Source organism: Zootoca vivipara, chromosome 3 (genome assembly GCF_963506605.1).
Source record: "Zootoca vivipara chromosome 3, rZooViv1.1, whole genome shotgun sequence".
NCBI classification, from domain to species: Eukaryota; Metazoa; Chordata; class Lepidosauria; order Squamata; family Lacertidae; genus Zootoca; species Zootoca vivipara.
The window spans coordinates 19,867,581-20,153,758 of record NC_083278.1 but is presented as its reverse complement, the minus strand read 5'-3'; the positions used below and the strand labels follow the sequence as shown (position 1 = coordinate 20,153,758).

The following is a 286,178-nucleotide window of genomic DNA, read 5'->3' as shown; positions in this document are numbered from 1 at the left end:
ATTTCTAAGCAGTTGCGCGATATAAGCCATAACCCGAAAATAAGACATAGTGATAGACCCTTCCCCCCTCCCGCCAGCCAACTCTCCCCCATAAAAATCTCTCCCCATTTTACTGTCGCTCCAAAGACACGCATTTCTTTTAAAAGCTTGTAAAAATGCACCGTAGAGCCGTTCCTGCAGCCTCGTGATTCCCCCTCCTGTTTCTGTAAGCATTTTTTAAAATACCTGTAAAAGGATTCCAAAATATTTTTTTTTAGCTAGGCTGTGTGAGCTCTGCTTGCTTGGTGAAGAGGAGAAAAGTGGCATTTGCGGTGGGGAGAAGATGAAAGCACGAGGGAAAAAAGAGGGGCGATTGAAGACGCTGCCTTCCCCTTTAGGGAGAGACTCTGTGTGCGCGTCTCTCTCTCTCTCCCCCCCCCCCCCCGCCTCTCTCTCTCTCTCTCTCTCACACACACACACACACAGCCCACCTCTCGCTTCCCCCCACCTTTCCCCCTTTTAATAGCCTTTTAAAAAGTGAGGATTCTTTTTTCTTTCCATTGCTTGTCTGTAGAGCTTCCCCTTTAAGGATTTGTACCGGTACCGGGATCGCTGCCGGTGGCGCAGTCCTTGCCTTGGGGATTAAGGACTTTCCCCTTCTCGCTGTTTAGGAGCTGCTAAACACTGCCCTACACCCTACACAAAAGTTAACATTTTGTGGGTAAGAGAAACACGGACTGGTTGTTAGGACCAGCAGATTATCTCACCCCGCTTTCTGCTGGCTCAATTGCTACTTAATTGCTACCATTTACCATCTTAATTGCTGCTCAGCTGGCTGCTTTGTTTTCTACAGTATCTCAGCCGGTAGCCTCTTTGCTATCAGTGCTACAAAGTGCTACATTGTTGGAACTTTCGCTCTTAAGTCTTGGGCAGTTGGCTGGCTGGTAGAGATCCTTATTTGCTTTAGTATAGGCTACTGCTACGACTGCATCACACAGATAGATTCCATTATACTGTACTGGTTTAAATTTAAGAAGCTCCAGTGTAGCAGATTGCTATTAAGTGAGTCCCCACCTGTGAGGGGAGAGAGAGAGAGCAGCCCTTCGGAGGAGCTCCTTCCCTCCCTCACGAACATCCCAGGGCCAGGGAGAGAGGGCTGGGCCAGCGATGCACACACCTCCCTTCCCTCAGACTCCCTCTCATGGAGCTTGGTGGTGGCTGTTGCCCGTCATTTTCTTTCAGTCAAGAGTCCTGCCCCGCAGGGAGACAGGGAGCAAGAGGGGCACTGCTCCTGATGTAATAAAAATACCGGTAAGACATTCCCTGAAAATAAGCCACCCAGTGTTTTTTTGAGGAAAAAAAGTGATAAGACGGTGTCTTAAAATGTGGGAAAGACGGTATTTTGAAAGTATGTAAACAGCAAAAATTCCTCAATTGACTCATCACAAAATGAGTTCATTACTTTCTGTTTTCTGCATAATTTTGTTACTGTGAATGATCCTTGCTGGGATAAGTCAATTACATTAAAATGTTGCTCAGATTTTTCTGGCTAACTCTTGAGACATCTATAGCGGTACAAACCTACATCCGTTTCCACGTAACAGTGTTGAAAAGTGAAAGGCCCATTCAATATACAGTCATACCTCAGTTTAAGTACGCCTCGGTTTGAGTATTTTCAGTTTAAGTACTCCCCGGACCTGTCTGGAACGGATTGATCCACTTTCCATTACTTTCAATGGGAAAGTTCGCTTCAGGTTAAGTATGCTTCAGGTTAAGTACGGACTTCCGGAACCAATTACACTCATACTTCGGGTTACGTACGCTTCAGGTTGAGTACTCCGCGGACCCGTCTGGAACAGATTAATCCACTTTCCATTACTTTCAATAGGAAAGTTTGCTTCAGGTTAAGTACGCTTCAGTTTAAGTACTCCATGGACTGTCTGGAACGGATTAATCCACTTTCCATTACTTTCAATGGGAAAGTTCACTTCAGGTTACGTACGCTTCAGGTTAAGTACAGACTTCCGGAACCAATTGTGTTTGTAAACCGAGGTACCACTGTAATGAAATAATTAAGAATTCCCTTATCGCATAGCTATTTAAAATGCCCAGTCATTGCAATTTATAATCGATAGTGCTTATCCAGCACATTTCAAGCATTTAAAAGAGCAGATACTATCTCAGTAATCCTTACAGCAGCCTTATAATTGATTTCACATTTCAGAGGGAGAGCTAAATGTAAGGAAATTTGGACTTTCAAAAAACCCCAGAGTAGATTCGTGACAAATAGAAACCAAACCATGAGTTTCCTTGTTCACATTCTTTGTTGCAAAGCTAGTTTACTAGTTTAAAGGGGAAAACCTTGTCAGGTGTCCAATGATGATGACCCCTGATCTTGAACCTGAACATGCAATCATACCCATTAAAAATGGGTCCTACTGAGGATCACTAGTTTAGAACATAATGCATCTCTAGAGCACAGAGAATAGAATAAGGTGTGTCAGACCAACAACTAGCAGGTCTTCGAATAAAGTCACTCATTGCTCCACAGAGCTTATGCACAGGAACAGAAAGAAGTGCCTTGGTGAGATAATTCCACACTGGCTGTGCGAGTCCAATCTTACAGATCGGCTTCCCCCTCCTTGTCTTGCAACAGCTCGTTTTAATTGTACACAAAGATTGTCAGTTGCAGAGCTGGAGGGCAAAATGCTTCTGCTTTTATGGCGGAGGATTTATATTTTCTCTGACATTGCCCAGGCAACACACACCCAATTACAAGAAAAATCAGAGTCTGGGAAGCAACGATGTTGTTTTGTTCCCAGTAAATTCCATATCTTATTTACAGTCTTTCTTTCTTTTTTTTAATGGTGTTTCAGATATTTTGATATCCAGTGTAAAAAGTATCACAATGCTTGATGACAGAAAGTAAGGCAATTGGACTTTCAGAAGGGAAAACTCTTTAGAGTACCCCCGATAAAGTTCGTTTACACAGGTCCCTTCCACAGAAATAGCACTAGTGATATTTTTCTACGTTGGTCATACATAGTCCAGAAAAGTAAGCCAAGGGCACTCTCCCATTCATTGAGCTATGAAAGCTAGGAGCTAAATGGAACCTTAAACCTAGGTTATGGGCGCAACTACGGAATGTCTAGGGGCACTTTTTTTTTAATGACAATAATACAAAGCTGAAAATGAACGAACTGCAGCTAAAATATTATGTTCATTTTTCACATGGTCTAGTCTTTCCCCTGCTCACCCCTCTCATATTCTTAAGATGGCCTCTTCTCCAGTCTTCAGAGAGTAGGTGGAAGTGAGGAGGCAGAAAATGGCCCTCCTTTCCTTCCACTCTGCCATTTTAATCTGAAATCTTAGGCATGGTACTGCGCCCAGAGCTCAGGAACTGCTTGCACTAATGAAATGCCCTGTCGCAAAATGCGCCCAGTACAATGGGAGTTTTGAACACTGATGTGTAACTGGATGTGTGAACTGAGTCCTGAAAACACTTTGGGTGATATGAAAATGGTGGCAGTGGTGTTAGATCTGTGATAGCGTATTCACACATGAAAGACCCCACCTGGTGCTGAAGATAAATTACTAAACATGCCTCAGTTTTGCACTACCAGTGGTACTTCACCAAAAAATGCAAGAGGCATTAGCTGTGTTTATGATCCCTTACAGAAAATTAATGACAAAGGTGGTAAAAACCCATTGGAAGTTGGATGTGTACACCACACTATTTCCATGCGCTTTGCATAAATGCAAAAAGTACTTTCTGTATACTATTTGTTGTTAGAAGTAGTGCAAATGTTGCACTCCTCTATAGAATTACAAATGATAGAAATGGGGAAATGGTGGTGTTGGAAATCTGCCAGTCATCTATGAATGGTGGCTACACCATGTTTGTGAAGTGTCCTTTACTAATTAATTGTATTTTACACCCAGCCTTTCCTCCAAGGAGCGCAAAGCAGTGTTCTCTTACTGCCATTGTATCCTCGTGACAACCTGGTCACATAGGCCAGATTGAGAGAAAGGACCCAACCCAAGAACTACCTTGGGTGCAAACTTCAAGAATGAACAAGAATTTGATCTTGGTTCCCCTGAGTCCTAGTCTGGGACTCCAAGCACTTCAGACGTTACAGCAGCAGTGGGATCTCCTTTTATGTGGTTTTGAGATACACTATATATCTGGCCCCACATGGGTAAGTCCACTCATGCAGATCTTTCCAACCTGGTCATGGACCAAAGTCCTAAAAAGTTGGTTCCATGCACAAGAAGGATTCATCTAAAAGGCGCTGTGGGTGAAGCCCACAGAAAAGCAGCTTCCACATTCCTCCTTTAACATCTTGAACTGATAGGAGCGCATCCGTTCCCCATTATCCTGACATTCCTTTTTCAAGGTGCTGGAATCTGAGGAATCAGCTGTATTCACATGCATCTCAAGTTGGATGTTATACCATACACAGACTCCAGAATCTTGGAGCTGGTTCTCTCTGTGTGTTGTATTGCAGGCTTTTAGTCAAGTTAAGTGGGTATTTTATAAGGGCTTTTTTGTTCTTGTAGTTTCCACATGGCTATCTTAATATCTTCTGGAAGGTTATCACTTGTAAGTGACTGATAAAAGCACATAAATGATTTTGGCTACATCTTTTTAACCAAAATAACTGCTATAAATAGGCAGATAATGTCTGGGATCTCCACAGCCTAAGTGCTATAAATAGTTCTTAACATTTTCCCACTTCATGCTTTTGAAAAGAACATTCTCCACTTCCTTTCTTGAAAAACACTGGGGAATTATACCAGAGCACCACTGCTCAAATATATATATATATATTTGGAGAGTTACAAAAACATGGTTAACAAACTTGATAACAGTCACTACAAAATCCATTGAAGGAGGTCAAGTGCACTGAGTTAGCACGGTTCAAGTCATCATTCATACTAAACCGTCTAACCCAATTATTTGTCTTCAGCTTTGTTCAAGAATAATGTTACTTTCTAACCCTTCATTTAGGGATTTCAGCCGTAGGAATATGGAATGCAGTTGGTGTTCTTTAAGAATGGAAACAAACCATCTAGACCAGGCACCCCCAAACTGCAGCCCTCCCAATATTTTGGCCTACAACTCCCATGATCCCTAGCTAACAGGACCAGTGATCAGGGAAGATGGGAATTGTAGTCCAAAACATCTGGAGGGCCGAAGTTTGGGGATGCCTGATCTAGACCACTAAATATCTTCTCTTTAGAATGCCCTTCCTGGGGCACCAGCCTGATTTCAGCAATAAATAACTCGGATGAGAAAGATGGGCTGTACAATATTATTTTTGTTTTCTGTACAGTAGTTGGCCCTGAAAACAGACTCCATAGGTGCAGTCAAAATAGAGAACTAGCAGCTGCCTAAGTTCTAGCACACCCTGCTGGCTGAGACATTAAGAAAAAAGCAGCAACATATGTAAAACTGGGTTAAGGAACTTCGGGAAGGTTTTTCAGGTTTCCTTAGCATTCAGAAATGCATGTTGAGTCATCGTATTGCCATGTATTATAAACATGTCCCATGTTTTGCATTTAGACCAGGCATCCCCAAACTGTGGCCCTCCAGATGTTTTGGCCTACAACTCCCATGATCCCTAGCTAACAGGACCAGTGGCCGGGGAAGATGGGAATTGTAGTCCAAAACATCTGGAGGGCCGAAGTTTGGGGATGCCTGATTTAGACGTTCCCAGCTTCACCTCCAGCAGGTGTTGTGAAAGACCTTTGGCTGAGGTCCTATACATTTAAAGCACTCTTAAACCACTTCGACAGTCATGGCTTCCCCCAGAGCATCCTAGAAACTGTACTTTGTTAAGGGTGCTTAGGGTCTCAACAGCTCTCTGCACCCTTAACAAACTATAGTTTCCCGGATTCTCTGTGGCCATCCAAGCAGTGCAAGAGTGCTTTGCATGTATGGTGTGGGTATGACTTCGACCCTGGAGATCTGCTGCCAGTCAGAATAGACAGTACAGGGCTAATCAAATCATCTGACGTGGCATAAGTCCAATTTCCTCTGACAAGCCATCCCTGGCAGTCCTTAAATGAATGTCGCTGCATGAGCAACAGCGGCTACAGAGGTGCTAGAGGTGGCAGAAAGCTAGCAATGGAGACAAGCAGGAAATAGACACACAAGACTGAAATAGCCCACAGACTCCCATTTCCATCTCATAAAAGGGGTAGTGTGGAATTGAACGACGGGGAACTGAGAATAGTCCAGAGCATGACAAGAAATGCAGACACACACACACACCCAATACTGATGGACCTTTTCATTGAAAAGAAAAAGCAGTGATACCAACTGAACATTCCTCAGAAGCCTCTTTGCCTTAAGGTCCATGTCAAAAGCAGTCCAGCTTTTTCACTGTGGGTGAGGTACATCATGCTTCTCATGCTCCCCTTTTGGTGCAGCTCTACGCATCAAGAGAAATGTAAAAAGACTTGTATCTCCTGGTTTTCATTCAGTGCTCACCTGTTTGCCCTTGCTGGCTTCCCCACCCCCCACCCCACACTTCGTAAATAAAATTACTTTTGGTTCAGTCTTTATTTAGACCGACTCAGCCAGGACTCCATCACAGTCACTGCAACTTGTTCTATGTCAGTGGCTTGGAAAATTACTCTGAATGGCTTAATGAAGGAGCATCTGCAAACACCATGCTTTGTCGTCCCACATAATATTGCTGCTGGAGATGTTCTGTAAATTGCATCTGTGAAATAATCTGGGAGGTGAAGAATTTATCAGTTTATATCCCACCTTTTCTCCAAAGATATCAAGGTCATGTACATGGTTCCCCCTCTTTTATTTAATCCCCAGACAGGGCTGTCTTAAGCATATGCAGCGCCGGGGAGCAAAGATCTGCCCAGCGCCCCCCCCCCCCAGGTTGCCCAGTCTCAGGCATGCAGGAGGGCAGAGCCAGCCGGCCCCCTCAACATCTCGCTGGCTCGGTCACCCCCGGACTCGCGGCGCAGAGCCGCCCGCAGCAGAAGAGCTCTGACCGACGGGCAGGCTCTTCCCTGGACTCAACTCTCGAGCCCCGGACTCTCGGCCTGGTGCGCCTAAGAGCCTGGCGCCCAGGTGCCTCACACCCCTAGCACCAATGGGTAAGGCGGCCCTCTCCCCAGAACGATCCTGTGAGGTAGGTTAACCTGAGAGACAGTGACTGGGCCTAATTCAATAAATGAGTTTCATGGCCAAGAGGGGTTTCAAACTCATGTCTCCCAGGGCCTAGTAAAATACTCTAACCACTACACCACACTGGCTGTCATGTAAATACAACCTGAACTATACTCTGTCCAATTCTGGTTCTGTAATGTACACGAAGTTTAAATTTGAGAATATAGCATTTTTCTTGGTCAAAGTTGGGGTGCTGGAGGGCTACGGATCTGATACAAAAGACTCATATGGCCAAGAAAGATTAGTAATGATATTGTTCCCTATCATAGTCTTCATACAGTAACCCCTGTATGAAGGCCAGCAGAGGTTATAGCTTGAAAAAGCACCTCAGCAAAAGCAAATCAAAGTGAGGCTGGCCAGGGATTTGATGAGTAACTGGTTCTAAAATGGACTGTTTTTAGAAGGGGGAACCAAGGAGGCAAAATTATAATAACTGGTGCTAATTTAAATATAACTTATTACCACTTCATCCATTTTTAGCACTGCATTTTGACCCAAGTATGAAGCAAATATATATTAAACCAGGGGTCCCCAAACTAAGGCCCGGGGGCCGGATGCGGCCCAATCGCCTTCTAAATCTGGCCCGCGGACAGTCTGGAAATCAGCATGTTTTTACATGAGTAGAATGTGTCCTTTTATTTAAAATGCATCTCTGGGTTATTTGTGGGGCCTGCCTGATGTTTTTACATGACTAGAATGTGTCCTTTTATTTAAAATGCATCTCTGGGTTATTTGTGGGGCATAGGAATTTGTTCATATTTCCCCCAAAAAAATATAGTCCGGCCCCCACAAGGTCTGAGGGACAGTGGACCGGCCCCCTGCTGAAAATGTTTGCTGACCCCTGTATTAAACCATTTGTCTAATCTTGGACAAAATGGTTTATTGTCCATTGGAACATTGGAATGAAGTACCAATATTCGGGTAAAAAGTGGCTCATGGCTGCATGAGAGCTTCAGCAAGCTGAGTCGCCGATCAAGCTTAAGATCAATCTAACTGTTTGCTGAAGCTTTCAAATTCAAGGATGAGCAAACAAGCTATTAAAAGCAACGTATTAAACCCTTAATGCTGACTTCGCTGAAGAAATTGCATGATTTGGCAGTTGTCCTATAATAGCAAAAGGATTATTCAGACATATATAATTATTTGGATCAAAATGGGAAACTACAAATAGCAAAAAGAAGCTGGCAAACAGCTAGATGTGGTAATGGACCATAAAGATGGAGAGAGAGAAGTCTCAGTAAAACTTAAAATGTGGCTTATTGTAAAAGCAAAAGAAGTTGCAACTTACATGTTAATAACAAGCTGGATCCAGACTTAATCATGCTTAGTGTAGACTCATTCAAATTGCGAGTAACATAAGTTCAGTTTATTTCAATGGATCTGTTTTAAGGATTTATTTATTTAAAAACATTTCTATACTGATTAATATTTAAAAATTCTCTAAACACTGTACTCTATGTAACACTAAGTCTACATGCTTTTAATGTTAGAGGAAATGATGAAATGGTGTCATATCTCAATATCATGCAAACCTATTCTTGCACACATTTAAATATTATATAATTGTTTTTAAAAATTGTTAGTGGTCTTTTTTGCCTAGAGGGTGCCCAATTAAGCCTAGAAGAAACATATTAGCGGGAACAAATAGTCTCCACACACAAAAATAATAAACATAGCATTGAGCTTTTCGCATCATTTTACATCTTCTTTTTTTTGCGGAGACTGTATTAAATTTTATTCAATCAACTAGCTGGCCCTGCCACATGTTGCTGTGGCTCAGTCTGTTAAATGGAGTCCCCCTTCAGATTCCACTCACCTTCAGTCCCCCTGTTTTACGCATGTTCTGTTTACGCAGGCATATCCCTGTGACTTCCCCTACCCTGTGCCGATCCATGACGTATCCCGCCCCCTCCTCCCCCCCACCCCCCAGCTTATCCCTGTGATTCCCCCCCACCCTGTCCTGACCCATGACATATCACGCCCCCTCTTCCCCCCACCCCTCGGTTCATCCCTGTGACTGGTCCCATCATGTCCTGACCTATCCCATCCCCTCCTTCCCCCAACCCCCACCCAGGCGAGTCAGTACCTCCATTCGGCCTAGTACCGTATGTAAATGGGAGGCGAGGTACTGTTGAGAGGGAATGGTTTTATAGGTGCAGTACCAGTGTAGCCGCCGCTAGAGGGCGCTGGTTTGCAACCTGGTTCTTTTCCCAGCATGCATTTTCGTCTGAGTGGTATGTTTTGAAACATGGGGTTTGGGGTTTTTTACCAGGCACAAGTGTGACATCTGTCTTTGAAAACAGTACGGGGTCACTCTCATATTCGCATACGGCATTGTGTCAAAATTTGAACGCAATCGGTCAAGCGGTTTTGGTGAAACATGAATACTAACGGACATGGCCAGTTTACTTTTTTTATATAGATTTTTTTTTAAAGGAACATATACCGGTAGAAGTTGCTGTAATTTGCCTCTGTTTATTTCAATGTTGAGCAGCATACTTATTCTAAAGTGACATTTACCAGTACTGTATCTTTTAACACCCTTAAAACAATATAAAGCAGGCACGTCCAACAGGTAGATCATGATCTACCGGTAGACCACTGGGCGTCTGTGGTAGATCACTGGTAGATCACTGGCTTCAGACCATATTTTGCGCTCTCCTCTTTCACCCTCATTAAAAGGTTCTTTAATTCCTCCTCGCTTTCTGCCATCAAGGTTGTGTCATCTGCATATCTGAGGTTGTTGATATTTCTTCCAGCAATCTTAATTCCGGCTTGGGATTCATCTAGTCCAGCCTTTCGCATGATGAATTCTGCATATAAGTTAAATAAGCAGGGAGACAATATACAACCTTGTCGTACTCCTTTCCCAATTTTGAACCAATCAGTTGTTCCATATCCAGTTCTAACTGTAGCTTCTTGTCCCACATAGAGATTTCTCAGGAGACAGATGAGGTGATCAGGCACTCCCATTTCTTTAAGAACTTGCCATAGTTTGCTGTGGTCGACACAGTCAAAGGCTTTTGCATAGTCAATGAAGCAGAAGTAGACGTTTTTCTGGAACTCTCTAGCTTTCTCCATAATCCAGCGCATGTTTGCTATTTGGTCTCTGGTTCCTCTGCCCTTTCGAAATCCAGCTTGCACTTCTGGGAGTTCTCGGTCCACATACTGCCTAAGCCTGCCTTGTAGAATTTTAAGCATAACCTTGCTAGCGTGTGAAATGAGCGCAATTGTGCGGTAGTTGCAGCATTCTTTGGCACTGCCCTTCATGGTCTGAAGCTCAACATCAAAAAAACCAAGATCATGGCCACTGGTCCCATCACCTCCTGGCAAATAGAAGGGGAAGAAATGGAGGCAGTGAGAGATTTTACTTTCTTGGGCTCCTTGATCACTGCAGATGGTGACAGCAGTCACGAAATTAAAAGACGCCTGCTTCTTGGGAGAAAAGCAATGACAAACCTAGACAGCATCTTAAAAAGCAGAGACATCACCTTGCCGACAAAGGTCCGTATAGTTAAAGCTATGGTTTTCCCAGTAGTGATGTATGGAAGTGAGAGTTGGACCATAAAGAAGGCTGATCACGGAAGAATTGATGCTTTTGAATTATGGTGCTGGAGGAGACTCTTGAGAGTCCCATGGACTGCAAGAAGATCAAACCTATCCATTCTTAAGGAAATCAGCCCTGAGTGCTCCCTGGAAGGACGGATCGTGAAGCTGAGGCTCCAATACTTTGGCCACCTCATGAGAAGAGAAGAATCCTTGGAAAAGACCCTGATGTTGGGAAAGATTGAGGGCACTAGGAGAAGGGGACGACAGAGGACAAGATGGTTGGACAGTGTTCTCGAAGCTACGAACATGAGTTTGACCAAACTGCGGGAGGCAGTGCAAGACAGGAGTGCCTGGCGTGCTATGGTCCATGGGGTCACGAAGAGTCGGACACGACTAAACGACTAAACAACAACAACAGATCACTGGCTCCCCCAAAAAAGCTCCTGCATCCCCAAAAATGGGGCTTTCCTCATCCCTAAAAGAAGCTCAACAACTTTGACCTGAACCCCCCACAAGATCACTGCCAGTTTTTAACTCTGTGAGTAGATCGCAGTCTCTTGGGAGTTGGCCACCCCTGATATAAAGTATTACATGCAGTAATGTCAGAAATCATAGTTTTTCAACTTCCCACCCACATCTTGGCTCACATTGCTTGCCTAAATATCCTTAATTCAAACCTGAGAAAACATATCCAAAGAGCAAATATGCGTCCTAAAAATAAAATAAAACCAAGTTGGCATTGATGGGCAAGGCCGTACTTTCATGATGACTCAAGGAAGGTTGCCCTAACTCGGTAATTTTTAAACCGTGATAAACTGAAGAGAGCACAGCTACTTATTCCCCTAAGGGTCACAAATAGCTGAGCAGTATGGCATGCTTTAAAAGCTAGCCATTCCAAAACAGCTGTTTCTAGCACTAAAAATAGCTGGCCTGGGACCCTAGGGGCTCTGCCCCATGCCCCCCCCCTGCTGTGAGCATGCTGTTTATTAGAGGAGAATGACAGTCAGATCCATCTCAGGCTGAACCTGAAATCATGACTTGGGGAGGTCAAAACAAGGCATAAGTATGTCTGGCACAATTTGTGAATGTGTGCAATGCAGATGTGAGATGCTCACATCTGAACGATCCATGTAGACTTTGTTGTTGCTTTTTAATGCACTTATATCCTGCTGTATTTTAAAAGGGGGGGGAAACCAACTTACTACAACATAGAACAAACATAAATCAGTAAATTGCTTACAAATGGTGTAAAACTATGCCTAAAAGTCTGTCTAAAATGTTTGAGGGTTCCTTTTCCTCTTAAAAACCTGCTATTGGTTTGGTGTTTTTATCCAACCACTGTTTCTATGTTTTTATTAATGGGCAGAGCAGACACTTGGTTATGAGCTATCGGACAGTAGACTCTTAATTCAGTGGGGAAACCATTAAGAAATCGGAGAGGAAACAAATGTCTCTGAAAATTGGGGTGATGGTCTTGAGCAAAGTGTGGTTGCAGGGGAAATGTTTTCTGAACATTTGTGTCAGAAAGCACACTGCATGTTTTGCAGAAGTAGTAAAATTAATAAGCTAGCAGAATGCTTGATGCATGGTGTCCCTGCGGTAGCAAGTAAGCAATCAGCACAAACTGTATTTTACACTTTGTGAAAGAATTAGTGAGTTCACTTCCAAAATATTATTGGAGTGGGGGGGGGGAATAAATTTATAGTGACAAAGATTCAATAAATATTAAATGTTCAGCTAGTTCATATAAAGGTTTTCAGAAAACTGTGACTCTCCAGCTAGAAAGTATATCAATAAATAAATGTAAATAAAGGTGAAAGATGTGCAAATATATAATAGCCTAAATTAATACTGTTACTGTTTGCTTAAAATAAATTACAATTGTTGGTTGACTAGTCATCAGCATATGATGAATCTATTTCTTATTAGATTACACCACAGTGATACTTTAAAGTATTTTTATGTGTTCTGCTTTGTTTTCGTCTGAATGTGAATGGGTAGAGGATGAAAGAGATTCCTAAAATACTTTAGACAGGGCCTTTTAGCCATAAATTGAACTTCACCTATTTCCTTTATGCCACCAGAATAAATTGCAATTTTATGCTCTTATCCTCCCTGCAACTTTTTCTGAAGGTTGTTTAAATATTGGTGGGAATTATCCAGCAAATGTGCGGGGTTCTATCCCAGCAAACAGCATTCCCTAAATCACCATCCATGGAAAATTCCTCAGAATATACAGGTAAAAAAGCATATTTGTTGCTGTATCTTTTCGACAATGTTGCTGCTTTTTCTTTTGGCAACCCAGAGAAGTGTAAACTTCTCATTACTGCTATTCAACGGATAAAGTGGAGTGAGTCCCCCCAAAAAAGTTTTCCATGATCCACAAAACTGGTTTGTTTTCTTTCTTTTTTTGGTATGCAAATATTTGTTCTTCAGAGGCGATCCTCTTTCATAGATCTCCTCAGATGGCACATCTCCAACATTCTGTTGTCTGAGCTCCCCTCTTTGGGTGGAATTCAATAGGCTGGTTTGTTACTGGTTTTAATTTCCATACACTACATGCTGATGACTGGTAGCCACATGAGTGAAGTGACACCAAAAATGTTATGAGGTGGCATGAAATAATATCTGTGGCAGTCCTACCCTTCAGTAAAAAAAAATTCCCCGCAACTCGGAACAATATAATAACAGTAACAAAAACGATAATTTTATTATTTATACCTTGGCCCATCTGGCTGGGTTTCCCCAGCCACTCTGGGTGGCTTCCAGCAGAATATAAAAACATAATAAAACATCAAACGTTTAAAAACTTCCCGATGCACCTGTGTCCCTGGCAAGAGATAAGAAAACAGCCATGTGTGCTGAACCTGAGACAGTCCCTTTTATAGGAGCATAACATTTTGAATACAGGCTTGCTCTTTTGATACAAAGAAGGACAAAAAGTGCTGTGGCATAGTAGAATTGTTGTTTTGTTACCATCTCTATACAGTAGGCTAAAGTACAGTGTGTGCTTCTAAACATTACACCATAAACAGAATGCATTCCCAGAGCAGCTTCCCATGCTTGGTCCAGTAATGAATGTTGGATAATTAAAAAAAACAAAACTCTATGCCAGAATACTGTTGCTGGAGTAGAAAGGCGGCAAAGCGGAATGCTTTATCTGTTGAGTTTCTGCCTGGCTCTCAGCTTGTTAATGGCACAGTAAACCTGCCAGAAAATGAAACAGAGGAAACCTAAGTTCAAACTCCTGCTAAGTTATGAATCTCCATTATAAATACCATTATAGATGTGCAAATCTCTCTCCTACCTCACATGACTGGAGGAATAAAAAATACATAGAGTCTTGAGTGCCTGGAGGCGGTTGGAGGACGGATGGTGGCTAACAGATTGAGATTGAATCCTGACAAGACAGAAGTACTGTTTGTAGGGGACAGGAGGCGGGCAGGTGTGGAGGACTCCCTGGTCCTAAACAGGGTAACTGTGCCCCTGAAAGACCAGGTGCGCAGCCTGGGAGTCATTTTGGACTCACAGCTGTCCATGGAGCCGCAGGTCAATTCTGTGTCCAGGGCAGCTGTCTATCAGCTCCATTTGGTATGCAGGCTGAGACCCTACCTGCCTGCGGACTGCCTCACCAGAGTGGTGCATGCTCTGGTTATCTCTCGCTTGGATTACTGTAATGCGCTCTATGTGGGGCTACCTTTGAAGGTGACCTGGAAACTACAACTAATCCAGAATGCGGCAGCTAGACTGGTGACAGGGAGTGGCCGCCAAGACCACATAACACCAGTCTTGAAAGACCTACATTGGCTCCCAGTACGTTTCCAAGCACAATTCAAAGTGTTGGTGCTGACCTTTAAAGCCCTAAACGGCCTCGGTCCAGTATACCTGAAGGAGCATCTCCACCCCCATCATTCTGGCTGGACACTGAGGTCCAGCACCGAGGGCCTTCTGGTGGTTCCCTCACTGCGAGAAGCAAAGCTACAGGGAACCAGGCAGAGGGCCTTCTCAGTAGTGGCACCTGCCCTGTGGAACACCCTCCCATCAGATGTCAGAGAGATAAACAACTACCTGACATTTAGAAAATACCTAAAGGCAGCCCAGTTTAGGGAAGTTTTTGATCTGTGATATTTGATGCATTTTAATGTTTGCTGGAAGCCGCCCAGAGTGGCAGGGGAAGCCCAGCCAGGTGGGTGGGGTATAAATACTCTTATATGAGGGGAAATAAAAGGTAAGGAAACTATGAGAGAGAAATGCCGGGCTGGTCTATAATAGCAAGGCAAAAAGTGGCACCATGGTACAATTGCTTCTAGAAGCTTCAGTCCACACCAGGGGTTGTCAACCTGGTCCCTACTGCCCATTAGTGGGCGTGTCAGGATTCTAGGTGGGCAGTAGGGGGTTCTATGGCACAAGTTGAATCCTCCTTCCATCGAGCACTGGTGGCCGGCAAGGAAATTTTACCATCCAGAAAGATGCATTAGTGGGCGGAAGGTATAAAAAGGTTGACTATCCTGAGGAATGGGTGACCTGTGGTATCCCAATAAACACAGATCTCCTCAGTAGAAAAACCAACATTCTGTCCACAGCAAATGGCTTTTGCAAGTGCCCAGTCAAATGAGCTTTACAGCAACATTAGTGTTTGCAATACCAACTTACATGGATAGTAAGCACAATTTATATCCTGATTTATATCCTGTGGACTAAGTGCAGCTTATAGCTGTTCCTCAAAAAAAAATTTTTTTACTATTTTTTTATTAAGTTTTCAATTATACATCTCAAAATAAACATTTTGTTTTGTTTGTTTTTTGTTTGCTTAGTCGTTTAGTCGTGTCCGACTCTTTGTGACCCCATGGACCAGAGCAGCCAGACTCTTGTCTTCCACTGCCTCCCATTTTACATACTGCTAAATATCCAACAACCTCCCTCCTTCTCCTTCCATGGTTCATTCTGTTTGTTTTTCATTTCTACATATTTTACTATAACCATTTTATTCAGTTCTCCACTTTTACATCACTCGAGCACTGCTAACAAAGCAGCAACTAACAAAACAACAACAACAACAATCTAAACGCAGGGCCAGATTTAGGTTTGATGAGGCCTAAGCTACTGAAGTTAATGGGGCCAGGACAGTCTCCAGCAGGTCGCGTGCCCTGGCGCTGAGGGGCGGAGATCGCTCCGGTGCCCCCACCCTCGCAGGGTACAGAATGGTTTTCGTGCGGCTTTGCCGCGCGGCGCCCAGCCTACCAGCCCAGCGCCCTAGCGCGCCGCGCCACCGGGGGTCTACCTAGAGCCGACTTTATATGTCCTGCTGTCCTTCTCAACAACAAATTGTAGCTGTTTTTTGTGTTATGCTATATGGTCATTTATGGACCTAATATGTATACTAAAGCCATTTGCACATGTTGCTATGCAACCAGTTCATGCAGAATGTAGGCACCCTATATATAGAAATGAGCAAACCAGTGCTATTTTAGGGAGCAGGTGGGGCTCATTACTTATATCATAGGAGCCCACACAACACAAAACACTGTTACTGTATGTAGGTTTTATTTTATTTGTTTTTTATCTTGTATCTTGGAAATGTACATCCAGTTTTTTCTTTAAAAAAAAGTTTGGGGGCCCCCAAGAGAGTGGGGCCCTAAGCTATACTGTATCTTGTTTAGCTTATATGTAAATCCGGCACACTTAACAGCAAAAAAAAGGCTAACAAATTAATGCGGCGTTTGGAATCTGCAAAGCAACATTAACAGGAGGAGCAACTAAAAATAATAATCATGAGCTAAGCCCTAAGGGCGCCTTTACGCGCGCCTTTTCGCTCCCGGGCACGAGAGGCGAAAAGCGAGAGCGAGGCGGGGAGAGGCGAGCCTCCTGCAGGCGGAGCAAGCCTTGGCCAACCCCCGGAAGTCTCCGGCGAAGCGGAGGCGGAGCTGCCTCGTCGCCGGCGCCCTTCTCCTCCTTCTCGGTGCGCGGCCAAGAGGCGCGGGGGTGGCGGGCAGGTGAGGGCGTCGCGTGCGCTTCCCGAGCAGGAGGAGGAGCTGCCGGTGCCCGGCTCCCGCTGCTGGCTGCTCCTTGCTTCTCCGTTGCGCCCTTTCACGCCCCTTCCTGCCTGGGCCACCCGCGGGCCATGCGGCCGAGCTGCGGAGACCTCCTCTTCCTACTCGGCGGCGGCGCCTGCAGGCTGCGAGGCGTGAGAAGAGGCGCCTCCTCCTGCTGCTGCTTCATGTGGTAGCGGCGTCGCGAAGCCCAGCAGCCGGATCTTCATTTCTTCTTCTTCTTTCTTTCTCTCCCCCCCCTTTTTTTTTTAAAGTCAGCCCAACTCTGGCCGGAGAGATGCTGCTGTCGCTGGTGTTGCACACCTACTCCATGCGCTACGTGCTGCCCACCGCCCTGATGATGGGCACCGCGCCCACCTACTTGCTGGCCTGGGGCGCCTGGCGCCTGCTCTCCACGCTGCTCCCCGCGCGCGTCTACCACGAGGTGGACGACCGAATGTACAGCCTCTACCAGAGCATGGTGCTCTTCTTCTTCGAGAACTACACCGGCGTGCAGGTCAGGGCGGCGGCTGCTGCGGGGGGCTGGGGGGGACTGGCGGATGCGCCACGCCCCCTTAGGGAGTGGCTGGGGAGATACCGGTAGGATCCCACCCCCCTCGTCACCTTTCTCCCCCCACCTCTCCACTACGTCGCGTCTCTGGATGCCAAGCCGGAGAGGGACTCGGCAACTTGGCTACAGGTGGGCGAGGCTGCGCGCAGGTGAGCGAGCGGAGGCAGGGGCTGCACCTTCGTCGCAGCGCTCGCTCGCTCCCCGTCCCTCCCCCTCCCAGCCCAGAGGGGGTTGCCCGCCTCGGTTTGCTCACCTTCCCAGGCTCTGGATGGCGTTGCAGGTGGGAGCGATCTTTCCCAGACAGCGCTGAGGCTCTGCCTACTTCCTTGATGCTGATAACACCTAGGTCCAGTACAGCACAGTGCATGCAGCGGTTAAGGTTGTGCACAGCACGCCTAATTTTCACTGGGGAGCCAGCAGAGTTTCATTCTGGGAGGGTGAGGGCAAAGGTACCCTTCTTGGTAGTCGCATCCGCCCTGTGGAACGCCTTCCCACCAGATGTCAAGGAAATAAACCACTATCTGACTTTCAGGGGGCATATGAAGGCGTATAGTTTGGTGTGTTTTTGTTGGGAGCTGCCTGGAGTGGCTGGGGTAACCCAGTCAGATGGGCAGCATATAACTAAAATAGGTGGCACAGTCTGTCTAGTCTTCCTTGTGGCTCCCAGAAGGAGGTGACCTAGCAGAGGTGGTGGCTGTTCCTAGCAGTGTCCGTCTCCCCATCGTTGCTTACCTGCCATAACCCTTTTGAGTGGCACGTTCAGTCTGATGCACCCAGCCGTTGCTGCTGACCCATTGTGATGGTGCACTTCTGCCATTCCTTTCTGGCTAGTACATCACCCAGAGGGTGAGTGATCGAAGAAGAGAGGTAGCTGTAAGGAACGGCCCTGCCTCAACTTGCTCTCCACTCTCTGTAGGTGGTAGAGCAGGGAGGAATCTGCCTGTTGAGCCCAGTTCCAGGTTGCACAACCTAGAAAGGCTGGCAAGTGAGCAGGTGAGAAATGAGCAGAGGTAGCAAGGAGCAACAATCAGCTCTTCCTTCCCACCTCCATGCCTGGGTTGGGCTCTTTTCTCAGCACAGAGAGAGGGCAGTTGAATGAGGATTGCTGGTGCTCTTTGCAAAGGGCACTGTTTACCCACATTGGTAGGTGAGCAAGTGAGCAAACAGTATCTGTATTGGCAACCTTTGCCTTTTTCCAGTAAGACCTCCACCTCTCTAGGGTTAAAGGGGAGGAGCAGACTCTTCCACCCAGCAGAGTCTGAACCTTTCCAAGATTACTCCTGCCAAGCTTGGCAGTTGCTTATCATTTGCAGGGGGCTGTCTTGACTTGTCTGGGACCTTGACAGTTGCCTGACCATCCCCCATACTGTCTAACTGGCACTCGGGAAACAAGTGCAGGCCTTCTCCCAACTAGAAAGTGAAAGGGGAATTGCAAAAGGAGGATTCTGTGCACATTAAAGACTTAAAGGGTTTATTGTGTCATAAGGCTTTGTGAACTCAGCCAATGAAAGTTAGCCACTGTAAACCTGCTAGCCTTTAAGGTACCATGCCTGCTGTTAGTCTAACAGAAAAATATGGTTGCCCCTCTGGAATTTGATATAAAGGTAAAGGGACCCCTGACCATTAGGTCCTGTTGTGACAGACTCTGGGGTTGCGGCGCTCATCTCGCATTATTGGCCAAGGGAGCCGGCGTACAGCTTCCAGGTCATGTGGCCAGCATGACAAAGCCGCTTCTGGCGAACCAGAGCAGCACACGGAAATGCCATTTACCTTCCCGCTGTAGCAGTACCTATTTATCTACTTGCACATTGACGTGCTTTCGAACTGCTAGGTTGGCAGGAGCTGGGAATTTGACATAGAGGAATATAAAAGGAAAAGGTATGCTATTGCGTATTGCTCATCAAGATACCACACCTTTTTAAAAGGTGGTTATTTTGTGCATCTCTGGTTGGCCCCACTCAACTGCAGCTACACTGGTTCACACAACGTGCTTGAAACAGTTTCATAGACTCAGGTGAACACTTAAGTTATACATGGTCATCCTGACTTCAGTAAAGTGCCACATAAAGTCATGGGTAGATAAGTTGGGGCATCAGGGTGAAAGGAAGGGAAAAGGTAGTCCTGACATAAAGTGGGAATTGTTAAATTTTCTCTCAAGAGTTTAAATAAAATAAAGTCTGATCCTAGGTTTTGTTGATGTTCTTCAGGCTGTTAAATCAAGGACCCTTTTTCTTTCCTAGATAATTCTGTATGGTGATTTGCCAAAAAATAAGGAGAATGTGGTATATATATCAAATCATCAGTGTACAGGTTTGTATGAAATTTCCTTGTATGAAGTGTTTTTTAATTAAATAATTATTATAAACAAAAAGTGTTAATATAACCACTGAGAATGAAATTCTCTAGATTTAGATAATTGGGATTGCATGTTAAGATTAAATAAACAAAAATACACGGTATGATCCTGATAGATGAGCAAGATAATGGGGCTTTTAATCTGTTTCTTTGCAAAACTTGCCCCCACGTGCTTCCTAACAAGGTGCCTCGAATTGGGAAGTGCTTTTGAACCAACGCAAACAGTTGTATCCAATGGCGGCTCTTGCACAAAGCAAGACACCCGTGCTTCCCCCCCCCCCCCAGTCCTGCTCATGGCAGCCCACTGAAATGCCACCCCTAAGCTTGGGAGCAACCTCTGGAAGAAGGTATTGTAACAGTCAAGAAGGATGTAATAGCATTCGTGAAAAATGGGGGGGGGGGTTCTGCCTTTCATGAGCAAAAGTGATTTTCACTGGAAATCTGCGTACAGTGTTTAGTTTTAATTGTGTGCTACTCATTTTTTGCCAAGTGTCTAATATCTGTTTTGAACTTGGCTGATTGGCTTCATGAATTATATTTTGCCACTTTTGTTTGAGCGATTCTCGGCAACCCCCACCCCCCAAAAAAATTCAGCAACTCTGGCAATCCTCCCCCCCAAAAAAGAAAGCTCAACAACTCTCAACTCTTTTGTAAATTTGGAGTCCCCAAAAATAGGGGTCGTCTTATACACGGGGGTTCGTTATACATGGGAAAATGCAGCAATTACTGGAACCCTGGGGGTGGGGGGTGATTTCAAGAAGTCCCAGTGCTTCTAGTTCTTCTGATTCTGGTTCATTGTCTATTGAGTCAGTGTTTCTCAACCAGATCCTTCAAGATATGCATCTATTCTGCATTGGCAGGAGATTAAAAGTTATTTAGTGGTATTGTGCAAACGGTACAAGCTTTGTTTAAAAAATGAAGAAATGCATGTTAAAATACTACAGGGTGATGGGGGAATATGATTGTGGAAAGAACTTACCTTGCATTGCCACTGACCGCAGTTCATCTTTCATGTTCATAAGCACTAGAAAATATGAGTATTAAATAATGTTGGAAAGGATTTTGACATTAGGGACATAAATGTTTGAGTTTTGTTTGTTTGTTTTGCAGTTGACTGGATTATAGCAGATATGTTGGCCGTCAGGCAAAATGCTCTGGGACACATTCGATATGTTTTGAAAGACGGGTTAAAGTGGCTTCCTTTATACGGGTGGTATTTTTCTCAGGTAAATCCCAATCCTTTCTCCACATCACATGAAATAACTAGTACGTCCTGCTAAATTTTGACACCCCTCCATCCTGGGCGTATTTACTTGGAAGTAAATCCCATTCATTTCAGTAAAAGGTAGCCCCAAGTACTGTAAGGCATGCTTGAAGTCATGTCCATGCAATGATTCTGTCTTGATAATGTGTTTGCGTGGCATATTTGAAACAGAATAGTGAAACTTCAACTCTTTCTAGTTAGCAGATGTTATCTGGTAGGGATAGGAGGTTCTCCAGCCAGGTGTTAAGCAAACTAAAAGTAACTCACTGAACTTGGGACAACGCCTGCTAAGATGCAAAAACCATGTGTCTGTGTCCTACACGATTAACAGAGCAATTCTGGCATTTATTTATTAGAAGTAAGTCACATGGAGTTCCCAGGTAAGTGGGTCCAGGATGAACCCCAAGACAATTTCGTGCATACTGAATTGAGTCCCACTGAATTCAGTGGTGTTGACTTCTTAGTAACCATATATAGGATTGCACTCGAAATATTTGTCCTTTAGTTAAATTACTTACATATTTCAATCTGGCTTTAATCACATTTAGTCCTGGGTTTGACTCAGTGCATGGGCTGCGTTTCTTTATGGGATAATATCCTTGCTGTTGCACAGATTCATAACATGTTAGCAAAACTGGGTTGTCTGTCCGAAGAAAGCAAGAATAGTTTGATAGATGTCTGCATATGCTAAAATTCACTGAATTGTGGCTTTTATGTCTTTGTCACCGCGAAGTTTCTGATTAAAAAAAAAACAAGTAGCCCTTTTATGTCAATGACTTGATTTAGATATGTTCTTATATTTTCTTATTCTCTTTCCTTTTTGCTTTTTTGCTCCTCTAGTTGAGCTTCATATGGATTTTATCCTAGTAGGCTATCAGGGTGATCTAGTGAGCTGTGTTCCATTAGACACAATAGTTGAAATTCAGAAGATCTTTGGGAGACAAGGGGTAGTGTTTCTCACTAGGTGAGTGTGGTTCCATATCTAAACTCATGCCATATATTTTAAGCAGAGATATAATGACAGTTTTCCACTTCTCTGCATATGGTCCCATAATTCACATCTTGTGTCCCGAAAGTCACAAGATGTTGGTTCGCAGATGCAAAAACACAAGCTGCATAGCACATACCTCCATTTTTCAAACGCCACTCTATACAATCACTTTGAATGAATGAACCCCTTCTATATTTTGAGTAAATCTAGAGTTGCTTTCTGCTGCCGGGTGTGGACGAGGGGTAGAATTTCCATACATTAGTTTCTTGTAGGTTCCCCTTTGTCATTCGTTCAGACTAGGGCTGCCTTACATCTGGATATTACCGGGATTTCAAATGGGAAATTGACATCTGGGGGAGGGGAGGATTTCCGAAAGGCGGCGCTTTGTCCTGGATCTTAGGCAAGTCAGTCAGAAAAACCCTTTGAAATATGGCAACCCTAGTTCAGACAGGATAGTGACTGATCTTCCCTGGGTGTGTTGCCATAGAAATTATTGATTATCAGGGTGTTTTGCCAAGTCCAATGTATGAAACGGCCACAATAAGAATCACTTCAAATGTTACTGCTTCTGTGTGAAGGCCACTCAAAAAGTTGGGAGTAGATCCCTGGAGGGATCCAGCCTGATCTATGTGGTCAGTAAACTGGGATTATTCATATGGTCATCCTGTGGTAAGTAACCGTACACATGTTACAGTTCCCCCATGGAATCCTTTTTTTGGTTGCCTTCTCTTAAGAACCACAATGTTTGAATCAGACCTACAAGTTTGGTGCGTGGAGCGGTTGCTTCTGTGGTAAAATCTCGCCCTGCACGTTCATAAACAATATGTGACTGTGCATTGAGTGTGTCGCCCTGTGGATTGAAAAGCTTGAGAAATAAGATTGGCTATTTTTCTCCATAGCAATAAGTCTAAAAACAAAAACAAAACTTCTTATGGACATAAGAAAATTGACTCCTCTGTATGACAAGCGCTGCAGAGAATGATTTTGCAAATCATTCCCACATGGTTGTTAGTTGGTATGCGCCAGCATTTGATCTAACATTGAGAGAAAAATGGACCTTTGGTACCTCATGGTAAGCAATATGGCATGAACTGCAGTAATTTACTTGCTGGTGTGCAAATCAGGCCTTGAGTTGAACCAGTGAAGTTGTTTTCCTTTGGCATAGGAACAAGGAGGGGCAGCATTGTTTTTACATTGCCTCTTTTCCCTTGTTTCTCAATACAGGTGCTGCAATCCTGTCCAATTTATCTGTTTTACTCCAGAGATATTGAGCGATTTGCAGATTTTTTTTAAAAAAATGTTGCAATAAAATCCAAAAATTAAATAGTCCCACAAATCCTCGAACTGCTTTAATAGCCATAGGCTTCTCTCCAAGAATCCCAAGAACTGTAGTTTAGCCCTTACAGACCTAAAGTTCCCAGCATCCTTAACAAACTACAGCTCCAAGGATACTTGAGAGGAATTCATGTGCTTTAAATGTACGGTGTGGTTGTGACCTCTGGAAGTGGTTTTCGGGACAGCCTGTAGCTATGTATTTTTCATTCTCGGGGTTATTTGTCCAGGGCCTGAGACCACATTGTCATAGCTGCCAAGTTTTCCCTTTTCTCACGAAGAAGCCTATTCAGCATAAGGGAAAATCCCTTTAAAAAAGGGATAACTTGGCAGCTATGCACATTGTCCTCCTCCTCCTTGCTCTGTAGCCATGTGATAACTGATTATGTCATCAGAATAATGCTGCTGCTGTTTTCTGGAAGGGAAGAGGCAGCAAATTAGCAACGCAGGAAGAACCCTCCTGGATTGGGCCGAAGGCCTGTTTAGTCCAGAATTCAGTTTCCCACAGGAAACAACCAGCAGCTGTTGGTTTTCTTGCCAGTGGCTATCACCAAAAACAAAGATGATGGGCTAATGCTGCCAATTTCTTCAAAAGTCCAAAATAAAACAAGCAGCACGCAAAGGCACCAAATTCAATCCAGTTTCAATCAAGTATTATTAATCCAAAGAGAAAACAATAAGAGAACCATATACAAGTGCTGACACAAGAGCCAAACTCAAACGTTAAACAGATAGCATGTACAAATTAAAGGCAAACCAGTCTTTATAGTCTTTGAGGCTATCTAGCGGTCAGCAAGTGGCAGCAGGTCGAACGAGGTGTCAATGGTAGTAGACAGGCTGCCGGCGTTTTTTTGCCTGTTTCGCCCATATGACGGGCTTCTTCAGTAGTTCTCCTTGTACTTTTATGTTTAGTGCATTCACTGGTGGTATAAACCAGGTCTTATTAGTATTCGAATTAAGACACTAATATACATATAAACAGAACAAATATCAAAAACAGTACTTACAATTTGTATGAAACCACTTATCTTGGCTTAGGCCACAATGCTCAGGTGTTTTTTCAAAAGGTTCTCTCATTTACATATTCACTGGTAATACAAATCAAATTCTAATTATTGTTTGAAATAATACAGTAATACAATTTCTAAAATACATGTACACAAAAAGAGATACTTACATTTCTTGTATTCAGAGTATTTTTGGTTTGAGCATGTATTGACTAAGCAAATATCCTGTGTTTGGAGCACACTTATATACAAAAAGTTGGTTCACAGGTGATAATAATTAAAGATGACAATTAGGAGGGGGCAGAAGAATGTGAGTACTGATGACACTTACAGTATCTCTATGATTACTGTATGTTATACTGCTAGTGTGTTCGTTTAAATGAATACAGAAAGGTCAAGATCTGAGTTTAAACCGTCCGGTTGTAATGTCTTAAACATAAAAATCAATTTAGTTTCTTGTTGTCTCAATATTTTTAGGATATCCTGCTTGTGGTATTTCTTGGGTGTGTACTGCCATAAGCCAAAAAACATTAAATCGGAGTCACTGTGTTTCATTTGTAAAAAATGAGGTGTAAGAGGGGCTTCCATCACTTTATTGCGGATGCGTGATCTGTGTTCTCCTATACGTACCTTTAGTGCCCGCGTGGTGCTGCCTATATACAGTTTGTTGCAAGGGCACCGTATGCAATAAACTACGTTCTTGGAGTTGCATGTGGTCATGGAGTTGATTTTAAAAGTGAACTGCATATGTTCACTTTTTATTTCTTTTACTTGTAAACTGTAGGGGCACATATTGCATGAGCCGCATCTATAGTGGCCTTTAGTGACAATGGATGGTGATTCCAAACAATCAGCTTTGACCAATTGATTGCGCAAAGTTCCTTTCTTCCTCAACCCTAAAAGGGGGGGATCTTTACAGCCAGGTATGTCTTCTACAATATGCCAATGTTTATATATAATATTTCTAATGTGGCTGGCCAGGGGTGTGAAATCCATCCCCATGACCAGGCGGCTGGGTTTTCTGTTTTTAATGCTATCAGACCGTGTTTCAAGCAAATTTTTTCGATTGCGACCGTCTACACGTCTGTATGCGTCCTGTATGATACAATTAGGGTAGCCCCGGTTAACGAGAGCTTTTTCTAGCTGATGAGCCGCATTTCTATAGTCTCTCTTGTCTGTAGCATTCCTTTTCAGTCTGATTAACTGTCCGTATGGTAAATTTCTTTTTAAATGAGAAGGGTGACTTGAAGAGTAATGGAGTAGGGAGTAACAATCCGTTAATTTCTTATATGGTTTGAATGCCAAGGTGTTTCTATTTGAAATGTAGACCACTACATCCAAAAATGGAATTTCTTTTTTGTGATACTGACAAGTAAATTTTAGATGGGAATCCAATGTGTTCACCCATTCTTGGAATGCAATACATGTTGCTTCAGATTTAAAAATTATGAGCAAATCATCAATGTATCTTTTAATCAGAATGATGTCATTTGTAAAGGGGTTAGATTCAGAAAAAAAATGTTTGTTTTCAAAGTCAATCATGTGAACCGGACGGTTTAAACTCAGATCTTGACCTTTCTGTATTCATTTAAACGAACACACTAGCAGTATAACATACAGTAATCATAGAGATACTGTAAGTGTCATCAGTACTCACATTCTTCTGCCCCCTCCTAATTGTCATCTTTAATTATTATCACCTGTGAACCAACTTTTTGTATATAAGTGTGCTCCAAACACAGGATATTTGCTTAGTCAATACATGCTCAAACCAAAAATACTCTGAATACAAGAAATGTAAGTATCTCTTTTTGTGTACATGTATTTTAGAAATTGTATTACTGTATTATTTCAAACAATAATTAGAATTTGATTTGTATTACCAGTGAATATGTAAATGAGTGGCTATCACCAGGCTGAAAATACCCATTCCTGGAGCCATAGCTGCCAAGTTATCCCTTTTTTACAGGGATTTTCCCTTATGCTGAATAGGCTTCCTCGCGAGAAAAGGGAAAACTTGGCAGCTATGCCTGGAGCTCCCTCTTCCTGGAAGCAGCCCTCCTTCTCCTGACAGGTGACTAGGGCCAGGTGGTTCTTTTCCTCTCTTGTGCAACCACAGTAAATCTACTTGCTGTCATTTTAGGTATTTTGTTTACTCCCCATAGTTGTTCGAGATCATTCATCGCCAGTTTTCCCAGTTAACTTCCAAAAAGTACTAGTCTGCCGAGCAGTCTTATTCCCATGGATGATGAGGAGATTAAAAACTGGGTTTTCCTTTAGATCATGGGTTGTGGGTGCTTCTCATGCTGCAAATAGGAGAATTCTGTGGACACTTTCATTGTCGCAAATCACAGCCTGCAGATTATGGTATTTAAGGGGAAATTCTACCGAGAAGGATATGCAAAGTATATGGGGTCAGTTGGCAGGTATTCTTTTTTTAATTCTCCCTGACATGCCAAATGGTACAAAAACAAAACAAAAAACCACTTCCTCCTCTTCCTGTTGATGCTGTGTTGGTGATGTCACTCGCGCTCCGCTAAAACTTTCCAGTGACAATTAATTACAGAATTGTGATGGAATGCATATTTCCTACCTCAGATAAACATCCTGTTGTGGAATATATGTGTGTAGGATCTGAGTATGTAGAAAGCAGAACACAGAACTTGTAAGGAAAACATGCTAGTAAACACGTCTGTATGCTTCCTTCCCAAGCACAAAACACACTCTTAAATCAATAGAGAATAAATATGAAAAAGCTAATAAGGTATTTATCAGATTCTTGGAAATGTATACTAACACTCTGTTGATTCTCAGTTTAATGTTGATTCCCAGAAAAGTCCTACATACACAACACAGTGGGGTGAAGTGAACATGTATGTAGATAAGAAGTAATAGCTTAAAATGTGGCAGAAAAATATCATCTGATCTCTCAGTTGCAAACATTTTTACTTGGAAGGAAGGCCTGAGGATTTCAGTGGAATTTAGAACTTGAAAACATGTAGTAACTTCATCAGAGGTGCTGGTTTTAACACTTGTCCTTTGTGAGATACGTTATAGCTCCCTGTAATTATTTTGTTTCGACCCTCTGCTTCTTGTTACTACATGCTTTATCCTATAGCTGGTCAAGCCCATTTGTAATAAGTTTCCTGTATTAAAAGTTAGGGTTGTGTTTTGCAAAGTCATACTTAGAGTAAATCAATGGACGTGATAAACTTAAGTCTTTGATTTCAGTGGGTCTGCTCTGAGTTTGACTTAATCAGATACAATCCAATATTGTGTGTGTGCCTGTTGCTTTTCTCTTGAGTAGGCATTGCATGCTGAGCCATCAGTCTTTGTTTTGCAGACAGCTAAGCTGCTGAATGCTTTGAAGCAGTTGGCCAAGGTTGAAATTAGGGAACAAAGCGATAAAGTGACATTAGCAGCTTTTCATCTTAATTGATTGTAATAATAATTTTATTACTTACATGTGGCACCTGAGGTCTGCTATAATCCTGATTCTGAGGCAATCCCTGTTGTACTCTCTACATCAGCCTTTCTCAAGCTTGGGTCCCCAAATGTTGTTGGACTGCAACTCCCATCATTCCTAGCTAGCAGAACCAGTGATGATGGGATTTGCAGTTCACCAATATTTGGCAACCCAAAGTTGGGAAGAGCTATTACGTGCTGATCAGGCCCCAACTAGAGCACTATGTCCATTTCTGGGTGCTGTAATTTTAAGGAAGACATTGACAAATTGCAGCATCTCTAGAGGATGGTTACCAAGATGTTGAGGGATAAGAATTGCAATTTATTTGAGGAACAATTGAATGAACTGAGTATATTCAACCTCGAGAAGACTGTGGGGAGTCGTGATAGCTGTCTTCAAATACCTGAAGGGCTATCATGCAGAAGATAGAGCAGTTTTGTTCTTTGTTGCGCTAGAGTACTGTACCAGCAGGCTGGGGAATAGAATCATTTAATGCCATACTTGAAATGTAACTCTTTTTTTGTTAACTTGGCACAATAGGGCATTTTATTCATTAACTGTTATGGATGGATGTGTTCATGAATTCATTACAACTGCTTCTTTTAAGTCAAGGCATCTGGTATTAATCGAAGCCAGAAGCCTTTCCCTTTCCTTCTCTCTCCTCTCCATTTTGCACTTGGGGAACCAGTTCAAGAATTAGCCAATGTAGCTGCAGTTCTGAAAATGGGTTGCATTCAACGTAGTACTAAATAGTGCTTTGCACAAATAGAACAGCTTCTTCTTATTCGATTTCCCCCTCCCCTAACCTTTCAGAGCAGATTTGAGAGAGGATAGCCGGGGATGGTGGATGGAGTGCAGATGTAGTCCCATTACACAATCATAAGTTATTCCACTCTTGCGTTTATTTATTTAGTTGCTTACTGCCCACTGGTTTAAAATATTTCTAGCTTATATACTTACCCCTTTTTTGTTTTATTTCATTGTAAGCATGTCTATAAACATAAATGTGGGTGTGTTCAAAGGTGGGTTGCTTGGTTTAACAGCATTTTGTAGTGTGACTATGCATGCATCTAGCTCAGGGGTCAGCAACCTAACAGCCCATGGGGGTTGTTTAACTGCCCAATGGACCCCTTCCACCCACTCGGGAACCCCCACCGCCTGCTAGGTTGACTCCCGTGTGCCGCACTAAACTGGTGTGGAGCAGAGCGGGGATCACCTTCTGCGACACTGGCTGGCTTCCCATTGGCTGCAGGAAGCTCCTGTAGCCAATGGGAAGCTGCACATACCTCCTTGCTGGAAGGAGCACCGGAAATAGCATTTGCGCATGCGTGCGCACACTCCGGGCCACCGCAGTGTCTGCGGGACCGTGAACCGGCCCAAGCCAAAAAAACTTTGCTGACTCCTGATCTAGCTGATATTATTTGCTTTGTATTCCGGTGGGGATGGGGAAAATATCATACTTAAATAACTTGTTCTTGGAATGTTTGATTAGTCTCCATATGGAATTGGCTGTGCTTTTAGAAGAATATTACATAGGTGTAGTTCATGAAGCGTAACTTGAAAGTGTGCTCCCATTTACGCTCCATCTGCACTCTACTTTTAAAGTAGTATTACTTTATCCCGAGAGTTGCAGCTTGTTAAGGGTGCTGAGAGTTCCTAGGAAACCCCCATTCCTCCCCACAGAACCACATTTCCCGTAGTTCCCTGGGAAGAGGGATTGGCTGTTAAGCCCCTCTGAGAATTGCAGTTCTGGGGTCTCCTAGCAACTCTCAGCACCCTTAACAAACTACACATCCCAGGATTCTTTGAGGCAAGCTATGACATTAACGTGCAGGTGCAGCATTAGACAAAGCAAAGCTGAGGAGTTTAGCAAGTTGAATTATGCTAGACTTATTTGTCTATTATCAACTATTTTGACAGGTAACAGCCCTCCAGGATTTCACCCTGGTAATGGATCCTTTTAACTGAACCTACCAGGGATTGAACCTGGGACTTTTTGTATGTAAATTATCCATAGTCCTTCACCATAGCAAATGGCAACACAGCTTATCCCTCAGCTCCCCGTCAGTGTCCCAGCTCTTCTAATTCTTTCCTGATTTCTCTGATTTCTCTCTCTGGAACACCTGTCTTCTTCAGGGGAGACCGAGTATCACCAATTAATTTTAGCTCTTTAATATCCTTGCTACAGTTTCACCTGTTGGTTCCAGTTTAAGCTGTTTAACAAGTGTGAAAAAGTTTTGCATAAAGTGTAATAATGGGTCTTTTTAGATGGACCTTAGTTCTATTTGTTTGTTTGTTTATTAAAAATTGGCATTTCTAATTTCTTTCTTTTTTTTTTTAGAATATTGAAAATCTGTGTACTTTGTTTCATAAACTATTGTCATCAGTATACTTTCTTTCTTTCTTTGCTAGCATGGAGGAGTCTATGTGAAACGAAGTGCCAAATTTAATGAAAGGAAAATGAGGAACAAGTTGCAAGCCCATATAAAGGCTGGAACTCCAGTAAGATTATATACTTCCCATTTGTGTATGAGTGTGTCTTTGTGTGCGTTCTAACTACCATAAGAATGACAAGTGACAAAAATGCTTAGCTCATATGTTGCCCCAGGTGCATGGCCCCTGCTGAACACATGAGTGGCTGGAGTGGGGTGTTTGTTTGTCGGTTTGTCGGTTTATACACCTTGTGCATGCCAAAATGGCTTCCAGCATGAAGGAGTCTGTGTTTGGCTTACACACTTTCTTTTCCTGTGAACGGATGTTTCCCATGTGCTTAGTAGATAGCACTGTACCCTCCCAGAAAACTCTTCCATGTTAGAATATAAAACCTACTTCTGATGTATCAACTTTCTGGAACCTTTGTAACTGAGTGTTCATCATACTCACCAAAGCTAAATTGCATCCCTTTTTGCATGTTGGGATCAGGAAGAAATCAGCAGAATACCTTCCTTCCTTGTCAGCTGAGTGTCATGCAAAGGATAGCACGTTCTCTTTGCTTGCCAATACCTATAGCTGTCACACACCAAACAAGGTTTGCTAGCCAGGGTTGTTGGGTTAATTTGTTCTAGTTGAGAAGGCATCTCGTATTTCTTGGTCTTTGTATTATTTAAAGTTGCAGTACATTCAGTTGCAACTGGTTAGGGATCTCTGGACAGGATATAAAGAGAGAGAGATTTGCTCACTAAACTCTGTTGGTTTACTTTCTCTGACTTGAACCATTTAGTATGTTCTTACACACAATTTTTGTTGCTTCTGCTGCTTATGTTCCTCTGTTAATTTTTCCTTGAAAATTGGGATTCCTTGAATACTGTATCAAGATTGCTCATCTTAACTGAAAACTACTGTCTACTGTTATTGCATATCTTTACAAACATGTCCTCTGTGTTTTATTCATCCCTCTTCTCCCCTCCCCATTGCACACACACACATACTTTGCTATCATACTGTAGCTTAGAGATCATGTTGTGATGCTTCCTTAAAAAAAATTGTGCATATAAATATTTTTTTTTAATTCCACAGATGTATCTTGTGATTTTTCCAGAGGGAACACGGTATAACCCAGAGCTACCCAAAACCATTGCAGATAGTCAATCATATGCTGAAAAGGCAGGTAAGGTGAACTTCAAAGAAGTTTGGGAAGCAGGGAACTTCGAACAGATAACATTCTCTCTTGAGTAGACACAGCCCTACAGTTTAAGGATCACCAAGGAGAAAGGGACATTAGTTGAAAAAGAGTGAGGCTTGACCATAGGTGGGTGCAGAATCTACACGTAAAATATAAAGCATGTGGTCTTAGTGTTTGTTCCTTTTCATTGGTACTGCAGGTAGCATTACTGTTTCAAACAAGGAAACTTTTCACAAGGGGTATGTCCTTTAAGACAAGGGACCCAGGTGGCGCTGTGGGTTAAACCACAGAGTCTAGGGCTTGCTGATCAGAAGGTCGGTGGTTTGAATTCCTGCAATGGGGTGAACTCCCGTTGCTCGGTCCCAGCTCATGCCCACCTAGCAGTTCGAAAGCACACCAAAGTGCAAGTAGATAAATAGGGACCGCTCTGGCGGGAAGGTAAACGGCGTTTCCGTGCGCTGCTCTGGTTCGCCAGAAGCAGCTTTGTCATGACCCGGAAGCTGTCTGCAGACAAACGCTGGCTCCCTCGGCCTATAGAGCGAGATGAGTGCTGCAACCCCAGAGTTGGACACGACTGGGCCTGATGGTCAGGGGCCCCTTTACCTTTTTACCTTTATGTCCTTTAAGAGATTTATTGCAAGCAAAGTGTGCTAATAAATATTGTGCCCACACGCTTCCTCTGGCATGAGCTTTGCAGAGTACGCAATGTCATTGGAAGCCGATTGAAGTTTGAACACTGTCTGTCCTTCTGGACAATGAAGGAAAGAACAGCTTGAAAGCTACAACTAGTGTTTATTGTAGTAAACAGAGTGTTAACAGCACTCTCTCAGCAACTGCCATTAACCAATCCCTCATACTATAGCCACCACAGAAAGAGAGACTCTTTCAGAATCCAGGCATACACGGTACATATAGCTGCTCTGTTACAGTATCTTGCTGATCAGAAGGTCGGTGGTTTGAATTCCTGCAATGGGGTGAACTCCCGTTGCTCGGTCCCAGCTCATGCCCACCTAGCAGTTCGAAAGCACACCAAAGTGCAAGTAGATAAATAGGGACCGCTCTGGCGGGAAGGTAAACGGCGTTTCCGTGCGCTGCTCTGGTTCGCCAGAAGCAGCTTTGTCATGACCCGGAAGCTGTCTGCAGACAAACGCTGGCTCCCTCGGCCTATAGAGCGAGATGAGTGCTGCAACCCCAGAGTTGGACACGACTGGGCCTGATGGTCAGGGTCCCCTTTACCTTTTTACCTTTATGTCCTTTAAGAGATTTATTGCAAGCAAAGTGTGCTAATAAATATTGTGCCCACACGCTTCCTCTGGCATGAGCTTTGCAGAGTACGCAATGTCATTGGAAGCCGATTGAAGTTTGAACGCTGTCTGTCCTTCTGGACAATGAAGGAAAGAACAGCTTGAAAGCTACAACTACCTAGTGTTTATTGTAGTAAACAGAGTGTTAACAGCATGAACACTCTCTCAGCAACTGCCATTAACCAATCCCTCATACTATAACCACCACAGACAGAGAGACTCTCTCAGAACGCAGGCATATACAGTACATATAGCTGCTTTGTTACAGTATAACACTGATTGACTGAGCTCTCTGCCAAGAATATCTCTCATGTCCATGTGCACACATCTATATATTTCAGTCAGCATTTTAAAAATGGCAACTAATCCAAAGGGCAGGATTCACCTAGCAGGACCTTCTAGCAGAAGCCCTGTGCAAGGACTTCCCCTTGTGGAATGGGGCTTCCCCCGGTGGCACCCCCTGAAATTTGCTCAGGAGGAGACTTGTTCCACCTCACAAGCTGAAATTCTTACACAGATGAAACATTTATCATAGCGCAACATTGAATTGCACCCAAAGAACTTAGATTAAACATTTTAAAATGCAATTTGCCAGGCATTTTTGGGTGACCATGCTCCTCTTTAGAAGCTTTAGTACAGTGAATATTTTCACGCTTCTGAATATTGTTAACAGTCTTGGGTGCTTTCATTGAGATTCCTGCATTGCAAAGGCTTAGAATCCCTTCCAATTCTGTGATTCTATGATATATTAATAATATTATTTGCTGCGCTTATTAGTCATTTATTTAATGAAAAGTAAACTCGGATGAATATAGACTGGACCAGCCTTCCCTGTAACAAATTTGTGCACTTTGGTAGTTCAGAAAACAAGGTTCAACTTTCCAGGCAACAAACATCCTACTTGACGTCTTTGTACTCTGAGTACATAAAGGTTTAGCTGCAAGTCTGATAATCATGTATCGGTTTCAAGAATCACCATCTAGTTGGCAAGGCAAGAGGCCAGGCTCTCTTATCTTTTTAATTTTTTGTGTGGTTGTAACATTCAGCCTAACAGTACAAGCTTTGTACTACAGAGCCGTCATTGCTCTTCACTTAGAATTTATTTTCAAGTGGAAAGGAATTGGAGTAACAGTGGCTGGTTATCAGACTTCCTTTCCTAGTCTAAACACAATAAAGCATTCAGAAACTTTTAATTGCTACAGAATTACTGCTGCTAGCATTTTGGCTGGGTTTAGGCTTTGAGAAAATACTAAACATTTCTTTCTTTTTGTCCTGCATTGGATGCTAATTGGCTTCTGCGCTCAAATCAAGGTGCAAATTTGACTTTTTAAAGCCAACTGCATTGCAGCCTGGATACCTTGGGTATCTCATTTTCCCCCTTTATTTCATTTTAAACACACTGTTCAGGATCTGAGTTCTTGCTGCAGTTTCCACTGGCCTTGTTTTAATGATTTAATGACTGGCACTTGTATCGATGTTTGAATTTGTTCTCTTCTTATGTTTTACTTAATGTATTATGTGTTCTTATGTGAGCCACCTTGAATCCACCTTGTGGGAAAGAACCATTTTTAATAAATAGGCAAATCTGGTGGTTCACAAGGCTACATCACAGACAAAATAATATTAGGAATAAATATGAAAATCAAGGTAAAGCTTATTCAAACAGAAGCAAATAAACAACAGAATGTTTTGAGAGCCTCCATTTAGAACACTAGGAATTAAATGCTTAGTTCTCAGCAACATGTTTGGTAATCTTGCCAATTATTACGAAGCCACAGAGCTCTGTTAAAATTCAGGCTTGTGTATAGTCACATGGATACTCAGATCAAAAACATATTTCAGAATGGGAAGTTTCTGAAGTTTGGCTACAATCAGACTTCTCCAAACTCGGCCTGACAGTTAAGTCCCCTCAAAGGCAACTATGGGGTTCGACACTCATCTCACTTTTCAGGCCAAGGGAGCCGGCGTTTGTCCACAGACAGCTTTCCGGGTCATGTGGCCAGCATGACTAAACCACTTCTGGTGCAATGGGACACTGTGACAGAAACCAGAGCGCACGGAAATGCCGTTTACCTTCCTGCAACAGCAGAACCTATTTATCTACTTGCACTGGTGTTCTTTTGAACTGCTAGGTTGGTAGGAGCTGGGACAGAGCAACGGGAGCTCACCCCGTCGCAGGGATTCGAACTGCCGACCTTCCGATCGGCAAGCCCAAGAGGCTCAGTGGTTTAGGCCACAGCAGCACCCGCGTCCCATACAAGTATTATTTAGCAACATGGCAAGACTCAGTATTTAGGCTTGGAGGTGTGTGCGATATCTACTTGTTCCCACCCACCACTCACCCTTCAGAGCAGACCTGGGGGGTTGCAGGGAGGAGAGGAAAGGGAATTCCTATCACACAATTGGACATGGGTTCCTAAAATAATTAGCAGATGCTCATGGTAGTTAGTGCTTACTGCCAAATCAGGCTTATAATTTGACCAGCACTTTGTGACTCATGTCCAGAACAGCAGTCCCATTCTTGCATCATACATCTTGAAGGCCACAAGGGATTCAGATATGTATGTGCTAAAGTTGCAAACCTGTTCTTTTCAAGTGAGGTACACATTTTTCCTTGGTTAAGCTTTGTGAATGTTTTATCGAAAGCTTGGAACAATATTAGCCGAACTGAACGCTTGGTAATAAAAACTATTGCTGTCATAACACTGCGTCCGGGCTGGAACAACATCTCAGCAACACAAACACAGTGGCACTTTTGATACAAAATTCACATGCTAAAAAGCTGTGTTAGGTTTCAAAATATTTGCATAGTCTTGTATTGAATAAGTAAACATTTCTGGAATGGCTGCGATGGACCTGACATCAGTGTTGTCCTTGGTTGTAACAAGTGTTGAAGGAATACAGTTTGGTGGAAGCAGTAAAAAGAGAAAGAGAGAAATATTGTTTGCAGGAAAGTTGGTTAAGAGATGCAGCACATTCCTGTTGGTGTAGAAAATGAACTGTCTTTAACTACTCTGTAAATGGAGGATTTGAAGCAACCCTCTGTATGTAGTAGAATCATTGGAGCACTAAGCTGTAACCGAATATATCATAGTCACAGCCATGTTGTCAGATTCTATTTTTTACACAAAGTAAGGGCAAGATTGAGACCTCCCTATTATTTTAATATTGATTTTGGATGGTGGGATTTTGTTAACAGCAGGATACTGGAATTTCAGTTAATGTTTCCAAAAATAAAAGCAGACTGTCTCTTCTTTAAGGAACTCTTGTCTTGCTTTAGTTCACATTTCAAATTATTTCATTTTCCTCTGGTTGAACAGGTTTTATTTCTCTCAATTGCATAGCGTTGTTTTATGTTTCAATGTTGCACTATAGTTCTAAACATGTTATGTATTCTGCCATGAACTCCATTTTCTAATGAAGATGGCACCTCATATTTTTTTAAAGGAACGTGATTGTGAGATTCATTGTAAGATCCTTTTGTACAAGGACTTGCAACTTACCAAAAGTAAATCTCTTATTATAAATGCATAATAGGAATTTAGATCTTTACGTATTTCTGCTGCATATTAATATGCTTTAAATAATCTGTGAGTAACATATGAACCATAGTTTTGCTTGGAAGCCAAACTTAACCGATAGGGCAAAATCTTTGAGGGCATGTAACTTAATTTAAGATGGAATGAGCCAGCTGATCTATCAGTAAAGCCCACCCAACTATCAGGACTCATCTGGGTTTCTCCTTGGGCTACTCAATTGAACCTGGTTGCGGAAAACTGAAGGAAACAGTTGAATAGCTCAATGTCCAAAGCAGCTCTCTTTGGATGTAAAAGTATTTATGGGTAAGGATTAGGGCAAATCTTGACATTAGGAAGCCCTAACTTGCAGGCTACAATTTATCTAGTGTTCCCCATAGGCTGAAAGTTTATAAAAGGCAGACTTCAAATACTGACCTCTTAAGACTTGAGGAATACATGAACATGTTGTACAAGCTGGGAATGCTATTATTTTCCCATGGCTTTCTAGTGGGGGGAATATTAAGGTCATCATTTTTATCTATGCAGTACGGTGTACCACGGATAGGCGTGCTTGACAGTCTTTGATATTCTTTCACACTTTTCTTTTACCTAGAATTCAATTTGCTTAAGATGCTTGCTCTTGAAATTTGATCTAAGCTGTGGTTTTCATTTTGTTTTTCTATGTGGGTTCTTTTGGTGCTTAGCTAGTGATCCTTGATGAGATCAGTGGTGGCAGGCGGGCTTCCATGAAACAATGACTTGTTTGCCACAACCAATGTTTCCACCTTTGGTATGCAGAACAGTGTTGGATGCATTTACGGTATGTGTGGAATAAGTAGGACACTCTGCGTCTTAGGGTGCTGTTGCTGAGGCCCAGCAGGCCTGGCCGCACCCTCCATGAACTCTGTGACTAACCTGAAACATGTTCCAGAATCCTCTGCAGTGCCCAGCGATTCTGTGGCAAATTGTATTAGGGTTCCTGGGCAAACAGTTCCTTGAGGTAGAAAGTTTTCAGTACACCAGCCTTGTTCACGCATAACTTGAAGCCAAGCCGTGATTTAGTGTGAATGAGGAACTTCCAAGAAATAGATTGTGGTTACTTTGCCCCTCTTTTGGCCAGTATTGCTGCTCCTTTGTCTTGGCATATTGTCTGGATCTGAACTTGTGGTTGGGCTCTCTAAGAGTTCTAAACTGTAGGGCAAACCTTGGTTACAGCTCGTGGTTTGTCTTGGGAGAGCTTAAACCATGAGCCCAGCTTCAGACGATGCAGTAAGCCAAACCATGGCATGTCCCAAAGCACAATGACTGGAGGAAGAGCAAAGCTGCTGCAAAATTGGCTTTGGGAGCCCACGTGATTTGGCTTAATGTTATATGCAGACTGGACCCCTAATTTAATGTGACCTGCAGACTAGAGACAAACGGGAGTTAATATGTAACACTATCATTATACTCTGGAGCAGGCAACTTCGGCCCTCCAGATGTTTTGGACTACAATTCCCATCTTCCCCGACCACTGGTCCTGTTAGCTAGGGATCATGGGAGTTGTAGGCCAAAACATCTGGAGGGCTGCAGTTTGGGGATGCCTGATCTGGAGGCTTCAGTTCTCCAGGAGAAAAAGCCACTTTTAATACATTTTCAGTATACTTTTTCTCTTGCTTAGGACTTGCTGTGTTAAAACATGTATTGACTCCACGGGTGAAGGCTACTCACGTTGCAATTGATTCAATGAGGACCTACTTAGATGCAGTTTATGACATTACAGTAGCATATGAAGGTACCGTGGACCAGAAAGGACAAAGGAAAGTGGCTCCAGCCATGACAGGTGAGTAGGTGACGGTGAATCAAATTAAGAAATAATGGGGATTCTGTTTCGGACAGCGGGTTGGACCGAATCGTAGCCAACCCTCCGCAAGCCATATTTGACAGGTGGGCGGGGCCTAGTATGCAGGAATGTGGACAAAGCACTCGTGAAAGGTTTGGGCCAATGATGTGTTCTCAACTCTTGTAAAAACCAGCCAGAAGAGGTTGATTGGGTTGGTCTAGAAGTTAAATGCTTCTGTGCCAGCTGCCTTAAAGGAGGCAGTGGTGTAAACCCTAAGAGGACAATCCTGAGATTTGTGACAACTAGTGCCCAGTGGCTAATGTCCCCTTCTTGGGCAAGCAAACTTGAGATGGTTGTGACTGTTCACCTGTGCTTGGGGGGAAACTGATTATCAGGTGTCTGAATCATCTTCATGAGAGGTTTTTAAGCAGAGACTGGGTGGCAACAGATTTCCTGCAATCAGCAAGTGGGTGACCTCTGAGGTTCTCTGACCAGGTATTTTAAATTCACATAGGCTTGTCTGCTCCTAATTTTTAGCTATCTCAAAATGGGTTTTATGAAGATTTCGACTTAATCTTTTGTTGCGATTATTCTCATCCATGGGGATGAAGGACAGTCCAAAATATTCTTGCTCAGGAAAGACTGGTGGGAAGTCACACACTTTCCCTGTTCTGATGTTAATTTTGGTACTTGTCCAACCCATTATTCCTGACTAGAAAGTAATGCCTGGTCCATTTACCTCAAAAGTGGGGGACTTTGGCCCACCAGGTCTTGTTGAATTGCAGCTCCCATCAGCAAACATGGCCAGTGGTAGTTCAGGAACCTTTGAAGGGCCAGCGTTTCCCCACATCTGATTTATCTGAACCATACCCCCTTTTTCCTTGCGGGTGATCATGGGCATCTTTCAATGTGGCAATGATAGCCAGGGTGATCGCAGCATCTACCCCTAACCTTGACAGATTAAGCCCTCTTTAAAGGACTGTGGATATCTGTCACTATCTCCTGGGTCACTTTTCTTGTCTAGAAATACAGTGGTACCTCTACTTACGAATTTAATGTGTTCCGAATGCACTTTTGTAAGTAGAAAAAATTTGTACGTCGAATCCCGTAGGAATGCATTGGGAGAAAAAAATTCGTAAGTCGAAGCAACCCTATCTAAAAATTCGTAAGTAGAAAAAATCCTATCTAAACTGCATCCAAGATGGCGGACGGAGCTCCATTCGTAAGTAGAAACATTTGTAAGTAGAGTTATTCGTAAGTAGAGGTACCACTGTACTAGAAATCATCCCTCTCTCCTATTGCACTCTGCCTTTGGCATACTTGCAAGATCTGACTAGTGTTCATTAATTTTGGGGAAACAGCCCTTTAATCACTGTTTTGGATTAAAACCTACATGTCAGCTCTTGGCCTGTGATGAAATCAGGTGCAGGGACTACCACTATATTTAAGAAGATCGCTTCTTTTATCAAAACAAACGGGTGACTTCAGTGATTTTGTGTGTACTCCTAGGCGGGGGGCGTGCGTGATTTTTTCCTGTTTCGAAAAACGTAATGCAGGCATGTCAAACCTGCGGCCCTCCAGATGTTTTGGCCTACAACTCCCATGATCCCTAGCTAGCAGGACCAGTGGTTGGGGAAGATGGGAATTGTAGTCCAAAACATCTGGAGGGCCGCAGGTTTGACATGCCTGACGTAATGCATTTAAGCTTGTTTATATTTTAGTATTCGTCTTTTATTGTATTACACAAAATATAAACCCATTTGACAAGACTCAAACTACTACTTGTTTCTGAGCCTGTTAACCTTTTGGATAGTTTTGTACTTTGCTTCCTTTTTATCCCTCTTTGGAGAATGGATGAAGAACACTGTGTCACAGCCATTATGATTCATTCCCATTCCTCAGTCCCAGTAGTAGAAACATTGTAGTGCTAATGGCTTCGGTGTTCTTGCCATTTAATCTATCTGAAATTATCTTAGTTTTTTCCTCCCGTTTCTCATGATTATGGTACTTCTGCAAGCAAACACAGATGCTCATTGATGTTTCGTTTCTACTCCTTTTATTTCCTACGACTGAAAGCCATCCTAGAAATAGTTCCTTTCAAGTTGGTTGTGCTTTTGTTCCCATGAGAATTTGCCTAACACATTCTAATCAGTTTCTGATTCACAGCAAGAAAGTTGCCCCTAATCAAAAGCTTGAGGGTAATGTATGGTTCTTAATTATGTTGCTTCTTGCGGAGGGAGAGTTTTGTTTTATTCCTCCTTCCAAGAATAGCCTTTTGGCAACTTTGGAAGAATTAAGCAACCCATCAAATGCTGGCATTTCAAGCCAATATTCCTGAAGTTGGATGTAATTTGTACTTAATGAATTGTTGCAATGGGGTTTGGTTTTTTTAGCTTAATTACATAAGCCTTTGGGGAGTTGAGCCGATGTGAAATTAAGGGTCATGGGACTACGCAACCTTTAGTGGCTCTTATGATAGAATCCAGCTGTTCCTCCGCAAAAACAGGAATGCCATAAATTGTTCTTATCCACTGGTAAGCCAAAGTAGTTACAGTGACATTGTGTCTTTCGGGGGGGGGGGAATGGATTAGTCTTGCTAAGATGAACTACATACAATTAAAATAGTTCCTTGGTCAACTGGATATAATCAAGAGTTTTGTTCTCGCAACTGCATTGACCATTTGTTTTTGTTTTAAAAAAATTAGAATGGTATTAAGGCTAAGGGTAACATAGTATACAGAAGTGAGAGTGGCAGTTTCTCCCATAGTAGTTTCCACACTTTGGAAGAAAAGCTGGAGGACTGCCATGAGGCAATTTTGATTTTATGTTGCGCCTTCCTTTTTGCTTTATCCCAGGCATCCCCAAACTGCAGCCCTCCAGATTTTTTGGCCTACAACTCCCATGATCCCTAGCTAACAGGACCAGTGGTCAGGGATGATGGGAATTGTAGTCCAAAACATCTGGAGGGCCGAAGTTTGGGGATGCCTGCCTTAAGGCATAGGCAAACTCAGCCCTCCAGATGTTTTGGGACTACAACTCCCATCATCCCTAGCTAACAGGACCAGTGGTCAGGGATGATGGGAATTGTAGTCCAAAACATCTGGAGGCCCGAAATTTGGGGGTGCCTGCTTTATCCCATGAGTACAGCGCTGACACGGTTGAAACGGCAACCCAAGATATAATGAATTTCAAGGACTTGCAGGGCAAATTGGCACTTGGATGGCGAAGAGCTAAATGAGATTGCTTTGCACTGCTTTGCACCTGCCCGGGACCCTAAAATAACCTCAGCTAGGGCAAAGGCAACATGCAACTCTTGTAATGCTAGATGCTCCTGACCTACCAGTGTGTGGCAGAAGTATGGAGAGGCGCATACCTCGAATACCCCTTTTGAAGGGTGCGAGATAAAAGGAAAAAAGGGAAGGAATGCAGAAGTCCCCAGTGTCCACGTTTCTTCCATGTTACGTTCTAAACAAAATCAGGAGGATACAAATTAGGATTTATTTTGTTCCTGCAGAACGGTATTTTGTGATAAATGGATATCCAAAACACACAAACCACCAATAAAAGTAAAACTAAGGTCACGGCTTAAAATCCTTTCAGCTGTGCCCAGTACTCTTGGTATCAGAATCCACTTAACGATACATACCATGGTTCTCGTGTTCCATTTTCTGCATTCCTGAATTTCATTGAGACTTAAAAGTCACCTTCTCGTTCCTGCTGGCTCTGAACTTCAGCCCTGTGGAATTGTTCGGGATTCTCTCCTCCCTTCCCTGCCGCCCCTAAATACTACTTCATACTGTGATTCTCAACATCAGATGGATTCCGTAACTTTCGTATGTCCACCTGAAGTTGTATTTTTAGTTTGTGTGTGTGTTGATTTTCACATCTCCTGTACTGAACTGTAAGCCATTAGGCACCTGGTTGGCCACTGTGGGAACAAAATATTAGACTTGATGGGCCTTTGGTATGATCCAGAAGGACTCTTCCTATGTTCCTAACAGTTTCATATATTTGCGCAAGTTTTAGAAGAAGGTGGTGATTTTGACTGCAACAGCCAAAGAAAGAAAGAAAGAAAGAAAGAAAGAAAGAAAGAAAGAAAGAAAGAAAGAAAGAAAGAAAGAAAGAAAGAAAGAAAGAAAGAAAGAAATTGTATGCGTCCACTTCAGTGGCACTTATGAAAGTAACACTCCTAACCCTCTATGTTTTAGATTGGAAACGTATTTTAAAAGGAAAAAAAAATACATTTCATACATTATTTAAGGTTTTTGTAGACATTAATGTCTCTGAACACGGATGGAGACAGTGGTGTTATACTCTGCCTTGTGAGAGTACTTACCTTGAAAAACAACCTGAAAATTATTATTTTTCTAAAAAAATAAAAATTATAAAACAAATTGTGATCTTGTTACTCAAAGTTCCGACCTTGAAGTAATTTTCAAAAGCCTGTTTCTTTTAAAGAATGCCGAATAACACTGCACAATTACTGGACTTGGCTTTAATTTTACTGAACGACAGTAGAGTTGCGCATGATGGGACAAGGGTATTCATGACGCTCTTTTGGGGTTTTTTTAGACTTCCTTTGTAAGGAGTGTCCAAGAATCCATATTTATGTTGACCGCATTGCACTCAAAGATATTCCTGAAGAACGGATGTATATGAGAAGATGGCTTCACGAACGTTTTGAAATCAAAGATAAGTAAGTAAACACAGTGATGTGACGCTGCTTCTGGAGCAGCATTAATATGGCTTGAAAGTTCCACAGAACTCAACAAAATCTTAACTGGTTGTTGCATACCATCGATGAAGGGTTGGATCCAGATTTTGCCTTCCATGGTTGGAAAGGCACCTTCCGGAAAGCTTCTGATCCACCAAAGGGGTGCTGCCAGTGGAGAAGGTAGCAACATCTTTTGCCTGTTCTCTCTCTCTCCTTCTAGCACCACCTATGACGCTCTTCTGAAAGGTTGGAGAACCTTCCAGCATGAGAAAGAGATGGTGCTCTATGCTACGGGAGGAGTAGGGAAAGTAGGCTTTGCCTTCGTTCAGGGGGTACTTCTGCTGGTGGGAACAAAGTTTGGATCCGGTCTACAAGGTTTCCTGCAGACCTTTTGCTTGTATTTTAGAAATGTATGGATGTCTACAAGTTAATATAGCCAGTGTGTGCAAGTGGTTGGATTTGGATATGGGAAGCAGAGCTTCAAATCTTGGTTCATATAGTAACCTTATTAGTGGCTGTGAGTCAGCTCACCTTCTCTCAGGTTAAATTTACTTCCATGGGTGTTTCCGAGTATAAAATTCTTAAGCACCAAAAACTACAAAGCACAGAGTTTTTTAGAGCATGCATTTTAGGACAGAGATAAACTGATGAGTAGTGAAGTATCTTTGCTTGCTACGCCAGGGTGGATTTATGTCCCCATTTGCTACATAGCCTACCTGGGCAAATCCAGGCTGTTCTCCTCAATTGAGTCTATTTTGCAGGGTGGATTTGATTTAAATCAAACTGATTTAAATCACTAGTCAGTAAGGCTTGATTTAAATCATACTGTAGTTTTCTACATAAGGACTAATTCTTGCTGGTATAACTTTAATATGCAAGTAGATGAAGATTTTTAGAATAACAACTTTTCATATTAGTTTTTTATCCCCAGTTTAATAGGTTAATCTTTCATATTTGGACAACTTTACTGTTGTACTTAGGAAGGAGAAAAATAATCATTACCTTAATAATAACAATTTAAATAGATTTATTCAACTGAAACAATAACATTACAGCATATGTTATTTGCTTAAACAAACATCCATGTTTGTTAACTAATTTGGCTAAACAAAAACAAAATATATATATTTTAAGAAACTTAGACTGTCAGACCAGCCTACACATGAAAAACTTAAATACTGTCCACTCCAAACAATCAGAAAAATATTGTTTCTATTCTATTCACTGAACTTCTTGAAACTTAGCACTGAAGGGGTTGTTTCTGTATTCATAGGTTTGTAGAACAATATAATTAAGGTCTTTTTCTCAACTCTGTTCATGTTATAACATTTTTGCTGTGAAGAAGAGACATGTGATCTCTGTTGAGTCAAATTCAGTTTTGAGAACTGCAAAAGTAAACCAAGCATCTGTGATAATATCTTGTAGGCAGAGAAACTGCCCAATAATCTTACAAAAACCTCTGGAGGAGCATGACATTGTGAATGGATTAATGGAATTTATTTACCAAAAAAACAAACATATACAACCTTATTCTACATAATTAAAAAACTAATCTTTATTTCATGATGGAATAACCTTTGGATGGTAATATATTTTCCTCAAAAAGCATTTTATTTTAAATTAAAAAAATCCGATTTTTTTATTTTTTAAAAAAAATTGTTGATTTTTATCCACCCTGCTATTTTGCCCACTTGGGAGAACAAAAGTGTCCAATTCACATAATGAAGTTTGTGGCAGTGCAACAGCTACCTCTCCCCATTACTATTTGCACATGATAACTTGCGTGAAATTTGTGTTCATCACCAAACTATGATAAGCATGTTACCTTTTTAAAAAAAATCTTTTCTTTTCTCCTAGGTTGCTCATAGAATTTTATGATGCAAAAGATTCTAAAAGAAGGAACAGGTTCCCTGGGAAATGTGTCCGTTCCAAACTAAGTCTCAAGAAAACTCTGCCATCTTTTCTGTTTTTAAGTGGGCTGACTGTTACTATGCTGCTGACGGAATCTGGACGAAAACTCTATGTGAAAACATGGATCTATGGAACTTTGCTTGGCTGTCTGTGGGTCAGCGTTAAAGCGTAAGGTTCTGCACCTACAGCCGGTGACATTATTCTCCTGTCTTGCACATCACATCAAACTCTTTCCTGAATTTATAAAATGTAAATAAAGCCTTATTAATGGAACATTGGATGAATTCAGACTTGTGACCTAAATCTGCCATGGTCAGCGTGGAGAACATGTATATGTAATTATGCTCCTGATTCCCCCCCCCAAAGAAAAAGCAGCATAGAGCTAGAATTATAATGCATTTTCCCTCTATGGGTGGATATCTATCTGCACATGATTTAATAGAACATGTGATTATAGATAAACAGCTGAATTGGACCTCTGAATGTATTTACTGATATTACTTTAGGTTTATATATTTATTCCTGACCCATGTTCTTTAGTTCACTATGGAAATTATCACAGCTGCATCACAAACTAAAAACCAAAGCTAATATCTACCAACACATTTGTTTCCTTTTTCCCCTTTTTTAAATTGAGTTTCTCAAATTTACAAAGCAATTGGTAGAACATGAAAAGCTATTTTAAAAAATATATGGGTAAAAACTCTTCATGTGGAAATTACTTTAACATATGCATGATTTAATTATATGACTAGATGGCTTAGTTTTTGTTTGCAACATGTTTAATTTTCTTCTCGAAGAGGCTTGTGTTCTTGATTTAAAACACCCTGTGTTGGTGCATAAATGATTTTATATATACAGTATGTTCAACTAGTAAGTCGATAATTGAGGCTGTCTTGGTTGTAACCTACCTAGATTCGCAAAGAGCATATTGGTACATTTCAGCTACACAATTAGTTTAAGTCATAATACGTGTGCCATAAACAGGAGTGCACATTGCAGTTTCCTATTACCACAGGAGCACTTCACACGGGGTGTTTTGTCCACAAAGAAAATGATCGCTTTTATAAGGAGAAACCATATAGTGTTACTTGTGACTATTTTGCTGTGAATACACCAGTCGGGAAACAAGTGTTGGTAAAACATTGACTTGTGTGAAGTGGTCCTGAGCCATATGGAACCAAATGAATGCGCCATGCTATGATTGATGCTGCTGTGCAGCTTGGAGTATATTTTATGGTAACAAGGAACATCAATGTGTTCTTGCCAAAATGTAGACTATGTGCCTTTTTAATCTGCTGATCTTCAATTTAACCTAATACTTCACAGCCTGGTCCTTTAACACTGTAATTTTGGGGTATTTCCAAAGCTTTTCACAGTTGGTGTGCACTTGAACTTGAAGTATGCAGTTTTGCACTGTAGAATAATAGTGAGAGATGCATATTCTATTAGTATTTAATCCACTCACCAATGTGTTTTGTAAGAACCAGTGGTTCTTGTTGCTATTTGGTGATATATTGGGAAAGTATTTCCTGTTGTCATGGGGCTAATTATTCTGTATCAACTAAGGGAAGGGATTCTATTTCGTATCTATTATTTTGTAAAAACAAAACAAAAAATCAAGATTCCACTATCAAAATGGGAAAAGATTAGAGGCTATTTTTATCTTTCCGAATTTTTTTCACAAGAGGTTTCTGTTGGCCTTGGAATTGTTTAAGAGCCAACATGAACTAAAATGCTTGTCTTGGATTTTTTAAAATATTAAATGTGTTTAGCTTCAGGTATGAGTAAGAAACAACTTGTTCTTGTGTGTTCTCCTGAAATTGTATAGTGTACTTCATTTCAGATGTTCATCTACTTTAGGCATCCCCAAACTGCGGCCCTCCATAATGTTTTGGCCTACAACTCCCATGATCCCTACCTAACAGGACCAGTGGTCAGGGATGATGGGAATTGTAGTCCAAAACATCTGGAGGGCCACAGTTTGGGGGTGCCTGATCTACTTCATTATTCTGCCTTCTGGTTACTAGGGCAGACTTGCTGGTTAATGGAATAATCTATGGAAGAACAATGTGTTGGGGTTGTAGCCTCTGAGAAAGGATATGCTATCTATCTCTGTGTCCTAGACCTGCAGAATTGTCTTCCAGTTTTACTGTAAAGCTTATTTTGTTAATGGTTTGCCTATCAAACAGACCAGAAACCTATGGGTATCTTTCAACTCTACAACTAAAACAAGCTGCTTAAATTTAACGAGGCAGAACAATTCTTTGGAAGTTGAACAGAAACATTTTAACTGTTCACAAATTCCAGATTATCTGGGACACAAATCATCTCCTTCAAGAAGCTTTATTTTAAACTTAGTATCTTTGGCAAGTTGATGTAGCTTCCCCCATGATTTGTTTATTTAAAAATTGCTATTAATTTGAGGCATTGGCTGCTATTTCAGAACATAACTAGATATTGACATATAATTTTTTTTAAAAGCAGTATGGCAACCTCCTGCCTGTTACTATTGTTTCTGAACTTTTAGACTTTTAATACCTTACTCTATGTAGGCAGGTCACCACTAACCTTAAATGTAAATTGGGTGAGTGAATATAACTTTATTGGATGCCATGCTGCTACAGCAGTTGAGACACAAGTTTTCACCCGCAGGGTTGTAATTCTGCAAAACCAGAGAAGATGCACACCCTTCAGACCTTCACGCTGAATGGCTCTATTGATGAAGAGGGCCTTTGTAAGAGAACAAAACTAAGGGCAGACAATGTGATTGTCCCTTTGCCTGGCAGGAATGCTAGAACTGAATCGCCTAATTTTGATGGAGCATTTATTTGTGGCAAGGAGTAAGCAAGGCCACATTCCACAGGTAGCCATAGAAACATAAGAGTCACTTCCTCATGGTGCGATCTCAGGCTGCAGAAGTTTTTGTGAATCAAGGGACCATTAGATTGGCAACACTGAGCAGGAGCAAAGTGATTGGGTATGAAAGATGCACATAATTAGCCCCACCCATATGGTGAGTTGACCCTCATGCTTCTCACTAGCGTGGGGTTACACCATGAGGAAGCAAGTCTCACACCTTTGCAGTTTTAAAGGTATGAATACTATTGGCAACTTGGAGTACAGTTGACTTAGTTGCCTGTTCTGCTCTGGATATTCCACTGGATAAATCTTAGTACTTTTGTATTTCACATCTATTTAAAAAAAGAAAAAATGGCTGTGAAAACTTCAGAAGTCACTTTGCCTGAGACCCCTGGTTCGAATCTGCTTAAATTCCTTTGAGTATCACAAAGGCATAATTAGAAAGGGGGTTGTAAATGTGCAATGAAAATAGGCTCCTTTGAAAATGATTTCCCCCCCCCCCCTGCCAGCATTACTCGATAATAGTTGTGTTCACCATAATTCATTTTGCTGATTGGTGTTTCTGGTTTGGTCTCAGTTGTTGTGGAAGAGTTTCACTCCGTAAATGGTTTCGAATAACGCACATTTATATGTGCTGGCTGGTAATAAGTTCAAACTGCAAACTGTGTTGCAAAAGCAGTGAGGCAAGAGACAAAAGTACCAAAGAGCGGTTTGGTGATTTTGCATTTGTCGAAAGTCTCTATTTTGAATTGGGGTAATTATGTAGTTCACAGAAATGTTTCTTGCAGCTCACATAAATATTTCTTTGGGAAATGAACTGGCAGCTTCTCTTGTCAGTTTAAATGTGAAATCTCTCTCTCTCATGAAAGGGTTATGATCTGTGCTTATGGAAGAGGTACTGTTTGTTCACATTATGGAAACTTAAAGAGCTGATGCCAGGATTAAATTAAACATACATTCCAGTAGAAACCTCTTTGAAGGATTATTTTATTGATTTTAAATGTGTGTGATCATAAGTAAATATTGAAACTGGAACAAACTTTCACAAATGATTGCTGTGTCTGGCCCATTCTGTCATGTGAAAAGTCAGTCTCAATAGTTACACGGCGTGGTTTTGGTTTTAAAGTGCACTTTAAGTCTTTAACAAACATGCATCTTGCATGGTACGGCTGTGATGTTTCAAGGTATTCAGAATTTCTTCATGGCCACTACATTGGCTCAGCTTTGTTTGGTTTGGGTGTTTTCTTATCAACTGTGTTGGCCTGCACAGTGTTCATCATTATCACAATTGCACACATTCCACAGTTAAAATGTGAAAATTTACATTGTTTTATTCTGGTTCAAAAAGTGGGGCTTTAACAGAGTTTGGGTGCTCTAGAGCAGTGGTTCCCATTTAGGGGTCCGGGGACCCCCGAGGATCCTCAAAACAAACCCAGGGGGTCTGCGGCACCATCCCCTGCCAGGGACTCGCTTAATCTTGTTAAGTGCACAGTGAAAGCCACAACCTCGCTCCAAATAAGTATTGCTTTTAACTAATTAATCTCTTTAAGCCTAGGATGAAACTTGGGCACAGGAGGACTAATTAATACAGTAATAACAAATTACTATTACTACTACTGTTACCAACATTACAAAATTCCAGCTGTTTCCCACTCATTATTCACAAATACTTTATCAATCCCTGACCATGTCTTCACCTATGTCTTGAAGGTGCAGGATCTCTCAGTTAGCAGAACCATATACTGCAAAGTTTTCCTAAAGTGTACCATTTCAGATTACAGGTAGGGAATAGCATGTTTGAATACTCTCATATAAAAAGCCTTCTACATATACAGTATAACACTTACAAGTTAGGGGCACAATTGCTTTTTTTATTATTCGGTTGTAGTGAAGCAATGGAGACAAGTTTTTCCTACTGTCTAGGGAGAGGCAATTTGTGGTAATATTACAACCTTCATGGTTTATTTCTTAGTATACCGAAAATCCCTTTGCTTTTTAGGGACCGCCCACATTTTCTTCAAAAAAATGCTTTGCACAGGTAGCTACCACAGAGTTATCAAAATTTTCAAAAGTAGGGGGTGTGTGGCTTGGTTTTTGGAAAAATAAGGGGTTCTCAGTAATTAGCTAATTGGGAACCACTGTTCTAGAGGCATGAATTGACTTGCAAAGGAAACATTGCTTATTAGAGCAAGGAACCAAAGTAAGAAAGATGAATCTCCCAGAAAGGTTTTGTGTTCAGAATGGAAAGCTCCTTTGAATACATCAATGTAATGTTCCTGGAGCAGTGAGGAGAGAGCGAATAAAACGCTGTGGAAATTTCATTGTATAAAAATCATCAATATTCTGGGGCAAGTGTTTCCCATCTTCAAAGTAAGTAAAAAAAATTGTTTTGGGCAACCCCCTGCATTGCTACAACATCACCCTTCAAACAGTTTCTTCCATCAGAAATGGACATAGCATTCCTGTCTCCCCAGAGCATATGAAACGTTTTGTAGAGAGCCCCTAAGTAGCTTTGAAAGCTATTTGTACAAAAAGTCAACCACACACAGCAATATCCGCCAACACAGCCAAGTGAAACTGCAGGGGAAATTAAGCAAGGCAGGATTAAATTTCTAGTAGAGTACTTCGCCAGAACACTGCTTTGTATTGTTGGCTTTTACAAAAAAAGGAGGGGAAAGTACTGTGCTATTCAGCTACGAAGAGATTCGAAGCTCTCCAAAGCAGCAGTCTGAATTCAGCACTTTGCTGTAATGCACGTCACATAATAGACACACACATTATTTTTATTATTTAAGAACTCCCAATTCCTTCACAATGCACACACACCGTTGGAGTGCTGCTACTTGCATTGTGGCAACACCTGCAAAAAATCTTGCAGTTATGTCAGCATTCTGAAATTAAGCTCCTTTAACTGCAAAAGTGGGGAAATGTTATTGGAGAGTAAGCCTTGTCTTTGGATGTTGACCCAGTTTGACACTGGGCTGCCATTTAATTAGAGCCTATTAAGAGGGCATTGGATTGCTAAGGCTTAAGTTTTTGGCAAGATGGTTATTTTTTTCTTCTAAAAAGAACAGGCAACCTGGATAAAACTATTTATGCTTCAAATACTTTACAAACTGGATGTGAGTTTGTACGCACATATGGAACTGTTAAGGCACGTATCATAAAATATGTTACAGTTCACCAGATACCATTCGTACAAGCATTCAGTAACATTTCAGAATAGCAAATTCTTTCAGGAAGGAAAGGCTGGTATTCATTCTTAAATTCTAAAGCCATGGAAATTATTTCACACTGTTCCTTCCCACCTCCTCCTTGGTGAGCACTGGGTTTTTGTCACCTCTTTATACAAGTTATTCCTAAATATTAAATTAGTTGATTGAAAAATATTGATGTGGCTCTCCTTCACCCACCTGGGCTTACGTATCCAGTAAACAAATATAGTGAGTCTAATAGATTTCTTAGCCTTTTTTTTTTTTTTTTGGCCCAGTGCAGCAGAACATTGATGTCTTATGTCTGTTCTTCTTCTTTGGCAATCACTCGTATTCGAGTAAGATTGTCTTCCATAAACACGGTTTTAAAAGTGAGTCCGTAAGTGACTGTGGAGGCCAATTCTGGATCCACACGTCCTTCCACAGTGGGGTCATTGGTTTCCGGGCAGGAGTTGATCACGGTATGGATTTGCCAAGTGCGCCTTCCTCTTAGCACATTTCACCACATCCTGGGTTGCTCTTAATCAGGGGTCAGCAAACTTTTTCAGCAGGGGGCCGGTCCACTGTCCCTCAGACCTTGTGGGGGACAGACTGTATTTTGAAAAAGAACGCATTCCTATGCCCCACAAATAACCCAGAGATGCATTTTAAATAAAAGAACACATTCTACTCATGTAAAAACACGCTGATTCCCGGACCGTCCGCAGGCCGGATTGAGAAGGCGACTGGGCCGGATCCAGGCCCCGGGCCTTAGTTTGCCTAACCATGCTCTTAATATTTCCTCTTATAACTGGGTGGGTGGGAAAGATCCTATAGAAACGGAGTCCTATTCGTATACTGCTCTTCAGTCATTTTAAACCTATTTCATACTTGGCACACATCTGCAGGAGAGTTCTTTTTTCTTTAATTTTTGGTTACAGGGACCAGTCTCCTTCCTGCATTGTCTTCTGACTCACAGCCTGCCCTAACACTCTTTCCTCCAGACATATATGCGAATTGGGGGTGCGGATGGCGGGCTTCGTGTGAGTACAAGACCTTTTGTACTCTTGTACACAAATGCATGAGAATTCAGGCTTGTTTAGTGCAGCATTAAATAAATCCAGCAAAGATGTTGGTTATCTCCCACTCCCATGTGTGCACGCATCGTTAAATCAGCTCTGGGAGCAACTTTGTTGGACAGATCTGGCACTACTTTCATGGCTTGCAAATGGACATAACTTATCAGGGAAGACTAGAAAATCAAATGTAAATTAAGTTTCCATCAGCACGTTTTTTGTTAATTCCCTATACCTCTTTCCTTGCGAATACTGAATCTTAAAAGTACAGTGGGCGCTCGGGTTGTGAACGTGATCCTTGCGGGAGTCACGTTCGCAACCCGCAGCGCCGCATCTGCGCATGCGTGGGTCACTATTTGGTGTTTCTGCGCATGCGCGAGCGCCAAAACCCAGAAATAACCCTTCCTGGACTTCCGGCTTCAGCGCGGTGCGCAACCAAAAAACACGCAACCTGAAACGGCTGTAACCTGAGATATGACTGTAGTCATGTGAACAAATGATACATTTAATCTATTGTAGTTCACTTCCATTGCATCTCAAATGTTACTTAATGGCAGATTATTACTTTTAAACTCCCCCCCCCTTTTTTTCATTGTCACATCTAAAAACAGCCCCATGTTAGGTCTGTGGCAGATCTTGCAACTTTATTACAACGTGTTCTGAAACACATTTATTGTGGCTACGGTAAGACTAAAAGCAGCAAACCTGGGAGTAAGCCCCATTTAGCTCAGTGGGATTTACTGGTGAGTAGGCATGCATAGGATTGCACTGACAATAATTTTTCAGCAAGTTTTTTGTAATTAGATATGTGCCCTCAGCTTACTGTCTATGCAACATAGAACTTGCACCGTAAAGAAAACTTCAGTGTCTCCTACAACATTTGGTGTGGAGTTTGGGAGTCTTTGTTTTAGAGTTTAGGTGGGCAACAGGTTGCCTCATTTTAGGCATCCTCCAATACTTATTTAATCTGCCCACTGGAACAAGTTTTCTTTGCTTTCTAATGTTCTTTTTTCCTTGTTCTATGTTGTATCGGAACAATTGGAAGGGGCAGCAATTTTTATGATAAATTGCTTTTTCTCAGCTGTGTGGCTTGGGGAAAAGAAGTCCATTCTCCCTGCAGTCTGAGAACAAGCTGGCGGGCTTCTTTTATATGGCTGTGTGGCACATTAAAACTGGAAAGGAATTCCTTTCCCTTCCCAAATGGTAGGTGTATTTGTCTGTTGTATCTGAAGAAGTGTGCATGCACACAAAAGCTCATACCAGTGACAAACTTAGTTGGTCTCTAGGGTGGAAGGAATTCTTTTTTGTTTTGTATTGTTCTCTCTCTCTCTCTCTCTCTCTCTGTGTGTGTATGTATGTATATATATATATATATATATATATATATATATATATATATATATATTGAGAGAGAGAGAGAGAGAGAGAGTAACACCATGAAACCCAATGAGGTTTACTTCTTAATAGATGTGCATAGGATTCGGAAATCTTATCTGAGATAGCCATGACAAAAACCGAAGCAGGGCATTATTTGTTCTGAATTAATCCATGCTCCTTTTGTTGACACCATCAGATCTGGCCTGCCTACGGCCAAAATGTGACTTATTGCAGATAACCCCAAAGTAAATGCAGCCCTTGATGGGGAGGAGTTGCCCACACCTGTTTTGCAAAATGCAAAGCCCAGAGGGGAAAGTTGAGCTCTTTGGTGCATTATCTGACCAAGAAAACATGACTGAATGAAAACCTTATTCCCCTCGGTGGCTTTTTGCCCTTCAGAGAAGGCATGCCAAGAAGTTATGTTTAAACCCTGGCTCTTAACACTGCTCAACTTGGGAGATCAATTGAGCTGTTTTCAATGTCAGTGAGTAACCTGATGTCTCAACAGGCAATCCACCAGGGATTGTTGCTGGAAAGAGAGATCATCCTCCAGTTTCTCTTCTCTCTCGGTTGTCACACTCCACTTCTTTTGGAGCTGCTCCAAACAAGCAGATGTAATGTGGGAAGCACTGGTTTAACCAGCAAAATGCACATCCTTCACTGTGGATTCAAAAACATTTGCTGAAACTGAACTGAAAAAATCTCATAAACATCAGCTATCCAAAACAAAATAATTTTAAAAAAATTCTTCCAGTAGCACCTTAGAGACCAACTAAGTTTGTCGTTGGTATGAGCTTTCGTGTGCATGCACACTTCTTCAGTTACACATGAAAGCTCATACCAATGACAAACTTAGTTGGTCTCTAAGGTGCTACTGGAAGAAGAAGAAAATACTTTGTTTCGACTACGCCAGACCAACACGGCTACCTACCTGTAACATCAGCTATCCAAAACTGCATTTTCAATGTTGGAAGATGCAGCAGACATGGCCAATGATCAGGGCTGGATTTAGGTTTGATGAGGCCCTGAGCTACTGAAGGGAATGGGGCCCTTTATATGTCCAGCTGTCCTTTGTCAACAACAAATTGTCACTGTTTTTTGTGTTGAATATATGGACCTAATAGGAATCTAAAGCCATTTGCACCTAACAATATACATAGGTAAAGGTAAAGGGACCCCTGACCATTAGGTCCAGTCGTGACCGACTCTGGGGTTGCGCGCTCATCTCGCATTATTGGCCGAGGGAGCCAGCATATAGCTTCCAGGTCATGTGGCCAGCATGACAAAGCCGCTTCTGGCAAACCAGAGCAGCACATGGAAACACCGTTTACCTACCCGCTGTAGCGGTTCCTATTAATCTACTTGCATTTTGACGTGCTTTCGAACTGCTAGGTTGGCAGGAGCTGGGACCAAGCAACGGGAGCTCACCCCGTCACAGGGATTCGAACCGCTGACTTTCTGATCAGCAAGCCCTAGGCTCAGTGGTTTAACCACAGCCCCACCTGGGTCCCTAACAATATACATATATATTATCAAAGTAATTGTTGAACTGAAATACAGTTAAGAAGAAGTATATTAATAGTGAAATACAATTAAATATATTAATAGTGAAATAATTATTAAGCTCTAAATTAAAATGACAGGGACACGGGTAGCGCTGTGGGTTAAAATGATTCTTTATTCATAACAAACTTAACTTAAAATTATTTTTATTCATAACAAACTTAATAATGCAAACACATTGGCATTTGGCAATAACAAAGGTTCCTTTAGAAACACAGTTTACAAAGACTCATAATTTGGGGGGGGGGGCAAGAGAGTGGGGCCCTAAGCTATACAGTGGAACCTCAGGTTGTGGACTTAATCCGTGACGGAGGCCCGTCCGCAACCCGCAGTGTTCATAACCCACAGTGCTGTGTCTATGCATGCGCGTGACGCAATTTGGTGCTTCTTTGCATGCACGAAGCAGCAAAACCCGGAAGTAACCCTTTCTGGTACTTCCAGGTTTCCCGCGGTACGCAACCTGAAAACGCGTAACACGAAGCGTCTGTAACCCGAGGTACCACTGTAGCTTGTTTAGCTTATACGTAAATCTGGCGCTGCAAAGGTGAGAGATGAGGATAGTGTAGACCAGGGGTCCCCAGACTACGGCCCCCGGGCTGGATGCGGCCCAATTGGCCTCCCAATCCGGCCCGTGACGGCCCCCGCCGCCCGCTGCCGCCGCCCACTCTTGCAGCGCAGCGGCGCACTACCAGATCTGAAAAAAATTGCCGAAAATCATTTCTGCGCATGCGTATGGGCCTCTCCCGACCCAGAAGAGGTCATTTCCGGTGCACTTCCGGGTCGGGGGAGGCCCACTTCCGGGTCGGGGGAGGCCCATACGCATGCGCACAAACAATTTTCGGCGATTTTTCCGGCCTGGAAGCACACCACCGTGCCAGTAAATGGGTGTGCGCATGCGCACTGGCGCGCACTCCCCCACCCTCCGGCCCGCCACGCGATCGGCGCGGCGGGCACCGGCCCGAAGGCGGGTAAGTCTGGGGACCCCTGGTGTAGACCAGCAACATCTGAAAAGAGCTCAAAGCAGCATCCCCCAACCATATGTCTATCAGAAGTCCTACTCGTGAATCATTCCAGCATGTGAGTGGAGCCTCGCCAAGTAGCCAGGCCTCTTGATTCCTGCATTGCAAGGGTTTGGCCCCTTCCAACTCTACAATTCTGTGATTCTGATGCTGTATAGTCTGACTATCCCCCTCAAGGTGATTACCCCCTGAATAGCGTAAAACTGTAAAATGGAATATCTGTTAATTCGGAGTGATAAGTTGTAGGTTTATGAAATCCTCAACAGTTGCATATTTAAGGCAAAACTACCTTGCTAGGAGGGATGCAGGTGGCGCTGTGGGTTAAACCACAGAGCCTGGGGCTTGCTGATCAGAAGGTCGGCAGTTCGAATCCCTGCAACGGGGTGAGCTCCCGTTGTTCAGTCCCTGCTCCTGCCAACCTAGCAGATCGAAAGCACGTCAAACTGTAAGTAGATAAATAGGTAAAGGGTGTTTCCATGTGCTGCTCTGGTTCGCCAGAAGCGGCTTAGTCATGCTGGCCACATGACCTGGAAGCTGTCTGCGGACAAATGCCGGCTCCCTTGGCCAGTAAAGTGAGATGAGCACCACAACCCCATAGTCAGTCATGACTGGACCTAATGGTCAGGGGTCCCTTTACCTTTACCTTACCTTGCTAGGAGCAAACAGTTGAAGCTACCTTGTCCTGGAGAAGTGGCGCAGTGTACTTTAAAATGCTCTTATCTATTTAGGGATTGAATCCATTGGACCCTAGTCCCAAGGAGAATCTGTGACAGCCCCCATTATTTTATACAGTCACGGAAAACTGTTTCCAGATTCTCTGTTGGAACAGACATCTGGTGTGCCAAACAGCTGCTAAAAAATAAGTATTTGGGCAAGTGCTGCATTTTTGTTGGGAGTGTAGCAGTAGTGGAAGAAACAGCTACAAATATTTGTGGCAATTAAAAACACTTCTCGGGTAACAACTCCTAAGGAGAGTACTCCCTGAAGAAGGAAATAGATGCAGGAGGTGAGAAATACATTAGCACGATAACATTTCAGAAAGTCTAGGTTTGAAAGTTTTTTGTGTTTTCTTAAAGCATTTTAACAGAGTGGGAGTGAAAAGGAGACCTCCGGTATAGAAATCACAGAGCTGTTATTCTTAGCACCATCTGGTGGTAAGCTACACATACAAACAACAACAAAAAAGAATTTATGCTGAATTCCGCAGCCGACACAGGCAGAAATGTAACTATAAACCAGGCATGGGCAAACTCAGCCCTCCAGATGTTTTGGAACTACAACTCCCATCATCCCTAGCTAACAGGACCAGTGTGGTCAGGGATGATGGGAATTGTAGTCTCAAAACATCTGGAGGGCCGAGTTTGCCTATGCCTGCTATAAACGATGGTTTCCTCCACCACCTCCTCCTCCTCCTCCTTTTCTTTTCGCGTAAGAAAGTAGTAGGGAATTATTACATTGGAAACACACATTGAATTGGTCCCAACATTGGGAGGTGGTGGTGACCAGGAATGCTGGTAGTAGCTGGGAAGAGGGAGGCCATCTTTGAATATTAAAGGGCTCATTACTTAGCTCGTAGGAAGATGATGCCACAAAATAAATTAGGGTGAATAAGTGTTGCCATAGAAATACAGCTCATCCATAGCCTTGACACAAACGAAAAAATCACCAGCTTATCAGAATGAGAAAGAAATGCATGCAGCCACCCTGGATCACATAGATATATAGATACTGTATACAAATACGCACCTTGAACTAGGGAATTCCACTGAATGTTCCCCCAGGGCTGGCCTACCATTGGGTAGAGTGTGGTGGTGATGGTCAGGGCTGTGTGCCATGTGGCCTGCCTTCTCCTTCCTCAGCTAGTCTGCCTCCCTCAGCTGTGTTAGGGGATGCAGTCCCACGGGCAATGTTGATGTAAAGTTCAGTGGCTTCTGCCCATGGGATTGCCATTCCCCTCAGGCAGCCAAATGTATTGGGCCAGGCCTGAGTACTTAAGAGTTCTATTTCCCACTGCCTTTTTTTAAAAGCTGCTGTGCTTAATCTCTTTGAGAACAAGGAGTAACACTACCAGCATGCTCTCTGTATCGTGTAGCCATCCCTCCCCATTCCCCCCCTATACTTTTTTCTGATGAATTGCTTGCTTTCACAAAGTGCATAAGGCTTCGGGAATAAAATGTAGCTTGAATCCCACAAAAAGTGCAAGCATGCAATCAAGATACGGGTAAAATTATTAAAATACAATGAATTGTGATCCTGCCTATGCAGAATGATGCCTCAATAAGAAACTGAAGCGGCAAGCAAAGATAGATTTAGATGACAGAACAAAAGCAGTTTGTCCCCCTCTAAGGGGTCCAATTTTCAGTGGTCCAAAAACTGGATTTTGCAGTAAGAGTTAGCCATTTGGTTGCTCTCTATAGGTGATAATGTGAGCTGACTAACCTTTAAGTTACTGTGGTAGAATATGAAGATATCTGAGCTGACAGAAAAAGGTGGTGGTGTTTTCTTGCTAGTGCCCAGTCATACATATATTTTGGGGCACCCACCAGATCTCAGATTATAGATTGGCAGTTATCATGCATTCTGTAGAGAGAAATTGTACCATTCTAAATTTAATTCTTGCTTGCCTTTGGGGACATTTAGGTTTGGTACCAGCAATTTTAGCCACGTTTAGGTCTCTCTTTGTTAAAGAGGCGGAGACAGACATGCCCAATTAAGTGGTCAACAGGGCTGGATAGTGTCCTTTGTTTAAAGCTGCTCAAGCAAATTGCAGTGTCTGCACAAAGTTCATGTTCAGCAGGAGACAGTTGCCTCTGATGTTGATAGTGGACGTTTCACTCTCCGCACAGAGCAGCCTTTGCCAACCTGGTGCCCTCCAGAACTTTTGGACTTCAACTATCAGCTGGGCTGGTAGGATGCTGTAGACCAAAAACATCTGGAGGGCAAAGGCTGTTGACACCTCCAGCAGCTAAGAGCATATTTGGAACAGGGCGAACTGTGGTCAAAAGCAGGAAGCGTATGGAAAGTGGGAACCATTCTTCGAAGAATGTCCCTTGATGATAAATCTAGGCTAGTTTGTTTATGGAAAGACTTTCGGCCTGTACTGTATGAGGTTCAATGTTGGACTACGCTGGAAAAGAAGAGCTCTAGTAACATGAGATCCCTAAAAATAGATGGCTTGCAGAAGAATTAAGTGCACTTTCTCTGCCCTTTGACATACACCAACACTGCTTATCTTCATTTCCTTATCTTGTCTGTTTGACACCTCATTTGATTACATATTTATTCATTTGGCTCCACAATCCATCTCCTGACAGTTCAGTACTGACACTGTTCACAGCTTGAGGGAAGAGTCTTTCTGTTTAGGAGAGCAGGGGGTGGGGGTGGGTTTCTGTTTTTGAAAAAAAGAAAAGAAGTAGGCAGTTTCTCAGTAAAACAACAAGCACGGCAATTATTTTAGAAGGGCACCTGTCTAGTTTTGCTGTGCTTTTGGTAGTGGTCCTTTTCCTCTATGGATTCAGGGACTTCAAAATGTGTTCTTCTGAGGCAAGACTTGGGACAGGGGCATACCTGAGGGTGCTTACTGGTGAAAGCAATGTGAAGTAATGTATATTTTGGGAAGCAGCTTGCAAAAATCTATATTAGGTGTGCATCATGAGAAATGTTCACAAAACTTCATACAGTACACATTTCTATGTAGGTTTTTTTTTTTTAAGACCCACAAACTGATGCAGAAATTGAACTGAAATAAAGATTGCAGTTCTCTTCATTTGCTGTGCTCAAGAAGATTTGTAAACCATTTAGAGGTGTGTGGTTTTTTTAGTACGATCAAGCAGTAGTATATAAACTTTATGAAATAAATAAATAAAATTAAAATGCCAAGGTACTGCTTTGGGTGTTCTTTGTTTCAATATAAAGATTCAGCATTCATATCATCGCTTACTGTGCTGCTTAGATCAGGGGGGGGGGGCATATGTCCAGAGGAGTCTAATCCCAAGGGGTTTTTTTGTGAGGGACATGCTCAAATGTTTCTATAGCTGCAGAATTCCAATTAGAGTTGCCAGCTTTTTTTTTCCTGCCTGAAAAAGGCTACCCAGCCTCCTATTCTCACAGCACCCAATCAAAGGCCCAGGGGAAGTGCAGAAGCACAAAATACTTATCCCTCCTGCCATTTCAAGGAACTGATGTTCAGATGCATTGCTCAGGTAAGAGATGGCCCAGATTTCAATGGGCACCAATGGGCACTCAATCTATTTAGGAAGGAAAATATGAGTGGTGTTATCCTTGTTCCTACCTCGTTGGTACAGCGGAGAGGCTATTCAAATTCCCTCCAGCCCAGGCAGCTGATCAAACACTGTGTTGTTGAACATAACATAAACTTTGACCCTGGCATGGCACGCAAACAGTGGTGAAGAATCTTTCACCTGCGGCATCCAAAGCACCTGGAAACTATACAAGATATGTGTTGTGGGAAACTCAGGAGCCAGCACAAGGAAAACCAATATATTTCTGTCCACACAGCAGATCAAAGAAGTATTTATGCATTAAAGGTAAAGGGACCCCTGACCATTAGGTCCAGTCGTGACCGACTCTGGGGTTGCGCGCTCATCTCGCATTATTGGCCGAGGGAGCCGGCGTATAGCTTCCAGGTCTTGTGGCCAGCATGACAAAGCCGCTTCTGGAAAATCAGAGCAGCACACAGAAATGCCGTTTACCTTCCCGCTGTAACGGTACCTATTTATCTACTTGCACTTTGACGTGCTTTTGAACTGCTAGGTTGGCAGGAGCTGGGACCAAGCAACGGAAGCTCACCCCGTCACAGGGATTCGAACCGCCGACCTTCTGATCAGCAAGCCCTAGGCTCAGTGGTTTAACCACAGCGCCACCTGGGTCCCAATTTATGCATTATGTGACCACAATTAGCAGCGTAATTAGGCACAGCCAGCTACACCAACTTGTTTGTGCTGTGCTGTAAGCAGATGGGGAGCTGTCTCTCTCTTTCTGCATAAAGCAGATGAGGAAGTGCTGCAGATTTCAGAGCTTGCTCAAATGCACACATGGGGTTTATTTCTCTTTGTTAAAAGTCAATTAGGAGTGTGAACACTTTTGCTTGAAGCAGAGTGCATTAGTCCAGCCTAATCGCAGGGTTTTGTGCAAACAAGGACTAGGGATTTTCACACCCTCTCGACCAAGGCTATAGGTCCTAAAGGCTGGGTGGCAGGCAGCAATTCAGCAGCTGTAGTTTTTTGTGATAGAGGTAGAAAACACTCTATGGCCTGGAAAAAAAAGAGATAACGCACATACTTTTGTAACCTAAGAAAACCTTTAATAAAAATTATTTCTTTTTTTTAAAAAAAAGATGTAAACCGGCATGGTGCATTTGGGGGAACTCTCTGCTGATTGGGGCCCTGGATTTCTGCTCTAAAGTCCTGTCCTTTAGACTGTAACACCAAATGAAAGACCTTTTATTGGGAAGTGAAACTGCTGCACGTAAGCTGTCAGGAGTTGCACTGGGATGACATCCTCGGTGTCTGGTTCCACCTCTGTATTACTGTGAGAGTCAAGATACTCATGATGTTGTTGGGCAAAATACGCACCAACCTGAGTGGCAACAGCGGCAGGGTCGACGAAATAACAAAGTCATCTTCAGTATCTTTGCTTGCTTTTATTTACAATTATATACAACACACTCCTCTACTCCTTTCCTCTCATTTCACAATACATCACCACCACCACAACCACACCCATGAACCATTTGCTTAAATACAGAATTCAAAATAGTCAATTACCCAATCACATTACAGTAGGCAAACTCTACCTTCAATTATTCAAATTAGCAAAAGCTCACAGGTGTGCTATCATTCAGAACAAGGTTACAAACACACATCTCTGTGTAGCATCATTGACCACATCAGTCTTAAAGGAAAAACCTAACAACCCCCTGCTGGTCAATGATGCGTAGCAGTAACATTCAGCATCTTCTGTGTATGTTTAAGATGCGTAGCTGTTGGCAAAGCTTTTGTGAAAATATCTGCTATTTGCTCTAGTCCAGCTACATATTCAAAAGTAATAATTTTTTCATTAATCATTTGTTTTTCAAACTCCAAGCGTAACCGTAACGTTCTGGTACGTTGGGTATTGCCTTCTGATGTCAAAATGGCTATTCCACTTTGGGAATCAATGTGCACGGGTATTGGTAATTTTACTTTTATTTTTAGGTCTGCGAACAACTGCAAAAACCATTCAATGTCTCTTATGGCTTCAGAACATGCACAAAGTTCACTTTCTGTGGTTGACATACAAATTATATGCTGTCTGCGCGTTCTCCATTCAAATGGACATTCATTGTATCTGTAAACAAAGCCGGACACACCTTTATATTTGAAATGTTCAGATGCATGAGATGCGTCACAAAAAATATCGAACCCTGTATCATTATGCGCCTTAAAATGTAACCTGTAATGCAGCGTGTGTTTAAGATAAAGCACCACTCTTTTTAACGCTCGAAAACACTGCTTGGTTGGATTCTCCACAAATGTGGAAAGAAAATTAAAACTGAAAGATATGTCTGGTCTGGACACGCGCTGAATAAAGTTCAGCTTTCCTAATATCGACCTGTAAAGTGTTTTGTCATGAAAAGGTGCATCCTCTTTAGTAAAAGTAAATCCACATGTTAATGGGGTTTCTTTTCCTTTTGCGTTCTCCAAATTTAGCACTTCTATTAAATCTCTTATTTTTGCAGTTTGATGTACAGCAAAAGAACCATCTGCTTCCCTGTCTATTTGCATGGACAGGTAATTCTTAACTTTCCCCAAATCTTTTACATCAAAGCGTTTACAAAGTTGAGAAAGAAACAATTGGTATTCCTTTAAATGTTTACATGAAAATAATAAATCATCAACATAAACGGCCAATTTGACAACAGAATTTCCACATTGTTTGGTAAAAATGCAATTATCAGCTTTCCCCTGCGCAAACCCAAATTCAATCAAGGTTTGTTTTAAAGTTTCGTGCCAATTCCTGCCACTTTGATGCAGGCCATACAGAGATTTGTTTAATTTACAAACTACTCCAGGTGCAGCATCTACACCATCCGGAACTTTCATGTATATGTTTTCATGCAAATCAGCATTAAGATAAGCTGTGGAAATGTCACAATGGTACAATTCGCACCCATTTTTAACAGCGTCTAGCATCATCAACTTTATACTTTCAAACTTCACACTCGGAGAAAACACATTCTCATAATCAATGCCTTCCAATTGTTGGTAACCCCTTGCTACTAACCTAGCTTTATATCTCATTACTTTATTTTTATCATTAAGTTTTACTTTGAACACCCATCTTGAGTCTATGACCCGCATATCAGGTGTTTGCTTCACAAAAGTCCAGGTGTTATTTTGATTTAGAGATGCAAGCTCAGAGTCTATCGCTTTCATCCATTGTTGAGCTTGTGACTTTGGCATGGTTTGTATCTCTTTAAAACTTTTTGGTTCAACATTAACTTGGTTACAGTATACATTGTTTGCAACTTCTATTTCCTCATCAACAGTAGCAATATTTCTACGTTTAAACAACTGCTCCTGTCGTTTCTGCCTTTGTAGCTGTTGTTCATTGATATAACGCTGCGGCTGTCTATTTATTCTACTGGAGCGTCTAAGCTCTGGTAAACTTTCACTGTCAGCTTTTAAATTTCCTTCCAAAACTTCAGAAATACGGCTAGTAGAGGGTTTTGGACTTAAAGTATGGTCTGAGTTGTCCATTGCCTCTTGTTCCCCTTTAAACTCACATTCTCCAATCTCTGACTGATTACTGTCAGGATCGGTATCAACTGGCTGCTCGTTAGCATCAGCTGTACTCTTTGGGGATATTTCTTTAAGACCATCACTATCTTGAAACTCAGCTACACCATCCCAGTGTACTGAAGGTATAATGCTACGGGTAAGGTGAAACTTTTTTGAGTCTGGTAAATAAATGCGATAATTCCCTTGCTGATATCCCATAAATTTACCTGGGATACCTCTTTCCTGCAGCTTCCCTTTGGCTGGGTAATGCATCATAACATCACTGCCCCAAACACACAAATACTTTAGATTGGGACGCTTTCCAAAAAGCATTTCATAAGGTGTTACTGTTAATGCAGAATGATAGGATCGATTCTTTATATGGGTATAACAGCTCAAACATTCAGCCCAGAAGCTATCAGGAAGTTGAGCATCATGGAGCATTGTTTTTATCCCAGATTGTAGGTTTTTATTAACAACCTCAGCAATCCCATTCTGCCAGGGACTCCTAGGTGATGACACTTGGTGTACTGTCCCCTGCGCATTTAGGAACTCTTCAAAATCCTGCGACATAAATTCACCTCCAAGATCAGAGTACAGATTTTGTATATTTTTACCAAAATGAGTCTTAACCCAGTTGCAGAACTTTTTATACATTTCTAGTGCTTGAGACTTCTTAGAGATTGCATATGTCCAAACATATCTGGTTTTCTGGTCCACAAGTGTTAGCCAGAATCGGGACCCTCCAAGTGATTCTGGCAATGGTCCTACTAGATCACAGTGAACCCTTTCAAAAGGCTCTGCTACTTCTCTCATAGTGCTTTTGCCCTTTCGTGCCACCTTAATTTTATGCTTGCAGCATGACAGGCAGTTCATGTAAAATTTACACGGTCTAATTTCTAGACCATGCACTATATCCCGTGTTTTCAAAACATCTGCAAAGTTTTTATGGCAAAGTTTGCGGTGAGCTTCATGTAAGCAGTTTTTATGTGGCTGGCAATTTGCCAACCCGTGCCTGCTCCTATTGGCTACACCACAACAGCTATTGCTTCCTCCTGAAGAGGAGTGAAACTTGAGCCTGTAAAGCCCATGAGTCTGTTTTGCATAGAGAACCTGCTTATTGGCCCGATAAAACCGGCACATTTTTTCAGTAAATTTAGCTCTAATACCTTGACGTGCAAACTGATAAACCGATAATAAGTTCCCACACAATTCAGGGCAATAAACAACATCTGATATAGTAATATTCAAACTATGCAGTTTTATAGTCCCCTTTCCAAGTGAGGGCAAAACTATTCCATTCGCTAAATGCACATTTCCAGTCTCTGGTGTGTAAGTTATGAAGAGACTGCGATTGCTGCACAAGTGCTGCGATGCGCCACTATCGATGATGAAAAAGTCCCAATTATCTCTTTTATCCTCACAAGGCTGTGGTTCTGCAAAGAATGCTTGTGGCTCGGGTCGACTACCTCGCTGCGGTCGCTGTGAAGGCTTCCACGCCTGAGTGGCTGTGTGTCCCTTTTGCGACCTAGAGGAAGTCTTTTTACTCTTTGCTCTGCATTCCGAAGCAAAATGTCCCAAAAGGCCACAGGCAAAGCATTTCTTGTTGGCTCTTAAAGCTACAACGTCCCCATTGTCATTTGAATGCACATTCTGCTCTTTGGGAACCGGCATAACAGAGGCGTCTCGCCTGTCCAGCTCCGCCATCAGTTTTGCAGTCACGCCTTCAATACTCAGCTGGTCAGGAGGGACCAAAGCGAGCTGGCTTGCGACTGCGTCATACTCTTTGTTTAATGAGCAGAGGATTATAAAACAAAATTGATTAACAGGAACCACAATGTCTCTTCTCAAAAGCTCCAACCTGATTTCCTGTAAATGTCTCAGGTGAGCTGCCAAGTCACCGCCAGGTTGCAGCTTTGCCTGATAAAGCTGGCGGTAAAACGCCAAGGCTGACGCAGACTCTTTTCTCAAATGGACCGCAGCCAAACTCTCCCACATTTCTTTAGCCGACGTTTTATCTCTGATATACACAACTTGCTGGTCGGACACTGCTAAGTTTATAAAAGCTTTGGCTTTGTTATCCCCCCGTATCCATTCAGGGGTAATTATCTGAGGAGGGTCATCTGTGGCGTAGTCAAACAGGTCCTTACATTCGAGTAACCCTCTCATTCTAAAGGACCAAAGACTATAATTACCATCAGTTAGTTGAGGAAAGGTAAGCGCCATCTTTTCGCCGTCATCCATCCTGGATATACTTCCAGCTCCTTTTCGACTGGCAGATAGCTCAGCTTCGCAGCCCTCTTAGCAAGCAGTTCAAACACCCATGCGCAGTTCCTGGGCCCATAACCGGATGTTGGGCAAAATACGCACCAACCTGAGTGGCAACAGCGGCAGGGTCGACGAAATAACAAAGTCGTCTTCAGTATCTTTGCTTGCTTTTATTTACAATTATATACAACACACTCCTCTACTCCTTTCCTCTCATTTCACAATACATCACCACAACCACACCCATGAACCATTTGCTTAAATACAGAATTCAAAATAGTCAATTACCCAATCACATTACAGTAGGCAAACTCTACCTTCAATTATTCAAATTAGCAAAAGCTCACAGGTGTGCTATCATTCAGAACAAGGTTACAAACACACATCTCTGTGTAGCATCATTGACCACATCAGTCTTAAAGGAAAAACCTAACAGATGTGCCATTAGAGACCTTGCACCACATTCAACTGATGTTTTGGCTTCCTGATCAGATGAACCCTGATGCAAATGTTACCATAGTGTAGAGCTTCAGCTGCAGTGTGTAGGTGTGTCACACGAACGCTCCCTGCGCTCTTCCCCGGAGAGGGGTTAGTTTAACCTCTGGTTTGCTAGTAAAACTGAATCACTGTGTCGCAAAATGATGCAAAACTGAATTACTGTGATGCGAAATGATGCATGCCCAAAAAGTGTGCCACCAACTTGAGAAGTTTGGGAAGCTCTGCCATAGTGTATTTGCAGAGCTATGCAAATAAAAAATGCTGTTGTTGTTGTTGTTTTGATCCTGTTATTAATCCATACCCAGAGTCAACTCCATGGCACTTCAGGAAGAAGAGAGTTTGAGCCGAACTTTAGGACAAGGTGGAGGTTAAAGAATGCATTTCGAAAGAGATGGATTTAATTAACAAAATGCTTGAGAGCAGAGGGGTATATCTGGGTTCCAGCCCAGACCTGCAAGATCTGTACTGTAGCAGGAAAGTTGACAAGGTCAGTAACAGTAGATAGGGAACTGATGCCACAGACACCAATCTGACCTCTACATAGACATTAGCACCAGTGGATTTGTTTCCCCAAGACCCATGCAAATTCCTCCCTCAGGTACCATTTACTAATGAGATCTTCAAAACCAAATCTCGCTCACACGTATCAAATATGGACACAAGGCCCAGAATGGAGACAAAAGTTCCCAGACAGCCTGCTGCGGAATATATCTCTGTGTAAATAAATCAAAGGGCTGTTTTTTTAAAACCATCAAACTGTCAGCAGGAGCTAGTTGTTTATTTTTAAATGCAGTGTATTTTACAGATACCCTGTTGCACTGACTGAGACAGAGATCTTGTTTTATGAATGCCTCTCAGTGGTGGGGATATATGGAAATCTTGAATTATAATCTCATCTCACTGAGGCCTGCTTTAGTTTCTGCGAAGACCATTAGCGGGCAAATCTCTCAACCACGTCCTGAAAAGGGCTTAGTAATTTCTTTGGAAATCCATCCCATAGGGGATTTAGACTAGACAATACAGAGACATACATATATTGCCTCTGTCATGAACTCAAAATTGGTTACAAATTCCATCTGCATGATACACGGCATCTATTGACACTTCCTTGATAACTTTTTTTTATCTGTTGTATACTGCTTGAAGATTTTTAAATGTTAAAATAATGTTTTTAAATGTCATTAAGAAACATTTATTTTATTAAACTTTGTTAAATGAATAAATTTACCGGCAAATGCATTTCTAAACCTCATAATATTTAAATGCATTAATCTTTAAGGTGCCATGAAGCTCTTGGCATATCAGGATCTGCCCCGCCCCTGCATAGTATTGTTACAGATTTGTGGGTGCCCTGACTCCTCTGGGTTTCTGGGTGCCCTGCTCCCCCCCCCCCCGATTCCTGGGTGTTGAGGTTTAATCAGTGTTTAGCCAATTAAGGTGAGCTAACTGACGCAGTGTAAAAAAATACTAGTTTTCCTGTTCAGGGGATCGGCTGATAGAGGTGCCATTTAAGAAACAAAGAGAGCAGGTCATTAAGAGAAATAGACACAATGTAAATATTGTGTCCCGTCCCGTCCTCCCGCCCACCGTGAGTTGTGGGCAGAAACAAAAGAGTTGGGAGGGGAAGGTTGCTGGCGTTACAGGGGGCATGATGTCACCACAGGAAAATAGTGTCCTTTTGCAGGAGGTTTTTGGAAGGAGCAAGAAGGACGGAGGGGGGCAGAAGTTCACGTGGGCTGGCTGGGAGAGACTAAACACAGAGACCGGAGAGCATGGCTAGCTTCTGCTCTGGACTGAAGCTATGGAAGAAGCAACAAGAGACACTCATGAGGTATAGTTCTGCACTCAATCAAGGTGTAAAGGGACCCCTGACAATTAGGTCCAGTCGTGACCGACTCTGGGGTTGCGCGCTCATCTCGCATTATTGGCCGAGGGAGCCGGCGTATAGCTTCCAGGTCATGTGACCAGCATGACAAAGCCGCTTCTGGTGAACCAGAGCAGCACATGGAAACGCCGTTTACCTTCCTGCTGTAGCAGTTCCTATTTATCTACAGTACTTGCATTTTGACATGCTTTCGAACTGCTAGGTTGGCAGGAGCTGGGACCAATCAACGGGAGCTCACCCCGTCACAGGGATTCGAACCGCCGACCTTCTGATCAGCAAGCCCTAGGCTCAGTGGTTTAACCCACAGTGCCACCTGGGTCCCTTGTCAATCAAGGTGTACAAATGTGTAAATAGAGCCATAAATCTTAAAGACACTACAGACTCCTCTGTACCTATTTCCCCCTCAAAGGAAACACAAGGCCTGGTTAAGTGCCAAGACCTCTGGAATCTTGCACCACCACTCTGCAGATATTGGGGTGGCCTGTAAGAATTTGTTGCCAGTTTCATCCCCTCCCACACACGGAGAGAGATTCTTTCACTTGAAGGTGGCCAACTGATGTGATTGGTCAGCTCTGCTGCCTTGAAGAAGGGGGGGTCGCTTCCTGTTCATTCTGCTGAGTTCTGTCCTAAAGTCCTGCTCTGTTGCCACCACTGCATTAAAAAAAAATCTGTTATGATGGGGAAATTGCTCCTTGGGTGCCTGTAGTGGGATGACCCAAACCCAGGGTGCAAATGTGCAATATTAATAACTGTAATACTTATGGCCCCCCTCACCACTCATCAAATGATTGATCTACTTACTGAGAAGAGAATGGTTTGCACCCCCATCAGAGTGCTGAGCTTCTCCTGACTCAGCACTGTTGAGATAGATAGAAATGATAGGTAGATAGATAGATAGATGATAGAGATAGATTAGATAGATAGATAGATAGATAGTGCCACTGACACCAAAATCTGAGGTGGGGGCAGCAAAAAAAATGCTTTGCATGGACAGTTTGAACCCCCAGTCTGAGGCTTAACTACACCTCCTCTACAGTGTAATACAGTGGAACCTCGGTTTATGAATTTTCGGTTTATGAACGCCGTGGACCCATCTGGAACGGATTAATTCATTTTCCATTACTTTCAATGGGAAAGTTCGCTTCAGTTTATGAACGCTTCAGTTTTTGAACAGACTTCTGGAACCAATTACACCCATGCTTCAGTTTATGAACATTTCAGTTTAAGTACTCCGCGGACCTGTCTGGAACGGATTAATCCACTTTCCATTACTTTCAATGGGAAAGTTCGCTTCAGTTTATGAACGCTTCAGTTTATGAACAGACTTCCGGAACCAATTGTGTTCATAAACCTGTACTAGAATTAAAGTCTGTTCTGAAGTCCTGGAGAAGATAGGCAGCCACTCTAAATGTCACTTTTCTTCAGGCAAGAAGTTGAAAAAAGCTAATAATTGGATGCAGTGTTTTGGTGATAAGCATCCATTTCCAATAGATTCCCCCCCCCCAGAAAAAAAAACTATTTTCAAGGGGCATACGTTTTAGGACAGTTAAAAGCTTTAGGATTTGGTTTCAGAATGTAAAAAGGGATTATTTTTCAAGTCCCCATTTTTGTGCCAAGGATTATATTAATAAATCAGATCAGCGGATGATGAGAACTCTTTTCCTTTCTCTTTTGTTTAGACCATTGCCCTAATCTTAAGTGTATAACTGTACTGGAAAGCTGGAATGTCTCCAGGAGGAGACCTTCCTCCTTATACCACTTCCGCTGCCGCTCATTCGCTCGGGCCACGATATTTGGCTTGGGCAAAATTCCAGCTGAAATACATGACTTGAAAAGCACCAACTGTCTCTCAAAAAGCAAACACTGTTCCAGATTTAAACTTGAACTGTAAAACGGGAATGTCGGAGAAATAGCCAAGGGAATTGACAGTAGTTGGGATAGAGAAACTACTTCCCTCCCACCCACCCCCTCCTGCTGCTGAAAACAAGGGAAGATTTGATGCATTAAACAGCTTTTCTTACCTACTTAACATGTGTTTTCTTTTCCAGGTCTCTCTGCGGACTAATGAGGGGGAAGTATCTGTTTGCACAAATACTAAGCCCACTGTAACTTACCGTACCTCCTAGGAAGTGTGTTTGAGGCTGCAGCCTCTGCGAATCAAGCTCTTATTATTTTCCATCTTGATTCCACAGCTGAGACATGCTTCATTCTATGCATTCTTCACGTATTGGGAAGAAAGACATGATAGTTGCAGTACAACCTCATAAATCTCCTCTGATTTCAATTCTGAGTCTATGAACTCCAGCAAAATTCTCATGAGAAAACAGTATCTATCTATAAAAACTCCTGAACTCCCCATGGGAATTGACTGGTTTAGAAGGGTTCAGGGGTTGAGGGCTGTGGCTTATTTGCAAAGATTTTCTCAGTAAATACATCATGGCAACACAGGATAACAACCACTGCACTCTGCGCGAGGAATGTCCATCCTTCTTTTTATAATGCATGAACTTTTGAGCCTTCCGACTGAAAAACAAACCTCGAGCAACTGGATTAAATGCAAGCATATCCATTCAGTAGGAGATGCCCCAATTATTGGTCAGGGATTTGCTTCCTGTTACAAGAGAGCCTCATTTCACTTTGCAATAAAACAGATTATGAGAACGGATTTGCCAGCCAGATTTGTTTGGCTAAGATATGACTTAAAGCAATTCTGTCAACAGTGCTTATAGTTCTTTCGGAAGGACGGCACTTCCATCAGCCATCCTGCAGTGTGCGCTCTTTCCACCACGAAATGCACAACCGATCCTAACAATGCACGGAGCACATTAACTGGATTCTGTAAGATGTCCTAGGAATCAGTTTGAGGAGTTGTATTGGTGAAGCCCTAGGCTGCCACTATGGCAAGCACGATCACAGGTTCATAAGAGTTGGAAGAGACATTGGAGGTCGTCTAGTTCAACAGTTGGTAGTGTGAGACTCTTGATCTCAGGGTCATGGGTTTGAGCCCCGCATTGGGCAAAAGATTCCAGCATTGCAGGGGGTTGGACTCAATGGCCCTTGTGGTCTCTTCCAACTCTATAATTCTATGAAACCCAATGCTCAGTACAGGATTTGCAATGCAACAACAGCATCCCTAACAGAAGGCCACCCTTTGTTTTTGTTGTTTAGTCGTCTTAGTCGCGTTCGACTCTCCATGACCCCATGAACCCGAGCATGCCTTTGGAAACTCTCACTTTCTTCTCAAAGCTTCTCCTTTTTTATGTCCATGGAGTTTTCTTGGCAAAATACTGGAGTGGTTTGCCAGTTCCTTCTCCAGGTGGATCACATTTAGTCTAAACTCTCAGCTATGACCTGTCCATCTTGGGTAGCCCTTCACGGCATAGCTCATAGCTTCTTGGAGTTATTAAAGCCCCTTCGCCACGACAAGGCAGTGATCCATGAAGGGACTAATTCCATTTCCTGCTCTTAAACTGTGGGATGTGACATCACATAAGGAGTCAAATACAACATTTCCTGTTTGCCCAGAGTGGACACGCAGGGGAATGTTGCTCCAGCCAGGAGGACTTCCTGTCAAACCTGGTCTGGAGCATCCTCCCCCTGCATGTGACGAGGTAGATGGGCATGACTCTGGCAGACCCTATACAGGGGCTAGTCATGCAACCATCTTCCTCTTCCTCTTGGCTCTCTCACTCTCTTGACTATCTTGATGCCTTTTGCTGTGTGCTGGCTCTCGGCCAGCAGCACATGGGCTCATCCCTCACAAGAGGATGAACTCACACCTTTCTCTGCTGCAGCTGTAACTAAAATCTAAAGCCTGCCTTCAGGATCATACTGTGAACTGAATGTAAGTAAACCTTATCATTACTTTCTAAAGGAAGACTGTCGTGTCGTTATTGTTTTTAAGAGGGAACTAAAGGGGAAATTTGCCAGGAACAATCCAATCTGGACAAGCCAGACTGGATCGCTCAATTTCTATGATTCCGACAAATCCACCAACTTGCTTCTGGGAATGTGCTCTGCTATTAGCTCACTAGCGTGAGTGAGGAAGGATAATATTTAATCAATATATCCTCTCCTACCTTCCTCAACATTCCCACACAAACACCTGACTAGCACTGTTGTAGGCAAGGAGGTGCTGGATTGCCCCCAAGAATGGGTGTGTGTCCGGTGCACATTTTGTGTGTGTGTGTAACCTCTCACACGTCACACACATGCGTGATGGTGCGGTCGGCCACTGGACCTGCACTGCATGTTGCACACGTGACTTCACACATGCGTGACACACTAAGATTGATGTGTGGGTTGGACAGCATCTCTTTGTTCTGAAAGGATGTTTGCCAGCAACACTGGCATGTAAAATTATTATTTTTCTGCTTAAAGTTTAGCCTTATTTAATCCAAGGAATTACAGAGCCTCCTTTCTTTGACCAAAGTAACACCTTCACATCTTCGAGTCCCTGTTAATAAGATTTGTTTAGTCTCATGGATAAAAGACTGGCATCGTATTTCAAAAAGCTGCTCCTCAATACAAATCTTATTATTGAAAAGATTTACCTTTATCTTATTATTAAAAAATTCTTTGTCTCTTTCTGATCTTCTGATCTGAGCCCAGAACATTTAACTAAAGTCTAAGACCTGGATTACAAGGATAATTCAGAAATATTCAAGCAATCTTTTTCAGGGAGTGGGGAAGAGAGGGAGATGCAAGGTATTTTATTAGTAACCCATGTTGTGCTCCACTGGAAACTCACAGAGATACAGGAGGCAAATATGTTCACTTTGATAATAATAATAGTTTTATTATTTATAAAGGGCAGGCATATAGGTAATGCCCTTTTAAAATGTGTGTGGGGGGATTATTGGGTTGTTTTTATTTTGATTATGTGTTCTGTGGTTTTATATTCTGATTTTTTTCTGAGAACCGCCCTGAGATCTACGGGTATAGGGCGGTATAGAAATAATAATAATAATAATAATAATAATAATAATGGTGACCAAATTCATTTGCTGCTTCTCCAGAGGGTGAGACCTAAAACAATGGACCCACATTACGAGAAAGAGGATTTCCATCTATGTTATACTCAAAGTAGACTCACTGAAATTAACAGACCAAAGTTAGAAATCTCCAGAGCCTCAAATTAGTGCTTATAATGGAAATACTGACAAAGTATTAACTTTGGCATTGCAAACACAACGTGCTAATTATACCTCTATTCTTAAGTATAACTTTTGTGGCTGAAATTATGGCTAGAACATATTATGTTTCATCATGGGATAGTTCTGTCCTTAGCAGACACATGTAGCTCCCAGATAAAGACTGCTCATTTGCTTAGCAATGTTTTGCTTTCTTTCCCAGCAATACTTCCATGCATGGCACTGATTTTTATACCGGCCCCAGTTGGGTTTACTGCCAATTGTCGACTTTGCTGAATGCATCTACACACACTCACTTTTTAAAAATCTTGAAAGAAGGAGTCTGAATTCATCCATAATCAGTTCTTCTAATACTAGATAAGGTGAAATGGGTTCAGTAAGACATTTAGACAAGAAAATGTTCAACCAGACAACAGGAGCACTCTACAGTATTGACCTAGAAGGTACAATGGCTGTGCATTAAACCTTCTTTAAATTACTATCAATATTATCATGATCACTGTTATATTACTGTGTTGGCTCATTTGGTTGTGCCTGGTTAGTTCCCGTTTTCAAATTTAATTTTGCATTTCACTGTAACAATAAATTATGAGCTGTTTGGGCATCTTATGAATTCATCTTATGAATTGTGCCCAACTAATTTCATCTCATAGTAGGACATTAAAATAATGGACCTAAGTTAGTCATGTCTGTTAATTTGAATAAGTCTGCTCTGAGTATGGCAAACACTATGTATTTTTGCAGTGTTTATTTTTTTTAAAAAAAAACCCACATCTGGGTACTTTTTCCTTTTTGTTTGTTTGTTTGTTTAAGACAACCAATTTGAATACTTTTAGAAATTGATCCCCAAGTCTGGTGGGGGGTATTTTACCGGTAGGAGTACATTGTATTTACACACACTTTTAGAAGAAATGATAACTTTGTTCAATCAGTATTTAAAAAAAAACAACTTTCAGGCATAATTACATAAAAATACCAGGTAGGATTTAAATAACACTTAAAGTTCTCAGCCTCGGCTGAAACATTTCAGAACAAAGGAATTGTCATACACACACAAAACAAATAACAGGGAACGATCTTGACAAATATTTTCTCAGCTGAGTAGAAATGGCTTCAGATGGCTCATTAAAAAAATAAATAAGAGGTTTTTAAGGGTTGGCTCTACTCTTTGTACTTTTGCCTGGCTTCTGCTTCTGGTTCCCAAATTGCAGGAGGTTCACTAGTGAAATATTTACCACTATGTCAACATTTGCTACCAGGATTACTGTTGTTGGCAAGATAGCTCCTAATAACTGATTTGATGCTTGGCTCACCCAGCAGGAGTTCTGTGTTTCTTAGGGGCTTCTGGCTAACCACTGAATTCAGGATACAGGACAAGAGGAACCTCTGGTTTGCTCCGACAACACAGTTTGAATGCTCTTGCATGGCACCAAAATGGGTAGCATTACATGAGCAATAGTTGTGGGGAAATAGCCCATAGCATTGTGTTTGCCTCAGAACTACCTGAGGCTCCTTTATTACTGTAGAAGCATACAGGGAGAAACTACTGTTCTAAAAAGGGACGTGGGTGGCACTGTGGTCTAAACCACTGAGCCGCTTGGGCTTGCCAATCGGAAGGTTGGCGGTTTGAATCCCCGCGATGGAATGAGCTTCCCGTTGCTCTGGCCCAGCTCCTGCCAACCTAGCAGTTCAAAAGCACGCCAGTGCAAGTAGATAAATAGGTATGTCTGCGGCAGGAAGGTAAACAGCGTTTCTGTGCACTGTAGCTTCCCTCAAGCTGTCTGCTGACAAACGCTGACTCCCTCAGCCTGGACTTAACCATCCAGAGGTCCTTTACCTTTAGTTTTACCCTATTGTTCTCCCGAACAAGCAAAAGCAAAGGCTTATGTGGAAAGAAAGAACACACTTCCTTATCTAATAGTACAATGTGTTTTCAACATAAGAAATATCCTTGTGGTTACAGAATAGCCTGGATGTCCTCAAGACCTTATTTTCCTCATTGAACCTCCCACCCCCTTGCCACATACACAGTTGTCCTGGATATCCCTACTGCGGAAGGATGTATGGATCAGGAATTGGCCTCCGCGGACACAGTTAAGACCATATTCATTTTACACATCATTTGGGAAGACAGGCAAACTAATACCAGTGTATTGGCAGAAGCAAAGATCACCAGTGTTGACGCAATGATCCTTCAACATCAACTTCGTTCGACTGTTCATATTGTGCAGATGCCTGATTATTGTTTTCCAAAGCAACTAAGGGTAAACGTAAACATAAAGGACCCCTGGCAGTTAAGTCCAGTATCAAACAACTCTGGGATTGCGGCGCTCATCTCACTTTACTGGCCAAGGGAGCCGACTTTTGTCCGCAGACAGTTTTTTCCGGGTCATGTGGCCAGCATGACTAAGCTGCTTCTGGCGAAACCAGAGCAACGCACGGAAATGCCACTTACCTTTCCACTGGAGCAGTACCTATTTATCTACTTGCACTTTGAGATGCTTTCGTACTGCTAGGTGGGCAGGAGTTGGGACTGAGCAAAGGGAGCTTACACCGTTGCGGGGATTCGAACTGCCGACCTTCCGATCGGCAAGCCCTAGGCTCAGTGGTTTACACCACAGTGCAACTACTCTATTCCAAACTTAAAAATGGAAAGTGTAATGCTGGTGGTTAACAAAAGAGGTTTAAAGACTGTCTCAAGGCAAATCTTTAAAAAATGTAGTATAAGCACCAACAATTGGGAAACACTGGCCTGCGAGTGCTGCAATTGGAGAACAGCCTTTACCAAAGGTGCCATGGGCTTTGAAGACACTCAAACTCAGGATGCAAGGGAGAAACGTGCTAAGAGGAAGGCATGCTTGGCAAATCCATACCGCAATCAACTCCCGCCCGGAAACCTATGTCCCCACTGTGGAAGGATGTGTGGATCCAGAATTGGGCTCCACAGACACTTATGGACCAATTGTTAATACCGTGTTTATGGAAGACAATCTTACTCGGCTATGAGTGATCGCCAAAGAAGATGTCCGAGAAGCAGCATATAGCCCTCATGACTATTAGTCTCCACGAATGTGTCTAGCCACATCTAAGCTTGGGGCCCTTGTGATAGTGTATGCCTCGGATTAATGATGTATTGTGTGGGAAATCATTTCCCTTTGCCAGTTCTGAGTATCCCATCAGTCAGCTTTATTTGATGATACCAGCTTCCGTTATGGTGAGAGAGGGAGGAAAACTTCTCTGCATCCACCTTCTCCCTCCACCAACTTGTATAACTTTATTGTACAATTATTATACAATTATTCTCTAATTCTTTTAGAGTTACTGGTGGTGGTGGGAATACAAAGAAATGGGGAATATAATTTAAAAATGGACTGCTGAGCAGAAACAAAGAGAAGAAAAAGAACAGTGTTTTTATTTGGAAGAAAGGTTAATTGACTGTTCTAGTTATTTTAAAGCATTTGCATCCAAGGCCTGCAAATATACCATATGCTTTATGGTCCATACTCCAGGGGTAAATAAAGCTTTAAGTGGTGTGCAGTTTGACGCTGCATGTGTTTATTCATCAGCATTCATCAGCTGATTTATCAGAGAAGGGAAACATGAATCAGCGAGGCTGAGATGGAAGGGAAAACTTGCTTATCTTTGGGAATCTATTTTGGTGTTTTCATGAGCATATCCATAACTCTCTCTCTCTCTAGATATATCAAGAGATCCAACGCACCCTGGTCAGCATTTCTTTCAGCTCCTGCCATCGGGACGGAGATATAGAACAATGCAGGCAAGAACGAGCCGTCTCAGGAACAGTTTCTTCTCTAGAGCGATTTTGGCCTTAAATGGAAAGCCTGGACTTTGAAGTCATCTTATTTTACTTGTTATTTTGTATTATATTTACTGTTTTTAATTAGATTTTTGTAATTTTGGATTATGCGGAATGCTTTATCGGAGTGGATGTAGCAACCGAGTAATTTCGTTGTTCCCGCAAGGGGACAATGACAATAAAGATATCTTATCTTATCTCATCTCACACACACACACATACAAATTTTCAGAGTGTTAGACTGCATAGAATCTACAGGTCCCTTTTCATAGGCAGAACATTATCTATCTTTTACTTTCATATCCCACCACTTTTTCTCCAATCAAGGCAGCATTCCTGGCTCTCCCTCTCCCCATGCTGTCCTCACAACAACCCTGTGAGGTAGGTAAAGCTGGGAGACAGTGCCTGGCCCGAGGTCCCCCAGTGTGCTTTGTGGCCGAGTGGGGATTTGAACCCTGGTCTTCCAGGTCCTAGCCCAGCACTCTAACCACTATACCACACTGGCTTAGCCTAGGCTTGGCAACAGTCCTTCTCGCCACTGACCAGATATGGAGACATGCCATGGGATTGATATACTGAACTTGCCCCTATTTTGCAGGCACCATCCCAGATTTACATAAGTTTCTGATTTGCTCCCAGAATGTCCCAGATCCGGGTTTTTTCATAGGAGAAATGGTGGAGGATATGCATTAAGAGCCTCACCAGATCTTCTGCCTTTACACGGACTTCTTTAAATCCACCTTGGCACTTTCGCTTCCTATTTTCACCCACGCGGTGGCAATGTTGCCTCGTCTTGAAACGCTCCGGCCTCGGTCAAAGGAGCAAAAAGCCGGGCAAGAAAATAGAGAGCACGTACTGCACTAGAAAGGTCGTCGGAATTACGCCCACCCTACCCCACACCCCATCGCAAATCCGCACCTCCGAGGGCCGTCGCTGCCTTGCAAACAGGCCCGCGCGACGGCACACCCACCCACGAAGCCTTCCTCTCACTCTGGGCCAGTAGGAGGCGCGCAAGAGAGCGCAAAGATGCGGGTGGAGACGGAGGCGGGGGAGGCGGATCCCGAACGCGGGGAAGGCGCTGTCCGCACTGCGAAGCCAGGTAGGTGGGCAGCGGGAGAAAGGAGGCCACGCGGGGCAGAGGCTTGCTAGGCGGGCGCCCCCCAGGGAGATGGGGGCCTGGGAGGGAGAGGGCCAGGTGGCAGCAGCAGCACCCGCCGCCTTTGCATGCCCCGCACCGTGCACCGGAATGACAGGAGGGCGCGCCAGCCAGGGCTGGAGCTCCCTCCTTCCCATTCTCCCGTGCAATAGCCTCGCCTGGCCTATGGCAGCCCGCCGGGCCGCGATTGACAAGCCCGGCCAAGGCCGAGGGCCTCGCAGAGCCGTCACTTCCTCCTGCTCAGGCAAGGGCTCCTGGGGTGCCTCCCACTGCCTTGTTGCTGCTCCGGGTGTCGTTTGCACGTGAACTCTTGCAGCGCCAAGGGAGATGCTTTGCCCCCACCGGGGATATGCAAAAAGAGCAAAAAGGGAAAGTTGCAGAATTTGTGGGTGAAAACCTGGGGGGAGGGGAGAGGCCCGGCGCGCACGCCTCTGAGCTGGTGGTAAAACATGGCAGGCGCGCCGTCCGTGTTTTCCAAGCCGTGCCGAAAGTGAAACTTTTGCACGCGCTCAGAAGATCGGCGGAGGTCGCGTTTTGCAAGAGGTGTCACATCAGGTGTGGCTCGTCTTCCTGCTGCTGCTGCGCAAAGCCATTCTGAGTCCAGAGCAGCCTTTCTCAGCATTGCGTCCGCAGATGGAACAGGCTCCCTCCAAACGTGGTGGGTTCTCCATCCAGAGGAGGTGGGACTGCATGGGTGTAGCGGGGGGGGAGGGAAGCTGCCCCCCCTAATAAATAAAAAAATCAATATTAACTAACTGACAAGTCGCATCGCAGATAGCTCGGTTCTGCCACACACATTCCAACGTTATAAATCCTGGCTACGCCCATGCTGGATGGCCATCAGTCATGGATGCTTCAGTTGAGGTTCCTTCATCCCAGGGGTTTGGATCAGATGACTCTGGTAGGTCCCCTCCAGCTCTACAATTCCATGATTCTATGACTACAACTCTCATCGTCCCTGGCTACTGGTTCCGCTAGCTCTAGGGCTGATGGGAGTTGTAGTCTTACAATCGGATTCTGCAACAGGGCTCCCCGTTCTGGTCAATTTGGGAGGGAAGCTGGCTTCCAAGGGCAAACTGAAAAAAGTAAATAACAAAAACAATTTGGCCCTGAGAAGCAGAGAAAAAAAAGTTTCAGAAGTTAAATTGCTAGGTAGGAGGTTGACCTCCAGGTTAGACTTTAGAAGAATGTTGGATGGCCAATGCACAACCTGGAAAAACTGCAATTTCTCCATGATTTGTAGGGCAAGTGGTTTAGGTTTATTATGGTCTGGAGAGCACTTTGGGATAAAGGGCCAAGGTACTGTAGAATTAGCTAAGAGCAGTGGCGGAATTTGGGCTTTTATATTTCAGCGGTGCCTTGTGCTTTGCCAAAATTTGGTGCTCTCTCCTGGCCCCCGCCTTCCATTTACCATTGTTGCAGTGTTGTCCCCTCTCAACTCAGCGCCCCCCCCCAGTGCAGGCAAACCAGTCCTGCCCCCCCAATCTGTCTCCACTATGAGCTAATTTGCCCCTTAACACCTGCCCCACGGAGGCTGATGTTATCATGTGGTGAGCAGTTTTGAGTACAGTGGCAGGACAGGGCAGACTGCACCATACTGTAATACACACACACACACACACACACAGCGCCACAGCGCCCATCTGGCTGGGTTTCCCCAGCCACTCTGGGCAGCTCTCAACAGATTATTAAAAACATGATAAAACATCAAACATTAAAAAACTTCCCTAAACAGGGCTGCCTTCAGATGTCTTCTAAAAGTCACATAATTGTTTATTTCCTTGACATCTGATGGGAGGGCGTTCCACAGGGCAGGTGCCACTACCGAGAAGGCCCTCTGCCTGGTTCCCTGTAACCTCACTTCTCGGAGGGAGGGAACCACCAGAAGGCCCTCGGAGCTGGACCTCAGCCGAATGATGGGGGTGGAGACACTCCTTCAGGTATACTGGGCTGAGGCCATTTAGGGTTTTAAAGGTCGGCATCAACACTTTGAATTGTGCTCAGAAACGTACTAGGAGCCAATGCAGGTCTTTCAGGACTGGTGTTATATGGTCTCGGCGGCCGCCCCCAGTCACCAGTCTAGCTGTAGAGCTGTAGAGTACAAAAACTCACTTCATCTCTGGTATTTGTAATATGGAGACTGGTTTCTTAAGACAGCATGAATGAGAGATATGATAAGATTTCTTCTAATCCTCCAGTTTGCAGAACTGACCATGGGTGCGTGTTAGTTTGCTGGGGTGCTTACAAGCTGGCCGCCATGTCCAGGAATGTGTTTTCCTTTAATTGTTGGGTGTTCACAAGAACATTGGATCATAACTCTCTTTCCCTGAGTTTTTCTGTATTCTCACTGGTAACTTGATTCCCCCCCCCCCAATAGATTTTTCATCATGAGTGTGGACTGGATTGGCTTTGGTTATGCTGTGGTTGTGGCTGCCGGAGGTGCTGTAGGATATATTCGCAAAGGTAAGCACTGGAATTGTAGAATACACACACACTCCTTCTTGGATCACATTCCAGTGGTGTAGTAAGAATCATGTGAAACACTTCAGTTTCCCGCTTAGGGAAGTTTTTAATGTTTGATGTTTTATCATGTTTTTCATATTCTGTTGGGAGCTACCCAGAGTGGCTGGGGAAACCCAGCCAGATGGGCGGGGTATAAATAAATTATAATTATCATTCTTATTTATTGCTAAATGAATAAATAAATAAATATGTAGGGCTGGAGGAGAGGGGGTTACCCCCTCAATACCATTATGATACAAAAGTTCGTTTTCTGTCTATACTTTACCAGAGGCATTGATGTGAGACAAGCCTAGTCATATAATAATCCTGATTTAGTCTTCAGGTAAGGCCAAAAATCTAGTTAGTTAAGATACTTACAGAATCCAACTCTGGCGGGCACCCCACCAGATTTTGAGGTTCTGCTGAAACAGATAGGTTTAAGGGAGCAGAACTCAAAATGTATTGAATATGTTGTAATTTAAGAGGTGTGTTTCTGGAATTTTATAAGCCAGACTGCTTGCTTTTCACTTCACTGTAGAAAAGAGATTAAATTAATACATGAGTGTTCTCTCTTACCAAAAGTGCTCCTTCTTTTAAAGTTAAAAAAAAAAGTGGAAATGGCTTGTGTTTGAATTTATCTTGTATATTTATTTTCTCTCTCACATACCTACTTAGCACTTTTGCACAAAACTGGTTTCAAGACTGAAATCCAGAAAGCCTGTCAGATTTCAACCAGATCAGAATAAAATCTTAAATCTTGGTCTGGTCTGATCTGGTCATATTATTTGATTGATCGGTTGATCTTAAATCTTGGAACAGTTGTAGAAAGGAGTGGAGGGAAATCTTAAAATGCAATATACATTTTAAATCAATGTATTTTAAGTTTACCAAAAAGTGACCGTCATATTTTTAAAAAGACGTAGCATTTCTGTTTCTTTTTAGTTTTCTGCATATTTCCTTTCCCCCCCTCTAAGCTTGATCTATCTGATATCGTTGTTACAGGCAGTACAATCTCCTTGGTGGCTGGCCTGTTCTTTGGCTTGATGGCTGCTTATGGCGCATACTGGGTAACTCACGACCCTAGAGATATAAAGATATCGTTGTGTAAGTACCCCACTTTCTGGAAAGGAAGTGCACGGCAAGTTTTAACAGGAAATTGAAATCCTGTTTTGAATGTAATCATCCTAAAACAAATGATCATAAACTGAAAACAGATAGCCGTAAAATGGGAAGTACCTTCGTAACCGCTGCAGGTATTGACTGGAAATAGGCAGCCACCTCCAGTTTTAACTGCTTCATTTGGCTCCAGGAGGGATTTGGACTTCCAGTGAGGAAATGCAACAGGCTGAGGTGAAAGCAGCTCCCCCGTTCTCTTTAATGTTAGGAAATGTTTCACATTTGGCAGCACTGCTCGATAGGGCAGCTCTTCCATGTGCAGAGCTATGATCTATTTACATAGCACCGGAGTGGATTTGATTTAAATCAAATCTATTTACTGTCAATCATGATTTAAATCATTATTTAAATCACTAGTCAGTAAGACTTGATTTAAATCATTTTTTTACGGAAAGACTTGTTCTTGCTGGTATAATCTTAACATTTACAACCAGATGAAGGTTTCATTTTTGGAATAAATTTTTTTTACAGTTATATCAAAAATTACTGATTTGGTTATACATAGACAAATAATTATGAAATTATTGTGAGGTTTAATAAGTTAACTGTTTATATTTGGACAACTTCTCTGCTGTCCTTTATTGGAAGGAAAAAAACAATCATCTCCTTAATAACAATGTAAACAATTTATTTAACCAAACCAATAACATTATAGCATATGTATCCATGTTTGTTAACTGATGTGGTTAAACAATTAAAAAAAAACTTAGACTGAATTTTAGCACACCTGAAAAACTTAAAACAAATCCTTATTTCCTGATGGATAGCCTTTGGACTATAATGTAACTGAAATAGAAAACTATCTTTAGAAAGATTTTTCCTCCAAACGCATTTTATTTTAAAAATCCAATTTAAATTTTAAAAATCCAATTTAAATTTTAAAAAATCCAATTTAAATTTAAAAATCTGATTTTTTTTTTTAAAAAAACCATTTTTAAAAAAACCATTGATTTTTATCCACCCTGCATAACACTCATCTGAGCTTTGCATCATGAGGATAGAGCCGCCTTTACCAGTCTGATACCCTCAAGATATTTGGGACCACAACTCCCATCATCTTTGGCCACTGAGCACACTCTGTTGTTCTTACGTTCTGTTGTTGTAAACCACTCTGGAAACATGGTTGAAAGGCACCATTAAAAAAAACCCATAGAATTAATACCGTAATAAGCTAATCCTTGTATGTATGTTTGCAGTCACAGCTTTCCTCCTGACCGTTGTAATGGGAGTGAGGTTTAAGAGGACCAAGAAGCTAATGCCAGCTGGAATCATAGCAGGCCTAAGGTAAATATATATACTGTATATATAAAGAGAGAGAGAGAGTCCCCTTTTTTACTCAGCTGCAGTCCAGTCAGCACTTACCTGAGAGAGTAAGCATCCTTGAACACTGGAGGACTTACTCCAGAGTAAGCAAGCATAGGATTGTATTGCACACAACTTTAAACCATGGTCGGAGAGCTGCTGGTTGTGAATCTGTCTCTTGATGATAGAACTAGTTTTTAGGTGACAAAAGTCGTGGTAGTTGGATCCAGACTGTTCCTTATACAAGCAGAAAGGGTCCCTCTGTGATGTCTTGGCAGAAACTCTTGCCGGAAGAACAGGAGGCGATTTAGGTTGATCCCAACTTTTCCTCTACATGCACTTTTCCTTCCGCACTCTTCCCTTCGGAGCTGGCTTCAGGGACCAGCAGGATATTGGAGAAAGTTTGCCTCTTGCTGCAGCAGGAACAGAGGAAGGGATGCTGGATGCAAACCACAGCATTTGATAGTTTCCTGAGACCAAATTCTGTGTGTTCTGTGATCTTGCAGCTACACTGGGGTACATGATTTTATATTGGAGATATAGTTTCCTGACCTTAAAACAAACAAGCAACTTTCTTGTGTTTTAAGAGTAGGAAGCTAAGTACATCATCAGTAGGTTGAGGGAATGTTCTGTCATATGTGGTCAAAAAGTATTGGGAAATAATCCATAATGAATTGGGGGGGAAAGTTTAAAGTACTCCCCCCCCCAAAAAAAACCAGAATACTTTAGTTGGGGATAATCCAGATGGAATTTCCCAGGTGTCAAAAAAGGTTGTTTATGCATGCCACTACTGCATCCCATGTTTCGTTAGCCCCCAAATGGAAAATAATGAGCGAGGTCCCAACTAAAGAGGAATGGCAACTTAAACTGGTGGAATGTGCGCAGCTTGCAGACCTATAAGAGAACAAGAAGAACATACATTTCAAGAAGATTGGACAATGTTTATTGAATATTTGGGGGGGAAACACTCGAAAACATTAGCAGCATTAAGATAAATTAAAGTTTTGATGGATGTAATAATGGAATACTGAATGGTTTAGTTTATGTAAAATATGCAGGGATTTATGATAGGCAAAATGAACCTGGAAAGAGAAGAACGGAAGTCTTTGGTCTTTTAAGGTTGTTTAAATCAGTATTCTAAATTGTAAAACAGAAAACTTAATAAAAATTATTTATAAAAAAAGAGAGTGCATCATCAGTGCCTGGTGAAACTGGGGAGAGGGGTAGGGGGTAGTTTTGGCTAGCCTTTATTTGCTTCTCTCTATGATTTGAAGAATAACTAAATGCACACATTTGCATGGTTTGTGCAGGTCACAGAATCCAGCTTTTCTGAGCAGGGTCTTTGGGTTACCTTGGTGTAGGGTGTTCTTTTTAATAATAATAATAATTAAAAAGATTAGAGTACACATAGTCCTAGATATGGAAATGTATCTTTCACGTCTCAACTGGCAGCATGCTTGCTAATTTCACTCTCTCTCTCTTTTAAACATAGCCTTCTGATGATCTTGAAGCTTGTTCTTCACCTGGTATGAGAGACCAAAGCAGCAAGAAACAGCATTTGTATAATTCCACACAAACAAGCAACAATTCTTTTGTATTTTTCAATGTATATGTAGGAAGATCAAGCACTTTGTGGGGGGTGGTGGTTAATGACTACTGCACAAAAGGCAGTGTTACTTTTTGTGGATTTGGGGCTACATTCTTTAAGTTGCATTAGTGTTTTCTCTAAGTCGCATTTTCTTAGGCTGTGGTCCTGTACCTCTGGGAGCTATTGACCACAATGGCATTTATTTCTGATTAGAAATGTATACGATTGTTTGTATTGACTTGTCCTTTAATGACGATCCTAGTTAAAAAATTTTTTTGGAGCAATGATCCCTTACTCTTAACAGTAAGAAGTACACCATCACAAAATAATGGGAATCACAAGACCATTGAAACTCCGACTCCTTCTTAGTGTCATATGCTTTGAAATTCATCTGCAGCCCTGAATGACAATTTTGCAGACATGGAGATTTACAAAACACGATATAGAGCATTGCAAACATGCATCCATAACAATGTTCATGATACAGGTCTTATGTTGCACCATAGCTGCCAAGTTTTCGCTTTTCTCGCGAGGAAGCCTATTCAGCATAAGGGAAAATCCCTGTAAAAAAGGGATAACTTGGCAGCTATGTGTTGCACTGAAGCTCCCTGATTAATAGAGGTATCTGATGCAAATAGAACTAAAAACATTTTTTATTGCTGAAACACAGGAAAGCTTAGTTTCCGTCCAGAAATCCAGAAGATGAAAACTGCCAAAACTGAAATAAAGAAGTTTAATATATTGAAGGCATGTTCTCTTGTGTTCCTGCTGACATTAAAAAGCTTCTTGAATTCTTAGGATGATGAGGTACATATAACCAGAAGAGAGCTTTTGTGATGTTACTACTAGTTAAAGGTAAAAAGGTTAAGTCCAGTCAAAGGCGACTATGGGGTTTGACGCTCATCTCGCTTTCAGGACGAGGGTTTTTCACAGACAGCTTTCTGGGTCATGTGGCCAGCATGTGCAGACTTGTGCAGAGCAGGCCTCTGAAACCAAATGCAACCGTTTTGTAGCATCCAAACACAAAATGGCAGAGCACATTAATTTCTTCACTCTACTTGGTCAGAAGCCCATTGTCTTCAATGGGACTTGCTCCTGATAAGTATAGGAAGGCTGCCTGAGGAGGCTCAGTCATGGAAATTCTATTTACCCCCCCCCCCATGTTCACTATGTCTGTGTGACAATTTACAGTGGCACAGTGGCACACAGAGCTATTTATAGTGGTCACCAGACATGAGCATTGCCTGTCTCCTCCCTCTCCCTCTCCCTCTCCCTCCCTCCCTCCCGCTCTCGCTCTCTCTCTCTCTCTCTCTCTCTCTCTCTCTCTCTCTCTCTCTCTCTCTCTCTCTCTCTCTCGTGTGTGTGTGTGTGTGTGTGTGTGTGTAAGTTCCCTCAGATTAATGTCCAGCAGTAAGACAGTCCTTCCTGCATTTGTCCAACAGGTTAATTTTAAACCAGCTATTAAACTGCTGAGTTGTACGCATTGTATCTCCAAGGCCAGAAAAGTTGATAATTGATTCATGCAGTGAGTTTTGCAACATTAATAATAATAAAAAGACAACGAACTAACTAATGTCTGGCAGAGCACCTAGTGCTTTTTTCACCTTGCATAACAGACAGAACAGCAGCAGTTGAGAGTTTTCCATTAGCTTCATAGAGAGGGGAAGCTTCATTTGCTGAATTTTGCAGCTGTTGAAGGCCACACATTTAATAACGTAAGCAGGCGTATTCCATGTATACTGGATGTATACGAGGCGGGAAGCATGCCCACGGAACATGTCAGTGCTGCAGGTGGAGTTAGCTCACGTGGTCCTTTTACGCCATGTGCGAAACTCCCAATAGGAAGATTTTATGGCTCTAAATCAGGGGTGGGAAGCCTGTGGCCTTCCACATGTTGTTAGACTTCAAATACTATCAACCCCCATCCACCATGGCCAATGAACAGAGATGAGGGGAGTTGGAGTCTGACAACTTCTGGAGGGCCATAGGCACAGAAATCACACATCAATACTTTTATTTCTTGTATTTATAAAGTGTGCAACCTACTCAAACATTCCAAGCCGACAGTATTATTGTAGGTGATGTATAAGGTTGCCAACTCTGGCTGAGGTAATTCCAGGATAGAGTTTTCAAACTGAGATTGAATTTCAGCATGTTTCATTACCCTTCTAAATGCTGGTTAGAATTCGCAGAATTCTTTCACCCCTTTAAACAGCAAACCCTGGGGAGCTACCAAGATAAAGAAGCAGTGTAAATTGGAACCTCCTAATGCTCTGGGTGAAGGGACGCGGGTGTCGCTGTGGGTTAAACCACAGAGCCTGGGGCTTGCCGATCAGAAGGTCAGCGGTTCAAATCCCCACGACGGGTTGAGCTCCCGTTGCTCGGTCCCAGCTCCTGCCAACCTAGCAGTTCGAAAGCACATCAAAGTGCAAGTAGATAAATAGGTACCGCTCTGGCAGGAAGGTAAATGGCGTTTCCGTGTGCTGCTCTGGTTCGCCAGAAGCGGCTTTGTCATGCTGGTCACATGACCTGGAAACTGCACACCGGCTCCCTCGGCCAAAAACACGAGATGAGCGCCGCAACCCCAGAGTCGGTCGCGACTGGACCTAATGGTCAGGGGTCCCTTTACCTTTAATGCTCTGGGTAAGCGGGGGAAAGGATAAACACAGGTTAAATGCAAGCCCAGTCTTGTGAGATGACACAAGGATGACAAATTAAGAAGGCTGAGAAGTGGGATTGTGTATTATATTTACGGTAGTATATTCCATTACAGGGATTAATATAGTACTTCTCTGAAATGATCAGAGCAGTAATCATTTGCTTTGTGAATATTCCAGTTCTCATACTGTATCATCTATTTGGCTGGAGGATGAAAAACAAACCCAAGGAGCGGCTCAATGACTGCTTACCCTGGTATAATACTGTTGTTTTTAACAGATTAGTTCCTTGTTAAGTGCCCATGGCAACTCTGGAAAACAAATAAATGTGGGACAAAAAGAAAGCACAAGCCTTTACAATACAGTATTCTACTTCTAAGGCAAAACTTTTAAAGGCATGGGAGTGGTGAAAGTTTTGCATCACAAGTGTAACACTCATCCTCAGGCCCTTTTTGCAGAGAGGTGAGTGAGTGGTTGTCATGTACCCATTGCTGAGAATAGTCCTCTGTTTTGGGGGGTCGGGAAGCTGTTGCTCTCTGTACGTCAGCTCTCAACATCTCTGACCATCAGCCACATGGGCTAGGCTTGATGGGAGTTATAACTCAACACCATCAAGAGGCCCACAAGAACTCCATCCCTGTTCTATTCAAGGGGCTGACCAGTTCAAAGCCTTCAAATATAAACAACCCTAAGAAAGGAGAGCATGGATTTTGGAGATGCCCATCAAAAGCTGGCACATGGGCAATGTTTCTCATTTGGCAGCGCTAATGGATAGGGCTGCCCCTTCTTGTACTCAGCTCAACTCCCCTGCACTCACCAGAGCCTTGTAGAGCTCATCATTTCTGACCCCTGGCCAGAATTGACTCTGCTGGCTGTGACTTGCAGGTTTCCTTTGAACTGTGGGTGGAAGGGAGAGGAACACAGCTTTTCTATTCCAGTGCGGACTTTGACTCCCCAGCTGAATTGGGCAGCTTCCAAAGCACTTTGCACTTGAGATAGGCCATTTTCTAAAATGCCAAATTGGAGTCGGAACCAAAATCTGTGATCAGCACATACCGAAGCATGTAAGAACATGAAAAGTAGGCAGGAAAACCATTTGGGTTGAGATCTAAGCATGCTTACGTGAAATGAGTAGGATTTCCTCCTAAAATCCATGTTTCACAGAGAGATGCATGCTAGCAAACAGTAGTAATAAATACAGCTCAACAGAAAAGAAAGAAATGTATTTTAATTGTTAAGGCAATTATCCTTGGTAATGATTGAGTTACTACATAGTAACAAATTCAGTGCCTGAATATATTTGTGTTGCAGGTCAAGGAAGACAAAGGGTAATTTAGTAGCATAGTAATAATCACTAACAGCACATATGACTGCCTTTGACATGATTCGTACATTTCTCCTGCTGCTGCTCGGCTGAAGACATTCTAAGTGGCACATAACCAATTGTTTGTTGACCCTAGCAATGTTTTCCAATAATGGACAAAAATTTAATTTAAACATTTTATCCAATTTCTTTGGTATATGAATGCATAAAAATTGAAAGGCCTCTGAGTAATTTGCATAAATCTAACTGGATGTTGGGGTTGATATTATAGAACACAACAACTGATTTCTCAAAATTAGTACACAGCCCTGAAATTCATGCAAAATGTTGTAATTCAGTTTTAAGACCTTGTTTGGATCTACAGTATCAGGGTTCTCAAGCATCAAAATCATAGACTCCCCACATGTTTAGCATACATCCCGATTAGTGTAAATGAGCTACTTTTGCCACCAGCAAGTTCTATCTCTGAGCTAATACTGAAAGAACATACTTTTAGTCTGGACTGAGCAGCATGGAGGGTCTATATAACCCCATCGTTTTCTTATCCCAAACTGCTTGTTACACTACTGTATGATTATTGCACTACCCATGATTATTCTAGGTTTCTGAAAGTATGCCCCCGACCAGAATGGATTTAAAAGTTGAGTAAGATATGGGAATAACTTTTCACAGAATTTGTAATAAAATCTCAAGGCTGTTGACAAAAAGTTAGCAAAGGTACATGTGGAGAAGCAGGATAAATTGTGTATAAAGCAGTATAAAGCAGTGATTGTTATAGCTGAAGTGCTCAGAAGTTGAAAATCTTCCTGATATTTGCAGCATACTTGTCATCAAATCGGGGCTTCCTCTGGCTGCCAGGCTGCAAGAATTTCTTAATTGTGGGGATGTTGCTTACTCTTGTCTTGAAGGCCTAGATGAAAAAACAAGAATCTCCTCTAAGAATAAAGAAAACTTAACAACATAGATGGGCTTACATTTGAGAAAAAGAGCAGTCTGACCCCATCCATCAGCTTCAAATGTTTGCTTTCCTCTTCCCTCCCCATTCCATTTTCCTTTTGAATCATTGTGAACTTTGGGCAGGGATTTTGAAAATGTTGTTGTTTTCATTTCTAGACATGTACTGAAAAAGGAATTCTAAACAATTCTTTGATTGTCAAATTCTGAGTGGTTGAAATAAAGTTCCAAGCGCTATTATGACATGGGAGTTTTGAAAAGCAACCAATCTACTTAATAATAACCAGGGGCATATTTTTACAAGCATTGGTAAAAGTATTCAGAGATAATTATACACATGAGTCTAAATCAGTGGAATAATGCATCCATGGAAAAAGATCTGTGGTCCCATGACGTGTTCAATCCACATGTGAAATCTGAACTTTCTCTATAGTCTTTCTACAAGCCCCCCCTCCAACTCTTTAATCTGGTGAGCCTTTTTCGGTCAGGTTGTCTTGTAATGCATCAAACTAAGGCAATTCTAGCCAGGAGATGAAGCACTTTCATCATCAAGCAAAATAGATGCAGAAGTCTAGATGCCTGCTCCACAGAAACTTCCATATGCCTGACACAAGACATATCCCCCAGATGGCCACTTGGACTTGCTCTCATACACCACCACAATCACCATCATATACCGGTAGATTATGACATGCTAAGTGCGACACACTCCTATAACTGAAGTTTATCCAGTTGCTGTATTTGCACTCTGTGAATACACACAGTCTTACAGTTTACGTTCCATCTCATTTCTCAGAACATGTCCTAGTTCACTCACTTGCAGCAGAGGAAACGCAGAAAGAACGTCAGGCTTCATCTCTTCGACCATCAGAATAGCTTCAAGCAGGTGGACATCTGCCCAGCTGAACTTCCCACCAACAAGGAAATCTTGTCCGTGATTTTTCAAAACCTGTGGCATACAAAGAAACAGAAGTCAGTGTTGAGGGTATGCAGACCCCTGGCTCATAGTGGGCAACAGAGGCTCGTTGTGGATTGTTTCTGCTTCTTTTGTGTTTCAGACATGTAAGCCTAAGAGGCAGGTAGGGACTGTCCCATGAGAGTAGCCACTTGGCTTTTTCTGCATAACACCGAAAGGCCCTCATTGCTGTGATCCTCTGCTCGGTAGCATTGGAACTTGACATCGTGGGTGGGAAACAAAATATTTGCTGGACTCCCAACTCCCAGCAGCCCTAGCCAGCATGGCCAATGGTCAGGAATTAGGAGAGTTGTAGTACCCCCAAAAAATGTTGGTAGATTTGCAGGTTTACTATTCCACATTTAGGTGCAGCTGCAGAATTTTGCTACTGCTATAGATGGTTCTCCCCATACACCTACAGCCGTTAAGATCTAGCTGCACATTCTACGTTGCTACCTGACCATCCTTTACCTTTTCATAAACTGGGAAGTATCTGGTTGTGGCCCTCTCAAAAATTAGGTTGGTCTGCTTTTCTTTGTTCTCAGGGGGCTGGAAAGGGAGCCCCATTATCATCCCCATCAGATCAGTTGTTCCTTCCACATACATGTCAATCCTGAAAGAAGCCATTGGTACAGTTACTTTCAGGGTTTGTTTTGTTTCTTGTTGTTTTTGTTGCTATCTCTCAAAGTACAAGAAAATCAAAATATAATTTCAGCATATTATACATACCAAAATTAGAAATACATTAATGATATAATGTATACAGTAAATAAATAAAGAATAGAAACAGATTCAACAATGCTCTTTATCCAAACAGATATATATATAACTACTTAAGTGACTTTCACCCTTCCTAAAAGTATATGCCAGGGGTGGCCAACTCCCAAGAGACTGTGATCTACTCACAGAGTTAAAAACTGGCAGTGATCTACCCCCTTTTTGGAGGTTCAGGTCAAAATTGTTGAGGTTTTTTTAGGAAGGAGAAAGGCCCATTTTTAGGGGTTCAGGTCAAAGTTGTAGGGCTTTTTTTAGGGAGAAGGAAAGCCCCGTTTCTTTGGGGTGAAGGGCAAGAATGTTGAGCTTTTTTTTTAGGGGAGTCAAAGTTTTTGAGCTTCTTTAGGGGGAGCCAGTGGTCTACCAGTGATCTACCACAGACGTCCAGTGATCTACAGGTAGATCCCGATCTACCTGTTGGACGTGCCTGGTATATGCAGGTGAAAAATCATGACCAGCTCTAATACATTTCAGCAGCCATTTGGAAGGACATTTATTTGTTTAACTAGTCAATTGCAACCCAGCATGCACGAAGGGATCTTCCACACAGGTATGGAAGGTTAGCAGACATGATGCATGATGTGTTTGGCATGATCATGTTATTGGACAGTTTCCCTCCCCAAGGAGATTTAGCCTAAATGTTCTTGTAAGAATCACATTGTGACATATAGCTCTGGGAATAAAGAGATGCATAAACAGAAAGATGATTGAATGTTTGCAGTTCAGGGCAGACATCCTGTATTTTCAGCTTTTGTCAAGAGCTGACTTTCTATTCAAAAAATAAACCTAGGGTGAATTCTACATGTTCATAAGTACAGTGCTCTCTCCTTCAGGTCTTTCCCATAGAGGTTGTGCTTTGCTGCGATGTAGTTGAGAATAGCTCGCGTCTGCACCATCTTCATCCCATCCATTTCCACCATGGGCACTTGCTGGAACAGGAGCTGTCCATCTTCAAAGGAGGGAAAAAATGGGGATGTGTGATTCAGTTCTCACACACTTAAGATAGTTTAAACTAGTACTACAGATTGATTCAGCCTGCCTTCTTTGAAAGTTAAAACCGAAGTATTGCGGTCTCTAATAAGGATCACATCTCAGTAGAACAGCTTTCTTTAGGAAAATGTGGCTCCCCATTGGTCTGTATGATTCAAACAGAGATGCAAGAAGACGTCGTTTTCCATTCCAGCCTGTATTCATTCCATACACTGTTTCTATTCATCATTCATCTCTCTGTCCATTGTAATGGGTTTTTAAAAGATTTTTTTATTGCAACTTTTCAAGATACAATACAATAAAAAACAAACTAATAAAAAAGAGGAAGCAAAAGGAAAACAAAAAGACAAAGAGAAAAAGAAGAAAGAAAGAAAGAAAGAAAGAAAGAAAGAAAGAAAGAAAGAAAGAAAGAAAGAAAGAAAGAAAGAACACAAAGCCCTCTTTAGGTAGATCTTAACCTTTTTCTCACACAAAAGTGGGTGGACCCTCCCAGCTCTTACCTGGGAGATCCTCCTTTCCCTGCCTCTCACACAGGATCATTCATCAGCAATCCATTACTTTCCCACTGTGATAAAATTATGTAACTTACAGAATTAGTTACATAGCTTACATACATTGGTGTTGCGTTACGCCATCTCATTCATTTCAGTGCAACGTAAACTCAACACAAATGACGGTGGTGGTTTGTAAGTACTTTCAAACTGTTTTCAATGTTGTGTTTTAATATTGTAACCCCCTCTTTGGGACCTTAGGCTGAAGAACAGGCAGGAAGATAGCTGTCAAGTTCTCCCTTTTTTAAAAAGGGAAATTCCCTTTAAAATAGGCTTCCTCGCAAGAAAAAGGAAAACTTGACAGCTATGGGCAGGAAATAAATAAATAATCAATTATGTATCATTTGCGGACAGAAAGAAACAACAGTGAATACCAATCATATTAAGTGGATTGATTTCCATTCTGGACATGGGCAAATTTCTGTTGAAATTCTACGACATCCCTAAATCCAAATTCCTTTGTGTTTTTCCTGTGCAAGCAAAAACCAAACCATTTTTTTTTAACCCATGAAAATAACAGTATTTGTAGACTCTGGTGTGGATCCCAACACTAAATGGTTTCTTAGGTTTTCATTTAAAGAATCAATGGGGGATACACACACACACACACACACACACACACACACACACACACACACACACACACACATATATACACCCATTGATTCTTTAAATATATCAGTCCCATGTAGAGAGAATACCTTCACCCATAGACTTACCTTTCCGTAATTTTTCCAAGTCTTCATTTGTTTCTATAAATTGTTCTTCAAACTGAAACACAATAGAACAAACAGAATCATGTTTGTTTTTCATGTCGTAATTATCTTGAGAGCAATGCAGTACAGATGCTTGTCATTTTCCTTGACTTTAAAAGCACTTGGAACTTGGGGGACTGTTTTGAAAACTTGCAAAATGCAATACAGCCATTAAATTTTACACACACACACACACACACACACACACACACACACACACACACACTCATGCTGTACCCTTGTATTGATTCATATTACAAAAAGGATGATTGGGATGAAAAGGGCCCCTATGTCTTGGTAGAAATCATGTGCTTGGTCTGTACACAATGCAGAGTTTCTTTGCTATGTTTATTTTCAGAATGCCGCACCATTCATACAATTCTATTGCTTGAAATGACTTCAAAAGACAAACCGTCCAACCCACTGAAATGAGATCATGTTGAAGATTCTGAAGCATTCCCAGAGACGCATTTGTCTTGGCCTTCCCTCTGTAGCTGGGGTGTGTGATTCCCCCCCCCTCTTTTATATATAACATTTTCTATTATGTCAAAAATAAATTTACATATATTCTAAAACACACCCACAGGTTCTCTGTTTTGCATGCATTTCTCTGAATAATATGGCTTATTAGATGACCTCTATTCACTTGCCTGGGAGTACAGCCCAACAAACTCAGTGGGATTCCCATCTAAGTCAACATGTATAAGATTGTGCTGTATGATTGATAGCAAACAACTGTCCATTGAATTGGCAGCCAAATAGTTTTAATACTTGGGGTAGAGATTTTCCTATGCAGCTAGGGTTGCCATACATCTGGGGAAAACTGGACATGTCCTCTTTTGGAGGGCCAACATGCCCACCCAGGTGGATTTTTACATTTTACAGGAAATGTCTGAGTTTTTTTGGGGGGGAGGGCCTGGGCTTGGGCTGCTCTGCATGCTGTGGCCGCTGCCAGCCTGAGCTGGGGATGCTTCACCAGATGCTTACAACATTATCCTGAGTTGTAGGAGTGGATGTGTTTGTGTATGCAGACACAAACATACAGAGAGAATTGCGTTGATAGCATAACATGCTGCACATCTATTCCGCTGTGTGTGCAAAGGAGGCCATTCACCTTAACTATTGCTAGTTCATTCATCCAGCGTTGCCTCCCCCCCCCTTTATTTTTATGGTCACACAAACCTCCACTCCAGCTGCCGCAAGGAGCCAGCGTATAGATTCCATCTTCCCTCTCCCTCGAACGTAGTGTAACTTGGGTTTCCCAGCCATCTTTTCAGCCTTCTACTTTGTCGAATACTGCACAACTGGGTAAATGGCTTCACAGTAGAACAATGTTATGGACTGTCCTAAAATAGAAGCTACAGGAAATTGGGGATCAAACAGACAGAACAGACCTTGCAATTAAGTTAACCATTTACCTTAAGTAGGGGTTGATGTACCCTGAACCATTTGATAGTGATAGCTGTTGCAACCAGAGCTGCCAACTTTTGAACTGAACACAAAAAGAGTTCTGCTGGATCAGCATCTTGTTCTACAGCAGCCAACCAGATGTCTATGAGAAGCTTGCAAGCAGAGCCTGAAAAAAACAGTACTGTACTCTCCCCTTGTATTGTTTCCAGTAACTGGTATTCAGAAACAGGCTGCCTATGATAGTGGAGGTAGAATTACAGTGCTACCTCGCTAGACGAATGCCTCACAAGACGAAAAACTCGCAAAACGAAAGTGTTTTGCGATTTCAATGGATACTCACAAGACAAAGTTTCCTATGGTGTGCTTCGCAGGACGATTTTTTTTCGTCCCATAGAATGCCTTGCGAGGCACCCTATGGGAAACCGCACTTCAATGCATTCCTATGGGAGCCGCTTCGCAAAATGAATTTTTCGCTATACGAAGCGACTCGCGGGACGAATTAAATTCGTCTAACGAGGCACCACTGTACCTCTATGTGATCAGACTATGGACTTCCTCTTCAGCTCACCTTTTCCTTATTACATTGCCTGAACTATTGCCTCTGTGTGACGTGACCTTGGACTGTCTCTTGACCTTGACCTTGCCTGAAATACTAGCTGGGTGTCCAGTACCTGGACTGCCTTTTGGCCTTTTTATGGACCCTTTCCAGCTGGAAGACCTGGCCTGAAAATCTCCCAATCTTCAGCTTCATTGAATGTCCTCAAGTTCTAGCATTATGAGGGTGGGACTCCCCTCTATCCACTTTCTCTACCCTGTGCATAATTATATATATATATGTCTATCATAATTTTATACACCTCCATTCGCTCCTCTAGCTGTGCCTTTAATGGCCATGTGATGTTCTATAACAGTACTCTACTCTGCCTTGGCCAGACCCCACCTGGAGTACTGTATCCAGTTATGGGCACCACAGTTTAAGAAGGCTATTGACAAGCTGAAACATGTGCAAGTTGATAAAGGATCTGGAAAGGAAGTGTTTCAGATATTTGAAGGGCTGCCACATGGAACATGGAGCAAAATGGGCCCAAGGCCCCCTACAAACTAGGAATTGTCATTTGATATAGCGTGCCTGTTCATTCGGCTTTCATTCAATCTTGAACCCCTCCCGGTTCACTACAGTTTCAGCATTTTGTTGTTCTTGTGGTTTGCTGTGCAGCAGGGCTTGTCATCCATTTAGAAAAGTTTGAACCAACTTATGTAACAAGGTGTCCACTTACAAAATCAGCTGGGTTCTGTAATCTGACTTCTCTGACTCATATCAGATGTGCATATATACTGCATGAATATGCAGAATACTGTCTTCATACATTCCTCTTTCGTTTCCCCGCAACCTGCTGGCTGAGTGTGTTCAGCGTGTTTGGTCCTTCATGTTTTCTGCTTTGGGTTCAAAAGAGCACTTGCCATTCTTGTTGGAAGTGGTCTAGACACCTCAGTTTATTACAGCTAGCCGGTGGGGAACAGTTGCCCCACTTTTGTGGTACCTATAGCCCCTCTGGACAGCAATAATGTAGCACTGGGGAAATCTTGCAGAACAAACCCGAGCTAAATAAACCCAAAACGAATGCACTATTATTGTGTCAGAACATGCTGCAGAATACAGCCACAAAAAACCACCACCAGTCTTGGGGGGTCTCTTGTCTCCCAGGTCCTAGTCCAACACTTCAATCACTACACCACACTGAAAGGTGTTTGTAAGACGGGATTAAAAATAAATAAAAATAAAGGGAGGGAACACATTCTCTCCCCACAGATTTGTAGTTTGGACAGAAGTATCCATTTGGTAATATAGATGTGTGAACTGAAAACTACTGTGTGCTTCCTAATTTGAGAAGAAATTAAAATTCTAAACAGCGAATAGAACTTCTGAAACAATTGGTTTCCTTAAGGGTCATGGAAGGAAAGTTCCCTCTCCTCCTCCTAGCAGCCATCTGAGACTCCCCCAAAGGCTTCCAGGAAAAAGTCATCCCTAACCGCTTCCCCTCTCTCTTGGCGTATAACTATTGTCAGCTTGTTCTTCTAGCAGTTGGTAAATTGTTCCAATGAATTCTCTGCGAAGCCTGCCTCACTTTCTTCCCTCTTACATACCACAAAGCCCCAGAATAGTGGACCTTGTTTATTTTATCCAGCTTCTTCCCGGCTCCTCTTTTTCCCCCTCTCTGCCCCTCCTGACAACCCTCACAACTCAGGAAAAGAAACTCTTGTGCTCCAACGTCTAAGTTTGCAGTTATTTCCCAGCCACGATATATCCCCTATTAAAGCTGCCTATCCAATTTGCTTACCCAGCTAGTTTTAATTCTGCTCACATTTGCTTTCACCTTTTTAGATTCTACTTCTCGACTCTCTAAAATCCCTCTTCCCCTTCCCCAGCACAGCAAGCTAGCAACATGCAAACTTTGGCAGATGTCAAGTTTATTTTAAACAGCTGAACTACTGGCCCCATTTTCCCTCCCCTCCAGCCCTCGTTTATATGTTAGGAAAGGGAAGCAGCGTCTGATACTGAACACTTACTTCCAAGCTTCTTGTTTTGACTTCCCTTCCACCCACTCGACTGTAGTTTCTGCGTTCTGCTTTCCTTTCCTTTCCCTCCAATCTCTTTAAAATCCCACCGTCCTGCTTTCAAAAAGAAAAAGAAAAAAGCCCTTGTTCTCCTTTGCTCTCTACCGTAGCTAATGCCTGCTAAAGTGGAATTTTTAAAAAATGCCAATCTGCCACCTTTGCTGCACTTCCTGGTTTAAATTACTTCCACATAGCTGAGTGCAGAAAGCAAAGCACTTCACATTTTCCAGTACTAACCTCCAAACCTGAATCCCCTTCCAGGGTCTAGGCAAAGAAACTGAGCTTCAAAATGCTTTTTTTTTTGGTTTGGTTTTGGTTTTGTTCCACCTTCTATGAAGATTTGCACGAGGATTATCCTGCCGCACAGATCGAATCAGCTTTGCCTGAGTTGCCCACAACTTCCTGACACTTTGGTCTCTCTCACCACCCTTACAGACGGGGAGGAGGAAATCTATGCAGCGTCAGGAGTCAGCTGTAGTCCTATAAAATTCCTGAGGCGTGGCTCCCCTCTGGAGAGAGAATATTCTGGATACTAGTTTATTGTGGACAGAGCTCACTTCATCAGATGCATTCTGTGTTATCCTCGTGTATGTGTGTATTAGTGTGTGTGTATGTAAAAAAGATAAAAAAATAAAATTTGAGGTGCTCCTATCCAGTGCTATTTTTGTAGAAAACGGGTGCCGGGCCTGGAGCTCACCATGAACTCCCCCCCCAATGTTCTCTTAGAAGGATGAGTTCCGGAGAGTTCTGGCTGGGGGGGGGGTGAGCCCTGCTCATATGATAAATTGTAAAATGCTTCACCACTCCCCTCTTCCAGCACCCATTCCCCTATTTCTATTGAATTTGTAATAGACAGTTAAGTGGGTGAGAAAACCTGGCTGACAAGACTTGTTTTGCAAGGTAGGCATTCGATTAGATTGGAAAATAAAAATATTGCTCAGAAAAAAAGGGAAGGGGAGAAGAAAGACCTTATACCTATATTCAAGGCTTTTTTGTGTTGAAGGTGGTTACTGGTATGGTGTAGTGGCCATCTTTTGCTGCCCGTGGCAGCCATTTTGTGCTGGCACCCACAGCACTTTTGTCAATATATGAGTACCGGCACCTCTCCTCCTTTCTTTTTCAACCAAAAGGTTATGATACCACGACCCTACTACGTATAACCCTGCTGAATCCAGTAAAGCAATCTTGATTCCTTTGATTCCTCACTTGAAACAGACAGTATTGATCCCACCAGCAGGAAGTGGGGAACAGAAGCCAGGACAGCTGTAAAGCAAGTAAATATTTTGCTGCCATTTCTCTGCTTTGCTCCCTTCTGAAGGGAGAGGAGAGATGCTGGAGCATCCATGAAGGACCCTGGACCCGCACACTGCTGATTTGCAGCAGCTGGCCTGATGACAGACTTCTGGGCCAGGTTAAAGCGAGAGAATTGTTGGGTCGAAGGGGGATTGCTTTCGGATGGTGCAATCTGACTTTCCATTTTATAGAATCATAGAATCATAGAGTTGGAAGAGACCACAAGGGCCATCCAGTCCAACCCCCTGCCAAGCAGGAAACACCATCAAAGCATTTTTGACATATGGCTGTCAAGCCTCTGCTTAAAGACCTCCAAAGAAGGAGACTCCACCACACTCCTTGGTAGCAAATTCCACTGCCGAACAGCTCTTACTGTCAGGAAGTTCTTCCTAATGTTTAGGTGGAATCTTCTTTCTTGAAGTTTGAATCCATTGCTCCGTGACCGCTTCTCTGGAGCAGCAGAAAACAACCTTTCTCCCTCTTCCATATGACATCCTTTTATATATTTGAACATGGCTATCATATCACCCCTTAACCTTCTCTTCTCCAGGCTAAACATACCCAGCTCCCTAAGCCGTTCCTCATAAGGCATCGTTTCCAGGCCTTTGACCATTTTGGTTGCCCTCTTCTGGACACGTTCCAGCTTGTCAGTATCCTTCTTGAACTGTGGTGCCCAGAACTGGACACAGTACTCCAGGTGAGGTCTGACCAGAGCAGAATACAGTGGTACTATTACTTCCCTAGATCTAGATGCTATACTCCTATTGATGCAGCCCAGAATTGCATTGGCTTTTTTAGCTGCTGCATCACACTGCTGACTCATGTCAAGTCTGTGGTCTACCAAGACTCCTAGGTCCTTTTCACATGTACTGCTCTCAAGCCAGGTGTCACCCATCCTGTATTTGTGCCTTTCATTTTTTTTTTTTTTGCCCAAGTGTAGTACTTTACATTTCTCCTTGTTAAAATTCATCTTGTTTGCTTTGGCCCAAATGTCTAATCTGTTAAGGTCATTTTGAAGTGTGATCCTGTCCTCTGGGGTATTAGCCACCCCTCCCAATTTGGTGTCGTCTGCAAACTTGCTCAGGATGCCCTCAAGCCCATCATCCAAGTCATTGATAAAGATGTTGAATAAGACTGGGCCCAAGACAGAACCCTGTGGCACCCCACTAGTCACTACTCTCCAGGATGAGGAGGAGCCATTGATGAGCACCCTTTGGGTTCGGTCAGTAAGCCAGTTACAAATCCACTGAATGGTAGCATTGTCTAGCCCACATTTTACCAGCTTCTTTACAAGAATATCATGGGGCACCTTGTCAAAGGCCTTGCTGAAATCAAGATAGGCTACATCCACAGTGTTCCCTTCATCTACCAGGCTTGTAATTCTGTCAAAAACGAGATCAGATTAGTCTGACATGACTTATTTTTCAGAAACCCATGCTGACTTTTGGTGATCACAGCGTTCCTTTCTAGGTGCTCACAGACTGTTTGCTTAATGATCTGCTCTAGAATCTTTCCTGGTATTGATGTCAGGCTGACTGGGCGGTAATTGTTTGGGTCCTCTCTTTTGCCTGGGGATTAAATGAGCAATTGCATGTGGACCAGATAATGCACTACCACCACTGAACAACAGCTGTTCCTAGGCCTACCTCTTTTTGCCATTCCTAAGAGAGTATTTTCAGATGTCAATGTAAGTACTTTCCGCGTAATTTCATTGGTGTAGTTTTCTACCCCGTACAAAAATAGTAACAGGGCGTAATCCAGTGATAAAATATTGTGGTCAGTGGAGCAACGGAACAAATCATGTGCTTTTCATGTGAAAATAAATGATCTGAGCATTATTATTTTTTTAAAAAACAACCCATGCCTGTCATCGGGGATTTGGGCGAAGGGAAAACATGAAGGGTGTTTCACGCATGATGCAGCAGGAAGCGCCTGGCACCATATTTACACCTGGCAGGAAGCCACAGGTCCTGTCAGTCTGATATCAATATAGAAGGTGTAGCTTTGGCTTTTAAAAACTGAATGGTAAGACAGTGGAAAGAGACTTCACCAGAGTAGGTGGAATTTCCCAGGCTGTAGGACTTTTTAAAGCACAATTTCTTTCTGTGTGGAGAAAGAGATCGGATAAAGCAAGGCTTTGCAAAAGGTTAGTACTGGATGTTTGAAATAAGTGACTTTTTCAGCCTTAGCATGTGCAATTCTATGCAGGTCTACCGCAAAGTACCGTAAGCGCCACTGCAGCCAATGGAACTCAATGTGGATATAGGATTGCAGTTTAAGAGGCTTTAATTTATCTGCTGTGTGGGTTACGGGTTAAATATTAACTTCAAAAAGCTACTTGGAGCAATGCAATTATTATTATTATTTTTTACAGTTTTCTGACTTCCCAGTGCATTTGACACAAGGAAAGAGGGGAGAAATAATTGCATTTTAATCTATGAAACAGGGCAAGTGGAAATAAAGCATGGGGCGGATTAGCCAGGGCGAAGAGTGAAAGCACAGGATGAGGGATAGGAAGGGAAGATAAAGAGTGGCTGAAATTCAGCTGGATGAAAGCAAAGAGAAGGGGCTTTGCTACATGTTTGGGCATGAAATGTGGTTCAGAATGGCATGTTTTGCTTTGAAGCAAAACCACAGGTCAGAGAGGAATGTTCCCTCTTGGTGTGAGAAGGGGGATTTCAGATGTTTTTCTGTTGCTGGAGGGAGTGGAAACATTGTAGGAGCTCTTATAGAAGAAAGACATTGCTGGGGGAAAAACATTTGGGAACAGACTACCATCATTTTATGGGGGCAAATCAAAGGCTGTAAAAATCTCACAACCATACTTTTCTGGGAATAAGCACCATTGAATTCTGTGACACTTGTTTCTGTGTGGGACTTGGTTGTGTAAGATGGGATTCCCTAAGCACACTTTCCTGGAAGTGAGTGCCACTGAGTTTCATTGGACTTGCTTCCAAGCAAACATGCATAGGATTGTGTTGTAAAAAAAATTGTGTTGTGTTGTGTTGCGTTTCCATGTCACCATTTTAATATTATTATGCACTATTATTTTAGATCTATTGCAAAATGTCCTTAAATTTAGGATTGGTTTCTGCATACAACAAAAGCTGTTGATTGATGTCTGTACTGAACAGTTTGAAATAAATAAATAAATAAATAAGAATGAATATGTTGATTTTCTGCATACTGTTAAATGCAGATAATACAAGAATGGAACATGTGCAGTTTTGGAATTTTTAATGCAAGCCAAAACAGCAACAACTTGGCTCGCTCCTCAAGGCAATACCATTTCCTCCTTTCAGTTGGCCCCAGTTGCAAACTTTTCTTGTCCGCCCAACCACCCATCTGGGTCCAGCTGCAAACCTCTGAATCTCATGCTCTGCCACGAAAGCATCAGCATGTGAAAACAGCTAAGGGCGAGGGGGTATCTCTTTAAGGTGAAATAAACTAGATGACGTCAATGAAACAAACTTTACATGTAAAAGAATGGCAAAGCTCACAGTTTTGCAGCTGCCACATTGAACTTGAACCTTAACAAGTCCTAAGCTGCCTGCTGGGGAACTGTTTGCATTGCTTTTTCTCTTACAATAACATTTAACCTCTCTGATGTGCTGTGGATTTCATTCCAGTCTTAAACGATGCACTGCCTGGGCATGTAGAGCTGGTAAAGAGCTTTTCAACTGTGACATCTTTGCAGAACAGTAATCTTGTTCATCCATTTTTGAGGGCAATGGAAAACTTGGTGTTTACGTTAGATTAAGTTTTCATCAGCCTTTGAGCATTAATACCTGTGACTCATAGTAACTCCCAAGCCGCTGCTCTTTTCTCCCTCCAGGGTTCTCCTTTGTGTCAGGTATGAGAAGCAAGAGGACGTGGCTCAGACATAATGATATTGAGCTGAGAAACCACCCTAGTCATATTGTGTTTGTAAGCAGCGTTTAAAGCAGAGTTTCCCAGCTCAGATACCATAGGAAATGTTGTTTAACCAGTCAGTAAATAAGCATTGAAAGGCAAACATGTGAAGAGGGGAGGGTGGAGGGAATGCGCATTGCACATGCACACTGTTCATTCTTGAGCCAGTAAACAATGGTTTGCTGTTTCTTTGTTGTTTGAACTCGGTTTAGGGGGATGGAGACTCAACCGAGGGTGCAGTCAGATTTGGCGGTTGCTGCGTTTGTTTTCCTGATTATAAGGCTAGCGCTGCTCTCCCAAATTATAAGGTTCCATTTATATTGCATTACCTGTTGTGTTGTGCAACTGGCTTTTTAATTAAGATACCATCATGTGAGCTAAATTTTAAATTGGGGGGGGGGACTGTATCCCGGAATACTCCCTCAAATTTCATCTCGTGAAATTACAACACAAATCTCCAACAATTTTCTGGGTTGACAGTGTTGTAAATGGCTTGTTTATGGAAGAAAATACAGTGGTACCTCGGTTTTTGAACATAATCCGTTCCAAAAGACCGTTCGAGTTCAGAAACGTTTGAAAACCGAGGCACAATGGGCCTCTTAATGGGTACCTCTTAACCTGAGGTACCACTTTAGCTAATGGGGCCTCCCGCTGCCACCGTACCACCGGCACACAATTTCTGTTCTCATCCTGGGGCAAAGTTCTCAACCCAAGGTACTACTTCCGGGTTAGCGGAGTCTGTAACCCAAAGTGTTTGTAACCCGAGGTACCACTGTATTTTTTTCTCCCAAGAAAATGGTAACTTGAAACACACACCATTCAGAGGTGCTAATTTTAGGCATCTGAATTTTGCACTCAGTTTTTTTATATCTGAGAACAAACATCAAGTAACCGAACCCCACTTTCCTCTCCTTTGTGTAGCTATACACTCAGTATGCCACAGCTTGGTTAAACTGGAATAACCCCCCTCCAACCTGCTAAAAAAAACCTCATGTGCCTTGACTGAGTGGAGGGGGAAGGTTGGGTGGGAATAATGAGAGACATGCGCAGCTGAAGGGGATGAGAAAACTAGACATGAACTTAAGCATGTTTGAATTCAGATGTGTGTTTAACCATGTTCACTGGAACACAGTGTTCTCCCCTTAAATGTGCTTGGGACTATAGACAATCCTTCCAAGTCCTTTCCCTGTTGTAACCACAAGAATACTCAACCTTTCCATCTGTGCATAATAGGTATTCTCTTCATTTTGCTCCACCTAATCAAACTTTTCAGCAAAATAAAAAAATTCCTTCAGTAGCACCTTAAAGACCAACTAAGTTTATATTTTGGTATGAGCTTTCGTGTGCATGCACACTTCTTCAGATACACATCTGAAGAAGAAGATACACATCTGTATCTGAAGAAGTGTGCATGCACATGAAAGCTCATACCAAAATATAAACTTAGTTGGTCTTTAAGGTGCTACTGAAGGAATTTTTTTATTTTGCTTCGACTCAGACCAACACGGCTACCTACCTGTAACTAAAACTTTTCAGCAAAATCGTACCTGCATGGTTGTGTACACAATTTATTTAATTAAACTTTTTCTTCTCCCCATTAAATGGCACTCGTCAGGAAACCAGCAGCTTGGAAATATGTCTGGGAAACCGAAACTGACGTACTTTGAAGGCAGAGGAAGAATGGAGTCCATCCGATGGCTCTTAGCAGCAGCTGGAGTGGAGGTTGGTTGCTTATGTTTGGAAGACTCCCCTTGCACCGGATTGCTTGTGAAATTTGCACTATTGTGTGCTCCGAGCTTTGAACGGGAGATTTCACAATTCACAGCTCACACTCTTAGCTATTTCTGTATCTACAGAAGAACCAATGCAGTACCTTTATGCAATAGAAAGAACGGGTATGACATAGGAATGAAAATAACCTGATCTGTTTTCCTGTCTTTTTCCAGTTTGAAGAAGAGTTTTTGAAAACAAGAGAACAGTATTTGAAGTTAATCAAAGGTAAAACTCACAGTGCAAACCTATATATGCCTATTCAGCGGGGAACCCCACTAAATTCAGTGGGGCTTAAGCCCAGATAAGTGAACAGCTTTTTGCTACCCATGTATCTTTTTCTCCAAAATCTGAAAATACCATTTGACATGTTTGACAAATATGTCATCTGAAACGGCAGACAAACTCCATTCATTTGTTTATGGATAACCTTGCAGGTGGTTTGCACGTCCAACTAAATCTGAGCAAGTGTCTGAAGCTTTACTTATAACCTGGATTTAAGGCTGTTGACAAGGGGGTTAAACTGATTATAACTGCACTATAAATGCTAAGTCTTTATCAGCATATATGCTGCAGCTGTGATCAGTTAAACCACTAAGAATAGGCTTAAATCTTCCAGGTTATAAATGGCTTAAATCTAGGTTGTTAAGTGGATTGTTTGCTCAGATTTAGCTAGATGAGCAAACTATCTACAAGATTTTCCTTGGAGAGATTAGTGGAGTTCAACAGACTTTCCAGATGACATATTGACAAAGGGTACAGGAGCAGCAAAAGCCATCATGGATGGTTGTTTCCTAACACCTTGCGTTGCTTCTTTTCCTTACTGTAGGCAATTCATGTGTGCATCTGAGTTTTTATATGGAATGTTGGTGCTGTAGGTGCAGGCAATGTTTCATGAGAACATGCATTCTATAGATAACATACAGTGAGGAATGCACAGAGATTGCTGCCGTTTCTCACAAGTGTTTGACTCTGAAGTCACTATTTTTATTTCAGCTAGAAGTAGGCATGTGGCTGAACTCTTGGGCTAGCTAGACAGTTGTTGAGTTTTTTGGAGAGCTGAAGGTGGTTTGAGAGAGACCTCAGCATCCATGGGTGTACACACACATTTCTTTTGTCCCACTATTGTTACCTCCGGTCAAACAGGTTTTGCATGTTTTCTGAAACCACAAGGCAAAAGTGAAATGCCCGCATACAAGAAGCAGCAAAAGAAGCAGAACTTCTTTCTTTTGTCCAGCCAGGGGTGTTTTCACACATTAAGCACAAGTCACGCTGTTGCCTCTTCTGCTCCTGCTCCTGAATGTACCACATATAAAATATAAAATGTAAAATCTATATTTTTAGGAATATATTTTAAAATATTTCTATCCTGCCTTGCTGCCCCCCACACCACAAAGCAAAAGATGTCCAAATGTGTGTCATGAGTGTATCATGTGGATGGCAAATACAATATTAATTATTGGAGACCTGGAGGGGAAAAACATAATTAATATTCTCCCCCAAATGTGTAATATTCCTCAGTGCAAAATATCTTTTTAATTTTATTGCATGTTACATAATCTAGGCTGCAATCCACAAGCTTTTCCTTGAAGGCAATTTTAAATGGGCTTGAATATCTGGGTTGTGGGATAGAATATTGTAACATGCCTCCTTGGAACAATTAGCTTATTTCCCTTTATTTTGTTTGGTGTATTCTTTTGGGGGTGGTAGATTATAAAATGGCCCCAGGATCTGACATTCAAATGGTCTGAGCATGTAGAAATCTGACGATTTAAAGGTGTGGTTGATTCTTGGAATGCTGCAGAACCCATGGGAGGCTGGAGGTTTGAATCATATGTAAAACAGGGCCTGTGATAGAAAATTCACTGCTTAGCAATGTTTTCAAAGCCTTTTAATTATTTAAGCATTGTTTAGCCAAAAAGGTTCACAGAGTGGCTTACAGATTTTGGAAAAAAAAAAACCAAACAAGACAGTTCCTGCTCTCAGGCTAACAGTCTAAAAGATGTGACACAAAACGGAAAAGGTGTTGGGCAGAGAAGAGGAAAATAACCAAAAAGCAAATACTGTACCAGTTCTTAGTGTTACTCGTTTCTTCTAAAAAGCTAGCTGGGGTGGAAACATTTCGGGGAAAGAAAGCCAAAAGGGGCTGGTCTCTCTGCAGAACTAACATAGGAGCCCTAGCAAAGCACTTTGTGCTATGCTGAGCTGATTTTCCCCCAACCCTGCAAACTGTGTTAAGTATTGGTTGTTTTTTCTATCTCAGGTTGTGAGCTTGATGCAATCTTGTGTTAGACACTCACACAGGTGGCATCTGGGAAAAGGTAGGAGAGCTTATTCAGTGAGTCAAATGTTGGAATCATTGGTCACAATAGCAGAGAGAAGTCAGCTTTTCTTCTCTGACACCGGAATAGCCTCCAGTCTTTTGGAAGGTTGCGCACACATTCCAGGCATGAGATATGTTGTTAAATGATAGTAGATTGAAATTTCTCTTGGCTGTTTGCCTTCTGGCAGAAAGTGAGGCTGCATGCTAGCTTTGAAAGTGCTTCACTGTGGAGGAATCTTGCCACATTTCCTTAATCTCACAGAATAACTGTTTTGGAAAGATGAATGACTTTGCTTTTGCTTGTTTTCCTTTGCTTTCCTAAAGATGGATACTTGCTGTTTGATCAAGTCCCTCTGGTCGAGATGGATGGGCTGAAGCTGGTCCAGACCAAGGCCATCCTCAACTACATCGCGGGGAAATATAACCTCCATGGGAAGAACCTGAAAGAAAGAGCACAGTACTGTATCATGGTTCACCATACTGTACTTGATAGCTGCATTAAAAGACCCCAGTGGCATTAACAGTATTTGCACATGCTCACAAATTTGCATTGCCTAGGAAAGAGGAGAAAACCTGTGAGAGGCCAGGGAAAAGATACTCTGGAAGATTTTGGCTTCTGGTTTGGTGTCTAACTTGTTCTAACACCCATCCCATATGTGTGTTCATCCTGTGTGTTACATTTTATGGGTGATGTCCAATGTTGATCACACTCAGAATAGACCCACTGAAATCCATGAGCAAAAGGCCACTGATTTCAATGGTCTCCTTGTTCTTCTATGTATGACTAACCTTGGCTTTTACCCTAACATCCTACTGTTATGTGCTCTCACTTTAGAGTGTCAAGGAGCAGTATTTAGAGGTTCGGCTTCCTTTTGGATGATAGAGAGGGAACCCTGGAGGCTTAGGGTGCCTTCGTAAATAATGGCATTATTTACATATCTAGAGATGGGACACACTGGAAGCAAACAGCCTTTCCACCAGCCAGTAGCAGCTCCCTAGGCTGCTATTTCTGCAGCTCCCTTAAAGTAGCTCTCAGGTTCAGCTAATTCCACTTAGAAACTTGCAGTTCTCTCTAAGGGGGTTCAGATAACCCCTAAGCATTGAAATAATGCACGAAGATAAGTCAACAGGCCACGTAAGCTAGACCCACTGCCCATTTTTGTGTTCCTATTTCCCCAAGAAGTTCAATCTAGCAGATTAATTTTCCTTACCCATGCCTCCCTTGTCCTCACAGCATTGACATGTATGTGGAAGGAACCATGGACCTGATGGGCATGATTCTGGCGTATTCCTTCTCTCCACCTGAGCAAAAGGAGAAGCAGCTTGCTTCTATTCTTGAGAAGGCCACCACCAGGTACTTCCCAGTCTACGAAAAGGTATGACAACAACGATTCCCATTCGTACCTTACATCAGGGATGGGGAACCCAAAACTGAGCTACACATTACCCAGAACCAGCCTGTGCCAACCTGGTGCCTTCTAGATCTTTTGGACAATAATTCCCAACTGGCAGGGTACTTCAAGGACCAATCCTTACCCTCTCCTTCCAGGTCCCCAAAAATTTATTTGCAGTGCCTTGCCCAACTTTGTTACCAAATCAGTGGATGGACTAAATCGATGCCTGGGGTTGTCCCTTTTTGGTTTTCAACATCATCACTTGATAAAGATTTGCATAGCTGGGAATATAGATCGCAGGGAGAGGGCTAGATTTCTCCCTCCAAGCATTCAAGTCCCAGCAGGCAGGTCTTCTCAGCCTTGGCTACCAAGTGATGGCCGTTCCACCAGGCATCACTTCTGTCTAGTAAGTCTCTCTGTAAACTAATAGTGATCTCAATTCTTTGAGTGCTTGTTTTTATGCAGCCAAAATGGCATCATGCAGACATATGAGGTATCAGCATGCTTTGGGGAACCCCTGAGGTTTTCACAAAAGCAAAAGCTCTTTAGGTGGGGAGGGCCACTAAGGCAGTTTTTTTAAAAAAAACAAAACACCTTGAAACACCCAGAAGGGGCAAAGCATGGTGTGCTGAGTGACTGGTTTTTGGGGGGAAGGGGAGATGAAAATGAGAATGGGTAGCTGGAATCCTGCAAATTCTGGTGATTCCCTCACAGCTTGGGGGGGGGGGGTTTCGCCTGCATTATCTCTTATTTGAGCCTGTCTCACCTGGTCCAAATACGCCTGTAAGGGAGAGGGGTGGGGAGGGAGCTATCAAGTTCTCTGTAGCATATATGACGTTTGAACAGAAGTCGGCCACACTATCCCAAAAATCTCCAGCAAAATTAAAAGGACATTCTTTATTGTTGTTTTCTAGGCCCTGAAACAGCCTGGACAAGAGTTTCTCGTTGGCAATCGCCTCAGCTGGGCAGATGTACAGCTGCTTGAAGCGATCTTAATGGTGGAAGAGCTAAAATCTGATGTTCTTGCACCCTTCCCTCAACTGCAGGTAAACTGTTGGTCGGGTGTGTTGTGCAGAATGTGTCATGTCTCAGAATGTGTCGGTTCTGACCTCTGGATTGACGTGTGTAGAATTCAACTAAGGCTAAGCTTGACCCTTATACACAAGGGACTATAATGATTCCCTATCTGGGCAACGGATTCCAGGAAGCTGCCTTCTAGAAAGTCAGACCGTCAGTCCATCCAACTCAGATTTGTCTACACCAGCTGGCCAATTCTCCATAATTTCAGGCAGGGGAACCTCTGAGCCCCACTTGGGGATTGAACCTGGAACCTTCTGCATACAAAGCAGAGGTTGTACCATGGATTTATGGCCCTTCCTGCTCCTTCCCTGTTCCCTCTCAGCATGCTGGATGAAGGACTCTGGGCAGGGTGCAGTGACCTCTCTTTGCTCCTCTTCCTCACCCCCCCCCCAATCTTTAGACAATGTGCTGTGACCATGACTCATTTATATATACAGTGCTTGATTTGTTAAAACAACAACAACCCTCAAAGTTGTCAACTCAGTGGTGTTGATGTGATGAAGCAAGCCAAAGGAGAAACCAGACCACTGTGCCCACCTTCTCTCCCCCACGCTTCTCAGGTCCTGCAGCTACCTTGACGCAGTGGCTCTCTGACACTGTTCTTGGCAGACTGGCAATCCCTAAGTGCCAGTGGCATAGCGTGGGTTGCTGGCACCTTAGGCGGGGCAAGTGTTATTCCCCCACCCCCGGTGGACTGGGCAGCTGGTGTGGGGGCATGTGCTGGGGTGTGTGTGTTTGCACAGAGCCTGCAAGGAGGATGAACGGAACTCGCCTCCAATAGCCTCTTCGCTGGCTGCTTCCATCCACCTGCCCTCTAAACCAACCCACCCGCTGCCGTGCCTCAGCTGCCAGGGCTCTGTGCCTGTCTTGGGGGTGCCTGGTTGTGCCCCCTCAAACACGTACGCCCTGGGCCACAGTCCCCCTGCCTTCCCCAAAGGCACACTCCACAGAGCTGCTTCCCTGTGCACAATCCCCATCTGGTACTATTATGTTTACTTTTCTGCTTGTGAATACAAGTACTGGCAAAGGGGCAGCGGGGTCGAAAGAGGTCATGGTAAAAGGATCAATGCCAACTGGCAAGGCAGCAGAGAACACCAGGTTGGTGGCATCAGAGATCAAGAAGGCAGCAGGGTGAGAGGGTGTGTTTCTGGTTCAGAATATATGAGGCCGCCAAACTGCTGTCCTGCATCCAAGTGTACGGAGTCATTTGGATTTCTTCAAACATTCTGCCTTAAAGGGTTTCGCGCAGGTTTGTACATGAATTGAACCAGATTATCTTCATTAGTGGAACAGTTTCGAAATGCTGTGAATCAAGATTGGAGTAAGGATAGATGAATCTGCCAGATTCAAGTTGTCTCTTTTTTCCAATCTCAAGTGGAGTTTGCCACCTTTCCAGGTTTTTTTTCACCAGGTTTTTTTTTTAGTGCTCATATTTCTTAACACGGAGACTATTGTATCCAGTGTAGTAGCCTAATACACACCACCTTTGCAAGTGATTTCCCCCAATAGAAATCGTTTGGGGAACTCACCTTCACTTACAGTATATGTGATTTTTGTGTACTTTCCCCTAAAAATTCCATTTTTGTGGAGGGGAAAAGTTCTTTTGGAGAAGCGCATGGCAAAATGTGAAGAAGTGCAAATGCTGAAGGACAGTTTCCTGTTTCATGGAACATGAATTATGCTATTTATCCTTAAAATGCAAATTTCTCCAACATCCTTGGGACAAATGGGGAGAAGTGGAGTTTTTCTTGGGGAGTGGGTTGTGGTGGCAGGAATGTGTACTCAGGAAGATGTACAATAGGGAAGTTCCCACATAGCTCCAGCAATGTGCCCAGAGGCTTCCACTTATGCAGCTGATTGGAGCATTTTGTTTCCATATCAAAAGAGTGGGCCTTTTTGCCAGGATTTAGATGTTGGCACCACAGAGTGGGATCCATTCGGGGGTGGGGAGCAGCAACCAGACCATGTGGATATTAGCTCTTTTTTATGTGCAGGGCAAGTCTCTCTTCTTGATGGTTGCTTTATATTGGCATAACCCAGGTGGCACTGTGGGTTAAACCACAGAGCCTAGGGCTTGCCGATCAGAAGGTCAGCAGTTCGAATCCCTGTGACGGGGTGAGCTCCCGTTGCTCGGTCCCTGCTCCTGCCCACCTAGCAGTTCGAAAGCACATCAAAGTGCAAGTAGATAAATAGGGACCGCTCCGGCGGGAAGGTAAACGGCGTTTCCGTGTGCTGCTCTGGTTCGCCAGAAGAAGCTTAGTCATGCTGGCCACATGACCCGGAAGCTGTCTGCGGACAAACGCCGGCTCCCTCGGCCTATAGAGCGAGATGAGCGCCGCAACCCCAGAGTCGGACACGACTGGACCTGATGGTCAGGGGCCCCTTTACCTTTACCTTTAACTCCTTTCTAAACAACTCTTTGGGTTGTATTTTCAAAAATCCTTTTAAAAGGATGTTGGTCTATACCAGGCACCCCCAAACTGCGGCCCTCCAGATGTTTTAGCCTACAACTCCCATGATCCCTAGCTAACAGGACCAGTGATTGGGGAAGTTGGGAATTGTAGTCAAAAACATCTGGAGGGCGAAGTTTGGGGGTGCCTGGTCTATACTCAAGAAGCTATTCTGTTGCTCTTTTTTTTGGTTATTTTTTATTTTAATTTTTAAAAAAAGCTTTTTCTTCAATTAGTTTCTAGGGCAGTCTTCCATGTCAGACAAGAAAAACATTTTGTTTACTTCACTGATAGGAATATCTCTTAATGCAGGGATAGCATCTTCTTGTGGTTTTTTCCATTTCTGATTTTTTGCGTCGTGGTCTGTAATGGTGTGTGTGGAATTCAGTGGAGCAGTACTGATCATGTTAATACCAAAGAGGAGTACATAGCCTATTCCCACGCTAACTAAAAGGTAGACAGGCAAAGCAACAGCCCAGAACTTTTGAGGCCAGTATGTTAACCCCCATGAGAACAGCCAGGATTCAGGTATATAGGCCCAGACAAGGTACAGCATAAATATGAACCGGGATCCTAAATACAGAACAAAGCCCATATATAGCTCTTTCTGGCAATGGGGCCAGTGAGTTTTCAACCATGATGCTGTCTTCTATTTATGTAGGATTGCAACTGTCTCGTTAAACTGCCTTCGCAGACACCCACCCACCCAAATCCATCATTCAACTGACTGCAGTCGTCGATAGTCCCATTGACTCCGGCGCAGTCCCGGCTTGCTGCTTCTATTCTGTTGCTTTTAAAAAAAACTTATTTGTTTTATTTGTTCATCTTTTGCTCTAGGCTTTCAAAGCAAGGGCAAGCAATCTTCCCACCATAAAGAAATTCCTGCAGCCTGGAAGCCAAAAGAAACCGCCCCCTGACGATGCATATGTCGCAACTGTGCATGAAGTTTTCTCGAGGGCCTAAGAAGCATTGCGTCAGATTTTAAGGCTACCTGCCAGAGTCACTATGACTGCTGAAAACCAGCGGGCCTGTAAATGAAATGATTGTTACCTCTCATGAAAAAGCAAAAAGTGACGATACGGAACATTGAGCAGATGTTGTTTCTGTGCATGGGGGTAAATTGATTTTAAAGTATGTAAAGTGCTTGCATTAAAATATTCAACAAGAGTGTGTTTTCTTTTGTACTGCAAAATGACAAGGCTATTTATTTATTTATTTATTCATTCGTGCAAATATTTATAGCCTCCCATCTAATGCATTCCTTTTACTCAGAATGGCTCGCAATAGTATTTAAAAAAAAACAAAAACCCTTGACATTCACAATAAAACAACCATATTTTTCAACAGCCATAAGAACAACATCAACATATTAAAATAGGACTCTAAGCAGGCTTTGCCATAGAAAACTTCATTTTCCCAGCACAGTAGAAGTGGGTGAGAACAGGAACGTGTTCAGCAACCAATGGAAAGCGGCAAGGGAGAATGTGAAAGGAACCTCGTGTATTCCAAAATTTGGATGCAGCCACTCAGAGAGCCCTTTCTTTTGGCCCAGCCAGTTGTCTCTCCTCCAGTATGGGGAGATGGCAGTTGTCTCCATGCCCTGCTTTCAGGTTTCCCATTGGCCCTTGGTTGGCCACTGAGACTGGATGCCAGGCTAGAAAGGCCCTTAGTGTGACCCAAGGAGGGTCCTTAAGTTCTGAACTATCAATCAGGCTCAGATGGGAGCAACTGGTCCTTCTAGGGACCTAGTCATGAGCTGTTTAGCACATCAAGCACCAGCATTTTGAATTGTGCCTGGAAAGGAGCCAGAGGCCAGTGCAGCTGTTTTATCAAGGGAGTTAACACGATTTCCTATAAGGTGCATCAGCTTATTCTTTTAAAACAACAACCATTCAAACCACTTTCCAGCATATTTTGAGCTGTTACACTTTGTGATCTACGCTGCTTTTGCAGCAATGGAAACAAGACATATGGGGCTGTTGCATGCGAGGAGCAGGTATCCTCCATTAGGAAGCTGCCAGGGCCCCAACTCCATAGCAAGGTCCACAGCTGATACCTAGCCAGGGATCCCCTTGTCATTTCCTCAGCCCAGTCCTCTGAGTAAACATGGGATGACTTTGTCTAGCTGCCATTTTAATCTTCCCCAAAGCCCCTCCTCCAGGGTGTTGTCTCCCAATGCCCAGGAGATGCTGAGGATTGAAGATGGGAACTTCTGTATCCAAAGCAGATGTTCTGTAACTGAGCTGCTATTATTATTATTATTATTATTATTATTATTATTATTATTATTATTTTAATTCATATACTGCCCTATACCCACAGGTCTCACCCCTTTGTCAAAGGGGCCAAGCAAAGAGCACTTTGGCCCCAAATCGCCTTAATCTGGAGCTGGTCCTGACTTTTTTTCCTCATCTACTCTTCAGAAAAGCAGCTGACACAGGCCTCAAGACTGATCACATATCATCCAATATTTCTCTGATGAAAATAGGGAAGTTCTATTCAACAACAACATTATTTACATTCAACCCATCTGACTGGGTTGCCCCAGCCAATATAAATCTGGGACTGTCCTTGGAAAACAGGGACACTTGGAGAGTCTGTCTTCAGCAGGGAAGTCCTGTGTATTTGACCTTTTCCTGTATTTTCTAGCTAGCAGCTGCAGTGACCTCATGTTCAATGATACAAGGATTTGGGTTGAATATACCAAGAGCACAAATGTTTGTCTTCAGTGCACCTGCATGTTGTTGTTGTTGTTTAGTCGTTTAGTCGTGTCCGACTCTTCGTGACCCCATGGACCATAGCACGCCAGGCACTCCTGTCTTCCACTGCCTCCCACAGTTTGGTCAAACTCATGTTCGTAGCTTCGAGAACACTGTCCAACCATCTTGTCCTCTGTCGTCCCCTTCTCCTAGTGCCCTCAATCTTTCCCAACATCAGGGTCTTTTCCAAGGATTCTTCTCTTCTCATGAGGTGGCCAAAGTATTGGAGCCTCAGCTTCATGATCTGTCCTTCCAGGGAGCACCTTCCAGGGAGGACCTGCATAGATTTACCCAAAACTGAGTTGCATCATATTATATAATACAAGCATGAGTGAACCAATCCCATTTTAGTTAACTGATTGATTGATTGATTGTAGGTGAAAACTCTTACGAAAGGCAAAGTTACAAAGGCTTTTTTCTATTTAAAATACTGGTAGGGAGTTTCTGCTACAGATAGGCTGTTATCTTCTCTCAGGAGGTGGAGCTTCTGAGCTTTTATAACCTTGAGCCAAACAAGTTCAGGCATCGCTCTGCTTCAGAAGAACTTTCACATGTCCAGCAGGACTTCCAGCAGGTTAGTATTCTAAGGTAGACAATTCCTTTGGAGAGCCAGAGATCAAGAGCAGCACCCTGGACAGAGGATTGGTACAGGGACAATCCCCAGAGACCTCACCTCTGCCCAAAGGTTTTCTTCGTCTTACCAGCAGAGTACTAAAGGTTTGCGGGGGCAAGGGGTACTCTAATCCTCAGAACAGAGGCCTTTCCCTTTGCTTAGAATCAATTTATTTCTGAGTATCACTTTGTATTAATTTACAGTGTTACTTTAGACAGGAAAATGCTACTCTGTAGTCTAATTTAGATGAGCATTCCCATCAATTGTGTCATGTTGGATGCCATTATTTAAACTCACAGGAATGCATTTGCAGCTATCTCCATATTCATAAATGCTCATTTGTGTGTGTGTGTGTGTGTGTGTGTGTGTGTGTGTGTGTGTATATATATATATATATATATATATATATATATATATATATAATCCAGTCATGCAAGCATCTGTGCTCGAAATTTGTCCAAGCAAAAGCAAGGTGGTCATAGCAAAGAGGACAGGGTAGCCGGTAGCCGGTAGAAAAGGATTCCCTTGAAGGTGAGAGAGGCCTACTGTTTCTTGTCTCTTTTCCCTAAATGTATCTAAAGGGAAGCCACTACTAGCATAGGGATGCCAGAACCAAATTGTAATGCCAATATGGGTTTTTGGAGGCTGCAGTTCAGCTCCCATGAACTCAAGCAAAAAAGGCATTGATAAACACCACAAGACTGGGGACAACCTTCACCGCCATGCCGTGAAGCGCCTGGAGCCTCCTCCCCGCCAGCGGAGCGCCCTCCAGCTGCTGCCCGCCTCCTCCAGCCCCGCCGGAAGTGCCCTCCATGATAAGTATGATATGGTGTAGTGCTACAATAAAATGAAATAAAGCATTATACAGCTTTGTATTTCAGTGCCATGTTTTAGTTGAATAACATGTCTGTTCCTAGTTCCTGTCGGTGCTTTGCATAGATGTGATGGGAATGAGATGGGATCTGCGCATGGTTGGGCTGGATCAGAGGCAAGCAAAATATATCCTATTAATGTACAGTGGAACCTCGGTTTGCGACCGCAAACCGTTCCGCGGAGGTGGCCGCTTGCCGAGGCGTTCGCTCCCCGAAGGCATGTTTCTGCGCGTGCGTGAAGCGCCAATAGAGCGCTTCTGTGCACGCATGCGCTGCGATCGCTTCTGCGCATCCAATGATGTGGAACCCGGATGTAAATACTTCCGGGTCCGCAGCGTTCATAAACGGAGGCGTTCGGAAACGGAGGTAGGTGTAAACCGAGGTTCCACTTACTCCCTGCCAGAAAATGACCTGTTTTCATAGCCTTCTACAGCAATTAGACGGACCGGCCAAAGCAGCAAATTTGCTACAGGCCTGGATTTCCAGCACCAACATGTAACTAGACTAGATGACCATTGATACTTCTTTCAATTCCTTACAGATGAAAAGCAAGACAGCATATGAATTTGAGACATTTTTGCACCAGCTTATAGCAGCTTTCAGCTTACATACCGGTATTAAAGTACGTGCACAGATTCATGGGAAGAAACCAACTCAAAGAACTACATTTAGCAAACACACACACACGTTCTTATGCAATTTTTTCTGCTTGGCCAGCAATTTTCTATCTTCTCTTTGTTTTCTATATTGTTATGCAATGAAAAAGCTTAAAGCAGCACACATTGGTTTCCAAGCAATCTCCCACCCAGAAACAGGCTAGGCCAAACAATGTTTAGCCTCAGCAAGTTGTCCTAAGTTATAAAAGAGTCCTTAACTTTTAACAGATGACATAATAGTTGAATGGGAACTGTCTCATTTCACGTTGTTCTTTTAATTGGAGCACAGCCTCAGTAAAGCCTGATTCCTTTATAACAAGAGTTTCTACAAGAACAACTCAAATAATTTTTTGCAAACACTATCAGCTAAAGCACACATTATGCAGGCAATAAGAACTCTGTTTCTGTTTATTGTTTGTTGTTGTTGCTTCAATCATCATGGTCATATCAATCACCAAAAAAAGAAAAAATATACAACCCATACAATACATACTGTATATATATAAATACAACATTAAAACACAATATCTATCTATACAACTACTGTAATACTAATGGGATTTTATATTTCATGCCCAATCAATTCTTTACCAGTCCACCATGTTATCCTCAAGGAATGTTCTCAGTTTTTGGAGACCATTCCTGGTATAAAACAAAAGCTCTCCAAGGTTTAAAACGCCCATGTGTATGGTGTATCTATATGTGTGTGTGCTTTGGTGGTGGAGCACACTGCAGCGCATGGCAACAGGCACTTCTCCCAAACCTGACTTGGTTGTTTTATAGGTAGAGATGTTCTGGAGCACATCACTGTTGTACCATTAATTTAGCCAAGAACTATACTTGCATCCCTTTCTGTATCTTCAGCCTCTGATTAAATGGATGTGGTGGGCCACTCAGTATGCTTACTGATGCATAAGCAAAGCTCTAGTATGGCGCTTTTATTCCTTGCATATCTAAAACACCATTGTCTCTGGATTTCTATTGCAAAAAGTCTAAATCACATAGGAGGCCCACATTCATGGATAAGCCTTTTGTGAATTAGATTTAGACACATACAGGTAACCTACATACAATTATAGACCTGCAATGGAGCTCGAATGTTGACCTCCCTTTCCAAAGGTGCATGCCTAAAATAATTGGGTTTTGCGTACATATAAAGTTTGAGTACGTATAAAGTTTATCACTTGTACAATTGTAGTTTCATTATTGACTATGAAATCATAGTAACCGTAAGTGGCAAATCATTACACCTACTCTCACTCTCACACACATTTCAAAGTATAATATCCTAATAAGTGCAAATAAATGACAGTTTATGTTTTAGTTCCAAAGTTTTAACCACAACTTTTCATGATTCATCCTATCAAACTAAGATCAGCCCAATCCTCCCATTTCATCAATAAGTACCGCCAGTGCTATTTTTCTAGAAAAAGAGGTGCCAGAGCTCACCATGAACACCTCCCTTGTTCTTTTGTAATGGCAATGGTGCCCACCTGAGAGGTGCTGGAACTGAGTTCCAGCTTTTGGGGGGGGGGAGCCCTGCATACAGATATACCCTGATTGATATATCAGTTCAAATTGGGTTCTGATTGCTTTAAGTCAGACTTTGAACGACTTGAAACCTCAATTAGTTGAAGCTCTCTTGATGGCTGCTGAACATTGCAGTCAACTCTTTTCCTTACTGCTAATTCCTTGACAGAATTCATTTGTATATAGGTCCTCTCACTTCACCACTATCGACCTTAAATTTGCTGACTGACCTATCGCGCTCCCCAGGGGACTCTTGGGTTGATACACTCCTCTGTTTATCTTGTTTCACTTTATCACATTTAGCCATAACCATATAATCAATCATCTTAAGGGAGCGGGTTACAATTGACCCTGTCAGCCTTTTTGAGCTTTGTCCTTACCTTTATTACTACCTATCTTAGAAGAGGTTAGGTTTAACCATGATTTCTTCACTCGCACCACCCTCTTTCCTATAGTGCGGAGGTTCTCTTTCCCATTCTTAACTCTGACCTTATAGTCTGTGGTCCACCTGTAGACGACTGTCTGCAGCACGGCAGGGCCACCCACAAAGGGCACATCTGAGATTGTGTCTGGAACTGGATCAAAAGAAATAACACCCTTGCTCAACAATAATTCCTCACGGGTAAGATTTTTAATTTTATTAGCAGCCTCAGGGGGAAAATCAAATCCATCTGTTAGCCCCAAACAGGAGGACCTCTTTCTTCCTTGGGATGGTGAAATCCCCAGCGGCCAAGCGGCCCTACTATTTGACCAAGCATTTTCTTTATCTCAGCTACCAGTTCTTTAATTTCCAGAATAAGTGCCATTTACTTGTCCAGAGCTAATCCTATAACAAAATGAATAATGATAACCCAATATTACCTGCTCAATAGGAAAAGTCTTTCCAACCCTCTTCTTAATTGAGCCATCACTTTTTTAATCCCTGCTTTTGACAGAGCTTTAATAGGGGGTGATTTAAAAAGCCTTCCATTTTCATTTTGCCAAAATCCTCATTCAAACAACTATTTACGCAACTACTTTGCATAAGTTGCTCACTGTTCCTAACAATGGTTGACACATCAATGGGGCGAGTGGTCTGTCGATCTGTGAGTGATGAAAATGCATGCTCAGCAGGAAATACTGCTCAATAAAGTCAGTCATCTTCGTCTGTCTACCTCATTTTTCCTCTTATCCTATAGTATTGGTTATATAGTATATGGTTATGGGTATTTTCTTCCCTTGAATCTCAATAAAGCAGAGAGACAATTGTATGCTCAACACAGGCTTTGGGTGTAAGATTCTCCAGTTGACCCTTCCTTTTAATTTTTGAAATTGGGGTAATTGGCATTTGACTCATGCTCCCATTTTCTTTCCAAGCTTGTCATATTATGTCAGATGTATATATCCTCAGTTCATGACAAGCTCAGGACAGGCCAAACAATACCCCATAATTAAGCAGTATATAAATAAATAGTATATAAACAAACCTGCGCCTGTTTGTTTGATGCCAAACAAGAGAGATACCCATCTCTCCTGCATACATACACACAAAGGCTGGGACACTCGATGGCCCCCCTCTGGCTTGTTCCACCCCCAGCTGCAGCACTGGGTGAGTCTACTCAACAACAACAACAACAACAACAACAACAACAATTTATTATTGATACCCTGCCCATCTGGCTGTGTTTCCCCAGCCACACTGGACAGCTCACAATAGAATATTAAAAACATGATAAAACATCAAACATTAAAAACTTCCCTAAACAGGGTTGCCTTCAGATGTCTTCTAAAAGTCAGATCGTTGTTTATTTCCTTAACATCTGATGGGAGGGCGTTCCACAGGGTGGGTGCCACTACCGAGAAGGCCCTCTGCCTGGTTCCCTGTAACCTCACTTCACACAGTGAGGGAACCACCAGAAAGCTCTCAGAGTCTAGGCTGAACAATGGGAGTGGAGGCCAAAGGTCAGCACCAACACTTTGAATTGTGCTTGGAGACATACTGGGAGCCAATGTAGGTCTTTCAGGACCGGTGTTATATGGGCTGCAAAACCATAAATCAGATGGCTCTCCGGGAGCTCAAGCTCGAGCTCTAAACATCTATTCCTCGCTGGTACAAACCGGAAATCCCTTGCAGTAGGAACTCAAAACTTGAGCATCTGATGAGCCTTATCTTAAAAGTCTTATACCAGGCATCCCCAAACTGCGGCCCTCCAGATGTTTTGGCCTACAACTCCCATAATCCCTAGCTAACAGGACCAGTGGTCGGGGAAGATGGGAATTATAGTCCAAAACATCTGGAGGGCTGAAGTTTGGGGATGCCTGTCTTATACTAACTTTCACCCAAGTCAGGAGATCACAAAACTCTAGTGTAAAATATCTCTACATGCCACCCAATCGCCAAGCAGTGTGAGATTCCAGGCGTTGAAGGCATTTACCCAAGGTTGTGTTTCTTTGTCTGGCACAATTTCTGCAGATTATATTTTCCCTTCCTATCCCCAATATTACCTAATTACCGTGTTTCCCCGAAAATAAGACACTTGTCTTATATTTATTTTTCCTCAAGAAGACACACTATGGCTTATTTTCAGGGGATGTCTTATTTTTTAATTACGTGTCCAGCCTCGCCTCATCCTTGGCGCCCTCCAGAATTGCGCCTATCAATATGTCTTATTTTCGGGGTATGGCTTATATTGCACAAATGCGTAGAAATCCTGCTACGGCTTATTTTATGGGTATGTCTTATTTTCGGGGAAACAGGGTACTCCTGTTTATTAAATTCTAATATTCCCGAACAGGCTCTATAACAGTATCATAGCCCACAGATGCTGTATGTGTGAGGAGTCAGATTCTGTGAGCAGAAAATAATCCATTTGAGCTGGGCTAATCTTTCAGAATTTTGCAGATAAAGTAAATAGTAGAACAAAAAGTGCCTTGTGCATTGACGATTAATAGACTAGAGGTTTTTTCCCAGTGTCCGTGTGACTTTAGCATAGAAATATTTGTTTCTCTGTGTGGACACATATATTTGGTACAGTACAGTATTTTTAAAACTTTCCACAAGGGTCTTTTGTGCTGTGCTGTGCTGTGCTATGCTATGTAACAGAGTAGCATAGCTACGCTTCAGGAATGTGAAAAAGCTGTAACTCAGCACTGGCCCTGGGGACCCTTCCTCCTCCCCCTTGGCAAAAGGGTGGGCAAGGGAAACCACCCACCCTAATTCACAAGCCAGGCAAAACTTCTTGGACTTGTTCAGCAGCAGCAGCTTTATCTTCTCCTAGATGCAAATCTTCAGAGAAGGGAGCAAATAACGAGCAAATAAAAGGCAGAGCTCAGTTTCTTTTGCCTAGACCCTGGAAGTGGATTCAGGTTTGGTTGGAGGTTAGTACTGGGAGAGCGGGAGGGGGGGGATACTTACACACTGTCATCTGGTAATAATTGAAAACAGGGGTGAGGAACAAAGGTGGTGAATTGGCATTTCTATCCAGTTTGTTTGGCACACCTTAAAAGCAATTCGGTTACACTTAGATTTTAGTGGAGATGAGCTATGGAGAAGCAGGGGGCTTTTAGAAAGCAGAAGGGTCGGGTGTTGAAAAGAGAGGAAGGGGCAGAAGGGAAATGAAGGCAGCAGGCAGCTGAAGCGGCAGCTGAGGGGGTGGCAGGGAAGCTGCAAGAAGAAGCTGGATGCTATTTTCCCAGCAGGAAAGGAAAGGGTGAAAAGAAGCAAAGTAGATTGGCTGTGTAAAAGAAACTCCACCATGGCTGCACTTTGCTAGCTTGCAGCGCAGACGAAGGGGAAAGGGGGTTTGAGACGTAGATGTAGAATCTTGAAAGACAACAGGGGCAATTAGTTGGGTCAGCAAGTTGGATAGGGGAAAGGAAATACTGTGGGATAACTGCAAACGGAGAAGTTGAAAGAACTAGAGGTTGCTCTTCTGAGATGTGAAAAATGGTAGGTGGGAAGAGGAGCAGGCAGTGGCTGGATAAAGAGAACAACACCCACCATTTTGAGGTCTGGGGGGATAAGCAGGAGGAGTCCAGAAAATGAAGCATTGCAGGAACAAGCTTACATTAATAGCATATCAGGAGACAGGGGTGGGATTTCCCTGGAAGGACTATTGTACTGTAACTGCACGGTAGCCAGAAATTCAACAAGAAAGCCCATTGCTTTGTCAGTGGGGCAGAGTGAGAGAAAAGCTGTCGGGTTTTCTGGTGCTCTGGCTGCCAAGAATAGACGCTCCTAGATGGCAGCAGTCACCTCTGCGGATTAAGAAGTTTAAAAATAATGTGCTCTAATGCTGTGAAACTTTGTGCGCACACTTGAGAGTAGCTAGTTCTAGTGGTACACTTTCTTAGTGAACACACTTACGCCTGGGCTAGGACTGAAAATTATTATCAGTTTTAAGAGGGCTGGTTATGCTTTGCCCGCCTTGCATTTGCAGTGCCAAGAAAAGAGAGGAGCTTTGATGTTCATATTGACTTGGATCCTAAGGCAGGTTAACTCAAGAGAAATTCCCTATCCCTTGCAGGATGGGAGGATCAACCAAAATCAGACTTCAGTTCTAGGATAAATTAAGGAAGTTGATGGAAGGAAACATGGGCATAGTCAAGGGGAGGCGGGGACATAGTCAAGGGGACCCCTAGGTCCACAAATATTATTGAAAAGCATTGAAAGGACTCAGTTATCTGAGGTTCTGCCCACCTTCCCCCCAACAGAAGCCCCCCCCCCGGCAATGTCCTATTTACAGGGTATTTAAACTCATGATTTCCTAAAGAAAACTCAATAACTTTGGCTGCTCTCCCTTCTAACAAGAATCCTGGCTACGCCCATCGGAAGGAAAATTTCTAGTCCTCTTCATTCCCACACCAACCACTCATTATGGAGCATTGTGATTCTCGTTACACACTTTGGAAAGAAAATGTCTATAACTGCCAAACATATAGGATCGATTACAATAGCAGACTTGCAAAATTAACAATCTTCTTTAAAGCTTGGAGAGAGTCCGTGACATGGTTATCTAAATAAAAGTGCTTGCTTGGCAGAAGTTGTTCAGAAGTTGGCAATCTAGTTGCGATAGCTATTCCTATGAATCATACATGTATACAGTACTTCTGGTAAATGGTTAACTTATTGCAATGTCATGCTACAATGTGCTAAAATCCTCAGTCGGAAGCCTCTAAAATTACAGGTGGCCCCCAGAGAGATTCTTTCTGACCCTCTCCCCAACCAATCCAAATCTGGAAGAGGGACAAGGAAAGAGCAGCATCTGTGGCATCAGACTACAAAAAGTTGGATTGGGGGCATAGTTTACTCTGTGTAAAGATCCAAAAACAATTTTCAAAAAAACAACAACAGTGGAGAACCAGACGTGTGTGGAATTGTTCAACACCTCAGTTTTAAGGCTGTTCTGCTTAGTCATGCACCCTCATCCTCCAAGGCCAGAAAATAGACAATTGGTGAGGTTGCTGCTGGTGCTTTGTGCATTGAACAGCTTCACAAGAGGCAAAAACCCAATGAATAAATTTCACCCTCAGCATGAAGCTAAAGTAGTGGGGGAAAGTCTACCTGCTGAAGCATGGGAGTTGGAGATTAACTGCAGAAGTTGAGCTTAACAATAAATCTCTGTTTTGGCGGAGCATGTTTTACCTTCGATGAATTTGCACTGAGACTCGATGAGTTTAGGAAAATAAGAAAGCCATGTTGGTTAATGGAAATAAATACTTATTGATAGGAAAGATCGTACTTCTGTCTAACACAGGTTGCAAGGAGCCTCACTTGTTCTTTGTTTTCAGCAGGAGAAACATATAAAGATGTCTCACCTCCCAAGGTTAGGTTGAAGAAGTAGGAAAATAAGGTCAGCAACCATGAGAGGATCAGTCGAGAACCAGAGGATAGGTCAGGTTAAAGAAGAAGCTAGGAAGCTTGAAGCTTTCCTCCTTTTTTTTGGATTATATTGTATTACATTTCAACATTTTTAACATATACTGTACAATCAAAACACAATCTCATATTTTTGTCAGCTTCCCACATCTCTTTCCATGGAGTTTTTGTTTCTCTCCTTCTGCTGCACCCTCTCTTCTATCTATCAAATCTTAACCACAATAATGTGTGCAAACCTACCAGCCTTTAGTACAAGCTGAGTTGTATCCCAACACTTTCGACCCTGAATGTTCTGCCTGTTTGACTCATGGTCCTTTCCCCCTATTCTAATGCATCTTTCTCCCGCTTCCATTTTTAGGACAGTCCCCAATACTGATCTACTGTGAAGCTGTTTAGCCAATTGTGTTGTGCTTGACAGAGCAGAAGACTACCCAAACGATGGCTGGGAAACCCAAATTGCACTATGCTCGAGGGAGAGGGAAGATGGAATCCATCCGTTGGCTGCTTGCAGCAGCCGGCGTGGAGGTTTGTGTACCCATGAAAGGAAGAGGCGGGGCAATGCTGGGTGGATGAACCAACAATGGCCAAAATAAATGGCCTCTTCTGCACAGGAAGTAGAAGATGCCACAGGTGTCTTATCAACATAACTCTGTGTGTGCATATGTGCCTGTATATGTTCTTACATGCATTTATATATGTGTGTGTGCGCGCTTCAGCTCAGGAAAACAACTGAAGCATATGAAGAAATAGAGTGTAGTCTTTCAAAAATATGCTTCTGCTCCACCTCTGTATACCATGAAAACCCTTAATAAAAATTAATTAAAAAAAATATATGCTTCTGCTTATGTCACTCAAGCAGTGAAGCCAATTTCCACCCACTTTTAAGGGTGTGGTTTTCTCAATTCTAGGCCCTCATACACTGTATAGGAAATACGGATATTTCCTATATTTCCCCGGGAAGCAAACACTTTGGTTGCCAATTAAAAGAGCAATTTTTCATGTTGAATCATACAGCGGAAGCCAATGCATGTTCACTTAGATGTGAGTTGCTCTCAGTGGATATAGGATTGCAGCATCAATCATCTGCTAGGGAACCCATAGCTATACAGTGGTACCTCGGGTTACAGACGCTTCAGGTTACTGACTCCACTAACCCAGAAATAGTACCTCGGGTTAAGAACTTTGCTTCAGGATGAGAACAGAAATCGTGTGGTGGCAGCGCAGCGGCAGCGGGAGGCCCCATTAGCTAAAGTGGTACCTCAGGTTAAGAACGGTTTCAGGTTAAGAACGGACCTCCGGAACAAATTAAGTTTTTAACCTGAGGTACCACTATATTTTAGAATTTATAATTTCCAACATAATAGAAATGTCACCAGTAAGAGAGGGGAATCATAATACAGTCATACCTCAGAAGTTGAACGGAATCGGTTCCGGAAGTTTGTTTGACTTCCAAAACATTTGGGAACCAAGGCGTGGCTTCCAATTGGCTGCAGGAAGATGCAGAACCCACGTTGGACGTTCGGGTTCCAAAGAACGTTCGCAAACTGCCCAAAACGTTCAATTCGCAAGGCGTTCGACTTCCAAGGTACAACTGTATTCTACAGCTACAGAGAGAGGGCCAAGGGGAATTGGATGTCTGGCAATGGTTCAGAGTCCTCCGTCTGGGTCTTATTTCAATGGGTTGAATGGCTTGTCTTTGGAAGCCATTTTTAGGAATATGGTTATATGAATAGCGTGGCTAATCTGCACAATGAAAATAAAAATAGTAAAGAAAATCTGCATTGTGTAGAGTCTGAGCATATGATTTCTGCAAAGACAAAGAGACCATTTTCACCCAACCATCACTTCTATAATAGAAATCAATTCAAATGAAGGGTACAGATTGAGGGGAAAAAATGAAATTTAAAAGCTGTACTGTATCTTGTAGTTTTTCAAAAATTCCAAGAAGCATCAGCTGCTCTTAAACTAAAATAAAAGATAAGTATCTGTTAATTATTCTCTGCAAGGTCAGCAAAGACTTGTAAAGTTAGGATAATTTTTTTTTATTTGGCTGCTTTGTTTCAGTTTGAAGAAGAATTTATAGAGAAAAAGGAAGACTTAGAAAAATTACGGAATGGTAAGTCTATAGGTGAAAGTGTTGCCCACATGCGACTGTTTTAAAGACTGACTCTATATTGACTGAATCTGTTAAAAATAAAAACCACTTTGTCCTGGGGTCCATGTCAATGTCTACACATAGGCATTTTCAGGGGTGAAATTGGTCCAGTCTTCCCTTGAACTGGAAAAAAACAATAGGGAATTTGGATTTAGGGATGTTGAAGAATTTCAAGCAAAGTGGAAATGGGAGGGGAAATTGCCAGTGTTTGCTTATTTGTCTCTTGTCCAGAAGAGAAATCAATCCAGCTTATGTGATTGAGCCTGGATAGCTTAGTTGGTTAGAGCAAGGTGCTGATAAACCCAAGGTTGTAGGTTCCCCGTGTGGGACAGCTACATATTCCTGCATTGCAGGGGTTTTGGACAAAATGATCCTCAAGGTCCCTTCCAACTCTACAATTCTATGATTGGTATGCACTGTTGTTGCTTTCTGTCCACAGACAATAAATAAATGATTGTGCCATTCATTCATTCATTCATTCATTCATTCATTTCCTACCCTTTACCATAAGGTCTCAGGGTGGGTTACAACACTGAAACACAACATTAAAAACAATTTGAAACAATGTATACACACATGAGATGGTATACACACAGAGACACACATTTGTGTTGTGTTTCCTTTGCATTAGAAGGAATGAGATGGCATAAGATAACGACAATGTGATTTACACAATGAGTTATGTAAGTCATGAAAATTGCACCAACAATGAACAGAATAGAAATAGTGCATGGAACAAATGCAGGGTGGAAATAAAACGATGCCTTTCCATGTTCCTTTTTGAGCTGCACAAACCAAAAGGGAGGCAGATTTTCCTGGAGAAAGTTGCTCTGCAAATATGTGATCTGTATCGGAGACTTAATACACCATTTTTAACTTTCAAAGAAGGCAGTCTGAATCGATCTGAAGTATTGGTTTAGGCTACTTAAGTTGGTAAGGACTGAATCATTTATCCCGCCCCTGCCCCCCATTTTTTAAAGATGGACAGCTCCTGTTTCAGCAAGTGCCCATGGTGGAAATGGATGGGATGAAGATGGTGCAGACGCGAGCTATTCTCAACTACATCGCAGCAAAGCACAACCTCTATGGGAAGGACCTGAAGGAGAGAGCACTGTACTTATGAACATGTAGAATTCACTCTAGGTTTTTTTTTTTAAAAAAAAAATAGAAAACCAGCTCTTGACAGAAGCTGAAAATATGGAATGTATGCACTGAACTGCAAACATCCAGCTATCTTCCTGCTTTTACATCTCTGTATTCCTAGAGCTAGAGCTATCTATGTCACAATGTGACTCTAGGCTAACTTGGGGAGGAAAACCATACCATAACATGGTAATGGCAAGCTTCACATAACTGTTAACTTTCCAGCCATGTATGTATGCCAGATTGAATATCAGAGAATGGAAAGACGCTCACATTTTGTTTTTATGTTATTAATTTACTGTATATGTTATTTATAATATTAATGTTTCTCTTGTTTCTGTTGTAATTGTGATATGCACTAGTTATATTTAGACTGATCTGTACTTTCACGATAATAATTGGGTGGTAATTTCTTGTCTAAGGATATGCAGCGTTAAAATGGAAAAACGGGAAGCCACAGTGGGGGTAGGAAGTCTAAGAAGAATAGATGGAACTTTGTGTTGAAACTTTGGAATAGTATTGAAACTTTGGAATAGCATTGAAACTTTAGAAAAATATAAATGAAAAATGAAATAATAGTAATAATAAAGCAGACAAGAAAAGAAATAAGAGAACTAACAAAACAAACCCTGAAAGTAACTGTGCTAATGGCTTCTTTCAGGATTGACATGTATGTGGAAGGAACAACTGATCTGATGGGGATGATGATGATGCTTCCTTTCCAGCCCCCTGAGAACAAAGAAAAGCAGACCAACCTAATTTTTGAGAGGGCCACAACCAGATATTTCCCAGTTTATGAAAAGGTAAAGGATGGTCAGGTAGCAACGTAGAATGTGCAGCTAGATCTTAACGGCTGTAGGTGGATGGGGAGAACCATCCATAGCAGTAGCAAAATTCTGCAGCAGCACTTAAATGTGGAATAGTAAACCTGCAAATCTACCAACATTTTTTGGGGGTACTACAACTCTCCTAATTCCTGACCATTGGCCATGCTGGCTAGGGCTGCTGGGAGTTGGAGTCCAGCAAATATTTTGTTTCCCACCCAGGATGTCAAGTTCCAATGCTACTGAGCAGAGGATCACAGCAATGAGGGCCTTTCGGTGTTATGCAGTGGGGTACATGCAGGTGTGTAAAATGTATATTTGAACAAAAAAACCAAGTGGCTACTCTCATGGGACAGTCCCTACCTGCCTCTCAGCCTTACATGTCTTAAACACAAAAGAAGCAGAAATAATCCACAATGAGCCTCTGTTGCCCACTATGAGCCAGGGCTCTACATACCCTCAACACTGACTTCTGTTTCTTTGTATGCCACAGGTTTTAAAAGATCACGGACAAGATTTCCTTGTTGGTGGGAAGTTCAGCTGGGCAGATGTCCACCTGCTTGAAGCTATTCTGATGGTCGAAGAGATGAAGCCTGATGTTCTTTCTGCGTTTCCTCTGCTGCAAGTGAGTGAACAAAGACATGTTCTGAGAAATGAGATGGAACATAAACTGTAAGATTGTGTGTATTCACAGAGTGCAAATACAGCAATTGGATAAACTTCAGTCATAGGAGTGTGTCGCACTTAGCATGTCATAATCTATATGATGGTGATTATGGTGGTGTAAGTTTCAGTGGAGCAGGCATCAAGACTTTTGCATCTGTTTTGCTTGATGATACAAGTGCTTCATCTCCTGGCTAGAATTGCCTCAGTTTGACTCTGATGGCTAAGACAACCTGACAGAAAAAGGCTCACGAGATCCTACAGCTGGAGGGGTTCTTGTAGAAAGACTATAGAGAAAGTTCAGATTTCACATGTGGATTGAGGACCATGGGACAATAGGACCACAGATCTTCTCCTTCCCATAGGTGATTGAATGTGAAAATTATTGTTACTGTGTTCATTAATCAGTCAGAATCTTTATTTGTTTGTGGGAATGGGATTACTATTACAATCAAACCAGCCTTTTACCCAATTTTATTTTATAAATCTGAAATAAATAGGGAAGGGAGCAAATTGAGACCCCCACATATTACTAATAACCCCGTGTAGTATTTATGGGTTTTGTTTTTTAAACTTTCTATTAACACACACTACACTACTCTGTTGATTTAGACTTAATTTCTCCTGTATGGTTTTTGAATGCTTGAAAAACAAGGTACTGCTTATTAATGAACAGACAGATTGCTTTTCAAAATTCCTCCATCAAATGAGCATTTAAAAACTTTGTGTTGTTAAACTTTTATCCCATGATAAAATAACTGCTTGGAATGACATAATCTTCCATACATGACTAGAAATAATTATTATTATTACTAAACATTTAGGAAAAAACTAAAATTTTCAAAGCACTGCACACATATTGAAAGTAAAAATGGCCCTTGCCCAAAAGCTTGCAATGATACACATGATACAAAAGGAAAAGGGAATGGGGAGGGATGGGGAAAGCAAACATTTGAAGCCAATGGATGGGGCCAGGCCAGTCTTCTCCAATATGTAAACTGCATTTTTGTGTAAGTCCATCTATGTTGGTACCTTTTTCTTAGAAGTGCTTCTCGTTTTTCAATCTAGGACTTCAAGGCAAGGGTAAGCAACATCCCCACAATTAAGAAATTCTTGGAGCCAGGCAGCCCGAGAAAATTTGAATTAGATGACAAGGCACTTCAAGAGATCAGGAAGATTTTCAACATCTGAGAACATCTGCTATGAAGATCACTACAAATACTGGCATGATTTTAACAGATCTGTGCGACTTCTCTCTTACTGTTGTTGTTGTTTAGTCGTTTAGTCATGTCCGACTCTTCGTGACCCCATGGACCATAGCACGCCAGGCACTCCTGTCTTGCACTGCCTCCCGCAGTTTGGTCAAACTCATGTTCGTAGCTTCGAGAACACTGTCCAACCATCTTGTCCTCTGTCGTCCCCTTCTCCTAGTGCCCTCAATCTTTCCCAACATCAGGGTCTTTTCCAAGGATTCTTCTCTTCTCATGAGGTGGCCAAAGTATTGGAGCCTCAGCTTCACGATCTGTCCTTCCAGGGAGCACTCAGGGCTGATTTCCTTAAGAATGGATAGGTTTGATCTTCTTGCAGTCCATGGGACTCTCAAGAGTCTCCTCCAGCACCATAATTCAAAAGCATCAATTCTTCGGCGATCAGCCTTCTTTATGGTCCAGCTCTCACTTCCATACATCACTACTGGGAAAACCATAGCTTTAACTATACGGACCTTCTTCGGCAAGGTGATGTCTCTTACTAGTTGGAGGATAAACAGCGTAGCCCTATTCATGTCTATTCAGCATTAGTTCCATTTGAATTCAGTGTAGCTTACTTCTGGGGAAATGTAGGTGTAGGATTGGAGCCTAAATCCATAAAATAGTATTTCCTCTTGGTTCCGTAGTCTCAAAAGCTTTTGATTGCAAACGCTTGAAAAATGTAGTAGATGAGAACTCTTTTGTGAAGATGCTGAGGCCTCCTTTAGATAATAGTCTAATGCAACCTCCCCAAACCTGGTATGATACCTTCCAGGGGTTTTGGACTACAGCTCCCATCAGCCACAGCCAGCATGGCCAGCAGCCAAAGAATAAAATTGCCAGAGTCAACAAACATTTGATATTGTGCAAGGATTTTTTTTCCAGCCGGAACTCACTGGAACTGAGTTCCGCCACCTCTCTGGTGCATTCCAGAGTTCAAATGCTACTGATCACCATAATGGCACCGTGGAAATCCACAAAAGGAGATGATGGTACAATAAAATACTGTATGATGGTACAATAAAATGAAATAAAGCATTCTACAGTGTTTGTATTTCAGTGCCATGTTTTACTTGAGTATTCAATAACATGTCTGTTCTGTCATGACTAGTTCCTGTTGGTGCTTTGCGTAGATGTGATGGGATCTGTGTGGTCCTGCTGGATCAGAGGCAAGCAAAATATATCCTATTAATGTACTCCCTGCCAGAAAATGACCTATTTTCATAGCCTTCTACAGCAATTAGACTGACTGGCCAAAGCAGCAAATTTGCTACAGGCCTGGATTTCCAGCACCAACATGTAACTAGACTAGATGACCGTTGTGTTGAGACTTCTTTCAACTCCTTACAGATGAAAAGCAAGACAGCATATGAATTTGAGACATTTTTTCACCAGCTTAATGCAGCTTTCAGCTTACATATTAAAGTACATACACAGATTCATGGGAAGAAACCAACTCAAAGAACTACATTTAGCAACACACACACACACACACACACACACACACACACACACACACACACACATGTTCTTATGCAATTATTTCTGCTTGGCCAGCAATTTTCTATCTTCTCTTTGTTTTTTCATATTGTTATGCAATGAAGAAGCTTAAAGCAGCACACATAGTTTCTCAAGCAATCTCCCACCCAGAAACAGGCTAGGCCTAACAATGTTTAGCCTCAGCAAGCTGTCCTAAGTTATAAAAGAGTCCTTAACTGTTAACAGATGACATAATAGTTTAATGGGAACTGTCTCATTTCATGTTGTTGTTGTTTACTTATAGCACAACCTCAGTAAAGCCTTTTGATTCCTTTATAGCGAGTTTCTACAAGAACAACTCAAAAAAATTTTTGCAAACACTATCCTCAGCTAAAGCACACATTATGCAGACAATAAGAACTCTGTTTCTGTTTATTGTTTGTTGTTGTTGCTTCAACCATCATGGTCATATCAATCACCAAAAAAGAGACAAAAGAATATACATCCTATACAATATATACAAAAACACAACATTAAAACACAATATCTATCTATCTATCTATCTATCAATACCAACTACAGTAATACAAATAGGTTTTTACAGTGGTACCTCGGTTTACAAACACAATTGGTTCCAGAAGTCTGTACTTAACCTGAAGCGTACTTAACCTGAAGTGAACTTTCCCATTGAAAGTAATGGAAAGTGGATTAATCCGTTCCAAACGGGTCCGCAGAGTACTTAAACTGAAAATACTCAAACCGAGGCATACTTAAACCGAGGTATGACTGTATATTTCATGCCCAATCAGTTCCTTACCAGTCCACCATGTTATGCTCAAGGAACGTTCTCAGTTTTGGGGCAGCAACTGCCACAAATTTGTCACAAATTGGTCAAAGCCAGAGAACAAATAGGTGATTTTCACTTGATTATCTGGATCAGGTATCTTACATAAGAAATCAAGAACAATTTCTGGATGGCCTGTAGAAATCCACTGTTTTGCATACCATTAATTGTAGCGATCTATTCACCCCAACCCCCGCCAAAAGGTGGGTGGGACCAGCAGGGAAGTCCTGTGTATTTGACCTTTTCCTGTATTTTGTGGCTAGCAGCTGCAACCAGAGACTGCAGTGGCCTCCTGCCCAGTGATACAAAGCTTTGAGTTGAATATACTGAGACCAGGAATGTTTGCCCTCAGTGCAGCTGTACACATTTACAATAAACCGAGTTGCATCATGTTACGCAAGCGTGAGAGACAACCTTTCCCATTGTGAATTAACTTTGCGTGACTGATTTGTTGTAGGTGAAAAGTCTCACGAAAGGCAGAGTAAGTGTTTTTTCTATTTGCAAGAGGGAGTTTCTGTTGCAGATAAGCTGTTCTCTCCTCTCGGAAGGTGGAGCTTCTGAGCTTTTATAACCCTGAGCCACACAAGTTCAGGGCTCGCTCTGCTTGAGAAGAACTTCCACCTGTTCAGGACTTGCAGCAGGTTAGTATTCTAAGGTAGACGATTGCTTTGGAGACCAACACCCTGGATAGAGGAGTAGTGCAGGGACAATTTCCAAAGACCTCACCTCTGCCCAAAGGTTTTCTTCTTCTTACCAGAAGAGTATTAAAGGTTTTTTTGGGGGGGGGGGGAGGCAGATACTGTAATCCTCAGACCTGTAATCTTCAGAACAGAAGCATTTCCAGAATCTGGGCAGCGGGCAGAGTTCTAAAAATAAAATGGGGTTGGTCTTTGTTGCACCTCAGAGGAAAAAGAAATGTTGGGTGAGAATGGGAGAGAAATTAGATTCATTTTTTAAAATAGTAACTCACCAAATTTCATTTTCCAAAAAACATAGCTATCCCTTGAAATTTGCACTGCAGTTCTCCAGTCAAATAATGTGTAAAAGCACATATGGTGAGGCATAATGTGCATATATTTTTACCTCACCAATAAATGCATATATTATTGAAAAGAATGTAGAAAATGGGTGTGGTTATCCAAGGTTGAGGAGGGTGTAGATTCCATCCAACTGTCTTAGGGACTCCACTCTGGATTTGTTTAGGGCAGGCACCCCCAAACTTCGGCCCTCCAGATGTTTTGGACTACAATTCCCATCTTCCCCGACCACTGGTCCTGTTAACTAGGGATCATGGGAGTTGTAGGCCAAAACATCTGGAGGGCCGCAGTTTGGGGGTGCCTGGTTTAGGGTTGCTCCTTAGCCTTTTCTTCTTCCAATGATATCCCACAAGGCAATGGAGGTTTAGGGTCAGAGGCTACCTCCTCCTAGATGGGCTACCTTCCCAGGTTGATGAGCCCCATCTGCCCCTCACTTCCCTCTACAGCATGTGCAGAAACCGCCTTCTTGACCACTGGACCAACTATTGGTCTCATCCCTCAACGTGCCAGAGCCCATCCTTGCATGGAGGGAGACTCCCCTAACTAGCATAGGCTTGAGACTCATCAGCTATCCTTACCTGGTTTAGCCAGCCAGTCAAAGCCATTTCCCAGGGTCTGGCCGCTCTCACATGCTGGCAGCTTCTAGGAGCCACAGGTGAGAGCTGAGTGCAGAGTGGGGACCAAAGATAGACAAACAATCCTAGAAGGAGCATGATGTGTCTCTCACCAGTGGCAATTGGGGAAAACAGGTTGAGAAAAGGGAGTGTCCATTTAAGGAAATCTGAAACAATTTTAAGACAGAGGTGGGGCTTCAAATGTGATTCGTCACTACAAACTCCCATCATCCCTGGCAATTGGCCATGCTGGAAAGCCATGTTCCCAAACTTGCCTGAGGAGATGAGAGGCAGCTGGTGGCAATGGCAATGGTGCGAGTACAACGGGGAAGCTACAGTTTTGTGGCTCTGGGAACATGGGCCGTGGCTGTCCAAGAGGGGGTGATAGTCGCAGGTTGTGGTTGTTGTTTTTTTAACTCTTGCTTCCTATTTTATGTGTGCAATAATATGCTACATCTGCTTGTGCTGCATGATTTTTAAAAAGAGTTTGTTAAAAAATAAACCAGAAGGCTTTGATATGAAATTCTTTCTTGCTGTAAGCCATACCTGCCAAGTTCCGGCCTGAGAAATAAGGGACTGGACCGGAAGTAGCAGACCGGAAGTAGTGCTGCCGCCATTTTGGAACTGGGCAGAGCATGCTCAGAAGCGACTTTTGATGCTGCTCTGCCCTGTTCCAAAATGGCAGCCGCACCAGAATAAACCGGGGAAAAACAAAGAAATCCGTTTTTTCGGCTGGGAACAGCTGGAAAAACGGGGGTTTCCCGGGGAATACGGGAGACTTGGCAGCTATGCTGTAAGCAATCAACAGAGCACCATTTTGAACAGTTGAACCAGTTTGAATGGTTTCCCTATCAAACACGACCTCTCAATCTCTCTCTTCGTCTGTCTCTCATCACAACAGGAAAGCAAACACTTAGAAACATGGCTGGGAAACCTAAGCTTTACTACTTCAATGGAAGGGGCCGAATGGAAAGCATAAGGTGGTTGTTGGCTGCAGCAGGAGTCGAGGTTTGTCTTCAGAATTTCTCTGTGAAAGCACCTTTCCCCCCACCCCCCAAAAAGAATCAAGGGAACTGTTGTTTTTCCAGCATTCTTATATTTCAGGCAGTTTCCAAATTTGGGTCCAGCATTACCATTTGTGAGTGAGGTGCCTGCTTCAGGTGGTTTATTTTAGCCAGCCTGGAATTGACAGCAGATTGTTGTGTTATTTTCATTCATTATTATTGTACTTTTGCTGCTAAGGAGGGGGGAGACATGATTGTGGGATTTACTGCTTCAAGTGCTAAAATGATATGACTAGCCTGTAGTACTTGATTTGTGCATGGGGAAGTGTTATGTACTGAGCTGAATCATAGAACATTAGGATACAGAATCAGCAGTCTGATTGGTCCGCAGGAGCCACCCAATCCAACTCCAGGTGGAAGTGAATCCGCATCCTGATTGGCCTGCAGGAGCAGCCAATCAGGCTGCTGGCAGAAGTCAATCCACAAACTGATTGGCCCACAGGTGTAGCCCTGAAGTAGCCAATCAGGCAAAGCCCATTGTGTAAATAATGTATATAAGCAGATGGCTTTGGGAAAAGGGCATTCTTCTCTTCTTCTCCTTGATGACTATGAGCTGAATAAAGAGCATGAAATTCACTCTCGACTCCGAGTATATTTCAGGAACATTCGTTGTTCTGCCCCAGACAGAGAAAATTATTGGGCGGGCTGGCCCGGAATTCGGCTGTGAAATTTTCACCAAATTTTCTCTAGTAGTTTGGAAACTTGAAAGGCCCTGTGTCATTTTTGGAGCCTTGTAATTATTTCATGAGACTCTTGAAATATTCTGCCTCTTTTGTTTTTTTAGTTTGAAGAACAATTAATTGAGACAAAAGAATATCTAGAAAAATTAAAGCATGGTGAGTATGTTATCTGAATATCAGTGGGACTATTTTCTAGTACAGTGGTACCTCGGGTTATAGACACTTCAGGTTACAGATGCTTCAGGTTATAGACTTTGCTAACCCTGAAGTAGTACCTCGGGTTAAGAACTTTGCTTCAGGATGAGAACAGAAATTGTGCAGTGGCGGCACGGCGACAGCAGGAGGCCCCATTAGCTAAAGTGGTGCCTCAGGTTAAGAACAGTTTCAGGTTAAGAACGGACATCCAGAACAAATTAAGTTCTTAACCAGAGGTACCACTGTATAGCCTTATATATCAGGGGACAGCAACTTAAGGCCTATGGGCCACAAGCGGCCATGGGGTCGTTTAACCAGGCCACGAGCCGCCCCCTAACCGAGCTGCCCGCTTGGTGAGTCCTCGTGTGCTGCGCTAAATCGGCACAGCGTGGTACGGGGACTTGCTTCCGCAGTGCCGTAAATCACATCTGCGCACGCGCAGGCACCAGAAATCGCATTTGCGCAGATGCAGACGCTGGAAATCATGTCTGCGGAGACGCAGATGCTAGAAGTCGCAGGCGCGCATGCACAATCTGACTTACAGGGGATCTCCGCTGGAGTGAACCGGCCCAGGCAAGGTAAACCTTGCCGACCCCTGGACTTAATAACGGGTTTTCAAAGTGGACTTGTTACTCCAGTTCTGCATTGTGCCCTACATCCTGTGCACACTTTAAGGCAGGAACACGTGTAAATACACAGTTGTAATCTGGTTATATTGCCTTTCCCCCTCTTCTTTGAAAGAAAAGAGAGTTTTCCAAATACCCACAACACATGCCACTCAACTCTGCATTGTGCAGAATGTTTCACTTGTTTTTTAGCTAGAGAACAGAAGTAGCTTAAATAACATGCAAAACTAGTTTCCAGTGTGTGGTTGCTGTACAGATTTAGCACATGTTCTGAAAAAGGGTTTAGAGGGAAAAGCAAAGGCAAACATGATGATCACAAAGGCACAATGTAAAAGTAAAGACTCAAAATCAAAGCACGGCTTGTGAGATGCTCCTGAAAACTTACTTTCCATAGTAATTACCTGGGAGGATGGACTGATTTTTCATCTTCCTTTCGCAAGATGGAGACCTGCTCTTTCAGCAAGTGCCCATGGTGGAAATGGATGGGATGAAGATGGTGCAGAGTCGAGCTATTCTCAACTACATTGCAGCCAAACACAATCTCTACGGGAAGGACGTGAAGCAGAGAGCATGGTACTGTAATATTCTTCTAAGTTTGGTTACTAAATGCATACTTTATTTTGCTCTACATGATATAAGATCATCTTTGGTCTGTCATTTGACCTACTGACGAGGCATGAGTCAGCAAATTTCATCTCTACTGTCAGATTGGGAAAGAAAGGGTCCAGTATGAGGTAATTTGACCTCCCAGTCCCAGCAAAGTTCATGTGGACTGGTTCATTGGAAATCAATGAATATTCATGTAATCCCAATAGGAGATTGGGAGGTCATTGTCCCTTCCCAATGTTTGGTTTTTTGGGCTTTTTTCCCTTGTGAATTGATTTTTGATATAAGGCTTTCCTTAGAAAAAGGTGTAGCTGGTGAAGATCACTATAATGGCAAGCAAATTATAGGGGCTTTTGTTGCATAGAGAGAGGCTCTTTTCAGGGACAATGCCCTTTCTCCATCATACAGGATCATTGTACTTGTTTTTCTGCTGGGTCATCACACATTTTTGCCTGTGACACTACCACCCAATTCCCCTGCAAGGTTTTGGCTCTGCATTATCATAATTAGTACTATTGCTGCTGCTGCTGCTGCTGCTGCTACTGTTTTTCTTGTTTTTATCTGAATATGAGAGGAGGAAACACTTTCTCTTTCAAATAGGATTGATATGTATTGCGAAGGTGCTATGGATCTGAATGAAATGATAATGATGCTTCCCTTCAAGCCAGCTGACAGCAAGGAGAAGGAGTTTGCAAACATTATTGAAAAAGCCACCACCAGATACTTCCCTGTCTTTGAAAAGGTATGGGGCGAAGGAAACTTACAAATCTTTTAACAGAACAGGCAGCTAGTAATGTTGATTCTTTCTTTCTTTCTTTCTTTCTTTCTTTCTTTCTTTCTTTCTTTCTTTGGCGATCACTCATAGCCGAGTAAGATTGTATTCCATAAACATGTATTTAACAATGGGTCCGTAAGTGACTGTGGAGGCCAATTCTGGATCCACACGTCCTTCCACAGTGGGGACATTGGTTTCTAGGCGAGAGTTGATCACGGTGTGGATTTGCCAAGCGTGCCTTCCTCTTAGCACGTCTCTCCCTTGCGTCCTGAGTTAGAGTGTCTTCAAAGCCCATGACACCTTTGGTAAAGGCTGTTCTCCAACTGGAGCGCTCACAGGCCAGTGTTTCCCAGTTGTCAGTGTTTATACTACATTTATACAACAGTCTTTAAACCTCTTTTGTTGACCACCAGCATTACGCTTTCCATTTTTAAGTTTGGAATAGAGTAGTTGTTTTGGAAGACGATCATCAGGCATCCGCACAACATGACCAGTCCAACAAAGTTGATGTTGAAGAATCATTGCTTCAACACTGGTGATCTTTGCTTCTTCCAGTACACTGATAGGACTGCTTGATAGGACTGCTTGGCTCATCAGAAATCATCTCCTTATTCCTTGTATTTTCCAAGCTTCTGAGGCAAGAGTAAAAAAAAAAGTAAAAAAAAAATTAGCTGTGTGAGAGAAGATCAGGAATCACGCACAGTGTTCATTTTCCATGTGAACGCTGACCTCAGCATCTGCCCTGCCCCACTGACACATGACAAGCAGTGGTTTGGGAAGAGGGAACATAATGATCAAGCTTCTCTTTCTTAGCCAGCGGATTGTTAGAAGACATGAATCAAAACTGACACAAATACAGTACTCTCGTTCTCCTGATACAATATAATCTGGGCGAGTGATACTCAAAAGTGGTTCAAGTATATATTCTCCATTTTGTGTATGAACCTAAAGTACTCCTCAAACATTTCCTTCTCTACAGGTCCTCAAAGATCATGGACAAAACTACCTGGTAGGAAATCAGCTCAGCAGAGCAGATATTCAATTGCTTGAAACCGTTTTAATGGCAGAAGAGCTGAAGGCTGATATTCTCTCCAAATTCCCTCTTTTAAAGGTAAGCATGCTTACTGAAGCATAAGCAAAGCTCTAGTATGGCGCTTTTATTCTTTGCATATCTAAAACACCATTGTCTATAGATTTCTATTGCACAAAGTCTAAATCACATATTCATGGATAATCCTTTTGTGAATTAAATTTAGACACATACAGGTAACCTACTTATTATTATAGACCTGCAATGGAGTTTGAATGTTGACCTCCCTTTCCAAAGGTGCATGCCTGAAATAATTGGGTTTTGCGTACATATAAAGTTTGAGTGCGTATAAAGTTTATCACTTGTGGTTTCATTATTGACTATGGAATCATAGTAACCGTAAGTGGCAATTGGGACATTGGGAATGCCGCCATTTCTCCTTTTCTCTTCTAAAATATTTTGCTCTCTCGCTCTCTCTGTTAGGCTTTTAAAGAGAGAATAAGCAATATCCCTACAGTGAAGAAATTTCTGCAGCCTGGTAGTCAAAGAAAACCACCACCAGATGAAAAGACCATTGCACAGGCAATGAAAGTTTTCCACTGAATCGTGGCTGAGGATCACAGTTGACGTACTATTGTAGCCACAGGCAATGGGCTAAAACTGAAATGGGACCACGCTGGCACAGTGAAAATCCACAAAGCTACAGTAGGAACCAAAATAAATAACAGAACAAAAGGAAGTGATGATAATACTGTGTGGCACTACACTAAAATGAAATAAACTGTTCTACAACTTTTGTATTCTGGTTGTTTTGGTTCCAGTATGAGATCATTTACATGAATCTTAAACAGCAGGGGAGCGAATAAGCAGCCTCTTTTGTTGTTGGAATTGGATCTGGCAACTGACAGTTTAGACCTACCTTCACTCTCATATATATTTCAAAGTATAATATCCTAATAAGTGTAAATAAATGACAGTCTATGTTTTAATTCCAAAGTTACCACAGCTTTTCATGATTTATCCTACCAAACGCTGCTGTAAGATCTACAAAGTTTGTATATAGGTCTTAGGCTCTTGACCATACTTCTTAATCAGATGGTTTAAGACGTGTGCATTTGTGAATATTTATTCTATGATTGAGACCTTAAAATTCTTATAACAATCCCCCGTTTGGGGCAATAAATTTATCTTAAATTGTTGCCCCACTAAACAACCTGATGTCCACCCATCCCAGATGTTATAACTGGATGTGTTTATGTAAATCTGAGGAGACTTGAATGTCAGGCCTCTTAAGGCTATTCACAAGTGTAGCAGTGCACATAGCTGGACATAGCATTCTGTATCATATAAAACAACACCATCTTGTTTTGTTCTATTCTTAAAATACTGGTGGCATTCTAACACTTTGAGAGAAGCCTTCTCTCCCTTTTCACTTTTAAAATGTGGGTCTATGCCAGGCATCCCCAAACTTCGGCCCGCCAGATGTTTTGGCCTACAACTCCCATGCTCCCTAGCTAACAGGACCAGTGGTCAGGGATGATGGGAATTGTAGTCCAAAACATCTGGAGGGCCGAAGTTTGGGGGTGCCTGGTCTATGCTTTACATTCAGCTCAGGAAGCTCCATTTAAAATGAAATATGATCAAGGTAATCATAGACCACACCAAATAATGGGGTGGGGGTGGGGAGAATGAAAGCAGAATTTCTTCCATGAAGAAAACACTGTTTATTTCCCAGACAATGGGTTAGATTCTACTAAATAGTTGCTATAGCGGGAGCTGGCACAATGACTCACACTAGCACAACAAGGATTCCCCACCCCCACCCCGCCATCCTCCATGCCTTCCCAAGCAGCTCTGGGGGTGGGTCAGGAGAACACCAGGATAGCACACAGAGGGAGGAGAAGGGAGGTCATTCTGTCTGGCAAGAAGCAATGTTTGTGCTGACAGAATGATCATAATAGTGCAACACTGAACTCCTCCCAATCGATTGTATCCAAGCCTGCCATTCCACTCACAAAGCAGAAACTCCTGCTCTCCTCTGCAGCTACCAGGCACCCTCAAAATCTGCTCCAGGGTGCTGGGGGAACCTCCCAGAGTAGATTTGGGAGGGGACATAGGGAGAGGATACACATCCAGGGCACACATCCCTCTCTCCTCTTTTGACCCATGCAGAAAAGCTGAGAAGAGACAGGATCACCCTCTCTGGAGCGGGAGGCCTCTTGGGCTTGCTGATCAGAAGGTCTGCGGATCAAATCCGCACAACAGGGTGAGCTCCCATTGCTCTGTCCCAGCTTCTGCCAACCTAGCAGTTCAAAAGCACAGCAGTGCAAGTAGATAAATAGGTACTGTTGTGGCGGTATGGTAAACGACATTTCCATGCGCTCTGGCACTTGTCACAGTGTCCCATTGTGCCAGAAGCACTTTAGTCATGCTGGCCGCATGACCCGGAAAGCTGTCTGTGGACAAATGCCGGCTCCCTCAACCTGAAGCAAGATGAGTGCCACAACCCTATAGTCACCTTTGATTGGCCTTAACTGTCCAGGGGTCCTTTACCTTTACCTTTTGCTCTTCAGTAGAGTCTAAAGGTGTTTCCAATAACACAGGCTCTTGGAATGAATTAAAGTAATGCCTTTTCAGCCTGGGCAAGCTTTTTGCAACACTATTTCGTAAAGCACTTCATATTTGACATTACATTTACATTCTAAATGAAACAACTCCATCAGCTTTAAAATGTGTGTAAAGTTGCATTGTTGTCTCGAATTGCTTTCCTTGAGCACTTCTCTGGTTCTTGCTAATGCCCTTTTATTGGGCTGGGTTGTAATTAAGATCTACAGACGCAGGAAACCAAAGCAGAAGACAGCTTCCCAGTGTTTTTTTTTTAACAGAGTTGCTGCTACCTCATTAGGAAGTCTTCTGGGATGAAAACCTACCCCTCCCTGCTCATCAGAGGATTCATTGAATGAGGGCAGTTTATACTCCCATCATGGCATTGTGGGGAGGAGCCCAAAGGGTTGATCTGCATCTGATCTAGCACAGAAGGAAACAGTCGGCTCCCATTTACTCAGAAAGAACGAAGCCCGTATAGTCTGCCTACCTTATTTTGTTCCTTTATGCTGCCATAAAGGGGGCCCTACCTGGTAAGATCTTCTGCAACAGGTGCAAGATAGCAACCAATGTTTCTGAGCCAATGAGGAAATGCCTTCCTTGGTTGACGTCAGAGCAAAATGAAACCAATCAAAGATGAATGTCCCTGTAGAAAGAACAAGACCAGAAGAGTGTGAGAGAAAAACTGGGAAATAGAATGGGTAGCAGGTGATAAATGAATATTCTTCTTCTTTGGGGATCACTCATAGCTGAATAAGATTGTCTTCCATAAAAAAAAGTTTTAACAGTGAATCTGTAAGTGACTGTGGAGGCCAATTCTGGATCCACACGTCTTTCCACAGTTGGGACATAGGTTTCCGGGTGGGAATTGATTAAGGTGAGGGTTTGCCAAATGTGCTTCCTCTTAGCACGTTTCTCCCTTTCGTCCTGAGTTTGAGCGTCTTCAAAGCCCATGACACCTTTGGTAAAGACTGTTCTCCAATTGGAGCACTCGCAGGCCTGTGTTTCCCAGATGTCTGTGTTTATACTACTTTTTTAAAAAAGATTTGCCTTGAGACAGTCTTTAAACCTCTTTTGTTGACCACCAGCATTACACTTTCCATTTTTAAGTTCGGAATAGAGCAGTTGCTTTGGAAGGCGATAATCAGGCATCCGTACAACATGAATATAACTAGGCTTAGTAAGGGTGAAAGAGGCTGAAAGTCACATACTAATTTTAAATAACTAACCATTATATTTGGCTTCAGGCCTCTGACACATTTTTTATTTGATTTTAATATAATTATCTCTGTTTTCCAAGAGACTTTGTCCTCTGCTATTGATGAACCATTATAATAGATCAGCGTTTCACTTAAAGCATAGCTATATACTCCAGGGAAGCTATTTATTTCCGTTATCCCAACTGTGCATTCATTCTGATCCTTTGCTCTGCTGAGATCCAGTGCATGAGATACACCTGTGGCATCCCCTTTGGACTTTCCTGGTCTCTGCTTGCTAGGCTCTAGGCATTTAAAGGTTAGCTGTGCAAGTAAGCTGTGTGTAGATCAGAATAACATCAGCTCTGGAGAGACATTTCCCTGCCTGGTTGAAGATAACCAACACTATGGTAAGCATCCTTTCCTATTGTCTTGCTTTGACAACCGCAGGTAATGAAAGGAGGGGTGTCAGATGGCAGAAATGTACAAAACGTATTCATGGTGTAGAGAAAGTGAATAGAGAGAAGCTTTTTTGGGGGGGTCCCCTTCTCCTAATACTGGAACTGACAGCCAGCCAATGGAACTGACTGATGATAGACCCAGGACAACACACAGCTCATTTATGCAACTCACTGCCACAAGATGTGGAGACATGGCCACTAGTATATAGGACTTGGAGACGTAATCACTGGGGAATGTCTTATCAATGGCTACAAGTCATGACAGGTATGGGGAACCTCTAGATTCGGAGGAGAACGTTGTTGAATACCAGCCGCCGGTAGGAGAGGGCTGTTGCCTTTGCACTCCTGATTGTGGGCTTCCCAGAGGCATCTGGCTTTGCCATTTTGGAAACAGGGCACTGAGACTGAAATGACATTTGATCTTATCTGGCAAGGCTCATTTTGCAGTGTTATGTAGCAGCAGTGGATTTGGAAGATGTAATCATGAGCAGGCTAAAAAAGAAGAAGGTATAAGGGCACAAAAGACTCTGCCATTCAATGTAAATGACTACAGAAATCAGATGATTTGTCCGTCTGTCTCTTTCTCTCCAGTACGGATTCATCAACACTTGCCTGAAGTCTCTTCTGATAGAGAAATTTGGTGAAGAAACCTGGGAAAATCTCAGGTGAGTACATGTACCTCTCTGACATTGTACGAGTGAGATTTGAAAACCAGGACACGTCACTGTGAAAATGTTAGCACTCCCATTCTTGAAAATTGTCACCTGTGCTCTTCTCCACTATTTATTTCACATTCTCTTCTCCACCTGGTACATATTCTGTAATAGTCTGTCCTGACTTAAAAGCCAAGCAGGGGATAATTCTTTCAGTTATGGATACACTAGATAAACACGAAAACAGAATATCCTTGTTGCACCTTAAAGACTAACAGATTTGTGGTGGCATAAGCTAGTGTGGACAACTGTCCACTTCATCAGGTTCATTCAGAAAGATGCATCTGATATGAAGCAAGTTCTGGTGTGAAATTTGTTAGGTCAAAAGAATATTTAGAGTGCCACAGTTAACAACTGGGAAGCATAGCTGCCAAGTTATCCCTTTTTTAAAGGGATTTTCCCTTATGCTGAATAGGCTTCCTCGCAAGAAAAGGGAAAACTTGGCAGCTATGCTGGGAAGGAGAAAAAACAGTTCAGAATGGGTTCAGCAACATCTCTGGCAACTGCAGTGGTAGGTAAAGGTAAAGGGACCCCTGACCATTAGGTCCAGTCGTGACCGACTCTGGGGTTGCGCGCTCATCTCGCGTTATTGGCCTAGGGAGCCGGCGTACAGCTTCCAGGTCATGTGGCCAGCATGACAAAACCGCTTCTGGTGAACCAGAGCAGCACACGGAAACACCGTTTACCTTCCCGCTGTTGTTGTTTAGTCGTTTAGTCGTGTCCGACTCTTCGTGACCCCATGGACCATAGCATGCCAGGCACTCCTGTCTTCCACTGCCTCCCACAGTTTGGTCAAACTCCTGCTGTAGCAGTACCTATTTATCTACTTGCACCTTGACGTGCTTTCGAACTGCTAGATCGGCAGGAGCTGGGACTGAGCAACGGGAACTCACCCCGTTGCGGGGATTCAAACCACCGACTTTCTAATCGGCAAGCCCTAGGCTCTGTGGTTTAACCCACAGCGTTACCCACGTCCCATAACTGCAGTGGTACATGCTCCCTATTTTTGTTTTATACAATTCATGCACGTTCATGCATGTTTCACAGCAGGTTCCATCTCAAAAGAGGCATTCTCTCTGGTTTGAGAGAGAAGGGGAAATTCCTATTTTTAAGAAGGTGCCTGCCAACCGTGGGTTTGTTAGCACTTGAAGAATGATTTACTGGGTTAAAAAAAAAAAACTCTGTCCAAATCATTTTGTGTACGTTTAAAATGGTTTTAAGAAAATTATGCAAGTAACATTGTAGTCTTCCTGAAAAGTTTTACATTGATATATTTTGAAGTAGATTGTACACATCGCACGATAAATCGTGCTCTCTGTTTCGTTTTATATTCAGATGCTGATCCTAGTTTTGACACTTTTACAGGACAAGAACTGGGATTGAAGACACCTTTATGACATACACAGTGTATGATGATGCTGTCACAATGAAGCTGGTCCAAGAAACCTGCAAAACACTAAGTTCTGAAACATGCCCTGGTTTCATTTATTATCTTTGCATTCTTTTAATTTTGCCCTTTTAAAATTCTCTTTCTTGCTTTTAATTAACCTCAATGTTATGTTTAACTGCATTACTTGGTTTACATTGTTTTATCTTATGGAATAAGCTGAGTTTAGGGACAAAGAATTGTGCGACCCAGTTCTGAACATGTTTGCTGCAGCCCTGGGTTCTTTGGGAAGGAAGGGAGGGATAGAAACGCTATCAATGAATAAATAAAATACTGATAAACTAGTAAAGCATGCAACACAATCCAAGGAATGTTTACTCAGAAGTAAGTTGCATTATGTTCCATTGGACTTAGTCCTAGGAAAGTATGTATAGGGTACAACTTAAATTCGATTGCAAATTGCACTTCTTTCTAGGCAAATGGGTATGAGTGCCCTGGAAGTAAATCCCATTGGACTTATTTAAAGTGGGCCTGTCAGCTTCATCAGTGGAGCATGGTGTCTCTGCCTTGACTCCAGCTGAAGGCTATGGGGCATCCTTCCCATTCAGGGGTATGGAATCTGTGGCCCTCCAGAAGTTGCTTTCATCCCTGATCGTTGGGCTAGCTGTCTGGAGCTGGCTGAAGTTGTAGTCCCACAACATATTGAGGGCTGCTGGTTTCCCCACCCCTGCCTTAGTTAACCATCCAGTTCCCTCATCAGCTGCACTTTTTGCCCACCAAAACAGTTAAATGGAGCTCCTACTGAAATGAAAGAACTAGCCTTGCTATTGACATCTCCTCTATCCAGCCCACTGCCTTGTGAGAACTGTACACATTTCTCTGAACGGAGAAATTTTTGTGAAGAAAGCCATATGATACTGGGGGCATTAACAAATGCTAGGGTGTTGTGTTGGGGGGGGGGACAGGCAAGTCCTCTTCATGGGAAAAGGTATACTGTGTATGTCTCTCTCCTTCCTGTCCTCTGCCAAATGCAATATTAGTGTTATGCCACACACTCTCCTCACATCCCCAAACAAGGGGTAGCACTATTGGAGAGGGTAGGGTCGATCGTATGTTTCCTGACAAGAGGAGAAGAGATCTTTCTGAGCAGTTGAGCGGTCTCTGCATTCAGACTAGGACGCTTGCCAAGCTTGTGATCTTTTGAGAAGGTGCAATGGCTGAATTTTGCTCATCCTCAGTGCCTAAGAGCGATTTTTCCAACCCTGTAATTATTTGTTCATCTCATTTATTTCCACTCAGAGGTGTCAGAAGAGGCAGTGCTCAAACTTTTCGGGGAATACTTTTTCAGTTTCTGCAAGATGTCTGGATACGATAGAATGCTACGGACCCTAGGAGGAAATTTGATGGAGTTTATTGAGAACCTTGACGCCCTTCATAGCTATCTTTCCTTGTCCTACCAGGTACCTCCTTTGCTGTGTAGAAACAATTCTGAAACACCCCTTTTAAGAAAATAAAAAAATAAAAAAATAGAAAGGGGGGGGTGATTCTGTGACCTGGACCCGGCCTGCCAATCCCTGGCAAAACTGAGGGCTTCTTTTCCCTATCACAATGCTGAGGTGAGAGGAAAAGTTTAAGCTGTTCATTCTCTCTGGGATGATGTGATACAGCACTGTTCTCTACTGGGGCAGTTGGATAAGTTGAAAGTCCACTTCTCAGCTTAGTACTACGATTGGGAAATCTACAATGACATTGCAAGAATTACAATACAATAATTGTTCAACCCGGACAGTGAGGTCCAGCGCTGAGGGCCTTCTGGTGGTTCCCTCACTGCAAGAAGTGAGGTTATAGGGAACCAGGCCGAGGGCCCTCTCGGTAGTGGCACCCGCCCTGTGGAACGCCTTCCCATCAGATGTCAAGGAAATAAACAACTATCTTACTTTTAGAAGACACCTGATGGCAGCCCTATTTAGGGAAGTTTTTAAAGTTTGATGTTTTATCGTGTTTTTCATATTGTGTTGGGAGCCCCCCAGAGTGGCTGGGGAAGCTCAGCCAGATGGGCAGGGTATAAATAATAAATTAGTAGTAGTAGTAGCAGTAAAAGCAAAACTGAATCCTTGTTCATTCATCCTCTTGACCACACAAGAGAAGGAAAGTACTGTACAGTAAAGGGAGAAGTATGTGACGTAACATTTAACTGTGGTTAAGCATTACAACTGAACTCCCCATGAGCATTTTGCCTCTGAAAGCTTGTCTGGGGAAGGAATATGGTCCTTGTTTGGAGAAATCCCCCCCCCCTCACCTGCTTTAACAGAATTGTCTCAGACGCTCTTGTCCCAAGGATGTTAGGAATGCATCTTTTAAGAATGTTCAGCATAACTATTGTGTGTAGGGTTCCCCCCCCCCAAGAAAATAAAGCAAGAGTTTTTCTACTTAGGAAATGAATGCACCATCATTCCGAGTAGAAAGAACCGATGGGATGTTGTTGCTCCACTATTACTCCGACAGAAAAGGCCTTTATCATATTGTCCCAGGTATGCTACAATATCTTGTTCCTTGTCAGGTTTTACTCTGGATACCTTCCATAGAGGGTAGACAATACCGTATGTTTGCACTAGTGAACTACCTATTTCCTATTTGGGGGCAATTCCTCCTTCCCCCAGCAGTCCTTATGACCTACCCCACATTGTTCAACAGGGTTGCCCTCCCTGACTGCAGTCTTCATGAAGATAATTTCACCTAAAAAGCCAGAATGCTTCAACCCTAACTGCTAGAGGAGAGGGAAGTCTGGGCATGTTTGAACAAGGGAGTATGGTCCAGGAGCGCCTCTTGATTAATGCCAATTGTCTGAATTATGGAGGAGCCAACCACAAATCATGCCTGATGTAGAGGCTCATCCATGGCAGCGACACACTCCCAGGTCGCACCTGCTCTGCCTTTCAAGTTGGTAGACACGGGCTTGCGTGGCACAGCAGGATGCAGTGAGCTCCCCAGACCCCACTGGGGGACATTGCCAGGAATTTTGCCTCATAAATCCTGGCTTTCCCCTGCCTGAACCTCTTCGCTGCCTGTGGAGGACAGCAAGGAGCAACTACCCTTGACTTGTGACGTGACCTGAAACTCAAACGATTATTCTTTCTTACATAGGAATCCTTGAAGCTGTGTCAAGAGATTTCTTTGACAGCGAAGTGACGCTGAAAATTCTTCATCAAGATGTAGAAGAGGAGCGCACCGGGAAGAAAGAACACGTGGTGTTTTTTCTTTCTCAGAATGAGAAAGAAGCAAAGAATGGGGTCAAAGAAAAAATAGCCTCTGCAGGTGGAGACTGTCGAGAGGATGAAAAGGTGACGAAATTGGTCCTGTCAAAAGTGGGAGGGGGGTAGTTTTGAGTTAGCAGAAACATTCATGGCTTAGAGAGGGGGAGCAGCCTTGCAGGTCTCTAAGATATTGTAATAAATGTGTGCAGCAAAACTGATATATACAGATTTAATTATTGTGCTTTATACCTTCTACGGCAACCATGAGATTGCTCTGTGTAAATGGCTATAGAATACAAACATGATTTGGTTAATCTTAATTACCACAATGTACCATTTTTCTACCAATGTTCTATTTAGAGACTGGATGCAGCTTTCCAGAAAGCGAGGGAAGGACCTGTGTTGCACCAACTAGAAAAGAAATCTCACTGGGACATTGTGAGGCACATTGTGAAATTTAGGAGAGGTATATTAGATCCTTTTTAACTTCATCATGATTATTGAAATGAAAGATGGACCTCATCAGCATAAATTAGAGGCTGTCCTTGGATGTAAGTATCCTTACAGAAGGATATAATTGTTGTTGTTTAGTCGTTTAGTCGTGTCCAACTCTTCGTGACCCCATGGACCAGAGCACGCCAGGCACTCCTGTCTTGCACTGCCTCCTGCAGTTTGGTCAAACTCATGTTCGTAGTTTCGAGAACACTGTCCAACCATCTCATCCTCTGTCGTCCCCTTCTCCTAGTGCCCTCAATCTTTCCCAACATCAGGGTCTTTTCCAGGGAGTCTTCTCTTCTCATGAGGTGGCCAAAGTATTGGAGCCTCAGCTTCACGATCTGTCCTTCCAGGGAGCACTCAGAGCTGATTTCTTTCAGAATGGATAGGTTTGATCTTCTCGCAGTCCATGGGACTCTCAAGAGTCTCCTCCAGCACCATAATTCAAAAGCATCAATTCTTCAGTGATCAGCCTTCTTTATGGTCCATCTCTCACTTCCATACATCACTACTGGGAAAACCATAGCTTTAGCTATACGGACCTTTGTCGGCAAGGTGATGTCTCTGCTTTTTAAGATGCTGTCTAGGTTTGTCATTGCTTTTCTCCCAAGAAGCTGGCATCTTCCAATTTCGTGACGGCTGTCACCATCTGCAGTGATCATGGAACCCAAGAAAGTAAAATCTCTCACTGCCTCCATTTCTTCCCCTTCTATTTGCCAGGAGGTAATGGGACCAGTGGCCATTATCTTAGTTTTTTTGATGTTGAGCTTCAGACCATATTTTGTGCTCTCCTCTTTCACCCTCACTAAAAGGTTCTTTAATTCCTCCTCACTTTCTGCCATCAAGGTTGTGTCATCAGCATATCTGAGGTTGTTGATATTTCTTCCGGCAATCTTAATTCTGGCTTGGGATTCATCCAGTCCAGCCTTTTGCATGATGAATTCTGCATATAAGTTAAGGATATAATAGATTGAAATAATTGGAATGTGATGCCTTGCTGCTTCTCAATTTCACTGATCCACCCTTAAGTTCAGGTTAGTGAAAGGCTGGGATTTTATTTCATAGACAGAGATACCCACCCCTTCTGACTACACACACCAAATCTTGTGTCGTTCTCCAAATTTTGATGCCAAAAAAATCAGATTGTAAATATGTAAGAAACTGTGTGGAACTGTTTCAACCAAATTCTTTATTATCCAGAGAGTAGAGCTTCACAACCTCAAGAATAATGAATACCAAGGTATAGAGGGGCTGCGGGTTCTGAACAGCTACTTGTGCCTTCCAAACCAGAAATAGATGCTGGGCATTATCGTGCATTATCCCCCTATCGTGCATTATCCCCCTAAAATGGTGAAGCATTATCCCACTACAAAGGGGGATAACTAAGGCAGGAATTGATATCTCAATTGTGTAACAAGACTTTTTCCAAGTGTTGGCCCAGCAAAGGAAAGGATATATCAATGGAGAATGATCAAATTACTATATGCAGGCGAAATGTGGAAATTCAAGAAAAGATTCTCTCTTTGTAAATTCACTCTGTGTGTTGTCTATCACTCTCTGTTTCATAGAGGACCTTATTCGTACCTTGGAGCCATTTTTTCCTGAGAGACTTTGGGTCGAGGAGAGAACTTTCTGTTGTGCGTTTCCTTTCCACATTGTGTTTGATGAAACAGTAAGTTAGCCATTAGACTGAATGCTTGCTGAGATGATCTAAGAGTATATTTGGTTGAAGTGTATACAAAGTTTTAAAATTATGAATGTATGTTGACAAAAGGTTTTTTTTTAGTTTAAAAAATAATTTAAGTAGGATCATAGATGAAGTTTTTGTTGTTGTTGGTTCTCAAGAGAGTTTGAAAAGTCTTTCCTTTTAGTCATGAAATTATGCTACCTTTCTATCTGCTCCTCAGCTGAAGATCAAGCAGGCTGGTGTGAACATTCAGAAATTTGTACCAGGCTTGCAGATCTATGGAACCAGATTAGATGAGTATTTCTCTATTGTTCACCCACAAGTTACATTCACAATCTTTAGCATACGGAAGTTTATCAACAGCCAGTTTGTTCTCAAGATACGAAGAGATGCGCTACCTAAATTATGGGCGAGACGGCCCATGCTAAAGCTCAGAGGTATCAAACAAAGTTGCACTTTGCAGACATCTGAATGCTAAGGGCCCTCATGCTAGCACTGTGGTGGCAAGGAAACTTGAGAGATGGTCACCTGCAGCTTCATATAAAAATAGTTGGAAGGCTTTGGAAGACTCTCACATTTCTAGAAGTTAGTTTATCTATGTGATTCCATCGATGGATTGCTTCCCGTAAGTGTCTTGAAGTAATTTCACAGTAATTATACACACACACATACACACAATTAAAAATAATTCTGTATTTAAAAGCAATTTAAAAATCAATGCAGAAACAGACTGGTATAATTATTTATGCCAGGCTGTTTCTTCATTGATTTTTAAATTGCTTTTAAATATAGAATTATTTTTAAAGGCTTAAAGGCTTAAGCTTAAAAGGCTGGCTGAGAAACAAAGGTCTTCAATAGGCACAAAAAAAGAAAATGAAGACGGCACCAGAATATGTAGATGCAACCACACTAAGCGCCAGATTCATATATTGTCGTAATTTGGACCTGTAAACAGTTAATCTGAACAATTAAGATCTAATTTCCAATCATTCTGAGTGGTAGTTGCACAAGAAACCAGCATTTAATACTCAGGAGCAAAGAGAATATAGCCTGGTGTCTCCTGATCCTATGAAACTTACTCATAAATCATACAGAGGCTTTCCTTAGCAAATGGAATACCACCATAACTGCTTGCATGCAAGACAAAATAAAACAAGTAAACAGATCTACAGTTGGGGTGTACAATATACGGTACACCTCTGCTATAAATCTGTGTGTTGCATTTACATATTTTACTAATATGGAAAATGCCAATTAAAAAATGTTGCCCACCTCTCCCTTACGAGCCATTCCTTCTCCCTCAACTCTTTCGGTGCCTCACAAAATAATTCAAAATTCTGGACCCAAGTTCTAAACCTCTGTTATGATGTGGTGACGAAGCATTTGCAAGATTTGGGGGGGGGGGTTCAAGATGTACAATAGGTTTGTGGTGGTGTTACAGGTAAGATTCAGGTTAATCAGTAGGTTTAAACACATCGGAATATCATTCTGTAACTTCTTTCATTTTTTAACGGAAAGGACAAATGATCTGGATGGATTCCATGCAGTGCATGATGTACTTGTGCTCCCCCAAGCTGCGCAGTTTGGAGGAATTGGAAGAGCAACGGATGCACCTCTCTGACATTGCCCAGCACGACACAACAAGGGACCTCATCCTCTTCAACCAGCAACGGCTGGCAGAGATAGAGCTATCTAACCAGCTAGAGAGGAAGAAGGAAGAGCTAAGGATTCTCTCCAAAAACCTGGAAGCGGAAAAGAAGAAATCGGAAGCTTTGCTGTATGCCATGTTGCCAAAACACGTGGCCAATCAGCTTAAGGAGGGCAAAAAGGTGGAAGCAGGTAAATGCTTTTTATTGTCCTTCAATGCTCTTTGTGGCAGCGAGGATATCACTGTAATGTTTTGAAAGACTGGGCAGCTAACCAATTTCAACTGGGAAATTCTAATAAAGCAAGGCAGAGGGGATTCAGCAGATAGTCTGGGGGGAACTGGCTGCTACTGTAACATTGCTGATTTTGCAGGTTTGGCTTTGGTTGGTTCCCCGAGTTCTGCTGGGAACTCAAAATTAGAGTGGGGTGTATGTCTCATAAATATATTACGGTATGATGAGCCTGAGTAGTTTCAGCTGGAATATGGGGTTATAGCTTGCTGTTTAAAGTATGTCAGAAGTATTGCCATCTACTGTAAGAGATTCACCTCAACACAAAAGGATTCAGAGGATATGTTATTCTTTCTTTGCATATTTTTTACATTACAAGCAGATTTTGAGAACTGGAAAGTTCTGTCTGAATGCATCCTGCTTAAAAGTGTCTGGGACCACGTGCAAAGGTTTGCTGCCTTCACTGACAAACCCATTGGTCCAACAAAATGTAACACTAGTCTAAGTCCACCTTGAAACATAAGGACCTTCCACAAGATGAAAGTCGGTCTGGGGTTGCCAAGCTTTTTTTGAATAGTGGGATCATTTTGAATTTTGAGCGGGTGCTGGAGACGCAAGTCACAAAATGGCGGCCTTGGAGGGGGTGTGGCATAGCACAAAATGGCTGCCATTGGGCATGTAGCATAGCACAAAATTAAAAAGACAGCGACCCCTGACTGGCTTATTCTTACCATGGGAAGTCAGCTATGTCCTACTGGACCTAATGAAGGAGATCATACACGTACCAATGGTGTTGCTGTCTAATGATAAGAAGGAATATTCCTCAGTACCAGTGGGAATATTCAGGGTGACCATACCACTATCATTTCACTTAGAAAGTCTTTGCATGTTTTGCCCCTGAACATCCCTTCTAGGAGGGCTAGAGACTTCCTTGAAATATAATGAACACTTAGAGTTTGGGGCACCAGCCAAGGGTACCACTGGAAGCCTTCATGGGCACCATGGTGACCATGGGCACCAGGTTGCCAGCCCCATGTCATTCCGGCAGCTGCTAGCTTCAGTGAGACAGTTGCCTCAGGCGGTCATCTGGAGAGAGCCTAGAGCAGGCATGTCAAACCTGCGGCCCTCCAGATGTTTTGGCCTACAACTCCCATGATCCCTAGCTAGCAGGACCAGTGGTTGGGGAAGATGGGAATTGTAGTCCAAAACATCTGGAGGGCCGCAGGTTTGACATGCCTGGCCTAGAGGAACAGCCAATCTGGGCCCCTAAGGAGCACACAACTCATTGCCTCCTGAACTTGTCACCCACAGCCACCGCCTGGGAAGAGTGGGGCCACTACTGCCTGCTCCTCTCTGCTCTACTTTTCTCTCTTCTGCCACAGGAGTTTCCAGTCACCTCAGGCAGCAGCAGTAGTGTGTGCGTGCGCGTGGCAGTGGAGGCAGCAGCAGTAGGGTGCCATTTTCTGCTTTGTCTTGAGCGGCAAAATATCTTGGGCTGGCCCTGCATGTGGGGATTGGTTTTTCATCTCTACCAACAGAAGGGCCGAAGCAAATGGCACTGTCAACTGCATTGGCCTTACAAACAGAATGGTGTCTCGTTTTTGTGGCTTAAAATAAACAAAACAGATTTTCCAAAATAGCAATTCTTCTTTTAATTATTCCCTAGGAGATTTTAGTTGCTGCACAATACTTTTCAGTGATGTCGTGACCTTCACAAACATCTGCTCTGCCTGTGAACCTATTCAGATAGTGAACATGCTTAATTCCATGTACTCAAGGTTTGATCGGCTAACTAGTGTCCACGGTGTTTATAAAGTAAGCGGTCCTGCAATTTACACACATTTGCATCACTTATTATGCCTTTCCTGCTCATCTTGTTGCTTATAGCTGGTTGTATTAAGCGCTATTGCTATGAAAAAATGTTTTAGAATGATGGACACATGGATGAGAATGAAAACTGAAGACTATTACCTTGTCAAAAACATTAAATTGTCAAGCCTTTCCAGACCAGCTTTTCCTTCATATCATTTCCCTCTGCAGAATGCCAGTATTCTTGCCTCCTTTTTTTCCTGTAAATGATTTCCCCTGCTACCTAGAGCAGGAATAGGCAAACTCAGCCCTCCAGATGTTTTGGGACTACAACTTCCATCATCCCTAGCCAACAGGACCAGTGGTCCTAGAGGATAAACTGCACTAGTGCAACCCTTTAATTGTGGTAGTGGTGATAATGTATTATGTTAACTATCTGGGACAGATTAATGTCTCCATCCAACATTGCCCACATAGAATCATAGAGTTGCAAGAGACCCCAAGGGTCATCCAGTTCAAACCCCTGCAATGCAGAAATCTCATCTGAAGCTGAGGAAATGTGTGCTTATTGATAAGCCTTGCTATTGGGGCAACTGGCTGTGGACCCTCATGAGAGCAGCCCCTGAGCTATAGGTGAAATATAGGAAGGACATCTCTCTGCATGGGACAGAAAAGTGGGGAGCAGTCATGGCACATGTTGACGTGTTGAGTTTTCTGTCTTCCCATCCCTACAATATGTCTCTTTATTGCCTTACAGGTGGAAACAATAGGAGACGCCTACATGGTTGTAGGAGGGATCCCAGTGCCTGTCAGCAGTCATGCTGAAAGGGTGGCTAATTTTGCCCTGGGCATGAGAATTGCTGCAAGGGAAGTGATGAACCCACTCACAGATAAGCCTATACAGGTACATTTCATCTCAAGTTCAATTGCATGATCCTATGGATGCCTACTCAAAAGTAACTCCCACTGAATTCCTGCAGTTGGCAAGGCAGTTGGACGGGATGACCTCCCAGATTTCTTCCAACTCTGGAACTCAGTTCTGGCACCTCTCAGGTGGCTGCCATTGTCTTTATAAGATGTGTTCATGGTGAGTTCCAGAACCTCTTTTTATAGGGAAATAGCACTGTTGGAAGGTGTCACTATTAGTTATGCCTTTAACTGCCCTCCTGTGTCTGGTGAGACACTCGGACATTGCTGTATCCCATTATGGACTCACTGTTAAAACCGTGTTCATGGAAGACAATCTTACTCAGCTACGAGTGATCGCCAAAGAAGAAGAAGAAGAATCCCATATATTATTTTCCCATATGTTCCTGGGTATTTCAGTCTGGTTCTTCCATTGCTGAGCTATTGCTCATCATGCTGCGGTCAGTAAGAAGCCTACTAGTTTGCTGTGGTGCAGGAAGTATTTTTGAATGGTGGCCTTGCTAAATGTAATGCTATACTGCAACAAATCCAAGAGGTTGAATGAAGAACAATCAATTATTTCTTTTAGAGTTGTAATAGAGAACATATTTTTCTTTGTTGTGTTTATGCCAGTAGATTAGAATTGGGGTGCACACTGGTCCAGTTTTGGCTGGAGTGGTTGGGGAGAAAATGCCCAGGTACTGCTTGTTTGGCGATACAGTCAACACAGCTTCTAGGATGGAAAGCCATGGACTTCCAGACAAAATCCATCTGAGCCCAACAACGTTCAGGTAAGAACCTGCAAATCAATCGCAACACAAGGGAAATTCACCTCTTCTGTCTTTTCTACATTGGCGTTACCAGGGCTATCATATCTCAGACATTTTGTGGGATCTGTGCTGTCCTTAGGACCACTAACATGCTCCACATCAATTATCAAATTATCTTCAGGGGTAGGCAGTGAGAACTTTTGTAGGGCAAAGTGGATGGCCTACTGATGGGTACTACTGCCTTTCTCATATTTCAATTGTCCACTCTATATATCAGGTGTGGGAAACCTTTGGTCCTCCAGATGTTGCTCAATTACAACTCCCACCATTGGCCGTGCTTGCTGGGGCTGATGGGAGTTGTAGTTCAGCAACATCTGGAGGGCCAAACATTCCCAAAGCCTGCTGTAAATCAAGAGCTACATTTTCTGGCAGTGGATCCTTATCTAGCCAAAATAGCACTATCCACACAGAAAAGGGAAATATCAGCAGGCTTGAGGGAATGCCAGAGTTTGCAGAAGCACAACCAACAGTTTGGGGGAACGACTGTAAAGTGGGGGGGGGCAGGCACGCACCACATAAACAGCCAGAGAGGGCTGAGAATGCTCACGGGGACAAGGAATGCTGACGGACGTGGGTGGGGGAAGTGGAAAACAAGTGTGAGATAAGATAGAATGGTGGGCTTTGGGAGAGGACATGGCTGGTTAGACCTCCGAGTGATTCCTCATGGCAACACTTGTTGCAAGTCCCACTGTAATTTCTGTTAGGGCTGTGAAAACCCTATACCTTTAAAGCACATTCTTTCCCTCAAAGAATTCTGAGCGCTGCAGTTTGTTCAGAGTTGCTGGGAACTGTAGCTCGGCGAAGGGTCAAATACAGGGCCTAGAATTCCTTGAAGGGGGGGGAGACACATTCTCAATGTGCTTAAAAGGTATAGGGTGTACACAACCTTAGAGGGTAGAATTTGGCGGCATAGAATGGGGTGGGGTAGCGGGCAGTATCATGAGAGACAGAGGTGTTGGACACCTGAGGATTTGGGGCAATGGATGAATTGTGAGCCCATTTGCTGTGCTTCTTGTACTCAACAGAGCATTATCACACCAAGTGTTTGAGATGGTGGAAAGGGGAGAAATACAGGTCAAAGGCAAAGGGAAAATGACAACACATTTTCTGAGGAAAAACCTCCATGCCACGGAGAATGAAATAATGGGACGGCTGAAAGAGACATCTGGTAATGGCAAAGGCAATGGTGTGAGTCTGTCGAGGGACAGAGAAATTCTTACTGTTGTTTAATATTTATAGTATCATGTAAGGTGTCAGTTCCAAAATGAAACCGCTCTGCCACAATCTACATTGTGTGATGTATCTACGCTAAGAGGTTGATGTATTTATCTCTATATTCTTGGATTTAGGTTCCATGGCCAGGCCTAGTTCTTATGAAATCAAGCATTGTTTTTTCCTACACTTTATTTTTGAGCCTTGCTGTGTGAAACTGCTTCTACAGTGGTACCTCTACTTACGAATAACTCTTCTTATGAATGTTTCTACTTACGAATGGAGCTCCGTCCGCCATCTTGGATGTGGTTTAGATAGGATTTTTTCTACTTACGAATTTTTAGATAGGGTTGCTTCAACTTACGAATTTTTTCTCCCAATGCATTCCTATGGGATTCGACTTACAATTTTTTTTGACTTACGAATGTGCGTTCGGAATGCATTAAATTCGTAAGTAGAGGTACCACTGTATTTGTAAATGAATCGACCGAGTTTCAAGGCCACCATGGATGTGAAATATCGACTCCAGTCAAAAGCTCACGTCACCTTACAATTAGCTTTTTGAACGCACAAGATTCTTACTTGTCTTTTCCATAAGGGATTAATCTTGTGCATGTGCTTTGGCTGGTGAGATACAAAAATGCAATCCTCAGCTCAAATTCAGATAAACCCAAGTAAAAACTAACAAAATTTCAGAGAAACAGGCATTGCAGTTGTTGTTTTTAAATGCAGTGATAATAATTCTGCCTCAATATGTTGGATGCTGGAATTTCCAAGCTGGTGCACTTTTGATGCTTTAATTAAGTTTTTATTTCATATTTAGCTGTTTGTTTTGGTGCTTTGTTGTTTGCTGCCCTGGGCTCCCTTGGATAGACTTTTTAATAAATACTACTACTGATGCCGGAGAGTGTATATTATGAGGTGGTGTGTTAATTTGCATAGAATTTACACAATACTAGCCCTTTTCTCTTTTTTTGTTGTTGAAGAGGACACTTTGGAAAGCCATCATGGCAAGAACGTTGTAATAATGAAGTATGCTGAAGATTCTCTTACAGCCAGGGATGCAGAGCATAGAGAAGATGCGACAGGTTTGTTACAATGTTCACCCAATGCACAGAAGCTGTGGGATTAGTATTGGTTACCATACTCATGTTTAACTCCCAATTTTGGAGGGGGGGGGAAGTGAATGATGAATGTAAAAAACCTGTGGAAAATGCACATTTTTAAAAAATAATAATAAAAAAGGAAGAGAATGGGATTTTTGCTGATTTCCCCTACCTCTTCGAACTGTTGTCGCTTTGTTCTGGCATTCTCTATTATTGTTTACCTAGATGCAGAAACATGGCACATTCCCTTTCAGAAATGAGAGTTGAACTGAATTGGGGAGGGGGGGAAATGAGTCAACTATCATTACCCATGTGAATTACTGCACTCCTGTGCGGCAGCAGACAAAAATGGGGCTACCTCTAGGATGGCTAACAAATTGGATCTAAATTATAATGTTCCTGATTGTTTTTCTCACACCTTTTGTTTCCTTCTCCCTGGTTACCTGTTAGGGGCTGAAAGAAATTCACAAGAGAAAGAAGAAGCCTTACTTCCTAATCTGACAGAGAGTGAGACTCCCTCAGCATTTTGCGTTCTGTTTTAGAAAAATGGTCCTATGAGGAATGAAAACTCAATGGGGGGGGGAGAGAACTTCTGCAGGTTACCTACACTACAGCTTGGAATGTAACCCTGCGTGATGAATTGGAGAAACGGCAAAGGAAGAGCAGGCAATGTTTTGCTGAGAACAAATGGGTTACTTCATCCTTCTCTTAAAATTTGCACTCCTTACAGGCCAAGCATGAAAGGCTTCATGTCATTTGAAACGCCTTTCCTCCTTGTAATGTTTGGCCACATTGGATGGAATGAGAGAAGCCACAAGAAGCGCAGTTCTCCTTTCTATCCAAAGCTATGTGATTTGGGGGGGGGCTGTTTGTCTGTATGTGCATAAATACATAATTGATGGGTGATATGGGTCTTATATATTCTTTAATGATATATCTATGATTGTTTGGAAAGGTGTTCTAAATCGCTTGGAGACCTTTGGGCAACTAGTGACCAACAAAGAACAATAGACAATAAACTGTCCTTCAGAAACAGATGAATTATCTCAAATTTATTTATATGAATAATCATATCTGACACAATGGAATTAAACTATAAACAACAACAACAAAAAAACCCCACACCCCTACTTTTTTTATTCACAAAAAACCTCTGTCTGAGTCTTTCCCTTAAATGGCTTGGTGGTGGCTGTTGTTGTTGTTGTTTACTATAATTATTATTACCATTTGTTATCCACCCTGCACCCTAAGGTCTCAGGGCAGGTTACAACAATTAAAGCACAACACTAATATTAAAAAGCATTATCACACGGTATCAAAAGCAGTTTAAAATGAGTTAACATTTTACAAAAATAAGGCAGGTCCTAAAAGCATACACCTCAAGTGTCAAAACATTAGCAACTCCCTGTTAATTGCAGTTGGCAAGTCTTTTCGTGATCAGCGATTTGGGGACTGCAAAGGGCTGAATACCACATGGACAACTTTCTCCTCAGGCTTCCTTAGGGAAGCTACCATTAATAATTGGCAAAGGGCAACTGGCAGTGCACTAGCTCACCTTTCAGGTGGCATTAGGGACTAAAAATCTCTCTCCCACCTATCTTGTGATTCAGTATGCCCAATACCTTTCCTTCCCAAGAGCCCTTGTTTAGAATCAGCATGGACCCAATTACCAACTCCTGGCACTTTCTGAAATAAGATTTAGCACTTCTGCTGGTGCTCAACGAACGATGAGACACGTAGCTTATTGAGTTGTCAGAGCAAACTGTTGGTAATTTACATTGTTTATTTAATGCCATGATGACTGTGCCAGGTGTTCCTGGGGTGTTAAGCAAGTGGGTAAGCTGGTAAGAAGCTGTTGTGTTTCCCATTTCCTGAGGTAAATTTCAGGAGGAGCTGTACTCCTCTTTCTATCTCTTTTCCTTCTGGTGTGATGTTCTGTACACAATATGCTTAGTGCTAAGGTTTAGACTTATTGTAAATTTAAGTTAAGTCTGCTGCAACTGGATTTCTTATGGGCAGTGCCAATCCTGAATGTATTGGATTTGTTGACCATTATGCTCATTTGCCTTCAGTAGCAGTAAAGCTCTGCTGCATGAAATATAATTGCCTCTGGTCTATTTTTCGGGAATGCTGCAACGTGTTAAAGTTTTGACTCTGCTAACTATCCAATGGAATCTGCTCTGGATCAATATTTAGTAGAATTCCATGACACAAATGCCACTCTGTAACTTGCATAATTCAGCCCACTTGCAGCGAACTGGAAAGATGTGTGGTGCAATCCTATCCTTGGTCTGTCAAAGCACATCTCACTTACATTTTGACTTTAACTTGCACAAGACACTTTTTGGTGCCTGATATCCCAAGAATACTAGGCCTGAAATCCATTCTAAGGAGTAAACCCTCTTGAACACATGACATAGTTCTGTATAAACGTGCCTAGGGTGATAGAGGTGTCCTATCAAACAGATCCAGGACAGATCCAAAAAACTGAAGAAAAATTGACCAAACACACATTTAAACAAGATGACCTGGTGAAGGACAGTGGGAAGTTTTACGGTTTGTACTTTCTTCTAAATAAGGTACACTGGAGTTTGCTCAGGTAGAGAAACAGCACATAGCTGCTAATAATTCTATTTTTCTCAAACAAATAATAATGTGAGTTTTAGGAAAGTGCAGTATTGCCACAACAAAACACCTGCCTTAAGGGAAGATAGGAATCACATGTGGGGGAAAGTGCATTTTTATTGTGAAGGGAATAATCCAGGGTAAAATGTTATTTACATAGTCCCCGGTTTATTAAACTACTTTTTAAAATTGACATATCAACTTTCAACAGAAGTTTCCATGGCAGAAAACCAATAAAAAAATAACATTATTAAGATTAAATTGCTTAAAAAAGTCTTTTTCCTTATTGCTAAAAATAAGGAAGAAGAAAAGCACACACCCAGCCATCAGAACAGTAGTACAAGTAGTGCAAGAAACTGTAATAATATATCAACCTTTCAAAGTTTAAGAAGTTAGTGAAGCAGGCACAAGCCAAATATCTCCGAGTTTTCTCCAGCTAGGGAACCACCACAGAAAAGGCCCTGTCTCTTGTTGTCATCTGCCTCTATTTTGAAGGCAGCAACATACAGGCAAGTTTATTTGGGAGCAAGTGGTCCTTCAATTACCTTTCCTCCCACAGGCACAAAGGTTAGATGTTGTGCTTTACCTACAGCTTGTCCATACTAACATTTGCTGTGTGTTTGCGTTCACATGTAATTTGCATAGTACCAGAACATTACCCTCAAGTAATACAAATCTTGATGCTCCCCCCCCCCAATAAATTTGTGTTCGCCCAACATGGGGATAAACTGACAAATTGGCATAATAATGAATGAGAAGATGGATTCAAACACAAAAGGAATGCAAAAGACTCAGGTTTCACCTCAGAAACAAATTCAAGTATGCACAAGTGTGGAATACTCCAAGTTAATTTGAATGGGGGAAAGTAGATTAGCAGATAAATAATGCTCACATGTGGACAAGCCCCTCGATATGAGTGCTGGAAGCAGACAGCAGTAAGCAGACAAAGTGCACCAAGCCAGAACTGCTCAAAGGACAAGGAATAATTGTACTAGATCAAAATCTAGAACTTCAAGCGAGAGATTGCAACCACATACCAGAAGGGAAATTGACCTCATCGAATTCCAGCTCTACCAGCAAATCTCACCTGGATAACAGATTCTAACAATACAATTTGCATCTCTTTAAGATGGCTTTAGGAATGTTCCACATTAAAACAAGGCATCCACATTTCCTTTCATTCCCTTCATCTCTTCCTCTGGTGACGAGCAGACATCTAGTAAAAGGGAAAAGGCACATCTATATTATTACCCAAATGATTTGTCAACGAATGTATTGGTTAACACTTTGATTTTGACAATTCAGTCAGTTTAACATTATATTTTATTTTCTGATTTTTTTACTGTTTTCTTTTCTTTTATTGCTACTGGATTTTATTGCTTTTAGGCCCCGTTTTACATTTTTTAAAAATAACATTGTATTTCTAAGTCAGTTTCAAACAGCAAACTGCTCTCTTTCCCCATAAGCATTTTGGTACATTTGGCACATTTCCTTAAAAATAACGTCAAAAAATACAAAAACAAAAAACACCTCTTTTAGTAATCGAGGAGCTCTGCTGAAAATGGTGTCATGACGATTGGTGTTCCTCTGTTTGAATGAACACAGAGTCAGTTTAACAACATTGTTACTCACTTGTGTTTTAACATATATGTGTGTGTGTGTGTGTGTGTGTGTGTGTGTGTGTGTGTGTGTGTGTGTAAACCCCAACCCCCATCTTTCCTGATAAATTTACTCCAACACAAAATGTGTGCCATTTTAGATTGGCAGTGATGGAGGGAGGAGCTACAAGGGAGAGGAAAGTTCGGTTGCACAAGCTGTTTTAACAGAAAAGCCACATTGGATGTGAGATCCACTGTCACTATATGGAAAATTATTTGGCCAAATTGTAGTCCTGCTGAGAGCTACTTTTCCATTCTAGCTAATGAGATGTCTCCAACCTCAGCTTGTGTAACTGTGTGTGAGACTTTCTTCCAATAAGTGTCCAACTCTCGTTAGTTAACTTTTACGTTTAAATCAGCAGTCTCTCTAAAACAATGTCCCTTTAAATTGTCCTTATTGCACAGAAAGAATCACTGATATTCTTGAAGCAAGGATCACTCACAACATAGAGAAAACACGTTTAATCATGTATCACATTACTCTTCTTGAGAAACAAAGATTAACCACACACTGAAGTTTAGCAGCTAACAAAAACTCCAGCTCACTAATTTAATAAGCAAAATGCTGCCATGTTAATGGCAAAGTGTATTAGAATTTGTCTAGTATTAGTACATCGTTAATTCCTAAAACTGAAAAGTGATTTTTAAAAATGAGCTCTTATATCCTAATCACTCTTTATTTTCTTTAGTTTTTGTATGCCTGAGAAACTTATCCCCACCCCCTTTGTATTTGTTAATATTTTGAAATTCAACAAAAACCATGGGGGGGGGACAGCAGTTCAGGGTTTTTTTTAATAGGAGGAAACATTTGGCATTTCCCTAATCCCCATCCATTAAAAAGACAAGAAACAAGAAATATCTGTTTCAGAAATGAATTTATTTTACCTCATTACATTGCAATGTACACCTTGCAGCTTAACAGTGCTAAATAAACAAGCTTATTGGCTGATATGATAAATTACCAAAATTAGCTTTCCCAGTGGGAACTACAAGAGGCATCCTGACTTTGTTTTACACAATATTAACTTTCACAGTACTGTTTCTACTTTTGAGCCCTAAATTTAAGTAAAGGGATGTCTGAAAACTTGGGCGGGGGAGAGGAAGGAAAGAAGTGAAAAAGAAGCTGGCCTATACAAAAATAATTACTGTATCAAAAATCTCATTTTGTTGTTTTAGTTTTTGAACTAAAGAAAGAAGACATGGTTTTCATGCCACTCTTGTCAACTTTCGCCAGGGCCTTTTGAGCAGCTGACATCTTACTGTTTGCCTGGAAATAAGAACAGAGGAAAAAGTTAGACTAAAGTACAGTGTCCATGTTATGTCACATTCATATCAAGCAGAAACTACACATATCCTTTAGCTATTGTATATCCCTTCACACAATGTGCCTAAATATTTTATCTGGGGGATAATTAATTATCTGGATAAATGTAATCACGTGGTTTGCAGATCTGGCTAATATAAAAAGTTGACATTCAGCCTGATCCGGACAACATTTCTTCACATTTACATAGGCGGGATGTTTCATCAGTTAGATGGCAGAAACATTTATGAAAACCTCAGACACCAGAATCCTGATCATGCTGGGAATACATTGAAGTTAAATGCATGCTTTTTTTATCCCAGAAATGCTACAGTAAAAACAAAGATTAATATACACATCTTTAATGCACATCCACACATGCAGTGAACCGCCCTGAGATCTTGTGATGAAGAATGGTATTTATTTATTTATTTATTTTAAAAAAAGGTTAAATGAAGAAGTAAAATTAGACTACTGTTGCTGCTTGAAATTATTCATCTTGAAAGTCTGCGTTATCCAACATCTTTTAAGAGTAAACTGAACTGAATTATGCAGACTACTCAACTCTTTCCACATCTTAAATACTGTACTATGCCTGCTCCAAAATTTGTGGGATTCTCGAGTTCCTTTTTACTAAGCTAAGAGTGTCACCTGTAAGCTACTAAGCCTTGATGTCACAAACATCCTAACTGCTTGGGGTGAATATGTTAGCAAATTATTCCTTAACTTAGGAGGCTTGCTGTCACCAACAATGGGATCAGCTGTGCTATGAACTTCCCCAATGTGAACTCCATAGAGCAGTGGTCCTCAACCTTGGGCCTCCAGATGTTTTGAGACTACAATTCCCATCATCCCTGACCACTGGTCCTGCTAGCTAGGGATCAAGGGAGTTGTAGGCCAAAAACATCTGGAGGCCCAAGGTTGAGGACCACTGCCATAGAGCAACGGACCCCTGCTGAAAGCAGGACTTTGCTTTTCCTTTATAGCAAGGCTTGGCCTCAAGCTGTGCTATGAAGGAAAAATGGGTCAACCTGATGTCATACAGCAGTGATGTCAGGTGATTGACACATGGGTGGAGCCTCTCACACTCCTTTCTCAAAGTGGTCCACTGGGAATGGAGGAACTCAGGATATGGATTCAACACTCCAGGATACTGTTGTAGCAGATTTATGAAAAGCATTACTAGTTCTTTAGTCCTGGATAGCCATGAAAGCCTTTTAAATCCCCACCACCAATATTTTCACCATTTCTTTAACTAGTTCTATTCTAAAACTTATTGGTTTATTCCTCACATATGGAACCAGGGCTTTTTTTCAACCAGAACTTCCTGGAACTCAATTCCGGCACCTCTCAGATGGGTGCCATTGCCATTCTAAGACAATGAGGGAGGTGTTCTGGCACCCCTTTTCTGGGAAAAATAGCACTGGATAGAATGTACATGCTTAGAATATGTATTCTACTTTCTCCTGAGTAAAGTAGCATGCTACAAGAAAATGAGGCTGCTAGTCAAAAAGCTAGCCGGGAAAGCAATATACAACTCACCTTTTTGCTTTTCAGATCACTAGTATTAAACTTGGTGTAATCTTCTTCTGCTTCCACGGGCACACCTGATAATTTCCTTTTCTGCAATGTTAGAGTGGGGATTTGCTCCATAAAAATCACAGTGTATTGCATACACTGATCTTCAGCGTAAACAAAAAATGTTCAGGTTTAATGTGAGCAATGGTGATAAAGTTATCCAAAGCAGTATCGCCTGTCCTCTAGATTAAGTGGGAAAGCCGATTGCAGAACATGCAAGCAGAGGTGGGGAAAATGCTGAGTGAGAATGGCTGGAGAAAGGAAGAAGACAATGAGCGGAGGAAGCAGAGATATGAAAAGTGGAAGTATTATGGACCTGGGGAAGTGAGAGGCCAAGGACATTACAGTAATACAAAATACACAAGTGTATTTTCTTATCATGTGTGCATCCGTAGAAGTCCTGCTTTGAAAACCATAGGCATAATTGTAGCACTTCATTGCCAACACATACTCTATGTACCAGACAGTTTGAAAGGTCTTCCTCATTTGATTGGTGGTTAAAATGACTGTGATTAAAAATACAGGTGAAACCTGGAAAATTAGAATATCGACGAACAGTGCATTTATTTCAGTAATGCAACTTATTATTTTTTATTTTTCTTTAATTTTTTACAAATGCTTTCTTTTGGAAATTCCACAGTAATAAAACAAATAGTTACAAAAATACAAAAATAAACATCGCTATTACATTTCATTAATTAAATTCCATTTATAATTGACCCGCCTAATGACAAGTAATTACAATTACAACAAATAAAGGCTTGACATATCTTGCTTTGCATGTCATGCATCTATCTCATATATTGGTTTCACCTTTTAAGTTGCGTTACTGAAATAAATGCACTTTTCGACGATATTCTAATTTTCCGAGTTTCACCTGTAATTGCACATTCTTCTTACATCTTGCCAAACACTGCGGCACTGTTCCATGCTTTTAGCTCGGTGCTTTAAAAAAGCCCAGTTATCAATGTTATCAATGGGGGTGGGGGGAGTTTGTTATCAATGGGAAAAGAAGTATTTCAAGAGACTTGACTTCCTCTCCTCTAAGATTTCTTTGGTACGTCATTTCTTTTTCAGCACCTCCAGGGTTTGAGACCATGGTCTGAAGGCTCATGATGCAACCACCTTGCTGAGGCTAAGCTGATCTGGTTCTGGCCAATGCCCGAACAGGGGTCTGCCGGGAAACCCCATGCAAACTGCCCTCGAGTTCCACGATGGAAGGAATGCAGGGCATAACTCCATGAAACTGATACGTATCCAGTAGTACCTAAACATTCCTTACCTTTGATGCTGGCTCCGCTGGAGGACTTGCAATTTGTGGGAGTCTGGAAAGCAAAACCAAAAAGAAAAGAGGTTAAGGAGGTCAAACTTTAGAACTATCAAGCTAGAATATTTGATCAGTAAGTGCCCCATCTATTTATTTAGAAGTATTTGTGTGGGAGAAAAGGAAGAGTGGGTTTTTCTCAGGGTGTGAGAGCTGGGGATACTCACTTTTTTGTATGTGGATTGAAGATTAGGGTAAAACTAGTATACAGGGCTATTGCAAAAGAATAATCAACAGGAGAGTCAAATCATATCCGCAGTGGTCTGGGACACTAAAAAATTAGGAGAAAACGTAATATGTACAAAAGATGTTCTAGTGGGGGTGTAAAGAAGGACCAGTGAGTGGTGTGGCCAGGGGAGAAGGAGGGTGTCTGGAAAGGGCCTGGGATGAGACATGAAGGGCCACATTGGCCCATGAGCCACCCCAACACTGTATAATGAAACAGATGGATCATTTCCACCTAATATATAAAGAGCTGAATAGGGAAAACATTGGGTGGGGGGTCAGCCATTGTCAGCGAAGTTCTGCTTTACAACATAAAGCTTGTACACTCACCTTATTTTATTCTTAGAAAGTTATTTATTGGGTTTTTCAGATTAAAATTTTACAGTCACATATCCCACATACAACATAAAAGCAAGATTCCAAGAAATGTCTCATCCCAGGCCCTCCAAGAAATCTCCTGGACTTCCCTCCTCCCCTTTGTGGGTCCTATTGTTAATCATTTCCTCCTGCATCCTATATAATAAAGTCCAAGTTGTCCCTGCGTCCAAGCTGTCCCGTGTGTCCCTGGGTCACTGCGCATGTGCCCCAGGGACACAGGGATTGGACAGCAGAGACTGGACACTCACACGCGCGCGCTCCCCCCACCCTCTGCCTACTGTTTCCCTGCGGCCGACCAACCGCCGCTCCCGGCCGGACAAGGAGGCTGCTTTATTTCCCATTTCCCCCCCCCTACGCGACCAACAGGAAGCGGGCGTGTGCGCGCGCGCTCTCCCCACCCCACCCCCACCTGGATCACTCGCGCGCCCAGGACCCTGGCGGGTGTGAGGGGCGAGGGTCCCTCAGGGGAAGCGGGGGGGCGCTGCGCAGAGGAGAAAGAGGCAGCGGTAGCCGAGCGGAACGTGTCAGGGGGAAAGGTCGCGGCCAAAAAGCTGGCCTATTTTCATGAAAAGAGCAGCCTGCGTAGCTGCCTTCCCCTCGCTGCCTGCGCATGAGGAGGCGCGCACCCTGCCGGTCTTCTCCGGGTCGCGCGCCGCTCCAGCCCTCATCCCTGCAGGAGCGCCTGCACTTCCGGGTTCGAGGCCTCCCTCCCTCCGTCTGCCAGGGCGTGTGGAAGTAAGCCAGGCAGGCAAGGCAGGGCGGCCGAGAGCGATGGCTCAGGGGAAGCGCAAGTTCCAGGCGCGCAAGGAGGCCTCCGCGGGGAAGAAAGCGAAGGCGGTGGCGGCGGCCCGGGGGCCTCGCAAAGGAGGTAGGGCCGAAGGACGGACAGAGGCAGCCCAGGGGCCGGCTTTGCTCTCAACTTTGTGCGCGCTCAGAAGGCTGCCTCCCCTTCTCCAAGACGCAGCAGCCGAGCGCAGAGAGGGAGGGAAGGCGGCGGCCCTGTTGCTCCTCTCACACGTTCTAGCGCCCGTTTACTGAACGGGCTGAATGCCACTAGTCTTTTATAATAATCTTTTACCTCTCCATTGTGTCCAAAATTCACCATTAAACTACAAGCGTTATTCCAATCCTACTAACGATTTTAACTGTTTACAATGGTCTTTAAGATAAGCTATAAACTTTCCCCGTTCCTTATTAAAATTTTGGTCTTCCTAATTCTGATTCTTCTGGTCATTTTAGCCATTTCTGCATAACCCATCAACTTGCTCTGCCATTCTTCTCTTGTAGGGACTTTATCTTCTTTCCATCTCTAGGCCAATAACATCCACGCAGCCGTGGTTGCATATATAAATAGTCTTTTCTGCTCCCTTGTGATTTCAGCACCTAAAATTCCCAGAATTGTACACACTCACCTTAAATATTTAGCTAGTGCAGTACTCAGATCTTCAGAAATATATTCAGTTATTAAACCATGAGCATAGCGAATATAGTCCTCTGAAAGAAAATAAATGCTATATATTATTAAAACATCTCTCCTTTAGAGTGCTCAGCCTCCAAATTAACACTGCCCCAAGTTTACCACTTCTATCTGTTTAATACACCTTTAGTTTCATGGTGTTCCCATCAGTGCACTTCACACACCCTTTGGCCTAAACCAGAAGTGGGGAACCGTTGACCCTCAGCAAGCATGGCCAATGGTTAGGGCTGACGGGAGTTGCAGTCCAGCAACAGTTGGGAGGGCCAAAGGCTTCTCACATCTGCCCTAAATGGAATCAATACTTGCAAAGAACAGACACCTAATGCTATAAACAGCTGTTACCAGTACTTATGTCCTCATAATTAAAATGCAGCAATGGTTGTCAGCTTCGTATTGGTTGTGTCTCGGGGGGGGGGGGGATAAAATTGGAAAGGGTTGGAAAACCATACAGATGGCCATGCAAATGTTCCCTATTGATTTCATAAGCCCAGGCAATCAGATGGGTTATTTCTCCCTGTCTGACCCTCTCTTCTCATTCAATTGAATATTCCTGAAGGCATAAAACTGGCTAAAAAGTTATATAGCAACTATTATCTGTTTTGCCTCAAAATGATAGCAGTGCTGGGAACATCAACAGGTGTTTTGGGGGGGGGGGGTGCATTGTGGCCACCGCCATAGTGTTTAGCAGCAGTGGCCTGATGACTATAAAAGCACCACACACAAAAAAAAAGTTAGGAGAAACTGAAAAGAATGCCTGGAAAAGCAACTAAGAAGGGGAAAGTGCAACGCACAAGCGGATGTCATATGGGAGTTGTCACAGTAAGGAAAATGTAAATATTGCAAGAGAAAATCACGTATGCAAACAAACTGAGTACTGTACAAATCTAACCAGCATAAAGTTAATGTTTTATATTTCACTTGGGACCTAAATCCCCTTACCTTCAGTGGCATCCGTGTTCTGTTTGCCGCTGATAAATGTAGCAGACTGCACCTTTCCACCCACAGGTATGTCATTGTCTTTTAACACTTTGACAGTCTGGTCGAACTGACAAAAGCCGCAAAACAGAAGGGCTTATCGTTGCTGCTGTTGAGCATACATGTAATGTATCATGAAAGCCAAACCCCTGAACCTACGAACTGAAATCTAGCACACGTTTGTAGCTGCTACCATACTGACATGGGTCACAATCTTCTACCCAAATAAGTCCCCTTTTGGTGGAATGAATGAGAATTGTGCAACAAAAAGTGGCATTCCTGAGACATTACTGTTCGTGTAAAATGTAACTGCTCAGGAGAAAATCACAGAAGACTGCATTTATGGCATGCAATTTACTGTTAAAATAGCTACCAACTTAGCAAACTATTGATACACTTTTTAAAAGTTTTGCTAACCAAACTTTTTTCCTACTGCAGCAAAGGCTACTGAGGAATTCCATTTGTAGAGTGATCGCAACTAGGCTAGCACAACTACAGCAGAAAAAGTGGGCCATAGGGCTGGCCCTGAGCTTACTGCAAAGGTTCCTTCCGGTCTGGTGTAACTAAGGCAGGGGTAGGCAACCTAAGGGGGCCGGGTAAGGCCCAATTGCCTTCTCAATTCAGCCCACGGACGGTCCAGGAATCAGGTGTTTTTACATGAGTAGAATGTGTCCTTTTATTTAAACTGCATCTCTGGGTTATTTGTGGGGCCTGCCGGGTGTTTTTACATAAGTAGAATGTGTGCTTTTATTTTAAATAGATCTCTGGGTTATTTGTGGGGCATAGGAATTCGTACATTCCCCCCCCCCAAAAAAAAATATAGTCCGGCCCACCACATGGTCTGAGGAACTGTGGACCGGCCCACGGCTGAAAAAGGTTGCTGACCCCTGAACTAAGGCATCCAATAGTGTAGGTAAAGAAGAGGAAGGTCCTTAGAAATTGGCTGCATCCTTACAGCTCTGTTACACTTTTCCAGTTTTAACTAGAGTCCCTTGCAACATACGGTAAAATATTAAGAATTCATCACGATAGAAAAGAATATCTTTTAACGTAAAAATACCTTCTTCTTCAGCCACTTCAGTGCTTTCTCCTCGCTGTATTTATAAAATTTTCTGCCACCTATTTCTGAGACAAAAAGAGTCGCCTCATATTTAGGTCTGTACTTTCATGATATTTATTTATTTATTTATTTGTTGAATTTATATACCGCTCTGACATGAAATAAGACATTGCAGTAGATACGTTATTTCATCATCTGTACAAGGTTACCAGTGAACACATTTATAAACACACACACACACACACACACACACACATATACACAAATATATACATATATACATATACACACATATATATATATACATATACACTGCTTTTTTTCTTTTAAAAATGTTTAGGGGTATTCTCATTTTGACTCAAGAAAATCACCATTTTATAATTCAAATCGGGGGAAATAAATACAGTAAATACAACAAAACCGACCAATCACTGTGCTAGATTCCAACTCCTACTTCACACATTAAACGCTCACTTCCATCTGAGACTCAGGAAACACCATGACAGGAAATGAGGCCGCCATTGGGGTTAACAACGGAACTGACGATTCACCGTGCTAGAGAAGAAGCTACATATTTATTTATTTTTTTAAAAAGTTTCTTCTCCCATTAGATTCACAAAATGTTTAGGGGTATGCGTACCCATGTACCCCCAGAAAAAAAGCACTGTACATATACATATACATATACATATACACATACACATACAAGGTTACCAATGAAACAAACATACACACACACACACAACCTTATAAGCATCGGTCTATTTTGCTCATTAACTGGCTGGGCTCTCCTGTGTTTCAGAGAGGGCTCTCTTCCAGCCTTACCTGCAGATGTCAGCGACTGAACCCGGGACCATGTGCATGCAAAAAATGTACTCTACTACTAATTAAGCTACAGTCCCTCCCTCTACACCTTGGGGAGGGAGTTTCAGCTTACATTCCTGGCACTCACAATTGCAGCAACTGTCGTGAAAGTATGAATACTCAGCATTAAGTGGCCTCTCTCATACAGACTCTCTATAGTTTCGCATGGCTCACTGGGAGTTATTTCTGCATGTATGGCTTGTGAGGCCCTGGGAAGGCATACTGTGAAAAACCTTCACTGGCCTAACAGCATGACAAAGGACTCTAAAACCTGTATCAAATGCTGCTTGCTCATTTTATTTGTCAGATCTTGTACCTTTTTCATCTACTAGGTGGTGAACAGATTGCGAAATGTTCTTGCAGTTTAGCAACATTGCACAGGAAGAGAACTCTTCATCTACCAGGAACTGATCCAAAGGCTGAAACTTTCCATGCTGGAAAAAGGGAAGGCAAATCAAAATGGTGAATGGGTCAAAGTGATTCAAAAATATTTTGCCAGAAATATTTTTTTTTTATGACCAGGTAATTTCAGCTAGAGATGGATGGCTGACAGGCACTACCAAAAGCTGCTAATAAAAGAACAGCGAAGCATTAACAGTTATTTCGGACTGATGAAAGAGGCAACAGAATTCTTTAATGAAGGGTGTTCAAATAAAGCTTTTTTTAAAAAAGTCAGCATTTTAAACTCCTAGTAACTCTTTGTTGTGAAGGATAAATACGAGTTCTGCAAGTGAAAATGCACCAACAGAATTAGCAGACTAAAAGGCAACAAGATTTTGTACTCTCTCTTTCACTAGCAAGATTTACGGACAGAGAACTCTGGAATAGCCAATCTTTCTTCCTCACAATAGGACCCAGGTGGCGCTGTGGTTAAACCACTGAGCCTAGGGCTTGCTGATCAGAAGATCAGCGGTTCGAATCCCTGCGACGGGGTGAGCTCCCGTTGCTTGGTCCCAGCTCCTGCCAACCTAGCAGTTTGAAAGCGCGTCAAAGTGCAAGTAGATAAATAGGAACCGCTACAGCGGGAAGGTAAACGGCGTTTCCATGTGCTGCTCTGGTTCGCCAGAAGCGGCTTTGTCATGCTGGCCACATGACCTGGAAGCTATACGCCGGCTCCCTCGGCCAATAATGCGAGATGAGCACGCAACCCCAGAGTCGGTCACGACTGGACCTAATGGTCAGGGGTCCCTTTACCTTTTACCTTCCTCACAATACATGTTCCAGTTTGGCTTAAAGCCCTACAGGAGTTGTTTTCTACATAATTTAATAATTTCAAGTGACAGACATGCCAACCTAACCAAGTAGTACCAAAATACATTATAATAGAGTCTACTGACTACAACACTTCAGAGCATTAATTTGCAGTTGTTTGGGGAGAAAAGCAATAGAATGTCATCTTCCTAAAAAAATTCTAGGGTACCTACCTCTTTCTCTGCCTTGGTAAGGTAAAACAACAAAAGAAATAAGGGATCCACTGGTGTAGCAAATAATAGCCGTCCATCTAAAAGTATATAAAAAAGCACCATCGTGACAATATATAAATAATAAAAGTAGTAGTAGTAGTAATTCCCCTTGATAAAGACAATCTTCCCCTGAATAAAGAAATAGGTTCTATACCTGAAATAAAATATTGCTGTATTTGATTTTGGGTGCACAAACCTATTTCTTTATCCAGGAACAAGTCCATGTAGACAATTTTGAGCTAGGAGGCCTGACTTGATGTAAGACAGCTTCCAATGTTCCTGTGTATATTCTTATACAGTCATACCTCAGTTTAAGTATGCCTCGGTTTGAGTATTTTCAGTTTAAGTACTCCGCGGACCTGTCTGGAACGGATTAATCCACTTTCCATTACTTTCAATGGGAAAGTTCGCTTCAGGTTAAGTTCATTTCAGGTTAAGTACGCTTCAAGTTAAGTACAGACTTCCAGAACCAATTGTGTTTGTAAACCGAGGTACCACTGTACAGATCTGAATTGAGGGCAATGGAAGCATAAAGCATAGCCCAGGTCTTCTAATGTTACATGTAAATGAGGATAAACTAAGCCATAGCAGCTCAGGAATCTGTGTATGCTTAAAATCACAAGGAATCACTGCTCGAAGATCAGGTTGCAATTGGAGAAAGAGGATACTGCTCACCATGTTGAACAGCTTCGCCTATAAACCACGACCGGTATTCTTCATGAAAAGCTTTCACTTCAAACACCTGACAGCCATCACTTCCAAACAAGTAAAGGGCTGCTTGTCCTGTTAAAACGACGACGACACAGATATTGGTTTCGGATTTCTGAAGCTGCCAATAGCCACCCCCAATCAAAAGAAGAAAGTAAACTCTCAGGAGAATGCCGGCGTATAGGCAAACCTTAAGCGCATAAGAAACTCAGACAAATAGAGTTTGTTTCCCTGCTCTAGGAAAGGAAAAGGGAAGGAAGACTCAAGCTTTGTGCACAAGCATGCAGTTCACACAAAAGCTAAATTTGCTTAACTATGGTTGATGGCCAGTGTTCCATCTGAATGTAACCATCGTGTATAAACTGGCAAACCATGGTTTGCAGTCAGCCAGCAAAGCAAAACTGGAAATCATGACCTGAAGTAGATTTACAAAACCATAGTATTAACTATAGTTTGGCATGATGTCTGAACCAAGTCTACTACAGGCATCATGTGAGATTAACATATCCCAGTCCTGTTGACCCTTGGGAATTAATTTCAAAGAAACCTGACATGGATCTGGGCAGCCCAGGACCTCCATACACATTGCCCAGGCTTACGCACAGTGGTTTGAATTCACCCCCAGAGGCACACTCCATTGTCTCTCAAGACAGATGGATGTCAACAACAATATACCTTGGATGTAGCCATTATTTTATTTGCTCTGGGACAGAGGAACAGCTGGCAGCTTAACTCAGCCCCCCAAACCTGTGTATTTTACAGCAAAACATAATTCACAACAAACAGAAACATGCAGACATAATCTTACAGAGAACATTTACTGAATAGACAAAAAGCCCTATTCTTTTTTTAACACGTCATTTTAAAGCTTCAGCCTACAAAGGAAAAACAGTGGTACCTTGGTTCTCGAACGGAATCCGTTCCGGAAGTCCGTTCGACTTCAGGAAACATTCAAAAATCAAGGCGCAGCTTCCGATTGGCTGCAGGAGCTTCCTGCACTCAATCGGAAGCCACGGAAGCCGTGTCGGACGTTCGGCTTCCAAAAAAAATTTGCAAACCAGAACACTCACTTCCAGGTTTGCGGCGTTTAGGAGTCAAAACATTCGAGTCACAAGGCGCTTCAGAACCAAGGTATGACTGTAATTCAAATTTGAAGGTAAGAGAAGAATTACAATTTCTTACTTGCCTGTACTTGGATTACGCAGTTTTGTAAATAAAGGCTCAGAGCCCGGCTTCTTCGGCAGATTAGTAGCAGATTCTGAAAAAAGTTAAATTCCAAAGTGAGACATACCCTTCATATATTTAAAAATATTCACATCTAAATACTATTACTGTAAATATGGGTGAGGCTTCCCTTGTGGAGAGTAAGAATCAGGTGAGCCCCTATCTTCTGAACACAAACTTTTATTAAACAGGGCTGCAATCTAGAAGCTGTGCACTGAGTCACCAAGCCACCATCATCTTCACTCATAGGCATGGAGAGAGTATGGTTGAGCTGCCACAACATTTCCTACTACTCAACCTAATTTCACCTGAAAACACAGCCAGGCAGAACCATTGCTCTCTCCATGCTTTGCCTTCCAGCTTCAGAAAGGAGAAGAAAAGAGAGCGCTGTGCAAAGCACAGCAGCCAAGATGAAGAGAGAAGAGGCAAAAAGCAGGACAGGGGAGCAGCCCTCATTCCCCACAGTTGTAGGCCTAGTCTACACACGCAACAAAACATAGCATTAAGAGTTGTGATGTGGTAAAATACTGTGTGGGCTTGAATGCCACCCGACATAAAACAAACTTCACACCAATAGGAAACAGGTTGGACTGCAACATCTTTCCCTGATGTGCTAGATCTTTCCTTGTGGGGATCTGGATGTTTGTTTTGCCACATGGGAAAACAATCTTAACTGGCAGCCCACTCCTGCAGTTTGATATGTTAAAGACTCATGGGCGTAGCCAGGAGGGCAGATGGGCAGCTGCCCCCCCCATCAAGTAAATAAATAAAAATACTTAACTAACTGAACAATTGCATTGCACATAACTTGGTTCTGCCCCCCCCCCCAACATAAAGCCTGCTCCCCTAAAATAAATCCTGGCTACACCGGGCGATGTGTACATGGTCAGAATCTCATCTCAGAGGCAGATGAAATGGAGAAAGAGGTCAGATTGAGAGGAAGATCAGGAGGACTTGAGTCACATCCTCCCACACTTTGTGTGAGATGGTTGTATGTATGTGACTCTCTCTCTCTCTCTCTCTCTCTCTCTCACACACACACACACACAAGTTGACATGCATGCATGTGCATGTGTGTGTCAGAGAGAAGGGCACAATTGTGAGAAGCTCCTCTCTGCCCTACCTTCTCACCCATTGCAAATATTTGCAAACCCCTGCTTTTTTAAAAAAAAAATCTGCAATGTCTGCATGTCACAGAAGACAGTTCAAATGCTGCAGCATTTCAATCGTGGTCTCCACCGTTGCATTCAAAGAACTGGCTTTACCAGGAATTACTGCTCATGACTGTGACCGCAACAGAAACACAAACTGGTGTGATTATGGGTGTGTTCCAATGAGATGCCCTTAGTATATATATTTATGCTCCACACACACACACACACACACACACACACACACACACACCAGCTCTGAACATCGGATTCTGCTGTCCCAGCGTAGCACAGCAGTAAACTGAGGAAAACAAGTCCAGACCCCCTTGGACACGTGTAACTGGCCAGAGCGGCTCTTTGGATCGAGGCCTTTATCGGCCACAACTCATTTAAAAAAACGATCCTACTTTCAGCATCTTGCTAGCAGGCTTCTTCTTCTTTTTCCCCATTTTTAAATAACGCAACAAAAAGCACCAGGAAGTGACTTCCAGTTTCGTTTCTGCGAATTCTAGCAGAGTTTTGCCCCCTGTTCATATGGCACTCATCAAATCCTCCCTTTAGGGGGATACACAAATACATACATACACACGCGCGCGCGCACACACGCGTTGCCCCCAAAAGGGCAACATAACTTCAGGACAAGGGAGGGAAGATCCTTCCATTCAAACGAAAAGAGATTCCACCCCACCCACCCACCCAGAAAGAGCCCGTCCTTTCACAGCTGCAGGAGCAGCCCTCTCCCCGTGCCTCTTTGCAAGGAGTTCTTTACCTGGCGCAACGATCACCCATTGCCCGCCGCTGCCTCCGTTTCTCGCGGAGACTTCAAAGACCCGCTGCCTCCCAGCCGGCATGTTGCCTTCTGCTCGCTGCGGACCCGCCCCCGCCCCTCCCCTCGCTATAACTCTAGACATACAAAAACTAAAAGAGGTGCACATGCGGGCCAGCTGGCGGGTCGCATAGCAATGTCCTCGCTAAACTTCTTCGCTTGGCGTCCACGCGGGAAGACAAGTTTTATACATATTAGTTTTTTGGTTGGTGCTTTTTTTTCCTTCTAGGGAAAAAAGAAATGGTGCTGGTACTCGCCCATGAAGTTGTTACACTTTTTTAACCAGTGCTTTTCTTCTAGAAAAAAGGTGCCGGTTGAGTTCGCCCTGGGGGGGGGAGAGAGCACTGGTTTTTGTTATATTGTATACATTTATGGTAATACTTTACTTTTATGTTATATTTTGAATAATTTTATCATTTTTGAAGTAGAGGGCCTTCTCGGTAGTGGTGCCGGCCCTGTGACACACCATCCCATCAGATGTCAAGGAAATAAAAAACTATCTGACTTTTAGAAGACATCTGAAGGCAGCCCTTTTTAGGGAAGTTTTAATGTTTGATGTTTTATCGTGTTTTTAATATTCTGTTGGAAGCAGCTCTGAGTGGCTGGAGAAACCCAGCCTGATTTATTTATTTATTATTAACTTGTTTTGGATAATTGAAGCTAGCCATTTGTCGCGGGGTGGTGGTGCAAGAAGCATGGCACCAGCATGTGCACGCTCAGACGATGACCTCCAAACCATCCTAAATATCTTTGCAGAAGCTTACGAAAAGCTTGGCCTATCACTCAACATCCAAAAAACCAAAGTGCTGCACCAAATAAGTACGTACAAAATAACCTCTCTGCAGCGCCACAAATCCAACTCAATGGTGTAACATTGGAAAATGTCGATGACTCCTCCTACCTAGGCAGTTATATTTCCACAAGGGCCAACATTGATGCTGAAATCCAGCATCGCCTGAGCTCTGCTTTCTCACGATTGAAGTGCAGAGTGTTTGAGGGACAATTGCAGGGATACCAAAATGCTTGTACTACCAACCTTACTATATGCTTGTGAAACATGGACCACTTATAAACGCCATCTCCAACTCCTCGAAAGATTCCACCAACAGTGTCTCCGAAAAATTGTACACATCACTTTGGAAGACAGGCAAACTAATATCAGTGTACTGGAAGAAGCAAATATCACCAGTGTTGAAGCAATTATTCTTCAACATCAACTGCGTTGGACTGGTCATGTTGTGTGGATGCCTGATGAGCGTCTTCCAAAGCAACTACTCTATTCCGAACTTAAAAATTGAAAGTGTATGGCTGGTGGTCAACAAGAGAGGTTTAAAGACGGTCTCAAGGAAAATCTTAAAAAGTGTATGGTAGTATAAACACTGACAACTGGGAAACACTAGCCTGTGAGTGCTCCAGTTGGAGAACAGCCTTTACCAAAGGTATCATGGGCTTTGAAGACACTCTAACTCAGGACACAAGGGAGCAACGTGTTAAGAGGAAGGCACACTTGGCAAATCCACACTGTGATCAACTCCCACCCGGAAACCAATGTCCCCACTGTGGAAGGACGTGTGGATCCAGAATTGTCTTCCAGAGTCACTTACGGACTCATTGTTAAAACTGTGTTTATGGAAGACATTCTTACTCGGCTACAAGTGATCGCCAAAGAATATCTTTATATATTCTGTAAGTCACTTGGAGATCTTTCAGTGACAAGAGTGGGTATTGATTGATTGATTGATTGATTGATTGATTGATTGATTGAATTCGTATACCACCCTATACCCAGAGGGAAAGCTTGACAGCTATGAACCAATGGAGTTATCAGTCTTGCATTATTGCTATTGTTAAGTCTGTGCTGCTGACCGTAGGCGGAAATCCAAAAATTCCCGCGCAGGCTTGCGGCAGCGACACCTGGCGGAATAATACTCTCAAAGCATTTAATCGACAATACGCTCTGTGGCTGCCCTCTTGTGGCTAAATCATATCATTTCTGGTTTTCTGAAACGTGTCTCTGAAACACGTTTGCACAGTGCTCTTTACTTAACAAGCTTTGTGCAACTATATGACTGTGCAGAAAAAGTTAAATCTTTCAGCGGAGAATATTTTATTGAACTATATACCTGCAGTATGGAAATTATCAACGGGACAACGGAAATGGATTTTCCATGCCTTAATGATGGCGTAAAGATTGATACTGAGGAATTGGAAAAATAAGAGTATGGTTTATCTTCAATCAATGGACTGACAATATGACATCAATGACAATTTATGAACTGACTGCTTACAGGCGCAGACTCTGTATGGATAAATACGATAATATTTGTTTATGCAAAATTTAGTAGGCTATTAGCATTTACATAAGCACTCGAGCAAAAACACTATACCAATTTATACAAGAATGTGTGGGAATAGCATATATTGCTTTTTTTTTGGTATATTTTCGTTTTTATGCTATTGTTGTTTTTCTCTCCTCTCCGCTCTCACTTTTCCTTCTTCTTTTTCTGTATCACTTTAATTTTTTTAAACTGAAACACAAAAGAATGGCCAGGTAATGCAATCAGAGAAAATTATCAGATATCCACGGAACCCCAATTTTAACATCAAAAACAAAACAAAACAAGAATTACATAAGTTCCCACGGACTTCCTCCCTCCCCTTTGTGGGTCCTTATGTGGTTAACTTTTTTTTCTCCGACAGTAAGTTGCCTCCTTTTGCAGCTGAGCTTTGGACTTAAGCAGGTTTTTCCACACACAAAAAAGAAGAAAGGGGGGGAGCAGCAGCAACAGGATCCGCTCTAGATTATCCACCCCATCGCCAGCCACTCTTATGGCGGAGCATCGGAAGTCGTGCGTCATATCCGGGAGAGCGAGAGAGGAGAGAGGCGAAGCCAAGCGGATGTTTCCCGCGCGCCTTCTTCCGGCGCAGGCGCAGGACGGGGTTGTGGCTGTACTGAGGCTTCGCGGTCCTCTCGCTTGGTCAGTCGCGGCCCCGACGACGCTCTCGTATTCCTCAGCAGCGGCAGCAGCTTCCCACACAAGGCCGCCGCCATGGCGATGCAAGCGGCGAAACGCGCCAATGTAAGCTGGGACCCCCCCTTTCCCTTTCTCCTGTGCGTGGCGGGGCCGGGGCGCGCTCGGCCATTTTCTACGTCGGATGCTCTTTACTCGCTTCCGACTTCTTCTCCTATCTGCTCCCCCCCACCCTCTCGCCGCCTGCCGCGACTGGTTCTGCGCCTCTTTCTCCTCCACCTTTGGGACATTCAGGAGGGGGCGTCACGTGGGAAAAGGCGTAAAGTGGGTCCGCCGGGATAGCCTCCTTCGGGCTGGGGGCGGGCAGTGTGTACTCCCATATGTTGTGGGGCTGCCATTATTATTATTAGCCTTCGGGCTTTGGGGGCACCCCATATGTTGTGGGGCTGTCATTATTATTATTAGCCTTCTTCGGGCTTTGGGGGCACCCCATATGTTGTGGGGCTGTCATTATTATTATTATTATTAATTAGCCTTCGGGCTCGGGGGCACCCCTATATGTTGTGAGCATTATTATTATTAGCCTACTTCGGACTCTGGGGATGCACCCCCATATGTTGTGGGGCTACCATTTGTATTATTAGCCTTTGGGCCCTGAGGGGCACCCCCATATATTGTGGGACTGCCATTATTATTGTTGTTATTTCTCTCCTCACCTACCTGACAAGCTTGCCCCAGCCACTCTGGGTGGCTTCCAACATATATAAAAACACAATAAAACATTAAACCCCTACTAGGCCTCTATGGTTTTTCTCCCGGACCATCTCCTCTTGTGAACAGAGGCCAATTTCATTTGTTGACTGGTATGGTCCTGTCCTCTCTGTGTGCCAGTAAATGTTGTTTGGTTGATTGATTGAAATAAAACATCTAAAAACTTCCCCATTCAGGGCCACCTTGGAATATCTTCTAAAGCAGGCATTCCCAAACTTCGGCCCTCCAGATGTTTTGGACTACAATTCCCATCATCCATGACCACTGGTCCTGTTAGCTAGGGATCATGGGAGTTGTAGGCCAAAACATCTGGAGGGCCACAGTTTGGGGATCCCTGTTCTAAAGGTTGTATAGTTGCGCTTTTCCTTGGCTCAGGGATCACATAACTACACACCCTCCAACCTTTCTCCGATGTAGAGACCATCAGTCGTGCTTTTTCTGTTAGCAAAGCTGGCTGGGGATGAGCTGGATAGCACTCGCAACAAGGCAGAGTCATAGAATTGCATAGTTGGAAAGACCCCTGAGGGTCATCTAGTCCAACCCTCCGCAGTGCCAAATTTAAAACAATTCTATGATTACATATATACATACCATACAAAGAAATCATGTTGCTAATTTGTTTCTGATTTGTAATTTTTACCAACTCTAGATCCGTCTCCCCCCTGAAGTGAATCGAATTTTATATATCAGAAACTTACCTTATAAAATCACAGCAGAAGAAATGTATGACATTTTTGGAAAATATGGACCAATTCGACAAATCAGAGTGTAAGTCTGTTGTACGTTGCCAAACTAAGCATAGAAATTAGAATTTTCTTACTTATGTCAAGTAGCTTTCTAGTTGACTGACATATCATTATTGTGGCTTTCAATCTAAAATCAAGCAACCACTTGATTTGAATTCTGTCCGGGGAACAAACCAATATGGGCAATGCACATAGAGACATATATAATATGTAGGATATTCCATTGGGCAAATGTCAGTGAAAATATTAGAACTATGTAGAGAGTTTTGGTTGTGTGTATGTTTGGGTTTGGGTTTTTGTTTTTTAACGGGGGATAATTAATAGACCCAAAAGGGAGCAATTCGTTGTGAGAAAATTGTCATAGGCATATCTTACGCAGCCCAATCTAATGCACAGTTTCATTGGGTTTACCTCCAAGTGAGACAGCATAGGATTGATGTCACTGCCTTTACTAGGGTCAGAATGTAACAGATGACTACAACAAACAGGTGTCAATATCAACATGATATTTTTCTTATCTTAAGATTAATTTTTTTGTTTTGTTTTTTGTTAAAGAGGAAATACTCCTGAGACTAGAGGTACAGCCTACGTTGTTTATGAAGATATCTTTGATGCCAAGAATGCTTGTGACCATCTGTCAGGATTCAATGTGTGCAACAGATACCTTGTTGTCTTGTACTATAATGCAAACAGGGCAAGTACAAGAGCTTTTCTTAAAACATTTGAACATGAGATTAACTTTTTTATAAGGTCATTGTGAAAACAGTGCTGGAATAATTCATTCTAAGTGAATTGGGATGCTTCCCTTTTATTTACCATCAATAGCAGGGGCTTGTAGGAAGGAATTACTCTTCCAGTCCTGTTTATTTCTAATCAAATTGTGTGTCCCTTAAGGTTCTCTAAAGCAAATACCCTCTAAACTTCTTCAGCTGAAAATTGGAGTAAATCTGTAATTTTTTGTAAACCAAAAAACCTGAATCATTCTTTAAAAGTGTTTATCAAACTAAGAATGGAACCAGTTCAATACAGGTTGCGTATTCAGAAAAAGGTATTGACTGAATGCCCCAGCCAGAGTATTCAGGACGGATAAGGGGGGAAAGCACAATCTCAAAGGATTTCCATACGTGTTAGGTTTGTCCAGCCCTCTGTGGATGAGGAACCAGGATGGAGGCTTGTTTTAATGCTTTAACCCACTGTTGCAGATTATGAAATAACCTTGTGAGAAAGGTCTGGATTTCTGTGTACCACAGAAAGAAAAGAGATGAGCAAATTATTTGAATGGTTTGACTCCTCAGTCTAGCATCTTGGTTTTGAGCTGCTTTGGCTACTAATGTAACTGGCATTTATGTTCAGATCTCTCTTGAGACTCAGAACAGGTACAAAGATGTCAGGGTTTTAATCTGTGCGTTGTTGATTGACTGAATCTGTACAGATCTTGATATGTCTCTTAGAAGCTCTGCATCTGTCTTGTCTATGGGACAAATGTAGTTTTCCCCCACAAGTTTCCCCCAGCAGAAAAAGGGGGGAATTGGGGGTTAGTTTAGTTGCTTGTAGCACATTGATGTCTTGAAACAAAGAAAGGGATCACCTTTGTTTCATCCAGTTCACAAAGCTTCTTTGTTTGGTTACTTGGAAGTGAATCGTTCCACAGATGATTGGAGGAGATCCCTTATAAAAGCCTGTTAACAGATGTGTCTGGGGACACCCAGCAATTTCTCCTCTGTTCCACCTGATTTCTGAAAATCTTAGAGCAGCATGGGCATAACATGAGGCTGCTTATGCAGTATTATTTATGGTCAAGCTGTTCTTTCCCAAATACCTTTCCGGAGGAATTAAATAAATGAATGTGTTTTGGAACATAGTTACTATAAAGTTTCAGCTTTTCTTGGTAGCAAGGCAAGTTGTCTATCATTTAAATTGATAGGATAATCATTTTAAATAAAGAAGTGAGATTGCTTTAAAATAAATAGATGGGATGAAGCTGTTTTGACTAAAGAGTGTTCTTTTAATAATATATTTGTTTTATTACAGGCATTCCAAAAGATGGATACAAAGAAGAAGGAAGAGCAGCTCAAACTTCTGAAAGAGAAATATGGAATAAATACAGACCCACCCAAATAAAAATTTAAACCTCTATGAGGAACTAGCTCTTTTGGACTTTTTTCTTTTAAAAAATCCTATTGGTTTTTCTAAACTAAGCGCCCCACAAAATGTGCATGCTTTGTTTGGAGCAAAGACATTTTGGGATGTTAGATTTAGTGCAAATATAGCTTTATAATCCCAGTTTTGGAGAGACTCATGACTGCCCTATCATTATGATACTTGGCACTTTGAAATGAAGGTTAGCCTTGGAATTTGGTACACTTTTGTAAAAAAATCTCCCACAGCTCAGAGGCTTATACAAGGCTTTTTGAATCTTTAATCAATATAGTCATTACAGTTGTGAGAACATGTAAAACATTCTCGGATAAAATGTTTTCTTTAATCTGTTAAGGAAAGTACACTTTTTATTTTCTGTTTTGGTTTCATAAATGTATTTCCACAATTTGTCTTTTTCAGCGGCATGAAGATAGGCTTTAGAAAACAGCTGCAAGTAGGGAATGAGGTTTGCAAGTGAGAAATTATGCAATTATGCCTAGTGTTCATCTAACCTTAGGGCAGAATTCAGCTTAATAATGTCTGATGCAATTAGGGTAGTGAACTCTCAACTGGCTCCAAGATGTATGTTAAAGAATTTTGTTACAGAGAATAGCAGAGTTCATTTGGCATTAGGTCCATTTGCCTGGCCTCCTGTCCCACTATCTTGGGTTTTGAATCCATAATTCATCTGCAAGGATGGCTAAAATGACAAACTCATCTCTGCAGTGAAGCTCTTCAAAAGATGAAAGGAGTTCTAGGCTTATTGTGTCCATCCAGAGACAGTATCAATTCTTTCTTTTTTACAATGTTCTTCTGGTCTGGCTTTTCGTTTTGCTGTTAATATTGCTTGCTCTTCTAAGTGACAGACATAACTTTAAAATTAAGTTTTAACTTTGTTCATTTGACAAATAAAAATAGTATCCCATTTTCCTTTTAATTTCTGTTACTATGTGTTCATTCATATTTTAATGTTTCTTTGGTTCTGAGCATATAACACCAACTGTTCTTAGTGCTGATTACTTAGCAAAACAGTGTCTTTGGGGTTTCATTGACAGAGCGAGATTCACAGATTGCTCTTCCAGAGCCTGTTTTAGGGGTCCTGTTTTTTCTGTGTGCACACAAAGTAAACATTTTGTGCTTTCCGCACAAGGATATGTGGAAAGCAAGTGCCTAGAGGGTTATTTGGATGAAATCTCTTCAATATTTTCCTTGTGATGCCACAGAATACAAGGAATGAGACCAATTTAAAAGGAATGGGGTAAAGGGTGGCTTGCCAAGGTATTAATGTCCTTGTACACTTCTTTGTTGATGCAGTTGAATTTAAGCTATTTTTTTAAAGGCTGCAGCAGAAATTATGCCCAGAAAGTAGCTTATCCTTCTAAAATCCCTTTATGTTAATAATGGAAGGAACTAGAATTCCCTTATTTGAAAATTACACTGACATAATTCTACAACCAAGCTGAGAGAAAGAGAGCACAAATTAATGCTTTGGTTTTCTTGATGAATATCATAATCCTTATATATACCTGCAACTTAGACAGTACATGGAATGGGGTGCACTGATATAACTGCTAGTTGCCTAAGTTTAGCATTTAGGCAAGCCTCAGATCCAGAACTTAAAAGAGTGGCTCCTGGCCCTCATGATTGCAGGGGAGGGGCTGATATATGCAGAATGCTCAAACCAGAAAGGTCCTGAACACAGCTAATTGGTATTGAGAAAGCAAGCCAAAGCTTGTATGTCTAGTTTTAAGCCCTCTTCCTCCACGCCTGGCTCTTCCTGTCATTTTATTGCCTCCTGCTTATTTGAGGCATCTATATACTTAAGTATTCACGTTTTTAAGTGGTGTGCATCAAACAATCCACAGAAAATGGGATAAATACAAAAATGATCAAACAGCACTACATTAAAATGCTTTTAAAACCTTAAGTTTAGCAAGGTGGGTACCTGTCTCATCTCAGGAGAGCATTTCACAGCCTTGTCCCCACTATGCTGACTGCATAGTTCAGGGGTCAGCAACCTTTTTCAGCCATGGGCCGGTCCACCGTCCCTCAGACCTTTTGGTGGGCCGGACTATATTTTGGAAAAAATATATGAATTCCTATGCCCTACAAATAACCCAGAGATGCATTTTAAATAAAAGCACACATTCTACTCATGTAAAAACAAGCTGATTCCCAGACCGTCCGTGGGCCGGATTGAGAAGGCGAATGGGCCACATCCGGCCCAAGGGCTTTAGGTTGCCTACCCCTGGCATAGTTTATAGTTACGGGCTGTTCATCTGAGCCAGGGGGGAATCAGCAACACAGACTCCCACCCACAAGATCTTCGTGATCAGGCTAGGATATAATAGATCAGGTGGTTTTTAAGATACCCTGCCCCCATGTTGTTAAGGTGCTTATAATTTAATTTTCCCAGAGAAAAAACCCACCCCCAATCCTGCACATTGATTCTACTCTAGCTTATGTGTTTCTACTAACCTCAAGTGTTAAAGCTAAGCGGGTATCATTTTGGTCAGCCTGAATAGGTTCCATCACTTACAGATTGCCTAGTTGGGCTTGTGTGGCATATGAGTTCCAAAAAAAAGAGCAGAGATAAAAATTCATATGGCAGGAATTGTAGCTCAATGGTATAAGAAGGCTCAGGTTACAATCATGCACATCAATCAAAAGGACCAGATAGCAAGTAATGGGAAAGGACTCTGGCTGAAACCTCAAAAAAACCACTGCTTGTCAGAACATGATGATGATGAGCTAGGCAAGTTGAGTTATCCTGTCCTTTCCCTTTCAGTACCCGCTACATCAGGCATCCCCAAACTTTGGCCCTCCAGATGTTTTGGACTACAATTCCCATCTTCCCCAACCACTGGTCCTGTTAGCTAGGGATCATGGGAGTTGTAGGCCAAAACATCTGGAGGACCGCAGTTTAGGGATGCCTGCGCTACATGCACACCTCCCCCAAAACTTCTGGGGACATACGTGGGGCCACAGCTAGGAGAAAATAAAGTCTCGCTGTGCAAGAAGAAATCTGACAACTTGACACTGGACGTCGTCCATTATTTACAGAGCATATTTTGAGTGTAGAACATGGTATCCTTTCTTAAAGACATTGTGTACAGGGTTTTAATTATTCAAATACAGTCAATCCTTGTTTTGCTCACATTGGCAGGGCCCACGTAAAGGGGTTTGCCCTTTTAGTGATGTTTTTGTGTCACTTCCAGGTTTGGCACTGGGTGCGCATGCACGATCGGACAAACGTTGGTTGTTGCCTGTAATACATGAAAAGCACTTGTTTCTGGACTTCAACCAAAGCACCAAAGCTCAGTGGCAGGACACCTGCCATGCATGCAGAAGGTCACAGACTCAATCCCTGGCATCTCCAGGTAGGGTTAGGAAAGAGTCCTGCCTGAGAATCAGGCAATATAGACAGTCAGTATAGACAATATTCAGATAGAGATAGACTAATGGTCTGAATCAGTAGAAGGCAGCTTCCTGTGTACCTATAGTAAGATTTTGGTTATTAGATCCGATTATTCCAAAACTGCAGCAATGTTACCAATGGAGTGAGAAAGAATTATCGCGCTTAAGTTTTTTAAGTGCTTAAAAAAACGAGAAAGCAAAAAAAATCCATAAAGTATCAAGATTTTATTTTTCTTCTTGGAAAGTTATCACGTGAGATGTTTTCTTTAAAACAGCAGCAAGCAGAACATACAAATTGAGGGAAAAGTGGCAGCGCAGGTAACTTGGTTTGGCTAATGCCCACTCGTGTACGAAATGTACACTGGATTTCTGAGCACCCTTGTGTGTGTTTTTCTTCCTTTAAGTGTATAAGGCAGTGGTTTTTTCAGTAAGTAATCTCTATATATTTATAGGTTTATATATATGTATATATTTATATATAGTTTCAATCACAATTTTGGAGCTTCACATGCAAATTAAAATAAAATGTACAACTCAGATGTAACAGCCATCTTTTTTTTCTGTCTCTACAGCAAAGAAGCATCTATTCAGGGGCAAATTCTAACACTAATAACAGTAAAAAAGGGGGGGGAAGTGGGAAAACAACCTCAGGATAGACATGGTTGGTATGAGAGTTTGAGTGAAAATGATGGAAATTCTACTGAAGGTGCCTCCCATTGAGAGGAAGGGGGGGGGGAATGGTGGTTATCAACAGGTGCTTTTAGTCAGTTGCCTCTTTTTACTCTATCCTAAGCAGCTCCACGTCAAAAATCAAAGTAGCGTTGGGAGGGATGACTCCGGGATGCCCTGTGGTTCCATACGCCATGTCAGGTGTACAGGTCAACTTTGCTCTTTGTCCTAGGCTCATCTGGCATTTTTTTTTAACGATAGCAAATGGGAGAGAGAAAACGAGAAGCAAAAGAAAACATTAGAACATGTCAGCAACGCAAGCATTTCAAGATGTGCTCTATGTTAAAAAAAGAGTGGTTTCAGTGAGGAAGTCACAGGTCATAATCTCCATCTTTTAGATCAAGTAATAGGGGTCAAGATACCATGCAGGAGGGGCGACTAACCTGTGGCTCTCTAGGTGCTGTTGGACTGCAAGTTCCATCATCCCTGACAACTGGGCTGCTAGGATATGAAGCCCAACAACCTCTGGAGAGTCAAAGGTTTCCCATGCTTGCCATCTAACAACCAAACACCACCAGAAAAACTCAGGAATTTGCAGTAGTGCTATGCAGAATGGTACTTTGGCCAATCTGCCAACAGGTGGAAATACAGTATATTAATGACATCACACTAATCCCCAATGCAACAATCCACTAGGTGGAGCCAACAGACACTTGACTTGACCAAGGCAAGCAATTAATTGTGGGATATCAATGAGATGTTGGATGTCTTCGGATGACAGAAACTGCACTCCTAGAAACAATTTCATTGGTGTAACACCACTGAACATAAGCGAATGAACCTCTGAGTAAAACACGCATGAGGGTGAAAAAGTGCCATCTTAAAAGTAAGGTATTCCTCACATACGCTGAATAATTTTATCTGCCACACTCCACCTGGAGGTTGTATATTTGGTAATACGGTATAGCCGCTTCAGGAATCTAAGAGGTAAAACTTTGCTCCAGAAAGAGCGGAAGCAGCTACAGAGGCACTCAGTTGATCATACACCTGAGGAAGATACAGTCATGAACAAATTCACTGCACTAAATTCAGACTTTTCCTAGGATGTTTAAGGCCTATTCACATTGGCTGTGTGGATTCCCAGCTGATTGAGCCTGCAAGAAGGCAGTTGCCAAGCATGTTGCTTAAACTGAATTTACGATGCACTACTGCGAACCTAAATCACTGGTCGATTAATTTTAAAAGGTGTTATCTGATTCATTCCTTAAATTACTGCAAATGTAGGTTCTGGAGCATTTTCAGAAGTGTAGCAAAAGTGGATCTCTGCTGAATTCATTGTGAGAGCGGGAACATAGCCAATTGATGCTCCGACAGGCTGAAGCAGGAAGTGCTGGAGGAATGCCCCTGGGTTCCAAAATCCTAGGCATGTCTACTCAGAATCAAATCTCACTGAGTTAAACTGGACTTCCTGCCAGGTAAGTGTGTACATAGGATTGCAGCCATATCCTGCTGAATGCTGTTTATATTCAAAGCGGCATACAAGTCCATGCACATTACACTCTGCTCCGAGATTATAAATATGACACTCTTCCCACTCTTAACCCCTCATTATTGTACTGGTTCTATCAATTCTGAAAAGAGCATCAGCATAAACCTGCATACCTGTGCTGCGCCTTCCTCAAATCCTTTAATGACCTCTTGCCTGCCGATCTTGAACCTGAAAGGCTTGTTTCGATCTCGGGAGGAATCAAACTTCTTTCCGTTCTGTAGCATTCCTGCCAGAACACAAAAACAGCTCCTGTTCCAGTCAAGCCTGCTGAGTTTCTGAGATGGTGGCACATATGAAAAACGGCTGCCAAAGTCTGAACAAAACAGGTATGCTCTGCTGGTTTTTAAAGGCTAGGCTAGTAAACCCACATACAGAGTGGTTTGCTGCTGTAGTTATCTGGGTGGTGGTAATTCAGGCCTAGAGATCACTACCAAGCCTTGGGTCACCTAATGCTGGACACTAAAAAGCAGTACAGTGGTACCTCGGTTTATGAACACAATTGGTTCCGGAAGTCTGTTCATAAACTGAAGCGTTCATAAACTGAAGCGAACTTTCCCATTGAAAGTAATGGAAAGTGGATTAATCTGTTCCAGATGGTCCGCGGAGTACTTAAACTGAAGCGTTCATAAACTGAAGCGAACTTTCCCATTGAAAGTAATGGAAAGTGGATTAATCCGTTCTAGACGGGTCCGCGGAGTACTCAACCTGAAGTGTACTTAACCCGAAGCAAGGGTGTAATTGGTTCCCAAAGTCTGTTCATAAACTGAAGTGTTCATAAACTGAAGCGAACTTTCCCATTGAAAGTAATGGAAAGTGAATTAATCCGTTCCAGATGGGTCCGCGGCGTTCGTAAACCGAAAATTTGTAAACCGAGGTGTTCATAAACCGAGGTTCCACTGTATTTTGTTCCCTTGGTTCTGGTCTGTTGCAAGAATGAGTGACCAATTTCTTACCCTCCCAGCAATGCTGTTGCCTGCGAAGACCCCCCAGAGTTATCCAGACAAATTGGCAACTAGGGCAGCCGACACAAGACTATCCGGTTACAGACAAACAAGCTGCACTTTATATATTCAAGAGAAAAGATGACAAAAGCAAATAAGTAAACAAAAAACAGAAGTTCTCAATATTCCTACTACCAATAAAACGACAGAGGCTTTTATTTTTTTTAATATACTGAATTTTGTATATTTATGCCAAAATGCTTCGGAGTCATGATGGACTTTCTAATGTGAAAAGAATTAAAATTGTAGGCGTCAGCCAAGAGAGAAAACAATGATAAATAAAAATTTCATAGACTGCTGTCATGTCCCTCCCTTGCTTGTCTTTGTTCTAACCTAATGTGTGCATACATTTTAATCAAATTGATTACATAGCAGTACCGCTATGTTTCCCTTGCAAATAGCACACGTTCCTGAAATCAAGAACAAATAGAAATTGGCAAGCCAGAATACACTCTGTAAAGTCTGACCTTGCATTATGCAGGTTGAAACAAAGCCTAGAAAATGCAGTGGACAGCTGCGTAATGTATAAACTTTTTCTACTAAAGGCCAATGTGACCACATTCAGCATCACTTGAAACAAAAGAAGTGTGCAAGAGAAACCAGTAGAAACACGACAAAATGTTGGTTAAAATGGCACACAGATATATACACAGCATAACAAACACACACAAAAATATAATGACAGAATAAAATAGGAAAAGGATTAAGGCTTTCATTAGCATTCACAGAATATATGGGGTGCTCCTGCCAGCCAAAATGAGTGCCAGGTGTGCCTCTGTGCCCAGTGGAGTCAATAAAAGTCTCTGTATCTAAGCATAAAATGAATCATACCTAATCCAATATAATCTGCCATCACTTAAGGAAGATCATCACTTAAGTAGGGAAGCATGTTCAGTCCAAGGACTGCATTCCCTTGTGGGCAACTTTCCAGGGGCCACATATCAGTGGTGAGTGGGGCCAGAGGCAAAAGTGGGTTGAGCAATGAATGTATACTTTATCTTTGTATAGTAGGGTAGTTTCTACACATATTCTATCCTCCATCCAGGAAAGCAAGACGCATGATCAGAGCAAGGGTAATTGAGGGGTGTGGCCTAAGGGGAGTCCTGAGGGCCAGGCAGAGAGACCTGGAGGGCCACATTCAGATTCCAGGTTCCCCATGCCCAACATAGAGGTTTCCCTAGCTGCATAGTGGAAAACTTTGCTGTGGGAGATATCTGGTGATGCCCTAGAGTGGCCCTGTTCTGGATGGGTATCATTGTACATATTAACCTGGTCCTGGGGAATCCTTAAATTTCTCAGCTGCTCATAATTTACTCAATTATATTCCAATGTTGTGGGACTTAATGAAGGGGCAACCTAATGTTCTCTGTCCTCTCCCACCTGAAACAGCTATCCTTAGCAGGTGGCATAAACAGAACAAACATTTGGACATTTGGGATCCATACTTGGAATTGTCTGAATGAAGTATATGCCCAGAGGCTCTGCTGGAGCCTACTCCCCACCCTTTCCGCCCCCTTCAAACAAATGTCATGACAACAGACTAGAAGAACCATAGGCAAATATACCTCACCAAGAGCTTCCAAAATTGAGTGGAACTTAAGAGTCAAAATAGATGTGACATGGTAGCCTTGTCTCGTTTAATTATGTATCTGCCCCACTGGTGCCTAAAGAGAGGGGTAATGCCTCTCAGTTCATTCATAGGCCACCTTTCCTCCAAGGAGCTCAAAGGAGCATACATAGTTCTCCTTCTCCCTGTTTTAGCCTCACACTGAGAGTTAGTTTAGGGTGAGACTGTGATTACCAGACTAACACTGTTAGTCACCCAGTGAGCTTTATGGCCTAGAAGGAATTTGAATCCTGGTCTCCCAGGCCCTAGTCCAACACTTTAACCATGACACCTCACTGGCCCATTCTGTGGCCGAGGGAGCCAAACATCCCTTCTTCTTACCTTCCTGACTAATGTCATTCAATAAACTTTTTCTCACACATGGTTCCAGTGCTAGATCTGAGCTGGCCTTGGGAAAAGAGCATCTGGGGTGACAGAATGTGAAGCAGTAAGGCAGGAAAGTTTCCACTCCCCTCATCTACACATCCCTTCCTTGTAAGTGAATGGAGCATGCTTATGAACAAACACAGCAAACCCCCCCCCCCCGCCGCCTGCCCCATCACATCATGCTCAGCATATGACTGATTCCTTCGCTAATCCTGTCTACTGACAATATGGCTGAAGGGCAGTCACACCTCAAATAAGGCTGAGATGCTTAACTGTACCAGATAAAGCTGCACTGGTGATGTGCTGACTCATCCCAGAAACTCAGAAGCTCAAGGATACTTGGAAAAAAATTAATCTGCAAGGAGACAGTATGAACATCTGCCAAAAATCCAAATATAGCTGCAGCTGTTTTGAACCACAGTCTAAAGGAATGTAGGAACACAGACCTTTTTGCTTCTATTCTGAATACGTGCTTTACCTGGTCAGGGGAAGTTATTCACTCATGCTGTTTCCAAGTAAAATTCTCATTTTTGCAAATCTCAGTTGCAGTAAGAATACATTATCGGTTGTGATTTTGGGAATGACTATTCTGCCACTTGCTATTAATAGTCTTTGCTGCGAGCCAATCAGCATTTTAACAACCCAATATGGCTTCGGCTTCTGAGTTGCTTGTCATCTCCAGCACAGACAGGCACCGAGTGCAAGTTTTTGCAAGGCTTGCAAGTTAAATGCTCCTGCTCATGTCCTCTTTTGATCCATGTAGCACGTAGGGACTTCACATGGAGCCTGTGCCTTTGGCTGCTTTGACAACTTTGCTTTAGAGATGTCAACCGGCAATCCTGCAGCACTGGATAATGTGTCTGTAATTAACATTACAAGAGGCCTTGGGACATTTAGGTGCTGAAAGGGGAATATGATGAAATTGGGTGGTGGCGGAGCACGCTTTACAGAACAGGGTTTCAAGTAATTCACTAGGATGGTCAAAATATGCTTAACATTGCTGCGTTTCCAGTCCATTTGATGTCACCTGCCCTTTATTTGCTGAAAAAATATTTTACTCTCCTCAGTTCATTGTATTGTGTTCATATATGCATAAACAGCCCAACCCAATCTTTATTACGATCACTTATCAGCCACTAAGTTACAGTCAAACAAATATGATTACAAACTGCAATTTACCAGTCAATATAAGAATATTAGAAATTAAAACATAGCAAAGGAGAAGGATATGTGTGTGCATTGTCACACATTCACAGTCATACTTAGAATGGATTGTTGTGTGCTAGTATCGTTGGTAAGAAGATTTAATATAAGCGGTAAATGTAAATATAAACTGTGAACGTCCCACTGCCCCAAGCAAATAGGTGAGGCAGGGGGAGAAGAAATAAGAGAGAGGTTGCAGGTCTTTGCCAAGCATCCCAGGAAGACTCAGGTATGCTTCCTTTGAAACATTCCTGCATTTAGCCCAAGAAACAGGACACATTTGACAGATCACACAAACCTTGGCATAAATTGTTTTTATACATTATTTTCCCCATATATATTTTTGGATCAAGCTGGATTTTGGAAAATCGGGAGACAAGTAAAACCAGAAACTGATCATATAGAGAAGGAGTTCAGAGAAACCCCTAGCATGTCAACAACACATGTGAGAAGTCTGCAGAGTCATGCATTCAGCTAGGGTGCAGAAGAGCCCTATAGACATTTATGCATGGAATCCTCACGGTAAGGGGGATTCTGGGTTCTCTCACATGGAAGAGAACACATTGCACCCACATTGGTAACTTACTTTGGGTCTCTTCTCACGTTGGCTGAATGCTTGGTGGGGAACATGACCAGAGAACACAGCAACAATGGGCAAAGTTAGCACATGTGCTTTTAAAACATGAATGGGTTCATCAGAACCTCTGCCTGCTATATAAAGATGTTCGTGTTGACACCTCCATATCCCTGGCCAGAAGTGATCGTGCAAGGACTAGGAAGTCCTACCCACCCTGCACACAACTGCCATTTAAATTTTAATGATGGTGCTGATCCCTTTTTGGGGCAGGGGGAGTTTAACTCAGTCACACTCCCCTCCAACTACTGAATCAGGGACAGGCCTATTTAACTATGTAGCACTTCTTTGTTCATGCACAGCTGCCATGAAATGACAAGTTGTGGCAGAGAAGCAAAGTTCCTTTGACCACTATATTGAATCAAGCACCATGAATAAACCACATAGCAATGAGCTGAAAACTGAGATAGTTGAAAGGCAATGCCAGAATTTAAAGGGAAAGTATTTGTTATTTCACCTGCCAATTTGCCCTTTGCTCACTCATCTGTGAGGCCATTGGGTTGGGGCTGGGAAGAGGAAGAGAGTATGGTGTCAATGGAGGGAGCTGCCATCTTTTCTTTTGGCACTGAAAATGCCTACAGTCTGATCAAGAGATCTGAGATGCTCCTTACAGAAGGTTTGTCTGGGCAAATCAGGCCTGAGTACCATGTCTGCAATCAAACCCACAATAACAGTAACAGTATTTTATTGATCCTCCCTAATCCAAGTGTCTCTCTGAGACTATGACAATCTCCAATTCTCTCTAGACCACATGCAGAAAAAAATACCAATAACCAGCTGGACTGATGATAGTCCTCTAATTTGATCTTCATTTAACGTATCAACAAAAGCTGTTGACTGACAGTCTTGATTTGTTGCACACAGCGAACAAGCAACTGGACACTTTAAAATGCACATGTGGTGCGCACAGCTGATGAGACCAGTTAAATGGATGACATCTTCTATTGCAGCGTGAGCACAGAGTGGTAGTTTGGTGGTTAAGCAAATTATGAGGCTATTCCACCTTGAGCACTGGTGTAACATAACTGCCTAAAAAGCACAATCTGGGAAAGCGTTTATTCACAATCAACTCACCCAGGGGTCTCAGGTAAACCATGATATCTAAGCCATAGCCCCTACTGTCTTCTGCAAGAAGGGGATAATATGATCCTACCTGAAAATGTTGTTGTAAGAAATATTGAGATAATGTATGGAGAATGTTTTGAAAACTCAGGACTATATAAATGTGAGGTATGAGTTATTGTTCCTGAATACTGCTTGTGGCATGATTCAGAAATGTGATTTAACCATTGATGCAATCTGTATTTTCATTTTTGTGGTTATGAGCAGCTGCTGCTCAGTTATTTATTTATTAGCCTAATGGATTCCTAGACGTGCAGGAGACAGTTACAAAGCCATGCAAGACACACACTTTAGGGTTTCAGGAAATCCTAATCTGCACTGCCAGAGAACGTGATGTTATAGATCATGTTTTGCAAATATGCAAAATGTTTTGAAGAAGGAGCTACACTTTTATTTGAACCTGTCAAAATTAGAAAGTTCAGTCTTTTCCATTTTTCTAAATAATGTCGTCGGTCGAAGCCACATATCAGAGTCCTAGGTGGTCTATTGTTTCCTAGCTTTAATGCAATCTTTGGATGGGTATATAGCAATTTCACCATATATATGCATGCACCTGATGAGGGCTTCCAATCCCCCTAACTATTTGGCAAGATAACACAGGCAAGCATCCTATCCTGAGGTTAGCAAGCTCACAAGGGGAGGGAGGTGCTGGTGCGTATGCCTAAAAGGTAAGTAAAAAGAGGAGAGTTTGTGTTTTGGAAGCATTTTTTATGTTCTTGACAGACAGACAGACAGACAGACAGACAGACAGACAGACAGACAGACAGACAGACAGACAGACAGACATAATCCTCTCCAGGGATGAACTTTGGGAAATAGCTTCTGCTACCCTGTTTCTCCTAAAATAAGACGTAGCCATAAAATAAGCCTTAGCAGGATTTTTAAGCATTCAAGGAATATAAGCCATACCCCGAAAAAAAGCCATAGTGATAGGCTTGTAGGTTAAACTGTACCATAAATAAAAAATAAAACATCCCCTGAAAATAAGCCATAGTGTTTTTATTTTTTTATTTTTTTAGGATAAATAAATATAAGACGGTGTCTTTTTTTTGGAGAAACACGGTAGATGGCCCTTTCACCAGAGCAATTTTGTACCATTTTTAAAATGTGCTTTCATAATTTTCTTTCTTTTACAAATAAGATGACAGATGATTTTTCGTAGTTCTTGTTGCTTAAGATGTACAGGTGTGTATTTTTAATAATACAAACAAAAGTGGACAACAGCCCACCTGAAAAAATGCAGGGAAGGGCAAGGCAGACTACATAACCAGAATTGCTGGAATGTATCTCAGCCAGAGGCATTAGGGAGGCAGGAGGGAGGCAAAGGAGAGCCAAACTATCACTTCTGTATCTTACTTCTCACCCCAAGGAAGATCAGACCTCCATTCAAACTTGTAAAGTTACCCAAACATATATAGCCATTTCCAGAGCTATCCCTTCACAAACAAGCATTGGGAAAGAAAATAATCCCCCCCGATTTGTTAATGAAACAATTGCTTTGATTCAATTCAAACAGGAAGAAAAAAGCATGTTGTGTGGGAGATCTGTGACTGGATCTCTCAACACTGTGAATTGCATCCTTCTCACAGACAACGGTTTACCCAAGAATGAGACAAGGGTTTTGTGTAAGGAGTTACCATTGTCTTTTGGGCTTGCTAACGGGGAATACTGCTTGCAAAGCTTTGAATGGGGAGCTAAAGGTGTCACTCAAAGGCTGACTGGGCAATTTCATCCAGGCACTGAATAGACCCAAACCTGCTTAGCTTCAGTAAAATATCTTCAGGTTAGGCTGCACACCTAAGAGAAGGAATGAGGCATAGGATTAATGCTGACCCTTACTGGGTGAGTCTATTCAGAGGCTGCTTGAATGTCATCAACTGGTAGATCACCAATACAACTTCTGCTTCATAATAACACCAATGCTATGTTAGAAGATTGGCAGCTTCCTGAAGACAACAGAAATACAAAGACATTTTCAAATAACTAGGCTTCCCAAAATAGCTGCAGACACATTTGTGTGGGAGAATACAACAATAGTACACACTGTGGGTAGTGAAATACTAATTTTCTTATAATAATTGATTCACATTTGGGGATGACATTCAATCCAGAAATTCACAAGCAGAAGGTGTTGTGTTGGATTTGTCTCATTCACAAAAATACTCCAGACTTGACATGAAGATGTTAAATCTATGGATCAGAGCTACTCCTATAATTCTCAATTAGCAATCTCTATCACAGCTGCCACCCTTCCTGGTGCATCTAAATTATACACAATTTCAGCTCATGTGCAAATCATAATTTCAAGCTTTCCTTGATTCAGAAGGGGGAGGAGGTGTAACCACAGAACTCTGAAATGCCACCTGCCAACTAAATGTGGCAGATAAATATTTTAACAGCAGCCACTTCATGCTGGGAAACTTGGCATGGCTGTTGAAGACAATCAATAGCACCACGACAGAAATGTGCATCCTGTATGGATTAGCTCAAGAGGCATGCTGGAGCGGGGCGGGGGGACTCTGACAAGCAGGACAGGATGGCGTGTGCTAAAATGGCAGAAAACAAAGTACCCCCTGGTTTACAGCAGTGGCAAAAACCTGTCTTGTGGGATTTGCTGCCTAGCTTAAAGAAAAACACCAGTTATCACTGGGGATGGGGTAGGGGAGAATCTGTCCCAGGCAGCAAAAGAGGCCAAGATGCTTAGGTCTAGCTTTCACTGGCACAGAGCCATATATGCAATGAAAGGCTTAAGAGACCTTTCAGCTGGTGTCTCTGTGCCAACAATAGATATGAGCAGCAAAAATATTTACAGAACTAAAGTGGGATGAGACCAGAAGGTGGGAAGTCATGCTGGCGCTTAATATAAACACAAGAGCACCATTAGAGAGCCTAGTTGTGACCCATGTTGGCCTACCACAACCCGCGGGGAGCGTCTGCACAGGGAGCCCCGACAGATGGGGAAGAATGACTCAATCCAAAATTCATGTCACCTCCTAGCACAATATCTCTTTTCACACATGCTGTTCTGCCTAGGCCATCCCTTGCCACAAGGGATATATTAATAGCAACAAGTTCATACTGTACATACTGTAGGAACGCAAGCTCTTCCAGAGCAAGGGTGAAGTCAGAGCTGTAAAAACCAAAGCAAACCATTTTTTAAGAAAATGGAACGAACATTCTCCATTTGAATCCCCCACCCCAATCAAATCCAGTGCTTTCACAAAGATGGTTTTACATGGAAAGGAAATCCAAAAAGCTCAATAATGTTATGCTCTTAGAGCAAGCAGGCCAGGAGGTAGCTGTACAGCGAGCAATACTAGAAATATCTATATGTGGTGTTAGAAACTGGGATAGAAAAGCTAGGGGCCAAATGGCTTCTGGGACCTGAATTGTGGGTGCCAAAGCATAATGTCTAGTCACCACTGGGGTGTGTGTGTCAGAAACACTTTTATTATTTTGATAAGCATGAATTAATACCCAATTCACATAAGTAAATATCACATTCTTAGCAGAAATTGTTAATACATGTTTAATTTGGTGTTTACAATAAAAATACTGGTACCATGCTTTAGTTTTCAAAACACTCTACTCTTTATTGTTAAACTCCTTAACATACTGTTTATCCTTAACATATACTTCAAGGCTTCACAGCACATATATTTCAGTAATACATGAGTATCGGCCAGGCGCAAAAAAGGGCACCCAGACATTTTGAGGTTTTTGCAAATAAAGAATCTTTAGGCACAACATGTGCCTGGCACCCTGCTAATTTCGAACCCTGTCTATATGGCTTGCTATTCTCTCTGAATCTTTGTTGATTTTTAAAATATTTGAGTTCAAACATGTATCATGATGTGCCAGTCAATACCTACAATGGGAGGCCTATGCAGGAAAAGGGCCTTGATTCAGTGACAGCACATGCCTTGCATGTAAAAGGTCCCTAGTTGAAACTGTGAAGCTCCTGTTATTTTTGCTACTGGATGCTGCATGTTGTAATCTTGTTACATTTATAGTATTGAAATGTGTGTGTGTGTGGGGGGGTTATGTTATGATTGCTATAGGGATTCCACTCCAGATTTGTGTAGGGCTTTCTTCTCCTGAAGATATCCCGCAAGGCAGCAGAGGTTTAGGGTCAGAGTTTTCCTTCTCCTAGATGGGCTACCTTCCTAGGTTGAAGAGTCCCACCTGCCCTGGTTAGATGGTGCGCTGTATGCCTCCTTCAGGCAACTCCTGCAGCCAAGCTGGTGCCAAACGTATTGCTCTGCTTTCCTTTGGACCATATCAGCAAGGCCGAGATAGCAGTCTTGTCATCTGGGCAGCCCAGGACCTCCATACCCCATACCTGCCAAGTCCTGGACGGAAAAATCCAGGATCGGCAGCCCACGACACCGGAAGTTGCGTAGACGCAACTTCCGGTGGCGCTTTGCCCTTCTATGGGCACCAGAAAATGGCGGCGCCAGCGCCGGAAGTCGCTTCTACGCATGACCGGAAATGCGTAAAAGCGACTTCCGGCACCGCCACCGCCATTTTCTGGTGCCCATAAAAGGGCAAAGCGGCACCAGAAAAATGGCCGCCGGCAGAAGCAGATTTAAGAGAGAATATCGGGATAAAAACCTAAACGGGAGACCGCCGGGAAACGGTAGGAAAAAAGGGATTTTCCCGGCGAAAACGGGATACTTGGCAGCTATGCCATACACACTGCCCAGCCTTGCACCCTGGGGACATCATTTGATGCTACTATCACGGCAGTTTGACTTCACCCCCAGAGACACAGTCCATTCTCTCGAGACAGATGGATGCCAACCAAAAAAAAAAATTGTTTTTCTACATAATTATGAAATTGTTACTGTGTTGTTTTGCAGTATATTGCAGTATATTCCATATATTCCATATATTATTATGAAATTGATTGTAGTGCTTGCTTGAACTATTTTCTTCTTTGCTTTGCTGTAAGCTGCTGTCAGCATGATTTATTTTTTGGGGGGTGGGGGTGGAAAAGCTGCAGACACACAAAATCAATGAATGAATAATCTCTGGTAGACCTTGTGGGTTAGTAACTGGAAAACCATTGTCAGTCAGTGTGACTCTATATATGGCAGTTTCCAGTGCTTCACATAAGCAGATTCCTCTATGACTAAGGACTTGTGCCGGGACTAATCATGAAAAATACAATATCACAACAAACACATACACAAACACTACACTTATACTTTTACCATTAATTTTCTGAATCATTTTATGGACTTCCCCTTTCCCCGCTCTTTCTTATTTCCAATATATTCTCCTCTTTAGCAATTTATCTTTCTCCCAATTTTATTAATCCTTTTCATTTTAATTTCCTTGCTTAAAAATCCTACCCCTCCCAGACCTCCTCCTGCCACAAGGAGACTCCAGAATAAGGTAGGACAACAACCAATCCTTTTTACAATCGGGCCCCACCCCCACCCCCACTTCCCCTCATCCCATCACCCCCCTCTAAAGTATATTTTTAAGGCCATACCAGCCATGCACTGCAGTGTGAATGTACCTGGATGAGGGCTATGAGAAAAGGGAAGAGGAAAGACTGAAGTTGGCGGAGATCCCCTCTTCTACATGTAGAAGAGAATGGGTCATGCTCAGAGCAGTGCTGACTATAAGGGTTAAAACCACACTGTCAAATTCTTGCCTCAAATTTCCCCGCAAGTGAACCAATGTACAAACAGCAATAAATGCCACTTATTAAAACAACCACACATGCACAAAATCAGGACTGCAACTTTTAAAACAGAGAAATCTGCCAAGTCAGCAGGTGCCAGTTTTAAATGACGACGACACATTTAAGTTGGTGGAGATGGGAGCTAAGATCACACTTTTAACAAGTTGGTCATGTAATGCTGCTGTAAAAACGGGGTTAAAAACAAAATATTGAAGATGGGGATTCAACAAGAGGTGGTGTGTTGCAAAAAGGTTGAAGCAGTGCTTTTCTTCTAGGAAAAAAAGGTGTGGGTAGTGTGCATACCCTTGCGTGCCCCCAGAAAAAAGCACTGGATTAAAGCAACTCAAGGATAACTATACCGCAAGAATGCAGAATGCTGGTTATTATGGGGCTAAAAGCAATATAGAGCAAGTAGAACCATAAGGATTTATAAAATCTGCCAGTGATTCTGGAGCAATATTTCATTTTAATTAGCCAAATTATATAAATACCGGTATGTGTTTCACAGGACCCTAATATATACATACATTCCTAATATACATATACAAGTATTGCAAAATAAGCTTAGCCGACATAGAATTTTGCTCAGTTTCTGCACAATGAGAAATGCATGGTAACCACAAATTCCATAAAAGCACTAGCTACTTTTAAAAATACAATAACCCTTAAGACATATTATGTAATACATTGTCTTCAGCAAAGCACAGCATCAAATACAAGGAACCCCCTCGGAGGTCCATGCAAAATATGATTCCCACTGAAAATACAATATTGCTTTTCAAAACTGGTTATTTAGGAACACAATCCCCAGCCGCCCATTTTATCCTCACAACAAAACCCAGTCAGGTAGGTTAGGTTGAAAGTTACTACAAAACTCTTTGTGGAGAGGATACCTGGATTGACTATGCATAAATAAACGTACAGTATTGCTTGAGTATGTGTACTGCATATCAAACTTAATAAGAATGTACCACGGGACAAGTTACTGTAGGTATATGTTATTCTTGTATTTACATGAAAACCAATAAAAATTATTTGGATTTTTTTAAAAAAAAAATTACTGGCCCAGGATCATCCAGTGAGCTTAGTGTATCAGAAGGGGGTGGGGTCACCCCAGGACTCCCAGCTCCCACAATCCATCATTCTAATCACTACACCACACCATAGACAGAAGGACAATAAAGTCTATTCCTTTTTATTGTTTGTTTAATCCAGGGTTTCCCAAACTTGGGCCTCCAGCTGCTTTTGGACTACAATTTCCATCATCCCCAACCACTGGTCCTGCTAGCCAGGGATGATGGGAGTTGTAGTCCAACAACAGTTCAAAACCCATGTTTGGGAAACTCTGGTTAATCAACACTTCACAGAAAAAAAATGGCAATGAATAATTTCCACTATCGGCCATGTTGATTGTCCATGCTTAGAAACAAAAAGATGTCCCATTCATTAAACAAAAACAAAAAAAAACCACCCCCATCCCCAAACACGGCTAAGAAAGTGAGAATGACGGCAGGATCAGAACAATTCTGTCTCATTCCCGTTGGCCGGTATTAACTTGTTCTACTGACTCAGTCGTTCTGTGTGCCATATTAGCAGCTGTCCATGCTAGCTCTTCAGGATGAGAGAGAGACTGATGCACCAGGAGATACCTAATCGCACCAGTAATTATTCACATGTTATCACCTCTGTGACTTATTTCCAATCACACATAGATACATTTCACGCTGTGATATATTTTTCACACATAGGCTGCCCCGATGGAAAGAGCATAAGGGAACAGCTGCCAGCTCCACAGCTAGAGAGGCTGTCTGTCTTCTGGCAGGGTTCCTGTACACTGAAACAGCTGCACAGACAGGCAGAAATGCAGCAGGTACAGTTTTACCCGGCAAGGAGTCGTAGCGAAAGGGGAATCGGCAGCCACTTAATTATACCTTGCATGCTGCTGTTCAAGCCACCCTGACAACGTTGCAACCTTATCCACTGCTTACACACACACACACACCCGTATCTCAAACATTACAGCAGCACCAGGGCTGATTGCTTCACACTGTCTTTCACACTTACAATGTCTGACACAGTATCCAGGTCTAAAATAGAACTTGGATGTGATGTGGTTAATCAAACCAAACACAGTTGGTACAGGGCTGGCCCCAGACATTTTGCTGCCCGGGGTGTAATGGCATGTGCTTCTTCTCTCCCCGCCCCCCCCACCCGCCAGCTCAAGGGGCACAGCACCAAAGGCTTGCCAGGTCATTTGGCACCAGCGGTAGAAAACACCACATTTCAGGAGTAAAAACACAACTCTTTTATTTATTTATTCACTCATTCAATTTCTATCCTACCCTTCCTCCTGAAAGAGCCCAGAGTGACAAACATATTGATGACGACGACGACAACAACAACAACATTATCCCAGGGTGCCCAGGGAGGGTGTACTTTAGCCATCAAATGCCTGGGTAAACAAGAATGTTTTTAAATTTCTCCTGAAAGTCAAGAATGAGACACATGTCACCAGAGAAGACAAATGGAGAACTGCCACTGAAAAGGCTGTGTTAAGGGTCAATGCCTGCCAGGCAGCTGCCGGTAGTACAAGCGTCCAAGATGGTTGACGTTGGGGAAGGCACTCTTTTTAGTGTAAGTTCCAAGCTATTTAGGGCTTTGTATACTAGTACTAATGCTCTGAATTGGACCTCACTGGCAGCCAGTGCAGCTTTCAGGACTGGGGTTCCACTGGGTTCCACTGGGCTGTCCCACTTATCATCTTCAAGGGCAGCCCTACATATAGCCAGTAGCCAAGATGGGAGGTTACCAGAGCATGAGCAACTGAGCTATCGCAGTAGCTGGAGAGTCAGCTTAAGTTGGGCACAAGCACTCCTAGTTACAGAAGTCACTTGAGACCCTAATGACAAATTGGAATCCAGAAGTACTCCCAGAAGTATTTGTTTCTTCAGTGGGGAGATGCAAACCTTCCAGAACAGGTTGTACACCTAATTGCTAGACATGGGAATCACCCACCCGCAGTGCTTCTGTCTTATTGGGATTCAGCCCTAATTAATTGGCTCCAATCCAGCCCTTCACGGCTTCCAGACACCTGTAGAACACCTTCACAGTCCCTCCCGATTACGATGGAATGGAGATAAAGCTGTGTGTCATCAGCACACGGGTGGCACTGCGTTCCAAATCCCCAGATGACAGCTCCCAACGGTTTCATGTAGATTTTAAATAGCTCAGGAGACAGAACAGACACTTGTGAGACATCAGAGTCCCAAAGCCACTAAGCTGAGCAACAATCTCTGAGTACTATAGCAATACACTTCTTCCAGGCATACCTGCAGAACTAAAGTCCAGAGATTCTTCAACTCCTCACCAGACTACTTCAGACAGCTTAGTCAGGGAGGTGGTTGGGCAGCCTCCCAAGTATAAACCAAGTATAAACCCTCACATCCAGTTCCCAGATAGACTGACCTCCTGGGGAGAATGATAAAACTTTTATGGATCACTGCCCTGTCCCCTCCACGTCTCTCTAACCTTGACTGAATCTGTACCTTCATGACACCTAAAATGAGCTGCCTGAGTGGCCACTCCACTCTACCTCATGGTAGGGTTTGGCCCGATGAGAAAAACGCCAGCCTTCACCTTCCGTAGAAGACAACTAGATCTACTCTTCACCAAAAAAATAGTTTCTTGGTAGTTGATTCAGGCACAATCATGCTTATAGTTGCAGAAGCTCAATAACATGGCTCATTCACACGTATACATCCAGGGTCGGCTCAAGACCACAAAGTGCTTCCCTCCACCAGAGAAGAAGTGAGTGATGGTCTACATCAGGGGTCCCCAAACTAAGGCCCGGGGGCCAGATGTGGCCCAATCGCCTTCTAAATCCGGCCCACGGACAGTCCTGGAATCAGCATTTTTTACATGAGTAGAATGTGTCCTTTTATTTAAAATGCATCTCTGGGTTATTTGTGGGGCCTGCCTGGTGTCTTTACATGAGTGGAATGTGTCCTTTTATATAAAATGCATCTGGGTTACTTGTGGGGCATAGGAATTCGTTCCAATTTTTCTTCAAAATATAGTCCGGCCCCCCACAAGGTCTGAGGGACAGTGGACCGGCCCCCTGCTGAAAAAGTTTGCTGACCCCTGGTCTACATCATGAACAAGGTGGTAATAAAGATCTACACTGAGAACGATGTGGGAATCTACATTAGGTACAAGAAGTGGGGGAAGGTCTACTTTGGGGGGGGAAGGGTAAGAGAAGACCAGCAGTGCCTCCTATTCACCAAGAGGGCGCTCTAGAGGCAGCACTGATGGGGGGATGCCAAGGAAGAGGCAGATCTGGCCTCCAGGAAGTGTTTCACAGCTGTCGCCGACCCTGTAGCAGTGGCAGCAGCAGCAGTGGGCGAAGCATTCCTTGGAGGCTGGATCAGCTGCCACTGTTAATCCTGCCACCCAAGGTGATCACCTCACCTTGCCTCATGGGTGGGGTCAGCTCTGTACGCGTCTTAAGGAAATTCACAAGCATACCATATTACCAGTTTAGAAACAGTACAAAAGACAACTGAAGAGAGGTTGAAAAAACAATTCAAAGTGAACACCTAAGGCAGAGCCCTTTTCACCCAGCTGGAAAAGCTTGTCAAAACAAAAAATGTCTTCAACTATTTCCGGAAAATACTGTGAGTGGATGCTTGTCATATCTCATCAGGGACGCTGCTCCACATGGTTTATCATGCTGTATATTTCCCCACCTTCCTACCCTATTATTGGTGGGAGGGGAAATGCCCAACATGACGACGTTGAGACAGGGAAAGTTTTGCTACACTATTATGAGGGAGAGGAAGTCAGTTTTGCTACACTATTATGAGGGAGAGGAAGTCTGAGACAGAGCTGCTGCTCGGAATATTCAGAAAATACTTGGTTAGAATCAAAAGACGTTTATGGAGTGAAAGACATGCTACTCTGTACTTAATGCAGTGCAGAAATAACTTACATTATTTCAGGAATACAGAACAGGAACTGGAGGAAAAGAAACAACAAGGAAAAGAAACCCACAACAACAGGAGCCAGTGAATAATCAATGAGCACTCTCACTTACAAAATATTGCCAGAGTTGTCTAATTACTTTCTTTTTTTGGTGGCACAATCAATAAACAGTAACATTTTCTAATAAAGTTGCCTTCCTTACAATTCCTAATTGGTTGCAATGGCTGGGCAATTTCCCTCCATTAAAGTCAATGTCTATGCTTGGTGGCTCTTTTTTCCCCAATCTTAAGTGCACCGTCCCATTTCCACATCGGCTTGCAGTAATCCCTTTTAAACTCTGGACAAAAACATATAGAGACTGGGGTGTAACAGGGTAGGGCATACTTATGTGTGCTCTGCTAATATGCGCAGGGTCTGGGAACAGAACCACCGTGCAAAATGGTAGCCGCCTGTATGTATTTTTATGTACATTTCTCCCACACATTTTTGTATGTATGCAATTTTGCCTAGAAAATACATTTGTACACAGAGTTTCTAACAACACTTATTTTTGCACAGTATCGAGTAACATATGTTTTTGTGTGTGTCCACCCTTTCCGCTCAAATAAAGATTTGGCATTTTTTATGTTTGGCTGGTGAGTTGCAATGCAAAATTCAGAAAAGTGTGTATTCCTGTCACACTCCCATGGGTGCCAAGAGGTGTAAGTCTCTCACCAAAGCCTTCACTAAGGATACCATTGAGGGGGTGCAGTGTAGTGCAGTGCAAAGAAACTGGGGAGAAACACAAGGTTCAAAAAATGATCTAGAGACAACCCTCCCAAGATCACTAACACAGGGTGTCCCAGCACCACGTAGCTCAGCAATCATAGAAGACTAGGTTTAGGAATGAAGAGCTTTTCCCCCAACAATTGGAAGGCTCAAGAGGGAGACCTTTAATACTGCAGTCTCCTAAACTACATCCTAACCTCAGCAGTTCATTTTCAGTTGTCTCACAAGGACACCCTTGCAGAATTGGGCTGCAGAACTCAGAACAACTGAGCAAACTTCACCACCTTTGTTTTGTCTTCTGCCAAGTAATGCTCCACAAGATCTTACTGCAAAGCAACTGTCTGGGGGTGGGGTGCTTTTCTCTGTGTGCCACATTATAATGGCAGAATCCCCCCCATCATCTGGATCTACCTGCAGTTTTGAATTTTGCACCTTTTCCCAGAAAAACCACTGGTGTACATTCAGCACAATGCAGCTTCCTGTTTTCTACCACTGCAGCAATCACACTTCACAACCACACATGAAGAGCCTGCGTGCAAACAGCTGTATGTGCATGATGGGCTCTCCTCACAGAAAAGCCAGCTCTTACTCAGTGCTCTTACCCTGAGTGCTCCCTGGAAGGACAGATCGTGAAGCTGAGGCTCCAATACTTTGGCCACCTCATGAGAAGAGAAGAATCCTTGGAAAAGACTCTGATGTTGGGAAAGATTGAGGGCACTAGGAGAAGGGGACGACAGAGGACGAGATGGTTGGACAGTGTTCTCGAAGCTACGAACATGAGTTTGACCAAACTGCGGGAGGCAGTGCAAGACAGGAGTGCCTGGCGTGCTATGGTCCATGGGGTCACGAAGAGTCGGACACGACTAAACGACTAAACAACAACAACACTCAGTGCTACGACACTATCAGCAGCAGTAACAGAGGTGGGGACAGACAAAGGCGGCTCTGCAATCTATGTGGGCTGCTACCTGCACACACACTGTCCCCCAGACACACGCATTAAAATTGCCCTACATTACACTCCACTTCTTCATGTGGATTTTCTTTTAACACCCTGCTTCTTCAGACTCCCTCAACCACACCCCAGATTCTTGGGTTCCACTCTTTTTAATGCTGGGCTCTGCCCTGTAGCCTATGGACGTTTGAAAGCGAGTCCCATTATTTCAGGTTGGGATTACAGGTGAGTCCCAGCTCTTAGTAAGCTGAAGACCACTGCACCCAAACACTGATAGGCTTTCTAGCTGCTCTCCACGAATAACATCATAAGTGTTCAGTATGTACTGAGCAGTAGAGGGAAGGGTAAAAAACAGCAAGGCCAGAGTGGAGTCATTTGTGCTGTACTGAAGAAATCAAGCTTCTGCTTTGCCTTCTGTAGTGATGACAACATGAATAGCCAGACTACAACCTCTGGTCCTTTTTATGAAATGGGTGGGGAGAGGGAGAGAAAAGCTAGAAGGGTCAAGGTACTTCATTTAGTATAAGAACCTGAGCAACAATTATCCGAATTCATGTAAATCAATAGCATTTTGGATAACCTGAATGCCATTATACAAAGATGTAGGACATCACGAATCAGTATGGAGAAATGAATATGGTTGGACTGCAAGCGGAAAATAACAATCTGAAAACACAAAATGGTCTATTCATAATGGAATTTACCTGTATAATGGACCACACATGTCTGGCCTTTCTTTGGAAATGTCCTTCCTGTTTAAAAATATAAACAAACACATATGTTAAAAATGCTGTAGAATATCCTTTAGGAAAACTGGATGTTTAAAAAGACAAAGCAAAATAAACTCATTCATATCGAAACCTACATTAAATACAAGATAAAATGGAAATTGAATAATTTGGGTTTTCTGTCTTAAAAACACCGACCAGTGTAAGAAAACAAAGGTGCAGAGGCAGAGATGGTGTCATGCAGTGTGGATGACATTGTAATCACATACCTGTAGCTTCTGCTAGTCTCGCCCTCCCATAGAGTGGCTTATATGTGCCATTTGGAAAGAAGGGGGAACAGATTTCAATTTTCAGTGACCATCAATTTAAACAATACAATTGGGATCATTCCTTTAGTACTGATCCTATGAAGCCTCAGACATGGCAGAGCCTAGAAACTAAAATAGTGTGTTTTTTAACTAAATGACAACCATACCTAAAGGGGGCCCACAAATATGATTTCAAATAGCAGTGACCAAAAGCTTGATTTCGGCCAGCTTCTAGTTTGCTTCATCACAGGACCATTTTCAACAAAGTTATCAGTGACAAAGGGAGGCAAACGGCAGTAGAATGTGCCTTATACTGGGATCATGATGCCTTCCACTTTGTCCCTGTAAAATCCTTTTGCTGAGCATCTGGTCCACAGGGGACACACTTTATTTGTAAGCAGGAAATGAGACAGCTTAGTTTTGATCGGCTACCTTAAGCACAAAAGAGCAGCCCTGCTCATTCAGACCAAAGACCTAGAATAATAGAATTTTAGAGTTGGAAGGGGACCCAAGGGTCATCTAGTCCAAACCCCTGCAATGTAGGAATATTTTGCCCAACGTAGGACTGGAAGATATTTCAAAACGTTCTAAAGTTGTTGAGCAAAAATAAATAAATTGGAGCTATTTTTTCAGGTAAATCCTGAAAATGACACCGCTGACATGGCTTGCCATGCGTCTGGATTTTCCCGGACATTTTTAGCGATTTCTGCCCAGACACTGCTTCCAAATGCGGTATTCTGGCTATGTCCAGGAAATTCCAGAGGTATGGCAACCCTACGTGAACCCACAATCCTGAAATTAAGAGTCTCACGCTCTACTGACTGGGCTATCTAGTCAAGCATCCTTTTCCCATGGTGGCCAATCAGATGTCCCAGGGAAGCCCACAGGCAAGACAAAAAGGCACTTATTCACCTGCCAAAATCTGTAGACTATTGTCCACAATAATTATATTCACTAGTCTGGGGTTGTAAATCTGGTGAAACTGAAGAGTTATGCCTGGCTGAACACACTGTAACCATTTTAGAATGAGCAGAGCATTTGAGGTTTTACAGGATTCTTCCTCTGTGCTGTGAGCTGGGCTAAATTGCCATCGTTCTATTGTATACTGTATTCTCAAACCAAGCTGCACCATGACGAAGACTTCAAAGTCAATGTCTGGCTAATGACTAAGTGGCACACATTTCCTTCATGACAAAAAGCTATCTCCACATGTTACTGTCAGCAACAAAACCCTGCCAATTCCCATTCACTGATCACCCCCACCCCGTTACATCAGGAGTTATTTGCTTTTCCACCTCTGTAGTTGCAGCAGTGGTCTCTTCAATAAGAGCCTTCTCCAGGTTTTCACAGAGGAGCAAGCCTGAAGCCTCGTCTCTCTCCTGAATGGAGAGGCTCACATTTTAAACAGGGAAGTACAGCGTACTATAATTTGCTCTTGTTACTAAATTACTTCACTGCGCTTGGATTTATGCAGCTGTCAGCAAATGCCATTTAAATATCCCTAATCGCTTGTGGCTGCCGATGCTGCTGCCAAAGAAGCAGAAGACTGCAGCCCACTGATCCACAGAGCCCTCTGGGCATTTTCCCTCATTATGTTGCTCAGGACAGGCACCCTCCACCATATTCTAAGTCAGGGAGTCTCACGTTCCCCCCCCCCCACCTGACAGCAGGAAAACACAGCTTCCAGCCCCCACCATATATGTATGTATATTTGCATTTAGCATTTTTTCCCACGCATTTTGCATTTTAAAATTCCCGTTCTGAACATCCTATAGGTTCCACTTTCTCCGATCCTCCCTGATTCAATCCCCTGACAGCTAGAGAAAGAGACAGTCACCTACCCACTGAGCCCTCTGACCTCAAATATCCCTCTGAAATGATAGGAAATCCGATCCCTTCGTCAGCCGCAGTTGGGCTGAAATATACTTTACAAGCTTGGCAAGATGGACAAGAGTGATAGCCAAGGCAGGAGAGAGCCAAAGAGCCACAGGGTACTGACCAGGGTGTGGAGAACAGGAGGAGGCGCTGCACCGAAAATGAGGTACCCAGAAACCCTGAACACACACCTGCATTGCACTGAGCTGGCCCTCAACAGCTCCGTCGATGGAACCTGAGGCTCTTAATATCAGAGTCGTGGGTTCTAGTCCCATGGTGGGCAAAAGATCCCTGCATTGCAGGGGGCTGGACTAGATGTCCGTTGGGGGGTCCCTTCCAACTCGACAATTCCAGAACTGACGTTGTTCCACCGTTACCAGGAGCACCCCTACTTGGTACGGTACCATTCCCTGGCCAAAAAACTCCCCTTTCAGTTCATTCATCGCCAGAGGCTTCACCACCACCACCACCCTCCTTTCCCCCATAGGCACCCAGCTCCTCCTGCAGGATGCTGCTTTGCCCTGCCGTCCCTCTGTTCCCTGCGCCCCTCAGCCCGAACCCGCGGCGAGAGGGGCACCGCACCGTCTCCCGGCGTGATGGTCTCCACTTCCACCCCCATGGCCGCAATGCTCCCGACGCGGCGCGCTCCCGCTTGGCAACCTGCTCCCCGCACCACGCGCCGCCGTCCTCCTCGGCCGGTCCCGGCTTAGCGAGACCCTCCAGCCGGCGCATAGCTCCCCGCCCCTCTTCGCAGCTGACGGACAAGCGCCTCCGGAGCTGTCCATCAGCCCACCCGGCCAATGGAAAAGTGGGGAGGGGGGCTACAGGCGCCGCCGTCGCCCAATCCCCCCGCGAGGTGGCGGAGGGGAAGGCAGGGCGAAAAGCGTACCCCAGCCCCTTCCGTGGGGAGGAGCTCGGCGGCGGAGTAAGAGGCAGGTGGACCGCACTGCAAAAAGAAAGGCTGGCAGGCAGGGTGCGCAGCTTGCGGAATGAATGCAGTCTTGTTTCCTTGGGGAAAACAGGCGCTGCTCCTTTGGCAGCGCAGAGTCTGGCTTGCCAAACGCGTGCGTGGAAACGATTCGGCATTTTAAGTGGCGGTTGGGTGGCCATATGTCATGTGACATCCCTGCATTGCAGGGGGGTTGGGCTAGATGATCCTCGAGATCCCTTCCAACTCTGTGATCCTATGATTCCAATCTAGGGCTTTTATGCACTTTTTTAAACTTTACTTTGCTCCGTTCCATGCTGAGTATCAAGACCCATTTCAGAGGCAGAGTGCTAAGGTGCGAAGCTGCTCCTATTCGAGGCTGGTTCAAGGGTCCCATCTCCCCACATGAACCAACCCGGACCCTGCGATCTTCCTCGTGTGCTTCTTCCACAAGAGTTCTGGAGTGGTAAAACAAGAATGGCCATTTTCTGCAGTGCCCCCCTCGCCTATGAAATGCTCTCTCCAAGGAGGCTCACCTGGCACCTATATTAAATATATTTAGGCGCCAGGTGAAACCATTTGTCTTCAACCAGGCATTTGGCTGATTAACATTCTGTGGGCTTTAAAATGGGTGAATGGGGGAGGGAGGGGTTATTGGTTTGCTTGGCTTTTGTTTTATTATGTACTTTGTGTTTCCATTCTGTATTTTTATGTTGTGGACTGCCCTGTGATCTTTGGATGAAGGGCGCTATACAAAATTTAAAAGTAAATAAAAATACCACAGAGTAAGGATTCAGGCCTACCAAAGAGAATTGAAAAAGCTGCAACTGCAAGACTCGTTTCCAGAGAAACCCTCTGTGCAATCCTGCCTGCAGCCTCAGGAAATAAAGCAACGAGGACCCTGCAGCTATCATTATACTGGACAAGAATAGAAATGAACCTGTAGAAAACAGGGGTGTTCTTGTTTTTAATATGGAGGCACCATTGCTCAGCGGTAAAGGCAGCGGCTTTGACTGCAGAAGGTCCCTGGGAAAGATCCTTCCAGTTGCAGAATTTGGGGTCTCAAATTTCAGCAGCGCCCTGTGCAACACCAAAATTGGGCACACACACCCCACACTCAATTCTAAAGCATAGTTTGCGTCTCTGGCAGAGTCCCCAAGGCTTCATGCCCAGTGCAATTGAATCAGTTGCATTCCCCTACATCTACCTCTAATCCTCTGCCTAAGGCCCCAAGAGCAGGTGCTTGGTGAGGAAAAGCCTTAGCTCAGTGGTGGAGCATTTGTTTTGCATGCAGAAGGTCCCAGGTTCAATCTCCAAGGGCATCTCCAGGTAGGGCTGGGAGAGACTTCCTATCTGAAGCCCTCATGAGCCACTGCCAGTCAGTATAGCGCCAAATTGGAATAAATGGCAACAGATTGCTGTTTGTTCCGATTTAGCGCTAAAGAGCAGGTTTTCTGGAGGAAAGCAGTGGGGGAAAGGCAAAACAACTCAGGCCCATACCTAGAAAGCACAGGACAAGTATAAAACTGCTCAGATCCATGCTTTTTAGGCACAGGGCAAGCGGAAGTGCGGATGAGCCCTAAGTTTAAAGCAGTTTCCTAAGAAACTGAGAAAGGAGCTCTGCTGGAGCAAATCAAGGGTTCATCTAGTCCTGCATCCCACAGCAGCTAACCAGAAGTGGCATGCAATTTGGGTAAGGGATGTAGCTTGGATGCATTTCACAGTCCCTGTTTGAAGTATTGGTGCACACTATTATTATTATTTTTTAAGGAAGAGGATAAGGCTATCAATGGCTGATAATCCTAAAGGCTATATACTGCCTCCATGATCAGAGGTACTACACCTCTAGATGCCATTTGCTGGGGGACAACAGCTAGACAGAGCATCTGACTAGCTATTAAGGAAAACAGGATACTGAATTACACAGAACTTTGGTTTGATCCAGCTAGACTTTTTGTATGTGCTAATGTTCTATGTTCTCTAACCAAAGGTTTTTCAAGGTTATAATTGCCTTATACAGTACATAAAAAAGCAAAATGCACAGAATCCTATGGCAATATCAGGCTTCATATAATTCCTAAGCACAATAGGACTATAACAACTGTATAAAGCAAGTGACATACAGTATATATGTAATAAGTGACTGAGATTTCTGCCTTCACTATTTACAAAGAATTAATGCTGGAAATTTTTCCAACCCTTCTCTTGCTAGTTTAATTTAATTTTCACTAAATCAATTAAAGAAACAGCCCATAAAATCACTTTGTTTTATTATTATTTCTTTTACATCACTGTCCAGGAAGATTTACTTTAATATATACTGTTTACTTGCAAAAAGGGTTTGGAAACAAATACTTTCATTCCTCTATCCAATCCCCCCCCCCAAAAAATCCGGTAATTCAGTACTATAAGGTTTTGAGGTCCTCTCAGGGTCTACCCCTGGCACTCTAAGTGGTAAAAAGCTTTGAGACAGATCCAGCCCAATATATTTTGCTGCCTGGGGTAAAGGACAAGATGACACCTCCCTCCCTTTCCTTTCCATGTACTGAAGCCCGCTAGACTGGCATTTGAATATTCCTTCAGCCCTGGTGATTCGACAGTATCCATCACTACATGAGGCCAGCAGGCTAGCTTAGGGGCTGGAGAGCAGGTCACATAGCACAAATAAATAGCTATGTTCTTCACCTCACTGTTGCCGCCTGCCCATCACCACCTGCCACTTGAGGCAGATGCTTCACTCTACCCAATGGTAGGGCTGGTTCTGCTTTAAGAGACAGTGCAAGGAAGGAGATTAGATAGGATGGAAAAATCAACAAGAAATGTACATGAAAAATCAACAAGAAATAAAGATTTCGGGTAAAGCGGGGAGGAGGGCTGAAGTACTTCTCTACATTTCTGTGAAATATTGGTAATGTACAGCTGATGTATTGGTAGTATTAAATTTGAAGTCGCAACAAGGTTTATGAGATCTGAGCCCAGCTTAGCCAGGGGAACCATTGTGAATTGAAGGAAACTTGGTTCCCCCCCCCCTCTTTCAGGTCATCAGTGTATGCCACAGATAACTAAAGCCATTCAAGTATTTTGTGAACAGGAACTTTTGCAGACCTGTCTGTAAAAAGGCTGCAATTATTGTGCCCATGAAACTGTCAGAGGCGCCATCTGGTGGCTGTTTTTATTTTTGTGAATTGATGTAGTACTCCAGCCAAAGATACAGAATTGATGTACAAGCCATAATGGGATCTTGGATGAAGTGTATATCATTTGGAATTCCTTCTGCTTTCTCTTGTCTTGTGGGAAAGAACAGCCTAACCGCTGCACTGGGTGCATTTTGTGTCAGTTAGTGGGTGGTTACTTTCAGCTCTACAATTCTATGAATCTATTGTTCTAAATAAGGTCAGCAAGATGGGAGGCAGTTGAGGCAAGGGAGTAAAGTAAAACATGGACAAGAGATGAACTGCACTGCTTTGAGTTGGCTTCTGCAATATCTTATTCATAGCAAGAAAGAAATTCATTGCAAAGCCTTTCATCTTTTAATCATACAGTATTGTGAACATTTATTTCTCGTACTCCTTCTAAATGCTGGGGATTCAGCACTCAAATGCATGAAATAAAACTAATAAAGATAACAGTACTTCTGAGCATGTGCAGAGCACATTTCCTTCACCAGAAAGTAATCACAGGTAGCCCATAAGCATCTTTAATTACCATCAGTGCTTCAAGATAGTATGACTCAGGCTTGAGGCCCAGATTTTCTCTTTTTATGACCCTTCAGTTTGGATTACAGAACAAAGCGAGAAAAGAGTAAATGCAGAAGAAGAAAAGTCTGGAATCAATTGGTCTGTCACTCACAGAAACCAGCACCTTGTTTCTGTTGCTTTTGCTTTTGTCTCCTCTCACTCCCATTACTGTTTGGAACTACTGGCAAAACTGAATACTACCCTTCTTTCCTTATACTTCGAGAATGTGATTAAATATTCTTGGTGTTCCCTTCAGGGGCTGTGAAAGAAAAAGTGTCAGGTCATTATTTCATGCTGCAGCTGTATTGCTTGCCAGTGCGTAAGAGCTTTCCTCCATTCAGTGAAGAGACCGTTATTCACTGAAGGTATTAAACTGCTATTTTAAAACACAGGCCCAGCCTTTAAAGAGTTAAAAATAGGCTTCCAAGAACATGTCATCTCAGAGAAGCAGTAATTAGCTAAACCGTATTAGATGTCACATGTGTCTGTGAGAGACACACACAGAGAGAGAGAGCACCTCCCCAGAAAAGGGTATGGTTAGACCAGCTTTGATGTAGATCTATACATCAGCAGAGCTACACCGCAGAAGACGCTTGAAAGAAAGGGCATTGTCATAGGGAAATCGGTCTTTGGACAAGGAGCATTTGCTTTGTCAAGCTGTTCTTATGAATCCTGTGGAAAATCAACTTTGGAGCCAACCACATTAGCAAGGAGGGTTGAATCATGGAACTGGGGAAAGCGAAGCTGCTGAGAACAGGCCTTAATGCTTTGCACCAGGCCATACACCCTGCACATGGGATTGCATGGACAGATGGCAAGCAGGTCGCACTGACTGCCCTGCACTTTCACAACAAAGAACTGCGGTTTGGCGACTCAACAGTTATTGGTCAGTTTGAACACGTCCATGGACTTTACTGGAGCCCGTGTTACTCGGCTGACACGCCAGCTCTGCTAGCTGTTCAGCATAAGAAGCATGTCAGCGTTTGGCAACTGAGCCACATTGCCTCGGAAAAGAATAAGCTGCTGGTTTCTCAGACCTGTGAAATTGGCGAGCCGTTCCAATTGCTTCCTCAGGGATGTGTCTGGCACCCAAAGAGGGATGTTTTGTCTGTCCTTACCAAAAGGGATGCTTCTGTTTTATATGCCGTTCGTTCAGACAACTCCAGGATTAAAGCAGATATCAAAAGCAGTGGTCTCATCCACTGTGCTTGCTGGACTAAGGATGGCCATCGCTTAGTCGTTGCTATAGGCAGCGCTCTTCACTCCTATATATGGGATGATGCCCAGAAAACATTAAACGCTTGTTCCTTTTGCCCAATATTTGACGTTGGAAGCTACATTTGTGCTATTGAAGCCACTTTGGATTTTCAAATTGCTGTGGCTACCGAACTCCCCCTTGATAAGATTTGTGGCTTAAATGCAGGCATTACATTTGAATTGCCTGTAGGAACAGAAACGGGTTCTTTAACTTCGCAGTCTACACTGGTGCTTGGGGATGAGGAATACTCTATGGATCTGCGGAGAAAGTCTATAGATTCGGACAAATCAGTAGCCGTTGATTCAGTGGCTTCATCTTCCTCGGGCCCAGTTGATTTAACCCACCTCCTTTCAAATCACCGGAGATCTGATCCCAGTCCTCTCATTCCTTTGAGAAGAAAGGATTACCCTTCAGGAACTGGCCAAGATTCGTCACACTTGATCTTAGTGACTTTTGAAGGAAAGGTAACCACAACCAGGAAAGTCAGCATTCCAGGAATTTTGGTCCCTGATATAATTGCTTTTGACCTTAGAGCTCAGATTGTGGCAATAGCTTCTAACACTTGTAACATTGTTTTGGTCTACTCAGTCACCTCATCCTGCATGCCCAACATTCAGCAAATCCAACTAGAGAAAAGCGAACGACCCAAGGGTCTGTCCTTTTTGACAGAGAAACTCTTACTAGTTCTGATAGGGAAGCAGAAGTTCACTGACCCCTCACTTATCCCATCATCTAATTCTGATAGATATATCATCCGACTGATGATCAAAGAATTAATATTTGAGGAAGAGCCATCAGCAAAATCTGATACCGCCCACAGCCTGCCATTCAGTTTTGAGTCCTCTGTGAACATTCCTGGGAAAAGAAAGTATTTTGAGAATCTTGCTGCAGAGGATCACATTGTAGGGCGGGAGCTCTTAATCCCAGGCAGCACGATTATTCAGTCACCTAGTGGCAGGAGACGAATGCTGGAAGAAGTGAAGAGTCCTAGTTATGAGCAAAGTTCATCATCTAGTGTGAGCGATTTTGATGAGAAAAGAGTCTTAGGTGACCCATCCATTGCACTGGAAACTTTGGATGCAGAACCAATTAATCGGTCAGTAGCCCTATTTGGTCTTGGAACACCTACCAAGTTTTCCAATAGATCAGTTTCTTCTAAAGTGATGCAAGAAACTTTGAATTCTCCTAAAAACAGCAGCCTGGCTAATGAAAAAGGAGCCAGTCAAATATCCAGGAATCTGGAAAAATTGTGTGGCAGCTTCAATGACTTACAGTTGAGACTTCTGGAACTAGTAGATTTCACAAAAAATGGAAAGAGACTATCTGTAGCTTACCCATCTTCTCAAGAACCACCTTTTGTTCACATCACCTACCAGGTAATTTATATACCATTCTCCAAAGTAGTTTGTTCTTAGAGACTTCATTACAGTTCTTAGAAACTTCATTACAGGTTGGGGGATTTTGCTTAATTAGCACGTTTTACATGAGCTTCATGCTGTGCTTGATTTAAATGGTGAAATGATAGTTATTAGGAGCAATGGTTATATCTGATACTCTGCACAAGAAAATCCAGACCTGTGCTTCCTATACTGCTTAGCTTAATTGTCATTGATGTATTATATATGTCCATTTGTTCTAAGTCATCTGTTTCCAAATCTTAAGGCATTTGTTTTTACTACAAGAGGTAACTGGCAGCTCTATATGTGGCTTTTAAAATGCTTTGAATGTTTTGAGAGAGAGAAGATATCAGACCAACTTCTGTAGGTAAGAAAATATAAGCTTCAAAGGATAACGGGTCTCACAGCATAAAAGCATTCAGGAAATATGGGATATTAATATTTGATTACAAAATGAAGCAATTTAAGAAAATCAAAACCTATAGATCAAGGTTCCTTTTTCCTCACTAGCAATTCTTTTCTCTTCCCTTGCTTTTTCATGAAATAATTGCGACTATATTATTAATTTGATTGCTAGTCAACGTTGTAGTGTTTTGTGGTACAAAGGACAACACTGATGGCAACAAAAGAGTTTCCTCCGTGTTGCTTAGTCAATAATTTAGATGGGCTGCATTAAACAAGCTGGAGCATAAAAACCATTATTTGTATTTCTTTAATAATTCAAAGTAACTTCCATGAATATATAAAATATAGTGTAGTCAGCAAGGCAGATATCTATCTTCCTCCTTCCACTGTTTTCTAAGAAACTACTTTTGTAGAGTTGCTATTGGTTTTTTCCTAACAAATTTATTATGAAGCAATACAATTTTTAAAGAAATCTCTACGATATTAAGCTGGACTCCACTCTCTTATTCTGATGACCCAGGCAGAAAACTGTGGTGTGCTGAGGGTTTTGGGGCTGCTTTTTGATTAGAGGTATAGCAGTGGAATTCATTTACACTTTTTGTTTTGCTGTGAGTTAATTTTATCTAAAACAGCCCACCCAGAGTGTAAATGAGATATTTGCTCTGGGAGCTGTTGCTGCTGCTTTCGCTGCCATTAATCCTTCCAACTCAGGGCTGACTTTTCAACTACTGTTGCCTTCCTCTTCCTCCTCTTCCATTCCACCCCTCTCCACCCACACAACCACTCCAGGGGTGCATTATTCAGGCCTAGATAAATTCATTTTGCCAGCTTTTAAGCACAGCGGCTTTGAAAGCAGAAGCTACTCAAAGAGTAGGGCTCTGTACCTGTCATGGGGGTGCCTTATTGTGCCCCCACAAAATTATGCAGCTGGGGCCATCCCCCCCACTATGCCTCTGTTTTCCAGTGACCAGGCTCAGCCTTGCACATAGGAGCCAAAAACCCACAAAACTTTTTTGAGGGGGCCAGACCCCCACAAAGTTGATGGGCATTCCCATTCAAATGGTGTGTGTGTGTGTGTGTACACTGCATCATGTGATTATGTAGAGTGGGGCTTACCTGGGCCCCCACAATATTTTATTTAAGTTGGCACCCCTGGCCTTGCACCTGAGATAGGTATAAGTAGGAACCTAGATATACAGGGCTGGTCTGCACCGATGGCTCCTTGATGCAGATTTTCATGTCAGTAATCTCTAATGTGCTTTCCCCACACTGAGTTGTCAGTTGTCCTTTGGCTCAAGTAACTTCAAAATAAATAAATGAATAGATAGATGTAGTCTAACACAAATTAATGCTTTGCTGATGGTAAAAAAAGGAGAGGCCTTGGGCATCTCTAGGAGTCATGGTTGTACAAGAACCGCCTCTCTCTCTCTGACACAGTTGTACAAAATCTCTCTCTCTCGTCGAGGCTGTTAGTGGGGATTCCTGAAAGGGTTGGATGCGAGCAAAATAAATTGTGGGGTGGGCCTGATAGTCAAGGAGGAGGGCTGAAGCAATGGCTGAAATGAAATGAAGGGAACGGCAGTAATACAGGAGCTTGCAATACAGATAATAATACTTAATGCTTTTTTATGAAGACAAATTATGAGCATGCTCATTCATGGGGGGGCCATGATGAATGCAACAGACATGCACTTTTTTGTATGTAAATAGCAGCCAAGAATCTTGATTCTGCCTGACACAGTTCAGCAATTTTGTGGGGAGCAATATTGTGGGAGAGAAAGAGCTAAATTCCTGCTCTCTTCCACTAATGGTCCCAAGCCTGCTTTACAGTGGTTGCATATGTTAATTGCCTTCATGCAGTTAACATCCCTTCAAGTTTGGCCCTTAAAAGCAATATATATAGTAGGAGCATGCTGTTAGTCCAAATGGACTAGCATGTTCCCACGTGACATTAGACTTCAGTGAGCCCACTACCACGTGCAGCTTCTAAGATGGGTTGCTGTGGAAGGGCTGGGTAGGTGCCCATTGATGCAGCAAAACCCCGTTTTCCACTGCTGACCACCTTGACCCTGTTAACCCATTCATCTCACTCCTTGATGGACTCTTGGGCATGCTTTGCAGGTAGGTGGGGTGGTAGTTCTTGGCTCCAATTCTGCCCCATGTTAACCACACTGCAATGGCCAACCCAAAGGCCCAGGTGAGTGACTAGCGTCAGAAGCATGAGTTGTCAGGGTCAGGGCATTCAGCAATCAGTTCTTCTGACCAGAATTTTTTTTTCAGGCCAGAACGCACCAGAACTCAGTTCTGGCATCTCTCAGTTGGGCGACATTGCCATTATAAGAGAACAAGGCACCTCTTTTTCTAGAAAAATAGCACTGCTTCTGACTATGCTGACCCCTTAGGGTAGACCTGCGTGCAGAAGCAGTGGTGCAAATGTAAAACATATATGGCATCTCTTCTGTACCATTACTTCACCTCCCAATGTAACGTTCAAGAGTCATTTTACATATTGTGCAGAATGATGACAACGATTGTGCTTGTTTACTGCAGGGGTGCATTAAAAAACATTACTTGTCCACTTGCTGTCCAATTTTCTTTCACTTAATTTAAGGTGTACCTTTATATTATATAGGAAATCTGTAAATATGATCTTCTAATAGCAGTCACAAGGGACCCAGGTGGCGCTGTGGGTTAAACCACTGAGCCTAGGGCTTGCTGATCAGAAGGTCGGCGGTTCGAATCCCTATGACGGGGTGAGCTCCCATTGCTTGGTCCCAGCTCCTGCCAACCTAGCAGTTCGAAAGCACGTCAAAATGCAAGTAGATAAATAGGAACCGCTACAGCGGCATTTCCATGTGCTGCTCTGGTTTGCCAGAAGCGGCTTTGTCATGCTGGCCACATAACCTGGAAGCTATACGCCGGTTCCCTCGGCCAATAATGCGAGATGAGCGAGCAACCCCAGAGTCGGTCGCGACTGGACCTAATGGTCAGGGGTCCCTTTACCTTTACCTTTAATAGCAGTCACAAGGGCCCCTGAATCAGATTGGGACTCTTTAAGGCACGCACACAACCACACACATGTATTTTCTGTTTTCCCAGTTAAAATACTGAAGAGAGAGAGAGAGAGAGAGAGAGAGAGAGAGAGAGAGAGAGAGAGAGAGAGAGAGAGAGAGAGAGATGCCATTTGCCCTACAGGACAGGATCTTACCCTTACCAGTAATTGTGCCTCAGCATTCTGCACTAACTCAGGTTTCTGGAGCAACAAGGGAAGTCCCACATAGATTGTATTGCAGCAATCCAATCTTGAAGTTACCAGTGTCTGGTCTATAGTGGTCAAGCTATCCTGGTCCAGGAATGGCTGCAGCTGATAAAAGGTGCTTCTAAGCCACCAAGACTACCTGATACGAAGCTGCACTGGCCAAAAGCCAGGGCATATCATTCTGTACTAGATGCAATTTTTGAACCACACTCAAGGGCAGCCCTACCTAGCATGCATTGCTATACAGTACAGTCATACCTCAGTTTAAGTACGCCACGGTTTGAGTATTTTCAGTTTAAGTACTCCGCGGACCCGTCTGGAACGGATTAATCCACTTTCCATTACTTTCAATGGGAAAGTTCGCTTCAGGTTAAGTACGCTTCAGGTTAAGTACAGACTTCTGGAACCAACTGTGTTCGTAAACCGAGGTACCACTGTACTGCATTCTAAAGGTTACCAATGGCTGCACCACTGTAGCAAGCTATCCCTGTCTAGGTACATGTGTAGCTGGCATACCAGCTGAAGCTGGAAGAAAGCACTCTTTCACAAATCCAGCGTTTCTCCCACCCTCCAAATAGTACCCATCCCCATTGTGCACGGTTCATTACAACTCCTCACCATATTTCTACTGCTTGACATTCACCTCTAAGGTGACCTGCTGTTACCCTGAAGTTTCATTTTGAAACAGATATTTTCAGAAAAAAAGGGCTGAAGAGAGCTGCCATCTAAGTAGCTTATGCTCTTCTAGGCTTCAGGGAAAGCTGTGCACCTCACAAGAACAGAGAATGCAACAAACTAGGCAATTGTGATGGAGGCTGGATCTCCTCTCCTGTATACCCTCAGAGGGCAATTCCCACTCACAACATTTTGCAGTCTACTTTAGAAATAAAGCAATGTTTCTACAAACGTATTCTTTTAACCAAAGCATCTGGATGAAAATAGCTAATTATTTTGTGAAAATTTGTTTCCTATCCTCTACGGACCTTAGCAGTCTCCTCCCCAATCTGCAATCCTAGGATAAATCGGCTGGCCTGCCTTGTTCGTGCAATGTTAAGGGTTGTTGAAGCTATGTGTGTAATCACTATATAAATCTTTATTCTCATTGTGCAGTTCACTTAACATGGAAGTATAGTCCTCTCCCACACCTTGTATCTAAGCCTGAAACATAGGAAGCAACCTAGTCAACATTTGGCTATGTACTTTGGCTCAGTGTTTTTCAACTAGAAATATTAATATATATAAAAGTAATAAATTTGGCAAATGGAAGGTGAGAGTTTCATACACAGCTTATTATGTGATCCTTGCATCATCAGAGGTGCATAGTGGTTTGGCACTAGTTTGAAGTATATTATAGACATGTATAATATTATAAGATGATACAAAAGAACCAGGGGAGGGAATCAGAGGTGAAGCAATCTGCTCCAGTACTAGATCTGAGACCTTTATGCATGCAAAGCATGTGCTCTGTTGCTAAGCTGTGGCCGTTCCCAAAAGATGTGGGGAATCAGAACTGCACACAAAATGTAGTGCAAACCAGTGCTACTCAAAGTAGTGGTCCGTGGACCGGCACCAGTCCGCAAGCTGTTGGCTGCTGGTCCCTGGTGAATACACCACAGATATGGTACCGATCCCTGGTACATTGGGGTGGAGTGGGGGGTGGGGATTGCTGGTCCACAACATCAAATAGCTTGAGAAGCACTGGTGCAAACAACACATGCTAAACACAACAATAAGCACAGAGGTACAAGCAAAAAGTGCAAGCACACAATTCAGACTACACGTTAGCCTAATTACTGCTTCTTCCTTGTAATGGATCGAGGCACAGGAGGGGGTGATCTATAGCAGAGGGGTGCGTAACCACCCTTGCTGGTGCACCCTCATTTCATGCTTTACTGTGTCTTGTACAGTGCAAGGCTTTTGTTAGGGAAATAAACAAAAATCGTTGTGTGTGATGAATTAATTTAGAAGAAGAAAAAACAGTTGTTTGGACAAAGTCGACAGAGTTGGCAATAAGTGTGTGTGCCATGAGCAACTGAGGGAAGTTATTGTAATAATGCACGTATCTAAGGAAGAAGATATTTGGTATAAACAGCTATTACAATGTCTTATTTAAGAGACACAGAGGAGCTGAAGACATTTCATGTACAGCATCGAACCCTCTTTTTGCTGGCAAAGTGATAATTGGTTCCATCAACAGTAAATGAAACAGAATAGGAAGGTAAATTTAGGGAAGTGTGTTAAATGTATACAATAAAGTTGAGAAAGATAAGAGGCAAACTGGTGATAAACAGTGAGACAGTAGAGGACAGAGAGGAAGGAGAGACTGGAGAAGTCAATAAACTGATCCAAGGAGCAGGTGAATCATCGCAGAGGTCATCTTTAATAAATCCACAAACCATTCTTATAATCGGGAAGGCAATTTTGAACTAGATTGAAAACATAAAAGGAGTCATGAAAACTGATGAAAGATGAGGGCGATATGGCTCAGCTTTATAGTGTGATAGACTAGTCAGACAGTTTTGAAAGCAAGATTTAAAAAGCCTGTTAAGAAGTGGAAATGCAGTAGTCAAAACAGGGGATTAATGCTTGGAGGCATTAAAGCCCAAGAGGATGGGGTGAAGAAAGGGCACATTCTAATAACGTTCTGATGAGGCTGAGCACCCACAAATAGAAATTCTGAATGAAAAACAGTACTGTGTATTTAGAAATTAGAAGCACAGACTTCTTATTGAGATGAAAGTCCTGGTTACTAATTCTTTGAAGGTCCTGGTTACTAATACTATGATGTTCTATAAAAGTTCCTTCCTCTCTAGCTGTTAACCTGATTAATCATTCAACTAGACTCTATTCAGGGGATAATAGTGTTCTGTTTGGTAAAGATCCTCATTACTGTGATTTATGTGTGTGGTGTTAATAGCTTGCTAACTTTTGCAAATGAGGGAGTGCCTTGTCTTTGAAGCTAAACAAGTAGAGAGAAGCAGAAGAGATCTTTAAAGAATGTTACAGGGGGTAGATTTGACCCAGGGCAGGAGGGAGCCGAGGGGGCTGCCCAGCGCAGCTGAGACCTGACACACATAGTGGTGGCACCAGTCATGGTACAAGAAACATGTGGTGAGCTGTCAAGGCACCGAAAGGGGCAGGAAGCAAGAGGGTGCTCCACCCCATCAGAGGAAGGCCTGACCAGCTGCCTGCTCTCACATACAGCCCATACAGCCACCCAGGGACATGCTGCAGACACTGCGCATTACCAGACCAGAAAAGGGAATCACCTCCCTCCCAGTCTCATGGCACCTTCAAGACTTCTGCAGCCCAGTTGTGCTGCCTGGGCCAACGACCCCTGCTGCCTGTCCCCCCCATGCTACGACTTCGATTATATTTATTTGCCAAGCATTTTCTGACCAGTTATAGTCTTGTCTACTGTATCTGCACATTGCATTTTGTTTAATGTGGTTTGGTTGAATTGCTTAATATTGATATTGTACACCACCATGGTATTTTCTTTTGAAAGAAAGGTGGTATGAAAATATTTTAATAAAAACAAGGATAAAATTGCATAGGATAGGATAGAAATGGCATACTTTTTTTAGCAAGTAAACTCCAAAGTGGTTACTTTTACTCTTGTTATGTTGATATAAAAAGGAAGTGAGGAGGAGGAGGAGAAATTTAGCTGAGGCCAAATGGCCTCCAAAACTTGCACTGTTACAGGTGCCACACATAATACCCATTCCACATTTGTAAGATCAACCTTTTAGTGTTGCAGCACTGACACTTTGGCATTTCCATCCATGTTGACACCAGGAGATGCTATCACTGTACTGTACTCTTTTTGGTCACTGCTAAGAACATTTTTGTTTAGACTAGCCTACCCAGATATGTAGAATGTTGATTTCTATTTTTATCTGTTTTCAGTTTGTCGCTGATCTGAATTTCTTTAATGTTTTAAATAGTTGCCTCTAACTGTGTTTACTGATAATTTTATTGTTTTATTCTTTTTATAAACTGCTTTGAGGTTTTTTTTTTTTACAGCCAAGCAGTGTATAAATTTTATGAAATAAGTAAGTAAGAAAAAAGTGTACTATCATAAGTAAGAAAACATAAGTAAGTAAGAAAAAAGTGTACTATCATAAGTAAGAAAACTGGGTGGTTGTGCTGGTGGTATATCAAGATATCCTTTGATTGTTCATTCTTGGTGGCTTGTGCTTCTGATGCTATTGGGGCAGCCATACATGATCCCGCTGTCAACAGCATTTGCACCAACAAAGGTTATTTATTTATTTATTTATTTATTTATTTATTTATTTAGAGCATTTGTGCTCTTTGTCCACAAAGTCTCCCAGAGCAGCTTACATACAACAAAAACAAGACAGTCCCTACCCACAGGGTTGGGGGAGAGGGGAAAGCTGACACACAAATGGAAAGTAGGGCTGCCATACGTCCGGATTTTCCCAGACATTACTGGGATTTCAAAGGCGGCATTAAGGTCCCAGGGAATTTCCGAAAGGCGGAGCTTTGTCCTGGATCTTAGGCCAATCAATTGAAAAATCATGGGTTTTCTTTTAAAAAAATCCTCAAGGATTTTGGGGTCTTTCTAAAAACAACAACCACTCAACAACTTTCAGGGTGTCCTGGTTTTTACTTTTTGAAACATGGCAACCCTAGGGGAAAGGGACAGGGGACAGAAGAGGAAAATCAAAATTCAGGCACCCCTTTTGCAAATAACAACCAACCTCTTTTAATCAGTTCCTTTTGATAACTTATACAACATTTTGCATGTTACCGGTAAGAAAGCCCAAGCTTTCCTCGTCTATAAATGCACAGCCCATCACGTAAGAAAAAAATGAGAAACTGTGCCAATGTAATGGTTATTACTTGTCACATCCCCTCACAGAAAGTAAACTCTTCAACCCTTCATGGTGCCTACCTCCCCTTTCCTTTACAATATTTCTATTCAGAATGTATAGTGTGTGGTTAAGGTTTCAGTCTGAATTACTAGAAAAGATTTGGATTCTGTTTGCAGAAGCATAAAGCCAGCTTCTGACAAGGTGGTGAAGCTCTTGGTAAGGGCATAATGGCATATTCCCACATGAAAAACTAGCATGCAATGAAAGATAGGCTTTTGATCTCTGTTTTTTTTCTATGTACACAATATTTTTTGTACAAAGGAGCATTCAACAAAGGAGACCCTACCTGCTTATGAAGTAGTATAAACCAGACAGATTTACCACATTTTCCTGCTGTTTGTGACAACCAGACCACTGTGATGTTGTATGCTGTATATCAGAAAACACAAATATAAAAATTGCCCTTAACTGAAAGAAAATGCACTTAAGAGGAGGGTGCTTATAGGATTTTACGCGTAGGTGTCCACTGATGCAGCAAAACTATCTACCGTAAGACACTGACAGAGCAAGTGAACCTGAGTAGAAACCAGCACCTGTGCACTAAAGGAGATTAGGAGACATTTATTTGTACTGAAGGTTAATTAAGATGAGGAACAGATTACTAAAAACAGAAACAGAAGATGCAGCTGTGAGTCTGCTGAAAGAGAATCTTAGTATAAGTTTTCAGTATCAGACTGGAAACTTTGCAGAACCACAGTAGAATGAGATCTGTATTATTTTGATGGTCCTGATTATTTTCCCATTAAAATGCCTGTGACACTTGCATTTTATTTCTTGTTTAATATGTGGAGGACTAAATAGGATGTTGATGTGATTTACAGGTGGTGCTAAATTGAGAAGTGTTGCAAACAAATACCAATTACTTAGTGGTGAGGGGATAGGATGAGCCCTGGATTGGTTAGGAAGTAATGGAGTGAATTGTGATCCTCAGCACGTTTACTGAGAATCGTAGCATGTTGACTGGGGACTACCTTGTGTATTTAATGCTGAAGCCAAATTGAGTAAAGAAAGGGGTGGAAGATTTAATAACATAACCATTCTCTTTATTTCCAAGCAGGAATGTGTAGGGTGTTAGGAAAGGGGAAGTACTTCTGGTGGGAAATAGGTCATGCTACTTCTGAGGTAGTTTATCCCCCCAGGGACCCAGGTGGCGCTGTGGGTTAAACCACTGAGCCTAGGGCTTGCTGATCAGAAGGTCGGCAGTTTGAATCCCTGTGACGGGGTGAGCTCCCATTGCTTGGTCCCAGCTCCTGCCAACCTAGCAGTTCGAAAGCACGTCAAAATGCAAGTAGATAAATAGGAACCGCTACAGCGGGAAGGTAAACGGCGTTTCCATGTGCTGCTCTGGTTTGCCAGCTATACGCCGGCTCCCTCGGCCAATAATGCGAGATGAGCGCACAACCCCAGAGTCGGTCACGACTGGACCTAATGGTCAGGGGTCCCTTTACCTTTACCTTACTTCTGAGGTAGTTTATCCCCCCCTGCACTCAGTTCTCACCTGTGGCTCCTAGAAGCTGTCAGTATGCAACAGTGGCAACGCCGCAGAAATTACTTTGCCTGTCTAAACCAGGTGAGGGTAGCCAATGGGTCTCCAACCCTCAGTGAGTTAAGGACTTCCCCTGCATGTGAAGACAGGGGTCGACTTTGGGTAGCAAATAGCAGCCCACAGAAATGAAGATAGTGGCAACTGCTGCAGCAATTTTGCTTGACACTTCTCTGTTCTGCTGAGCATTAGGCTGAGTCCTATCATCCACCCTCACAACCTGCACCCCATAAGCTTATCAGCCTGGGTGGGGTCGTTGGCAGGGATGGGTGGGACACTCAACAGAGCAGATAAATCTCATATGAAATGGTGGCAGCAGTTGCTATCTCTATTACCTGTGAATGAACTAGGGTCTTTACATTGAGGCCCAGAGACATACCGAGGAAATAGAGTGGCGCTTCTCTGCTCCGCTGAGTGCCACCACCAAAACAGGGATGAATTAAGAAAGCATTAAAAAGGGTATCAGTCTTGATGGGCACTGGACATTTCTCCCACCATGCTATGTGTTGATGCCCACTCTGCCTAGCAGTTTCAGAATACAGTAGTCTGTAATCACATGGACCAGAGATTGGAGGAGTGCCTCTGCTGGTGAGCAATAAGTTAAAGTAGTTTCTCTGCAGTCCCTGCATGAGAGTCAAGCTTTTTTTTTTTTTTGCATGAAGTAGTGTAAGGACACCAGAAATGTAATATGGATGATTGGCTTCCCAAATTGACCAGACGAAATCTCAGGCAGTTGTACATATTATAAAACAGATTTATTAAAACATTTATTGCAATAAATGGTGGCAGTGAGAATGAGTTTCTCATTCTGCCCAACCCATGGGCATACACAGAGTGCTTTTATAACAAAACTTCCCTACCCCCATGTAAATTACAAAGCTTCTACAGGATGTGCTCTTGTGGTTTATGCTAGACAGGATGGAACAAAGGAACAAAATGTGGTTTAGCTAGAATTTCTTAGAAGTGCTGTGTGTGGTTAGATCTTTGCATTAGATGTGCAAACATGCTGTGCCTGTTTGCTTTCTATCAGAGGCAGAGAGATTTAGAATTGAATATACAAAATGGAGTTCCTCTTGCTCTTAGGGCCTGCATGGCCTGACCAGGATTATTCTGGCCCTGGTCATTGCCACCCTATAGTAGGGCCTAGTTATATAAGGCCACTGTTCGTTCTATGTAACTGTCTTTGGGAGCTACTGTCTTCTACTTTTCTTCTGCCTGGTAGAGCATCTTACAGTGGGTAGAAAGCATGCTTCCGGCACCAACAGTGGCAGATTTCAAGCAATATATTTGTGTATCTAACATTCTTTCAAGAGCACAAGTCATGCAATAGGGCATTTCACTCAGCACACATATCCAAATTTTGAAAGGAAAAAACCCACACAACATAATGGCCCCTCCTAAGTTCACCTGAACTCTCCCATTAAGCATTACCAGGTATGCCTGCTCAGTCCTCACTATTCTTTTCCATTTGCCCAGTTCCTACACCTTCATGTTGCTTCACAATCCTGGGCCCACTTCCACACTACTGGTCCAGAACATCACTACATTTACACACATGCTCTTGAAGTCACCATCTCTAGCCTGAGATGACTGAGCCAGCAGCATTCAGAGACTCACAACAACATTTGAGTGATTCTAGCAGGGTTGTAGCCCCATACTTTGGGAAATCCTGAACCTTTCATTTTTATTTTTTTAAAAAAGTATTTTATAAACAAGTTGTTTTTGTGCTGTCCCCACCCCCTACTTTTGGGCATGTGAAAATATGGAAAGCAGAATTCATGAAAATTGCTGATTCATAGGGCTAATTAACAATAATTAATGTAAATGTGACCAGTATTCTAACAAGATGTTTATCCCTATATATTTATGTGCCTGAAGAAGCATTTTTCAAATGGAGCTATAGCTGAAGAAACAAGAACTGTTCTCCTCTGTGATGGAAAGGTACATCTGAAATTAGTCCAACGGCTTTTTGATCTGCCTATTGTTGAAATGAAACACGGTAAGTTCTCTATTACTATAATAATAATAATTTTATTTTTATACCCCACCCATTTGGCTGGGTTGCCCCAGCCACTCTCTCTCTCTTTTAAAAAATGCAAGTGTTTATTATAATAGGTAGTACTTTGGGGGGAACATAAATTGTGCTATTAAGGGATTGTTTACATATACCATTTTTTCCATCTATAAGACTCCCCCATTTTGGGGGCCTCAAAATTTAGAAAATAAGGGGAATGAGCTTTTGGGGAGGATTATTTGGGGGGAATGCGAAAAATCACTCACCCGCCGGAACGCAGCACACAACCGCTCACATCGCTTACAATTGCCGCTTACAATCTCGGGCTCGTACTTCGTTCACACGGGTGAGCAATTTTCGGCATCTCCACCCACCCACCAATCAAGTGGCCAATCACCGCTCACAATCTTGGGCTCGCACCAAAAAACCATTCATGTGTCCGTCCGTCCCCAGCACTACCCATGTATAAGACGAGCCTAAATTTTGAACCTCATTTTTGGGTCAAAAAAGCTCGTGTTATACACGGAAAAATACGGTACATCCTCCGATGTGATGGGAGTTTAACTGAGTTCTATTCCTGAACCCTTTCCTGGCAAGCTTATTCTCCTGAGTGCATCTCAACACTTGCCTGACACTGATCAAGCCCTACTCAGTTGGTTCACAGGTACATGACCTGTATCTACAATAGATGACCAGTTTAATCCTCATGTTCTTTCAGCAGAATATTGTTTCAACCATTGATAGAGACCTTCTTGTTTTGTCTCAATGCCTGCCCTTAGTCATATATTAGTTGACTATATCTAGAGATATGCTACATATTAGTAGGCTCCCCTTCTTGTAGCAGAGCACCCCAATCAAGCTACTAATGCTCACCTGGGTCTAATGTCATGTAGCATAAATGGGGAAGTTAAATATTTAGCATGATTGCTCAGCAATCCCACAACCAAAGCAGCCTGGTTGCTGCCTTTGCTTACTGAATTAAATAAGTGGAAAAACAAAACTCATAGGAAAGATTTCCTAACAGGTTTGCTGACAATTTAATGCCTTTCTCTATCAGATAGAGACACCATATACTCAGTGATACTTAAAACAGGTATATCAAATTGTTATGCTCTGGATTAGTTTAATCTACGCCGAGAACAGAAGGAGCTCACCAACATAATCTTCCAAACTCCCACCTTTGATTTACTTGTGAAGGTAGGGAGCAGTCAGGAAAGAAAAAATCTTTATACATGGCTTCTTTGTTCATGCCTCTATGTATTCAATGATTTAACAACTTCAGCAGCAGCTCAGCCATTTTCAGCCTATAATGTTTTCTGCAAGTAGCTTTATCATATACTGTAAATATATACAGTACACAATACATTGAGGACACAAGGATTGTCCACACTTTTGTTGTTCCATATCTAGAATGGGTCTGAGCGGTTTTCTACTTTCCCTTTGTTTTCTAGCACAGTTCCAAGCGGTTTTGCCTTTGCACCACCACTTTCCGCCAGAAAACCCACTGTTTAGCGTTAAATTGGAATAAATGGAATTCCACAAATAAATTGATACCATAGCTGTTTGTTCCAAATCAGCACTAAAGATCAGGAAAGAGGTGGGGCAGTGGAGGTGTGGATAAACCCATGAGCATAGCCTGGGGGGGGGGGCAGCTGCTTCCCAATCAAGTAAATAAATAAGAATACTTGACTGACCAACTGCATCTCAGATAACTTGGCCCTGCCCCCTCCCCTAAAATAAATCCTGGATAACCCATGATAACCTCCAAGAGAGAATAGACAAAGAGAGGAGAAAGTGTAACTAAATGGTAGCGTATTTGGAAGGGGTTAACACCACTAGTTTTTGCTACATCATTCATTCATTCATTCATTCATTCATTCAATCATATATTTATTTACTTACTTACTTACTATACTCAAGAGATACAGTAAAATTACCCACTCTCAGAAGAGCCTGCCCATTCTGGTTTGGAATGAGTAGTTGCTCTTGGCTTACCTCCAATGAAGTCACGAAGCAGCATGCTTACAATAGTAATAGGCATTGGACAAAAACATTCTCTCAGGCATTTGGCTAATTATACCATCTATGTGGTCTTTTAAACTGTGTGGCTTTTTTGTTTTGTTTGTTACTATGTTATGTATTTTTGTGTTTTTATATCACAAACCACTCTGCAATCCTCAATGGGCAGTATAGAGGTATTATTATTATTAACAATAATTTGAAGGGAAACACAGGGGCAGACTCTTTTAAGATTAGGTAACTTTTGAGTATTTTCAAAGCTTTGCTTTTTGAATGCAAGTGAGAGTCCAACTTTAAGAAAAAATGTATACAGTGGTACCTCGACTTACAAAGGCGATCCGTTCCGCGGCGCTCTTCGGAAGTCGAAACCTTCGGAAGTCGAAGCATCCATTTTGCGCATGCGCAGACCACGCCCCCCGCTTCTGCGCATGTGCAGACCGCGTGCGCCCAAAATACTTCTGGGTTAACAGACTTCAGAAGTCGAAACCTTCAGAAGTCAAGGTACCACTGTATCTTTAGGAAACACTGCCCCAGTCCCATACAAAACACAATGTGAAGTTGATCATATTATTTTGAATGTATAGTTTTTTGACTAAAATTTTAATTCATTAAGGCAAACTGTTCTTTCCCCCTTTTTAATTTAATTTAATCACCCATCCTTTCATATACTACGGCTTAGATTAGATATTAAGATTAACTTTCATTCAACTTTCTTTAGGTTTTCCATTCCATACTCCTTCATGCTACCTCCTGTACCCCACAACAAACCTCTCTGAAGGAGAAGGGCTGTTCTTAACAATGTGGAACAAGAGTGGCAGGGTTGCTGGAGGAGCGGAATTGCTCCAAACTGGGCAAAAACTGGTAAAAGCCACAGTTGTCCAACTCGGACAACTTATAAATCTAACTCTTTAGTTCTACTCTGAAATAAAAATTTATTATTGATATTATATTCTTATTAGGCCAACCATGTTTAGAAATTACTAAAGCTTTTTAATCTTTCAGTCATATCCTCGTCTGTCCAGATATACAGTACTTCAATTTACAATCTAGATTTGTTAAATGCTTTCTCCCTGCTAAAAGAATTCTTTACATGCCTACTCAGAAGCCAGCTGCAATAGGACTTACTCCCAAGAAAAGGTATATAGGATTGCAGCCTTAGATTTTCTCTAGTAAGTTTAGAAAAACATGGTTTACTCTCAAGTACGTTGAGTGCATTGCAGGCATAATAACATTTAATCTGTACCCAATGCAGAGTGTTAAATAAACTATTTTGGAAGTAACCCCCCCCCCCGGTGTTTTACATATAAGGTTAGCGATGTAATTGCGTAGGTTTACATGACACACACACACACACCCAAGCACAGGGTAGTTTATAGAATCAAAAGTCTGTCCAGAATTAGAAAGAAAGCATTAACTGCAAAAGATTAAAAGTTCATGCTTGGTAACAGTAATCTTCTTATGACGCGACAGACAACACGAAACAGCAAAGCAGCATGTGTAGGTGTTTAATTAATAGATTTAATAAAAAGAACTTTCTGTACTTTCAAATATAGTATTATAATGAAACAACACATTTGTTTTGGTTTAAATTTCTAGAAAGCAACTGGAGTTCACAGTTTATTATTTCCCACCAAACCTTATTGGGTACAAGATACCATCATCTATAAAAGGTAGCTATTCTGATTATAGGCATGCACATTAAAACACACACACACACACACACACCTGCTCTTGGTAGAAATTAAAGCTAATGCAGTTGCGTGTTCAGATCCAGAGACCTCCCCCCTAAATAAACTCACACTTGACTCAAATTTTAGTTTTGGTTTTTGGCATAATTTAGGCCACAACTTTATTGATTACAGAAAGTGAGTGGTTGCATAGGCTCTGGTTTGACTAGCTTCCTGCACCCTTGCAGGTAGCGCTGACCCAGGGCACCAGCATAGGTCAGCCAAGGGTGAACACCTGGATAGGCGAAAAGCGGGGAACAGACTATGTCCGCCACCCAGATGTCCCCCTGGATTCAGGCATGGGCACAACCCCTTCTCAGGGGTTGACCAAACCATTTGAGTCCCTGGATTCCTTTAACAGAATACCCTTCACATAGGGATGGCGAGAGCGTTCTCCCATCCCTATCACCTGAACCAATGCCTATCCACAACCTTACAAGTTGTGACGATTTGGTACGCGGCAGGCGAAACCCAAATGGCACCAGCCAATCAGCCAAGTGGGGAAAATTCCTGCTGTGCCCCTGTCCCAACGACAGACGACACATGAGGGCATAGCAAGGTCAATCGCAAAATGCCCTACAAGTAGGGAGAGGTGGGCGGGTATTCTGAATACACGAGCCAAAAGAGGAAGCTCTGGGTCACATGCATGGGTATACCGTATTTATAGGTCTCTCGATCCGTTTGTTCTGTGCCCCATTGGCCAGATTGAACCCAACATTGAGGGACCTACCAATCTGGTGTTGTGGCTGACCATTCTTACCCACCCATAACACAGGAGGTCAGTCTCTAGATCTTACTGCAACACGTGCCCTCTTTTAAGGAGGACATGATTTCTTTAAAAAAATTTTTTTTGAAAAATAACCTTTGTTGAGATTCAAATCAAAAATATTCAAATAAAATACAAACAAATTATATAAATGATATAAACAAAATAAAACGTACCTATTGTACAAAGTGTACAAATTAAAAACCTACTAATAAATGTCTAAATCATAGCCTAAATCGAATAAATCATATACTAATGTTGATCAAATAAAATAATTTCCTTTAACTTCACAAAAACTCTTCTATAAATCGACGGGAGGACATGATTTCTAAAACACAACTGTCTGAGCTCCTTTGTTTTAAATTAAGAATTTATCTTGAACTGTGAATTGGATAGATTTGACCAATGAATATAGCAGATCAATTGGCTTGGTTTGCCCGTTATGGAAAGCCATGATCTGAAACAAACAATGTCTTAGGGCTCATCCACACTTCTGCTTGTCCTGCCACATTCCCCTGGGAAACCCACTCTCTACAACTGAATCAGAGCAAATGTCAATAGGGTTTTCCATGGATTGACATTTGCTCTGATTCAGCGGTAAAGAGTGGGTTTTCCCGGGGAAAGCAGTGAGGCAAATGGAAAGCCGTGCACAGAAAGCACAGGACAAGCAGAAAACTTCTCTGGCCCGTGCTTTTTAGGAGTGGGACAAGCAAAGTGTATATGAGCCCTTATTACCGTGACAATGTGCTGGTGCAAACACTTCAATTTTTGCCCACTCAGGTTCTCCCTTTGCAAAGCCAGAACAAAAATAACAGCAATGCCCTAGCATTACATGCAAAGCAGCACTCATAGTTTATTTATCTCCAAACAAACCACAGGTGGCAGCCAAAGTTTGTTCTTGAATTACCTGTACATAATTATGATTTCACATGCAGAAGTTTCTCTAAACACAACTTGATTTCACTTGCATGTTCCTGCATGAGAAAAAAAATTCACATGCCAAAGAGGTTTCTGAGAGTTTAACTTGAGAAAATGTACAAGGAACCTTTGAACAAACTTATGAGTTCAAGCCCCGCGTGCACACACAAATTCTTCATACAAAGAGAGTAAACTATACATGTTCAATATTTTCACTAGGAAATCATCCTTGAATGTTAAAATCTTTAGTTAATCCTATAAAAGTCTTGATATGTGAGTTGAAATCATGGTAAATAAAAAAACTGGTGCTTTATTGTCAGTTTCCCCCAGTCCCTTGGTGTACACATTTTCCAATTATGAGGTTTAGTTGTTCCTTCTCCTTCCCCCTTCCCCATTACCATGCCAGAGCTAGTGGAACCAAATGAAAATACCAAAAAGAAAACAAAATTATTGATAAATGGCTTGTTCATCTTGATTCAAAACCTACATCAGTGTGGTAACCCATTAAGCTTTGCAACACCGTAGGAAGAAGAACCTATGAAAAAGACATGAACAAAGCATGAATTTAGGGTGAATGCTAACATTTACGTAGGCAATTTGCATTCCCGACATAATTATGATTATACATATATACGCACTGATGCTTTCCTTTCCTTTTCCTCTAGGTTCTTTTTGGATTGTTCTTACTGCAGATGGTGAAGGTTTTATACCATTAACATTTAAGGCAAAGCAAGAGATCATCATAAGGGATGGGAGTGATAGTTTGGAAGCCTGTGGAAGTCACTCCTTCAAAAGAAACATTTCTTCGCAACCACCGAACAGCGTGACATAATGAGGCAAACCAAAAAAAGATGTTCTTCAACATAAATAACTGCATGAGTAGAAAATGATCAGCAGGACTTTTGACTGCATTTTAAACTATAACTCATGTGGTTTGTGTTCCATGGTAGCTAGTCCTCCTCACAGTAATCTACTGGATCAGATCTAGTATGTCTTGTCTGTATCCACTGAGCCTACAGACCGAGATTCCTGGCACTGAAAAGGAGAATACTGAACTAAAAGTAATGTCATGACAATGGGTAAATATTGCCATATTCAGATTTGGTATAGTATATATTATGTGCATGAAAAGTTAGCATGAATGAAGTTCATGTTTGCTAAAGAAAGGCTAAGTTTGATAGGCTGACTAACTTGCCCTAAGGATTCTGGGGGTATGAAAAACATGCATTAGTTTGGAGTCTATACAATGCCAAGATGCTGGTGCAGAATGGTTTGGTCTATTTTAATTTTTCATGTGGCAAAGCTTCTCCCTAGATCATACTAAAGAACACCAAGAAACAACAAAGCGAAAGGGGGTGGGGAATACAATGGCGTGGTTGCTAACTTCCAGTGAGTACAACTCATTCATAGGAAATGCCCATTGGCAGAAAGAAATGGAAACAGATTTCACCAATTCCCCCTTCCCACAGCAGCCTCCTGTGCCCGCTAGAGTGTTGGACTAGGACCTAGGAAAACCAGGGATCAAATCTCCACTTAGCCATGACCCTACCTGGTTGCCCTTGAACCAGTCACTGTTTCTGACCTAGAAGAAACATGAGCACCTTTGAGGAAAGGTAGGATATAATGGTAACATTAAAAAATTGTGGGACCTTCTGACATACAGGTGGCGATTTGGGCTGCAGAGGAAAAGGAGAACTGGCAAAAAAATCACCTCCCCCTTTGGTCTGTTAGTTCTGCTCTAGGCAACTCTAGATCTAGTCCATATGTGTTTATTTTGCCACAAATGCAGTGAGATTAACACATGTCCATTTATTATACATGACATAACAAAAATGTATGTGCTCTATCTTTTTCCTACATGAAACTGAATTATGAAGCAATTATTAGACTGTACAGTGTTAATTACTTTTATTTTTTACACAATGCATAATGGTTTCTGTAAACCCTTTTCTTATTCCTGACAACCGTATTTATACAGTCTACACATACGATGAAACTCATATGGCAGAATATAAATTGTTGCTGAGAATCCCCTTCTGGTTGTTATTCTAGCATTTCAAGTTTCTCCCATACATAAGACTACCGGGTAACTGGCCTATACAGTAGTTCCACTCTGTCTATGAGCCAAACTGAATGTGACATGGAAGATCTCCTTTGATACTTCCTTTGATACTTCCCTCCCCAGAACATTGGAAATTGTAGTTCTGTGTTGCTGTGAAGGCTCCCACAACAGAATCTCTGCACCCTTGGACTAACATTTCCAGAGTTCTGTGGTCAAAGTAAGGACAGCTAAAAGCAATCAGCCAATTTATTTCTATCTGTAGCATTAAACTGTAAAACAAGAATTCTGTGGATCTTGAAATTAAAAAGAAGTAACTTTAGATTATTATTTTTTCCAAAGCTTTTATTTTTGGACTTTTGATATGAAGGCAGCTTGCTTTCAATTACTGAAGATGAGGTGCAAAGGTGGCACTACCAGCCTGATGATGAATGAACTGCCATAATTTATGAGAAACTTTACAAATATTGTGCAATGTGACATTCGCTAGGATATATATTTTTTCTCTATTTGTATTATATCTGCATAGTTAAAACAGAATTTTCAAGAAGTTACGCTGCATCTGTGCCAGCAAATATATTTTTATAAACATGAGAGATGTATCAACAGACAAATATGCAGATTATTAAATGTGTCTAATTCATGCCATGGAGTTATTATGCTCGTTATTTGGAAGGAGGGACTTACTCATTTCCTTTTTAACAGTTCAGCGCTATATGTAAATGTATATGTATGTGAGTATACACACAGAGCACTTGTTTTTATTGTCAGGCGCATAAAGTGTATTGAGAGGCTTACGAGCGCCTAACGAACAAACCGGGAAAGGTTGCCTCATAACGGCCAACTGAAACCCCGAGGACGCGGCGGGACCAGCGCAACTCCTGGCCCCGCCTCCCTGTCAGAAATCCCCCCCACGAACCGCACGCGCCGCCGGCGACCCAACCGCATAGGAGAAGCTTAAGCCACGTGAGAGAGGCTTAAAAAAAAAAAGCAGCAGGTCCCTTGTCGGGAGAGGGCGTTTGTTAGATCATAGAGAGACCCATTGGTAAGTAGAGCGCCGTCGACTGAGGAGCGTAGACAAGGGGAGCTGACGCGAGGCGCCAGGCTTAAGGCCCCGCCTCTTTTCCCGCCTACTGCCACCACCGAAGGCCTCCCGGAGGCCAGCCAGCGCCCCTTGTGGCGGCTCCGGAGCCGAGCAGCTCCTCCTCCACCTCCGCTCCCGAACTAACAGGGATGAACAGAACGCCGAGCGGGTGCAAGAAGAGGCCGATGTTGTTATCCCGATTGGCAACCAAACAGCGTTCCCTTATAAGGTAAGAGCCTCCCGCGGCGAGGGCGGGGGCGGGCAGGTAGGCGGGGGCGATGAAGGAGGGGGCGGGGCCAACGGCCCGAGGGAAAATCCCGAGGCGCTGCAGTTTTATAGTGGGTGGGCGTGTGGCACGATTTAGGCCGCAGTCCCGTACACCTGCTTGGGAACGAGTCCCGTTGAATTTAAGTTTAAAGAAAAGCAAACCCACACGGACAGTTCTCCTTTCGTGGAATCGGAAGGCATCCTGAGGATCATCTAGTCCAACCCCCTGCAATGCTGGAATAAGGCGGCGGTCCCATATGGGGCTCAAACCTGCGACCTTGGGGTTATCGGCAGCCCGCTCCTAACCAACTGAAGCTGTGAGTGGCAGAACAGTACTCAGTCTAGGCCTTTGGGGCCTTTCACAATATGGTTTGTATAAAATCATAGAATTTTGCAGTCGGTAGGTAACCCCGAGGGTCATCTAGTCCAACCCCCTTCAATGCAGGAATCTTTCGACGCGTGGCTCGAACCCACAACCCTGAGATGAAGGGTCTCGTGCTCTACCTGACTAGGCTACTATCGCGCTGGAAGAGAGATTTCTGCTCCCACGCAGCAGAGTTAAGCGCGACTGCGGTTCCTCCAAGTGCATTAAAAATGGTCAAATTGGAAGGGACCCCTGAGGGTAATCTGGTCCACATTTTGCCCAGTGTGTGGCGCTTGAGCCTGCGACCCTGAGATTTAAGAGTCTCATGCTCTGCCAACTGAACTAGGAGTGAAGAAGCAGGCATGCGGGTTCCCAATGCTGCCACAATTATATATGCTTGTATGAAGCGGGCTTTTGAACTCCCCAAAGACTGGCAGAGCCTAGAGAAAACACTCTGCTTGCTCTATTCGGAAAAATGTTTTGTTTGGCTATTGTATGCACTTTACAAGTTACCTGCCGCCAAGCAACTGGGTTTTTGAAAGACTTAGCAATGATACCCAGGTCAGTGCAGAGTAACATAACAAATCAAGCTGGAATTGTGTCACAAGCATAAAGCGAGAACTATGTGCAGACATACCTGCTGTGGACCTTACATCAAGTCTCACACATGCAGCACTAGTTTAGTTTGCCACCTGATATCTGAGAAAATGGGTTCTGGGCCACAAGAGTTGATGCCACAATTTATTACTTCATAAGGTACCCCAAGACTCTTTGTTATATGTGGAGTTATATGTGGAGTGTATCATCAAGTAATCACTCCTCAGTTGTCTCCCAGGACAGACGGATGCCAACCATGCATTTAGAAGACAACTAGAAAACGTAGCCATTTCACATATGGGATCACTAAGGCAGACTTGGGACGTATCACTGGCTTGGATCATTTTGAGTGCTCTGCACGTGTTCTGAATTCTCTACCGTAGATACTCACTTATTCATCTTTAGTGAATATAGTACAGGGAATACAGAACACATGCAGAGCATTGAAACTAATCCAAGCCAGTGGCAGGAAAGGCACAATCTGCATTATATAGTCAAGGTTTTAAGCTTTTGCCAAATATTTTTCTGTTGCACACTTCTCCCCAGCCACTACAAACACTTTAAAAGAAAAAAGAAATGGGAAGGCAGCTGTACCCCAAGTAGTAGGGCTGATTATTTTTCACTCTGATGGTAAACTTAGTACAAAGTCCTCTCCCCAGCTTCTTATATTTGCCTTAGGCAAGGCAGGGAGCTGCTGCCAATCCTGACTCTTTGGTGAGAGTACCTGTCTGACATAGATGTCAGAAAACAGATCCCATCCCCTCCCAAAGAATTATGAGTACCGTAGTTTTGTCAAGAGTTGCTGGGATTTGTACCTCTGAGGGATAAACTGCAGTACAGTCATACCTCGGGTTACAGCCTCTTCAGGTTGTGCCTTTCGGGTTGTGCTCCGCGCCGAACCTGTGGAAGTACCAGAACGGGTTACTTCCGTGTTTCAGCGCATGTGCAGAAGCACCAAATCGCAACCCGCACGTGCGCAGATGCAGGTTGCGAACGCTGCGGGTTGCGAACGCGCCTCCCGCATGGATCATGTTCACAACCCGAGCGTCCACTGTACCCAGAATTCTTTGAGGGAAAGAATGTTTCAAATGGGCTTCAAAGCTATAGTGTGTATGCAACCTTAGAAATAAAAATGGGTAATGTGAGAAGAACATCAATATTCTAGCATTTGTTAAAGTTGTTGTTATTGTCTATTATTGTAACAAAGTAATATAAATACTTTTTTAAAAAATGCACATAATACCTACTGGTTCATGAGCCTCTATTCTTGGACTTTGTTATTTTAACCCATGTGCAACTATACTTATTCCATGTTTTGTTCCACTAATTTTATAGTTTTGTTTTTCATCTTTTAATTTTTATTCATTGTTCTTTCTTTTATTATATACATTGTAAAATGAAATTTTAAAAACTTTACGGAAAAAAGATACATGGACCTCAGATGTATACTGTGTTTACTTTGATTCATCCAGCATGCTCTTTTCAACAGTGAGCCTCAAAATGTTCCTGGGCATTTACCTTTCGTATTTGCGTCATTATATGGAATAAAGACAAATTAATGACAGCAAAAATGTTTCAAAGAATGTTTTTTGTTTGCTTTCTTTATAGATGTATTCCATCAGAACATAAAAATGGATCTGGGGAAAGGAAAATTGCTGAGAACTGGCCTCAATGCCTTATACCAGGCCATACATCCTGTGCATGGGATTGCTTGGACTGATGGAAAGCAAGTGATCCTGACTTCATTATATCAGCATAATGGAGAACCTAAATTTGGCAACTCAAATGTTGTTGGCCAGTTTGAACACGTCCATGGACTTTACTGGGCTCCATCTTGTGCCCCAGATCTCCCTGCACTCCTTGCTATCCAGCATAAAAAACACATCACCATGTGGCAGCTATGTTACAGTGTTTCTGAAAGAAACAAACTGATGATTTATCAAATCAGCGAAATTGGCGAGCTGTTTCCCATACTTCCTCAGGGCTGTGTGTGGCATCCGAAAAAGGAAATCTTGGCTGTGCTTACTACGCGGGACACATCTGTGCTACACTCTGTTCGGATCAACAACTCCAGAATAAAAGCAGATATTAAAAGCAGTGCTCCCATCCACTGTGCTTGCTGGACTGAGGGAGGCAACCGCTTGGTGGTTGGGATAGGCAGTGCCCTCCATTCCTACATTTGGGATGATGAACAGAAAACTTTGAATGCATGCTCTTTTTGCCCAGTATTTGACGTGGGAGGCTACATCTGTGCAATCGAAGCAACATTAGGTTCTCAAGTGGCGGTTGCTACCGAACTTCCACTAGATAAGATATGCAGCTTAAACGCGGGCATTTCGTTTGAAATGCCATCTGAGGCTGTCGGAAACTCCGTTCCCCCACAAACTTCCTCGTCGGGCTGCAAAGAAGAGCTCTCTGTAGACAGTGGGAAAAAGTTAACAGACCAAGAAAAACCTGGGTCTATTGTAACTTCTACATCTTCGTCAGTGGATCTAACCCATCTCACTGCGAGCAAGCAGCAATCTGATAACAATTCTCTTGTTCATCTAAGAACTAAGGATTACTTAACAGGAAGTGGCCAAGATGCCTCACACCTGATCTTGGTGACTTTTGAAAGAAAAGTGACAGCTACCAAAAAAGTCAGCATCTCAGGGATTCTGGTCCCAGACATAATGACTTTTGATTCCAAAACTCAAACTGTGGCAGTGGCGTCCAACACTTGTAATATAATTTTGGCTTACTCTTTATCTTCATCTCACTTGCCTAACATTCAACAAATTCAACTGGAGAAAAGCGAAAGGCCAAAGGGATTGTGTTTCCTGACAGATAAGCTATTGCTGATACTGGTTGGAAAACAGAAATTAACAGACCCAGCTTTTCTTCCATCGTCACGCTCAGACAAGTACATTCTTCGTTTGATGGTCAAAGAAGTTGTGTGCAAAGAAGACTCTTCTGTCCTTTCAGGGACTACCCAGGTTTGCTTTGCAAACGTACCGGTAAAAAAAGAGGGCATAGAAATTCATTCTTCAGAGCCTCATGTCCTGTGTGATGGATTGCTGCTGCCAAGTTGCACAGCAATCCAGTCTCCTAGAAACAGAAAACTCATAGAAGAAATTGAGAGCCCTGCTAATGAGCAAAGCATATTGACCAATGCAGTTGACTTCCAGGAGAAAAAGATTTCCAGGGACTTCCCTCAAGTCCTGGGAAGTTTGGATGCTGAACCAACAAATCGTTCACTTGTTCTTCAAGGAATCGAAACTGATTCAGGATTGTCAAACATGTACATTTCACCAAACAAGCATGTGCATAGTTCTACTGATATGTCAAATTCCTCAAAAACAAACTTACTGCAAATTGAAAAAGAACCCTCTTACACCTCTAAGCATCTGGAAAGGCTGTGCTGCAGGTTTGCAGAATTGCAGCATCAGCTTTTTGAACTAACAGAGCTTTTGAAATCGGGGAAAAAACCTCTGCTGGGATATCCATCTTCGCGTGCTCCCTCTTTCATTAACATCATTTATCAGGTACCTTTCAAACAAAAAGTGTATGTATTCATGTGCTTTATTGTTACCAGCTATGCTTAAAACTACTAGCAATCTTGCTTCCTTTCTCTGGAGAGAAGCATGGGCTGGCACAAAATCACTGAAGGGAGGCAAACTATTTTACTGTACAAAGGTAGCTGTGCAACACTAAGAGCATCTAGGGATGGGAACCTGTGGGCTTCCAGACATTGCTGGACTACAACTCCCATCATCCCTGGCTATTGACTATGCTACCTGTGGCTGATGAGGTTTGGAAGTGCAACAAATCTGGAGGGTCACATCCATAGAGCGACAGCTGGGAAGGAGACCTCTGGAAATTCACTGGGCGTTCATCAGGATGGTTGAGACCTGCTTGGAATTCTTATGTGTACAAACAATGCATATCTGTTGCACGGGCCTGCAGATCCTTGAATGCAGTCCCAGACCGTGGGCATCTGTTTGATTTTGGCAAGTGCTGTCCAATTTGAGGGCTTGTGCTAATTACCTGTTAATGGCAAATCAGCAAATTTGGATATAGTTTCCCCACTCCTGGGCCAAGCAGGTGACCGACACAGGCTGCGTTGGAACCTTCAGCAAATTTAGATGCATGCAGATCAGACTTGTTGCTAGGTGCCTGGGAAGGGGGTGAAATAAGTCTTGATCATGGTAATATGGTAGTTTGTTCTTAATTTACAGAAGGATTGTTCCGGAACTGTTACACCTGAGAAGCGATCTGTTATCCTCTGTGATGGCAAACTTCGTCTAAGTCTAATTCAGCAGATTTTCAACCTGACTCTTGTTGAAATGCAGCATGGTAAGTTCTGTTTGTCAGAAATATGGTACAGTATTTAGTGAAAATATTTGATTGATCTGGAAGGAAGGCAGTGTGCCAGTGGGAAAACAGTTGTGCCTTTTATTGTGTGTGTTATATTTGGTTTAATTTAGAATTCAGAAACGGGAGTTGCTTTACATTTTTGTTTATAAGAGGTGAGGGTGCCAGAGCCTTTTATTTTCAGCTAGAGTTTGTGCTTATTAGAACAACATTTGGGCACTCAGACCATTTGGGAAATCAGAGAAGGAATACTGATTTCTTTTGCATAACTTGTATCTTCTGTGTCATTTCTCACGATATCACCTATGCTTTAGAGCTCTCCAGATGTTTTGGAACTACAACTCCCATGATCCCTAGCTAACAGGGCCAGTGGTCAGGGATCATGGGAATTGTAGTTCCAAAACATCTGGAGAGCCAAGGTTACTTATGCCTGCTTTAGAGTAATGTATATTTCAGTAGCAAGTGTAAATAGATATTTCTGAGCATTAGCTCTGCTTTTCCTCATAGGGAATTTCATTTTGATTGCCCTTTTCCAGCTCTACAGTATCCTTTTTGAGGTGCTATGACCAGAATTATGCTCAGCATCCCAAGTGCAGTTGCCTAATTGCAGACATTTTACAAGTTAACAGCACTATCAAGGCCCAGTAAAAAAAACAGTGTGCCCAATTTAGCAACACCCTGCTCCATATTCAGTGGCTTCAGCATGCTTCATTTGTTGCAAGCTGCTGCAAAAACTCGCATATGGCATTTGGAATAATTTAAGAAAATTGCCACCGTTCTGTTCAAATCGGCAGTTACATTCTTGCTATCAATAGTGATTTTCAGATTGATTCCTCTTATTCAATTATGAAAGTAAATCTTATAAATTGTGACTTGCCCTAATTTTACTTGCACAATTTCAGGGTGGGTTATTAACACGTCTGCAATGTGTTACATATACTGGCTTGTTTACCTGTGCCCGCAGAGATATTTTGAAAGTCTTGTGTGGTATTGGCCTTAAGTTGAGTTCAAATAAAGCATTAAGCAGAAAGATTAAAAGTTCACATGACTGTAAAGCCTCAATCTTCTCATGATGTCACTTGTCACATAGTGTTACATAACCGACAAATGGAGTTGCCAGTAAGAATTGCATTTCTAGCAGTTCCTAAAATTACGGGTAGTGAATGACTTCGCTGTGTCGATATAAAATTTGAGAAGTACTTCATGACTGCTAAAAGCTGACTACACCTGTAATCCAGGAACAGTTTTACAGTTTGGAATCAAGTTTCTTTGGAAAGGCTGCTTCACGAGGTGCCAGCAGAACTAGACATTTGGACCTGCCGGTTTTCTCCCTGATTGTGCCGCAGTCCTTTCAGGAAGAGGTGGTTTGGGAAAGCTGTTTGCTGCCCTTCCTGACATCTTTTACAATAATGCCCCCCTTGCATGTCTGTGAGTCTGCCTCCCTGTTTCTCTTGAACTGCTTTGCTGATGCTGGCATTATTCTATCCATGCCCTACCTCAACTCAAGGTGGCATGTACTGTCTGGTTTTACTCCCCTTCCCTATTTTACCTCCTGCTTTTTAAGCCTGTGACGTTTCATCCTGAAAAAAGCAAGCCTCCAAGTGCCTCTTTAATAATGATGATGATGATGATGATGATATATTATTTATACCCCACCCATCTGGGGTATGAATGCTTTGGGATAGCATTGGGGGAAATGGCTTTTACCTGCTTTAGGAAAGCAGAGGCAGGCCAAAAGCTCTTGGTTCTATTAAGGCTAAAATAATCTCCAAAGTGTTTCCATGCACATTTCAGGAAGAACACCCCACCCCAATCTTTAGGCAGCTTACTAACATTGCTGTATCAATGGGCTGAAACTGAGATGAAAGGGAGGAAGGTCCTGAACGGTGCAGCTAGGTAGATATAGACCTTGGGCTTAACAGTCATTTCACACACACATCCTCCACCATTTCATTCTTTACTTCCAACATTCCTGCTGTGTTGGAAGAAGAAAAAAAAACCCCAAACCAAAACCTGTTTGGTTATCCTGATATTTTTTTAAAGAGAAAAATACTCTTGAGCATCTGCAGCATTGCATTTTCAGACTCAGCGAAATTGTAGTACCATCAGGACTACAAGAAAAAAATGGGAGTTTGCTTCTGCTGCTCAGCACGAAACATCTAAAGTCATTGGCAGCCAAGCTACAGATCAGTGGGGTCTGTGGCCTTGCTTGACAACAGGAGGGACCCTGGCTAAAGCATAGAATCCAACCTTTGTTGCTGCTTAATTCTCCAGTATTGAGGTGCTGCATGCTCCTCTGCTCACTGGGCTACATAAGCTGAACCAAGACATGGACAGCTGTCAGAGTGGAGTGGTCACCCCCAATTTCTGTTTGGTTTGCTAGTACTATTCCTTCCCTTGGGAGTGTTCATGTCTTACTAGCTTGTACCAGCCATTCAGAGTGTGTAATCACTGTATTGAAATAATACCATTCTCAATGTACAAGGTAGAAGCTGCAATGCAAGAATTATTTGAATTAAATGCTTCCAGCCAAGAAATGGCCTAAGTGTCATTTTGATACAATCTCATTTTAAAAGTTGTCTGTGACTTGGAAGTCATGTCAAGATGTATTTCTTGCTGCTTTCTGTGTACGTAAAAATTAATCTTAACATGGCTAGCTAGAAGCAGGAGTTCCAGCTCCCATGCCCGGGGCTGTGGGTGCCCTTCATGGGGAATTTTGTGGGTGCTCGGGCACCCAGGGCCCTGGGGAGTTAGCACCTATGGCTAGAAGTGTATTGCATAATTGTTGGGTCTGATACCGTTAAGCTTAATTCTGAATTTAGGCAGTCAGCCAGCTACTGTCATTTTATATCACAAACAGTGTAACAAAGATCACTGTTTTTCTATTATGCTCTTGAAAAATTGTATGTATCTCATGTCTTCAACAGGTTTGTCCTGGATTGTGCTCACTTCAGACAACGAAGGTTTTATTCCATTAACATTTGATGCCCTGCAGGAGATAGTCATAAGGGATGCCCACTCTAGTGATATTGCCAGGTGTAATGATAGCAGCACTGATTCTTCCAAAACACTGGATGCTATCAGTTCCACAGGTGGATACAGGAAGCTTTCCTCCCAAAGCCTGGATCGTGATAACAGTTCTATGGAAGTGATGGGAGAACATTCTTCTCAGAGTCTAGTACAGAGCAATTCTTCAGGCCAAACCAGTACGGCTTCATAACCAAATTAAAGTCGTTCCATCAGGACAGTTTGTTAGTTGTCACTTAAGACTGAAAGTTTTCACTTTCCAAAATTAAAAGTTGCATTTTCATGGGAGTGGGGGGAAGGTTCCCTGCTTTTACAATCCTATGGTCTTTCACCATTTTGTACATCTTACCTTGTTGGTCTTTTTTAAAATATAATTTACAGCTCTGCAAACTTCAGGTTATTTTAGTAATGGATTCTGGTATAATTCTGTAGACCACATCCACAAGTTTATTCAGTCTCTTATTTATTTATTTATTTATTTATTTATTTATTTATTTATAAAAAGTATAAAATGCCAGGGCAATGTACAGCAACAAACCTATTTATTAACAAATTTATATTATCAGATTTCCTCACCAAGTATGTTTCTCTACTAAACACAAAGTCAAATTTTATCCAGAGCATTGGTCTTCAGGGGGTTTTGTCATTAGAATTTACTCAGGACACATCTCAGTGGCATGAACACACTGAAAACTATGTTACTGGTGGTGTTTCTGATTCTAGAAGCGGAAATCAAAACTGGTTCATATTTATTGCTGTGCCATATAACACACTCCTCCTGCTACAGTTTCTGTATTGTTATACTAATGTATTTGTACTTTACCAGTGCCTGGAAATTCCTATGCACTTGAACAAGTGATTATTTAAATCCACTTACAGAACTAGTCACGAATTAGAATCATGATAAGAGTAACTGCATCTAACCTTAATGTATCTCAACTGAAGTCTTCCTTCAAAATGTCTAGAAGTATGCATGTATCAAAGATGAACAATTCTAAGCTATAATAAAAAGTAGATTTGTTTAATTCATAACAGCTATGAAGACTGATTGCTGGGTATTCTAAAGTGATATCACATACCCTAGGAGGTGAGGGGCAGAGTTAATATTTGGGAACTGGAGATCTCAAACATGATGTTTTGCTGCCTTGCAAAGCTGTTTAGACCTTACAGGTGATTGAGTTGGTGGAAGTTTCAAGAAAGAAGAATGGGAAAGGGGCATATGGAACATATTAAAAACCCTAATCCATTTTTTATAAAATCCTAGTTAAAATAAGATGTTAAAATAATAATGGAGAAACTGTTAAAATCACCTGACAGCTAATATTGCCATTATACATTTTCATTGCACTGCTAGCTATTATCTTACATATACCAAAATATTTTTAATAAACTGATTCAGCTTCTCCAAAAAGCAGCAGCTGCTATCTCTCCTATGCTAGTCAGCTGAACAGCATGTTTTCGTTCTGGAATACAGCATGTTCTATTATAATAGTAATTGTCAAAACTATCCTCTGTGGCATTTGCAGGTCTATCAGCTGTTTGAGATCATTCAATTAATTATTTAATTTCTATACTGCTTAATATATTAGAATTTTCTCTTAAGTGGTGTACAAAAATCTGAAGCAACAACAGACAGCTTAAAATATTACAAAAATACACAATTACATATAAAAATGTTACATAAATAGAAAGTTGTGAATATATCTATAAAGCAGTATCAATTCATTTTCCTTCTGACACACCCTTTAGCCTTTGGGTTCTCACCCAGGGTCCAAACAAACTCTCAGCTCAACCACAAAAGACTCACAATTAGAAGACTTCCTAGAAACAGCAGGCATGTGAAGTTTTAAAGGTTAAAAAAAGTGCCTGAAAGGCATTTCAGCTGTCATTTATCTTCCCTTGCAATGATCACCTACAGGGGAGTGTTTAATGCATACCAGGGTGTGCTTTCAGTTCCAAAAGGGGGTTCATAGGTTTAAAACTGGTATGTGTGGCTGCTAGGGATGTAATAAGGCATCGTTTTCTGTTCCGTCTTGTGTTTGCGGCATCCACTGCCTTGCACCAAAAATGTTACCAATCTGCTGTCCGCTGCAGTAAAAATACAGAACCTATGTGATTTCTGGCATAAATTACTTTGTCATTGTTATTCCATCCCACAATGCAAACAGGGGGAAATATAATCAAATACACATTGGTTGAAGACTAAATGCATCAACAGTGACATACCATTTGGGACATGGGACAACTAAGCAAACATGATGTTGATTTCCCCTTCAGCTTCTGCCAGAATTCTCTGACATCCCTTGTGGCTGCACAGAAACTGTAAAGGAAGACAAGCTTTCTTGGCAGCAGAAAGAATGAAATTCCTTGGGTTACTGTGTCATTTTTGAGACCCTTATAAACAATACAGTGGCCTAGTCTTGTATTCTGTAGGCTTAATCTCCACTATGTAATGGAAGAAGTGTTTAGTTTCCACCACCTCATTCAGCTCATGCATAGCTTGACAACTCCCAGAGATACATTAGGATTAGGATACAAAAGCAACTTTTTTGCTTTGTTGTGATGTATCACGGCAAGCGATGCCAAATAGCATACTTTTAACATTTAAATCCTCAAATCTAATCATTCACTGGGCCCAGCTGATGATTTGCTTCCAATGGGTTGCGTTCCAAAATAACTTAAATGCACCCGTTCTAAGTGTTCAGAATTTTTCCCAACCCTGTGAAAGCTTTTAAACTTAAACTTACAAACACTACAGTTCATTAATAAAAATACATTCTCCATTTCCAAATATATTCAGCTATACACTCTAGCCATTAAAATTCCAACATGTACCAGCTCAGACTGAGAGAACCTGCTCTTCACTGAAAAAATAGTGCAATTTCTCTGCCGACAGCTACTGGTAAGTATGAGAATGGGAGTTTTATACTTCATCATATCCAGCCATCACTGGTCACAAAGCCTGCCATGTAATCTGCCCCCTGCTTAGATTTCCTAGCAATGCTACATGCTGCATTGAATATTTTTAGCTCACTAAGAACCTACCTGGAGAGTCAATTTACTTGCAAGCAGAGGAAGACAACACATGTAGCCGTGTGCTCTACTTTTGTACCTCTTTCATTAATCTGTACTCTCAACAGAGGACCAAAACATGACCTGGGATAAATGAGTGAAATAGCAGTGGATGGCAGTTACAGTGACATTGGGAGAAAAATAACTTAGCACATTTTGAAAGAGAATGCCAATATTCTGTGTGCACAGGCAGACACAACACTGACTACAGTGGTACCTCGGTTTATGAACACAATTGATTCCGGAAGTCTGTTCATAAACTGAAGCGTTCATAAACTGAAGCAAACTTTCCCATTGAAAGTAATGGAAAGTGGATTAATCTGTTCTACACGGTCCGCGGAGTACTTAAACTGAAGCGTTCATAAACTGAAGCGAACTTTCCCATTGAAAGTAATGGAAAGTGGATTAATCTGTTCCAGACAGGTCCGCGGAGTACTCAACCTGAAGCGTTCTTAACCCGAAGCATGGGTGTAATTGGTTCCGGAAGTCTGTTCATAAACTGAAGCGTTCATAAACTGAAGCGAACTTTCCCATTGAAAGTAATGGAAAGTGAATTAATCCGTTCCAGATGGGTCCGCGGTGTTCGTAAACCGAAAATTCAAAAACCGAGGTTCCACTGTAATCACTCCTGTCCCAAGCATTTGGCACCTGAATGGATAATTATTTACATTATCTGGAAACTTCTGTGGAATCTGCCGTGGAGCTCATGAGCAGGTGGTATTCATTTGGAGATGCTGTTAATAGGAACTGGTGTCTCCATCTGAAGGCTGTATTACTGAAATCAGAGTCCTAGTAGCTCAGTAAAGCGCCACAGAAATTACCCAAATTGCGACTCCAGTATGAAGGTGCGAGTTCATAACAACAACAACAGAACCTCCACATGAACATCTGACTTCAAAATCAGTGGTGGACCATGTGGTACTCCTGAAGAATGTCAAATATCCTATAGTTTTGGTGCAATAACCTCTGAAAGTCTTGACTTTCAGAATGTAGCAATCAAAGGGGTTCTCCCAATAATACGGTAAAGGTAAAGGGGCCCCTGACCATCAGGTCCAGTCGTGTCCGACTCTGGGGTTGCGGCGCTCATCTCACTCTATAGGCTGAGGGAGCCGGCATTGACAAAGCTGCTTCTGGCGAACCAGAGCAGCGCACGGAAACACCGTTTACCTTCCCTCCGGAGCGGTCCCTATTTATCTACTTGCACTTTGATGTGCTTTCAAACTGCTAGGTGGGCAGGAGTTGGGACCGAGCAACGGGAGCTCACCCCGTTGCAGGGATTCGAACCGTTGACCTTCTGATCAGCAAGCCCTAGACTCTGTGCTTTAACCCACAGCGCCACCTGGGTCCCTCAATAATATAGTACCTGGAATAAATATGGTTTTCACTTGATTAGCTATCCAACCCTCTTGCACACATTGCCATACCAAGAAATGCCAAAAGTAGTGGTGCAATGGAGTGGCAATTGTTTGAACCCTTGATTTTGAAGAGCCACACTCAATATCATTATCTCCAGGTAAATCACGGAGCTAGGAATAACACTTGGAATAGCAAATCTCCAACATTTTACAGAAGCAAAGACACATTTAAAGGTTTTGCTATTTTGTTTTGCAGCATCGTGCTGGATTACAGATGCTCTTGCTTTCTCACAGCCTCAATTTGATAGTTTAAATATGGGCTAGAATTTAAAAAGCACATGGAAAGCAAGCCTTTATATTTGGCAATATGTTTTTGCACAGAGCCACTTTTTATGGGACATAACCAAGTGTCATTTTAGATAAGTAGACGGTGCAAAACATCACATTTTAAAATCATGAAAACATGCTGACACTTTGAAGGGTTGATGAAGAAAAGATCCCCCCCATTTTTATTTTTGCTCTAATCGGTTATTGCTCTAAATGGTGAAAGGGGATTGTTTGACGAACAGAGAGTCTGCGTAGGCATGGATAACGTGACCTCCTAGTTGAAATTTTGAGGACTACCCATCCTTGGAGACAGACCGTCGGGCAATGCTTAGAAGGCAGCTTGTTTTCCAATCCTCAGTATAGCTGTAGATCAGTGCAAAGAGCAGCAAGCAGTTTACCCAGAGCTTCACAGTATGGTAATAGTGTTCTATACATCCAGGTTCTAAGCATTCCTCTCCAAACTATGCTCCAAGTTACAATGTGTTTTGAATTCATTTAGCCTTGATAAATAGATGTGTGTATCATCCGTGAAATAAAGCTTCGGTGGAACAAGGAACAGCCTTTTATCCCACAAAGTACTGCTGCCTGGTTAGGTTTTCATTACCACAAGCTATTCCGGCTTTCAGAGAGAAGTGATTTCTTCATTCTCACAGAGAATGCTTGGACAACGCCTGCCTTAAAAAATGCAAAAGAACAACACATGAAGAAATGTGGTTTCTGTGAAAAAAATTTTTTAAAATTCCTCCCAGTAGCACCTTAGAGACCAACTAAGTTTGTTATTGGTATGAGCTTTCGTGTGCATGCACACTTCTTCAGATACATGATAATGTGTTTTCTGTAGTTGACGTTGTAACATAGCTGCTAAGACAATGACATCTAATAAAGGTAAAAGGTAAAGGACTCCTGGATGGTTAAGTCCAATCAAAGGTGACTATGGAATGTGACACTCATCTCACTTTTCAGGCTAGGGGAGCTGGTGTTTGCCTACAGACAGCTAAACCGCTTCTGGCACAACACCATGACAAGTGCCAGAGCGCATGGAAACACCATTTACCTCCCCACCACAGCGGTACCTATTTACCTACTTGCACTGGTGTGCTTTCAAACTGCTAGGTTGGCAGAAGCTGGGACAGAGCAACAGGAGCTCACTCTGTCATGCTGATTCAAATTGCCAACCTACCAAAAACGGAAAGTTCAAGAGGCTCAGTGGTTTAGACCACAGCGCCACCTGCATCTCCTGGGTCCAGCCTTTCTGAACTAATATAACTGAAGTGTTGTGTTTCAGTTATGCATCATCTGAAATTGTTCCTGAGGCATTGGGAACCTGGCAACCACACTCCCATGCTTTTGTAACTTTCAGGGCGGTTACATGGTCCTGCCCCTTAATTGTATTTGAAGTGGCAGCTTGTAGCTCAGAGGTGGGGAATGCTTTTGGCCCGGTGGGGTCTCTCCCCTACTGCTGCTTTAGAGTGTTGATGGACCCTCCAGAACAATGTGGGAGGTGGCCCTGGGAACTGCAGGGCAAAGGGGCAGTCAACAAAAATCATTCTCCTTTGCACTTCCCTTTGCAGCTTTGCACTGACATTATTAACAATGCAAAAGTGCAATAGCAGGGTATTACATCATACCATATAGAAAGCCTATAGAGCCTCTGCTGAAATGAAGCCAGAAAATGCTGGTAGTCAAGCAATGCAGTATGATTTTCAAAGTTAAAGATTTTGTTTTCTAGGTCAGTAAAGGGATTCTTTGTATGCAGCATAATACAAGGTGTTTGTTTTTGAAATAGCCTGTCTCTTCCATAGTGAGCACTAAGAGAATCTGTTGAAGGTACATACTTACCTTCGTCTTTCAAGGGCATATTTTATTTCCCGTCGAGTTTTTTCATTGATTGGATAGAAAATGAGTATAAACAAGCCTAATGGTATGAGAAGAGACGGGACTGCTCCAACCAAGACTTTCAGCATGATAACAACACTGTGAGACTGTTTGCACACCCCTGATTTGAAACCTGCAAGACTAGTAAAAAAAATAAATGCAGCTGTTACAGTTGTATCTTCATACTACCATATTCTCTCTCTCTCTCTCTCTCTCTCTCTCTCTCTCTCTCTCTCTCTCTCTCTCTCTCTCTCTCTCTCTCTCTGTGTGTGTGTGTGTGTAAAACCTCTCCCACTCACATTGTAGAACTTTCCCTTAATTTTTTTTCCCCTGGGGTTTCACTGGCTCCTTGATAGCATCTCAGCTTCCTTGGAGATTTTTTTTCTTGCTGATACCAATACTTAAAATATACCAGTATTATCTGTGATTCCAGATCTGAGTAATGAAGAAGGTAGGGGCTTACAGATGAAACGGAGTCATGTTTTTACCTCTCGCTGTGGTCAAGACTGAAGCAATGAGCCAATTATTACCTACATTCTGTAGCCGAAATCTTCGGCAAACCAGTTTCACATTGTGGAATTAATTCATTTCACCCTGTACATGGACATGTATTTATTAACCTTTGTATCCTATGAAACTTTTCTGGCATTTTTAAGCAAGCAGAATGCAGTAGAATTCATTATCTGCTAGAAATTCTGTGAACTATAAGTTCCCTGTCTGCAGACACTAAAGCAGAAGTAGAGCATGTTCACTGCATTGAGGCAAGACTTAATTTTAAAGTGTCTTGCACTAAAAATTGCATGTGGAGTCTTTGCTACTCACTTAAACACTAGCTGGATTTTGTGACTTTTTAACTGATGCACTTCCTATTTCACATCAAAATGCACATTCAGGCAGTTAAATGGAGCTCTGATGAAATTTGCAATATAAATGCACAGGAGTCCACAAACTTCAGCTGGCTGTGGTAGCAACCAAAAGGAGCAGAGTCTTTACCCAACTTCAAACTGCATCTCGGAAAAAACACAGTGTATGATTAAGGACAGTCCTATTTCCCTCCTCCCTCTCTAAGTTTGGGTATAGGGAAGGTATAAGGAATCAACTTTGCAGTTACACAAAGCTTCTGAAGGCCTCTGACCAGCTCTGGGGCACAACATCACTGTTGGAACGATTCCTACACACTTGGGAGTGGATCCATTGGATAAGAGGACTGAGGCTTGTAGTTTGTGCTTCATAAGCCCAGTATAACTGTGGGGATGATACCCAACCCCTTTCCCCCACTTTCAAGGTCAGTAGGGAAAGGTGAGACTCATCATACAGTACTAGCCATGGAAAGTGGAATTGTACACCTGTGCAGGTTCACACAGCACCCCCCACAACAATTTGTACATGTGAACTGCTTTGAGGTTTTCTACAATCTAGCAGCATATAGATTTTATGAAATAAATGAATATAATTTGACATGTAGGAACCTATTTCCACACACTGCTTCCAAGCTGTTAAATGAGTGTTGTTGTTTTTAACCTTCATTAGGAAAGAGCCACAATCCACAGCTTGTAGGTTGACAATTAAGCAGGGCTGGCTTTGGATTTCAAAATGGCTTTTTGCATTATGTAAACAAATATTATTTTTCACATTTAGATTCCACTCGGAATGTCATTCGAGGATCTCCTGCTGCCTATTCTTACAACACGGCAGGTTTGCAATCTGAGAAATCGAGACTGGCCTAAGGTCACCTAGCGGACCTCTCTTTTTTTTGTATTTGTTTGTTTTTCTTTTTGCCCAGCAAACCTCATGGTGAGGATTTTAACTTGGATGCTCCTCAGACCTAGTTTGACCCTTTAGCCACCTCACTTGACAGGCTCTCACTAGGTTTGATACTCAGAGATTCACCACTTCCTGCTTACTGATACTCCTGGGTGTGGATGCTGGTTCTACTGGTAATAAGAGCCTTGAACTGTAAGTGATACTGAGAGTTTAACTGAACAAGCCCCACATTAGTTTACCATGCCCTGGGTTCCTATGTACCTAAAAGAACCCAGATACTGACACATGGATATTTATAATGTGTTCCTATATCTATTTCTGAAGCAACTGTGTGTGTGTGTGTGTGTGTGTGTGTGTGTGTTTTACTCACTTCAGACTAGCCGCAGAAATTCCTAGTCCAATCCCAGCTGACATCTTATAAAAAAAGGTATATGAAGAATAAAAGATGGTTTCATGTCCTGTCGAATGAGGATTCTGCACCCGAAAGTAGTCGACTACATCAGGCAACATGGACCTTTAACCAACCAATGAAAAAAAATTACACATCCATTAGATATTTCTGGGAAATGATGTGACATTTTAATGAGCAGCATACTTTAAAAGAAAGGCATTTTTATCTTTTGTGGCACAATTAATAAATATTATACCACTTATGTAAAACATGGAGGCTTTACAAACTAATTAGGTCAGGTCAGATAGGAATCCTGAAGCAATTAATGATCCTGCAGGTTAATGGATAGGGACTTAACACTGGCAGAGGTTTGCTATTCCGGAATAAGCATGAGGGAGGGAGGCTGGGACTGCACTCTTGATTAACAGCAAATTTAATTACTTCTGCTGATAGGTTAGTGATGTCTAGAACAACAGAGAATAAAACTGAATGAGTATAGCATATTCCCCAGGAGGACTTTTGTAATGAGTTACAGTAAGAGACATTTGTAAAACCTCAGAGAGAGAGAGAGAGAGAGAGATCCCAAATATCTATGCTCCTAACAAGGTAGCAGATTTTCAAAGCATCTGCGGGTATTGTATTGGCTGAAAACACCAGTGCGACTCTAAAGAAAATCCATTGCTCTGTTTGAACAGCTCTTTGATCTGCTCTCAACCAATACAAATTATGTTATACATTTATTATTATGTTCCCATAAACCTTTTTACAAATGCAATAGCCATCTTAAGGTGCCTGGCTGTGCTCTCTCTATAGGAGATGAATAAATGCAAGTTTAAGTCCTTCTTAGTGATGCCTCACATTTCAAGGAAGTATTAATATGGCAAAGGCTGCTTCTCCTAAGGTGAGGATTAAAGAGAGAAGCAAGACATTTGTGCAACTCTTCTCACAGCCCCTTTTGCATATTTCCACACCCAATCTCTTATCAATGCTAGGGGGGAAAACATGAAAAGTGGCTTTTAACTTCAGCTTAGGAAGCTGCTTTCACTGCGTGCAGGAGAAAAAAGAGCTGGCCTGTGAGTTTGGGCGAGTCAAAAGTCTGCTGTGATACACTGCTCTTTTTCTTAGTGCACCCTGATACAGGGCACAGGCAGGGCATAAGCGCATACCTTACAGATACTACAAAGTCTCTGATGCCCTGCACATCCTACTGTGTAACAGATATTTCCTTTCAAATGCTGATAACTGTTGATTTTGTACCTGGTACACATATGCACACACACACCTATAAGACTGTCCTACCATGGCAACAGCAAAGAGGCTGCAATGCTAATCCCTGAAACACCAGCGGAAAAGTAGGCAACAGCCGGTTCTGGCAAGAGCACCAGCAAGGTCGAAGCAGGAATCATCAACTGGAAGAAATGGAAATTGGGAGAAAAGTTATATGGTTAGATCAGCAATACTGTGGAGTTGAGAAACAGGACTGCAGGAGTGGGGGACCTCGCTCCCATTTGACATGCAGCACTGTTTCCTACAAATGGTGCTCACATGCCTCATACCTGTTATGTCTGATGTGGATCAGGTACAGACTTTGTTATAATGGAACAGCTGACCGCTTAAAGCATGGGTAGACAAACGAAGGCCCGGGGGGCGGATCCAGCCCAATCGCCTTCTCAATCTGGCCCGCAATAGAGGAGAAAATGATTGGAGGAAATCACTGGTTTGAATTTTGTTAAAAAGGTGAAGTATCTGGGTGTGAATATGACAGCTAAAAATCTGAATTTATATAAAGATAATTATGATAAGATGTGGAGCGAAATTAAGAGAGAAATTAGATAATTGGTTAAATTTGAAGTTATCATTGTTGGGCTGAATTTCAGCTGTGAAGTTGGATGTATTGCCAAAGATGTTATTTTTATTTCATGTAATTCCTATTATTGACAATATGAAATGTTTCAAAGAATGGCAAAAAGTTTTGTCAAAGTTTATCTGGCAGGGGGGAAAACCCAGAATTAAGTTTAAATTATTAACGGATATGAAAGAAAGAGGGGGATTCTCCCTGCCAGATTTAAAGATATATTTTGAAGCTGCAGCCTTTTGTTGGTTGAAAGAATGGTTTATGTTGGAAAATGCTGATTTGCTAGATTTAGAAGGCTTTGACAATGTATTTGGTTGGCACGCATATTTATGGTATGATAAGATAAGGAAATCATTGTATAATGTTTGGATCAGATATAAAGATTAGTTAGAAAGGAAAACACCTAGATGGATTTCACCTTTGGAGGCCAATGCCCATAAAAGGTTAAATATGGAAACCAAGTCGTTAAAATATAGTGATCTGTTGTTGGAAGTGGATAATAAATTTAAATTAAAACCATATGATCAGCTTAAAGATAAGCTAAATGATTGGTTACAGTATCATCAGATTAATGAAATGTATAGCTTCGATAATAAAAATACAGGTTTTCAAGCAGATAAATCCAGAATGGAAACAGAATTGTTGGATACAAAGACAAAAAAAAAATCTTTCCAAGATGTATAATCTGTTGCTGGAGTGGCATACGAAAGATGAACAAGTGAAATTGGTAATGATTGATTGGGCAAATGACGTGGGGCACAACATAATGTTAAATGATTGAGAGAGATTGTGGAAGAAAGGTTTTTAATTTACGGCATGCACAGCTTTGAGAGAAAATATGATGAAAATGATGTATAGGTGGTATTTAACACCGGTGAAATTAGCTAAAATGTATCATACATCTGATAACAAATGCTGGAAATGCAAAGAAAAAGAAGGAACCTTTGACCACATGTGGTGGATGTGCCCCAAAGTAAAAGACTTCTGGGAAAGATTTATAATGAAATGAAAAAAGTGTTGAAAGACACTTTTATTAAAAAACCAGAAGCCTTTTTGCTTGGAATAATAGGGGAAGAAATCCCCAAAAAGGATTTTACATTCTTTCTGTATGCCACAACAGCTGCAAGACTTAATTGCCAAGAATTGGAAGACACAAGAAATACCAACTATAGACGAATGGCAAGTGAAAATGATGGACTTTATGGAACTGGCCGAACTGACTGGGAGACTTCGCAACCAGGAAGAAGAGACGGTGGAAGAAGATTGGAAGAAATTAAATTATATTTGAAAAAAATATTGTAATATTTAAATTTTTAAAATCCTTAGGGAAGTTGATATAGGCTTTTGGGGTAGAACTAGGATTTATGTTCAGTGTTTAGTGTTTTATGATGTGTTAGTGTTTAATTTTGATTAATTTTTATAGCGATAATATTTTGATTATGTTTAATTGTTAAAATGGGATACTGCTAAAGTTGTTTTAAATATTGAAATTCAGATGGGGGGGACTTGGGGAAGTCACCTAACTAGGTTAAGAAAAAGTATGATTTGGTAAGAATTTTTGTGTGATGTCTGTCTGGTTTTTGTTTTGTGTATTTATTTGTGTTATTATAAAATGAATAATTTTTTTGGGGGGGGAATAGACTGCATCTTCCAGCCTCCTTAGGCTGTCTCCTAGGGAGTTCCCAACAGGGAACTTCTTAGTGCACCTGATCTCAGCAGAGTTCCCTTTCGGCATTGCTCAGCTGATGGAAACTGGCAGGGAGCCCTGCTTGCAAAGGAACAAATCAGAAGCTCCCTTTAAGCCCAGGGGTCAGCAAACTTTTACAGCAGGGGGCCGGTCCATTGTCCCTCAGACCTTGTGGGGGGCTAGACTATATTTTGAAAAAGAAAGAACGAATTCCTGTGCCCCACAAATAACCCAGAGATGCATTTTAAATAAAAGCACACATTCCACTCATGTAAAAACACCAGGCAGGCCCCACAAATAACCCAGAGATGCATTTTAAATAAAAGGACACATTCTGCTCATGTAAAAACACACTGATTCCCAGACCGTCCGCGGGCCGGATTTGGAAGGTGAATGGGCTGGATCCGGCCCCCGGCCTTAGTTTGCCTACCCATGGCTTATACTGTCCGTTAGTGGACCCCAGACTGTGAGGACGTCCCTTGGATTGTGACAACTGCTTGCTTTTTAACCATTTAGTCTTGAATTTATCCAGGCATGGGCACCTGGACCTTAGCTACTCTAAATCGAAAGGCTGACGACCTTCCCCGCAAACAACATCCAGAATTACTAAGCCTGGTCTTGCACCAAATGCCATATTGTAAGCCTAAGATCAGTTGATGAAAATAATGCATTTGGTTAGCAGTTCATGAAACTTGTGTTTTTTTCATGGAACAGGATGGACATTCGAGGAAGACTCTGGTTTTCACGTCTGTATGCAGGTAGAAATATGAACTGCTTAAGCCTTTTGTCATTTGGAAAGACAATTACGGGGAGAGCTTCACCTGTTGACACTCTGAAGTCAAACCTCTTATTACGTGTGTGTGGGCCCTGATTTATTTTGGGACCCTCCACCCCACCTGCAGAAGAAGCTATAAATCTGCACACAACACACCTGTGCTTCCTATATGCAACATGTGGTCATCCATTCAAAAGGTTAAAGATGCAGGCTGTGTTTGCTGCAGGGGAAATCATGGACTTCCTGCCTCTGCCTCACACAGTATATATCTCATATCCACCATAGTGAACACACCCAGTTTTCTCTGTGAGGAAAATATCTGCCAATCCATGTTGACACCATATCTTTCTAATTTTATAATTTCTTACAGGTGTGCATGGGCCAGAAATTTTAGGCTCATGCTCCCCATGCTATGCAAGCATCAAATATATACAGTCATACCTTGGATCTCAAATGCCTTGGCTCCCAAACGATCGAAACCCAGTAGTTAGTGTTCTGGTTTCCGAAAGATTTTCAGAAGCCAAACATCTGGTGCAGCTTCCGATTGGCTGCAGGAGCTTCCTGCAGCCAATCAGAAGCTGCGCTTTGGTTTCCATTTTTGGTTTCTATTCTTCAAGTTACAGGAGAAAGAAAATATATGTATTTAATAACATACTGAGGCATATCTATCCATTTGAAAGCTACTTACATAAAAAAAGGGCATCAGTTGGATGAGAGTCTCTTTTTTAGGGTTGGAAGCGAATTCTGGCAGAGTCTGGATTACTTTTTAGAAGTCAAACTTCCGGAACGGATTGTGTTTAACTTCCAAGGTATGACTGTACATAGCTGAGCAAGCTCTGCTTATAAACTCTGCCTAATCATTTATAAGCAGACACTCAGCTAGACAGCTCTGCCTATAATAGCCAGTGTTTCTAAAACAAAAGAGTCAACAATCAACAGAACTCTGAATGAGAAATACACACACTTGAACTAGTCTGTAATGCTCAGCAATAGACCTTGTTTTACCACAAGAGAGCACTCCAACAATACAAGATTGCCATGTGCACAGATTAAGCACAGCAGCAGTGTTTACCCACTTGGAAGCCAAAGCACCCAGATATTTATAAACCAATAGTGCCATAAAATGGGATTTTCTTGTATAGAAGGAGTATGACCCAACATTCCAGAGGCTCTAAAGAACAAAAATGCCAGCTTGCATCTAGTGACTCGGTGGCTTACTTACTGATATCCCACTCGCTGCAGTCTTTTTGCCGAACCTGTTCAGAAACCATTGCCAGAATGGAACGCTCAGTGCTCCAGATACCTATGAATGATAAGAAAAACCATTACAGGAGAAAGCATGCTTCATATCAAGGGGATCAAGGAAGCACCATATGAATAATTACACACATCACAAAAAGGAAGGGGCACAAACTAGGCCATATGGGTTTACCACAAAGCAGTTCTCATAGAATCATAGAACTGTCATCTAATCCAAGCCCCTTGCAATGCAGGAATCCTGCCCACAACTATCCCTGGGGAGGGCTTGAACCACCAACCTTCTGGTTAAAAGCCAGACACACTAGCCCACTGCACCATCACTATCATGTGAACTTGATAAACATGGGTCAAAAAGCTGATCAGAGCGTTAGCAAATGATGTTTTTAAAACACAAATCACACTCAATGAATTTCACACCCTGTCCAACTTCCTAGCCGCAATCCAGATAATTTACTTGCCTGATGGCATGAAATTAACCCCTGGGTGTGGCATGATCCAGGGTCTAAATAGTGATATGCATACCATATTATGAAAACAAGAGCATAAGAGCAACATACTTTGCAAGGAGGCTCTGCTTTGCCCACATGCTTACCAAGACAAGCACCACTAAATAATCAATGTGGTTGTGAAGATTAGTTGCATCAGAACAAAAGAGGACAAAGTTGTTTTGTACAACCTGGAGAGTTGAAGACAAGAGCAGGAACAAAACGATAAATTAGTCACCAAGCAAACGTGGAGCAGGGTTGATTAATCAAGGCCATTTAAATGGTTTAAAACCAGATTTCCCATTTCAAATGCTGAACAAGAGCGCATGTGAACTGATTGCTATAACAATTAAACACATGCTGGCTGGCAACAAGACAAAGCTGCTACTAGTGGGCAGCATAATCAAAATCTCTCATTATGCATGCCATTTAAATATACATGCACTTTCTGAATACAGTACATTAAAAACAACAAAATTTGCTCCAATACAGGTGCAATACTAGCAGTGGTGCAGTTAGGTAATTTTAGACTATCTATGTAATGGTCTTATAGGGAGTTTCCTCTATAGGTGGTAGTGCATTGGTTCACTAACTTCAGATAAATAAGAGATAAATGTGTGCAGCAAACAGAGGGTTATCACTGGCTTATCTCCCAACTTTCATCAAAATGCCTGAAGAAATACGGCATGATGAAGAGGTGGAGGCCTGTGTCTTCTAGGCAGAGACTGCACAGTTTATGTCTCTGATTATCAACATCTTTTACTCCAATGAGGACATATTTATGCGGGAGATCATTTCCAGTGCCACCAATGAACTGGACAAGATCCACTAGAAAAGAATGACAGTCCACAATGATTGGCAGTGTCTCGACAGGTTTGTTGCAGATTGACAGCTTGAAGCAACTGGATGCATAACAACGTGTTCATTTTGGAATAAGCAGTTGTCCAGACCCATAAGTTTGATTCAAAGCTTTACTTGCAGAACTTTATTCAAAAGAGAACAAAACACAGTAAACGATACACCCAAAAAATCCATAAGGTCATGTGCAGTGGCCAGCACAGGCTCAGCTTCTTAGAAATAAAATAACATAATCAGAGCTGACAAACATAGCTCTCTCTCAAAGACTCCATTAGCCTATATTCCAGCCCCAAGGCTGTTGAGCTCATTTACGTATCTTTACCCCAAGGAGTCTGGGAACAAAGACCAAAGGCCACTCCCTTTCAAAATGGCAATTTGCAATTCAATACCTCTCGTGTGATCTAAGGTTAAACACCAGGTGTTAGCTAGCAAGAGAACAGTAACAGTAAATTATCAACCCATCTAGGAGCTTAGAGAGCTTAATATAGCCCCATGGAAAATCCCCAAGTTAAAGTGTTCAGTAATATACATACATAATATACATAAAGTGTTCAGTAAAATACATAGGCATTCTCCATTTCAGTGTGAATTGAACAATTATACTTACCAAGGGTTTCAGGCAGTGGACATTTCCAACAGGGAGATGCCAGGTATTGAACCTTGGATCTTCTGCATCATCATCATTTTATTATTTTATTATTTGTACCCCACCCATCTGACTGGTGCTCCATCGCTGAGCTAATTGGACTGCTTTTGGATAAGCTGTTGTTCAATTATTGTTATATTTTAAAATGGTATTTGTATTTGTTAAAGATCCAAATAATGAGTTTGGTAGAAGGAACTCTTGAGATGGTCCAACCATCCTGAAGTGGGGGGAAATCTACCAGAGCTTCCAACTTAATGCCAGTGGTTTGTAACTAACTATATGACCATGTTTCTGTTTCACAATTGATGTAGGTTCTTTCATAGTTCAAGTACAATCTATGCTGCTGCAAATCCTCTTATGAACTAGAATTACCTGAATAGCTGTTGAAATCAGGAGAAATGATGCTGCAAGTTTCACATATGGTCCACACATCAGTGCAAGTTTGTGTCCCTTAAGGAAGGGAATTTGTGGGTCTGATTTTAAGGCGTAAGGATCTACAAGTGGAATAAATAAATAAATAAATAAATAAATGCATATATGATACCTTCTTTTTAAAGTAGGAAAGAAATGTATTATGAATGTTTGTTGTGATTAAATAAACTCACCTACTTTTTCTCTCACTCCAGCGCAAAGGGCAATAAAGCCAAAGATGTATAATGTTGATATTGTTCCTCCTGCAATAATGTAGAGTTTTCTGTTCTAAAAAATAAAAATAGGTGGTAATGGTGATGTGGGGTGGAAAAAGGGAATCAGATTTCAATATGACTATATAGGTGAGAAAATGCTTGATACAAACAAAATGAATGATTTTTTAATATATTTTTGAAATCTATGAAGCACAGTGGGTAGAGGAGAGAAAGCATTAGTTTCTAAATTGTACTCTGTATTGCTTAATGTAACTTATGGGTCTATGGAACCTCTTTAAAATATGGGAACTAGATATTGGCACATAAATTTCCCCCATGGATTAGGGGGGGGGGGGAATTGGGATTCACAACCCTTAAAATCTGTTTCCAGTTTTCTCAGGGTAAACACCTTAAAATTATTACACAGATGGCATCACACATTAAGAAAATCAATAACATATCTAGACAGTAGGATGGTGAAATAAACTATTCCCCCCCCCAAAAAAAAATATTTTGAAAGTTTTTCAACTTACTGCCTCAGACATGTCTGGAACACTGGAACTGTTTCCATACAGATTGGTGTCCATGTCATCCACACTATGGTTACAGTTGTCAGAGCTGTGAGCATCGGAGACCATACTGACCTGGAGTGTAGCTCCAAGCAATGTTCCAAGACCTTCAAATCCCATTCCTAAAGTAGAAAAAAGCCCACTCCTTTTTAAACCTGAAATGGTGGAACAGCTGCCAACAAGGCTCAGAAATAACTGAGCACTCCCCTGTTGTGATGTCAAAAGGTTTTTGTGACCCCCACCACAAAATTGCCTTTTAAATAAAGAAATAAAACTGCCCCCAGCTATTCTTGCTTGGCCACGCCCACTTTCAAACTTGGGGGCCAAGAGGGTTGACCATGTGTCAATGTGACCCTTGGCTCAAAAAAGGAGAATCTACCCACCCATCCCTTAAAGATTATGAGCTCCTATAGACAAGAACAGACTTTCTGGAGTCATCTGTCTTCCAATATAGTTCAAACCAAGTTACTAGAGGCTACAGCTACATGGGGCCATGATCCCTCCTCTCCCTCCGTCTTCATGCTTCAATTCCTTCCCTGCATCTGAAACAGGGGAAAACAAAACTGAAACCAACTTCAAACAGTGACTTCCAGTTCTAATGCGGAGGGCAAGTGAAAAAGAAATTTGTTAATTTGGATATAAGGTTACCAGATTTTTTTTCAATTAATCCGGGGACACTTAATAAAATAAAATAAAATAAAATAAATACAACATTTGGGACGTTGATGCTGCAGCGATGGTGGTGGCAGAGGGGCCGCCGCCGCCTTGACCTCAATCGCCACATTTCCCCTTCCTCCGAGGCTTCTGTCTCCTTTCTCCATGAGCCTGGGCAGCCCCTGAGTTGTTGGTTCTTCGGTGGTGGTGGTGGGTAAGCGGTGCGTAGTGGGTCAGGCATGGAAGGCGGAGAAGGAGGGCCGAGAGTGGTGGCAGCGGTGAGGCTCAGGCAGCGCGATGCCTCCCTTCCCATCGGAGCAGCCCCAATCCAATTCCTACTTGCGTGCAAGCAGGAGGGGGCAGGGATCCCTCAGCTGGGAAGGGAGGCTTCACACTGCCTAACTGAGAGGTCCCTGCCCCCTCCTTCTTGCACGCAAGTTCTGATAGGCAGCGTGAAGCCTCCCTTCACAGCTGAGAGATCCCCAGCCTGCTCCTGCTTGCACACAAGTAGGAGTTGGGAGGCTGCTCCAATAGGCAGCATGAAACCTCCCTTCACAGCTTGGTTGCTGGGGTCAGGGAAGGCAGCCCGGAAGGTGCATCTTAGAGCCTCTGCACCACCACCATATGGGGACTTCTGAGCAGCTCCTGAAGCCAGCCAGAGCCAACTGCTCCAGGCTGCTGAGACTGCGTTTCCCGGGGACATTAGATGAAATCTGGGGACATTCTAGGGATGCAATTTGTCTGGAGACTTATTCGCAAATCCAGGGATTGTCCCCGGGAAACGGGGACATCTGGCAACCCTATAATACCGTAGTAGCAACTGTGGTTTGCCTGAAACGTTCAGGCAGGGAGAGAATCAGGACAGGAAGGAAGGAAGGAGATGGGGAATCATGCAATTCTCAGGCTTGCTTACAAAACACCAACCCATAGTTTGGCAACACAAGAGAACCAGCCCTGAGCTTTTCTGTTTTTCAATACTAGTTCCCACCCCTTTGCCACAGCTCCCCCAATATGTTTGGAGGGGGGAGTCTCCAGAGCAGCATGCTACATGCAGCAAGCTCAGTAAGACTCACGGTATGCCGTTGCTGAATCTCGTTCCTTCTGGTCTGCGCTCAAAAACATGACGAGAGCTGTATATGGTACATGGAATAGCTGTAACAAAAGTGTACACACACACACACACACACACACACACACATTTAGGGAAATGCAGTTCTTTTTTCTACGGGGACACAGGGCCACACATACCCCTAAACATTTAGTGGCTCTAAGTTTGGCTTCCTATTTCAATATGAGTAGGAAAATGAGAGTACCCCTAAACATTTTTAAGAGAAAAAAACACTGGGGAAATGCATCACTTTAGCATGCTGCTTTTCATCATAACCTGAAGACTTGCTATGTAGTTAGGCCCAGGAATCCTGCTTTTTAAGAGGCATGCTATATCTTTCTCCTCCAACCTTCAAATGTGCAAAAGCTCAAAAAGGAAGTGAAAAGAGCCTTAGCCATCCTTGGAGGCAGGAGTTTCTTTGCTCAACTCCCCAGCAATTTTTTTCCTGGTCCCCAAAGATCTCACTTGCTTTGACGGTTGTGGCCGTAGGATAATCAGCCTCATATAACCAAAATTCTTAAGTCTGATTAATGCACGAAAGGGTTAGTGCCAGAATAAGCTGTCCTGCCAGGCTTAGCTAGGCCACATACATCCTACTTTGGCAGAAAGGAAGTCTAGTCTATTGTTCCCTCAGTCTACCATGCGAACTCTGGTGTGTAAAGAGGTCTGAGCTTGGTTCCTACAAAGCCATCTTTGTGTATCTATACAAATTACTTAGGAACTTCCACCACTTTGGAACAAACCTAAGTCTTTACTGCCTGTGTTTTCTGAATGCTGTATGGAAAAACACATGATTCTGACCTTTGAAGGGTTTGTAAGTAAACCATGTTAACTTACCAAAGGATGGTATTTTTCTATTCTAAGGGAAGTGGGAAGGAACTGAGAAGAGCATATGTTAAAGGTACAACGGCTTGTATTTCCATGCTTTACTTTGCTGCATGTTTTGTGATTTTAAATCACTGCTGGGGTTCTCTCACCAAAGAGTACTTGCCCTAAACCTGGATCTGGACATCCAGGAATTCTCCTTTTTATACCTGTCTTTTCCTTTCCCAACCAACAATGGCAAGGTAAATAAACAGACATAGCGCACTGTGCACAGTCCAGTGCACTGATGGGGAAGTAGATCACCCCCACCCAGCTCATCAAGGAAATCATTTGGTAAGTGGGGACAGCATGTTCTGCATGGCTCAGCTGAGGCTTTGTGTGGCACAGTATGGGTTGGCCACACCCATCAAAAGCATATATATCCCCTTGCAAAAAAAAGGGGAGTTGGCAAAAGGTGAATGCAGCCCTTAGACTAATAATAATAATAATTTATTATTATTTATACCCCACCCATCTGGCTGGGTTAAACATTAAAAGCTACCCCTGCTCTAGAATTTCCTGAAATGCTGCTCTGCAGGAGGCACAGATCCCAGGTGTGTTGACAGAGGTCTCCTAAACACAGGATATAACCTACCAGGAAAGCTACACCGCTCATCCTTGATTTAAAACTTTAATATTTGAAGCAAGCTTTTATGGTAAAAAAATACACCTTACTGTTCAGAAAAATTAAGGACATTTTCAAATATGAACTAGAAGAATGTTCTGCATTTCCTATGTTTGTGATGCTAATAGAAAACCTGCACTAGCTAGAACTAAGTACCCATTCAAATTAAAAATTGGCCTTCCCCTTTCTATCCTGATCAAGCATGCACAAAAATGATGACATAAATACAGGGGTGCTGTTGGTATATATCCGAAAAAGGCCACACATTGTCTTGCAAAAGGATATGAGGAAGTTTCTTCTTCTTAATTCTTTTTTGTAAAGGTGAATATTTTACCCCATGACTTTTCTGTTCCAGCAGATCCCCCCCCCCCTTCCCCACAAAGGGATCAAAGAAAGAAGCTTCAGGATTGGCAGAAGTGTTAACTACTGAGATTAAAAGGCCCAGAGCAATATCCCAGAGTCCTCTCAGATAGCAGTCAGGCTGTGGCATCCCCTTGTGAAAGTACAGTGGTGCCTCGCTTAACGAACGCCCTGTAAGACGAAATCTTCGCTTAAAGAAAGGATTTTTCTAGCGGAGGTTGTCTCGCTAGATGAATTCGTTTTACAAAAAATTCGTCTAGTGAATCACGGTTTCCCATAGGAATGCATTGAAATTCAATTACAGTGAAACCTCGACTAACGAATAACCCTACTTACGAAAAATTCAACTTACGAATGATGCGAATTGGGGCCCGCTTACGAATTTCTTCGACATCCGAAGGCTGGATCGGGCCCCCGCCTCCACCGCTAGCGGCCTCCTGCCGCCTCGGACGATGGCCCATGGCCAGATCGGGCCCGCCTCCGCCGCTAGCGGCCTCCCTACACCACGGCCGGATCGGGCCCGCCTCCGCCGCTAGCGGCCTTCCTCCACCTCGGCTGCTCGGCCCACGGCCGGATCGGGCCCGCCGATGGCGCTAGCGGCCTCCCGCCTCCTCGGGCGCTCGGCCCACGGCCGGATCGGGCCCGCCGACGGGGCTAGCGGCCTCCCGCTGCCTCGGGCCTTTGGCCCACGGCCGGATTGGGCCCGCCGACGCCGCTAGCGGCCTCCCGCCTCCTCGGGTGCTTGGCCCACGGCCAGATTGGGCCCGCTGCCCGCGCTAGCGGCCTCCCGCTGCCTCGGGCGTTCGGCCCATGGCCGGATCGGGCCCGCCGACGCCACTAGCGGCCTCCCTACGCCACGGCCGGATCGGCGCTGCCGACGCCGCTAGCGGCCTCCCGCCGCCTCAGGCGTTCGGCCCACGGCCGGATCGGGCCCCGCTGACGCCGCTAGCGGCCTCCCGCTGCCTCGGGCGTTTGGCCCACGGCCGGATCGGGCCCCGCCGACGCCGCTTGCGGCCTCCCGTCGCCTCGGCCCACGGCCGGATCGGGCGGCCTCCTGCCACTAGCCGGCCTCCCACCAGATCGCTGCCTCCCCCACTTGGCCTACGGCAGCATCAGGCCCCCGCTGCCACCACTAACCTGCCGCCTCGCTGCCACCCACCCGCGCTCCCTGCACTGAAAGGTACAGTAATGTTTTTGTGCATGCCTTTAAAGTCTAGGCTCCGGAACGAATTAATCCATTCCCAATGCATTCCTATGGGAAACATCGTTTCGACTTATGAATGTTTCTACTTACGAATGTGCATTCGGAACAGATTAAATTCGTAAGTAGAGGTTCCACTGTAATGCGTTCCTATGGGCAAAAAAAAAATAATTCAAAAAAATTTAATGCATTCCTATGGGATTCGCTAGATGAATTTTTCGTTATAAGAATAGAATTAAATCCGTGGAATGAATTAAATTCGTCTAGCGAGGCACCTCTGTACAACGTTTCCAAAGCCTGAATAGGTTCTATGGAGGCATTAAGGAAATGAGTAGAACTGAGCACAAATATGGGTATGTTATAAATAAAATCTGCCCTTATTCCCTTATGGGGACAGAAAGTATAAAACGCTGTGAGACATATTTGTACTGTGCAATGAATAGCATTTCGAGAGGGTGGAGTGCACCTTCATCTTAAAAGAACAACAAAAAGTCACTCTAATGGAGGGCATTGTTGTTTGTTGACCTATTTCCAAACAGATTTATAGCAAGGCAACTGAGTAAATATCTCAGATGAATAAAGAAACACAAACTCATCTCTTACTTCTAAAAGCCCATTGTTGCAGTATAAAGGCTTGAGAATTTTATAGAATTTAACAGCTGTACTGAACCTCAGGCATATATGCTTATATATAAAGTAAGAAAGCCAAACAATCACTGGTGGCTCCCAGCACATACCGTAGTTCTTTGTCTTTGTGACAAATTATTTCACGAATGTTGTCTCATTGATCCAATAGGAACTAGAGTACTGTTTGTATCTTTCCAAGATATGCAAAAAAAAAGCCTTTGTGATGTGGTAGCAGATCTACATTAAAATATGGTGTACAGCAGCTTTCATTAACTGGCCTGCTGAAATCCCTATGTACTTTCCAAATTAATCAAGTTACACTGGAGAGGTGCAGTTCCTCACTTCCTAGCCTCTATGATCAAATAGTTGTCTCGTTCTATATTAGAAATAATTGTGATCTGACGGATGCGATGTCCAGAAGCATCTAATTGCAGAGAAAAGGGTGTCAGTATTGATCAACTTACTGTACTCAATGCCTGGAAAAGGCAGAAGAAAGCCATATACCATATATCTTTTGCTTTTATAACGCTTGGGCAGTACCACAGGAAGAAGTAGGACACAATGAGGAAAGGTGTACAACCCAGTAACCTGGAATAAAAACAATATGGTGAATGCCAAACATACCTATGAACTATTTTGATAGTTAAAAAGCAAAAACTAAAAAGGAGATAAAATCTGTCCAGTTCAAATGCAATACTGTATTGTCTGCACCATCTCACATGTCTATTTTTAAAAATATTCTCTATGGGCATGGTTATTATTATTTCTTTAAATATATTTTATACAGCATCTAACAAGTTTAGTGGCTTAATAAACAATATGATTATTTTTACTACTACTACCTCACTCTGCTTAAGACACAGGAAGGGCTTACTATTGCTCTATTATCTATTAATGTAGACAAACAGCCGTACAAGAGAGGAAAGCCTCTCTATCACTGTCACCTAAATATGGTCCCTCTTTAGTCATCCCTATGTTTTACGATGCTGGAAGCGATTCAGCTGTCATTTATTTAAATGGCAATGACTCCGAGGAAACACAGACCAGCCCTTCAGTAGTAAACATGGTTCTAAAGGCAACCCGTAAAGTGACACTCAGGGCTGATAAGCTGCATGTCATTCAAAGCTTGTGTAAAGCTGGGAGACAGAATCTAGTATATTCTAGCTTTGTTATGTGCAAGTGATGGGCAGATGCAATTAATTCTACAGAGCGTGACCTCTAACTACAGCAGAATTCTCCAGTGTACTTGTAACACAGCCCCTACACAATGTAATTAGATGACCACGGACACTATTAACAAAACCCTGAAACGAACAGACAACACAGATTAATCCTTTCAGAACAGTGCTATCTGCACAGTATTTTCTTATACATTACATGAATGGGACTGGGTATATCAGCTGATGATTTGCAGCAGGGGATTGGCGAGGGGGAGGAAAGAGGTGGAATGCACTAATTCAGTATAATAGCTCTTCCATTCTGCTGTAAGGGATACAAAGGCATTGTTAGAGGCTGGCATGATGGACTGCAAGGAAAGCAGCCATGATGTGGAGCAGGGCACTGAGGTTAGGTCAGTGTGGATCATTAATCCACCACAACAAAGTGTGACAACACAGCATTACCGTATCCCATTCTAGATTTGCCAACCCAGCAATTCACAGGGAAGGCCATGTATTTTACATACATACATAATTTTATTTGTATGCTGCCTTTCCACAGTTCAAGCCATGCTCAAGGCAGCTTACATCATGAAAAAATAATACATAACTACAAAATACAAAACCAAACTGAACAATTTCCACATAAATCACAGCAAAAGATACAAAAAAGGAGCAACAAAAGCAACAACTCCCTCCCCAACAACACCTCAGCTGCCTCAGGCCCTCCCCTCCCAGGTCAGGTGTAAAAAGGCCAGGACTTTGTGGGATGCCCAATTCTCATTTCCAGTAGAAGAGCCAATCTGCCCAGGTAAAATACCTTAAAACATGGGCCAGCATCAAGGATCAGCATGGGTGGCATCTGCCGAGGGCTCACGCTCATGCCACACTCATTTTACAAGGCATTGACTAAACTTCCTTGCTTTGGTCACATTTCATGTGCTATTTTTGCAGAGCTTTTTTTCCAGCTGGAACTTGCTGGAACTCAGTTCCAGCACCTCTCAGGTGGGTGCCTAGAAAAATACCACTAGCTATTTGGATGCAAGTTATATTTAAGAATAAGATGCAACATTTAAAACAAACAACACATAAAACAAATAATCCAATATAAGATTACAGAACAACAACCTACCAATACCAAATAAACACTGATCATGCAGACAGCAGTACTAAATTGAACTAAAGTTGCAATCCTAAACAGGAGTAAGTCCCATTGAACTCAATGAAGCTTGTCTATGAGTAAACAGATACAGTACTGTATAGGTCTTTATCTGGATATAAGTCCTTAGAAACTTACAGCCTAAAGAAAGGCCATGCTTTGTCCACTGAAAAATAAACTGTTGGGGCCTGGCAAGTCTCCTTATCGCATTCTGCAGACTGCATAGGAGCCAGATTCCTAGGGGCTGTGGGGGCTTCGGCCACTGGAATAAAATATTTGAGGGGGATGAGCATTGCCATTCAAATGGTGTGTGTGCACCATGTCATGTGATCAATTGTGTGGACTGGGGCTCACCTGGGACCCTACAATATTTTATTCAAGTTGGCAGCCAGTAGTATCAGGAGCAAGGCCTCAGAGACTAAGTGGAGAGTGCAGGGAGGAAGATATATAAGGCGATGTTCCTTAAATACCAGGTTCCAAGCCATCTAGGGCTCTAAAAGTTCAAAACAGCACCTTGAATTGAGGTTGCAGTTACAACAGAGCTAATAGTGGGAAGGGAAGAATGAGAACATGTTTTTCTTGCCTCTCTCAGTTTGTTATTTCAAGACAGGGAAATACTAAGACAGAACCCTTCTCCCTGATTTCCCCCCAGTTGCATGTGTGAGAAGTTAAACTCAGGGCACATACACGCTGCAGGGTACTGTGCATTCAGCGCTAGATGGAAGTGACATTTGGGAGTGCTACACACACAATGCCATCCCCATTTCGTCCCTGCCCCACACTATTTGTCAATCTAAAGTGCAATCTACTAGAAGAGTTGTAATCCACTCTGTGCTGAGAATGCACTTCTCAAGCGCTTGGTGCATACATGTGCAGCCTTGCATCACTCCCATGTTCAACCACTCTATGAATGAAACAGGCAAAATAGGAAGCGGTATAGTAACTTAGTCACCTCTGTGTATTGATACAGTGGAACCTCGTGTTACGTACTGAAATATACTCGGAGTCAAGAGTGAATTTCATGCTCTTTATTCAGCTCATAGTCATCAAGGAGGAGAAGAGAAGACGAATGGCTCTTTTCCCAAAACCATCTGCTTATATACATTATTTACACAATGGGCCTTGCGTGATTGGCTACTTCAGGGCTACACCTGTGGGCCAATTATATTGTGGATTGACTTTTGCCTGCAGCCTGATTGGCTGCTCCTACAGGCCAATCAGGTAGCAGATTCACTTCTGCCAGCCGCCTGATTGGCTGCTCCAGCAGGCCAATCAGGTTGCGGATTCACTTCCACCTGGAGTTGGATTGGGTAGCTCCCGCTGATTCTGAATCCTATTGTTCTAGGATTCAGCTCAGTACATAACACCCCTCCCCTCTAAGTTCCAGTCCTGCCCGGGAAGTTGCATTCGTAGTCCCCAAGGTCTGCTGGCCGCCTCCGTGTGCGTTGCGGCCTGGGGTGTTCCTTGGTCAGGGGTTCTGGTTCTGGCTCGTGTTCCGAGGCTGCTGGCTGTGCCGGGGCTGTCTGGTCTGGCGCCACTGAACCACTAGGTTGTAGCTCTGGTTCCGGTGTCCTTCCAGCCTCGGGGCGCCCCTCTGTGCCTACTGCTTCTGCTTCCTCTGCCCACCCCTCTCGCTCTACAGGCCTCACTGCCCTGCTGTCCCCTTGGGACCCCTCTGTCCCGCTCTCCTCCCGGGTTCCTCCTGGGAATCGTCGCCGTATCTGGTCGCAGTGGCGGCGCCAACATTGCCCCCCTTCCGTTAGTACCTCGTACGACACGGGACCAGTCACCTTGGTGACTGTGGCGGGTACCCATGCTGGGCCTGCCCCAAAATTCTTTGCATACACTGGGTCCTGGGCCACAAATGTCCGGGGGTTCCTGCCTTTCCCCACCACTACCTCATCCTGAGCTCTGTCGGGGTGAAGTCGGTCCAGTCTAGTTGCAAGGCGCCGGCCCATTAGTAATTCAGCTGGGCTCCGGCCCGTCGTTGTGCTTGGGGTGCTGTGCTGTGCTAGAAGAAATGCGGCAAGGCGGTATTCCCAGTCCCCTTGTGTCATGCGGCGGAGGCTGTCCTTGGTGGTCCGCACCATGCGCTCCGCTTGGCCATTGGTGGCAGGGTGGAATGGTGCTGAGCGGATGTGGCGGATGGCGTTCTGCGCTGTGAAGGTCTGGAACTCCTCTGACGTGAATGCGGTTCCATTGTCCGAGACGAGGGTGTCAGGGAGCCCGTGGGTCGCAAACAGCTTACGTAGTACCCGGATGGCTGCCGCCGTAGAAGTGGATGGTACCAGTGCGACCTCCAGCCATTTGGTGTAGGAATCCACCACTATGAAGAATGTTTTTCCCTGGAAGGGGCCAGCGAAGTCCACGTGCAAGCGTGACCATGGATGTCGGGCGGACTCCCAGGGCTGGACTGGGGCCCTTGGGGGATCCGGGCGGGATTCTTGGCAGGTCTGGCAGTGTTGGACCCAGGCCTCTATCTCTCTGTCAATCCCCGGCCACCACACATAACTCCTGGCAAGGGCCTTCATCCTCACTACCCCTGGGTGTGTCTCGTGTAGGGCTGTGAGGACCCTTTTGCGGAGGGGCTGGGGAACAACAACCCTGCTTCCCCATAACAGGCACCCCTTGTGGGCCGACAGTTCATGTTTGCGGTTTGTGTAGCCAGCGAATTCTGGCCCGGGGCTGCTGCTGGGCCATCCTCGCCACACCCAGTCCAGGACCCGGGAGATGACCCTATCTTTTGTGGAATGGTGCGCAACTTCTTGTGCCTGAATGGGTCGGTCGGGAAGCAGCTCCAGGGTCATAACCTCTTGCGCAGGCGCTGGGTCGGGGCCTGTTTCTGGTAGTGGTAGCCTGCTGAGGGCGTCTGCGTGGCCCATCGCCTTCCCAGGGCGGTGGATTAGTGCATACTGGTAGCCGGCAAGGAAAATTGACCACCTGAGGACACGTGGAGACAACACTTGGGGGGTCTGCTTCTCAGGGGCAAACAGGCCAAGCAACGGCTTGTGGTCAGTCACTATGGTAAAGGGCCGCCCGTACAAGAAATCATGGAATTTTTTTACGCCCTTCACGATTGCCAGACCCTCCTTGTCAATCTGTGAGTAGTTTCGTTCGGCTGCAGCAAGCGTCTGGGAGAAGTATGCCACCGGCACCTCTCTTCCATCCGGGAGTTGGTGTCCCAGGACAGCGCCGATGCCATAGGGAGAGGCGTCGCATGCCAGCACCACTGGCAGCCTCTCGTCGAAGTGTGCTAAGACCGAGTTCGAGACGAGCAAGTCCTTGACTGCCTGGAATGCGGCCCTTTGTCGCTGGCCCCACACCCAAGGGGCCCTTTTATCTAGGAGTCTGTGTAGGGGCTCCGCTACCGCTGCCTTATGGGGAAGGAAGGCATGGTAAAAGTTCAATAGTCCCAAGAATGACTGAAGTTCGGGCTTGCTCTTGGGCGCTGGGGCCTCACAAATGGCCCGTACCTTGTCACCGGTTGGATGGACCCCTTCTGCGTCCACCTTAAATCCCAGAAAGTCCACCTGTGGCACTCCCAGTAAACACTTTTCCCGCTTCACCTTGAGGCCCGCCGTCTGGAAACGGTGCAGGACGGAGCGGAGGCGGTCCTCAAATTCCTCTGGTGTGGGCCCGGCGATCAGTACATCATCGAAGAAGGGGGTGACACCAGGAATCCCTTTAAGGAGAGAGTCCATTAGATTCTGGAATATGCCTGGTGCCACGCTAACGCCAAATTGCAGCCGCTTTACTCTGAATGCCCCTCTGTGCGTCACAATCGTCTGAGCCTCTGCTGTGGCTTCGTCCACAGGCAACTGTTGATACGCTTGGGCCAAGTCCAGTTTGCCAAAGATTTTTGACCCAGCCAGGGTGGCGAGGACATGGCTGACCACTGGCACTGGGTATGCATGGGCCGTGAGAGCCTTGTTTATGGTGCATTTGTAGTCTGCACAGATGCGGACCGAACCGTTAGGCTTGACAGGTGTGACAATTGGAGTTTCCCAGGGGGCGTTGGGCACCGGCTCCAGCACTCCTTGCTCCACGAGCCGGTCCAATTCCTCGTCTATGCGGGGTTTCAGGGCAAACGGGACCCGGCGGGCCTTGTGCCTGATGGGTCGTACAGCGGGGTCTAGCTGTAGGGCAATGGGGGGTCCTGTATATCGTCCCAATGCCCCATCGAAAACCCCTGGAAACTCTTTGCATATGGCGTCCACGTCCACTTGTAAGCTAGTGCGGTTCACCCCGGTAACGGCTAGCCCCAGAGGTCCAAACCATGCCAGTCCCAGTAAGCTAACGTAGGGGCCCTTAACTACCAGCAAGTCCAATTGTTGCTTTCGCCCTCGATATTGCACCCTGAAGGTCCCCACCCCCATAGTAGGGACCTTACGTTTCTGGAAGTCCCGGAGGGTGAATGGGGCCGGCCTTAGTTTGGGACCCCCATTAGGGCACAGTTCCCTTAATGTTCGGGCCGAGATTATGGATAGAGTTGAACCCGTGTCCAGCTCCATGCGGCATGGGGCTCCCTCTATCTGTACCTCTATATAAATTTTCTCTGTGCTGGGATGGGGCAACTGGAATACCTGGTAGTCCGTGATCTCCGTCGAGTTGCCTTGGTGCATGGTGCCGTGTGACCTGAGGCTCCTGGGTCGGTCATCTGATGCTTGTCGACGGGTGAGTCGAGCCCGACACACCCGGGCGATGTGTCCCAATTTTCTGCACCGCCTGCACTCTGCGTTGCGGAAACGACAGGTCCTCCTCTCGTGGTTCTCCCCGCAGCTTGCACAGTTCCCTCCTTCTCGTCGAGGCTGCTGTGGTGTGTGTGCTGCTTGAGTGCGCCGCTGTACTCGGTGTACTTCCTCCCTGTCAGATTCGGATTCGTCGGTGAGGTCTTCGTGGTAGACCCTCGGCTGGGATGGCGGGGCCGGTCGTGCCTCTTGCGTTGACCTCTCGGCGGCTTCGGTTGCCAGGGCTTCCTCCAGAGCAATCTGGAACGTGAGGTCTTTTTTGGCGTAGAGGCGTCGTTGCAACATCTCGTCCCTCAGGCCACCGACGAGGCGGTCACGAAGCATGTTCTCCAATTCTGAGAAGTTGCATAACCGGGCGGCTTGGCGGAGGGAGGTCACAAACCCAGTTATGGTTTCCCCCGGGGCTTGCCGTTTTGAGCCCGGGCGATTTCAAACGTTTCCTCTCCACAGACGCTGAAGAATGTCGCCCTCTTCATGGCATCGTTGGTGACTTCTTTCGCTTGCAGGAGGAAGTTGAAACGGGCGGCGTACCCTTCCCAGTCTCCTGATGCTGGTTTGAATGGCGAGAAGCTGCTGTCGGTTGCCATTCTGGGTTCCTTGGGTCCTGGAGCTGAAGCCTGGATGCACGGTGCGATGCAGCGGTGCAGCAGGTGGCGGTGCTGCGGTGCAGTGCGTGGTGGCGGTCAGCTCAGCAGGATCCCACCCTCGTCGCCAGTGAAATATACTCGGAGTCAAGAGTGAATTTCATGCTCTTTATTCAGCTCATAGTCATCAAGGAGGAGAAGAGAAGACGAATGGCTCTTTTCCCAAAACCATCTGCTTATATACATTATTTACACAATGGGCCTTGCGTGATTGGCTACTTCAGGGCTACACCTGTGGGCCAATTATATTGTGGATTGACTTTTGCCTGCAGCCTGATTGGCTGCTCCTACAGGCCAATCAGGTAGCAGATTCACTTCTGCCAGCCGCCTGATTGGCTGCTCCAGCAGGCCAATCAGGTTGCGGATTCACTTCCACCTGGAGTTGGATTGGGTAGCTCCCGCTGATTCTGAATCCTATTGTTCTAGGATTCAGCTCAGTACATAACACGTACCATCCTCCTTGTGAACACTTCAGGTTATGAGCTCCGCTAACCTGGAAGTAGATGCTGCCGGTTGAGAACTTTGCCCTGAGATGCGAGCGAAAGTTGTGCGCCAGCGGCGCTGGCAGCGGGAGGCGCCATTAGCGAAAGCGCACCTCGTGTTAAGAATGGTTTCGGCTCAAGAACAGACCTCCGGAACGAATTAAGTTCGTAACCGGAGGTACCACTGTATATATATCCTCTGCATATCATCATACCTGTTTCCAGGCTTCGTCTTTCAAAAGACTGTGAAAAATACACATATTTTTTAAAAGTCTATGGAAACTATAATTGAAGGAAGGGGAAAAGAGAACACTATTGTCCTACGCTAGTTTGAAAACATGCCCACCTGTGTACAGTCAGCGTGGCTACTTTCAGATGATTTTATTGCACAAAGGTGTATACAATGACACACACACCGTACAATAACATAATGTAATATAGGCTACAAAGAGCTAAATTTCATGATGGCTCTGTTTAGTTCAGCTAAATTTTTGTGGTTCAAAAGCGACAAAGAAAATTTGTAAAAGTTTGCAGATGTCTAAGAAGCTGCTGTGCCTTTGTAATGATCATATGTAATATTTAATACAATTCAATTTTATCCAGCACTAGAAAAGCTTCCTACAAATGGGAAGGTAGTTTACCAGGAAAGGAAGAAATTCCCCCCTTATCCCATTCCAAACCTTGAGTAAGCTAGAAGTGTTATCAGTGTTGCAGCATCTGTTTCCTGTCAGGGCCTCATATATTTAACATGCTCTCGGCTCTGGTGAATTTGTCTAAGCAGAGATAAACTGGACACATCTATTTTGGCAAGACACCACCCTTCCCACAACATGCCTCTTGCCGATACAGTATATGCTTTGCTCTATAGAATGCAAATGTGGAGGTTTCAGAGTTTAATCTACAAGTCCATTTTCTAACTTATTCTCAGTCTGAAATCTAGAAAGAAAACGTTTTTTATTTTTTCCTTCCTTTTCCCTTGGCCATGACTGGATTGTTTTGTTTTAAGCTTGCAGCCTTGCACCTCTTCCTATCTGAGCAAGCTTGTTTAAAAAAGAACCTGGAACTAATACAATTTCCCCAGGGGCAAAAAGAAATGTGCAAGAGTTAGTTTGTCCTGCAAGAGGCTCATAAGAATGAGCGTAGCCAGTGTAAAAGGTACTGTAGATGAATGCCAAACTTCAGCAACGATGGCAAGTACCTGGCCACCAATTGCTTCTATGCAGTGTACTTTTCCTTTTGCAAATGTGGAAAATGGATAGGTTTTACAAGAACATGTTCATAAAAATCAATTGTCTTAGGGACTGGGCAGGCATGCATGTAGCATACAGTACATAGGAAAATATGTTATTATAAGCAATCAGCAAAGAAGAAAATAAACTAGACTACTAGCTTGCTTACCAAGGCATAAGTAGGCCAATTTTGGTCCGTTTGCTTTTACTAATAAGATAGCCGGCAATAGGGTCTGCTGCTGCCCCCCATGTTTTGCCAATAAAAAGCACCAAAGAAGTATGAAATGGAGTAATCTGAAAAACAAAAAAGGACACCTGCGTTAAGAAAGGCGTAACTATTACAAGAATCAGAGAGCACAAAATAACTCTCCAAAAATGTATTTCAATGCATTATATAAAAGCAACACCCCGAAAATAAGACATAGTGATAGGCGCAGCAGCAATGCCAGCCGCGGCAGGAGGAAAAAATTAAGACATCCCCTGAAAATAAGACATAGCGTGTGTTTTTTTGAGGAAATATAAATATAAGACGGTGTCTTATTTTCGGAGAAACAAGGTATTCTGTTGCTAGAGGTTTCATTTGTGCTACTGCTAGTTGATTTTACTATATATTTTGGCATAATTCTAGTTGTATGGAAGCTTGATTATATTTTAAGAAAAGTGAGATAGAAGAGTAAATAAACATGGGCACAACACCACATGGTGGTTGCTACTGAAGGCATCAAATAGATGACTCTCCATCATCAGTGAGGAATAGCAAGCTAGCACTATGCTGCTAATGAACAAAATAGCACAGTGATCCATAATCTGTGCTCCATGGACAGCTTTCAGATGGTCTGTGAAATAACACCCAAAATAAAGAGGTAAATTAAGGCATTTCCAGAGCAAACAATGACAAATCGCTGTGGTTAAATCACTGAGCCTAGGGCTTGCTGATCAGAAGGTCGGCGGTTCGAATCCCTGTGACGGGGTGAGCTCCCGTTGCTTGGTCCCAGCTCCTGCCAACCTAGCAGTTCGAAAGCACGTCAAAATGCAAGTAGATAAATAGGAACCGCTACAGCGGGAAGGTAAACGGTGTTTCCATGTGCTGCTCTGGTTTGCCAGAAGCAGCTTTGTCATGCTGGCCACATGACCGGAAGCTATACGCCGGCTCCCTCGGCCAATAATGCGAGATGAGCGCGCAACCCCAGAGTCGGTCACGACTGGACCTAATGGTCAGGGGTCCCTTTACCTTTACCTTAGCTAGTGACTGGGCAGTGATAGAGTCATTAATGTTCTGTCACTGAAATTCTGTCAGGCAAGAAGTTACTACTCAAAGTTCTTCTCCACCTCCAATGCACAGCTTCACTTCAAAGAAATTGTGTCACAACCCAGAAGACTTTCAGGAAGTTTTCTACATAATGTATGCAATTACGGTGGTCTTCAAAGGATAGTCCTGATCTATTATAATAGCACTGTTAAGAATCAGTACAACACAGCATTTGAGGGCTGATGCAGACATTTTCAGAGCAGTGCAAGGGGTGTTCCTATATGGCTTCATTCTGGCCACATCTATATGCTGTAATCATGTGGCTCACGCAACTGGGGAAAAACCAGGAGTAGACAGCAGTTTACATGACAATCACTCATTTGACCATTTAATCACAAATCTGTCCAAAGGTCTGAACTGGCATTGGGAGTAGAATCAAGCTCTCCTGTGGAGACAGCCGCCACTTCAAATGATTTGAACTTTACATTTTAAACTTTACATCTTAAATGAACCTCCACCACGTGGCTGTTATGTGAGCAACGGTCCATAGAAAGAGTTAAACAAAAATTCACAAAACTGTACACAGGTACGTGAATTATCCAATTCCATCTACAAGCTGTGAGACATATTTGTGCAAGTGCACTCAGGAGACATGGCTTGGGGGACCCATGTCAGCTGAGCATGCTTAACCAACCCATAGTCCTAAACAGATTACCGGAGGTTTGGGCCGACGAGAAATGGCATCTTGGGACTGTTCAGGGGGTGGAGGAGAGGAAGACAGGCTGGTTCACCATCACTTTGCTACCTAAATGATTTTGGGGGAGGAAGTGGGGATTTGGCTCCTCCTCTAACCATCAGTTTATTGTGGGATGTGAGGCAAACATCCTTCACGCTCTTTTCCTCCCATTCAACAATCCTTTGATGGCTCCCACTCATTAGTAAGTCTTATTACTCCTAACAAGTTCAGCAAGTGCTTCCACAAATTCTCCTAACTGGGGATGTGTAAGAGCAAAGAGAGCTGTTTATAAGCTCAATTATCTCAATGTTATTAATTTTTATTTTATTTTTAAATAACACCCTATATTCACAGGTCTCAGTGTGGTTCACAAGATAAAATCACGATATAAAAACACAAAATACATAATAAAAATTAAAACCACCACCACCACAGTCCAATAATCCCCCACATCACATTTTAAAAGGGTATTGGATGTCAATCAGCCTGGTTAAAGAGGAACATGTTTACCTGGTGCAAAAAAAAAGTACAATGAAGGCACCAGCCTAACCTCCCTAGGGAGAACATTCTGCAAATGGGGAGCCACTGCAGAAAAGGCCTCTTCTTGTGTTGCCATCCTCCAGACCTTTCGTGAATACCAAGTTGACACACACATGACACTGACAAGGGTGACATTCTCTAACTTGTGCCTGTAGCTTACAAAACTACTTACCATTGCTACATCTAAGAGAAAGATTTGCAGAAAGAAAGAGGTGGCACTGCTAGCAGCCTGGTTTGGAGCACCTCCAATGCCGTAGCACAATTTGCTGCACACCGAGAGCTTGTCTTCATTCCTGAGCTGAAAAGGTGAAAAGACAGGCCAAGATCAAGTAGAGAAACAGTGTTGATCAAATTTCAGAAAGTTATGGATAGATTCCAACTGCTTGCTTGCTTCCTTCCTCTCTCTCTCTCTCTCAACAGAATGTATCTGCTCACCTAAAAAATAATTGACAGAGAAACAATAGGTCTGAATCACTTTTAATTAGGAGCCCACAAATATGGTTGCCATGGCGATCAACTGTGCACTGCAGCCCCTAGCCATAAGAAGGAATTTGTCTGCCCTTTTTTGTTTGTAAGGAAAATGTTTAAAATAAATTTGCCAGACCAGACTCTCCTACTGTCACTAATCCCACCACACCCATTTCCGTGTCACCCCTCACTGAACAGAAGCAACACTGTTTTCAAACAGGTTTTTTTTTTAAAAAAATAAAATAGTGACAATTGCAAACCCTAATGCATATATTTAGTTTGTGTGTTTTTGAAACAATGTTAACAAGGAACTATACATAGACGGGCATATTTTCAGCTATTTTCAGATTTTCAAAATCTGCCAGTCAAATAAATATCCACCCAGTCCCATGTTGTTGCTGTTTCATTATCAGAAAGGAACAGGATTGAACCTGGTTCAATCAAATAAGTTTGAAAAGAATGAAAAAGAACTACAAAACATGGGACTCAGAGATAAAACTACAGGCTGGCGTCATCAATGAGAAATGAGCACTGGCAATTTTGACAAACTCTCTGAAATTATCTTGTGAGCATTAGTCGGATTCATGCTTTCCAACCTTCTAAAATTCAACCATTTTCCATTCATGTACTTGTTGGAATCCACAGAATTTCCAGTGTTCCATTCCTTCCTTGCCTTTATTTATCAATGCATTAACTAAGTGGTTCTCAAACTTTTTTCTCTGGGCCACCCTTTTAGAATAAAAAAATTGCTTGCAGTTTTTTTATTGACAAGAAATAAATTGGAAAACAACTAGGAATGATGCTCTTGATGCATTCAGTAATACAGTACTTCATGGCAGACAACACTCCTGGAATTGTACTACTTCAGGGACAACGCTTTTCCAGGTACTATACCTAGTATTCAGTGCTGCTAAAAAAATATTGAATCACACCTGCTGTACCCAGCTCCTTCCTTCTCTGAACAGTGAAAACAGGAGGGAGTAATAGGCAACAGGACACATTGGCGGTGGGGAGAAAACATACATAATTGTATCTGAGTTAGTTTTTTGGACAGTTAGTCCAAGGACAGTTCTTGGACTGTATAGTTGTACCTTGGACCTCAAACGCCTTGGCTCCCGAACAAATCGGCTCCCGAACAATTGAAACCCAGAAGTTTTCGAACGATTTTCAGAAGCTGAATGCCACGGCTTCCGATTGGCTGCAGGACACTTCTGCAGCCAATCGGAAGCCGTGCCTTGGTTTTCAGACGGTTCCAGAAGTCAAACAGACTCCAAGAATGTGTTCTGTTCGAGAACCAAGGTATGACTGTAATTTGCTTTAAGGATTATTTTGAATCAAAAAGTGGGGTAAAGTTAATTCTGAATATTGCACTGTAAGCAAAGTGCAGGTTTTGTACTGCAAGACTTTTTCTTCACACTCTCTCACCTACTCATTGAATGAAAGCAAGACATAAAAGCCACTCGCTCTCTTTGTCCCACCTTCTTCTTCTTCACCTTTACTTTTCTCTAAATTTGCAGGGGTTTGGATTATGAGTGTGTGGTTTATCATAGAAGAATAGGCAATTCTGTAGTGTAGATGCATATTGTTTGTATTGCAACGTTAAACCAAAAAAATCAAATAAGGTTTACATTTTCAAAACAGACACCTGTCTATAATTTTTGCAATTAATTTAATTTACATAATGCAGTATTTTAAATTCAACTGGAGTTTCAGGCGGTGTGAGATTCTTGTTTTGTTCATTCTTATTCTCTCTACTGTACTCAGAAAAACCTTACGCAGCCTTCACAACAGGTTAGCTACCACTTCATAAATCAGTTGTTTCACATTGATGGTAAAAAAAAAGGTTTCCCCACTCCTGCTCTTTCCTTACACGTTTTGAGTGAGAAGAAAAGCTATATTATTATTATTATTATTATTATTATTATTATTATTATTAACCTTCATCCGTAGATGTCAGAGTGGTTCAGAGCATTTTGAATACCCAACCAAAAAGTCAATTACTACTTCTGGCTTAATTTAAACTTGAGGTTGTGATCTTCAGAATGACACATGAAGCTATATTTTTGTGAAGAGAGAGATGTGGGAAATTTATTATTATTATTATTATTATTATTATTATTATTATTATTATTATTATTATTATTATTAGGCCTGCCTTTCTCCAGTCGGTTTACGGATTAAACAAAAACAAGTCTTGCCACCGGGTTAAATTAAGTAAAAGCGCTTTATGGTGAGACTTCGCGCCGGTGTCCCCTGCCTCGACGTGGGTTTTCTTTTCCGAGGGAAGGACGAGCGCAGGCAGCCAAACGGAGCTCTCCCCTCGGGGCGTCCCGGCTAGGCGAGGGAGCCGGGACGCCGCTCCGTGTGGAAGGAGGGAACTTTCTGGACTCACCTGTTCGTCGCAAGCCCCCTCCAGGCTCGGCTGGGGCAGCAGCGCGCCGCTACTTCTCGCGGCGGCCATCGCTGCTGCTGCTGCTGCGGCAACGGCAGCCCTTCGACAGCGGAGCCCTGCGGGAGCTGGCTCGCCCAGGGGCGGGGCCGCCCGCCCGGCGCTCTAGCTTCCTTCGCCCGGGCAGGGAGAGAAGCGGCCCACGGGGTGCCCCCTCGCCGCTCAGCATCGACCCAGAAGAACTGCCGCCGCCGCCGGCCAAGTTGGTTTCCCCGACACCCGTGAGGCGCGCGTCCCTTTCTCGCCCCCTCCAGTTCCTCAGACCCCACCCGGTGCTCAAAAAAAGCCTCCGTGTAACTCAGTCTGCAACCCCTAAGTGCTCCCTGCTTCCGTGAACCGCCCTGAGACCTCCGGGGTATAGGGAGGTATGTAAGTTCAATCAATCAATAACCCATTGAATGCTGTGGGGCTCTTTTCCGCGCCCAACGTATGAATAGAGTTTAGACATCTGCCTGCGTGTTTCCACACGGATGAACTGCCTCAATT

At 42.8% G+C, this 286,178-nt stretch overlaps 14 protein-coding genes across 24 annotated transcripts; 9 read left to right on the top strand and 5 right to left on the bottom strand.

Annotated features, from left to right (window-relative positions):
- Positions 1-16,631: 16,631 nt before the first annotated feature.
- AGPAT5 (1-acylglycerol-3-phosphate O-acyltransferase 5) lies at positions 16,632-48,533 on the top strand. The gene is made up of 9 exons (XM_035109953.2): positions 16,632-16,719; positions 17,031-17,272; positions 19,567-19,636; positions 20,792-20,907; positions 30,154-30,243; positions 31,258-31,348; positions 37,846-38,007; positions 42,580-42,703; positions 44,579-48,533. Exons 2-9 carry the CDS (start codon positions 17,054-17,056, stop codon positions 44,802-44,804), a joined length of 1,098 nt encoding a protein of 365 aa, XP_034965844.2. The 5' UTR covers positions 16,632-16,719; positions 17,031-17,053; the 3' UTR covers positions 44,805-48,533.
- Positions 48,534-77,994: 29,461 nt separating this feature from the next.
- On the top strand, positions 77,995-85,986 carry TMEM14A (transmembrane protein 14A). Of its 2 annotated transcripts, none has more exons than XM_035109956.2 (5): positions 77,995-78,221; positions 80,656-80,741; positions 81,783-81,884; positions 83,153-83,240; positions 84,751-85,985. In XM_035109956.2, exons 2-5 carry the CDS (start codon positions 80,666-80,668, stop codon positions 84,788-84,790), a joined length of 306 nt encoding a protein of 101 aa, XP_034965847.1. In that variant the 5' UTR covers positions 77,995-78,221; positions 80,656-80,665; the 3' UTR covers positions 84,791-85,985. The 2 variants fall into 2 exon arrangements, with proteins under 2 accessions (XP_034965847.1, XP_034965848.1); XM_035109957.2 differs by lacking the exon at positions 77,995-78,221 and adding an exon at positions 78,495-78,936 and having other exon boundaries at positions 84,751-85,986.
- Positions 85,987-88,716: 2,730 nt separating this feature from the next.
- On the bottom strand, positions 88,717-98,260 carry LOC118082443 (glutathione S-transferase). Its single transcript, XM_035109958.2, has 7 exons — positions 98,070-98,260; positions 94,989-95,164; positions 93,771-93,822; positions 92,327-92,459; positions 91,208-91,349; positions 90,599-90,730; positions 88,717-89,737 (listed from the first exon to the last, which is right to left on the bottom strand). Exons 2-7 carry the CDS (start codon positions 95,073-95,075, stop codon positions 89,615-89,617), a joined length of 669 nt encoding a protein of 222 aa, XP_034965849.2. The 5' UTR covers positions 95,076-95,164; positions 98,070-98,260; the 3' UTR covers positions 88,717-89,614.
- Positions 98,261-101,119: 2,859 nt separating this feature from the next.
- LOC118082444 (glutathione S-transferase) lies at positions 101,120-113,216 on the top strand. Its single transcript, XM_035109959.2, has 7 exons — positions 101,120-101,271; positions 104,653-104,759; positions 104,984-105,035; positions 107,455-107,587; positions 108,365-108,506; positions 109,439-109,570; positions 112,892-113,216. Exons 2-7 carry the CDS (start codon positions 104,673-104,675, stop codon positions 113,015-113,017), a joined length of 672 nt encoding a protein of 223 aa, XP_034965850.2. The 5' UTR covers positions 101,120-101,271; positions 104,653-104,672; the 3' UTR covers positions 113,018-113,216.
- Positions 112,287-112,725, bottom strand: LOC118082524 (phosphatidylinositol N-acetylglucosaminyltransferase subunit P-like). The gene is given in 2 exon segments (XM_060272450.1): positions 112,287-112,646; positions 112,648-112,725. Coding segments are annotated over 2 exon segments (405 nt in total). The 5' UTR covers positions 112,693-112,725.
- Positions 113,217-118,910: 5,694 nt separating the features above from the next.
- Positions 118,911-131,757, top strand: LOC118082445 (glutathione S-transferase). Of its 4 annotated transcripts, XR_009557298.1 has the most exons (8): positions 118,911-119,106; positions 124,700-124,866; positions 126,406-126,457; positions 127,477-127,609; positions 128,301-128,442; positions 128,957-129,088; positions 130,195-130,388; positions 130,878-131,431. XR_009557298.1 is itself a non-coding variant. In XM_035109960.2 (7 exons), the coding sequence occupies exons 2-7, from the start codon at positions 124,780-124,782 to the stop codon at positions 130,315-130,317; spliced, it is 669 nt and encodes a 222-aa protein (XP_034965851.1). In that variant the 5' UTR covers positions 118,911-119,106; positions 124,700-124,779; the 3' UTR covers positions 130,318-131,730. The 4 variants fall into 4 exon arrangements, 3 of the variants coding, with proteins under 3 accessions (XP_034965851.1, XP_034965852.1, XP_034965853.1); XM_035109960.2 differs by having other exon boundaries at positions 130,195-131,730; XM_035109961.2 differs by lacking the exon at positions 118,911-119,106 and adding an exon at positions 121,714-121,841 and having other exon boundaries at positions 130,195-131,734.
- Positions 131,758-133,189: 1,432 nt separating this feature from the next.
- On the top strand, positions 133,190-140,123 carry LOC118082447 (glutathione S-transferase). Its single transcript, XM_035109966.2, has 7 exons — positions 133,190-133,337; positions 135,249-135,355; positions 136,196-136,247; positions 137,353-137,485; positions 138,119-138,260; positions 139,273-139,404; positions 139,807-140,123. The coding sequence occupies exons 2-7, from the start codon at positions 135,269-135,271 to the stop codon at positions 139,924-139,926; spliced, it is 666 nt and encodes a 221-aa protein (XP_034965857.1). The 5' UTR covers positions 133,190-133,337; positions 135,249-135,268; the 3' UTR covers positions 139,927-140,123.
- Positions 140,124-146,181: 6,058 nt separating this feature from the next.
- LOC118082448 (guanylate cyclase soluble subunit beta-2-like) lies at positions 146,182-159,938 on the top strand. The gene is made up of 11 exons (XM_060272266.1): positions 146,182-147,144; positions 148,119-148,215; positions 148,829-149,060; positions 150,910-151,105; positions 151,341-151,557; positions 152,639-152,959; positions 154,664-154,812; positions 155,564-155,710; positions 156,349-156,503; positions 157,568-157,710; positions 158,741-159,938. Exons 1-11 carry the CDS (start codon positions 147,043-147,045, stop codon positions 158,884-158,886), a joined length of 1,905 nt encoding a protein of 634 aa, XP_060128249.1. The 5' UTR covers positions 146,182-147,042; the 3' UTR covers positions 158,887-159,938.
- Positions 159,939-159,958: 20 nt separating this feature from the next.
- Positions 159,959-177,748, bottom strand: RNASEH2B (ribonuclease H2 subunit B). Of its 4 annotated transcripts, none has more exons than XR_009557297.1 (11): positions 177,643-177,745; positions 175,685-175,756; positions 174,466-174,573; positions 173,752-173,828; positions 172,644-172,761; positions 171,464-171,528; positions 170,368-170,473; positions 169,364-169,445; positions 167,307-167,349; positions 161,336-162,701; positions 159,959-161,211 (listed from the first exon to the last, which is right to left on the bottom strand). XR_009557297.1 is itself a non-coding variant. In XM_035109964.2 (11 exons), exons 1-11 carry the CDS (start codon positions 177,722-177,724, stop codon positions 164,303-164,305), a joined length of 942 nt encoding a protein of 313 aa, XP_034965855.2. In that variant the 5' UTR covers positions 177,725-177,748; the 3' UTR covers positions 162,713-164,302. The 4 variants fall into 4 exon arrangements, 2 of the variants coding, with proteins under 2 accessions (XP_034965856.2, XP_034965855.2); XM_035109964.2 differs by lacking the exons at positions 159,959-161,211; positions 161,336-162,701 and adding exons at positions 162,713-164,410; positions 165,989-166,069 and having other exon boundaries at positions 177,643-177,748; XR_004692273.2 differs by lacking the exons at positions 159,959-161,211; positions 161,336-162,701 and adding exons at positions 164,417-165,252; positions 165,397-166,069.
- A 2,854-nt stretch (positions 177,749-180,602) lies between these two features.
- Positions 180,603-185,264, top strand: SF3B6 (splicing factor 3b subunit 6). Its single transcript, XM_035109968.2, has 4 exons — positions 180,603-180,779; positions 182,092-182,210; positions 182,744-182,882; positions 184,220-185,264. The coding sequence occupies exons 1-4, from the start codon at positions 180,750-180,752 to the stop codon at positions 184,307-184,309; spliced, it is 378 nt and encodes a 125-aa protein (XP_034965859.1). The 5' UTR covers positions 180,603-180,749; the 3' UTR covers positions 184,310-185,264.
- Positions 185,265-187,950: 2,686 nt separating this feature from the next.
- Positions 187,951-211,908, bottom strand: FKBP1B (FKBP prolyl isomerase 1B). 2 transcript variants are annotated; one of them, XM_035109969.2, is made up of 4 exons: positions 211,807-211,908; positions 209,018-209,065; positions 190,076-190,188; positions 187,951-188,651 (listed from the first exon to the last, which is right to left on the bottom strand). In XM_035109969.2, the coding sequence occupies exons 1-4, from the start codon at positions 211,841-211,843 to the stop codon at positions 188,523-188,525; spliced, it is 327 nt and encodes a 108-aa protein (XP_034965860.1). In that variant the 5' UTR covers positions 211,844-211,908; the 3' UTR covers positions 187,951-188,522. The 2 variants fall into 2 exon arrangements, with proteins under 2 accessions (XP_034965860.1, XP_034965862.1); XM_035109971.2 differs by lacking the exon at positions 211,807-211,908 and adding an exon at positions 210,645-210,695.
- A 4,693-nt stretch (positions 211,909-216,601) lies between these two features.
- Positions 216,602-237,122, top strand: LOC118082870 (WD repeat and coiled-coil-containing protein). The gene is made up of 3 exons (XM_035110704.2): positions 216,602-218,523; positions 230,531-230,651; positions 236,762-237,122. The coding sequence occupies exons 1-3, from the start codon at positions 216,613-216,615 to the stop codon at positions 236,926-236,928; spliced, it is 2,199 nt and encodes a 732-aa protein (XP_034966595.1). The 5' UTR covers positions 216,602-216,612; the 3' UTR covers positions 236,929-237,122.
- Positions 237,123-239,308: 2,186 nt separating this feature from the next.
- LOC118082451 (WD repeat and coiled-coil-containing protein) lies at positions 239,309-248,340 on the top strand. 3 transcript variants are annotated; one of them, XM_035109973.2, is made up of 4 exons: positions 239,309-239,468; positions 242,076-243,991; positions 244,685-244,802; positions 247,748-248,340. In XM_035109973.2, the coding sequence occupies exons 2-4, from the start codon at positions 242,099-242,101 to the stop codon at positions 248,038-248,040; spliced, it is 2,304 nt and encodes a 767-aa protein (XP_034965864.2). In that variant the 5' UTR covers positions 239,309-239,468; positions 242,076-242,098; the 3' UTR covers positions 248,041-248,340. The 3 variants fall into 3 exon arrangements, with proteins under 3 accessions (XP_034965864.2, XP_034965866.2, XP_034965865.2); XM_035109975.2 differs by lacking the exon at positions 239,309-239,468 and adding an exon at positions 239,563-239,823; XM_035109974.2 differs by lacking the exon at positions 239,309-239,468 and adding an exon at positions 239,823-239,875.
- Positions 248,341-248,352: 12 nt separating this feature from the next.
- MFSD2B (MFSD2 lysolipid transporter B, sphingolipid) lies at positions 248,353-285,720 on the bottom strand. The gene is made up of 14 exons (XM_035109976.2): positions 285,636-285,720; positions 282,948-283,073; positions 280,420-280,544; positions 271,296-271,419; positions 267,120-267,198; positions 265,357-265,514; positions 264,803-264,896; positions 264,570-264,691; positions 262,801-262,884; positions 262,171-262,251; positions 257,931-258,040; positions 256,611-256,754; positions 254,441-254,617; positions 248,353-253,276 (listed from the first exon to the last, which is right to left on the bottom strand). Exons 1-14 carry the CDS (start codon positions 285,702-285,704, stop codon positions 253,249-253,251), a joined length of 1,521 nt encoding a protein of 506 aa, XP_034965867.2. The 5' UTR covers positions 285,705-285,720; the 3' UTR covers positions 248,353-253,248.
- Between the last annotated feature and the right edge of the window lie 458 nt (positions 285,721-286,178).

Bases quoted from the DNA above. Each gene is read 5' to 3' on its own strand.
- AGPAT5 (XM_035109953.2), top strand. From the start codon at position 17,054: ATGCTGCTGTCGCTGGTGTTGCACACCTACTCCATGCGCTACGTGCTG. The intron at 17,273-19,566 runs GTCAGGGCGGCG...TTTCTTTCCTAG, and splicing joins AGAACTACACCGGCGTGCAG to ATAATTCTGTATGGTGATTT. The intron at 42,704-44,578 runs GTAAGTAAACAC...CTTTTCTCCTAG, and splicing joins CGTTTTGAAATCAAAGATAA to GTTGCTCATAGAATTTTATG.
- TMEM14A (XM_035109957.2), top strand. From the start codon at position 80,666: ATGAGTGTGGACTGGATTGGCTTTGGTTATGCTGTGGTTGTGGCTGCC. The intron at 80,742-81,782 runs GTAAGCACTGGA...TCGTTGTTACAG, and splicing joins TGTAGGATATATTCGCAAAG to GCAGTACAATCTCCTTGGTG. The intron at 83,241-84,750 runs GTAAATATATAT...TTTTAAACATAG, and splicing joins GGAATCATAGCAGGCCTAAG to CCTTCTGATGATCTTGAAGC.
- LOC118082443 (XM_035109958.2), bottom strand. From the start codon at position 95,075: ATGGCTGGGAAACCCAAGTTACACTACGTTCGAGGGAGAGGGAAGATG. The intron at 93,823-94,988 runs GTTTGTGTGACC...ATTGTGTTTCAG, and splicing joins TTGCGGCAGCTGGAGTGGAG to TTTGAAGAACAATTTATAGA. The intron at 89,738-90,598 runs GTGAGTGAACTA...TTTTTCATCTAG, and splicing joins CTGCGTTTCCTCTGCTGCAA to GCCTTCAAGACAAGAGTAAG.
- LOC118082444 (XM_035109959.2), top strand. From the start codon at position 104,673: ATGTCTGGGAAACCGAAACTGACGTACTTTGAAGGCAGAGGAAGAATG. The intron at 104,760-104,983 runs GTTGGTTGCTTA...GTCTTTTTCCAG, and splicing joins TAGCAGCAGCTGGAGTGGAG to TTTGAAGAAGAGTTTTTGAA. The intron at 109,571-112,891 runs GTAAACTGTTGG...CTTTTGCTCTAG, and splicing joins CACCCTTCCCTCAACTGCAG to GCTTTCAAAGCAAGGGCAAG.
- LOC118082445 (XM_035109961.2), top strand. From the start codon at position 124,780: ATGGCTGGGAAACCCAAATTGCACTATGCTCGAGGGAGAGGGAAGATG. The intron at 126,458-127,476 runs GTAAGTCTATAG...CATTTTTTAAAG, and splicing joins CTTAGAAAAATTACGGAATG to ATGGACAGCTCCTGTTTCAG. The intron at 128,443-128,956 runs GTAAAGGATGGT...TGTATGCCACAG, and splicing joins ATTTCCCAGTTTATGAAAAG to GTTTTAAAAGATCACGGACA.
- LOC118082447 (XM_035109966.2), top strand. From the start codon at position 135,269: ATGGCTGGGAAACCTAAGCTTTACTACTTCAATGGAAGGGGCCGAATG. The intron at 136,248-137,352 runs GTGAGTATGTTA...TCCTTTCGCAAG, and splicing joins TCTAGAAAAATTAAAGCATG to ATGGAGACCTGCTCTTTCAG. The intron at 139,405-139,806 runs GTAAGCATGCTT...TCTCTCTGTTAG, and splicing joins CCAAATTCCCTCTTTTAAAG to GCTTTTAAAGAGAGAATAAG.
- LOC118082448 (XM_060272266.1), top strand. From the start codon at position 147,043: ATGTCTGGATACGATAGAATGCTACGGACCCTAGGAGGAAATTTGATG. The intron at 147,145-148,118 runs GTACCTCCTTTG...TTTTCTACTTAG, and splicing joins ATCTTTCCTTGTCCTACCAG to GAAATGAATGCACCATCATT. The intron at 152,960-154,663 runs GTAAATGCTTTT...ATTATTCCCTAG, and splicing joins GGGCAAAAAGGTGGAAGCAG to GAGATTTTAGTTGCTGCACA.
- RNASEH2B (XM_035109964.2), bottom strand. From the start codon at position 177,724: ATGCCGGCTGGGAGGCAGCGGGTCTTTGAAGTCTCCGCGAGAAACGGA. The intron at 171,529-172,643 runs GTACAAGATCTG...TTTTTGTCTCAG, and splicing joins CCACCTAGTAGATGAAAAAG to AAATAGGTGGCAGAAAATTT. The intron at 167,350-169,363 runs GTGAGTGTGTAC...TTTGCTTTCCAG, and splicing joins GCACTAGCTAAATATTTAAG to ACTCCCACAAATTGCAAGTC.
- SF3B6 (XM_035109968.2), top strand. From the start codon at position 180,750: ATGGCGATGCAAGCGGCGAAACGCGCCAAT. The intron at 180,780-182,091 runs GTAAGCTGGGAC...TACCAACTCTAG, and splicing joins AAGCGGCGAAACGCGCCAAT to ATCCGTCTCCCCCCTGAAGT. The intron at 182,211-182,743 runs GTAAGTCTGTTG...TTTTTGTTAAAG, and splicing joins CCAATTCGACAAATCAGAGT to AGGAAATACTCCTGAGACTA.
- FKBP1B (XM_035109969.2), bottom strand. From the start codon at position 211,843: ATGGGGGTGGAAGTGGAGACCATCACGCCGGGAGACG. The intron at 209,066-211,806 runs GTGCGGTGCCCC...ATTTTTAAACAG, and splicing joins GACCATCACGCCGGGAGACG to GAAGGACATTTCCAAAGAAA. The intron at 188,652-190,075 runs GTATGCAGGTTT...AAAAAATGCCAG, and splicing joins TTGAGGAAGGCGCAGCACAG to ATGAGCCTAGGACAAAGAGC.
- LOC118082870 (XM_035110704.2), top strand. From the start codon at position 216,613: ATGGAACTGGGGAAAGCGAAGCTGCTGAGAACAGGCCTTAATGCTTTG. The intron at 218,524-230,530 runs GTAATTTATATA...ATGTGCCTGAAG, and splicing joins TTGTTCACATCACCTACCAG to AAGCATTTTTCAAATGGAGC. The intron at 230,652-236,761 runs GTAAGTTCTCTA...CTTTTCCTCTAG, and splicing joins TATTGTTGAAATGAAACACG to GTTCTTTTTGGATTGTTCTT.
- LOC118082451 (XM_035109973.2), top strand. From the start codon at position 242,099: ATGGATCTGGGGAAAGGAAAATTGCTGAGAACTGGCCTCAATGCCTTA. The intron at 243,992-244,684 runs GTACCTTTCAAA...CTTAATTTACAG, and splicing joins TCATTAACATCATTTATCAG to AAGGATTGTTCCGGAACTGT. The intron at 244,803-247,747 runs GTAAGTTCTGTT...TGTCTTCAACAG, and splicing joins TCTTGTTGAAATGCAGCATG to GTTTGTCCTGGATTGTGCTC.
- MFSD2B (XM_035109976.2), bottom strand. From the start codon at position 285,704: ATGGCCGCCGCGAGAAGTAGCGGCGCGCTGCTGCCCCAGCCGAGCCTG. The intron at 265,515-267,119 runs GTGAGTCTTACT...TTTCTACTTTAG, and splicing joins AGATTCAGCAACGGCATACC to GAATGGGATTTGAAGGTCTT. The intron at 254,618-256,610 runs GTGAGTAAAACA...TTTTTTTACTAG, and splicing joins ATTTCTGCGGCTAGTCTGAA to TCTTGCAGGTTTCAAATCAG.